The sequence below is a fragment of the Saccostrea echinata genome, unplaced genomic scaffold (genome assembly GCF_033153115.1).
Source record: "Saccostrea echinata isolate AGI-Se365-2 ecotype Australia unplaced genomic scaffold, CSIRO_AGI_Sech_v1 ptg000012l, whole genome shotgun sequence".
NCBI lineage: Eukaryota > Metazoa > Mollusca > Bivalvia > Ostreida > Ostreidae > Saccostrea > Saccostrea echinata.
In genome coordinates, this window is record NW_026889761.1 from 10,285,168 (window position 1) to 10,518,058 (window position 232,891).

Consider the following 232,891-nt stretch of genomic DNA (forward strand, 5'->3'; position numbering starts at 1 on the left):
AAGTTCTGAATTATTGTCAGTTGTTGTTGTTGGGCTGTAACTTTTGAAAGATTGTAAGTCGTTTAGGTTTTTAAGTTGTGCAGGGGTGTAAATTTTGTAAGGGTGTAAGTTGTGTAGAAATGTAAGTGCGGTTATATGGTGTTCTAGGTTGTGCTTTTATGTTATGGATGCCATTCTAGGAATCGTTGGTAATATTTTGCCTTTGCAATGTGATATTTTTATGCCCCGCCATGAATATGGCCGGGGCATATAGTGTTTGTCATGTCCGTCTTCCGTCCTTCCGTCTGTCTTTCCGTCACACTTTGCGTTTAGCTCTGTTCAAAGCTCAGTTTCAAAGAATCTATCCAAGATATTTTTATCAAACTTCATATGCTGATAGATATTGATGAGAGCTATGCAACTGCATCAACATTTTTTGACCTTGACCTTGCCTTTGACCTTGACCTCACTTTTTTTAAATTAGTGTTTAGCTCAGTTTTAAAGATACCATTCAAGATAGTGTAATCAAACTTCATATGTTGATACATACTGATGTAAGCTATTCAACTGCATCAACATTTTTTGACCTTGACCTTTCTTTTGACCTTGACCTCACTTTTCTTAAATTAGTTTTTAGCTCAGTTTTAATGAAACAATTCAAGATATTTTTAATAAACTTCATATGCTGATACATACTGATGAGAGCTATTCAACTGCATCAATATTTTTAACCTTGACCTTTCCTTTGAACTTGACCTTACTTTTCTTAAATTAGTGTTTAGCTCAGTTTTAAAGATACCATTCAACACAGTGTTATCAAACTTCATATGCTGATACATACTGATGAGAGCTATTCAACTGCATCAACATTTTTTGACCTTGACCTTTCCTTTGACCTTGACCTCACTTTTCTTAAATTAGTGTCAAACTTCATATGCTGATACATACTGATGAGAGCTATTCAACTGCATCAATATTTTTTTGACCTTGACCTTTCCTTTGACCTTGAGCTCACTTTTTTTAAAATTACTGTTTAGCTCAGTTTTAAAGAAACCATTCATAATATTTTTATCAAACTTCATATGCTAATACATACTGATGTATCCTTTTCAACTGCATCAACAATTTTTGACCTTGACCGTTCCTTTGACCTTGACCTCACTTTTCTTAAATTAGTGTCAAACTTCATATGCTGATACATACTGATGTAAGCTATTCAACTGCATCAATATTTTTTCACCTTGACCTTTCCTTTGACCCTTACCTCACTTTTCTCAATTTGTGTTAAAATGTTGCATTACTAATATACCCTCGGCGGGGCATTCATGTCCTATGGACATATTTCTAGTTTTAAATGTTGTTTATACTGTTGATACAATATTTAAGACTTAAAGTCTTTTATGTCCTGTACTTATATTTGTGATCGGTAGGTTACATCAGTAGTATTAATATCACTATAAGATTAAAAAGAAACGTTTTGCAAGCAAGACACAAGCAAGAATAAGCTACACACATAATCCCTGTACTTGAAATGGGAAAAAAATGTCAATACTTACTTTTCATGCACACAAAATGTGAATTAAATGTTAGACGGAATTTAAGGTCATTCATGAAAAGTAAGTATACTCACACATTGGATTTCTATAAATGATACGAACATTTCAATACTATAGTTAAGTTGAGCCATTTTTTAGAGTCAACACATCATTGGCATAGCATACATTGTGTACTGCAACATTTAAACTCTTAACAATATTTTAGGATATGGGTAACAATGTAATATTACTCCTATAATGATGATAATGCAGAATCTGCCATGAATTCTGTAGAACATATGGAATTGCATGACCCTGTGATTTATCCAAGTTACTCTGACATGTCTCTTTGTTTCTCTGAAGTTAAAGTACAAGAACGAAGAAGTATGTGGCGAACCCCCATGTTCCGTGAAGAGATTTAAATAATATCCAATGTTTCACAAGATTTGATACAGGTATTTAAAACAAACCAACAACTAATGTTAAAACATCACTTGATTTGTTTGAAATATATTTCAATAGCATTTAAGAAGAAATACATGTCTTTATGTGTGAAAAAAAATGTATAAAATTTCCAGTATCAATAGAAATGCCGGTTTTATCGTGTACTGGTATAATTTTCATAGCTTGGTTTTGAAAATATGAACATTTTAAATAAATGATTTGATAAGATCGTATTGATTTCACGTGGGTGAAGATTTGAAAATACAGAAACGACGTTCTGTTTAACTTGAACGTGTGTTTATTTCCAGATATAAGGATTTAATGTTAAAAAAGAAGTAAATTTTATTTCAAAATTTATATTGCAAATTGTCGAATTTATGTACCCTCCTCTCCCTCCAAAAAATTAAAATACGTATCGAAAATCGTAGATATTAGTATTGTAAAACTATACTTAATTGTAACAAATATCTTAATGGAACTTATAAGAGAAATCAAACGTACCTATCAAATCTCCTCTTTTAGTGCCCTTAATTGAAGCCCCTTTAAGGAGTCCAGTCTCCTTTTGGTTACAACTTCATCCTTTTTGGACACTTAGATGTATATTCTGTTACGAGGAGACGAATATTGATCAGGTTTTGGACAGTTTTTGTCTTCGTGTTTCGGCGGTTTGTATCGTCTATAGTCCCAGTGATTGATCGTGAATATACACTCATTGTAAATCCATTGTTGTCCATTTAAAGATTCTTTTTAATTAACATCTATAGTCATTAGATTCATGACTTAGTTAATATACAATATAGCTTGCGACTGATGAGACGATATAGACATAATTTAACGATAGGCGGTTTTGGTGGACATTTAACAGTTTTGTTTCCAGCGAAGCCAGGATTTTATCACAGAATTTTTAAAGTTCTGTTTAAAAGTTATCTTTAATACTCTGAACTTCAAAAAAGCAAACACCTTAAACAATGTATATTTCCTAAAATGTATCAGAGATTGGCGTCTTGATACTCTTTGGTCGCAATATTCAAAATTTTATTTGTATTTTTTCAAACAATATGCTCTGCATGATGCGTTTAATTTATAATATTTTTGCAAAATGCTATTATGCAATGTCAAAAAAGAAAAACAAATGATTGCTGTGCATAGACGTCTGTTTTGAAATGTGAAACTGACTTTTTACAACCTTCCAAAATACAAATGTAAAAGAGGAAAGCTTAATTTTTTTTCAAAATCCGCAATAAAGGATATTAATCTTCCAGATATCGCTGTGGTTTAAATTTGAATTTGCTATATAAATTTTTTTTTTTAATACACAAAACTCCTTCTACTACTTTTGACATGTTTTTGATTTCTTCACATTTAAGCAACTTTAGATTGTTATTTATTAAGTGTCCAGCTCTTTTTTTGAAAGGATTTGGTTCAAAAAATATAAAATAAAATAAAATGAACCTTTTTATATTTTAATTACTATGAATAATTGTTATTTGTGGCTAAATTTATCTCAAATAATGCCGAAAAATAGAATTTCTTTATCAGTCATATGTTTTATTATTTTGAATTGTTAAATGTGGAAAATGACTGATTGATTTATATATTGAACGATTAACTGATGGTCATATAGATAAGAGCTAATCTATAACAAATGTTTGGGTTTAAAATTGTCAATTGCTAGATAGTGTTTTACAAATATTTAAAACTTTTCAGATTGTGAATCTAATTTTGTGAAAAGATAGTTTCATTTTTAAGAGTTATACAACAAACGAAGGATTGATTTTTAATGCTTGAAATGTCAAAATAAAAAAATGTTTCGGGGAAGAGTTACAAACCACAAAGTCCTTGATGTACTAAAGGTCAGAAACAAGACAGAGTCATTTCTTTTAAACACTATTTTTTAATTTAAGGCTATCTAATTTCATATCTCTGACCCTTATCTCCCTGATGTTAGTTTTGAGAAAAAAAGGTAAATTCACAAATCACCGACTTCTAGATAGATAACACGCTTTTCTGGCTTGAAGAATATATTGAGGAAGGTATGTGTTGACTGGTGAAACTAGAGCATGGAATGATAACATGAAACTCTTGCTCCCTTTTTTTCTCTTCAAAATTCATAGAAATCACATGGGAAATACGAATCATTTCTGATTTTCTTTCTTTAATGGATATTAGAATGTATTTTGCTATGCCTGTAAACATTGTTATTTACCATTTTATGGCTTATTTTAGAGGGAACAATTAGAGCAAACTCTTAACAAGTTAATGCCATATATATTAAATAAATGTATCACTGATACTGAAAAGGAAACGTTTACATTGAAGAACTACACGTAACAGGTGAATTGGAGTAAATATCATTCAGTAATTTCAATTAGAAGTCCATTATTTACGGCATCTTGTCCTATATAAATCTAATGTTTTAAGTATTTGTCAATTCCAAAGTTTAATATTATTTTTCAACCTCGTCAAATATAAATTTGATTTAGTCTTTTAATACATTGAACATTTCATTCTATATATTTCAAAATAAAATATAAAAATTGAAATCTTATGATAAACTCCTAGTCATGCTGCAGTTTGTATTCAAATGTGGAATTTTATCAATTTTCTCTTTTAAATTGAATTATTGGATTACTGTGCAACAATATTTTCGAGAGGTGGTGTAATGAAATATGAAGATAACGAACAGTATTCAACAGAGATGTGGATACTTAAAAATTCCAAGGAACTTTTGGAAAATTTGAAATCACAGAATTTTACCAAAAACTACAACATAAAAACTTACGACTTTTCAACTTTATAAACAACCATTCCCCACGATAAATTAAAGTCCAGGCTTTTTGATATCATTGACTCCTGCTTTTTCAATAAAAAATGGAACTCGTAAATTTACTTACCTTGACACTAGTCATTTGCAAAATTATTTTGTTAAAAAACATTCTGATTGTACACACAAGTTCTCTGAAGTTGATATTAAAAAGATTCTTGAGTTTCTGATTGACAATGTCTATGTGGTTTTTGGAGACCAGGTCTTCCAACAATCTATTGGAATTCCCATGGGTACCAATTGCGCCCCGTTATTAGCAGACCTATTTTTGAATTCTTATGAAGCAGAATTGTGTAAAATCTTATACGTGAGAAGAAGAAAACGCTTGCTGTGGCCTTCAACTCGACATTTAGATATATCGGCGACGCATTTGTCGATTAACAATGGTTATTTCCATCCTTATATCGATACGATATATCCCGGTGAGCTTGAAATAAAGATACCACAGAGTCTGACACATCTGTTTTATATTTAGATATTTTACTAGAAAAAGACGTTAATGGTAATCTAACAACCAAGCTTTATGATAAACTTGATGACTTTATCTTTTCAATCGTCAACTTCCCTTACTTATGCAGCAATACACCTTCATCACCTGCATACGGGGTTTATATCTCTCAGTTGATTCGATATGCAAGAGCATGCTCTGCGTATGAACAATTTCTAAAAGGAGGTAAGTTATTGACAAACAAGTTGATGAAAAAAGAATATCAGCAGTCTCGTTTAATGTCGTCATTTCGGAAGTTCTATGGTCGATACAATGACCTCGTCAGCAAATACAATTTATCATGAAGTCAAATGCTGACTGACGTTTTTCATACTAATTGTCTACGGATTTTTTCGCTATTTCTCGATTTCTCACACGGCGGGTTTGACCGGTCGACAGGGGATACTCACTCCTCCATGGTACCTGATCTCACCTCTGATGTTTTAGAGGTCCGTGTTTGCTCTGCTCCAAAATTTATATTGTTTAATGGACTTTTGAGCTTGAATACTGTTCTTTATCTCAATACATTTCAAAATATCTCGTTGGTACATTCAGTGTGTATATCATTTTAAATCATCGAAGTAACTTAGTAATAGATTGTACACGTGTTTGTAGAATACTAGTAGTAAGTATTTGTAAATCAAGAGAATATTTTTACAAATTAATTGGAAATTAAATATCTTCCATCACTGAGGTAGCATTGAAGGAACACCTACATGGGTTCTACATAGTATTGGTATTTTAATCATTGATAAAGCATAGTATATTTAATTAACTAAAAACTATTAATAAGTAATTATAACAGATCTAGATATCACTTGTTCAAACATGTAGTTTTGTATTTTTTGAAATATCTTTTATTACTGAGGTTGCATTAAATTCAAAGTTATAAAACCTATCTATATGCACATGTAATAACGATATTGGATTGTACTTGAAATTTTTATTGGTGTATCAATTAAAAATCACTACAATGATGCTGAATTCTATCTGGAATTATGGGCGATGTTTTTATATATCCGTTATCCGTATAAACTAATAAAATGCATGAATATATCTACAATGCAATATTTTTACTACAAAGATGTTAAAATAATACATACATGTATGAATTTTGAGTGTTCTTTTTAAAACACAATCATATATCTATTACACATGGATGGCGAAGACGTTTTATAATACTTAAATGGAGACAATATTATGAAAATGAATTTTAGTGTTACTTTTAAATTAATTATTATATACCCTTGGTATATCGATGATGTAGACATATATAATGTTGTGACATTACAATTCTTTATTTTGATATGTATACTATTGAACATTTTCAATCATTACAATATCAATGATTTGAAAGTGCAAGCAAATTTGTATTAAAACTGAAAATTAAAATAAGTATGACCTTAAGATTATTATACTAATATATGAAAAATACAACTATTTGGAATACGAAGAACCAGAACCAAAAATCTACACACTTCTGTATCCAGTAGTGTAATGTATCCTACCAATGCTTCGTTGACTCACTATCTCAAAAGCGATGAACTACCTGCCCCCTCCCTTGTTTATACGTTTATATAACCACCTAATCTTAGCATCGGCTTCGTCAATCAATCTGGCACTACTGTGTGAGGGGGAGACGGAAGGATTCTACTGCTCATGATTCCATCCAGCCTGAAGGTCGTCACTCGTGCTTACAGAAAAGGTCAGTGATTAAAGAGTAATTAATTCAATCCATAATCACTAAAAATTAGTCTTTGATCAATATGATATTAACTGTTGATATTGAAGATTAAAGAGTGTTTTGTTTTTTAAATCATACTTTGCTAATATTGATTTTAAGTCTGTTACTCAAACAGATTTTTTCTTGTCTTTCTCTTTAATTAGGAAAATTTATTTTACACACAAAATACATGAATATAAATTTTGTGTTTATATAGCAATGCAGACTGGAGGCTATTCCAATCTCGAATCTCGTTTGATTGTATATAGTGATTACAATTCTATTACATGTAGATTAAAATAATCCAATTTTGTTTCCAATTATGAATTAAGTTATATTTGTCATTTAGTGAAATAAACATGGATGATTTTATTTACATGTATTGTATCAGGTGAAACGGCCAAGATTTTCCTGCGCCGCGGGAAAACCCACGAATTTTATGTGATGCAAGGTTTTTGCCTCAGACATTATAATACCTGACATTAAATTTTATTTATTTATTTTTTTATATAAAACGAATGTGAATTAAACATTTTAAGTTACGTTCTTGCAAAACTGAAGAAATGTATAATGTATAAAACTGTACTTTCAAAGCAGTACTTTTTGGGGCACAGGAAAAGAGAATGTTTTTGTGAGTAGTAAATGTCATGTTCCCCTTACTTTAACAATCTCTGGAATGTACTGTCCAAACTGTATTCCGAATTCTTCCTGGTATTGGACAAGACCATCTCCGCAAATAAATCAAAGACACATCCTGACTAAGCGGGAAAAGTTGATCCTAAAAATCATAAACAATTGTCTTCTAATTTTATAGCCCCTACCTCACCCCCCTTCAGCTGTATTGCTTTCAAAATTATTAGAGTAATTTTTTTTCTTTCATTGTATTATCAGTTGCATTTTGTGAGTTTTAGTACAAGTTAAGGTATTTATATTTACAATTAAATAGAACCAAATCTGCAAAGAATATATCGGAGGAAATTAAGCCTAGTTATCACCAAGTGAATCATTTATCTTTTTCCTTGGATTGACCGCTGTGATTGTGGTCGAGAATTGACGAGAATCGCGGATCTTGTTTAAAGATTTGACATGCTCCCACCAAAAAACACGCGGGGTTCCGACCATCTTCCGATATGTTCTGACACCGACTTGTATCTTTAGATTTTAGTAGTTTTTTGTGCTTTTCGTTTAGGAAAAGAGAATTAATGTCTTTGAACGAAACAAAACTGTCGGAGAAATACAACATTGTTTTGCTAGTTAAATTGTCGCTACTTTTCCAAAAGCTGAATTATTTATTAAACATGTATTTAATTTTTTTTTCAATATTTCTTACTTGCTTGGTCTAAATGTATAATTAATATGTACCCATCATTTTTAATCCTTAAAAATAAATTATATGGCTTATATTTCAAAGAGAACCATGGTATGGTAAATGCACGTATTTTCATCCCCCGCTTATCCAGAGACGAATCTCATATACGCTTATACGTCGATCTCTGGCTTATCAAACTTCTTATATTAATTAACAGACACGCAGCATTGCCAAAAACATAAATTTATGAGCAAGAATTTGACAACTTAGATTTTTCCATTGATTGCTTCAGATGAAAATAACTATGATTATTTTACTGTTGAAATATACAGATTTTTATCATTTGTTTGAAATAAGCATCTCAGATATGGCTAACTTCCTGTAATCTACACGAACTGTTTTGATATAAGTATATATATAATGACGCAAGAGATATCTCTTTATTTGCAAAACTGATAGATCGACACGATTTTTTTGGTGAGATTTTACATACTTTCCAAGTAAAAATGCATTAATGCCTATAGATTATTACAAGAGATTTATTACAGGTGCTACAGTTTTAAAACCATAAAGACAATTAAGATAAGTAGCGACACATTGTCATATTCTCTGAATTGAGGAATACTTCATGTGTAGCTGCATAGGTTACCTAGATTTATTTTAATAAACATCCCATAGAATATTCCAGTAGAAGGGTTTAGAAATACTTAATCAGCGGAATTTTCTAAATATACTTTTCTTAACCTTCGTAAATCTTGGCCGAACTCAGAAAAATCGCATTATGCTTATGTAGCAACAGAGAAAATAGATATGGATACGACCACGAAAGTTCTAATTCTGGTTGAAAACAACGTATCTTGAAAGACAATTAACAAGACTTAAAAAAAATGTGAAATTATTTATTTATTTATTTATTTATTTTATTTGCAAGCATTTTACTACATCATTTACTAATGTATGGGTCTTTCATTATTCTAACAATAATGAGAAAGAAAATCTTCTTGTTTCTTTTCTGCAGTGTTTGTTTAATTAGTATTATACGTGAACAGTGTATATTTGTAGGGAAAGGACTAAAATAGGCTTTGCCTGCTGCCTAATCCCATTCAATTTTTGTGAATAAATTTATGTATCAAAAAAGGGGGAAAAAAGAAAATCTAACTCATAAGCTCGGTATATAAACATGCAAAATGATACGAAGTTAGGTATTTATTACACTTTAAAGGTGTGTTTATATTCTGTTGGATGGCAAACATACACTACTTATTCACAAATTTATTGTCAAATATTTAGTCTCTCCTTCTGTTAGCCGATCAAAACATATGCTAAATGTGGAGGCAACAAAATAAGCAAAATGTGTAACCACAAACCCAATCATTCGGGCACCTGTTACTGCAGCATGTGTTTGATGAGTCTAGATTTTTACTGCATGTTCAAATGTGTGTGTTCTTATGTTCAAATAAGAAAGGGCATCTTATCGTAATTGCATCGCCATTATCAATTTACGAAATATCAGAGGGGCGGATATGGTATATTTCATGTACAACAACCCGATGAGCAGATGAATAAATATTGATATATCTCATCCACTGGTCGTTATCTGAAAGAATTCTATGAAATTAAACATTCTGAGAACATACACAAATAAATCATATACTGTGTGTCTTCTAATCATTGGAAGTCAAAGAATTTAGGTTTTTTAGCGATGTTTAGGTTGTTAGCTACACATTTCCAAGAATGACAGCTGATTCTGCAGGTATCGACTGTGTGGATTTGATGTGATATAGGCTTTTCCTTAAAATTTCTTTAAAGAACATTGCTAAAAAAAAAAAATCCCATCTGTAATATCGATCATTTCACCATGAATTTTTCCATCCTGTGAATAGCACTCGTTCATCAAAAATGCCAGACTTGTACTTCAAGTTGCAATTAATATTTAAGCTGTTTGTGTATAACAAACTTATTTTGACTTATGCCATTTTTTTTTTACTGAATAAATTTCATAAAATATCTTCAGTTTTTAAGTTTTTTATAAGCTGAATCAGATTTAATTTAATCTGGCACATTGTCTGGTCTTAGATAATGGATTGCCAATTTCCTACGAAGCCCTTTTTTTTTTTAATTTTGTTTGCATCACTTCATCTTTTTTATTTTGTTTGCATCACTTAATTCCTGTTTTGAAAACTTACCGTGTTACACAGTATTTGTAGTTAAGAATAATAAAATTGTTCTCGCAAATAATAGGAAAAATCATATTTAAAAAGAAATCGACATATGCCTCAAGATTCCTAATCGTTTTTGTATTTCAATGATCATATTATAGTAATAGAAATTCCCTGAGAAATGCATAAGTACATGTACCTAGTTTCGCAATGTTGAGTTACCTATAAACTGTCCGGGCGGCAGTGAATTACAAAATTTACAATCTGATCATTTTTGTTTTGTTGTATTTACTGCCACCCGGTAAATAAAAAATATAATATGACAAAAACTTCGGAAGATTTCTCAAAGTTTAAACTTTTTTAGTGTATATATTTAAGATGATTTTTTAGTGAGGACTAGAGAATACGCTTTATCGTTTTTTTTTTTTTAAATATTTTTCCTATCTTAACAAATTACTAACCTTTGAGATATTATCGTTTTAATCTTTGATACATTTACACTTAACATTGAAAAAATATACTTTATCATTTGGCCAGTAAACATTTTATAAGTTTAATAAAGACAAAGTTTTCTTATGCTCACTTTATTTCCAAGAATAAGACTCCGAGATCTTTAGAACCGGATGTGCATTGTTGTTTCGGAAGATAAGTATGCACGGGGTCCCTCTAATCCTGCATTATCAGCCTACTGTCGACCACGTGCAGCGCTGCACCAGAGTTGGTGATCCCGGTAGATTGCACGTTTCTTTTTGTAGCTACGAACTAAGTATATGTTACTTATGTTTACCAAGGCTCTCTCTCTCTATATATATAACATTCATTGTCCCACCTATGTGTGCTTTTCTTCCCAAGCAACTCCACTCACCATTTATTTAAGAATAGCCTAAGAGTTATCCTGCAGTGCCAGAACTTTAGTTTTAATTTAAGGTGGATATATCTCAAATCTACCTCGTAATGAATTGGATTTTATCAGCTGATTGCTACTTTGATTTTGGGTGAGTAGGATTAATGTTCAGTGCAACATAGTGTTCCAAAACAGCTGATCTGGCATGATAAGTTGAAAATATTGAGTCTCATCCTTTATCAAAGCATAAGTTTGATCGCTGTGCCGATCTTATTTTTCAATGTTATAAAACTGACTTTTTGGGAGCTTTATGAAAATATCAGGTACATTTTCCATCTGTCGTAAAGACTACAGATTATTTGTAAGATTAACAAAAGGAATTTTTGCAAACACGTGTTTATGAAAGTTAACCGATTTTTTTTCCGTAATCTTACTTTTTAACAGTTAAGCTGATAACAGATAATTATTTTGTACCTCATCAATAGATTGAATGGAATCTGTTTGAAGTTTTTGGATTAGAGATAAAAAATTAAGATGCCCCTTTATGCCTCATTGACTTCTTAGTAAAAGATAAAAGTATTAACTGGTTTTTCTTCCCCGCTGACGCTTTCCCTCTGTTTCCGTAAGAATGGCATCTGGTCATATAATGTAACATGAATTATTGTGTTTGCACAACTCGACTGGGTTTTTTTTAGTCAGCATAAAAAAGCGAAGGATGTGTTCAATTTTTTTCCCCCAAAAACGTGACAGTTAAAAATATATTTAATTCTCACTAGAAGAATACTAAATTTACCTTTCTAATAACGAAATTTATATGAATTGGCGAGATTCCATTCAGCTGTCTGTATTGTTCTGTAATGAAGGGAATGACTCAGCAATTGGTGGCATCAATTGTTTGTATACATGTATTCTGAAAATCACCACCGCTATAACAGAGAAATGTATTATGGAAAGACACTGTCCACGACAACAATATAGATAAACGGTTTTCATTTAATATGGCTTTATTGATGTATCAGTACCTTTAGCATTTAGAATCTGGCAATAATTACTTCCAAGATAAAACAATATTATGAAATATCAAAATATAAGGTATTCTACATGCGGAATTAACATTAAGTAGTTCATAGATGTGACTTGAAACACAACTATGAATCCCAAATTAATTAGCTTCCCTTTTCATTATATTTTCCTCTTTTCCATTGTCATTTTTCTTTTCGTCTCAAAAATAAATTATCATATCCGTATAGGAAAATGTTCACTGTAAGGGATTTACAATATACTGTAACCGAGTCTTCCTGTATTTCGATTTCGTCAGCATGCACGCATTATAACTGCATATCTTAAATGCTCCTTCCATGTTATCAAAAAATTATTATATACATTCTAAATTATAAAGAAACTTTCTTATTTCTGTTTTGTCTTCCTATGTACTTTATTCTTCAGCTTTGCTGATGGTATAGATTCGCCATATGTTGATAAATACATTGCATCTCTCATCAAAGCCTTATAGTAAGCGTTCACCTGACACAAACAATATCTCTCTGATCAATCTATCGACACGGCCTACGTTTTCTTACCTACAGTGAGCAACTTACTTTCCTGTATCCTCCAATACCTGGCAGGTTTGCAATACCTGTGGTTATACTGATGGGGTTCTCACCAAAGGTTTCTATAAACACATCCATCTTTTATGCTGTTGTTTGTGTATTTTGTTTCCTCGTGACTGTATCTTTAACTAATGACATTTGTACGTAGATTTTCTTGGAAATCTATGAAATGAAGTACAACTTTTTCACCATTTCTGAGTTCATTGTTAAGATCATGCCTTCACATTTTAGTTTGATAATTAAGGTACATTGTAAGGTACAGATACGTCTTTTAGCAGGAGAACGCCATTGTAGCAATTTGGTCTTTATTCAGTTTAAGATGTGGTGACACGATATCCGGAGCAGCAACAATTGTGCAATGTAACATTTTTACATATGAATGTTTTTCCTGTACAAACTCAGTCATAATGTATACAGTTCAATAGAAATACAAGTTATATAGGTAATTTTGTACTTATAATGAGAAGTAATTAATTACTGGAAGATTCATGTTTCCCTACCTATACCCTGTAGTACACATAATCTAGACAGAATACACTTATCAAGTTGTGCCATACGCCTGAGAGATTTCCTTTCTGGAACCATTCTCAGATTCTTTGTTACATGGCTAATTTACATCAAAAGTAAGCCAAGGAAGAGAGATCAAGTGATAGCTTAAGATGATTTGCAAGTTCTGTTTTAACATGATGAGCTTTAAATATCTTGACACCCGAAATTTTATTGAGCAAGCAGAAATTGCTGATGAGGGCAATTAAGATCAGGTGCGCGCTGTAGGAGTGATGTAAGAAATTTGTTTCGTTCGCTTTGGTTTAAAAAAATTGACGTGTGGGTGCTTAAAACAAATATAATGCAACACTAAATTGGTGTTATATATACATACTTACATTCAAAAATTTAATTCTTTTCTAAATTACTTTTTCGTGTTATTAACTTTTATCTAAATTACGCTTTATAGTATTCTAAGATTATGTATGAGTACTAATTTTGGTGATTAAATGTTAAATTTTAGATTATTTTCATGGGTTTGAAACAGATTTACTTCTATCTTTCAGGTCACATCACAAGTGATAATGGTATCCCATCTTTCATTTGATTAAAACACAGGAAAAAGCACGTTGTAACAGCGTTTGCCAAGTCGTAATTTACAAAAAGGTGCCCTCTACCGCAGCTACGTTCACTCCTGAATGAAATACTACACAGATCTTCAAAATGTTTGATGCTGTTCGGATGCGATGCATATCATCTAAAAAATGGAAATGACAAGGAAATAACTTTCAAAATAGCATCGATCACTATTTTTGAAAAAAGCTAAAAAGATTATGATTGCTGATTACAGTGAAACGGATACCATGGAAATGACGCATCTTTTATAAATTTCATGCCTTATGGTGACCCTGCTGTTCGGTTTATCAAAACTGCTCTTCGGGAACTCTTGACTTATTAATATGATAGAGAGATGTAAGGAGATAAAGGATCAGCTTCGGTATCAGAATTGCCTGAAAAAAAAACTACACTCACCCAAAATCTGCTGGAGGCGGCACTTAAGTGACGTCAGAAAATGTAAAACTGGTATTTTCAGATTTTGAATGATTTTATCAGAACTGATAGTTATTCAAAGTTTATTGATATTGTCAAGCCTGTCAGAAAACAGCTTCGTAAGAACAATGTAAAAGCAATGTGAATATTTCTTCTGAACCACTTGCGCGAAAGGATCAATTAAACAAAGAGAAAAATGGCCACCAATATGAAGCTGATGCAGGAAATTAGTGACCAATTCCTTCATTGTAAAATATGTTTGGAACCATATAAAAGTCCGAAAACACTTACTTGCTTACATACGTTTTGTTCAGAATGCATTCAACAACATGTGGATTCGGAAAACACGCGTTCTCGATACTCTTTATATAACCGCCACGTCACTTGTCCCCTATGCCGCAAACGAACAGAAATTCCTACAGGTGGAGTTAGACGTCTTCCAGATAATTTCCTTTTGGCCAACCTGACAGAAGTAATTGACAGAAAAAGACCACTGAAAATCCCACCATGTGAAATTTGTCATACTGTTAGACCAAGAAGTAATGATGCATGTTCAAAGTGCCTAGACTGTTCAAAATTACTATGCAAGGCTTGTGTTGAGTTACATTTAACAACAAAAGTCACACAAAATCATAGCTTGATTGATGTTGAGGGAGAAAAAGATATTGAATGTAAAGTTCATCCAGACGAAATAGTACGATTTTACTGTGAACCCTGTGATGCTTGCATTTGTGTTGTTTGCACTTTTCAGGAACATCGGGACCATGAAATATGTTCATTCAGCGAAGGATACTCAAAATATAAATCCTCAATGGAGTCATTGTTGAATAATTGCAGAAGTAGATACGAGGTTGTCCAAGATCGAATTACTATTATGAATCAATGCGAAACAATTTTGAAGGAGACGAGAGAAAATATAAGAGACTTGGCTATAAGTTATATTCAACAAGTGCGATCCACCGAAAAAGAGCTGCTGAAAGAAGTTGAGTCTTATTTTGGTGAAAACATCATGTCTTTTCTTGAAAATAAAGACTGGCTCCAAGAAAACTTGGACGGGCTACAAAATGCATGTAACTTGACAGATATTATAATGAGGGACAAAGGTGTCGAAATGCTACTATTAAAGAAAGAGATGCAGAACAAACTGGTATCGCTTTTGGAACCAACTCTACCTGAACCTCCAGAGGATGTAACCAATTTCACAACCAAAATTAGATTCATTCCAGGTGGAATAAAATTTGGAAGGCTCACCTTTAATGAAAACTCCGATGAAAATGAAAATTCAGAATATTCAATGGATCTACAAAAAAATTCATTTGGATGCCAGACAGACGACTCTGCAAATGAAGAATGTGCCAAACGTTCAAAAGAAAGTAGTATACAAAGCTTCTCCGAAACTAGTTCTGTGGCATCTGAAATGGAAATCAGTTATACTTCAGAAGTAGCAAATTACTATGGACATAAAATGGGCTCACAAAGTAGTCTTCGATCACTGACACCAGTGCCAACGGTTGACGCGTGTATGCAAACCTTTTCAAACGTTGGCTCTAAAGGTTCCGGTATTTGTGTGAAATGTTGTCAAGATTTACAATCTGAGATCAACATTGCATCATCAAATTACAACACGGCCCCTTGTGTTCAAGATGTCATCGTTCTTGATTCGGCAGAGGGAAATCCCAAAGAATGGCGTAGGAGAAGACGAAGTTTGATACGAAGTAGGCGAGTTCAGACTGATCTTTCTATGTCGAATGAAAGTGTGGACGAAATGAGTCTCTCTGTGCCAAACTTGCGACATATACCAGAAAGAAGCCTTTCATGTGATGCAATGACAAGCATGCATAAGCGAGAAACAAGAACGATAGCTCTCGATCCGATTATTTTAGAATGTATCAATGAAAGGAAACAGAAGATATCTACTCGAGACACAACGACAATGACAACTATGGAAATGAAACCAGTCGTGCCAACTAGAAATGCTTCAACGTTCACCAATGCACCTCGTACACGAGACTCAGAAATGCAAACCAAAGTAGAAAACAAAACGTGTGATACACAAACTCCGAAAGTGATCCAGTCTACTAAGAATGTTGGAACCGATTATGCCGGACAGACAGATAAAGGCACGGCTACAGTTAAAGTCTCTCTTATGGATAGTGAAACCACCATGCCGACGATCTGTCATTCTTCTGTTGAGACCTGGACAGATCCACCATCGACAACTGACAGGTCAACTTTTACTGTAGTTTGTAACACAGCAGATGCAGTTACGGAAATGACGCCAATTTCTGTCTCAGATCAGGGTTTGCAAGTAAAGCCTAACCAAAGGGACATGACCACTTTAACGCAACCGAGAAATATGTTAAACTCATGTATTCAGACTGATCACTGGGAACCATCCGGTTCATCTGAAAATAGAAAGTCTTGGCATGGTGGTCTACTGAAACTGTTCAAGGGAAAAGGATCTGTAGACAGTCGCGGTTCAAATGACAGGCTTTCCAGTCAATCGAGTTTGACAGAAATGTTACCACCTTTGAGTCCCACAATGGTAGAAGCAAGCACAGAGACGTGCTCTGCTGTGTTTTCAGATAAAGAAACAAACACTACTAAGTCAATAAGTACAGACCAGTGGACTGAAACGAATAATCCTGTTTTGGTCAGTACAGGCATATCCCCTCCTCGACCGGCAACAATAGATTCTAGTGTGGAGACGAACCCTCTAGTACTGATGGACCAAGCGACGCATACAGAAACTGTCAAGTTGAAAGACTCATCCACAGAGACCACACTTGTTGTTCAAGATAATGAAACATTGACCGAAAGATTAAAGTGCCAGGATGCTCAAACATTTGTAGATTTAATGATGGAATCAAAAGAAACAAGCACCGATATAAAACAAATCGTTGATTCCAGTGTAGGTACATCTGATATGCTACGAGAAAGTAGATCTCTAACGGACATGTACCTAGGAAAATGTTCAACTCCTAAGCACAAGTCAACAAACGTAAGCTTAGAAGAATTCGTACAAAGGGTTGATACGGCGACAAATCCCTCTCCACCCGATGTACACGACCGTGGCACCATGGCGATGTCATTTGGACAGTCTTCTCAAATGTTCACAGAAACTTCAACACAAACATCAATGGTCAATCTCTTCGACAAGTCAATAGGTACTTCGCGTGATTTCGAACAAAGACCTATTGAATTTTGCGACATGGCTACATCAACAGAATCACTACCGTACATTGGTTTATTGAGTGAATTAGAGGGAGACGAACTCTTTCTTATTCCTGAATCTGCATTCGACCTTGTGTCTTCAGAGCCATCTATAGACGAATTTGGTGATCCAATTGAAATGGTGGATGATTATACATCAACAGATTTTGCTCCAGATACCGAGACAGCCACGCAGACGTTCGTTATTCCCATTCCTCAGACAAATGATGTCGATCTCAATGAATCAGAAGTGTGGAAGCACTCGAAAAGGAAAGACAAGGAGGGAAAGGAGCTAATTGATGTATGTACTAACACTCTACCAAAATTGACATTTGAAAAGGAAACGTCCACACCAATTCGGCACCTATTTTCGAAAGGGACAATGACATTTTACATTGCAAAATCTGATAAAGCTACAAGTACATTCAGCAGTTCTAGACAGATAGCCGAGAATGTTTTCGGGAATAAGACAATACATGATACAGCAAATAAGCTTACCATGACTCCCAAGATAGAGGTAACTGATGCAGCCACCCTTACAGAAACGAACTCTGTTGCGGAAGGGAAAATGGCGGCTTGTATCTCAAAATTACAAAAGGTATCAGAGCGATTACAAAGTCCTACTCAGAAAAATATGCCGGATGTCCCTTGGAAAAGCTCATCAGATGATCAGTTATCATCCAAAGAGGGCTTAAACGATGTTGTTGATGCTACAGAGCAAGAGCGACAGAGAAATGTTCAACAATTAATAGCACAATCTAACAATGTTGGGAAAGCAAAGAAGGGGGACAGAAAACCACAACCAATAACAACCTTGAAAGGAAAGACACTGTTACCCCCAGAAGAGTCCATCGATAAAACTAATATTCATCCACGTGATGGAGAGGGAAGTGAGACAATATTAACTGGAAACACAAGCATCAGCAATCAAATGTCTCGATATAATTCAGCTCCAGGAAAAATTGCGACGGTACCAAACAAGAAATATAAGATTAGTCAGAAGCAACATAATAAATCCCCAAGCCGTATTCCTGTTCACAAAGGTAGTAACACTTCGTTAGATAAAACGCCTGTTGTAAAACCAAAATTCCCAAAAGTTACAGGTTCTTCGAGACCTTCCTCAACAGAGTCCGAATCAACGGCGTCATTTATTTCGTGCAACTCAGATAGTTCGTTTATTTCGAATGATGCCAAAATGGACTTTTCCTCTTTGAAAATTGATCCTAGTCAAACTCCCTCTTCTCTTCCAAGGGAAAAAGAGAAGGTGGAAGAAGATTCGGCAAAGAAACACCAATCTCAGAAAAAAGTTAGCTCTTCTAACGTGAGCTTTATGCAAAAACTCTTCTCGAAGAAGAAAAAGTATCCCGATCCTATTAAAAATCTACCAAATACGCATGGTAAAGAGCCAAAACAGCTTCCAAAAAAGAATCCTTCTCCAGAAAAGGAACCGACAAAACCACAGAAATCGAAACCTTTCGTGTACATTCGACAGAAGTACATGTCAATAGAACATGAAAATGAAGAAGAACAGCCCGGAAGTGAAGCATCAGGGGGATACCCTAGACCCGTGTCTCCGTCCTCAAAGAAGGGCCGTCCCGCAAAAAGTGAAATAGAAAAGACAACACCAAAGTTAACCACAAAGCGGTCTCAATCGAATCGGAAATCTAGACCGAAATCTAAAGAGATAAAACAGGACGGAGGAAGCAGTAATTCAGATGTACGCCCATTGTCCTCTTATGATAATCTGTGAAAGTCGCGATAAAGCAACAGATACAATGTTTTATCAGAATGTTCTTTATAGAACAAAATTTTAAGTTTACACTGTTTGTAAAGTGTAAAACTTTTTTATAATTTCATTTTATAGCTACATAGACATGTATAATTCACAATTTATTGTCATACACTTTCAGGTAGTAATTGTCAGGTAGTTGATAGAATCCGTCCTCAGATTTTCAGTATGGATATACGTACAGTTGTAATTTGTATGATTTATTTATCATCTTTACATGACAGAAACAAAATCCACGTAAAGCACCTTCTTATACAAATTTACATATACTCACTTGTAGATTTCATATGCACATCCGTTTATACAGGACAAAACAAGAAAATATTATTTATAATCCATGAAAAAACCATCGACAATTTTTTTTTAGTTGCTGGAAAATATAAGCTTATCTTCAATTTTAATTTGCTAACTTAAGATTCTGTATTCCTCGAAACACCTCTTGTGTATACTTATTTCTGTACAAAAGTATTACTTACCCCTGTCATCTCAGTGCAATATTGTATAGACTGTGTACAAAATTTACAGAAAATGCATTATGAAATTGCTGAAATAAAATCATAAAAGGATTTTTTCATGTCATATTTTATCTTAAAGTGGATCTATTGCAATCAAAATAGATCAACTTTATGCTGCTTTTTCTTTCACAAATCAAGATCATTTTTATTTCAAATAATCCAGTCCCCCGTCATTTACGATGTAAAAAAATATTGTCAAATCCTTAGAAATCCTTAGAAGGGAAAAAATAGTTTACTGATGTTGGACATGTGTAATATTGTTACATATATCAAAGTTAAGAATGAATAATTTTAAATAAATTCTAATTGTATTTAGATATTTCTACATGTAATTCATTATGGATATCTATAGACACATACGGGAGAGAGAGAAGTACTCTCAGATCTAGCCTGGCAAAGCGGAATAACCCTTACAATTTATTTCAGGCTCTCAGAAAGCAGTTTAAAGCTGACATGAATTCTTAAAAACGCAACATTTGCATCAATGTACGACTTGTTTCATACCAACTATTCCGCCATATTTCTTTCAGATACCTTGTCTTATTGTAACGATATATACCCAATTGCCCTCGTTACACTTGAGTGAATTTTTGGTTTGGCTATCGACGCGTGCACATATCCGATAGTAAAGTATTTGGGAACACATGAATTGATGAAAACATTTTAAAACCAGAACAGATAAAAACAGTCATAGTGATAATTATGAATAATTATCGTTTTGAATAACATAAATGCAAGTTTGAAAGAAAAAACATAGTTGCGCGTGTTTTTTAAAAGCATACCAATATATGCACAATAAACTTGAAATAATACACAGTAAAACTCGTACAAACAATTTGCAATAATCTATCGTAAGAATGGAACAAACCACCACTTCACCAGCATATTTCCTATGCATGTCCATATGCATTCAAATACAACTGATGCATATCGAGAGAACACGTCGAACACTGTAAACTTATTCATACCTGGAAATAGACCACTGTACCCGTTCGAAGATGTGCACATGCCGGATAATTTACACCTTGTATTCCATTTATTGAAATATGCATCACAAAAAGTAATAAACTCCATAAATAATCAACAGTAAACACATTGTCACTTCATCGTACAGCCTAGCACTCGAATACGCTTAGTCCGTGCTGATCAGATTTTGGTCAGGGAAAATATCAAAAGTAAAAAAGGGAATTAGTATTAGCGCGACTGGGTAAAAAATAAGAAATCACTAAAAAAAAGTTTGATTGCTGATTATCTGAAAACTTAACTGAGTAATTTGGTGTAAAAAATGATTTAGAACACGACATGAGAGCATTTAACCAGAACACAAATTAACAAATATACACATACGGGGGGGGGGGGGGGGTACTCCCTTTTTTTCAGAGTGTCTTTCAGGCACGTAGCATCTAAGAAATAATTCACACTTTACCTGAAAAATCTTTGACAAGCAAAAAAAATTAATAATAAAAATTATGATAATTATGGATGGGGAGGGGCAACTTTTTCAAGGATTTGACTATAGTGCAACAAAAAGTGGAGGAGATCAGCCTTTGAGTGTGTATCTCATACTAAACAGTAAAACATTATGCTCGGAAAAAGGGGGCATCCCCCACCCACGTGTTCGACAGGGATTTTTTTTTATTTTAAGACTGGCTCCCCCCCCCCAACTCTAATCCAACATTATTGTACATTGTACTCAAATATTTTTCTGCTGAAAATGATAGTATGAATAGAATCTGTCCCTCCCCTGACTACGGATTTTTGTAAATGCCTGTTTTCCTTCTTCATTCCCCCCAATTTTTAAGTGCCTAAAGTTTTTCGTTTGCTTGTCAATCATTTTACTGTCCCCGCTCCCCCTCGCATACAAACATTTTGAGAAACGGTGCTACGTGCCTGTTTTATATGCATGTATAGAAAGTCTTTTCAGATTGGAGAGTTTCCGCAGGTAGTCTAAAATTGGGTATCTATTCAATTTCTTGTATTTTGAGAAAATCTTAAAAGATAGTGTAAGGATTACTTAAAACCTAAACCGCAAAGTTATAGATAAATATTTTTTGCATTTTCATACAAGTATACTCTCTCTCTTATATGTAAGCATCCATACATGTACATATGTAAGAGTAATAATGCATATAAAATCCGATGTAGTAAAAATCTTGGAAAAGATATAGTCTTTAAAAGGGCAGATTGAGGAATTTTTCTGGGGCAGGGTGGATCAAACCTGCTGAAAAAAATTGTTTCCTTTTTTTGACAAGCCAAAAAAAAAAGGGAAAAGAAAAGAAGAAAAAAAAACCTACATACCCAAACGAAAAGGGAACAAAACAATTGTGAAAACTATATTTCACGGGAATGGAAACATGTGGACCCTTCTCGTGTACTTTTCAGAGGAAACAAATTCAGTTTTTTTGTTTCTTTATACCTCCGAAGAGCACAGAGGGTTCCTACCAGAAATTTTTTAGACAAGAAAAAAAAATCAAAATCAAAAAAAAACTTGTGTGTGTGTGTGTGTGTGGGGGGGGGGGCACTGTCAGGGGCACATTGTTTTCCTTTCCTATAAACTTTGACTATTAATTATATAATATTTAAAGAAATAATACACATGCACGCAACCATATTTTAATCATTCAGTCACATCACAAAATTTCTTTAAATATCTAAAACGTGTAAATATGTGTAGTTGTTAAAAAAAAACTTATGTAATGTAATAATTAGTACTTTTGCATCGCCTCGTGATATCTTTGGCAATGCGCTCGAAGATTGTTGAATCACGCCACTTCACATTTGGGTACACGGTAGAACTATTTCAATTATCAATATTACTTTGACATATACTAATAGTGTAATACTTACTCAACTTCAATATATACAAAAATATGTACTGTAGATTATTTTATATACACATAATTATGTCTGTGCTTGTTGGTAATTGTATCAATCGTGCTTGTAATTCGTGACGCCTAAAAGGGCCCTGATTTGAAAATCTCTACAGAAACAAATTGTTCAGTGTGTGTTAATTTAAGATATATCAGTTTTATATCTAAAATAGTTGAGGCCAGTTCATTGAAAGTATTTAAATATATTTGATCAAGGAAAATCCGACCTTTTTCCGACTTTTGTTTAAAATATATTGAAAAATGTATTCTACATATCCCCCCCTTTCATTTTCTTTAAAAGATGTAAGATCCGTAACAAGAATGTATGTTTATGTAATAAATTTGTTGTAATAAAGCCACATTCATGAACATATTTACTACATGCACTGACAACAGTTAGTTCGATTTCTGAAACGTTTTATTTGCGTGACTATATTGTCTAATCAGGCAAAAAACACTGTCATTTCCACCTTCGATATTTTCCCTGACCAAAAATGCTGATCGGCAGGGACCACGTGTGTTCAAGTGCTAGTGACAATTTGTTTACCGTTGAGTTATAAATGGAGTTATTTCTTCTGTGATGCATATTTCAATAAAAGGAAAATAGGAAGTAATTCTTTCGACATGTGCACATCCTTGTAGCGAGCTCTGTATTTCAGGCAGATGAGTATAAAGCGTTCGACGCGTTTTCTCGGCATGCATGCATGCATGTATTACTTCAAGGCGTAAGTTGCATAGTATGTGCTTATACCGTGTAGCATGCATAAAGCTCAACAGTACAGTGGGGTTTTTTTTTGGAAAAAAATACATGTGGTCGCTTCTTTATTGTTCAGATATATATGTAATGTATATCAAACATGCATTTGCCGTTTTGATTTTTATGCATTGCATCAAAATTATTCAAAATTTATATATCCTTTCCAGTTTTCAGTAAAATTCCCAGTTTTGGTAGGATTGTTAGATTTATTGCATGTTCCAAAACTGCTTTATCGGAGATACGGGCCTACGTTTTCGGTCAGTTCATGACGTGTTCCAAAACTTTGCTATCGGAGATGTGTACATGCCGACAGCCAGGCTAGAAAATCACTCAAGTGTAAAAAAGGCATCAGGGTTTATATAGCCAGTAAAATAAGTGAGCGAATCTGAAAGAAATATGGCGGAAAAGGGAGTGCGGGAATGAAATAAGTCGTACAAGGATGAAAATATCACATTTTTAAGAGTTCATGTCAGCTTTAAGGTGGAGGGGGAGATACAACTTAAATAATTTTTACAGGCAAAAACAAGGTCATCGGATGTTTATTTGGAGGGACACAACCGTAAATTAGCTTTGGTTTCTATCATACAGTATATACTGGCAGACTTATTTATGGACATGGAAGTAGGTTTTTCAGTTTTAATAAAGGAAAAAATGAAAGAAACAAAAAGCTGCTGACCCGTGACATTATGTTGCAAAGTATAGACTAGCTAAATTATTCCGGGGGGGGGGGGGGGGGTCCTACAGGCCTGATGCTGGATTCAAATTTGAACTCGGTGCATAATGTCTTCAATGCTTAATATCTGAGGGGAATATTAAGTGTAATTTTATATATTAGAAGAAAGTTCATATCGATCAGCAAAAATTGTGTGTTTCAGGAGGTAAAGCAAGTCCAAATTTCTAAATCATTTTCGGCTGCTGACCCTTTTCTACAGAAATTGTTTATTAATCAATGATGTAATTATTTGTAAAAATGGCTTTTTTACTATTGATAAACTTTTCACAGGAAGAAAATAATTTCGAGCTAAAGATATGCTTTCAAATTGTGTAGTGACTGTCTCCCGATTTTCTTTGACTTCATTTCATAAACACATGATTATTAAAAAGCAACGATAATAAGCACATTCAACATTCCATAATATTATAAAAAAATACTTAGAAGAAGTGACGTCCTTTAAAGCTTATTAATTTAACTTAGATATACACTTTCCCCTCAATCAAACCCTTCTTCTTTTAAATTCACAATAAAATAAAATAGTTGATACATTTTATACTAGGTTTTATTTTCTGCAAAAATACAAGGTATGTGTAACCACTAAAATGATAATTAAAATAAAATTAATTAATGCTTACTCTTCTGATTTCCAAGATATTGTTCGTTAACCAAATCATTGACAGAGGTCATACATGAATCAATGAACATAATCTTTATACATGAATATGAATAGTTTATTGCGTTCTTTAGTAAATATGTGCCTTTCTATTTATCATTAAAATCATAATATACACAATCATTTTAATTATAAATAACATCTGATACGATATCATGTTTATAATTATGTAGGATGGCAATGAATTCCAACATATCCTTGTAATATTTGATATTTTAACTAAGATTTTCATTTTTATATATTTTATTCGTAGTTGCCCTTTATCATCTCAAATATGTAAGATTTGTTTACAGAATTTTACAATGTTAATAGCTTCCATTCCATTATCAGAAAGCTTTTATCAAAATTGTTAAATTATTAAAAAGTTAATTGTCTATTAAAATACTTTTACTCCATCATGCAGATATTAGTATATACATATCAATTGATTACAACACACTAAGAATACCTTGTTTTGTAAATAATTGTAAGTTACATACGTAAATAGATTTTGATATCTTAGATTCAACGACTCGTGTTCATGTATGTTTGAAAAAGTACGCTTTATACTGTTTGAAACTGGAATAGCTTAATGAATTTGGAGAAACCTTATACAAATATACAGAATCAAAGATTAAGATTCGACATCTCTGTCCATTTATCGAGTTTTTCCGCATCTACTACAGTAAAAAAAAATTGTTAAGGTTGTAACGTATGATTTGAAAGAAATGGCTTATGTATTCGACGACTGAAGTTTAGCGTGATCACGTGGCTCGAGAAAATGGAGAAGGTATTGTGTGTATTTTCTTATATATCTGATTCACTTTGACTTGGTTTTTTGGGTTTGAATTTTTATTCAGCAACTCATTCTTATAAACGGCATGTTTACACTTTAAGCTACAATTTAGTATATATATATATATATATATATACAGAGAGAGAGAGAGAGAGAGAGAGAGAGAGAGAGAGAGAGAGAGAGAATTTACGCATTGCTATAAACATACTGTAAGATGAATACAAGTATGCTTTTAGAATTGTATCTAAAATTTTGAAATGAATGGGAAATTAAGTCTTTTATGTATGTTTTCGAAACAATATACAAACATATAATACTAAGTAAATTATCATAACAGCTTTCATATCTATTTTTCATTTGTTTCTGTTTCATTAAAGATGATAATGATAAGCTAAAAAATGTTGTCTTTACATTTTCTCATCTAGATATTGACGAAATTACTGAAAGAAATCTTCATTTACTTAAGTGTCTGTGGTATGTATAATTGTTCTGTCTTTAAAGATTAAACATATTTGTTTACCTGCTTCATTCAAGAAGTATTTTATATATATATATATATATATATATATATATATATATATATATATATATATATATATATATATATATATATATATATATATATATATATATATATATATTGTAAGTATTATACTCGCTTCATTCAAGCGGTTTTATACATCAGAATGTAAAAGTCTGTTGCAATGGAGGTAAAGGTTTTTCTGAACTAACTCCGCCCAAATCATGTTAATTTGATGTAAAAGGCCTAATTTGCTCCCATTATTTGTGTTGTAACATATGAATTTCATTTCCCTCAAGGAATATATCAATGAATTTCTTATATCTATACGGCTAGAGGAAAATCATAGTATAATACGTTACCTTGAAGGAGTGCCTTTATTTCTACCTTTACAGCATTAGTATCACTGGCATCAGATACCTGTACGTCTACGTCCTGTCGTAATGGTGGCTACTGCGAGGACGGAAGATGTGTATGTCCGGACGGGTTTTACGGAATTAGCTGTGAAGGTTTAGTACTTTTAACTTCTATCACCTTTAAAAGTGAAGCATGGTTCTTTGGAACACTAAAACATTAGGTACTTTAAACTTCTATCACCTTTGAAAGTGATGCATGATTCTTTGGAACACTCAAAAATTAAATCATATTAATTGAATATTGCCTGTCAGTGAACGTGCATTGTATTACTTATCTATCCTATCATACTTTCATAAGATGGGTAACTATTCTTTTGTGTTTCTTTCTTTAATGGAGTAGTCATTCTGCTGTTTCTCTCTTGAAGTCCAAAAATTCATAAAGAAAGTGTAGCCCTCTCCGAGACTATTCCTGTCATATTACCTTTTCAAGTACTCATCTATTCGGTATATACTATGAAACCATGAGGGGAGAAAAATTATTTATTAATACTTTATGTATTAAATATTTTGTTTTGTAAAAACGTAGATCAGTGTGATGGTCCAGATTCTTGCAACAATCACGGTGCATGCCTAGGGCTTCCTAGGAAGTGTGAATGTGATATCGGATATCAGCTTACAGGTTACTACGGGAAACATTGTGAAGGTGATATGTCAATTTCTTTTATGCCCCCGTAATCGAAGATTCGAGGGCATATAATTTTTGCCCTGTCCGTCTGTCTGTCTGTTTGTCTGTTTGTCCGCAAAAACTTTAATATTCCCAATAACTTTTGATTGGTTGGAGCTATGGCTTTCATATTTCACTTGTGTATTCCTTGTAACAAGACCTGTCTTTGGCTGTCATCATATTTGACCTGTTTTGCAAAATTTTACCTGACTCTAACCTTGACCATAACTTTTGAACAGTTGGTGCAAGGGCTTTCATACTTCACATTTGTAATCCTTGTGAGAAGACCTTCCTTTGGATGCCAACAACTTTGACCCTTTAGCCTTGATCTTGGAGTTTGACCTACTTTTGAAAAACTTTAACCTTGGCCATAACTTTTGAAGAGTTGGTGCCAGGGCTTTCATACTTCACATGTGTATTTCTAGTTACAGGACCTTCCTTTGAATTCCAATAATTATAGTCCATTGACCTTGACATCGGAGTTTGTTCTACTTTTTAGAAAATGTTAACCTTGGCCATTACTTTTGTACAATTGGTGCTAGGGCTTTCTTACTTTTCATATGTAATGCTTTTGACAAGCCCTTCCTTTGGATAAGAACAACTTTGTCCCTTTGACCTTGACCTTGGAGTTTGACCTACGTTTGAAAAATTTTAACCTTGGCCATAATTTTTGAACAGTTGGTGCTAGGGCCTTCATTCTTCACATATGTAATCCTTGTGACAAGACCTTACTTTGGATACCAATATTTTTTACCCTTTGACCTTGGCCTTATAGTTTTACCTACTTTTAAAAAAACTTTAACCTTGGCCATAACTTTTGAAATGCTGGTACTAGGGCTTTCATATTTTACATGTGTATTTCTTGTGCGAAGGTCTTCCCTTGGGCTACGTTAATTTTCACCATTTGACCTTGACCTTGGTGTTTGACTTACTTTTGAAAACCTTCAACCTTTTCCATATCTTTTCAATGGTTGCTGCTAGGGCTTTCATATTTCACAGGTATATTCCTCAAGACAAGACCTTACTTTGGGCACCAACATATTTGATTTGTATTTGAAAAAGTTTAACCTTTGCTATAAGTTGCCGTACAGGGGTATCTGTGATTCACAAACACATCTTTTTTTGATAATTTATTAAAAAAAACAAATGTCAACTGATCAGTTCTTTTTAATGCTGAACAGCAGCTGTTGTTGTGTTAAAAAATGCATAGCTGTATTCTATGCAGTTCTATAATTATTTAGATTCATGTCACCCCTCAGTGAATGGTTCCTGTGGATTTGCGGGCACCTGTTCTGGGACACCGCATAGGTGCATCTGTAAACCAGGGTTCCATGGACCCTGGTGTGTAGGTAAGAATAGATAACATTCATTCCATATATATATATATATATATATATATATATATATATATATATATATATATATATATATATATATATATATATATATAGATAGATATATATATATATATATATATATATATATACATGTATATATATATATATATATATATATATATATATATATATATATATATATATATATATATATATATATACGAATGTTTTCTATTTAATTTTTTGGGTTAAGCAACATCAAATAATGTAGTAATAATAATAAGAATTGCTATCTTACTCCAGGTGAGCCTTAACGATCTCTAATTAACTATCAGTATTATACTATAACTAATTAACCAGCGATGAAGAGATGGTGATGAGTGAATCACTATGTCAGATCCTCTGCTATCAATTCCCAAATTTATATCTTTTTTTAAACACTCGTCATAACTATTTGGTGACCTCTTCAATACCATAATGTCATATTTAGTCATATAATAATGATTATGATATAATTGGGTAAAATATGAGCTTCTTATTTTAAGGACCCGAATCTTTTCTCTTTGTGGACTCGATTTCTGTTCAATACTTTCACAAAATGGATAATGTTCCATTGAAACCAAGTTTCTGTCCGAATGCCAATATTGTTCTCTTTTTCAATAATAGATCATGACACACTTAATTTCAGAAGGCTATCAACAATCGTATCTTTTATAAGATTCCAAAGTCAATTTGTAGCCATGTAATATTCTCTCAGTAACCTTGAAAAATATGACTTTGGGTCAAGTTTCTAAGAAATCTTTGTCATAAGCGACATTTTGAGCTTCCAAGGTTTTTCACTGACAACGGGCTGGTGCCTTAATTTGTTTAACAATTAGCGACGAAACGGACAGGAAACTCACTCCCATCCATGGCTTTCTTTGTAAAATACAAATATATTTATACATTTAAGTATGTTGTTGATAGCATGCACACTAGACAGTCACTGTAAACATGGCGGAAAATGTAATGATGACGGAACATGTCATTGTAAGAAAGTGATACCAGAAATCAGAGGCCTGCACTGTGAAGGTACGAAATATAGTTTAGCCGATTACAGAAATATGCACAAATTTTTCCACAAATTATTCGTTAATTTAAAATAAATGAATAGTTTTATTTAAGACTTTAGACAAAGTACAGTTATATTTTGTATGAATAACTCGTTGACATTATTTTACCATTTATAACCCAGAGGTGTGTATAAAAGATTCTGATTGTATGAACGCTGGGAAATGTTTACCTAATAAAACATGTAAATGTACGAAATTTGAGGACGGATTCCGATGCATCTCCTCGGGTAATAACTCTTGTGTTTGGCATTTTATTTATATATCAATATGTAAAATCATATACACAAACATTTTGCACCGGACAAATCTGTTTCTGAATTCCCAACTTATAAACCTATCTATTTCGATATATCTATTTTATTACTAATTCAATTATTACTTAATTTTTTTTACAGCTGCTGATAAACCCATTTTTTCAACTTTTGCAATGACTCTGTCTCTCATCGCCATTAAAGATTTTGTATAAAATATAAAAAAGTAGTTTGACTTTTTATTTTACTTTCTGTTTCTCAAATTAAATCATAATGAGCAATTAAAATTATTCAAAGATATTTTTTAAACATCAAAATTTATGGAATAAAAATGTATCGAACTAAAAAGTTTTTGCAATTTTGTGTTTCGACAGATTTGGTGATAAACAATTGACATGAAGGTTCTCCTCGTAACATTCCAATCCAAGGAAAAAAATTTTAATACACCGAGTGTATGATATGGTGATCACATCATTATTCATATATACCATTCGATCATACATTAAAATGCCCTTTTGTCATTTAATGACTGGTCACTTGGCCACTTTGAATTTGTGTACAATGTATTGCAAAGATTTTCACTGACTGATATTGATCTTTGAACTCTTAACAATAATAGATCAAAAGATTTTTTTTCCCTTTTACCTACAGCAAATTTAGTATAAGATTTAAAGTGTGAAATAGACTTTATTTTGTGTCCGCGAAATTGTTTCATATAATTTGGATTCTAAATTAATAGGCTTCAGTTCTATTGACCAACCAGCCTGTCCTTCTCTATTTTGTAACATTTCTATTATGTTGGTCCGCCATTACAAGCTATTGAGAATTACTTTTATTATTGACTGCAATTTTTATGCACTTAGTTTTCATCAGCTTTGTGATTTAAGTATATGTCATATCTAACAAAAATGATACTAGTATGTTCCTGTGATAATTTTAATACAAAATCAAGTACCGAAATAAGCAATTCTATATATCCATTTTTTTATGTACACTTCTATGAAATATGGAGATAACGAACAGTATTCAAGCTCAAAGTTCATTGAAACAATTCAGGAGCAGAGTAAACACGGACCTCCAAAAACATTAGAGATGGAATCAGGTGCCATGGAGGAGTGAACATCCCCTGCCGACCGGTCACACCCGCCATGTGCTCCTTGTCATGATCGTTAAATAACACAAAAATCCGTCGACAATTTAGTGTGTAAATAATGGTCTAACAATTAAAATAAAAACAAGCAGTACTGTGTTTATCTTTTTGTATAGGTACTGTGTACGTTTAATGTGTGATTTAAATCTAAAAATCTTTTCATTTCTTCAAATCTTTCTTTAAATTTGAGAAAATTTTCTGACATATCTGTTCGCCTATAAAAATTTGGAACATTTTCAAAAACTTTAATCAGTCTTTGCAATTCAGAACATCCTTCGCCATATGTTCTAAATAGTTCCTCTCTGTTCCTTAAAGAAAAATGGGCTTCGAGTAAAATTCTGTATGAATGGTATAAACTTTGATTTGTAGATGTCTGTTGAATGAAATTGTCTTTTCGAAGAAGAGCCTTCTTCAATATTTTGACTACCTTTCCATTCTCTCCGAGAGCTAGGAGAACGTCTGCGTATAAACAATATAATTTCACCATAAAACTATCATCTTCGCATGTTTTCAATTTAAGGTCGATGGCCCTTCGTAAATGTTTACTTGCTTCAAAATATTCATGTGCTTTGAAATAACATTTCCCTTTTGTTTTTAATAACAAGACCTTGACGTCATCAAAAAGCCCGGGAAATCCTTGTAGACGAGTTAGCGCTTGATCCAACAGTGTAATGGCTTCACTATAGTCTCCTTTTGCTAAAATAGTCTCCGCAAGATCTCTTTCAGAGAGAGCTATGTCTTTCACTGGAGCTCCTGTTGATATCTTTATTTCTAGACCTTGTCGTTGATAGTCGAGTGCTGTATTAATGTCACCCTTTCTTAAGAACATACAGCCCATATTGTTTAGTGTAGACCCCATTATTGGGTGATTTTTAGTACCAATGGCTTTTAATCTTCTTTTGTAACATTCAACCTGAAATTGTTCACCCTTTTCTATATCGTCTGAAAAAAAAGATTCCAAAGGTAAAAATATATGCTCAGCAAAAAAGGTTAACTTCCTACATCCAATCATAATACTTAAAATTATTTTTTTTAACTTCTATTACCTGAAAAAATGTAGAACAAGGCCAAAGATTGTAGGGTCTGTAAAATTAATCTTTCAGAGTACATTCCTAGATCTTGTTCAACACAATAGGCCTCTCTTAGGTACCTAAACGAAAATCATATTTTTCCTACATAATGGAACCTTAGAGATAAAAATGTTAACAAGAATTTGATGTTTGAATTCTTTTTTTTAAAAAGATACTTTAAAGCAGCCTTGTATTTTCCTTGCATTCCGAGATTCCATCCATAGCTCTGAAGAAGAAAGGCCAGATGATAATCACGAGTTTTGGGATAACGTTTCCTTTTATCTAATGCTCGCTGATACATCTCAGCACCTTCAGTTAGGTCTCCCTGTAGAAATATGTTATAGGTGTTAGATTTTATACTTTGCCTTGGAACAATTTATATAAATAATTTAATGAAAAAAAATACTTGAACAAGAACTAATAATTAATTTATAATGCATTGATCACTGAATAAATTTCCAGATAATAAGGGATGTAAAAGAAATATTTTGTCAACTTCTTCCTAATAATAACTTTTTTTTTCAAAATTGCAATTACTAAATAAATCTTTAGGAAAAAGAGAAATGATATCAAAGTTTTAAAATTGATGAGATACATTTTAGGTATTAGTAAATTCACTATGTGCCAAGATTGTTTTCAATCTTCTTTAACACCGTGCTGATAATATTTTACCGTAATATTTGTTAGAACTCGTCCATATCCTGATAGTACTCTAGATTCATCTAGTTCTTGTCCAAACAACCTGGTTCTTTCCAGACAATGGCCAAAAAATTCAATCATTGCTTCTGTTGGTAAGTAAAATAATCTACATATGTAAGGTTATACGACAATTTTGAAATAGAAATCGAATACCATATTACACTCTTACGATATAATGTCATTGTTTTCAACAGGACCCTCCCTATGGTAAGCGTGGTGGCTAATTCTACAAACACGTGATAATAGTCCGATGTACAATGGATCACCTCTTTGAATAGCTTCCAGATATTACCATATTCTACACTAAACTGACTCATAGCCCAACAGTAATCTTCAGTGCTGGATCTTGATTCAATCTCTTGTAAAATCTTTGAAAAAGTGTCACAAAATCTCTTTCGTACCCCTAAAATTTAAGAAGTGGAAATGTACTTAATTTTAGAAATTCTTGTAATATTATCGTATATATTTCAGTTTGAAAGCTTAAGAAATATCACGTGCTTAAGATAATGACTGGTATATTTACTTGGTAAATGCTTTATTTTAATGAATTCTTTCACACAATCTCTCAATATCCCATGGATGTCGTATCTATTAGCACGTTCACTCTTAAAAATCAGATGATGCTGAGTACAGCTACGTAGAGTATTATTAATGTTGACATTGCTATCACCTATATGAAATGGAAAAGATGTACAGGTACACCTATATCGATATTTTCATTCATAAAAAGATCTTCAGAGATACAAATTGGAATTATGAAAAGATATGTCTCAGACACCGTGTGATTGACAACGTTATGTTTAAAAAAAGAACAAAATGATGGTTTACCATGTTTAAAAGATTTAAGAGTGGACACATGTAAGCTAAATTTGTCTACCTGGAATATAAAGTTTTGATTTCAGAAAAAAAATCAGTCCCTTCAAATAACAGAAAATGTTCGTACCCAAAATGCTGGAAGCCTCATACTCGTTAAACGTCCCTGGAATATAATTAAGTGTTGATAGTGCTTCTTGTAATGGTTCAGATATCTTATTTAGAAATTCTCGGTAGGTGGATTCTGCAATAAAAGAACAAGTAGCATTTTAACTATTTACTTTCATTCAGTAAGACCGTCACGTAGCTCAGTCAGTAGAGCACTCGCCCCATGATCGAAAGGTCGTGGGTTAAACTCGGGGACTGAAAAAATAGGTAGCAACTATTCCTTCGCCAAGCTCGAAGTTGAGAGTCTTTTGGATTAGACCTTAAAACCGAGGCCCCATGTCACTGCAGTCGTTGGCACGATAAAGATTCCTCACTGCTCAATGGACCCGAATGTAGAAGTAGAGGTTTATACGTGAGGCCCTTCACCGGTATATTGTGACATCTTTATATGAGTGAAAAATTCTCGAATAGAACGTAAAATAGCATAAATCAACATTCATTCAAACTTATTTATCAACATCTATTCCAACTGTAAAAAATAAAATACCAAAATCAAATAATTATGTGTTTGTCTAATTTTTATATGTCATGATATTTTATTTGCTGGTATTTTGTAGTATTTGTCTTCAGTTCCGTGGGTAATGCTTTTTTTCACTTTTAAAACAAACGCATTTAAAGATTGTGCGATATGAAATACCGAAATCCATTCTTTGTATTGTGTCAACGACTGTAAAAATGTTACCTATCTGATCATCCTTAGGAAAATACTCTTGACTTAATACTTTAAGTCTTGAGTGAGTAAGAAGAATGGCCAAATCTTCTGGTGTAAGTAATGCACTTTGTAATTCTAATCCTACTATCTGAAGAGCAAGTGGAATCCCTTCACACAATTCGATAATTTTTGGTATAAAATAATTATCCTCTGTAGAAGGACAAATAGTTCTGAGAAGTGCATGAGCATCAGTGTATGGTAAGGGTTTTAAAGGTAGCTCCGTTAACTGTTCATTCATCTCGGCAGGAGAGACTGTTGATGTTATCAAGATCGTCACGCCTGGTAATTTGGAAATAGAAGTCAAAGTGGAAATGGATCTTGAATCAGCACATATTTCTTCTGCATTATCTAATACTAACAGAATTTCGATTTCCTTTCTTCTACAAATTGTTCTTCGGGTACATGCTAAATGGACATTACTAGTATTTAATGAATCGCTTTTCCAATTGCTATTATCAATTGATGGTTTATTTATTTCACGGTTCTTGGTTCTTTTGATATCTTCCATTTCTGATTCTATCATTTGAACCAGTTGTAAAGGATGTTCCTCTCTCCGCCGAACATCGATAAAAGTATGATCTATATTTTCACAAAATTGTTTTACAAAAGATGATTTTCCTATTCCTTTCAATCCATGAATCACAATCAAATCAGAAAAACAGCACAATTCTCTTAATTCTCCTAACTCCCTCTGTCTACCCACAAAGATCGCCATTCTTCTGTATCAACTTTAAGTCAAGTCATATGCTGTCGTTATGTAATCGAGTGTAACAACTCAAGCAGACACTCTTAATCGCAAGATTTTGTATAAAAGTATTGAAAACACTATATACTTCCTAGTTAGGTCATCTCATTTCCGTGAACGATACATATTTTATTACTTAAAAATACTTGACCCTGAACCATCGGTTGAGAATAAAGAGAAGTTATTTCCTTGTTGAAGCATTTCCTTTTTTTTATTTTTTTTTTGGTATGAATCTGCTCTTCCTGTGAATAAAGAAAAATAGATTATTACAACCTATAGGTACCAAACCTTTGCAATACAAGGTTTAATATATTTATTTATGACTATATAACCTATTATATTCGAAATGTAAACCCATGTTTGAGGCTATCTTACTATTTGTTTTTTTTTTAATATCTATGATCAAAGGAGTTCGCAATTTTATCAATAAGGTTGGTGGAAGTCGCTCGATTGATCGGGCCATGAGCTGTGCGTTAGCATATGCTTATACGATGAAATTGCGAACTCCTGTGCTATGATGGCTACAGTAAGACGATACCACTGTTTTCTGTAACAGCCTGAACAATATGGGATAAGCAAATACAAAATGATACATGCGTGACCAGAAGTAGTTATAGATTAAACTTCAAAAATAGATTTATATATATATATATATATATTAAATTTCATTACAACGTGTATCGGTAACGATCCTCTAATAAAACTTATATCCAAATAACTGTATCTCATTTCCATTCTCAATGACCGTGTAGTGTAGAGCAGCGCGGCGAGAATTCCATCGGCATCGAAAGCAAGTTTTTTGACTTGCCTAGATAGCCGAGCGGTCTAGCGCGCTGTTCCTTTACTGCTAGGAGACAGATTCCGTAGGTCGAGAGTTCAACCCCGGGCTGGGGCGGAAGTGGGTATCCTTATAAAAGTGAATTTCTTTGTGCTTTCTATATATATATATATATATATATATATATATATATATATATATATTGTAAACATTTATCCTTAATTCTCATTATATCGCAGGTTCTACGAGACGGCCAAAGGAGACATGGAGAAGAACTGTCCTCAAAGACCTGAAGTGCAGAGGTCTGACCATGGAGACAGCACCACGAGCAGCTGCAGACCGAGCCAGATGGAAATCTCTTGTAGCCGCCTCAAGCACCTGATGGCGCAGAGAGGACTGAGTGGAGTTGAGTTGCTTTTCCTGTGAAAGCAATTGACTTTCAATAATTACAAATGTTCAGTTTTAATGAGTACATCATAAATTAAACTTAACAATCGAGGACACAACTACTCGCTTGTAAAATGAACATTTCTTCAGAGAATTCACATTGTAAAAAGTCGTAATTATCATCAATTAATTTTTATATCTGATGAGAGAATGTTCCGAAAGTGAAGAAAACAATAACTTTTAATGCTTAGCATGGAAATGGAGGAAGAACACGTTTATGAGACTTTGGGGGGGGGGTCTCACTTTTCCTGATATTACCCTGTCCACGATTTGTTTTGTTGATGAAATTGCTCACTTTTTCGTTATCATCAACGTTTTCATTTCAAATTCTTAAATTTAAGGGAAATATGTGCATGTTCATCTGCGTACAATAGATTGACACAGAGGTTCGTGTGGTTTAACAAATTGATTGCTTGTGTGTTGTTTTCACGTCCATTTCTAGAATTTTTCACTCACAATACACCGGTGAAGGACTTCAAATTTAGACATTTACTTGGCACTTAGGGCCATTCAGCAGTGAGGGATCTTCATCTGCCAACGCTTACCGTGACACGGGGCCTCTGTTTTTTTTTCCAGGTCTCATCCGAAAGACCTGCAACTTTCAGAGTGCCGAGCACTTGGCGAAGGAATAGTTGCTACCTTTTTATATCTTCCTAGGTCTGTCGCGGCTAGGGCTTGAACCTACAACCTTCTGATCAAGGAGCGAGCATTAAGAGAAGAGTTTTGGGATCCAGCTCTGTCAAAGAAATAGGGCCTTTATCATTAACGTACGATATGTTGTCTTGCTCTACAATGCAAAGCCATTTTTGTAATATTTTGATATATATTTTCCAAAGAAAAGGAACATTTATACCTTAAATTATACTCTGTACAAACACATTTAATAAATTTACGCTGAATTTTTGAAAATAAAGTTCAACGTCTTGTCTCCCATCTTTAGAAAAGAATGAATGAAACAGCAAATAGCTTTCCTACAAGTCCTAATAAGTTCAATTAATGCAAATAATCTTTGCGCTGATAATTTCCTCAACATCTCAAAAATATTATGTTTTGCCTTAATGTTTTGCGATCGATGTTTTGAATCAACAAAGACTAGATGATATGTATCATAAATGCAACAAGATTTTAAAGTATTCATTCTTTCCAGAAAACTTAAACTCCAGAGAGTTAATACGATTTATAAAACAATCTTTCAGAAAACCTCATTAAAATGACCTTTATTTCATAAATGCACTTCAAATTCTCAATTATTTTCATGAAATAAAACGAAATTAATTTGCAGCTTGGATTTTGACCTTTTTGTATTCAATGAACCCCACATTTACAAAATAATATTGGAAGCTGGAGTTCAAACTACACTTATTTGAAAATTCTTAATACGTTACATATTGTATTGTTGTTGTACAACTGATAGAGTCATTCATATTTGCATAAGTATTTAAATGAGAAATGTCCACATTTTGTTTTTGTTTTTGTTTGTTTGTTTTTGTGTGTGTGTGGGTGTGTGTGTGTGTGTGTGTTTAAATTACAGCAAATCTATAGTAAACATTAATTTCAAGTTAAAACTAATTTTGTTATATTGTTAATAACTGTTCATGCATTTCTTTCAAATATAATTATAAACTTTTTATATATCGCACGCCATGCACGCATTCAATTTAAAGAAATACATTCTATTTCAAGAAAGGTTATGTAAACAGCAAGTTATTACCCTTTTTGTTTATTTCCTATATTCTATTTATAAGTGAAGTTATTCTGATTTGTTATATTCCAAAACAAATGCCTGACAAAAAAGTCCAGTTTGCATGGTTAAATCTTTAAGAAATTTGTCAGTGCAACTGCATGGTTTGAATTTGTTGATAAAATATCTTAATCTTTTGTATGCATATTGATTTTTAAGATAACAAACGACAGACACGAAATAATGTGCCTCCTTTATCAACTCGAATCAAGTTAGTTTTAATCAGAAAAGGCATTCAAAGACGAAGAAAGATAAACGGCTTTTAAATGACATTCTGTATGGAAATTATGGCAAACACATATTTGTAAGTATATATTTTTTTCTGTAAAATCATAGTATAATATTTTGTGTTCGTTCTTTGTTTTGATGCTTGGCATCATTTAAATTACATTCTGTAATGCATACTCATTTATATACTGAGAAAAATGTTTGGTAAATTAGTGTATCGATCTATTCTAGTTTTAATTACGATGCATCTCTCTCTCTCTCTCTCTCTCTCTCTCTCTCACACACACACACACACACACACACACACACACACACACACACACACACCCTAACACACAGCACACACACACACACACAATCAGATAATTATAAATCACAAACTGCATTGAATATCAACTTTTTTATATTTTTAGATAAGAAATAACATGAAGGCGTAAGTATTTGGCTGCGTTAATAAGATAAAGAAAACTTACATTTTCATTAATAATACCACGAGAAATATAAAATAAAAATGCATATTTTTAATTTTGAGACAATCAGACCATTCCGCATTTCCATCATTCCTCTTTATGATCAAATTTGCTTTTTTGTCACTGACTTTCCTAGGTTCTTCAAGGAAACTGAGATATTGAATACCTTAAATAAAAGATACTTAGACGATAGCAATTACAATGGAGAGAATTTCCTGGCGTGGAAAGAAGAATTAATGAAATTTCTTCAATCTAGGGTACTCAACAATAGTTCTATAGAAGAGGATTTTGACTATCTTCGGAGGAATAGACTATTAAATACGGGATTTTTGATAGATGTTTTAAAACATGTTGACCTAAAAGCTGTCGGATACGTTCAACAGTATCGTTGGCATAGGAGAATTCAACGTAAGGGCATATTATTTGTCAATAATTTTCAGGAGTCTTTTCTAATTAGATATCATTGGTCAATGTACTCTTTTCTTTATTTTGCAGGTGAAATTGAAATTCGAAAACAAAAGCAAAATTGAAGAGAAAGTAACACACATTTTGTGAATTGATTCAAACACCATCACGTGATATGTGTGATAGTTGAAACAATGTACTCATCTACGGATGACTTATGTTGTGCTCTCGAAGGAGACATATTAAGTTGTAACATACTTTTAGTAAATTAATACAAATATTGAAATCATCACGTGGTTTGTGGAACATTTAGACAGGGTACTCGCATACAAATGATGGTGATAGGAATAAACATGTAAATTAATTTTAATATAATCTGTAAATGATACCGTGAAATTTAATTTACTATACTTTCTTGTTACAACATATGCTAAATAGAAGAAATGACGCCGAGGACTAGATAAGCTAAGACCCTCTTTGGCCCCTGATTTGTGGTGTCTCGAGGAGCAATGCTATAGTTCATCAGTACTAACCTGTTGTCATCCCTCCTACAAAATGAGTATTGATTCTAAGTTATGGGTAACAGCAAGGTCACAGGAAGGTCACAAAATATGTCAATTTCCGAATTTTCTCATTTTTATGCAAATTTCATCAATTTTAGAGCACATTTTGTTTCTAAAAACACAGAGCACAAGCTTGTCTATCTACCATATGCACTAGTACCAAATGCTTCTTGTGTATAAAAATCTCAGATAGGCAAGCTTGTGCTCTATGTTAACCACAGTGAAAAATTATCTCAAATTTGACAGAATTCCATCAGAATTGAGAAAATTCGGAAAATATCCAACTTGGCACCCTCTTGTGACCTCCTTGTACTCTTTCAATCAAAATTATTGCTGGTTTTAAAACAAGCAACATTTAAACTTCTTAACAATCACAATTTTAAGTGTGTTTTGATTTTTACATCAAATAAGGGGGCCAAATTTGGCTCTAACCATCCCTTGTCCTTTATTTAAAAAAAAAAACAAAAAAAAAACATGTTCAATCGATTTGAAATAAATTTAATTTGCATAGTGCATACACCAAATTCTCCATGGCCATGATTTTATCTTCTCTTTTCATAGTTGGAGACATAACTCCTCTTAAATTGCACCGCCTTACCAAACATAGTTAAAAATTTACTACTTGAAAGACATTTTCTATCACTGATTCTTTGAAATGGGAATAGAATACACAAAACAACTCGCGTCCATTCCATTCACAAGACATGGCATTTTTTGATTTTTTTAAAATTTATTTATTTAATTTTTCATTCATTTTTAAAAATCAAATATCAGAGTTTCAACCGCTGCCTTACAAAGCAAAATAACCATCGTCTTAATAATCAAAAATTAGTGCACTTATGAAATAATGAAAAAAATTGCATATTTTTATTATTTTTTATCATTCATTATTATTATTTATCATATGATGTGTTTATCATATGATTTCTTTTTTAACGCATACTGTCTCAAACTTGATTAATAAAGTCATGTCACACAGAAATACTAGATTTGGATAACAAAAATAATCAATGATCCATTTGTACAGAATACAGTGAAAATATGCCTGTGGGAGTATTTATACGCTACTTAGCTCTGAAAAAAGAACACTTTTATCCAAGTGCAATATACAAGCAATTGACTAAAGTCGTTAGCAAAAGTCTAGTGTCATAAGGCATTTAAGACATAACGCCAAGTTACCTTATCCAATAATTTAATTCTTTTGAGCACCCTGAATTTTCATCTGCTTTAAATTTGTTATATCAAACAAATTTGTGTTTACTTTGTCTTGATGCAATATATAAAATTCAGAGCACATAGTAACTTTACTATATATAAACAATAAAGAACTACATCGTCAATCAGACATAATTCTTCGGTTATTTTCGTTTTTAATTTTGCCATCATGCTTTTGTATGTGGCCCTAAATTTCCTTAAATGTTGCTCCATTTCTTCACGTCTAGGAAAGTCTCTCAGATCTTCATACACATTGATCAAGCGTTGCAACTCTCTCACGCCAGCTTCGAATGTTCTCATAACATCCACTTTACTCCTTGACTCAAAATACGCATCCATCAACAACTCGTAGCCTCGTATGATCCAAACTATTGTGGGATTGTTTCTCAACAAATCCTCTTTTAATTGAAGTCCCCAGTTTATTTCTTTTATAGCCTCCTGCAGTTTATTTAAGGCAATGGCAACTTCTGCGTAAAAACAAATTGTTTTTAGGATAGATATATCATTCACAGAACTTTCTTTCCGTAGACGTATTGCTTTTTTGAAAGCAAGATATGCCTCTTTGTGATTTTGTGTTCTCATGTATACTTTGCCCTTTGCACTCCAGATCAGAGACATTTTATCGTTGTAAAGAGACGGTATATTTTTGAACCGCTTCAAGCTATTATCCAGCATTTCCAATGCTTCTCGGGGTTGCTTACAATCTAGCAATGTTTGGGCAACGTTCACTTCAGAAATAACGATTGCTTTCACAGAGGCCTTAGTCTCCGTTTTGATAAGAAGTCCTTTTCTGTAATATTCCAGGGCCTTTTGATTTTCTCCCTTTCTTTGATACATAATTCCCATATTGTTCATAACAGATCCAATGATAGGATGCATTTCTGTACCAAGACTATGAAGTCTACGCTTTAGGACTTCTAACTGTAACGGTTCACCTTTCCAAACTTTTTCTAGTGAAAGAAATAAACCATTTTCAGTTATTTTTTGTTGTTAACATATCTCAAGTACTTTGACTTATGAAAAGTTTATGACGACATTATCATCAGGAAAGTGATCAAAAGAATAGGGGGAAACGGTTTTATCCAATGCTATATACAAATGGGAAACATTCGGGTATTGGTTTGTAAAATTCCCTCTTAAAAGATAAAGAATTATTTTTCTAATTGGACTTGGACTCGCTCTTTTTGAAGTCAAGGGAATTAGAACCAGACATTTGAGGGAGAGAGAGAGAGAGAAGGGGGTATAGCCTCTTACATTTATACCAGTTCGATAGCCATGTTACCTGATTGGTTATAGCATATTGCCAATGACTGCATGGTTTCAAGGATCAATGGTTCAAAGCGAAGCCCCAACTCTTGCTCTATTTCAAATGCCATTTCAAGGTGCCTAAAAATGACAGTCAGTTATGTGACACATTTTTTAAGAATAAAATCTATTGCTGTTGAATTAGGGAATCTCAAACGCGGTAAGACTATAGAAAAACTTCATGACATTACAAGATGTCATAGTTGAATTTCCAAATCACCATGATGGGAAGACTCATTTATTCGCCATTTAACAGAAACTTATGGTAACAATATTCAAGTCAAAATATCATAACAATAGTTGGATGGAATTTATACTCAGAAGTTACATACCCTGTAGCATCTTTATGTTTCCCTTCTGACATAAGATTCCATCCATAGCTTTGACATAGAATGGCAAGAAATTGATCACGAATTTCGGGATGACGACTTCGAATTTCAATAGCTCGACGGAATATTTTACCTGCATGTAGATAATCTCCCTGTATGAAAAAGTAAATTAAAAATCAATGGAAGTACAAAAATTAAATTGCTATTGTAATTCGATTATTTAAAAAAAAACACTGTTTTGCAAAACATATCTTAAATCTTTTTCTTTTGATTTTCCGAGGTTTTGTTTCCATTGTTTGAGAAATCCTGAAATTTTCACTTTGCTTGTCATTCATAGACTTGAAGTTTCTTCCTTAAATTCGCCTTAACCTGCACTTTTTAGAAATGTCATCATTTTTTCCTTAGATTTTCACATTTTCAAATTGAAACTTTTCATGAACAAGTTAAACAAGGAAAATTATTTTTCAAAATCTTTTCAAAAAGTTTAATGATTTTTTTTTTTGGCTAAGAATTGGAATTTAATTTCTGCGTGTGTAACATATGATTACTCCTTACTAAATTAAATCACCTTAATGTTGTTCAGGACTTTACCGTATCCTGTCAGTACTTTAGAAGTATCGATATCATTTTTGAACTCCTGTGTTTTCTTCAAGCATTCCTCATAAAACTTTATTCCAATATCTGAAAATGAATGAAGGTGACTGAATGTTTACTCATTGGACTGCTGTAGACGACAATGTAAAATATTTTGATTTTAATATAGTGTTTTTGTGCATTTCGTAAATCAAATTTTTCCCACCGTATGTCGTCATTGTTGTGAACATCATGTTTCCGTTAGGAATGCTAGTTGCTGCTAAGTCCACAAATACATAGTAAGTATCCTCTGTGCAGTAAATGACTTCAGTAAACAATTTGTTAAAGTTTTGTTGTTCCAAATTCAGTCTGCATAGAGCATCAGCATAGTCCTTTGTGTATGTTTTTTCTTGTATCTTCTTCAAAATGTTTGCAAAGGTCTTCGAAAATCGGGCACGAACACCTAAATAGAGAATTATATATAGCGCATATTGCATAATACCGTTATAAAGTATGAATTTCAATTTTTTTTAAGAATGATGGCTTGTACTTTAAATATGGTTTGGATATATTATAACATTTCATCAATCTCTGTAGTTTGGTTTACCAGGTATGTCCTTTATCATAATGTACTCATTGATACATTCCCGCAACAAATCGTGAATGTTGAACCTCTTTAAATGTAGATCCTGTGATACCAAATTGCGATAACAGAGAATCGATAGTGCTCGCTTTGATTCTTCTTCTGGACCACCTAAACCAAAGTTAAAATTTATCTTCTTTCAGGCTTTGATACATATTCTCTGAAACAACCTCAAGAATATATGTTTCAAAAATCTATGAATAGATTTAACTCTTCTGAATATTCTTCGTCCAGTGATACTGGTAGTTAAAATAATGATGGAACAAAAACAGGAAAGGTAACAAATAGTGATCAATCTCAAAAAATCTACGAAGTAAACAAATCTGTGAACAGGGCATAAAACTCGGACCCCTGGAAACACCAGAGCTGGGATCAGGTGCCTAGGAGAAGTAAGCATCCTTTTCGACAGGTCACACCCGCCGTTAGCCCTATATATTGATCAGTAATCAAATTTAGTGTAAAAATATAGGCATTACGATTGGTATAAACTTGTCAACCAATATACAATCCAATGATAGATTGCTAACAAAGTCATCTCGTTTGTCATAAAGTTTAGTTGTCCGTTGGACCTTATCGTCTATAGTCAATAAAATATCCAAGTATGAAAAAGATTCAGTAGATTCAGTGGTGTCTTTTACTTAGTTATTTAGTATACTAGGATATATCGATTCCATCTATGAATGGAAGTATTTATTGTTGATTGATAACACGTCGTCAATATATCTGAATGTCGAGCTGAAGGCCACAATAAATGCTTTCTTCCTCTCATGTAGACTTTTTAAAAATAAATTCTGCTTCAAAGAACTATAAGAAAAGTCAGCTAATAAAGGAGTTCAATTAGTGCCCATCGGAAATCTAACAGTCTGTTGAAAGACCTGGTCTCCAAAGACTATATAATTGTTGTCAATGAGAAACTCTAGCATCCTTTAGATATCAATTTCAGAGTACTTGTGTGTAGAATCAGATTGATTATTTAAGTTATTTTGTTGATGACCAATCACAATATATGAAAATATTAGCTCTATTTTTATCGATGAAACAGTTTTCTATGATATTAAATAGCATAGTTTTTAATTTCAGAGTATTCAGGGAATGGTTGTATAAATTGAGAAAAGTCGTACGTTTTGATGTGACTGGCTTTTGAAAATTTTGGTGATTTTAAATGTTCTAACGAGTTTTTAAGAATCCTCATCTGATTTACACCACATTTAAAATATGCTGTAGCGTATGTTTCTCCTAACAGCAGTTATTTTTTTGTGAGGAATTAAGATAGGGGCCTGGTAGAGTACTTGCTAGATCCGGCAATGTATCTTTGTAAGGATTTTTGCAGGTTAGGAATCCAGTATAGGTAGCGTACATCGATCTCACTTTCGTTGACTGGAATGTTAAAAGTATTAAAGACTGAAATGTGATTCTAAGGAATCTGAGAAAGAGAACTGTGAGTATAGGTTGGATTTCCAAATGTAAAAATAAATAATTTTTATTCAATTTCCTTTTAACTACCTTATGCGATTCTTTTATATTTCTTTATATTCTTTATATTTCTTTTAATAATATACTGTATTTTTATTTACTATTTCTTTAATAGTCTTTAATATCTCTAAAACACTTTATCCTTTTTAACAGATTGTTTTGCACTCTCCCCCTCTTCCATATTGAGTCTAACGTCGGGAATAATCGTCGACAGAATTCATAATAAAAATGAGGTTCTGTCGCCAATTGAAAATTTGGGGCTTCCTATATTTAGGACTTTAAGATGATTGCTTTTAGATCGTCATTTTCAACTATATTACCATCACCAGTAATGACGTGTCCAACAAGACTGTAGTCAAAAGAATAAGAGCAAGAACACTTCAGAAGATTTTGTTTCTGATTTTCAATATGTAGGCACTGCAAAATTTGTTTATAATTGAAAAGTTTGGAAGCAACAGTTTGGGAATATCTTTAGAAAATGCAAGGTGCAGAATTCAACTTAAAGTATGGTGGAATGCAGAACTGGGTTTTTTTAAAGATGGAGTGTTATAAATTTTCACAGGATCTATTCCTTTGTTGTCATATCGTAAAAATATTGACAGCCATCATTATTTTTTTCAAACCTATGTCCAACATTCTCTTATTGAGTAAACACTTTGTTTTCCCAGTATAACATGAAACTGATAAAGTCACTTCCTTTACAATTTCTTAAGCAAAATTAAGAATGATTAATTTTTCCTTTAATTGCAAAACCTATGACGGAAAACTAGATTTTGCAACGTACTGGACATAAATTCCTTTAATATTAGCTTTCCTTTTTTGTAACTTTTCCATACTACTTCAGTCCATTTTGCTTTTGGGTGTAGCTTTGAACTCTAGATTATACAAATGACACTAAGAAAAATTGAGGAAATAAAGCTTTCTAAAAAATAAATGAATAAGCTGTATACTTAGCCCTTCTCACATACTATCTGCTTTTTATGGGATTTAGAGCTTATTTTTTCTGTTAAAGAAGGGACTTTTCTTGTTTAAAAGAGGAAACTGTGTGTAAGCACTCACAAATTTGTCTTACTTATAGAATTTTATACAATGCCAAAAATTTGAAACATGTGTGAGACTAAAATGTAGATACATACACTTAAGAAATCTTCAATGCAATATGTCAGAGTGAATAGTTTGACAGTACGGGAGGGACTGTGGCTATTTTTTTTTTGTCGATTCCTTGTAGATCTCTGTTGTACAATGTATTCCAAGGAGCTTTATTAGTATGCCTTGGAGCTGGTGTAAATGATGAATGGAGTAGAGGTACAATAATTTTTGAAAAAGGTTCTACGTTACCAACGACTTCAACAGCTTCATTTTCGTCAAACGATCCAGGAATGTAATTAATCATAGCCAGATTGTCCTCTAGCTCTTTGGATACTTTAGACAGACTTTCAAGGCTCCTCTTTAGTACTGGTCCTATACTCCAACATAACAATTCGTACCTTAATTTTTAAATATTTACAGTATATAAAAGTCATATTTAAAAATTAAATTAAAACCACAATTTTAAAGCTATTCAACCGAATATAGGAAAAGAATTTTCAGTTCAATTACCCGCCATTCAAAATAGTAACTTTTACTGGAATTAAATATTTACTCACCAATTTGCTCTTCTACTGTATAACTATCTAAACTTAAGAATTTCAGTCTCAGTTTAGCATCACTGAGCAAACAAATGATATCATCAACTCCAATAGCATTCTTTTCATCTGCTAACTCTCCTCCGGCTACTAAGATTCCTAACGGAATTCCTCCGCAAAGTTGAACAATTTTTTCAATCCTTTCTTCGTCTTTTATGGAAGGGCAGATGCTTCTCAGTAATTCCTTCCCCTCAAGTAAACTAAGAGGACCTACAAACAACTCATCAAATGATAAAACTTCTGGGAAAAGTGTCGTCATGTTAACTGACGATGTCAGCAAAATCTTTGTGTTCTGTAAATGTGACAGTGAAATCAACAAATCCAGTGCAATTGCACTTTGACTCAAAACATCGTCAGCGTCATCAAAAACTACCAATAAATCGTTTTCTTTGTCTTCCAGGGCGATATTTTCTAGTAGATGTATAAGTTTATCCTCCTCTGTTTCTTCTGCCAAACTGTTGTCGGAAGAAATTTGTCGCATTATTGCTTGTGTCATTTCATCCGTGTTTTTGATATTTCGAAGATCTACCCAAATCACTTTCCATGTAATTCTTTTACAAAACTCTCTCACTAAGGCAGTCTTTCCAACTCCTCTTATTCCATGTACGTCTACTACAATGCTTTTTTGGAACCTTTCCTTCAGGTCCTCCAACTGCCGCTGTCTTCCCTTAAACAGATCCATGATGTTTACTTTTGGTATTAAAACCGGGTTTTCCTGAATCTATTTTAAGAACAAGGAATAATATGTTCGATAAGTAAAGGACATTATAAAGATTAAATGTCGGGCTATTACAGAGTTGTTGTACTTAAGAATTGTGCTTTCTGTAAATTTGATATTTATTATAAATTAAACATATGCATGAAATTAAAATATCCTTTATACCAAGCTCTGAATAGGTAATTTTTCAAAAGCATATATGTTCCAGCGTAGCAAATGGGAAAAAATCGTGCATGAGATTTGATCTGTTAAGAAACCATAGATACCACGATATGCATGATGTATCTTCAAACTTGAGAAATCAAACGAATTTTGAATGTAGACTTGAATTGATAACTGTATTTTATATTTTCAATTAAAAAAAAAAAACTCTAGGCACATAATCAAACATGCTCCACATTTTTAATCATTTTTTTTTTCTTTTTTGCATACTCAACACTTTCAAACACATAAATATGGAATTTGAAACTTTTTGATCCAGCTCCACTCCTCCCTACACCTACCTTAGGTCTGAAAGCTGATTGCTTCGGTCCTTTGTTCGTACACCTCCTAAAAGTCTAAAGTTTATGCCTTTGCTCCTTTCTACACGTATATTAGGACTATAGCCTGGTGGCTCCGCCCCTTTCTACTCTTCCTATAGGTCTAAAGGCTGATTGCCCCTCTCTTTTCCACCACTACTCTATGAATATAAGATGAATACACAGTGTTCAAAAAACTATGGACAGGGATATCTAGTTAAATACATACTTTATCAAAAATTAACAAACATATTGATGAAATATCAATGCAAGATAAAAATCAATTGTTAATCTTATCAGAAACAATTGTCAAAATTAACTATAATAGACTAAATATTCAATGCTGTATTATCAAATGAAGGTTAGAATATCAGTAACATGAAAAAGGTGAAGATAACGAACAATGGTCGATCTGAAATATTTTTAAACTATACAAATGTTCAATAGCGCATTAAAATCAGAACCCCCCCCCCCCGGAAATTTCAGAGGTGGGATGCCTAGGAGGAGTAAGTATCCCCTGCCCCGTTCACCTGTCACACCCGTCGAGAGCCCTACGTATTGATCAGGTAGACCGAATAATCTGTAGTCAAATTGAGTATAAAACAATACGCAAGTTTCGAGATTATCTCCCTTGGTGCGCTCTTTCGTTACAGAGGGGAGTTTTGTTTTCGTGTAAACAGGCAGGGGGGACAGATATTTATATATATTGGGTACATTACATCATCGATGTGCCATGATAATTGATTCTCGTGTTGCGCTCTTCAACTCGAAAATTGCCGAATTAAAAGTAAAGGCGTCAATTTTCTCTACGAACGAAAATCGGGAAAAAAAGAAAATTAAAATCGGAACAAAAGAAAATATCAGTGGATAAGAACTTATCAAACGAGGGAAGAGATATGGATCTCTAATAAATACACACGCATGTGATTGATCAGTGAACGTCGGCATTCTGAATGACTATTTCCCTCATAATAACTTCAAAGAGCCCAATAACTTTTTAGAAAAGGTTTATAAAATCAAAAAAATATTTTTCTTACAGAGACTATGATGGTTATTTCGTTTTCACGTATCCTAATTGAAAGTAAATTTTGTAAATATATAAAGTAGAGCTTTATAAAACGATCAAAATGATCATTGCTTAGCATTATCATCTTTCTATAACATTAAATGAATTTTGAAAGCCATAGCCATCGTTCATATATTTATGCATGTTTGTATACATTAACAACCTGTCCCACTTCCGTGCTGATATGGATACTTTTTGCAAGTTCATCGTAGGAGAGTTACAATCTCGAATCTCGCGTATTGCCTCAAGAGATTTGAAACATATCAGTCAAAATACAACCCAATGCTAGGTTGTATTTGCATTGAAGGTCATTTCAATGATCATTGAATTTTTCAAATGCTGACTTTAAACGACGTTGTTGAAATCCCTGTAACATAAACTCATTTGTCAGTAGCCTGTCATGGTTTATTAATTGATCGTAATTCAAGCATAGGGCGGGAGACATAAATGCCACATACAGGTGATAGTTGACGATGAAAAAGCTGAAGTCCTCGTTTATCACAAGATTTTGTTGCTAATTGGCCCTAATCCTCTACAGTCAGTTAAATATCCAAATATGAAACAGATTGACGTACGCTAGGGTGTCTTTTATTTCGATTTTGAGTTTGTGTACCTATTGTTAATTGATAAAATGTCGTCGAAATAATAAAATGTCAAGTCGAAAGCAACATCAAGAGTTTTCGTCTTCTCGTGTAGAAGTTTTTGAATAATTGTGCTTCATATGAACAAAAAAAGGTCAGCTGATAATGGAGGTAAAATAGGTGCCCATTGAAATTATAAAGATTATTGGAAGACCTACTCTCCAAAGTGTACATAGATGTTGTTAATGATAAACTCCAGCATCATTTTACGAGATTAGGAAATTATTGAGATATTTACTATTACTCCATAAAGGACAGAGATAAATTCATGAAAATTCGTCAACATTTTATTAAGAACTAATAAAACAAATGTGCATAATTTCTAATTCAGAAGATTATTAATCAAGTTCCAGTGAAATTATACACATGCATATGTCTATTTTTCTGGAGCAGCACTGCTACGTCATTTTAACGTCACGTTAGCCGGAGAATATGAAACGATCAGGAATGCCTCTTTTCTTAAACGATTCTTTAAAAAAAATAAAATAAAATAAAAATGTGTGCTGTTGCTACCCTTGTGTAAATATTATTTTTAACAAAGTAATTTTGTATATGATAATTCTAAAGATATGAAAATTCTGAGTTCTATTTCACTAAAGAAGCAATTGTCTATGCTTTCAAAAAGCCTAGTACATGTATATATTTGATTTATCGTGGGGAATAATTGTATTAAGTGTATAAAAGTCGTACATTCTAATGTGACTGACTCTTGAAAAAAAAAATGTCATTTTAAATTTTCTTAAAGTTCTTTTGAGTTTTTGAGATCCACATTTGATTGACCAAATCTAGAATATGATATTACAGTCAGTCTTAAGTTTCTCCTTCAAAACAGTTAATATGTTTGTAAGGAGAATAGATAGCGGCATAGTAGAGCATTTGATTGACCCTGCAATGTTTCTTTGTTTTATGGATTTTTATGAAGTTTAGGAGCCCAGTATTGGTAGGGTAAATCGAACTCACTTTGGTTGCCTGGAATATTAAAAGCAAGAAGACTGAAAATGATTTTGAAGAATTTCATTCTTAGAAAGTGAAGTGTGTGTATAAGTTGGATTTCCAGATGTAAAATTAAAACCAAGTTCTTCTAAAATACAGTTATAATAATGAACCTTACAAAGACGATTTTAGTATAAACCTCGTCAGCTGGAACCGAAACACATTGTTAGTGTAGTCTCTGTAAGTCTTTGATCACTTCCAGCTTAGAGAAAACGGAAGGATAGATGCATTTGGTCTTTTTACTTTCTAACACACGATTCTTTAAATATATTTTAATACCATTTAAACCATTCTGACAAAATTTGTCCTTCATATTTCACTCACAGTCAGGCATAATTCTCTATAGAATTCATGATAGAAATGTCTCCAATTGAAAAATCGGGGCTCTAGATCTGTATTTAGGATTTTGGTTTTAAATAATTGCCTTCAGGTCGTCATTTTCAACTATATTTTCATCACCTGTAACCAGCGGGCCTATAGTTGAAAGATAATCACAAACAGAAGTGTGTAATCTGCATTTAAAGAATCAAAGTATAAACGTCTTTTATCTTCTTCAAATAGTCTATTCAAAAATCTCAAGGTGTCTGAGAAAATTTTAGTGCGGATATGATGAAGACGTATTTTTGATTGTACTGACGTAAGGTAAAAGTGAATCAAAGGCAACATCATGTGTATTTGGTTTATTGCATGATCGATGTCCATGACTACGCCTACCTCTTGGTGTATCGTTAAACAGTTTTATCACATACATAGTGGCACATCTTGGGTTTGAAATATTCCCAATATTATTAATATGTTTTTTACAACCATATGAAAACACAGTGACTGTTTTTCTGATCCAGTATTTCTCTACCTGAAAAACTATACTCATTCCATGCATATACTTACCGGTATATCATATCAGCAAACTAATCTAGTATCATACCATTTAGAACTAATTCAGTTGCTAAAAAAGATCTTGTCCTTCGTTGTATGTCAAGACATACATTCCAATTACTTTTAATTCAGATTGAAAGAGGAAATAAAATTATCTAATTAAAAAAATCACTTAATCAAAAATTCACATTCCATGATATATTTACAATACTCTGAAGTCCTCTGTCTATGATCTTCTCACAGTGGTCTTTGGACTTAGAAAGTCGTTTATAATCATTTACTGATCGAATGAAATAGACATGATTTAACATATTATTTTTTGGACTATGGACATTTGTACATAGGGTCATTATTCGTTGCTCTACCACATCGTCAAAAGCTTCCATAGTCTTGTTTTGCACTGCATAGACTTACTTTTAATTTCCTGGTAAGTTCTCATCTGATTGTCAATTTAATCTTGACATAACATACTATTATGGCATAATGATCATCATAATCTTAATATCTCCTATCAGAGCATTCAAATTCATATCATACCACCACATGCATATGATTTAAAAATAAGTAAATGATCGTAACACCTATCATTTATTTTATATTTAAATTAATCCATTTAAATACTCTCTATAAAAACATAGAATGATAATTACTATACTCCTGACAAAAAATGCGTGAACATTTTAGTACACGTAATCATAAGTCTCTATGAATATATATTTATCAGAATTATTGTTCTTTAATTTTCATGCTTATATATAGAAGCACCACACAAATAATTCTCAGTGAACAAAATGATACAACAATTAATCTATTATTAGCGAAGTCCTTAATTGGCATTTCACCACCTAATTGTGTTAACATTTCAGCATATCTGGCTTTGAACTTTCTAAGATGTTCTGAAACGTCCTCCCTTTTATTGAAGTTCTTTAAATTCTCGCATACTTTAATCAACCGATAAAATTCGGCTATTCCATCTTCGTAGGTTTTCTCCAAGTCCTTTCTTTTCTTTAAAGCAAATTGCGCTTCCATCAACTTCTCGTATGTTAGAATAATAGTAGGATTTGTTGGAGTATTTTTAATGGTAAATTCACGTAAGCAAAGACCCTTCTTTATTTCCTTTTCAGCTATTTCATACTCATCCAACTCCAGGAGACTTTTTGCATACAAACATATTAATCCCAGAATGGAATGATCAATGGCAGAACTGTGAGATCGATATTCTATTGCTTTCTTGAAAGACGCCGCCGCCTCCTCAAAATTTCTTAACTTGATAAATGCCTTACCCATTGCTTCCCAGAGCAAGGATTTTGCATCGCTAAAAAGAGATGGAAAATCATTTAGGCGTTCAAAACTATTTTCAAGCAAGGCAATGGCTTCCTCGGTCTGTCCACTTTCAAGCAAACTAAGGGCTACATTTGTTTCAGATATTATAATAGCCTTTAGTGGTGCATTCGTTTGTTCTTTGATTTGGAGACCTTTCCGATAATATTCCGCAGCTTTAACAAAATCTTTCTTTCTTTCATACATAACACCCATATTGTTCATGATAGACCCAATGATAGGATGGTTTTCTGTTCCAATAACATGACGTCTACGTTTTAAAACTTCTAGCTGAAAAGGTTCACCTTTTTCAATGTTACCTGCATTTGTAAAATAAATAAGTGCATTACAAAAACTTACAAACACGACAAAAGTGTACGTGAATTATAGATATATTCAAGCTGGCAACTTCATAATATTCTTCCTGGTAAATTCTGAAAGGTAAACATTAACGTTCTTCGAAGACAAGGTTCCAAAAGAAGTATATAACAAATTATATACTCTTCTATAAACCTTCAACGGACCGACTTATGGAAACCTAATTGTTGCTTTGATATGTTTATGAAGCCTGTATTGAAACAAAGACTGATGCTTTTATTTAGTGTTCACCTAAATGTATTCAAACGTTTTAATATTTACCAGATATATTTAGAAATATCGCAAGGGATTGCATAGTTTGTAGAATCAGATTTTCGTAATGCATCTTAAGCTCCAGTTCCACTTGCAAAGCCTCTTCTAAGATTCTTTAAAAAATAAAATATTTCTTGATTTAGAAATGTACAGTGATGACTAAATCTTAGAAAAAGTTAAATTTAACGTGTTTAGTATTTATATTCAGCTATCTAGGACTAATTTTACTGATCTATGTTTTCTAAATCATTATATAACATCGGTTGAAGACCTTCACGAATAAGTTGATCATCAATATCACCATTATGTAAACTGCATTAAAGATTGCACCAGAAACAAAACATTAAAAGGAGTATTTTGAATAGAAAATAAATGGTCATTGAATCATTAGAAATTGACAAATGGAAGATGGCACTGTTAAAATGTTCTGATAGACATAAAATGGCGGATATCATTTACCGTATGGCATCCACAAACTTCCCCTGAGAACCTAGATTCCATCCATAGCTTTGACATAGAAGAGCCAAGAAATAATCTCTTTTCTTGGGATGTCTTCTTCGAATTTCCATTGCTATTTGAAATTTCTCTTCAGCTTGTAAATAATCCCCCTAAAAGAGATTAAATTTTCGTTTAAATTTAACATTTCACAAATTCTCTGGTTGATACTTAACTATGACATTGTCTGCAAAAACAATCTTTCGTTATGTCGAAAGTTGACTGATGTCTTTTATACAAACAGCGATTGTTTTCACACATATTTCTCTAGGATTTTTCCGTTTACTCGATCATGAAAAGGTACACACGACGTGTGCGACGGGTTGACAGTAGATGCTTACTCCTTCATGGCACCTGATCCCATCTCTTTTTTTTTTCAGGGGGCCATGTTGGCTTTCACACAATTTGTATTGATTAAATGGACTTTTGAGCATGTCTGTTTGTTATCTTTACATTTTATTCTAATAGAGTTATCAAAATGATACGGTATAAGGTATTAAAATATTATATTGTGAAATCACTAATTTTTGTGGTGTTAATTTTTGTTGTTTTCGAGGTATAAAGAGACCCACAAATTTATTAATTCATTTATTTTGTTATCATAATGATATGCTAGTAGAAATTAAACATCAACTATATATATTATTTACATTCATTAATTATATTGAATACCGGAGCGGAATAACTTCGTTTAAAGCAACATAAATATTCCCATACATGATCAATATATAACCCAACCCTAACTCAAGAACGCCTGTCTCATGGGCCATAGATTTCACAACTTTGAAGAGGAATCCTTGCCCATCATAACTATGCACTTCATTTGTATACTTAATACCCTGGAGCAGAGAAGATGATTTTCAAATAAATAACCATTTTCACTACATGTATATGATCGATGGAACCCAATCCTAACATCAGAACCACTGACCCGTAGGCCATAAATTTCACAAATTTAGAAGAGGCACTCTTGCTCATTAAAACTATGCACTTAGTTTGTTTGCAAAATACCCAGGTGTATAGAAGATTTCAGAGAAAACTGTTTTCAAAGAATTAATGCATTAAATGATCAATAGAGCCCCGACCTAACACAGTACCCCTAACTCAGAGGTCACGACTTTCTGAATTTTGATAGACACTTTTGCGAATTAGAACCACGCATTTTGCTTGTCTGCTAAATATACAGGGGGACGAATAATTTTTGAAGAATTTATGCATTTTCACTATATAATTTATGGAGCCCCACCCAAACACCAGAACACTGAACCTGGGGCCATGAATTTCAAAGTTTTGGTAGAAGGCTTAATGCTTATTACAATTATGCCACTGCTTCACAGGTTTCACTGCTTAATGTCTGTAAGAGATTTTTAAAGATCGCACTAATTTAGATGGTTTTAGTCCCGTCTCTCAAGCCCTCCCATGGGAGGGGAAGAGGAAAGGGGGCAGGGGAGACCGTGAAATCCACAGCTATTGTTCCCTTTACCCATAGTTGATTTATGCCTAATTGGTTTAAACTGGTTCAGCGTTTCCAGAGAAGGAACTCTTAATATTCAAATGTTAACGCATGACGGACGATGGCGGACAAAATCATATACTTTAGGTTGCCTGAGTGACACAGGTGACGTAAAAATGTTTTTTGCACATTAAAAAAAAAACGAACAGCCACTCTTAAGCATGACCGTCAATTCAGAAGTGCTACTACTAACTTTCTTACTTGAAATCATAAAAGAATTGAAAAACCTTAATGTTTGTTAACACTCGTCCATATCCAGTGAGTACTTTTGCCTCATCCAAATCCTGTCTGAATTCTTGCGCTTTCTGCAAGCATTTCTCATAAAACTCTACGCCAACATCTAAAAAATTATTTGTCGTTGATTAGATAAAAAGTGTTGTTTTTTTGACATATTTTTCTTTCATATATTTAGCAATATATCAAATAAGTAAATTTTCGGATGACACATGAAACGACAATACCACTTACTATATGTTGCCATGGTTTTGAACATAATTGTTCCGCCACCTATTGTCGTTGCTGCTAAGTCTATAAACACGTGATACGTATCCTCTGTGCAGTAAATGACGTCAGTAAACAACTTCCCGAAGTTCCGATGCTCCACATTTAACCTGCATAGGGCGTCGGCGTAGTCTTTAGTATAAGTCTGCTTTTCAATTTCCTTCAGAATGTAAGAAAAAGTCCGGCAGAATCTCGACCGAACACCTGAAGAAAGCAAAGCTTTCTTTTTGTAGTACTATATATAACTAATAGTTTTTTAAAATTCTAGTATTTAAAAAATGAATTCGCCATTGTTATCATTTTCTAGTTCAACTTGAACTTGCAAACGCTACATTTCTTGAACACATTTTAGTTAGATATTTTACGAAGCACTTTTTTCTTTACAATAGGCACCTTTTATGTCTTTGATCTTTAAATATTCAGTGATGCAGTCCCTTAATATTCCATGAATATCAAATCTCTCTTTCGTTTGTTTTGAAATCAAATGACGCTGTAAAAATGTCTGTATTGTTTCTTGCGAATCTTCTTCACCAGGACCTTTATCAAAGAGAAAAATAATTTGTTTTAAGCTAATAACGCAATATGAACTAAATACAAAACATAACATAAGTATTACCTAAAGTATTTAGTGCTTCCTGTAAATCAAATGTGCCTGGAATGTAATTCACAATTGCTAAATTTTCTCCTAAGACTTTGGGAAGTCTTTCCAGGAATCCTTTATAAATCGATTCTACAAGAAAATAAGCGTTTTTAGAAATGTAAAAAAAAATGGTTCTTTAATGAAGAACAAAATACCATAATAATATTTGAATAGTAATTTTGATTCAAATTCTGAAAAATGCACAGGAAGAACTGTTTGCGTTTTGGAGTAATTCAAATTATGAAACATTGTTAAATGCACGGGTAGATGAGTTTTAAATCTTATATTTGAATACAAATATTGTGCAGAAGATAATGATGGACATACCAATTTTTTCATCTTGTGTATAGCATTCTGAACTCAATATTCTTAGCCTTTGATGACTAAGTAAATAAATAATATCGTCCGCGTCTAGAGTGCTATTATCATCCTGTACTTCTCCAACAGCCAGGAGCAGTGCAAGAGGAAGTCCCTCGCAGAGTTCTACGATCTTTGATATTTTATCTGTGTCCTTTAGAGACGGACAAATAGTTTTCAGAAGATCAAAGGAATCCTCATAAGAAAGTTCTTTCAGTGGTAATTCATCCAACTGAACCTTTTCAGATGAAACTCCAGTGGTTGATGTCACTAATATTTTTGTACTTTTTAATTGTGAAAGCGAAAGTAGAATTTCCACACTGAGATCATCAACGTCTTTGAAAACGTCCTCTGCATTGTCAAAAACAATTATGCTGTGTTTCATTCTAACAATATTTTCACATATGACAGAAAGCAGAGCTCTTATGTCATCCGTTATTACTTCCTCCTGTAAGAAGTGCCTCGCTAACGAATGAAGAACTTCCTCAGAGTTGTCTATATTCCGGAGATCGATCCAAAGATATGGTCGGTCAATGCGCTTACAATATTCCCTTGCTAAGGATGTTTTTCCGATGCCTTTTAATCCATGTATAACAATTATATCATGTCGTATAAGTTTCTCCGCTAATTTTTGCAGTTCTGATTTTCGACCAATAAATGTAGCCATTGTGTCGAATCTCAAGCGTACTGTGAGTTTCGATATGTTATCATTGATTAAGGAAGTTTAAATGGGTCGCATAGCTCATAAAGGATTAAATGTATAGGACGCAAATTTATACTTTACAAATATGATATGATAAAGAGTATCTTGTTCATCAACTTTTCTTGAAGAAAACTTTTAAATCTCTACTTATTCCTTGCTTTTATATAGGCAGTGAGAATAACAAGACACACCTTAATTAAACAGAAAGAATATAACACTGCATTTGACTCAAATAAGCTTTTTGATCGTGTTTCGCTACAAACGTCAAACGTTTTCATCATGTCATCAAATTTAAGTTTTAGTTTTGTTAAACGTTCAGACATTTCTTCACGTTTATTGAAATTTCTTAAATTTTCAAATACAAGAATCAGTCGATGTAGCTCATCCTTGGCGTGATTGAAGGTACGTACCAGTTCTTCTTTCAATCTGAGAGTGAACTTCACATCCATCAACAACATAATGCAATCAATAATGATAAGATTGGTAGGATCTTGTTCAATAATGAGGTTACGTAACCGTAATTCACGCTGTAAAACCCTCTCAGCTTTTTCATTTTTTCCAAGCGAGATAAGGCATTTTGCATAATCGTGGGCCAGGGCAAGTAAAGTAAGATCACACACTGATATTTTATATCTGAGTTCAAGCGCTTTTTTGTAAGATGTTGCTGCATTTTCGAAATGTCCCGATTTTGAATAAGCCTTACCAAGCGTCTCATAAAGCATAGATCTAACATCATAGTAGAGATCTGGAATATTTTCAAACCGCTCAAGGCTTTTGGTTAGCAATCCTATGGCCTTTTCATTTTCTCCCATTTCTATTAGATTCTCTGCAACATTCCTTTCAGAGAATATTATAGCTTTTAAAGCGGCATTTGTCTCCAGTTTTATTTCTAAACTCTTTTGAAAGAAATGCACTGCATTTGCATGGTCTCCTTTGTTTTTATACATGATTCCCATGTTGTTCATCACAGAACCGATTATCGGATGCTTGTCTGTTCCAATTACGTGGCGTCTTCGTCTTAACACTTCATGTTGCAAAGGTTCGCCTCTCCCTATACCGCCTGTAAAAAATGAAGATGGAAACGTATTCTTATATTTGTGTATTGTTATACCTGCAGTAAACTCATTATGATCGGCCAATGTTTTATCTAACCTGAGATATTGTAGAATATTGCGAGTGACTGCATTGTTTGAAGGATAAGATTTTCGTAGTACATTTTCAGTTCCTTCTCGATTTCGAATGCCATTTCTAAAATACTATTAAGTCAGAGAAAGTCAGTGAATGCATATCTCCAAGTCTAAAAATACATGTTTCATAATGATTGATTTCACTAGTACTAATAAATAAAATAATCCTACTAATAACCAGGTTGTGGAATTGATTCAGTAATGTCAAGAGTGTACAGTTATTACTGTGTTAGTATTTAATCAGTAAACAAGAAACTTCTGATTTGAGGTTATTTTACCTTAAAGATTCGGAAAATTTCCCTTGACACCCGAGGTTCCAACCAAAAGCCTGACATAACAAAGCAAGGTAAAAGTCTCTTCTTTCTGGATGCTGTTTTCTTAATTCAAAAGCAACACGAAACTTTTTCTCTCCTTCATCATAATTTCCCTAAAATTGATTTGACGTATTTAAACTGAAAAAATAAACATTTACTAAGTAGATTGCATGCAATATTTTAAATGATTTTATACGATTAATTTGATTATGATCATCAATTTGGGTTTTACCTTAATATTAGTGAGCACTCTTCCATATCCTGTTAATACTTTGGATTCATCTATTTCCTCTTTAAACTCTCTTGTTTTTTGCAAGCATTTCTCGAAATATTCTATTCCAAACTCTGTCAGAAAAGACAAAAATGTTCATTTATTTTACATTTAATTTAGCATTTTCTTTCTCCTGGTTATCATTGATTAAGATTTCAATAGAAATTCTCTGAAATCATTTCTTTTCAAACGTTTCTATATAAAGAAATTTGTACCGTATGTTGACATTGCAGTAAATAGCACGGCTCCGTCTGCGATAGTGGTGGCAGCTAAATCTACAAACACAGGGTACGTGTCCTCTGTGCAATGAATGACGTCAGTAAAAAGTTGCTGAAAATTCTGATGTTCCACATTCAACATACACATCGCACCTGCGTAATCTTCTGTTTGTGATTTGTTTTCTATTTCTTTTAATATATTTGCAAAAGTATGGCAAAACCTGGTTCGAACACCTATGAATTGGAGTACATGTAGTCAGCCAGAGGAGTTACACTTTAAATAACATTTACTATTGTAACTTTGTATCAGATGCAGTTTACCTTTTAAATCTTTAATTTTTAAATATTCTCTAATGCAATCTCGCAAGATTCCATGAATGTTGAATCTTCCCCCACGATCAGTTGACACGAGATGGCGTTGATGCAGCATTCGCAATGAAGCTTGACTTTCTTCATCAGAAAGACCTCACAAAGAATAAAATTTAATTTAATACTTATTTACCTCATTTACTCATCTATTGATCACAATAAAACACATGATAAATGTATACCTAAAATTTTTCTGGCCTCATCTTCGTTAAACGATCCAGGCATGTAATTAATGACAGCCAAATGCTCTTCTAATGCTTCGGAGAGCCGTTCCAAAAATCCCTTATACTTGGAATCTGAAAATGTATGTGAACATATCAATTTTTGTCTGAAAAATATGTAGATTATCTGCAAGCCTCATCCTTATCAGATTCATTTAAGCATGATGATATATTTCTTTAATGTTGTAAAAAAATGTCAAGTAACTACCAAGTGCTTGGGTACGAGGATTTGTCGCTCTCTTGCAGATTATCTTCCTCCTATTTTAACTATCGACTTATAACACAAGAAACGCATTACCTAAATAACTCTCTCTGCTAAGGTCATAAAATTAAACACATATTAAGCATATCTTTCCTATATGAGGCGTTGAAGTTCATAATTCTGAAATTCTAGTATGATATTTCAAATATTGATTTTATCGAGAAAACACATAATTCTGTAACTCACCTATTCTGTCGTCTTGTGCGTAATATTCCGAGCTTAGTATCCTCAATCTGCTCCGACTAAGTAGTTCAATAATATCTTCTGCATTCAACGGGTTATTGTCATCCGCAATTTCAGCTCCAGACAAAAGCATAGCCAGGGGGATGCCTTCACAAAGCTCTACAATTTTTCCAATTTTAGTTGTCTCTTTCAATGAAGGACATACATGTCCCAATAATTTCACTGAGTCAAAAAAGCACATCGGACGTAAGTGAAAATCATCGAAATTATCTTTCCTCATTGATAGACTAGTGATAGATGTTATCAAAATCTTGACATTCTTTATTCGGGCCAGGCTCTCTATTATGTGATTTGCAAATTCGAATTGATTTTCCTTATAAATATCTTCAGCATTATCGAAAATTATCAGAATCTCTTCTTTTCTATGAGCTATATTTTCTGTGAGGATTGTCAACATCTCGTCGAGGCTTTCGGTGGTAAAGCCGTCGTGTAAAATTTGTCGACCTAAAGCTTTTAGTAATCCCTCACAATTCACAACATATTTCAGGTCAATCCAAACAGATTTACAGTCCACCAGTTCACAAAATTGTCGAGCTAGTGATGATTTTCCTACAGCCTTGAGTCCGTGGATAACGACAACATCAGATTTAATGTATTTCCCCATTACTTCTCTGAGCTCGGCGTCTCTTCCTATAAAGGCAGCCATCTTACATGATGTAGTGTGTGTATATCTTATAAGCACATGTGGCGTTTCGATTGCTTCTACTTCGGTACGATTTATTCATAACTACAATGACGCGCTATGTAAACATGTAATATTTCAGTTACCTGTCCTCATCAGGTCATCAAACCGTATGAAAACACAAGGTGTTAATGATAAACAAAACTATGTTTGTACATATATTCGATGTCTTTTCATTGAAAAGTTATTAATCCTTCAACACTTTTCAGTATAATCTCAAACAAGACATTTAATTTATTCTATTATATGTAGCTGTTTAGATGAAATAGTTCGACAAGTCAATGAGTATTTTGCGCCATATATATAAAATATGCATACGTTGAGTTGTACCTGTAAGATAGAATACTCAGATTTAGAATAAAACTAAAGACATATTCTATTGGCTTTGTACGCAAATACCACAGACAACGTTTTATAAAGCAAAATTTAATACCAGACATTTTTTCAGCCTAGGCTGTCTGATACTTAAGCCACAGCTGAAGTATTCTCAAATGTGATATACTAAGTAGTCCTCCTTCATATCTCTAAGTTGTATAAATTATGTCATTTTTATAAAGTTAAAGTATGTCATTGAGGGAGTCAGCAAGATCCCAGTTCCCCAAGAGCAATCCTACGTCCAGAGGCGAAGCCTAGGGAAATTGCTGGAATCTTGCTGACTCCCACAGAAATATAACTTTGACTGTTTTATTATACCCAATACAAAGAGAAGACTAGATGTAAACCATGAAGATTATTTAAACGCAGTGCAGTTAAGATGCCCAATGGAAATATCAGAATTTTTTCAGATAAAAATATACATTTTTAGAAGAGGGAAGATTCTTTTTAGAACTTTACCAATATCGAACGAAGGTAAGATAGACGAAAACTAAATATTTAGGACGATTGAAATTTATATTTATATTGGTAGAGTGATCCGGCATTTATGTTATTTTAGCAAATACGAAATTCTGTCAAGACTTTAATTTTAATTTTATGTGAATATTTTATATCAGATATGTTAAAATCGCGCATTAAAAGATTGAGGGGCAATATGAGAACCATCTATCCTTCTGTATTCAATAATCCAGAAGGGAAAAAAGAATTAGATAGATTACATGATAATTAAGTACTGGTTCCTGCTGACAAAGCAGATAACAACATTGTCTTTGTTTGTAAGGCTTATTATATTTAATGTATTTTAGAGGAACTTGGATTTAATTCTACAAGTGGCAATCCAACTTATACTCATAGCTCCCTTTCTAAGGAAGAAATTCTTCAAAATCATATGTCAGTTTTGAATATTTTTAATATTCCAAACAACCAAAATGAATTTGAATTATCATATCTATATTGGATTCCGAAACTTCATAAAAATCCTTACAAACAAAGATACATAGCGGGTTCCAGTAAATGTTCAACCAAGCCTCTTTCTTCACTCCTCATTGAGATATTAACAGTAATGAAGGAGAAACTTCAAGAGTATTGTGCACCAATATATTCGAGAAGTGGTGTGAATCAGATGTGGATACTTAAACATTCCAAGGAACTTTTGGAAAATTTGAAATCGCAAGAATTTACCAAAATTAACAGCTTAAAAACTTATGACTTTTCAACTTTATACACAACCATTCCCCACGATAAATTAAAGTCCAGGCATTTTGATATCATTGACAGCTGCTTTTTCAATAAAAATGGAACTCATAAATTTACTTACCTTGTCATTGGTCATTTGCAAAATTATTTTGTTAAAAAACATTCTGATAGTGCACACAAGTATTCTGAAGTTGACATTAAAAAGATGCTTGAGTTTCTGATTTACAATATCTGTGTGGTTTTTGGAGACCAGGTCTTCCAACAATCTATTGGAATTCCCATGGGTACCACTTGCGCCCCGTTATTAGCAGACCTTTTTTTGTATTCATATGAAGCAGAATTTGTCCAAAATCTTATACGTGAAAAGAAGAAAACACTTGCTGCGGCCTTCAACTCGACATTTAGATATATCGACGACGTATTGTCAATTAACAATGGTTATTTCCATTCTTATGTCCATACGATATATCCCGGTGAGCGACGGGCACCTGGGTTTTTTTTCTCCAAAGAAATGATTCAAGATGGATCTTCACCCCAGAAAACGTTGTAAATTCTTAAAACGATTTTAACAATCAAGAAACAAAATTTACAATATTAAGGTTCTTCCACAAGAGGCATAAATAATTAATTCTGTTGATGTAAAATAATTTTAAAACAGTATCTTTTAGAAGCTAAAATATTATGCAATTTTAACAATTAAGAAACAAAATTTACAATATTAAAAGTTTCTTCTGGAAAAGGCATATATAATAATTCGGTCTCGTCTTTCATAACCAGTTATTTCCATGAAAACTAACCACATTATACACTGTGTTAGATGGATATAAAATAATGAAAATATTCATCACAGATTTAGAGATTTTACAATAAGAAAAAATAAGAAAATTCTATTCCCGTTAATTAAATTCTATTATTTTTCATCACTTGAATATCTTTTTCTTAATCAATTTTCATGAAACAAATTAGAAATTCGAAAATCATTTTGAGTTTTATGATTCCACAGCTGAATTGTAATCTTTAAGGTTAATAAAGTTATATTTAGACATAAATGTTATAGTTAATAATCACAATTTAACATTTAAATAAACAATTTAGAGACAATTGAACATCTAACCATTTAAGATCTGAATAATTTTATTTTATTTTTTTTAAAGGAATAATTACTGATAAACTAATGAAAAGCCGATGAAAAGGGCGTTAGATTACGACTGAAAGGTCACTGAAAGATAACAGAAAGGTCACTGAAAGATGACGGAAAGGTCACTGAAAGACGACGGAAAGGTCACTGAAAGATAGTTGAAATGTGTCTGCTGAATGGTGACTGAAAGGTACCTGAATTGTGGCTGAAAGGTAACTGAAAGGTCACTGAAATGTACCTGCCATTCAGTGACTGAATGGCCAATGAAAAGTCACTGAAAGCCGCCTTTCAGTTTTAACTGAAAGATCTAGTTTCTTCCTGTGTAACACATCTGTTTCATATTTGGATATTTTACTTGAAAAAGACGTTAATGGTAATCTAACAACCAAGCTTTATGATAAACGTGATGACTTTAACTTTTCAATCGTCAACTTTCCTTACTTATGCAGCAATATATCTTCATCACCTGCATACGGGGTTTATATCTCTCAGTTGATTCGATACGCAAGAGCATGCTCTACGTATGTACAATTTCTAAAACGAGGTAAATTATAGACAAACAAGTTGGTGAAACAAGAATATCAGCAGTCTCGTTTAAAGTCATCATTTCGTAAGTTCTATGGTCGAAAATGACCTTGTCAGCAAATACAATTTATCTTTGAGTCAAATGCTGACTGACGTTTTTCATACTAATTGTTAGGCCATTATTTACACACTGAATTGTCAACGGATTTTTCCGTTATTTCCCGATCATGACAAGGAGCACACGGTGTGACCGGTCGGCAGGGGATGCTCATTCCTCCATGGCACCTGATCCAACCTCTGATGTTTTGGAGGTCCGTGTTTGCTCTGCTCCTATTTTGTATCGTTTAATGGACTTCTGAGCTTGAATACTGTTCGTTATCCCCATATATTTCATTTACAATCAAGCAAACAGAAATAGGGGAAATCATTCAAATATTCCAATAGCAAATGCAAAACGTGAAAATATGAAGATAACTAACAGTGATCGATCTCTAAAAATCTATGAACAACACCAATCCGTTAAGAGGACATAAAACATGGACCCCAGGAAATTCCAGATGTGGGACCAGGGGCTCAATTAGGATATATGGATACGTAGTGCCGGTAAATATTTTCATACGCAAAATGGCTGAAGAAATAATGCACATTGCTGAAGAATATGATGAAATTTGGAGAAATACTATGTAGCGTAGGAACAAGTTGACAGGTCGATGGGTTGAGGGATTGTTTGCTTGACAGGTCTACATGTATTCAGGAAGACATGTCGATGGTTTGACAGGTCGACAGATTGACGAGTTGACTGGTCGACATGTCGACGGGTTTACAGGTCGATAAATTGACAGGTCGAAGGATTATTGTCTGCAGAGGATTCGAGCACTAACCCTAATCTCTCGGGTGGGTTTGAGGACTAATTTTAATCTCTCGATTGGGTTCGAGGACTAACCCTAATCTCTCGGCTAACCCTTATTTCTTGTGTGTATTCGCGCAAAAACAAAGCTTATCAATTCGAGAGAATTTAGGGTTTAATTTTAGAATAGTTTTATTCATTGTTCTAAATTAAACTTTTTAAATTTGTTTTTCGCATAATTAGGTTTATTATAACACTTTTTTTTTCATTTTATCATTCAGACAAGGAAAATGTATAAATGTATCGCCCACCCAGAACGAGGATTCGTTCATGATAGGCAGAACAGACACAATATATATTCTCAGGATCAGTTGTATTTTACATATACTGGATAATTATCTGACGAAACAGAGGTCCATGGGCCACAACGCTCACCTGAGTCACTTTGGCCCTGCTGTTCTTCATCAGATTTTCCCCCTTGTAATAATTATTGTGGCTCCAACCTACCCCCGGGAGTCAGAATTTGAATAATTTAGAATCTACACTACCTCAGAAAGCTTCCATATAAATTTCAGCTTTTCTGGCTCCGTGGTTCTTGAGAAGATTTTTAAATATTTTTCAATGTAAAAATTTGATTCCCTATTGTGGCCCCACCCTACCCCCAGGGGCAATAATTTGAACAATCTAGAATCTACACTACCCAAGGAAGCTTCCACATAAGTTTCAGCTTTTTTGGCCCAGCAGTTCTTGAGAAAAAGAATTTTAAAGATTTTCCTAAATATCTCAATGTAAAACTTTGATTCCCTTTTAATGACCCACCTTTTTTTATTTTTTTTTTTTTAATATCTCTCTTTGAAATTGGCCTTGGCCCTTCATTTTAACAATTTATACTCCTCTTCACCCAAGGATGCTTTGTACCACTTTGGTTTAAAATTGACCCAGTGGTTCTTGAGAAGAAGTTGAAAATGTGAAAAGTTTACAGAGAACGAACAGACGGACGGACGACGGACAATGGGTGATCAGAAAAGCTCACTTGAGCTTTCAGCTCAGGTCAGCTAATATTTGAATCCAGCTCTATATCAGGGAAAGAAAATGTTGAATACAGTAAACGAGACCTTTCGATCGACGTTATGAGGGAAAAGGGGATACCGACTGGTAGTCGACTTTTGTTTTGAGTTATAAAGGAAACCGAACAATGACAACTGTTGATTTGTCGACCTTTATTTTAAGGGAAAATAGTATTCCAATGGGTGACAACTGTCGTCCTGTCAACCTTTGTTGTGAAGCATAAGATTTAGCAATTGTATGTCGACCTGTCGACCGTTATTTGTAGGGATGAGTTCACCAGTTAGGTGTCAAATGTCGACCTTTGTGATGATAATACAGGTTAAGTGTCAAATTGTCAAACATTTAGGGAAAAAACTCTTCCTGTGGACTATTTTTAAAAGCATTTATTTGACGTAATGAGGCAAAACACTCTCTTATTGATTTATAAAGGGAACTATTTCTTTTCTAATTTTAAATTTGAAAGATGTCAATCGGTTTTACGGATCTACTTTTCAGTATACCCTAGGTACCCAGGAGAAATCATCCCCTGTTAATTGCTGGGAGCCCAGTGTATTGATCAGGTAGACAGAATCAAAATTCAGTATAAAAACAAAGGCCTAACAATTGGTATAAAACACATCAGCCAATATACGACCCAGTGATTAGTTTATATTTGCTAACGAGGTCATCATAACGACCGTAGAAACTAAGAAATGCTGACTTTAAACGAGGTTTTTGAAATCTCTGTAACATCAACTTATCTCTCAGTAGCCTGCCTCGGTTTAAAAATTGATTGTACTCAGCGCATACTCTTGAGTATCGCATAAGCTGGGAGATGTACACACCATATGCAGGTGATAGCGGTTACTATATAAATAAGGAAAGTTATGATGGATAAACGGGGATAAAGATTTATATATCAGTAGAAATTATTTTTGTGGGGAGATAAATGTCACCGATTATAAGTTAAGGATTTCGTTGATCCTCTTAAGATTCTGAATTTGTAGATACTTTCCTGTTGGTGAAAATTACTAGCTTCCTGTGACACAGTGTATACATCACTTCAGTGTTTATAGTTGTGGTTTATAAGCGGATAATAGAGCTCATTTTTAACTTGGGCTCTGGTCTTGTAAGACTATAAAACAATTCATTTTTATAAACATTTAATTTAAGATGTACAGTATTTTTGTATTGACATGTGAATTGAGTGAAACTCATCACGACTTCCTTTAAACGTTGAAATGTTGAAATATAAATGTTTTTATTATTAAAAAAAGTAACAGACAGTTTTTCATATTTTACTTGAGACAGTTACTTTTGAGACATTTGAAAAGAAATATTTCTCAAGTCCGTCACCTAGATATTCCTAAAGAGTGACATATAATGCTGATTATTGTGTACCTTTTGTTTCTATCTCTTTCAAATAATGCTCAAAGATTAACAAAATATCGCTTACAAAAAGTAGACTGCATCATGAGAATAGTCTTATTAAGACCATGGTCATCTGGGAACTTTCTTCTTTCAATGGTTTTCCGAGAATATCATATTTTGTTATTCAAGGTGTTTCAATAATAGATACATGTATTCATAAATTATTTACCAATATTTTCATAATTAATAAAAAATGTGCCTGTAGAAATCATTAGATTAATGGCAATGCTCTACAAACAATGTACAATTATATTTAAGCTTTCATCAGATGGTTTCTAATAACAAATCAAGTCACTCAAATTCTTATTTGTATGCTATTTTAAGATAAAAGTATTTCTTTTTCAATTGTACATTCTGTATTATATCTTACATATTGGTATAGATATTTAAAAAATTTTTACATGCTTTTGTGAACTAATCAAAGGCACATTTTGAAAATAAATATGAATAGATATATTGCAACTTAAAAAAAGAGCAAGCAAAATATATGATAAATTTTGCAATGTTGTCATTGTTTTTTTTATTATTATTATTCATAATTAATTTTTTTTTGTCTAGTATTAAGTTGTTCCCCCTTTTGCGCGAATAATAGCCTTAATATCACTAGGTTTGGAGTTTTTTTTTACAGAATGTCTGTGAAACTGAGTACTATTCCTATTGACGTGTCTCCTTATTCCACCGTAAATTTCACCGTAAGTGTTTTAGATTGAGTTATTTGGACTGCCTTGTGGCTGTATTTGTGTAGAAAATGCATTGCATTTGAAAAGCTCTGTGCTCCTCGGGAGGTATACTGAAAGATGTAAGTAGTTTGTTTACTTGTTAAGTATATCCAAGAAAAGGATGTCTATGTATTCTGTAGCTGCACGCCATTATCAAAAACACAAGAGAGTTTCTCAGATGAAGTGTATTTTCTAAACTTCCGATGCCGTGGAACACTGCTGATTCAAACCAATATAAACATTTGGGGTCAGAAAAGAAGACCGGATTTTACTGATAACATGCCAATAATTTATAAATTTAAAGAAATGTGGTAGCACTCTAGCGAGAACCTTGCTCGGTTCTAAAAAGTGTCTGTAAAAACCTCTTTACATGCCCCCAGTGAATTAAGGCTGTTACTCATTAAAAAGGGGACTTTTTCATACTAATTGTTAATTCATTATTTACACACTGATTTGTCGACAGATTTTTTCCGTTATTTACCGATCATGACAAGGAGCACACGGCGGGTGTGACCGGTCGGCAGGGGATGCTCACTTCTCCATATCACCTGATCCATCTCTAGTTTTGGAGGTCCGTGTTTGCTCTGCTCCCGATTTGTATTGTTTTAATGGACTTGGAGCTTAAAAACTGTTCGTTATCTCAATATTTCATCAATCGTTTTTTGTCGCTGACCCTTTTTAAACTTTTGTTTCTCATAACCTAATACCATGCGTCTTGAACAGCAGACACTTCGTATCACAAGTCAGAATTAAATATATACTGTAAAACTTGTTTTACCCCGTGTTTATCAATTTTTGCGAAAATATTCCAAAACATTGCAAACCTTAATTTCTGTAGTCCTATCTTTGCAAATGTCCAAGTGGTATAATGAAGTTTTTCTATATAATCTAAAGGTACACAATCGCTTTCAATTTTATTCGAATATAATACCTTGCAATTTAAAAATCCTCGCAAAGAAAGCTTAAATTGGATTATGACGAGAAACGCTATATGGCACCTCCCAAATGCTTCAGGCCACGTTACTGCATCTATTTTTCTTAGGTTATATGCCATTTGTCACTGGTATACAATTAAATGAGCATTTTCATCCAGGTTCAGGTTATCGTCTATCGTCAACTTCCCTTATTTATGTAGCAATATACCATTATCAACTGCATGTGGAGTTAATATCTCCCATTTGATTCGATACGCAAGACGAGAGTATATTACAAACAATTTCGAAAGGGAGGAAAGCTATTGACGAATAAGTTGATGAAACAAGAATATCGACAGTTTCGTTTAAAGTCAACATTTCGCAAAATTCTATGGTCGATACAATGACTCTATCAGGATGAAGTCCAATGTTGACTGACGTTTTTCATACGAATTGTTAGCCCTTATTTTCACACTGAATTTTCTACGGATTTTCCGTTTCCCAAATCATGACGATGAGCACACGGAAGGTGTGACCGGTCGACAGGGAATGCTTACTCCTCCATGGCACCTGGTTCCACCTCAAATGTTTTTTAAGAGGTCTGTGTTTGCTCTGCTCCAAATTGTACTATTTCAATGGACTTTTGGGCTTGATGTTTGTAATCTTCGTATTTCATATATCCTGATAAACATGTAAATATTAATTGAATGAAAATAAATCAGGAACAGTATACCAACTCGGGTTCTGAATTCACGTAATGTTGTCGGCTCATAATAGTTTTGAAAACGAGGTCATTGAATTGAGCAAATATTGATGTCATGAATAAATTTTCTATTAATTTCAATTTGATTAAGTATTAAAAGTTGTGATACTGTAAATTATATACCTTTAAAGACCGCGATTTCTACAAAAATATTAAGGTCAAACAACCAAAATCCAACCTAATCTGACTATAAGATTTCAAATATTTTGGTAAACCATACATATATATCAAGGACCATACACTTTGACAAAAACGTCATTGTCTACGAACAATAGTAATTAAATCATCATTTTCCTTCCTCATCCTTTTCTCTGACGTACAACTCCGATTCCTTTTTAAGTATTTTAAGTCTTCTCTTGTTTTTAAGATCTTGAAACAAGTTATTTAAGCGCGTGAATTCAACGAGACCTAATTTTTCTGATTCTTGGGCATCAGGGGCAAGACCATTTGCAATTTGAGCTTTCCTGATGATATTGTAACAACGAAGCACTACCAGTGTTGATGGATTATTTTTTATCGCCTCTTCCTTATTTCGTAAAGAAGATTCAATTACATTTATTGCCTCTTCGTATTTCGCAAGACTTGTCAGACTCTCGGCCAACTCACACTGCAAATTGAGTAAACCGAGATCACTTGGCTGACTGTCCTCAAGGCATTCAATGGCCTTTCGAAAGGAGTGTGAAGCAGAGGTATAATTCTCTTTCGCGGTATAAGCTTTGCCGAACGATTCATGAACAAGTGATTTAACATCTTTATAAATACCCTGGAGATTTTCTATCCGATTCAGACTACTATGTAAGAGGTCAAAGGCGTCTTCAACCCTTTCGGTGTCCGTCATTAAATTTGCTAAATTAATCTCGGACAACACTATACTTTTCACTGCAGCATTTGTTTGAATCTTTATTTCTAGTCCACGTCTAAAATGTATTTCTGCTTGTTCCAAATCAGCTTTCTTCAGATACATTTCTCCAACGTTGTTAATCATGGATCCCATTATTGGGTGTATGTCTGTCCCAATAGCAAGCCGCCTGCGCCGTAATGCTTCCTTTTGATACTTCTCACCAATTTCCATATGATCTATTTAAAGAATGAAATAAATTCCAAATTAATTTTGGATCTCAAGATTTTACCTATTTTTTCGTTTTATTTTTATTTTACATGTTGGAGTTTATATATTTGATACCTAGATCCAGATGGAATAAAGCGAGTGTTTGGAAGGTATTCAGGATAAGATTTTCTAAATTCATCCCTAATTCCAACTCTGTGCTTAAAGCTCTTTCGAGAAATCTGAGAGATAGAAATGAAAAAATAAAGAAAAAATTGTCCATACCAAGAAATAAAATAGTGGCATGATTTATTGTTCTCGATGACAGACACTAAGCTCGATTTATTTTTACATGCAAAAGTTAAGAGTTTTTATTATATAAAATAAAACTGTATTTCCTTTTTCAATCCCATTTGAATTTTTTTTTTAAAAAAACTTACGTTATGGCTTCCTGTGATTTTCCCTGACATCCTAGATTCCAGCCAAGTCCCTGATACAGCAAAGCCAGAGAAAAGTCGCTTTTTCCAACAGCACATTCCCTTATTCTCAGGGCACTTCTGTAATGCTTTTCACCAAGAATATAGTCTCCCTAAGTTACAGGAAAATATCTTAATTTATTCAAATAAAATCATTGACTTACTAATACAGATAAAATTAATTAGAATTATCATTTTTATGCATCATAATTGCAGCAATATGTTATATAACAAACTTAAGGGTGCACTGTGGCAACGCACTTTGAAGAAATTACTCACTTTGAAAAATATTTTCAAAGTGAGTTAATATTTACACAAAATCAACGCGCTTTGAAAAAAAAAGTGCGTTAAATTTGGGACAAATCAACACACTTTGAATTTTTTTTTCAAAGTGTGCATGAATATTTTTTACTATGCAGACATATACGCACTTTGATTGATTGATTGTATGTTGTTTTACGTCACGCTTGAGAATTTTTCACGCATATAGAGACGTCACCATATACCGGTGAAGGGCTTCAAATTTATACCTTTACTCGGCACTCGGGTCCATTGAGCAGTGAGGGTTCTATATCGTGCCAAGCCTACTGTGACACGGGGCCTCGGTTTTTAAGGTCTCGTCCGAAGGACCCGCAACTTTCACTTCAAAGTGCCGAGCGCTTGGCGAAGGAACAGTTGCTACCTTTTTTTTATCGACTTAGGTCAGTCGCGGCCGTGATTCGAACACACTCACTTTGAAAAAATATGTATAAAACAAAAGTTCTGGACCGAGATCTTAGTAATAGACAGCATTATTTTATTTCTTTCGAAAAATTGATGAATTGATCTACCCTCATCGAGAACGAGGGGAAGACAGGTAAAAGGTCCCTTAGCCCAGGCTTTTTATCTTTTCTACCCAAATACATGTATATTTATTTACATAACTGGTATAACACTGATATACTTTCTCTCAATAAATTTAAGTTGTTAAGTCTATGAAAAGTAGATGAAAAAAACTGAGATAAGTTTTCCCGAAAAAAAATTAACGCATCCTATAATATAAAAGAAGAGAGGCTCGGTGGCCACATCGCTGATCTAAGCAACAATAGCCGACTGTCTTTACTTTGGTCAAAGACGCTTTACAAAATCAAATACATGTACAATGCAAATAAAAAAAGTATAAAATGCATAAATATTTTTATACCTCTTAATGCTAATCAAATAACTGAAAAAAAGGTCATCATATTGTGTGGGTATAAACAATTTTTTTTCATACTTCTAAATACTAATACCAAATAAATATAAAAAGACCATCATATTGTGTGGGAAAAGTATTTTCAATGGAAAATCATAATTGCTCCCTTTTCCCTAAGAAAAATGCAATGCTTTAAGTCACTTCTACCGAACTTATTACAGACTCGGTAAATAAAAAAAAGAAACGAAGTTGTGGTATAAAACAATCATTCCTCCATTATTTCTAAAAGACCCATTCCCCTTTTATAACATTTATGAGAACCTTTGGGAATAAGTCAACCCCTAAAAATCTTTAAAACGTCTATATCTCATATCCTTAAGTGACGTCATAACCGAAAAGTTATCCAAACAGGTTCAAAGAATTATTTATCATACAATGTACCAAAAATTTTCAAAGATATTGACTTAGTTGTGCACATTTTTGTTTTCAAAGTCAATACTAACGCACTTTGAAAAGAAATATATTTTTATCAAATTTGGTCCCAAATTTAACGCATTTTGAAAAACTTTTCAAAGTGCGTTGTAACAGTGCATTTCCTAAAACTATCAATAGCTGGTTGATGATGTAATTTACTACTCAATTACTATACCTCTTATAATTAAGGCTTAAGTACCCTACACTAGCATTTTCACAAGAAACATTGGTAATCAGTAAATACAAAGTTGCCCGGAAAGCTTTCTATAAGAAAAGTAACTCTTCAAACCCATTGGATATTCAGGAAGTGTAGATCTTAAGGTACAACATCCATTCAAGTTAATTTCAGGTACGAATTATTGTTACTTGGTAATTGAATGGAATTATCCCACAAATGTTAATCTGTTCACTCATTCGGTAATGCATGACAGATAGAGCATTAGAAATGTGTTTCTAGATGGATCGTCCATGCACGTTTGGTCCAGATAGGATCGTTGGAATCGACGTGTTCCAAAAACTTTAATTTTATCGTTCAATCATTAAAACAAACTATTTTCAATTTGATGATGGTGAGGATTATAATATGGAAGGTATGGTCTGGACCCATTTTCAGCATATCAAACTATATTGTCTAAAAATGTGGTCAATATTATATATCTTTTGCCACGAGACATATTTTTTTGATTTCCTCCATTGAGAAGCGCTAACCATCAAATTAATAACTTAATAATACGTAATGAAACAAAATATGCAAAAAATGTGTCTTTCTTGATTTTTTCCCCGCTTATCTAAAGCTTGGAAATTTTTGGAGTAAAATGAAGGAATTAAGAGTACATTATACACCCATCTGTATCTGATTGATGGTGTATGATTTAGAAAACTGTAACAACCCTTGTGTTTCAGGGCTTGATAACCCTACACCTCACATTATGCAAGGTAAACAGAGGTAATCAAGAGAGATAGCAAAACTCACCTTGATGAATGTTACATGTTTCTATTAGTAAGGTAAAGTTCAAGCCAACTGTATATTCTAGAAGTGTACATCACTAGATGCAACCTTCATGCAAGTTTGGTTCAAGTACAGTTTATGGTTATTTTGGGAATGGCACTGCTAATAACATTTCAATCATACAGAAAATGTAGGTGACATACAGCATCAGAAATGTATCTAGCATTGTGCATCAATAGATGCATCATCAAATCCATTTTGTTTGAAGTGGGAATTATAGCTTTTTGGAAATGAACCTGCTCTAAACTTTAACTTGGAACACCAACGTCAAGAGAGACGTACCATGAGCTCTTCTCGAAGTCTTTGAAGTGAGCCAAAGTGAGCTTAAGAAGATAAAACCACGCAATTTAATATATATATATATATATATATATATATATATATATATATATATATATATATATATATATATATATATATATATATATAAAATATTTTTCTTTTTTTTTTTTTTTGAAAAAAAAAAAAAACAAAAAACAAAAAAAAAAAAAAAAAAACACACACAGGAAACCCGACGTGTTTTGGGTTCCATATACATCATAGATTTTCAATGAAAAGGTCAAGTTGGCTTTTAAATGCATTAGGGGTTGTCAGCTTTTACGAAATAAATATAGTCAGAAGTATTGAAATACCTTGATATTTGTTACAACACGCCCCCACCCAATAAGTACTCGCGATGCATCGTACTCATTTCTTTGTTTTCGTGTAAGACGCAAGCATTCCTGGTAGAAAACCATTCCCATTTCTGCAAGAATATGACTTTGTTTGTAAGAGCAGTAAGAAAATCAAAGAGGATCATTAAAGCGATAAACTGTTATATGAGGGAAAATGATATTTCATTAAACATTTGAATAAGGATGTCTTTACCATATGTTTCAGGAGAATTAAACACGAAAGCAGGTGTGGCCATGTTAAACTCAAACGAGGCAATATTGACAAAGTTTTCATAGGTATCACCGGTACAGTGGAACACATCTGTAAACAATTTATTGAAGTTTTGTTGCTCCAAATTCAATTGACAAAGCGCGGCCTGGTACTCGTACGTAAAAGTCCTGTTTTCCAACTCTTGAAGGATCTCTGAAAAGACCTTACAAAACCTGATACGTACAACTGGAAAAAAAGAAGCATCCAAATCAAAATCATTAAAATAAAAACATCATGTGTTTTAAACATGTTTAAGGGACAACATATATAATGTGGTAAAGTATTGTTAAAGTCTTATACACACCGGGTAAATCCTTTATCAGAATGTATTCAGTTATGCAGTCTCGCAAAATTCCGTGAATGTCTAACCTTTGGAAGTTACTGTTTTTATGAATAATGTGGTGTTTTATCACTGTTTTCAGGTCCTCAATGTCTGAACATTCACGTCCTAGAATTTATAGAATATTATGAACATTTTTGACAAATGAGTGAAGCAACTCTATAATGTCGAGCACGATACAAAGCTTACCCATCATCTCCATTGCTTCCCTCTCATTAAATGTTCCTGGAATATAATTTATCATGGATAATTTCTCTTGTAGGGGTTCAGAGAGCCGCTGAAGAAAGGTGAGATAGATTGGTGCTGTAACAGAAAAACAAGTTGGTATCTGGTTATTGGTGCTAAAAATACAATCATATTTCAATGCTTTTAACATGAGTCCATAGATACTTCTTTAAGTGATCAATTTGGTGAAATTGTTACCCAGTCTATCTGTGCTTGGATAGTATTCTTGGCTTAAAAGTTTCAGTCGACACTGGCTCAGCAGATAAACTATATCTTCCACTGTTAATATACCGGCAGCAATCTCTGTTGCAACCATCTTAAGAGCAAGAGGTAACCCCATACATAGATCTACTATTTTGTAGAACTTTTCGTCGTTTTTCAAAGATGGACAAAGCTTTCGAAGCATGTCTTGCGAGTCTTTCAATGACAGTGGATCCAATACCATTTCGAAAACTTGAGGGTGATTGACTTCAAGTTCTGCCGTTGAAGTTGCTAAGATTCGTACGTTGTCAAGATTTACAACCAAATGAAACACCTTTTCCAAGTATTTAGACCTTCCATCCTCTATAACGCCTTCAATATTATATAGAGCAATGAGATATTTTGTTTTGGACACTTTGAGTTCGGAACAGAGTTTTTCAAGCAATTTTTCAAATACTTCTTCCATATTCTCTTCATCAGGAAGGTGCTTTCTTTCGTTTAAAATTGTCGAAAATAGAAATTCCAGATTTTTGATTGGCTCTTCAGCATTCCTTAAATCTGCACTGTAGACTTGAAAATCTTTAACCTTGCTGCATATCTGTCGAATTACAGAGGACTTTCCAACTGCTTTCAGTCCATACAAAATGACAGCCCTTTTTGTTGATGATGGGGAAAACAAAATATGGGAGATATCACGAATCTCCCTTATACGACCAACAAAATCCTCCATATTTCAAGGTACAATTTATACACTATTAAATCGATGCATTTTGCACGGGATCTGATAAATATTACGTAAGAAAGAAGTCAGGAAGTGCATGTATTTTGGCATAACCTAAAACTTTACTCTGTCTTAAACATTTCCCGATTTTTTACCTTGCTTTGGTGTCTTTAAGTGTTTTCCGTAAAATTAGACCTAAACTACCATTTATATACTGGCCTTTTTCGATATTCTTTGTGTTTCCTCAATGGATTTTGTCCTGTTTTGAAATTATGCAAACAGAAAGTGGATATTGCATTCTTCATGAATTTATAAAACGAAACCACTGAAACAAAACAGAAATCACACGAAAATCAGAATAAAAGAATAATTCATCAATTAGCTGCATAAATTTATCTTAATTCTAAAAATTTATTCAGAACGCAATAACTATTGTATTCGCCATGGTTAGGCGAGTGTATGTAGAGGCTTGCTTATAATGACTGGAGTTTAAAGGTCTTATCAAGTGTAACTGAAGACTAACCTCTAATGTAAGGTGTTTGTGTTTGACAATTGATTTGTTGGTAGCTATTGTCATTACTTTAACATATTATCCAGCGAATAAAAGTCGTATATAATTAATTTAAGCTGTTCACAAACTTTCTTACATTTAAAAGATAGAACCGATTTGAATTAAATATGGCACACGAAATTAAAAAAAAAAATAATATCACTTTTTATGTGTCAATACGGGGCCTCAAAGAGCCGTATTTTGTATAAGTCTCAAGAACATATATTGATACTTGTTTAGATTTGATAATCATACTTTACAAGTCGTGAAGAATATTTATTGAATTAATCATGTTTTGAACTCGTAAATTTTAAAATTTCAATTTTTACTGATTTGGTTTACACATTAAAACAAAGATTAAGGTCTAACGACACGTTCCTGAAATGTTTTTGCATCTCTTCAAAATACATTGTATATCAAAAAATATTTATAATAATTATTATCCTGAAACATTATCCTCTGATATCTTGCACAAATCCCTGGTAACGTGCCTCATTTTTTGGGAAAGAAACTAGTTTGAAATGGAGTAATATTTCAATCTGAAATTGATGGGGAAAATTACATATTGCCGAATATATCTTCTTACCTTCCAAACCTTTTTTTCTTAAAAGCATTCTGATTGTACACACAAGTACTCTGAAGATCATATAAACTCATAAAAAGATGCTTGAGTTTCTGATTGACAATATCTGTGTAGTTTGGAGACCATGTCTTCCAACAATCCGTTGGAATTCCCATGGGTACCAATTGCGCCCCCTTATAAGCAGACCTATTTTTGTATTCATATGAAGCAGAATTTATTCAAGAACTTCTATATGAGAAGAAGAAAACACTTTTGCCTTCAACTCGACATTTCGACGACGTATAATCAATTAACAATAGTTATTTTCATTCATAAGTCGACTCGATATATTCCAATGAGCTTGAAATAAAAGATACCACAGATTCTGACACATCTGTTTCATATTTAGATATTTTACTTGAAAAAGATGTTAATGGTAACCTAAGAACAAAGCTTTATGATACACGTGATGACCTCAACTTTTCAATCGTCAACTTCCCTTACTAATGTAGCAATATACCCTTATCACCTGCATATGGGGTTTATGTCTCTCAGTTGATTCGATACGCAAGGACATGCTCTACGTATGGACAATTCTAAAACGAGGCAAACTATTGACAAGTTGATGAAACATGGATATCAACAGTCTCGTTTGAAGTCATCATTTCGCAAGTTTTACGGTAGATACAATGACCTTGTCAGCAAATACAACCTATCATTAAGTCAAATGCTGACAGATGTTTTTCATACTAATTGTTAGGCCATTACTTATACACTGAACTGTCTACGGATTTTTCCGGTTTTTGTCCAGATCATGACAAGGAGCACACGGCGGGTGTGACCGGTCGGCAGGGGATATTCACTCTTCCATGGCACTTGATCCCACCTCTAAATTTTGAGGTCCGTGTTTGCTCTGCTCCAAATTTGTATCGTTTCATTGGACTTTCGAAATTGAATACTGTTCGTTATCTTCATATTTCACTTCAGAATAACTTAAGCCTATAGTTCGGAGATGTTAGATGTTCGTTGTTAATCAAGACAAATGGCTCACGGCAGGTGATGATTACTGCTCCTTGGCATCTGATCTAACTTCTAATGTTTTCAGTGCTCCGTGTTTGTTCTACTCTCATTTTGTATTGTTTAATTGTACTTTTGAGCATGACTATTATTTATCTTCAAATTTCAAGAGAAGTAATGAAACCTTCCGACCTCTGTATGTGGGTTTCATTAATGTATACTGGCGTCAGGAACGACTTGAGATTGGCTCATTGGCTTTCGGGATACATACACCCATACTGTTGAAGCTTGGAAACTTTTTAGTTTACTCAAGGCCTTATATAAGGCATGAGAGTACACACATAAACATTTTGAACAGGAATATAAAAACAAACATATATATACAAGAGTTTACAGGTGTTGGAAAATAATATTAAGGTTCTGTTTCACTTAATTCAATAAGAAAATATTTATCCTGACTATTCATGAAATGAGAAAAACTTAATTTTTCTATTTTTGCATAAATCATTGTGTAATTTTTTACTGGCTTGTTTAAATTAATCACAATTGAACAAATAATATTAAACTCTTCACTCAGTTCTAAATTACAAAGATGGCTTGTACATTACTGTATGGATTTTGGAGTTGTCGCTCTTGGTTTGCAATGTAGCTAGGATGTTCAAGCAGTTGTCATCCAATATACACTGTCAAGAGGTCAATCTGGAAGAGTTCACAGTCTGCCTTTTCAGATACCGCCTTGAATTAACGTAATATATAAAATCGTGGAATCACTAACCAGTCACATTGAAACGGAAGTCTTTATGTTTAACCGAATTTTGCTATGCATTGCTTGTAAAATGTAACTTAATCCAAAAATTAATTTTACCGTGTTTTGGTACAGTGGATTGAATCAGGCATGACTAATAGGAAAAACTTTAAGGAAATTTTCATAAGCATAATGTAATGGAGATGGACCTAAATGAAACGGAAACAACAATACATAGCTAAGATGAAAATTATATAATCTTTGATTTTGCATTTAGATATTTTTTGTTTCTTTAATCTTATTCTCATGCATTGTTTGCGTCCATATATGGCTACGGCTAGCGAGGTCACTTTGTGTATAAACTTTAATTTCCTTTTCTCATAGGATGTGAGATTTTAGATTTATAATTTTAATTTATATTTGAATCAATGATTTTCAAAAATACCATATCTTTGTCAAAAAAGGAAAAATACATTTTGTCTGTCAAGTATTTTTCTCTATTATATAAGCAAAGATAAGCCCCACATTATTTAAAAATGAGTTTCAGTTATGACCCTGGGGTCGTCTCGGTGCAAGATTTTTTCATATTCCTTTAATATATATATATATATATATATATATATATATATATATATATATATATATATATATATATATATATATATATATATATATATATATATATATATTACCGCCTATAAATTTTGGCCGTCAGGATCTAAATTTTTGCAAACTTGAATCTATCCAACACGGGAATTTTTTAATTGAATTTATTCGAACCATAGCCTGCTGCGCATGGAAAAAAAAATGTTTTTAAAAAGAGCTGTGTAGTGGTACATTTCATATTGTCGCCCCTACCCTCATGCACATACCTGTATTGTCGTCTTTCGGCGACAAAGTATTTCGTACAAATGAAATATATGGAGATAACGAACAGTATTCAAGCTCAGAAGTCCATTAAACAATACAAAATAGGAGCAGAGCAAACACGGACCTCTAAACATCAGAGGTGGGATCAGGTACCTTGGAGGAGTGAGCATCCCCTGCCGACCGGTCACACCCGCCGTGTGCTCCTTGTCATGATCGGGAAATAACGGAAAAATCCGTCGACAATTCAGTGTGTAAATAATGGCCTAACAATTAGTATGAAAAACGTCAGTCAGCATTTGACTCAATGATAAATTGTATTTGCTGACAAGGTCATTGTATCGACCATAGAACTTACGAAATGATGACTTTAAACGAGAAAGCTGATATTCTTGTGTCAACTTGTTTGTCAATAGATTACCTCGTTTTAGAAATTGTACATACGTAGAACATGTTCTTGCGTATCGAATCAACTGAGAGATATATACCACGTATGCAGGTGATGAAGGTATATTGCTGCATAAGTAAGGGAAGTTGACGATTGAAAAGTTAAAGTCATCACGTTTATCATAAAGCTTGGTTGTTAGATTACCATTAACGTCTTTTTCAAATAAAATATCCAAATATGAAACAGATGTGTCAGACTCTGTGGTATCTTTTATTTCAAGCTCACCAGGATATATCGTATCGACATAAGAATGGAAATAGCCATTGTTAATTGACAATACATCGTCGATATATCTAAATGTCGAGTTGAAGGCCACAGCAAGTGTTTTCTTCTTTTCAACTGGCACATATTTGCTCGATGGCGATGTATACGCTTCGCACATTTGCCTATTTTATCACCAAAAGTATTGTTTGAATAATGTTTTACGGGTGTGGAGGAAGAGAGAGAGACAGAGAGAGATATTTTTTGTATTTTCAATGAATTCATTTTCATCTTATTTATTGCACCATTGAACCAGGCTTGTTACAATATCGTCTTTGTTTGTAAGGTTCGTTATTACAACTGTATCTTAGAAGAACTTGGTTTTAATTCTTCATCTGGAAATCCATCTTATAGTCACAGTTCACTTTCTTAGAATAAAATTCTTCAAAATCACATTTCAGTCTTTAAAACGTTTATAACATTCCAGTCAAAGAAAAGTGAATCCGATCTTCCCTACTTATTCTGGATTCCTAAACTTAATAAAAATCTTTACAAAGATACATTGTCGAATCCAGCAACTGCTCTTCCAAACCCCTCAGTATTATGTACGTATTCCTCACAAAAATATTAACAGCTGTAAAGGAGAGACTTCAGACGTACTGTGCTACAGTATATTCGAGAAGTGGTGTAACTCAGATGTGGATTCTCAAAAACACCAAACATCTTTTAGAAAATTTAAAATCACAAAATTTTCAAAAGTCAGTAACATCAAAACATATAACTTTTCTCCACTTTATACAATCATTCCTCACGATAAATTAAAGAGCAGGCTTTTGATATCATAGGTTACTGTTTCTTCAATAAAAATGGAACTCAGAAATTTTCATACCGGGTATCTTGTCATTGGTCAATTACAAAAATACTTTACTAAAAATCACTCTGATTCTACACATAAGTACCCTGGGGTGATAGTAAAAATATGCTGGAGTTCCTCATTGACAACATTTATGTCTTTGGAGACCAGGTCCTCGAACAACCTGTTGGAATTTCGATGGACACTAATTGTGCTCCTTAATTAGCCGACCTGTTTTTTTTTAATATTCCTATGAAGCAAAATTTATTTTAAAAATACTTCCACATTAGAAGAAGAAAGCCTTTGCCGTGGCCTTCAACTCGATATTCAGATGCATCGATGACGTTTTATCAATTAACAATAGTTACTTCTATTCATATGCCGATTCGATATACCCTAGGGACGTATTTTGACCGACATATTTCATACCAATTATTAGACCTTTGTTTTTTTAAAAACTAAATTTGACTACAATTTACTCCTGTCTACTTGATCTATTCATAGCGCTCACGGCGGTTGTGACCGCGGTCAATAGGGGATGCTTACTCCTCCAAGGCACCTGATCCCACTTCTGGATTTCCAGGGGTCCGTGTTTTATGCCCTGTTCACAGATTTGTATTGTTTGTAGATTTCTTGAGATCGATCACTGTTCAATATCTTCACTTATTTTATACTAGTACTTGTCAAACTGACAGATGTGCAGTATTCTTCAGCCGTTGGAAGCTCTGTAAGTACCTGGTCTATGTCTGCTGCTTTTCCATTTTTAGCTTAGCGATTGCCTTTTTCTTACCTCTTCTTAACTACGTGGGTCGCCAAAATATGGCTGAAATACTGCCAACTATGCGTTAAGCGATATATAATCAATCAATCTATACAATGTGGATCTGTTTTAGGCTTGAGCCCATGGCTGGTGTTATCTTTGCCTAGTTTTCAGGATCTCCTCTTAAAAATGGTCTTTTCAGAGTTTCAAGATGACTTTCTTCTTTTGATAATACCTTTCCTTGCTTATCTCCATTATGAATATCTGGAATTCACCTGAAGGGGTTTTTCTTACCATATATGGGTATTCCGTAGAGTTTCTGGTTGTCTTATTTGAAGTGTTTGTTCAGTATCATTAACCAGTCTTTTTTCAGTGTATGTCTTTTTGTCTGCTCTTGCACCCTTCTTAACCTCCTCGTCCATATCCCGACATCGGCTTTGAGCTGATCTTTCAGTCTCTTGAATTTAATCGACAATATCTTTTTTCTGTTTTTTTTTCTTTGTTCAGCTATTTTACATGTGCATTCTCCTTTTTTCCTTAGACCAGATAGTTACCATTTTCTAGAAAAATAATTCATTAATTATAAATATTTTGAAGTCAGTTTCTTCAGGAAATTCCTTTTCTATTAAAAACTTTGTTGAACTTTTAATAGACATGATCTCTTACAGTTTATGTCTTTTAGTTTTTGGATGTTAATTGAATGCGTTCTTTGTTCTTTTCTCCTTGATTTCCTCATCGTCAGCTTGATTTTCCCCAATACTTGAGCATGACCACTATCTACACTATCCCTTTTTCATCCACATTCAGTAGGCTAATTCATCTTTTCCAAACATGACATGGTTTTTGGTTTTCCTGTGACCATCTGAGGAGTTCCAGGTTGTCTTATTGATGTCTTTGTGCATAAATGTAGCTTTACTAATCATTAAGTTGTTTTCCTTGCAAAAATACAGCGCCTCCCTCTGTTGCTATAACGTTCTTCTAGTCCTCCTCCGGTCCATGATGTTTTCTTTTGATTTAGTTGCCTTTTCTAATTTTGCATTGAAGTCTCCCAAGATAATCAACCCTGAGATGGCGTATCATCTATTATCTTTTGTATGCTTCTGCATCATCTGTTGGTGTGTAGCAGACTATTGCAGTCAATTTGGCGAATGCTGACTTTTATCTTGCTGGTATCATTCGTTTACTCACAAGTAACCTTCTTTGTACCTTTATTGTTGTATTTATAGCTACTCCTCTGCTATAATGGTCATCTATTCTTCCAGAGTAGAGCATTTGAGGTCCTGACATTAGTTTTTTTGGTCCATTATATGTCTATCTTGTTTCACTATTTTGGACGAGCTCGATCTTGTGAAGCTCCATTTCTCTCACAACTACTGTCATTTTTCCTGTTTGGCAAATTCCCGCACCCCACTCTACAAGTTGTTCTTGGTCGAAGGACGCCATCTTTCAGCCTGGGACGTAAGATAAAACCGACCAATATGCAAAAAAGCACAAAAGATCAGTCTTTAATTCAACACTACCAAAATTAAGATCCTTAAGATTCACTATAAAATCAGATGAACCCGTTTCATTGAAAGAACAAACATTGAAGTTGACACCAACTTTGTTTACCTAGAAAGTAAGATTTATACTAGAGGTAGATGAACTAGTAAAGATTCCTAAAGCCACAGGAGCGTATACTGTTTACAATACGGAACACCTTGAGGGAAGCAAAGATCAACAGCAACACCAAAATTAAGATTTTCTGGTTAATGTGATTGGAGTCTACCTGTATGATGCTAAATCTTGGAATGTTATAAGGACTTTAATGATCAGGCTCTTCTGGCCAAATACTTTGCATAAACCTTTATCTCAGGAAATGAGAGAGAGAGAGAGAGAGAGAGAGAGAGAGAGAGAGAGAGAATAAATTGTTGTGGGTATGCCACATATGTTGAATTGAGATTAGGTGCCAAATGGAAAGAGGAAGTAGGGTGGACTAAAAGAGATATTTGACTGATTCTTTTATATTTTCTAAAGAATTTGTTGAGCCTTTTCTGGTCGAAATGGTCCATTTTAGAGTTTAGAGAATCCTGAAAAAAAGTTGGCTTTATACAAACAGACAACTGAGCGACAGGCGTACATTTGTGTGCGACAGACAAAATTTGGTAAGAAAATTTCAATTGAGAAAAAGAAGGTTGTCGATCGAGTACAATTTATTATGCATACAAGTACTGACTGTGAGATGATCTATTTTTAAGTATGGTGTATTTGGTTACTGAAACTTGATTACGGGTAAAAGGTTATGGCTATGTCAAGTGAAATAATTGAAAATTCTCCCTTTTTTGAATTATAACACATTCACTGCCTAATTTGTGTATTAGATGAATTCTTAAGAGTAGGCGTTAAAAAATTGTCAAGAGGGGTGTCTCATCGGAAATTCGTGTAGTTCACCTCAATTCACTACACCCCCACTTCACGGCTTATCCTCCTCATATCTGCTGGTTGTATTACAGAGTAAGACTGAATGCCTTTTGTCAATGAACGTTTTCGTCTTCTCTTCCTTCAAAAGTAAATGTCATTCCTGATAGTGATTAGAGTACTTATGTTGTCAGTTTACTAAAACGTCAAATTCGGAAAGCCGTGTAGATGTAATTCTCTACCATGAATTGAATTAGATATTGAAGCAATACAGAAAAATGATGAAGTTACTGTTATGTTGAAAATTTTGAATTTACAGTGGCAGTAAATAACAAAATTATAATATGACAACAAAGCATGACATTACACAGATGTGTATAATTACCATATTTTACTAGCTGTAGTTAATATTCTCTGATAAAATCTACAATGAAAACTTGTTATTACTATTAAAACTCTGTACAAAAAAGAGGACCTGTTTGTCTAAATTAAAGTCTTTTTGGTTTCAGTTCCTGGTGGCGACGCAAAAATGCACTTTGCATCATTGATCCGCTCCTAACACCTTGAAAAAGATGTCAAAGGATCAACCGGGGTTTATGAAGTGAACGACTCCATGTTCGTTGTACATGTCTTTCACATCATCGATTGCTGGTGGATTAATTCTTCGGTCGTCAGCCGTTCGACAAACTCGACCTTTCTCATTCCTTCGGTCTTTTCACTATTCTGATGAATTATCTTGAAATTTGCATGCAACCCTGTAATTTTCGAGATCTTTTCATCTCGTGCGTTTTCCTTAGCATCCTTGAAGTTCGAGTTTTGCATGTCATCGAACTCCATGTGATGTGAAAATCATTTGATATTGAGAAGCATATTTGGTTCCAATATGCTGTTATTATTGGCAGCTTGCACAGGTATAATCATCACTCACAGTTAACGGCTGTTTTCTATGCTATATACATGTACATACGTTTTACTTGAAAATTCACTGAATGGAAAATAAGTGATATCTTCGCTACTTCATTGCATGCTTGGTTATTGACTCATTCAGGTAATTTAGGCATATAGTGAAAACTCCTACACATACTATTAAAAATTCATCACCCAAAGTGAAATGTTATATAGCTAGTGTTCATAATTGTTCCGTGGTTCGTGCCTTGTTTAATAGTAAATTATTTCAATATTGTGTAATATCCCATATTATTAATATTGCAACATAAAAGGGACACTTTTTCTTTAAGATGACATAAATAATAATGTGAAGAAAAAGTGAAAGTTCGTTGTACTTTTTATCCTCCCTTATAAGGTCTTTCATAGTGAAAGAAATCAATATTGATTGACCCCAAATTCCCTGTCCACTGGTGACCTTTTCTCGACTTGTGGAGATAAAATGCCTATACGGTGCTTTTCACAGCCTCTGAATGAGCTTTCCATCTGCCCGAGTGCTGTGAACGGGGGTTCAATGGCCTGGGCGGTCAGGCATCCTTCCGTCGATCAATATACCTGCTTTCTGTAAAAAGAGAGAAAAAAAAGCTTCGAAGGCGAAAGAATGCGCTCGGAGTCAAAAAGTTCGCCAAACTATGTTGTCAATTGCAATTACTAATAGATTGATCTTGCGTTACATTTGAGTGCTTTTGTTTGTCCTCTAGCTTCGGCTTGTGAATTCTGTAAATATTTACGTTGTATTACCTTTGGAATGCAGCATGTTTTCAAAATATATTTTGATAAATAGAAAAACTGCGACGAACTTATCTGTTTGTTTACAACTTCTTTTTTACCGATTTAAACGTGCGTTCATTTCGTATATGGAGCAGACTTTGATAGGGTTAGGAAGATCTTTTCTTTTTTCCCCTAAATTCACTATCACATTGTAGTTCAAGAGTGATACATCTAGATCTGTTACATTTCGTGAAGACAAAAAAAGCAAGACTCTATAATATTGATCCGCCTATACCAAATGCCTGCGGGCTAACTCTTGATTTATTTTTATTTCGTATAAAAAAGCATCATGATTGCTCGAGATAAACACTGGGGAGTAAACATATTAACATATACTGGTATCTCGTGAGCATCACTAATACGCCTCCTTAAAGAAGATGAATGTGACGCAGTAGTTCAGGACAATAAACCTTGCAAAAAAGACGTCACAAAAATGTCACGTGACACCAATCGGTTCTAATCAAATTTTTATCCTTCGTAAAAAGAAAAAGAAAAAAAAAAGACATGGGAAAATTCAGCCTTCCATTTTTTTTTTTTTTTTTTTTTAGGTACTGTAATTTTCAGAAGTTGCGGGAACGAGTTTAGCACATTGCTACGTATTTTATCTGTGATGACTACAAAACAAGTGAATAGGGAAATAGTAAAACCTGTGGGAAATTAATTAAAATATCGGTTTACAAAAACAAACAAGAAACAATAAATCCAAAATACAAAGAAACATCGTAAAACAAAAGCACAAAGCAAAAGCCAAAACAAAAGGAACCACAAATTAAATATAGGGACTTGTAAGGTAACAAAATTGAATTTGCATAACCTCCAAATAGTATAATTTCTGTTTTACATAATTTGTAATTTTACAGCGTAACATTGAAATAATAAAAGCAATAAAAAGTTAAGTTTAATTCCTATTCAATTTCATAAATAAAGAGACCATGTTTGTAGTTAAGAATAAGTGACATAGAATGAAGGTTGAAAGCAAAATGCACATAGAAAAAAATCGAAGTACTTTCTTAGTTTTTTAAGCTCCTAAAGGTATACATACTGACGTGCAAGAAGTTTATGAATATGCTACCGCTTATAAGGTGCTGTAAACAGGATGAAAATATGGAAATGCTCGTTTCTGATGACGCCATTTGTGATTGCGCAAACGGAAATCCCTGCTTGTTACTGTTCGCCGGTCTATTGTGCAGTCTACATCTGCGTCAGCATGAACAAAACTGAGCAAGTGGGTTTGTTTTTATTTTTTTTTTAAATACAGAGATGGACAAAAGTAACGACTGCATCCAATTGCATTACATATGGAGAGGTTGAGGAGAGGACATTATTCTGTAAAACAATTGGTCTACTGCATGTGGGGTTTCCTCTGTTTACTTGTGGTCAATTTTCTCAATTGTTCTCCGACCGTTTCCTGCTTTTAAATGCGTGTAGTTGATTTTAATTATGTTAATAGGTTATCGTCTAGACTAGACCAGACTGGAAGAATTATTAATGTGTTGTACAGGTTGTAAGTTACCACACAGGTATATAATAATCACTTTATAATTCGCATTGAACTATCGATTTTGTAACTAAGATAATAGAACTTTTACTGAGACTGCTTTTGTGTCGTGGCTTCTCTATGTTTTATGATCTGAAAGCCAGTGTGACATTCATGGGCCTTTAAATTGATTTCTTTTCAAAATCAGCATCGTGTTTTCAGTGTTTAATTTAATTAATATTAGAGATAATCTAGCTTACACTCATCTGAACTGGTCGTCATAAACTTATGTAGAATGACACAAAATCCTCTACATGAATTTGGAAGTATATCAACTGGAACTGAAAGACCGAGTGTATCAACTGGTGTTGGAAGAAGTGACGAGGTTTGGGATTCATGTCTGGTCTTTCTGATTAATATTGTCACAGATAATTTCTTCCATACTTTGAATGTAATTTTCTTGGCACTGAAAATAATTTTTCAAAAATACTTTAAGGAAACGTGTTCCTCTTGCATCAAAATAATTGTGCAATAAAAACACAAAACAAAAAAAAAAAAACATATCAGCTAATGACAACTTTCAATATTTGCATTAATACCGATTTCTTACAGCCCTCAGTTCTGATTCTCCCGTTGAACTACATCAAGATCCAATTCCAGGCGGACTCAGGTGAGCTTTATCAGGTCATGACCCTTAAAAATCTCATTCGTTTCTGAGAAGGAAAGCCTTTGATTTGGTCACCGGAAAAAAGCAGTCTTGAATTACTTTCAGAATCCAACAGAAGACACGTGTCGTCCCTGTTGGTGGTACCTAAATAAAGAAAATTTTCTTAAGACTATATTTATTGTATGAAGGTCTTCATTATTTACTCATTATGAATGTCAGATTTGACATTCTCCTAGAGACCAACTAGGCACAGGAACTCGATGTTATATATATTTTCCTTACTTCAAATAATATATACTCCTAATTAATAAAGCGTGATTAGGGGGTATATTTCTATCGTGTGAAAAAGTTCTTTTTGTCTCTTAGTAATAGAAGGAAGGGACTTTAATATAGTACAATCAATGATTAGTTTAAGATAAAATCAAATTCTATATCTATTTTACTTTATTGACAGCAAAAGAATCAAAAGTTAATTAGAATATCACACTCTATATCTCTGAAGAAATGTAACAAATGTAAATGGACATACACATACCGGTATAAAATTTAGACATCAAGCTGAAAAAAGTAAGTATAATTAAATATAATTTGAATTGAAAAATAAAAAATTAAAAAAAATCTCTAATAAGTTCTTAACTTGAAGGTTTTTCCAGTGAATTAGAAGATCGTCGAAAGATGGAAATGATTTCTATGTTTAGGATTGTTTTTATTTAAAGATATGTTTCTATAAAGAATAACCTAGAAATCAGTAAAAGTGCACAAAAAGGACGCAATGATTTGATCATCAAGCATTTCCGGTATCTGTTACAATAAAATGTTGTACAAACGTTTACAAGTTCTTGATCTAATTTTAGAGGGGGTAAATAAAGACAAGAAAATGGCATATCATTATTGAAAATCTGGAGATCTAAGACAGAAAAATGGGTTTCCATGATTCAGTCTTTCGATTACGTTCTTAAATTTATTTAGTACAACATGACAGCTTTTACACATCTTTCCATTTTCATTTACCTTTTTAAACTTACTTAAGTACAAACACTTAAATGAAAACATTTTTAAAAAATAAAACATTAATGCTAAAAATTGTTTCTAGTAATCACATTAACGCTCTTCTATCCATTTGGTACTCTGGTGGCACGATCTATTTGGATATCAATATCTTCCGGGAAGTTATTCGGGAAAATATTAAAAAAGTATGAAGTGTTATTGACATTTATGAGCTGGTTTCCAATTTTATATATACATATATTAGTTTTCAGTAAGCCGACGAGGAAGAAGTTAAATAACTTTTTTCAGGGAAAAAATATTTAAAGAAAAAAACGACACTATATATATAAACAGATGTTTCAGTTTCGTATGAGGAAGACCTATAATTCTAAAACAGGTCACATAGGTACAGTACTAGTAAATGTATTTGAATACGGTATACTTTGGAAAGAGGGAAAGAAAGAAAAATTTAGGTAAAGCATATTTAAGAGGGCAAAGTTCTAGTCTCTTGTCCTTTTGCTAAGTGTTAAGTGAATATAGTTTAAAACAGGCTTAATAGGTTCTGGACAGTGAAGAAATCGGCACTATTCCTATGGTTTCTAATTGCACAGAACATGTCATTCAGCAGAATCTCCAGCAAGCCACATGACAATACATCTAATACATGTAACATAGATCTGCCAATAAATGTAAAATACTGTTTCAACCACACTTCAAAATAGTTTTGTATATCATGCATTTATCTTATGCAAACCATTTTTCAAAATTTTCAGTTACAACTAATGATTCATTTTGAGACACGTGCGTGCTTTAATTGTAAGAGTCTGACACCATATATATAAGAGAAGTATGCATAATAATTAAAATACAAAAACATGAACCATGAGTACACTGTTTCTTATCAAGGAGGTTTTCTAACCATTATGCAGTGTCGATTTCTTTTGTATACAATTGGGTTTTAAAGTGCATCAAAATTTGGAGAATAGGGACTGGGCCTAGGGTCTATATCTCAAACAATTTCAAAGATGGAATTCTAATTTTTAGCGTGATAAGATATACTAGAAATATGTCCATAGGACATGAATGCCCCGCCGAGGGTATATTAGTAATGCAACATTTTAACACAAATTGAGAAAAGTGAGGTCAAGGTCAAAAGAAAGGTCAAGGTCAAAAAATATTGATGCAGTTGAATAGTTCTCATCAGTATGTATCAGCATATGAAGTTTGACACTGATTTAAGAAAAATGAGGTCAAGGTCAAAGGAAAGGTCAAGGTCAAAAAATGTTGATGCAGTTGAATAGCTCTCATCAGTATGTATCAGCATATGAAGTTTAATAACACTATCTTGAATGGTATCTTTAAAACTGAGCTAAAACTTATTTCAGAAAAGTGAGGTCAAGGTCAAAGGAAAGGTCAAGGTAAAAAATATTGATGCAGTTGAATAGCTCTCATCATTATGTATCAGCATATGAAGTTTGTTAAAAATATCTTGAATGCTTTCATTAAAACTGAGCTAAACACTAATTTAAGAAAAGTGAGGTCAAGGTCAAAAGAAAGGTCAAGGTCAAAAAATGTTGATGCAGTTGGATAGCTTACATCAGTATGTATCAACAAATGAAGTTTGATTACATTATCTTGAATGGTATCTTTAAAACTGAGCTAAACACTAATTTAAGAAAAGTGAGGTCAAGGTCAAAAGAAAGGTCAAGGTCAAAAAATGTTGATGCAGTTGAATAGCTTACATCAGTATGCCTCAACATTTGAAGTTTGATTACACTACCTTGAATGGTATCTTTAAAACTGAGCTAAACACTAATTTAAGAAAAGTGAGGTCAAGGTCAAAGGAAAGGTCAAGGTCAAAAAATGTTGATGCAGTTGCATAGCTCTCATCAATATCTATCAGCATATGAAGTTTGATAAAAATATCTTGAATGGTATCTTTGAAACTGAGCTTTGAACAGAGCTAAACGCAAAGTGTGACGGAAGGACAGACGGAAGGACGGAAGGACAGAAGGACGGAAGGACGGAAGACGGACATGACAAACACTATATGCCCCGGCCATATTCATGGCGGGGCATAAAAACATATTAAAAATATATACTTTAACAAACATTGATTCAACGGACAAAGTCAAATTAAGGTTGTGGCACATATTCGACCTTGTCACACGTGTGATTAAGAAGCAGATGACCGGAAGGAAGCGGGTGATGTGGGCATGATGGGTACTTAGACTATCTGTCGATCATCAAAAATACAGATCTCTAGAGAGACCACTTAGGACGGTCGTGTGGTCATCATAGCCTTTGTTTCCATATTCTGATGGACAGTTCGCTGCAGGAGGCTGCATGATTTCAATTTCTGTTAATATTTCAAACCAGAGCAGAAAACAATGTCTCTGGACACACAACAGATTGGTTATGATGTTTGATGGTCATTCATTAATCTGTAGAATGAAATTATATAAACTTTTTGTTCACAAAGAGTTACAGAGCTTTTAAACACAAATTTACAATGAATGTGAATAGCCCTCCAGTAACAGTAGTGATCACAGTATTGCTTTAGTATGTATTAGTAATTCTCTAGAAATGTTGCAGTGTCCGGGGGTATACAGGCATATAGCATCGTTTTTTTTAAAGAAAGGGGCAGAAAAAAAGTCACCTTAAAAAATTTTAACAACCCAAAGCAAAATAAAAAAAGAAAATTGTCAAAATTCCAAAATTCTATAACGTGGCGGTGGGGTGGGGTGGCCGTGGAGTCCAAATTTTTTCACTACCAATATTATTCATACCATATTACTTTGATTTAACTATAACACAACAAAAAGTGGGGGGGGGGGGGGGGCACCCAGCTTTTCAAGGAACATTTTCAACATTAAAAAAAATATGTTTAGAAAAGGGGGAGGTCTACCCCTCACCCCTTGATACTACGTGCCTGGTATATGCAGTACCCTGGCTCCGATCTTTCGTTGAAATCAGTTTCATGGCAGCTAGATGAATGTGAAGTATGTTATACTATATTTGACCCCATGTTTCAACAGAGACATATATAACATTTATTTATGTCTCTGGTTTCAATGAGCAATATGGCCGCCGGGTTGGGCTGACGTGAATTTTATTATTTCATTGACCAGTGTCGTACAAATTCGTGGGTTGTGCCGAGAGCATACATATACCACGTGGATGAATTTTTAAAATACTTAGTGTGTGGGTTACACTTCAGTTGCTTGTTTATTCACCTATCTGTATATTTCTCTTTCTTTTAGAGAAAATGTAGATGAAAGGTACGATTGAACTTTCAGGCTGTTAGAAATCCCTGCTCACCTGAGAAATATTATCAGGACTTTGACCAGGTGCTAATTCTATCTCTGTATCTACTTGACCTACACGGCGTGGGAGAACTCAGTCTTCCTTTCTCAGCCCACCGTGACAAGTGTGATACAACTATACACGATATTTGATACCTTGTGTCTTCTCAGTCCTAAAATACCTTTCACAGGTGTTCTGTTAGGAAGAATATTTATTTACAGCCTAGCTGTGCTAATGAGTAAAAGGACGCTCTGACTTCATATATTCAATATTCAAATAAGTTAACGCTCTATTTCCTCTCGGGATTCGTCATTAGGCTGATGAATGACGGTCAGAAAAATTGGAGGAAACATGAATGTCCCAAAATGAACACTTCCTTGATTTGTGGATTTCTAATAGATTGTGTCAGTTAAATTTAGAATTAAAATAATAATGTAGTGGTTTAACCTTAAATTGTATTTATGATAGCTAGGTATGTACATGTTCCAGTCATTGGCCATTTACATTGAACTTTTATTACACAGTTAGTAAATATTAAACATGAATATACATGTATTGGATAGACATATGGAGAGATGAAAGAATTACCGTGATGGTTGCAATTTTTAAACTAAGATTTATAAACTATAGATTTACTCCGGCAAATTATATATAAAATGCAAGATGGGTCTAGCTATATCCTTCAATAAAATGACACGAAATTTGCACTTTTTTCCCTAGATATATCTGCCAATTCCAAGAGTGGTTTCAGAAATTTGCAAAGATGGCTATAGAAGGTCTATTAAACGTTTTTCTCGGACAATTTATATGACTTTCTCTTGCAAAAAGAAACCATGGTTTGGAATGCATTAGACATTTATATGTACCAAATAGTAATGTTATCATTACCCAAGTGTATTTTTGATCATTAGTACGCGTACCTATGTATGTACCTATTCGAGGTATCGCACGTGGCACAACGTCGTAGGTTATCGGTAAAGCTCCAACAGTCGCGTGCGTGAGCGTAATGGGACGGCTGGCTCGAACATGTTGATGAGGTAGACGACAGCTGTTTGCATGCATTGTCCAGAATTCATCTCGTCCCCCTATTGTTAACAAATGCCAATGACAATATAAAACCCGTGATATCATCGACCACAATGGACATTTAGCGAGCAATAGATTAATGGCCAATACCGCCACTCAATGTTAGTTTTGACGTACAATTAGCCAAATTTCATTAGTGGAATCACGCCCACTGAAGAGAGAAAGAATCGTAACTAACTCTCAATCAATGATAATAACCATTAAATCTCCTTCATTAAGAATTTATTCAAATGTTTTATCGACAATTTAAGACAGATTGCCGAAGCCTGAGGATTTTAAGATTTCATAAGCGGACGATTGGTGCCATGCTGGCCTTCTTCTTTGCATTATAATCAGTCCCCCTGACCTTATAATCGTTTTCTTTTTTTATACAGCAGACTTATTCACCTGTAGTCTCTTACATAAGTTGCCGTTATTACCATAATTAAAAGCTGATGTAACTGTTGGATTCTTATCATCGACCAAATTCGGTTATCTCGTGGGTCAGTTTGCACATATATCCACTAAATATTTGCCCGTAGATTTCATATAAAATAGTTGATACGTATATTAACAAACATGAACTTGTAGCTTCTCTTTCCAATTTCAATACCAATTTCAAGCTTAGTAAACACTTTTGACCACAGTTATTCTAACCATTTCAGATGTTATTTCTACTCTCGTACTTGATTACCTGCTAGTTAAAGAACTCTTAGAGACAAAATGTACTTTGTGTGCACTCTTAGGACATGTGGATCAGATAAACTGTCTTTTGAGAGAAAGGAAATATGCTTTCATATCAATTATAAGTGCCTGAAGAGTGAAATAGTGCAGATTCACAGTTCATTCATTGACTGCGTGTGTTGAGTGCCCTATTTAATCGTTCATGCGCAGAACACTCCTTTAAAAAAGTATTTGTCGAGAATAACCTTCAATGAACAGATACATGGCGTACTGATGTAGACGTCTATTGATCCCTTGTTTTGATTCGTGGGCGTTTTGATCTGAAGGGATTGCGTCAGAGCAATGTGTTTACCGTAACCCCCCGAGTCAATATATTAACTATAAAGTAAGATAAATATATACTTGTAACATAGTATGCAGTTGCGGTGTGGTACGCCGACATTCTTGTCTAATCACTCGCAAAAGGCAAGCTATTTAAAGAATGTCAAACATGCCCAGTCTCATATTGTGACCTTAACCTAGAGCCCGAGAAAGACAAGCCCATTTCTTTAAATGATCGTTTTTTAAATACACTTAAACTGTTTAAGTTTCTATCGTGGAAGTATGTGGGTTCTCACGGTTTAGTACAAAAAAAGATCTATGCGAAGTGTCCTTGTATAAAGGAGCACATTTTTGCCAATAATTAACGTGAATAGTAGACACACATTCCCATGCAGCATCCTTTATCACGTGATGTCCTATCGCGTCAAGCTTCCTCCAATGGGTAATAGAGCGTGTCAGAAAAAAAGTCCGCATTGCGTGATATTGCCTCTTCCATCTATTTAACGTAGCTTACGCGAAAGAGTCTGGGTGCATGTCTTCAATTTGACGCACAGGGAATTACGTTTCCATAGGTCTAATAGATTCCCCTCTAGTATAATTATTGATTAACATAAAGAGCAAAATGAAGATGCAATAGTCCTTGAGTAGAGGCCGGTAATATAGATCAGGAATGAATTGTGATAAACAGCATTCCAATTTAAGGAGGTTGGATCCTGCCATCAAAAGTAATGAGAATTTTTTATCAAGTATATTTTTAGAATTTATACACATAGCTTAATTAAAAATCAAAACAAAAAATGGGGGTCAATGCGCTTCTTTTGGCGCTACAGAGCATTTAGTTTGACCTTTTTGCACTGTAAATACGTCTTACACATAAATCAATTTTTAAAGTTTTTCCTTCAATATTTTTTATTCAAATAAATTATGGGAACAAACACAGCCTTATTTCATCTTGAATAGACACATTAAAATTTGTGACAACGAAAAAAATTTCAAATTACTCCGCATGTTCAATTATTTGACCTTTTTGCACTCAAAAAATTTCATTTTTCTGGCATTAGAATTTAACAAGCAAAAAAAAAAAAAAATAAATAAATAAAAATCATTTGAAAGTAATGACATTTTACTGAATTTAAGAAGAATGGTAAAAAGTATCTTATATATTCAGAAAATAAAATAAAAAGTGGGGGTCTGTGATGTTAATTTTTAGATATTGCTAAAATAGTGCTAATTTTAAGCTTAAAATAGGGGTTTTTATTTTCTTGATTTTCACAATATATTTGCTATATTTATGAAATATGATGATAGAATTCATGACTGTTTATTTGATATATAATTTAGGACCAGTATAAAACAGTTCACTGCATAAAATAACTCTGTGTGCAGGCTGCATGGAAAATAGGAATCCAAACTTAACATACTTTAAATACTTCGAAAGAGAAAAAAATGATCATTTTCTTCTAAAAAAAACCTTCCGCCACAAAATACAGTTCCTCACTTAATGCTTTTGGTATGGAATTTAATCATGGAGATTTAACTGAATATAGTTTAATTGACATTGTAGAATCCAAATTTATTGTAAGAATTAAAACTTCATGCAGAATTTTTGAGATATAGGTTAAGATATAAATCTGCTCAAAAGCTAAATCACGACATCGTCTTCTGATGCACAGTTTGCAGGCGTTACTTAAACAGTTAAAAAATGCATGCCACGACTGCCAAAGAAAATAGTCAACAATTCGAAAATTTCATTCACGTATCCGAACAAAAACACGTGGATTGTTTCATGATGAGATAGCACGCGCTTGCAACAAGATTTAACCTATCTGAACGATAAAGTACAGAATCTGGGTCACGCCTTGATCGGTAATTGGTGCCGGTGCCCCATTCTACAATGTTTCACTCTTTATCGATATTCTATATGACACTGAGATGTGTTTCTGATACCCGAAACAAAGAACTACCATTTTACAGATACTTAATGATGTCAGAAAACAATGCCAAAATACAAGACGTGTGGCTTATCGGTCCGTTGGCTACTTTGTAAGACGGGTGTATAGTGGTGGAGTGCTATCTGCAGATTCAGCACTAGCGGCAGTGTGACCTAAATTCCCCAAAATCCCAGACGTTTTGTTGACCTAGTAGCCTGACTCATGAGCTAAAAATTATAACAAGACAGCGAGATTTATTTTCAATACAATGCTTTAATAATGTAATGTACAAATGAGAGGACACATAAATATTCCGTCACACTGGTCACTTCGGAATGTCTCTAACTTATATACTGGCATTTGGTTGCAATCTGTCATTATTGTTAAAATGGAGGGAAACATTTTGAGGAGTTTTAATTTTACTGAGTTACCCCCTCCCCCTTTATGAATGTTTACGTAATCCCACCAGTGCCTTGTTTCTGGGCAGAAACAAAGACCACACATAAAATTTCTGAATATCAAGAATTTTGAAAATGGGTGTTCGATGTCAGTCATGTTTTCTTTTCTCAACAGTGGAAGACAAATAAAGTAATGTAAATTAGAGATGCACCAAAGAAACACCCCACACCTGGGATCTGAAAACAAAATGTTTCCTTCACTTCTTTACATCTACAGGACAGATTAAATAAGTATGACTGAACCAGTTATTGTCCACCAGACTCAACATACAACATGGACAATCACCATGTTATATATTGTTCTGGAAATCTCTGAGGTAGACTTTCAAAAAAAAAAAAAATAGTAAACTCCTCATTTGGTTTTTTTTCCCAATACTAAGATTAAGAACAGTCAATGTGTAATTCTGCCTACAGTGAATATTTGAGCGACTCAGGAAAAAGATCAAACACAAACCTTTACACTATAAAAAGCAAAAAATCACAAAGCAATTTATACATATTGATAAAAAGGAAAAACATACATTATTATGAACATATTCTGGACAGATTATCATTGTAACATATATTACTTACTGGCCCTTAATGGGTTCTATTTTTCATGTTTACACGTCAAAAAGCATTCAAGTATAGTGTTTTGTCATGCATACACAATATATAAATATTGAGATCAATCAATGTATTCATGGAGAACACTTATATATTATTATATAAAAAAAATGTTGAGGTTTTCATTGGCTTGCGTTCCACGTGGCAGTGTCCTTGACAGGAACAGGTTTGACCTTGATAAAAACATCTCAACACAAATTAATGAAGGATGAATCTTCTATGCCTGCATTTGATGCCAGTCACAAACATTCATTAGTCACATTGTCACATGTGGCAATGGCAGGGGGCTGCTTTAGCAACTCAATGATATTTTTTTTTTTGTTCATTTCATAATTACTTAAAAAGTATAAATATAAATAGTTGGCAACATTTGCTTCTTTTTCTGTATAAAAAAGAGGGGAAGAATTAAGTTCTACACTTAAATAATAATATAAAACAGTTGCACAGACTGATACAATGATAATGCAACTCAAACAGTTACTTGGGAATTTACCCTGAGAAAAAAAATATCCCTGATTAAATCAAAGGAAAATAAAGCAAATCTCATCCACGCTCATCAAAAAGCTGAGAAATGTAGCTTCTGCTAGCACACAGACATTTTACTTTGTTAATACAATGGAACATTACTCCATATTTTTTTTTTCTTTTTAAATAATATATGATGAATGTTAAGTAAGTACAACATGCAAATATAATTTCAAGGGGGAAAAAGGGCCATCAAAACTATGATGTGGGGAAACATTGATATCCTGTAGGTCAAGTATACACATGTGACTGTTGTGAACAGCTCATCAAGGAGTTTGGAAAATAACGGGAGAACGATCCAATATTCATCTGTTCAGAAAATGAAATTTCATGAATTTTCAAAACTTTGTACACAATGATAAACTGCCTAAATTTTCTTTTGACTACTTTTAAGAAATTCTTGGATCCTCCTCCTACATTCAACATGACAACAATAGGTTATATTTTCTAGAGGTAAGAATATTAAGAAAGACATGCATTCTATTTATAACTACGTATATTAATATATCTGACTCTATAAATATCTGACATAATGGAACATTAAAATCACTTTGACTCTTTCTGTATAGAGCGACCACAAAACTTAACAATATACACTTTTCTTCCAATGCGTAATGTGTTGTTCATTAATTAAATTTTTTTAAAGGAAAGTCATTTTTCAAGTTTCATATATAATTAACCACAGAAATCAATTATCTGTAAATTATATAAATTACATAACAGGGTTGTACAACACACACTACACTTACACAATATATATATTATACTAAAATCATTTGCCCAGTGTTCATATTTTTCCAATTTTTTTTGTAGTGCAGTGGAATTCAAAACCTTCCTGATTCTAAAAATTTTACAAAAGAGACCATTTTTTCTTAAAGATACTGCAACTGAGCAAATGATTTCTGGCCAAATTTATTTACACCGGTCAGTCTAATCACAGGAATCAACACTCAGATCCTAACATTACAACACTCTAAATAAGTGATATGCACCTGTACAAAATGAAATTAAATTTCTAAAAAAAAACAAAAAAACACCTGATTTTATTTCCAGGGGGTTCATGGTGGTCATTAAAAGCAATTCTGAATGTTAAAATAAAAATAAATTACAGCACCAGATGATAAGTGCATAATGCCTTTGCTATTTATAAATGTAAAAGGTGAAAATGACAAAAGTGTGTCAAAAACACATTCAATTTTTTTTTTTTTTTTGCAAAATAAGAAACATATGAAAGCAGAATAATTAATAGACCACAGGCTAACTTCCTTACAAGTTTAATAATCACAACTTCCCCTTAGAACATCCTCCAATGAAATAATGTCTTTTTTACTCAAGTCTTCCTGGATAAAAAATCTTACACTTGTATATAAAGCAAGAAGTAAACCAATGCAAAATAAGGTTAAGAGTTGTTGATACTTTTACTGAAACAGGAAATAAAATATTTTTTTTCGACATAAGAAAAATTTTGTAAGTGTTCATTTATAATGCCAAATCTTAACTTAGTACAGTTTATTTCCAATTTTGACCCCTGTCAGTGAATTGTTCTTTGGTCGAGTATTGTAATGGGACAAGAGAAGAACAACCAAATATTTGAACAGCAAGAAAAAACAATAAACTGCATGTGGGATTTTTCCTTTGCAAATAAATAATGATTGACAAATAACTTTATACAACAATATATACAAGTACTTGGCACTTCAGTACCACATTATAAATAATAATAAATATATTATAAAATCAGTTTTATGACATTTCATTTCCACAATTTACGAGGACATTTGTTTTTGTGCGATATTGGAACACGTCTGTGGTAAAGTGAAATATCATAAAAGTGACCTTCATACTTTAAAAAAAAAACAATAAAAAAACGTAATTTTCTCTTTTTTCATGACCACTATGCACTTTGCAAAAAATGTCCCAAAACACAAAAGTGGATGACCATGAACTGTGTTGTCATAATTACCATGGAAACAACAGAGAAAAAAATGCCTGATGATGATGGGATATATATAATTAATATTGTGTTAGGTACAAGTGTACCAATGAAAATATCAGTATCAAACTACAGAGTAAAATTTGGTTGTAAAAAGTCCTTGTAATATATATATGGTATGTTACATATATAAATGAGCATTTTGGCAATAAGTAATCGAAACGCTCTCATCAGGCATTCACTGCATTGTGGAAATTTCTCATCACTGCTGCATCGTTTGCTGCATGTATCCATGTAATAAATCACTGAGGATCACAAGGTCATTAATGTTACGTGTTTGACTTCCCAAGGCGAAGGCTTCTACGACTATTATGTCCTGACTAGAGCCGTCAAGCCACTTTGGTCTGGAATCAACAAGTTCACCTTTACACAAAAAGGCTCTCAGTTCTTGAGTATAAGGATATATTTATACAGATCTTTTTTTTTTGCTTTAAAATCTCACAGAAAAGAAACCATCATTCATACTTTTATGCACCGTTCATCCAATTTTTGCACAAAATTAAATAAATTAATTCTCATTTTCACCACACACATAAATATACAATCATACAATTCCAACACTGATATTTCAAATCAATTTTGCTGCACTTCTTGGCAAGATAATACTATCCCCCCTGGACAGATAGAACATTTTGCAGAAGTTCACTGTGATTTAACACTCCATGGCTAGGGGAGGAGGTTGGGAGAACGCATCTGAACACTTGAACTCCGTCAAAGAAAGAGCAGCACTGTTCTCCAGTGACGGAATATTGTCCATATCATTTTCCACACAGGATGTGTCCAGGAATTCCGTTTCTCCGAAGCTGTTTGTACTGGAATTGCTCTCGGTATCATCAGTTGACTGGCTTCGCCTGATCTCTCCACCGCGACGATTTCTATTCTTGTGGCAGCTGAAGCAGGGGTGTAACAACTGAGGATCCACCAAGACCTCTCCATTTAGGCCCTTGAATATTGTGCCACAGCAGACTTCTGTCCTGAAATACCAAAAAATAAAAGAAATGATTCAAGAATAAAACACATCAGAATTACTTCTCCAGATATATTCAGTATGAATTTTCTTTTCCATTTTTTTTTTAAAACCATAACATATTTCATGTACTTTGAATGTGTACACATATTATATATTCTCCCTCACTACATTCGTCTGAATATAACAATTACATTCCAATAAAAAGAATAATATGAAAGAGCTTGTTTGTAGGAATGGTACTCGCTATAACCTTTTATTTTTCATGACATAATATAACTATATTGATTTATTACATCATAAATAACTGTTGCATTTATACAGACATGTAGAACCCTAAACATACGTAGAGTACCAAATTAAACATTCTATGCATATCCTTCTTTTAATAATATATGTGTATACCCATATGTTATAGCGAGACCCGATAATCGAACATGAACAAGTGAGGATATACAATGTTTATAGTACATGATCATTTAATAAGAATGGAATGCAACAAATCTTATTTTCTGATTCATAATTTTAAGCAGTGAGTATATATACTTGTTAACCAAAATTTATTTTTCAAAGCTTTTTTTCAAACAAAGGCTATGTTATGTTTAATTTATTTGAATGTGCCCTACTTTTTCCAGTAGCTGAGATCAAGGAAAGGACTGATGCGTGGGTCGGTCTGCTTCCTTTTGTTCTTACGCTGACAATTCTCCTGACTTTCCTCAGCCTCAGATTCCTCACTCTCACTGCCATCAAACTCATCTTTGTCACAGCTATCCTCATTCACTACAAAGTGTCAGAATAAACACTCAATTAACCCTTCCATTAGGACTCTTAACCACAATATTCATAAATTAAAATTACCTTGTCAATTTCACTCTCCCAATAAATGATCGATTCTTTTGATGTTAAAATTCATCTTTTATTATCTCAGTGCAGATGCTCATGAATATTTGTGAACTTTTATTCAAAGGTATTACAAAAAAACCCACTTCTAAAATATTGCATTCATGTAATGTAATCAAAGCAGCATACTGGAGTCTGAAACAATCCCCTTGGTGTGCTAATAGTCTATTGATTTCCATTTGTCAGTTCTTATATCAGTAACCAATCAGTGAAAGCCAAACAGACAGACTGTGTACCTGAGTGCCTGTTGTGTTATCCCTGGACTCTCCGACATTCCCTATTAAACAGTCATGTACAAACATAAACTCCTGACACCAGATAACTCACCAATAAATAGTCAGTATATATAGAATTTCTATCAGACTGTCCGGGGCCTATACTGAGTATACCCAGGTCACATCTGGTCAAATCAATGTTTATGGCCAATTCTCTTAGTAGATAGTTCTGAACTGTTTAAGCTCAAGTCTGCAGGATAACTCAGAAAATGACCAAATGGTGGAATGCCACATGTACAGGAAATAGTTGAAGGAGAATGAAAATAAACAAATGAGGTCAAGTTTTGTGTTGAAGAATTGGAGCTCTGCTCCCTGGCCCTGCACTGACCGTTAGATTCTTCCTCTGTGTAATTAGGTCAGATCCAGTAAAATACCTGGCCTGTGTTGAACTTTTGACCACACATTGACCAAGGTGCAATCTGTTGAATTTGACCATATCATGTCTTCATTTAACATATTGAAGCTCAAGATAATATTAACAAGACTTGTAAATTAAACATGACATTATTTTCAAGAACAATTTCACCAAAACACTTATTTTCATATGAAAGAAACCATTCTTTTTCCTCTCTCTCTCTAGAGCTATGCTTTTTTTTATTATTAAAAGATGAATAATCTTAAGTAAAGCAATGTTCAAATGAAAACCAAATCTACATAAGCTACATGCAACAAATCCATACCTAATGAAAATATTCAATACATGGGTTTATACAGTAAGAATTTTTTACACAAAATTCATTTAGCAAATATTTGTATTAGCTCTTTTTCCAGCTAATTTAATTACAAAGAAGAATTTCTTTTGCATGTTAAAGCTTTTATAGATGAGTAACCAGCTGTAAGCCCCGAAACATAAACATCTGTTTAAAACTCGACAACACAAAAACCATACTCTTCGAACACTACTTAGAACCATGCTGATCAAATCTTCATTCAGTGTCTAATTAAGAAATGCCTTAGTCTCAGCACCTCTGATCTCCCCACACCAGAATTTTTTTTATTTTTTACCCTGGGGGATAACACACACATACACCTGATCCTTACACCCTATGATAACTCAACCAAAGAGTTAAAAAACAGCAGATGTTTGGAATTTGCATTTAGTAAGACAGAGAAAAGTATTTGGGTCATTGAAGACATTGGAATTACTATAAAAGGCAAGGTGTGGGGGAGGGGGGTAATCAGCTGATCTGCTAATCAGCTGATGAATATCCTGCAGACACACACTGACCATATGCTTCACAGCAGGAAGTCTCTATACACAAGCTTGTCAGACAAGATTAGTAAAACCTAAATCCATCCTGATTCCTGTTTTAACCCCTCTAGCCTACGTCATGCTTAGCTTGCTATTGCACCTTCACAATAACCATACATCAAATGAGTCAAATGTAAATAGATGACTAAAATCCGTACTCCTTCATGTGACACTAATTATCTGTGTACACATACAGTACATTTTTTTCCCTATTTTTTTTCCCTCCAAAATGTATAATTTATCCATTCCATGTTTGATTTAACAAGTTTGACACTCTCTTACTCTCTTTTTAACAACATGTTTGTGACAAAGGTTCAAAAGAATGAAAATGTCAAGTATCTAATGCTCAGCTCACTTTCAAAGAGCCATCCTAGTCTGGGAGACCACAAACCTACTGCTAGCTGACCTAGATTCTTTGTTCAGCTTCATAAAGAGAGAAAATCAATTTTAACAAGCTTTAAGGTATTGTCTGTTACTTTTTGGAAGCTAACCACTCTGGAACAGAGTATGGGATCAATATTTGTAATGATTTTGTGGTACATGATGGGAACCTGGGTCAGAAAAATTGGATGAAATTGCTCCTAACTGAAAAATAAATCAATGCTTACTTCAGTACTAAAATATTCACCTCCCAATGACTGTTTAAAAATAAATACCATGTAACCAATTTAAGAGGATGTTAAATGGATATAGCCAACAATTTCCTTTGGTCGAAAATGACGAAAACATCTGGGACTTCGGACTCGTACTTTGGAGATATAATAATCAGACACTACAAAAACCTACATTCTTTGGTATTATACAACTGTAAATGGTTGGAAGACACGTGTGAACTGAAAAAAATGAAAAGAGGGTGGGCATGCGGGGGAATTGTGATTGTCTGTCTTCATGCCAGAAAGATATCTAATGACATCTTCCAAATATGATATAATCAATTCATAAGTGAACTTGGTCAACCCTCTGTGGGTATTCTGAATACCACATTAGTGCAATGAGGTTTGATATACCATTTCATCAATTTGTCTGTGTCCTAGTTATTCATTTGCATATTAGAAGGCAGTTATCAGACTGATTATATAAACCATGTCCTAGTCAATTACTTTAAAGTGTTTACTACATTTGAGAAAAAAATCATGGTTTACCGAAGTCTTTAAAATCAATTTGTTACAGAGTGACATTTGACAAGGACAAAACTTCATTGTGTTCCTATTCAATAACACAAAAAGTAAGACCAACCTTCTTAACCTTGAAACAAGTGAAAAGAAATGAGAGACATATTTCCATAAAATATATGGATACCTTTGATGTTTATTTTCAACTTTAAAAATGATAAGTTTTACCAAGCTAATATTTTTATGATTCACTGAGAAGGAATGGAACCTCACTTGCTATGCAAGTAGCACGGTGAAGAGTTTCTTGATTGAACCAGAGATATTACAGAGATAGAGTAGTTGTTTGATGTAATTGTAGGGGGTCGGGGTGGGGTGAGGTGGATGAAAGAGGGTGTCGGTGAAGAGTTTCTTGATTGAACCAGAAATATTATAGAGTAGTTGTTTGATGTAATTGTAGGGGGTCGGGATAGTGCCTTGACATGATTGCCATACCTGAGATGTCGTACAGAGTTCTAGGAATGCTACTGGGGTAAAGCTTCTTGGACTTTAGAGGAGACTTGTATTTATTGTTGGTAGGGCTCTTGTTGTTCTTGACCTTCATTGAGGACTTAATTCCTGGGCCTGCTCTGGCATCCACCACCTACAAACATACAAACAATATGCACCATTTGTGACTTCACCTCTTAAACTACAATATCTTGATAAAATACAATTAGCAAGACACTACCTATTCAAATACATGTCATATGTTATAGTGATAAAGCAAAAAATCAAACAAATGTTTCTTCTCTGTTGTATGTCAATTAAAAAATTCCGACCTTATGTCATGCTCTGGTAATTTTTAAGGACAATCAGTTTATTCATTTGCTTAAGTTAAAATAAAAATTACTTAATTTAGAAAACACAATTTAATTAAATAATCAGATGTAAGAGGAGACAGAGAGAGAGTGGTGTCTATACTTCTAGGCTTCATTCTGGTGAGAAACCAGCGAATCATATCGAGCATTGGCCAGGTCACCATGTCATTCCATGAGGTTCTTTACCCCATCAATCCATTCAATTGCAAAGTGAATTCTTCCCGTGACGTTCAGAGCTGTACTAAGCACATTCACAGCTGACTTGCTGTCAGTAACCGATTATATTAATGAAGGAGGGATTTTTTTTGTGAGGAGTGCATGTTTTATTGACTAAAGGTCATTGCCTACATGATTAAAACATTGATTACAACATTAAATCCCAAATAATTTTCTATAAAATATAGGCCAGGAAAGAAACTCTGCATGATAAATAAACAATGCCAACTTCAGAAAGCATTAAATTAATACTGCATGTACATTTTTATCTCATTAAGTCTGAGCCATAACATTAAGTCACTGACCTAGCGTATCTTCACACTGTAGTAAAGGACACTTCCCCATAACAATCAGACAGAAAAAAATCTACCTTTGTTTAATAAAAGTTATCTATACATGTTGATATTGTATTATTGATAAATGTTATCATGATATACTGGGAAACTATGATGACCCTTTTCACTTATCAGCATGTTTATAATGATTACATTACACTTCCTCAATTTTGATCGGTACAGTACTCGGAAAATAAATCACAAATGGACTGATGGGAAGCACACATCATGTGACTACATTCTAGGTAACAAGTTAGACTTTATTACTATTTCTTAGCCAAATGATCTGTATAAATTACTATAGATAACATTTTGCACAGGAGTTAACTCTCACTGTAGTGTACTTAAATTGTGCCCTTTCCTGTTTGTGTTTTTCATTTAATATCAATGGGAGTGCTACTTTTCCTCATGCCATAAAAAGAGAGGCCTGCAGTTCAAAAACATGATTTTTTTTTAATATTGATGTCATGACATATTCTAGTAAGTAAGGTTGCTGTAGGCAAAATATCATAAAAATATATAATGCGATAAATGTTGTAAGTGGACATATTAAAAGTGATTTGTGGGTATGGTAACCTGTCAGACTGGCTACAAATAGCTGCACACACCTTGTCAAATACTACCCCCAGGTCATAGGTCAAAGTCCAATAGTAGCACTAACATAACCACACTGTCAACCTTTTCTTACAACAACTAACAAGATCAATGAACTCATTAACCTAATCCACTGATCTGGTTAAACACTTATCTAGTCTTTTTTAACAAATATTCTTCCTACATTATTCTAGCTCTTGTAATACCCTTGGGAAACTTAATTGACTTCAGGCTGCAATCAATATTTGTTTAGCCTAAAAGCACAGAACGGGAAATGAAAAGAATCTCCTAACTTATCAACTAAATGAAGGAAAGACCCACACATCACATATGGTAATGTTTTGCCTTTCATAAATGTAACACTCCGATCAATGACCTACATTTTTGTATTACACACATCTGTCAGGATAACATTACAGAATAGAGCTGTAGATATCTGCTGATTAATTAATAATTGGACTCCCTTCTAGTGTCTGTGAGGGAATCATGAGTCACAAAGGAATGTATGTCACATGAGGTATTCAGATCACATCACACATTCACAGTGTCAAACTCGTGTGTAATTCACTCACATATCAAGTAAACAGTTTTCTCTCCTTAGCCTGATCAAACAGGAAAAAAAAAATCAATTCTTTATATTTTGAACTAAATCACCTGTCAGATAAAGTGGCGGTCTGAACTCCCACACAAAAATCAAAAATAGGTATACCATATATTTTAAAACCCCTTGGATGCTAATATCATCAAATGAGTCATAACTTTGAACATAGTATATCTCCAATTCCCAGATCTCTGCATAAGTCAGCATATTGAATTCACATAATGAGTTACTTTTCTGCAGAGTAGTTTGTCAAATGTCGTCAAGTGCATTCTTCAAATTGCATGCCAGCCAGAATTAATGCAATGCACTTAATGTTCTTACACTAAAGGTAATTCTAAAATTAATTCAAAAGTTCCTTTTTTCATTGGGGAAAACAATTTTCATGAATTAGAAATTCATGAATAACCCATATTATATAAATAGATGGTTGACATATTAAATGTTTTAAGCACATAGAATTTATATATATCGAGACAGCTAGGAGACCGGCGCTGCAAAAAGAAAAAGCGAATTGTTGATAACAAACTGACCTACTTATTGGACATAGACCATGAAGTTTAAACTTGTTAAAGGTAATTCCATGGGTGTGCCTATTTGTTGACACCCACTCATAAAAATGATATTGACTCAAATCAAACTCACATGGTGCCAATGTCTGCTTGTTCCTTCTGGTAATTTCTTCCACCTCTTCACCAACAGGACACATGCATTGCATATCTCCCCTGCCCTCTTTTCACGAATACGGAAGCACTTTTCAAATTCACATTCATATCTTTTACTGTCTGTGAATCGTGAGCTAGAGGACTTGGCTCGACAAATACAGCATCCATTAATGCTTCTGTATATTTTGGGTTTATGAAAACTGAACATTTTTCTGTCACTGGAAAAGAAAAAATGTGTCACTATTTAAAAAATGTCACTCATCTACATATTTAGGTCAAAGAACCCTGTCACACTGTAAAGGTACATGATAGGTTACTAAAGTTCACTACGGTAGTTGACTTACTGAGAATTCTCTCTGAGGAGAAAGATCTCATAAATAGAAATAAATCAATATCAATTGACTGCATTTAACAAGTCCCTGTCAATCAAGTACATATTCAGTCCATCACATTGTTCATGACTAATTTTAAGATTTTTTAATTTCTACACAAACAAATTTCCTCAACAAATTATCACACATGTACAATGATTTGTAATAAAAATATGTAATAAACAGCAGTTCAGTGACTGGCATGTGATTGTGTGTGTATCCACCATCAATGCCCTGTATTTAATTCTTTCCTGTTCAATATTCAGTTCCTGTACCTTATTGACATAATGAAGTATCATAATTTAAAATTAATTTTTATCAAAGTCAATTAAAAGAAATTTAATTACTTTATCTCACTAGAGAAACAAAGTCATGAAAATGCAACATAAAAATAAAACAGAATTCACACGTTTCGTTTCCTCACCCTTTGAAATTATTTCCAAAAAGTCATTCCCTGGTCTTTCCACTAACACTGTGAATCCTCGTAAAAGGGATTCAAGTGATATGTACTTGTCAATGAATACGACACCTGTGTACTAATCATGTCACTGACCACTGAGGTCACGGTTCACTTGCTTTTCCTATTTTGGGACAAAGGAATTTCTTAGATCTGAGTTGGCGCAGACTCACTGAAATCGTGCACATACATGTGCCGCTTACTTATCCGTGTTTCGCAGAAAAAACAAAAAATATAAGTCAAACTCGTCACAAAAAGATTACTTTTAAGTGAAATAATTATTGTCAATCAAAATAGTATAGTATAAAATGACTGTCAAAGTCTTTATAAGTATTTTTCATTGAATTTCTGGTATCCATTGAATAGCGTACACTCCTTACCAAATGGGTCAAAAGAAAACGTCGATGGAAACACATTAATTTTTCAATAACAGCTGACAAAAGTCAATTTAACCAAGTATTTAGACTGTTTCTTATCATAAAAATAAAAATTAAGACACATACCCGATTATTTGTGAACTGTCAGTTACGGTATTCTCCCGCACGTTGAAACTATCCTCTGTTGAACTGAGTTATCAGTTGCTCAATGAATGCGCATGCCAAGTGGAGCTTTTGTTATGCAAACGAGGTCGAGCGGAAAATGCCGAAGTTACTCCTTAGGGATATAAAATTTCAAGTGCCGTAAAATGTATTAAAGTATAAATCTGTGCCTGATTTCTGCCTCAAGATATCAATTTAAAGAAAACATGTTTTGAATTGCATTTTTATAATTTTTTTAACATCTCGCGAGAATACCGACTTTGACCAAGAAAGAGACGCCATTTTGGTACAGTTTATCTCGATTCCCGCTTGTGAAGATGAAAAATTGACAAGTTTTAGGAATTGCTTGCACACTTTAATATTTTATTTCTTTAGTTTAACAATGTATGCTATTTAATACTTGATTGCAAACTGTTTTTATGACAAATGTGTCCATAAAGCTAAGTAACTCGTGTAAAGTGATGAACCCCAGTTGAGTGCCCTCTTGAACTAGTATATATTTTCTTCAGAAAGTATTTATCGATAGGGTGAGTAGCAGTTTAAGAAGTTTATTTTCATTTTTAAATTTAACTAGTTTATTTCTTTTGATCGACAACAGTTTCTGGATATCAAGGGATACGTGTCTTCAAGGTCATTAAAATTGTGTTGTCATGTCATGCTGTATTTTTTTGTGAGGCTAGATCTTCAACTTTCTTTTTCTGAAATAAACTTTAGAGTAGTCGGAAAATTTGTACATATTTGTTATATCATGTGAAACTTGATAGTAGATTTTTTTTAGATCTTGAATCATGTGATTGATTATCTTAGAAGTAAAACTGAAAGTAGCAGTACCAATGTAACACTGAGCAAATTGCAGTTCAAAATATGACATTAATATAAATACACATTCTAGACATGACAAACTCTCCAGCAAATCATCAATATGAGCAATGAAGCATTTAGACTGCACTTCATTGAATTAGGCATCATTGATTGAATTTGAAAGTGCATAATATCCCTCAATGAAAAGGAATTTGTACTGTAATAAATAATTGATTTATAAGCATGAACTTCAGTGAAGTGGTTTTATTTCCAGGAATGGATTTTGTTATATTGGTTATTAATACCAAATTATCAAACTATGATAAGTTAAAATTAATACATCTAGACAAGTTAAGAAAATGTTTATGCAAGTAATGAAAGTCCAAGAAAAACATTGACAATGAAAATAAACAAACCATTCAATTACTGATAACAATTTTTAAAATTGTGACACTACAGATTGTCAACAGAAATATTATTGCATTAAACATTCGATGTTGATAATTTGAATTTGCATACAAGAAGTATGCTTGAATATATTGTGATATATCATATTCCTGATTTTTTTTTAATTTCAATTTTTCAGCTTTCAAAATGTTTTGGAAGTTTAATCTTATAACTACCTCCCATATTGACACAATTCTGGAAAAGGAGGTAAGTGTTAGTGAATACATTGTCATGTCAACATATGTTTACCTTCATATCCCGATCCTGATAAAAATTGTTTTAAAATGTAACATTATTGTTTTAAGGATGTCACTTTGCAAGAGCTTATGGATGAAGAAGACATTCTTCAAGAATGTAAATCACAGAATACGAAGTTGATTGAATTGTAAGCTTTTACATTTTGTATGCATTTATCAGAAAAAAATGTTTTAGTGAAGAGTTGCACACTTTCATTGTTTTGTTTTGTTTTTATAAAAAGTATAACAAAACCAGAAAACATGGAGGAAATGGTGAAGTTAATCACAGTAGAGCCAACAGATTCAGATGACGAGAAACTCAGATACAAGTAAGATTTAACTCCCTACCTTGACAGTTGAGATTCCATTGTAAAAATTGGAAAAATATTACCATAAAAATAACCTTTAATTAGATTTTTTCCTGAATTGTTGATTTGCATATTGTCTAATGTTTTCCTGGTGATTCTTTTAACAGATACCCAAACACTGCCTGTGAGCTGTTGACATCTGATGTGTCACAAGTCAACGATGCACTCGCTGACAGTGAAGAGTTGGTCAAAAAACTGTATGCATTCTTGGAAATGGAAAAACCATTGAACCCTTTATTGGCCAGTTTCTTCAGTAAAGTCATGGGATTGCTGATCACAAGGAAAAGTGAAATGGTGTGGATTTCATTTTGAATAGCATACAGAAGTTGTAACTTTTTAATGTTTTTTTAATAAACTTGATTTTAATGATAAGTATTTTGATTGGTCATGTTTATGCAAATACTTTTTATAATTAAACTTGGAAATTTTATGTTATATCACATGAAAATACTGAAGACAGAAATATTACCCCCCCCCCCCCCCCCCCCAACCAAAAAAAAATATGATAGTAAAATTTTGTCTTTTTCTTCAAATTAGATATTTAACTTCCTTAAATCTCAGGAAGATTTTGTTGGAACATTACTGGACCATATAGGCACTTCAGCCATAATGGACCTTCTACTGAGGCTGTTAACCTGTGTCGAGTGGGTGGAGCTCAGGAAGGCAGTCATTGAGGTAAGGAATAAAAAAGAGAGAAACAATTAACATTGCTTAATAAAGAACTGGGAAGAAGTGATGACAAAACCATTTTACAAAGAAATTGAAGTGGTTGCTTGAAAGTTTAAGTGCAGAGTGAATACATTTTAAAGAAGTGAAGTTGGGGACTTGTGTATTTGAAAGTTACAAGAAGTTCAATGAGGTTGAGAAGTAAATTTTTCCTTAGAGATACATGTATTTTTTTTTCGAAATTGGATGGACATGTGCAGCATTCGATCTTAGGCTAAAAAATATATATGTTTGTTTCCTGTAACATTCCAAAAAAATTGAGGATAAGGTGGGAAAATCCACCTGGCCGTAAATTGAATGGTTACAGGAAACCAACAATTTTTTAGGTCTTACTGATAATGCACATATTTAAAAAATGTTCAAAAACTGATCATTTTATCAAAGCTTTTCCAGCTTTTTGAAGTGTTGATTTGCTTGATGAAGCTTGCTTGTATAGTCCCCAATTTGCAGATAAATTTTTTTTTTTTTTTTTTTTTAAATTGCACATTGTGCATAATAAAGTGATCATTAATATGTCTTCTACAAAGCTTAACTTAGAAGAGTGTTGAATTCCCTTTGTCATATGCAATGTACTTCAACAATTATTTTTACATGGTCAGTTGTTCAAGGTAATTTTTAACTGTTAAAATGATTTGGTCCTTAACTTTGCATACATTTTGATTTAGATAATACTAGGCATTCATACTTCTGTTTTCTTCTTAACTGAAGTATTGGTGATTTGTTACGGACATGTGCAATATTTGAAACCTTGGATCTAAAGCGTAAAGGAGAAATTAAATTTTACGTTAAGTTGAAATGCAGCTTGGGGATGTAGACAATTATAGCTATAAAATTGCATCGGCATGGGAAGATAACGTTTAAATGTTTAGAAATATCAGAATTTCTTATGAAATGTTTATATTTTAAAGATATATCAACTTTTTTTTCAACTTAACTGAATATGCTGAAGTCCCATTGTCAAAATGCTTAAAGTTGTGGACCATATCACATAATGTTTGCATTCCTCTTTTTTACTGTCTTAGATTATTATTTTTCCTTATTATGGAAAACTTGGTTCTGTTATTATGAATTTTGTATTACTATTTTCTACCAAATTTTGTTAATTTAACTCAAAAAATGTTAAATATTATTATGAACTTAACTTATATACCGGTGTATATAGCCACTCTGATGAAAAAGATAACATTTGAATTATATTGTTTCTAGTGTATCAATTATTATATGCATGAACATTTAATTATCAAATTATTTGCTATAAACAGATGGCCACTTACAGTTCCTGAAATGAGTGTTATCCCATTTTTTGGCATCCCATTAACTGTTTGCCCAGCATTCACCTTTTAGGACTGTAAAATATTTATGATTTGTTTGACAGTGGTTGAATGAGAAGCAGATAGTGGAGAGGCTGATCGGGTGTATTGTGCCTACTCAAGATGAGGATGTAAGTTGATTTAATATGACTAAATTATTTGAATTGATGATCCTTTCCTTATATCCTTTTGTTTCGATCATTACACTGCAATTTTCTCATATTTTGTGTATAGGTTCACTGCAATGCGGCGCAGTCTCTGTGTGACATTGTGAGGCTTGGCCGGGAGCAACTTTCACAGTTACAGGACAGAACTGAAACGGACCCGCTTCTTAACACAGTGGAACAGTGAGTTTTCAACAGATCATTTACAACAACTTATGAAACTCCCTAAGCAAGAGTCATATTCATGTGGTTTAATACTCTGTTATTTTGTTTTCAGAGAGGACAATGTAGCTGACCTGTTGACAAATATGTTAGATACAGGAAAGAATGAATCAGTCATAGTAAATGGATTGTCTGTGATACAAACTCTATTAGAATTTAGAAAACAAGGGTATGTGTCGAAGAATTCACGGACAATTCTTGCTTCAGAATACTTGACATGAATGGATCAGATTCACAAGAATTTCATAAATTTTAATGCTTGTGTAAAACTTGTTTAAGAAATTTTCTTTAAAAATTACATCAACACATTTGATTGTAGAAAGAAACTTGGATTACATTGGCCTTTTTTTTTTCACAGCCCAGAAGGCTCAACAGACCAGATCACCTCACTGGACACTGATCGCCTGGCCCAGGGGGTCACTAATGTCTTACTGGCTATTACCCCCAGACTTAAAGATTTTCACAGTCTTCTTGTAGAACCCCCTAAGGTCAGTCTCAGTAGATGATTATGTTTTACAGTATTTCATTAAACGAACTGAAGAGAAATTAGACATTATTTTCCAATTGATTTTTTCATTTGACCTGTGGAGTATGAATTATAGAGTATTATCTTCTTTGATGTGTATAAAAATTTCATGTCAGTCATTTTATCCCTATTTCAGCAACGTTTTGAGACAATGCCAACAACCGTAGGAAATCTGGATCCTCCTCTCGGCAATACACGTCTCCAAACTGTTAGGCTTATAGCTGCAGTTGTTTTAACAAACACACATACTGTAAATGTAGAGTTAGCCAATTTAGGAACGACTAAGGTTTTACTTGTAAGTATATGCTTGTACATGTATTAAATTTTTTTTTAAGTTTTAGCATGTTTCTTGAATGGATTTATTAAAGACACACAGTGTAAATATCCTTTGTTCTGTCTCTTATCTGCTTCATCCACACATTATCTTTGATAAAGCCTGTCTTATGACCAGAAGTTATACTTCAGGTTATTGTATATTTATTTGTGAATTCCTTAGTGATAGACAGAAATACAGGTGACTCTCGATCTCTCGAAGTTCAAGGGACCGCAAGAAAAGTTCGAGAGATCGAGGGGTTCGAGAGATAGAAAGTGAATAAAATCCGGAATTTTCAGTTCCGATCATCATTGTTCTACTATTATAAATACCGGAAGTATACGTTGATAATATCATTGCACGTTACTTTTCATTCGTATTTTACAGGTAATTCACTTGATTTCAACAACAATGATCATATTTTGAATAAATAAAACGATCTCTTTAAGTTTCAATATTTATTTGTTCTCATTTCATGATTACATAAAACCTGAATAGCAATCGTCGGTGTGGCTACCCCCCGGGCTTGATCGGGTCCTTTACAAGATTTCTCGTATTAAATCGGTATTTAATTCTTGAGATAGGATTTCTTGTGCAATGTTTGTCATACTGGGATTATGTACACTCTAATAAAACTTCATAATCTATGGAAAATTATTGACACGCCTCTTAAATTATTTTCTAAAAATTTTCGTCTCGCTGTCAAGTCAAAATAAGTTGTGAAGCAATTCGTTTATAATTTACCAATTATTTATATCAACACTCGGATGCTCACAGGTATAGTGTCATCTATGTAAACACCCAATTAACACCTCCATGCCAGCCCCAGGCGTTCACTGTTATTCAGGTAAGTCCAAGCTGCATTAATTTTACGCTTGATTGGCGTGTACACACGCGCAATCAAAACTTCGAGAGATAGAGAGTAAAAAACAATGAAATGTGTGTAACGGGACCCAGGTCTTGGTTCGAGAGATAGAGAACTTCGAGAGATGGGAAGTAAATTTGCTTAGTTATATAGAGGGAAAAAACGGGACCGGAGGTTCACTTCGAGAGATCGAGAACTTCGAGAGATCGGAGTTCGAGCCATCGAGAGTCACCTGTACTGGTATTCCAGTGTACAATCATAAAAATTTTAAACTTGTTTAATCTGGATGCTATGTAATCACAAATCTTGCTTAATATGATGTAAACTGTAAGTCCTTTTCAGTAAATTTATTTGTTTAATATGTTGTCTAATCCATCCAGTTTCTTTGGGACCATTGGCATACTTGGGAAACCATAAACTATAAGTAAGATGTCAAATTAAATTAGTTACAATATTGTGGTAATTTCTAGGTAATTCAAAAGAAGACACATGAATTAAAAAGTAAAGCTTAAAAAGATACTGTGCAAAACCAGACAGTTAATTTAAAGTCAAAACGTGTATATAAGAATACTCACATTTTTTTTCCTGCAACTGACTTCCAACATTCTTATGGATTAGAAAGCCATTAGAATTCAGCAACTGTATCCCCCCACCCCCAAAAGTTCCATCCTTGTCATTTAACTTCATCTCAAATTGTGATCTCTTATGAAAAATTTCAAATGTTTTAATTTGACCTTGTCTTAAAAACAAGCCACATGCTTCACTGTTGATTATCCAATATTAAGGAATAAGAAATAGGTAATGGTACAAAAATTCAGTCCATATGTAATTTTTTTTCTTCCTTTTTTTCTGTAAAATTAACACAATGTAAAATCACATTACAGTGTTAAATACTTAGAAAATTTTTTGCCATACCCAGTCATACATGTACATGGAAAGTATACATATTATCCCTTTGACTAAATCTTTGTCATGTTTGAGACCACTAAGAGGGCATTTAATTCCTACAGAATAAACTTTTTTTTAAATTTGTATAGGTACAAATTGATACATCTATTTGATTCAGATGAATTATTCTTTATTTCAGGATTTATGTTTTCATTATACTTGGAATAACTTTTTGCATACCCATGTAAGTCAGTGTGTTAACACTATTCTGTATAATTCTCCGGTGGAAGTTGATGGAAAGAAAGAGCATCCGCTTTTAGTTCAGGTACTTCTTAATTCATGCCTTTACTATCAGTTACTCTGGAAATTCAAATGGAGAAACAAGAAAATGCAGAAATGGCTAGTGATGTGATGGTACTAAAATCATACTTTCTTTTCCAGTTATTTTCTGACTGCAATATATTACAAAGAATTATGGATATTTGGGAAGAAAATGACCAACAACAGTAAGTTTTAATGATAGATATTGTAATTAAGCCTTATTTATGTTAATGATTGAAATAATTTTCTAATCCAATTCAAATAAAATAAAATATAGAAACATAGTTGAATTTCTGCTTTGATTGGAGTCTGAACAAAAGAAAATACTCTGTTCTTTTCTTTTCTTTTTTTTTTTTTTAACTTTTTAAATATGAGTTGTCTCATTTGGAAATTTTGTATGCGCTTCTTGTGAATTTATGTAGTGGTCTTTTTTGATTGTACGAATTATAATTGACATTACAGAAGTCAAGAAAGGGGTATGAGAAGAGGGTACATGGGGCATCTAACAAAAATGGCAAACGATATCGTGGCTGTGATGGAAAAGGGAGAAAACTCAGATTTGGTCAAAGACAGCATTGCAGGTAAGTCTCAAGCACAATAGTCACATTAGATTTCTTGTGTTCAAATGTGGAAAAGAAAAGCGTAATCTGAGGTCTTTACCAAGTATTATATAGAAGAGTTGTTTTTATGCAAGTAATATGATATTTCAGAATTACCGGAGGAGGTTAGGGAGAGGTGGGACAACTTTGTGGCTGGTGCATTATCAGATGTTAACAAGAGGAACACAGTAGAATCTGTAAAAATTATTTACCTACTTTAATCTATCTTGTAATAAATTTACATTCATCACCTAAACATTTATATTTAATTCATAAAAAAAAAAATTAAGTAAATTATCATTATTTAGATGTAAAGGATGACTGCACTTAACGCCTGTTTTTGGGTCTTTTTCGGTTGCTTCTGTTGCTTTTATATCTAAACCTTAATTCACTTTTGTATGTTTATGAAAGAATCCTGCCAATTTGGAACCAAATTTAAATCTCAAAATGATTTTAGACTGTGATACAATAAAATGATTCAATGTTTTTTGTCCTTACTGCTTTCCAAATATAGTGAATTTACACTTACCTGCCCTTGATTGAACATTAGATATGCATGAGAGGTGGAGCTAACATTGTAAATATGGGTCTAAAATTAGACTTGATAAATAACAATGACATGTTTGAAAAAAGAACGTGATCACTCTTTCCAATCTCCCTCTCCATTCCATATGGCACAAATAGACTTCTGACAAAGGTTTCAAAACGAAACTAACAATATGAGCACGTCAATGTAATTAAAGCATTGTATATCCATGCCAGATGACTTAACGTGTTCGAACACAATGTCCTAGTTAGCACAAAACATGCTACCTTACAAGTCACGTGACGGAATTTAGTATTCACAAAGTTACCTGAGGTAGGACATCACGCGGTTAATTATAATATTCAACATGTCACAATCCTTGGTTACAACACAGAGAGCGAATGTAAGAAGAAGCAGTTTTTTTCTCTTTTTAACCATGAGCGCATGTTTGTCTATTAATCTCCTTTTGACACATTATTATTTATGCAAATATACAACTGCTGTGAAACGGAGAACAATAGACAAACATGCGCTGACTATGTATAAAGTCAGTAAAAAAGTGGGCGTCCTCATTATCGTACGGAGATTCAAGAAATTGTGATGACCCCTGCCTTTGAAAACAGATTCGAACTTCGTAAATACACACTTTTATTAAACGTAATTACATAAAGTTGCAGATTGGATGTTGGCCATTCTTGCAATGAAAAGAAAAATGCTTGTTTTGAAAGTTTATTTTGTCGCAATTTTCGCATGTCCTTAAGTGCAGTCATCCTTTCATAAAGAAGGATGTCTTCTACACATATTAGGCATAATCTAGTGTAGACATACTATTTTTCCGCAGGGTATTAATTTACACCATGTACACTGTCACAGATTTACCATGGAAATTAGTCTCAGCATACTTAAAGTGCATTTAGGGGATATAGTGGCAATCTAAGAAAGCCGCATAATCTTTTACCTTCCGATTAATTTGAAAATGAGATTTGCAGAATTATAACCCCATGGAAAAAAGTGTGTTTACAATACTTGAAATTTGCCATTGTATTTTAAGTCAAGCTGAAATGTTGTATCAGCAATTGTGTACTTTTTTGTAAGCAAGAGAATAATAAACTGGCCTAATGAGAAAGTTTGAGATAAATATTTTGTTTTCTGTAGATGCGTGGTAGACCTTTGACTTCCAGCAGTGATGATGAAGAAAGTGATTTCCGAGACATTCCATTCCCTCAGGACGCTGCCATGCAACAGGTGGGTGTCTATTGTTTGTTTAAATAGCTAATTTTAGTATATAAATGGTGTCCAGTGTTTGTTTTAATGGTTAATTTTAATGTATAAATGGTGTCGATTGTTTTAATAGTTAATTTTTGTGCATAAACAAAGAAATTATTGCCGTTTTCTTAATACAAGGAAATGTGAAATTTATTCTGGATGGGGGACACTTAAATAAACTCTCTTTTACATTTTAGAGTAGAAATTTGTGTATTAGATACATTTTGTGGTATTTGTGATGTGTATATCATAAGCTAGTAATTATTGCTGAAATGTTTTATGCATGTATCGCAATCTTTTTTCATATACATGTATGGTTTTCTATTTAGTCAAAACTTATTTAAGATATAGCATGAAATCCTTTATCAAATTTTGAGAAAGGCTGAAATATGTATTTACTGTAAATGCCGGTACTGCTAAGGTAAAATTTAGCATGGTTCTCTTATGAGGTGTCCAGATCTCACAGCTATCATCAATATCTTTTAGTAGTTGTGTGCTTTCTAGCTCTCAGTTAGAATCAATCCTTCGTCCTTTAAAAGGCAGGATTGAATTTGATTGGCTCGTTTATTCATCAGGCCTTCTCTGATTACCAGCTGCAACAGATGACGTCCAACTTCATCGACCAGTTTGGTTTCAATGAAGAAGAGTTCCAGGAGCAAGAAGAAAAGGCCGAGTAAGTACATGTGTACTAGCCACTGTGTTGTCTTTATTTCCCCAGAATATGTACTGCATGTAATGTGACGGTGTGGTTTACTGTGCCTGTCTCCACTAGTCTCCTAGAATCCTGTAAAGTTGTATGTCTGTTTTTCTGCGTTATCTCTAGTTTTGTAATTGTTGTTTTAAGTGGTGAAGAGATGATTTAGTGCTGTTTCATTTAAGTCCAACAATGAAGTTAGAGCATTCCATTAGTTTTATGTCCACACTTTTCGAATAGACAATACCCTTCAGAAGAAAAACTAGGGCTATGTTAATGTAAAAGCCACCATAACTGAAGTGTGTGTTTTGTAAATTTTATGGTTTTAATATCCAAATTGATAAATTAACAGGGCTAAGTAACAAATTAAAACAGTATTCAGGATTCTCTCTGTACTGAGCATGCTGTGTCATTACAAATGTAACTCATAGTAGACAATCCCTGTGTAGACAGAGTTCTGTAAAAGTCATTGTTACATATTGTAAATCACTTTTCATTCATGAGAACTTTATTTTCGCATAATTACTTGAGGCTGTTTGCTCATTAAAATTTCATTCTTGCATTTATTTGTTGTTAAGGATGATATACATATATATAATAATAACCTCAATTCGTGAAAATTTTGTCTCGCTAATTTTTACCAAATAGCTATCGAGAAAAAAAGATGGTGGGAAAATAAAGTGATCTACAGTATTTTTGTGTGTTGCATGTGTCCTTTAATTTGGATTCATGACATACAATTGTATATCATATGTGTAGTGTGCTGAATATTTTTTTTTTGACTTTTTGAGGATAATAGAAATAGTTCAGTCTGAAAAAAAAGATGATACTGTTTACAAATTGAATTGAATTCTCATTTTACAGTTCACCATTTGGGGATCGTATCTCCAGTATAGATTTCACAGTACAAGCAGGGGATGAAAATGTAAGTCTTGAATTATTTAAAAATAATAAATAGATAAATAAAACATGTATAAATAATTGTACAAGAAGAGGTAGACTTTCTTGGAAGGTCTTGGGGCTATTAAAAGGTCAGATAAACTTCATAGGTCAATAAAGAATTTAAGGCACACAATATTGATTCATGGAAAAACAACATGGTTTTCACTGCTCTAGCAATATTAATGCCAGTTTCTATAAATATTAATGAAATAAACCTTATTTATTTTACAGAGTGCAGCAGCCTCAATGTTTGAGCAAGCCTGTAATGAGAGAATTCAGCAGTTTGATGATAATGATAGTGATGAGGACATATGGGAAGAAAAAGAAATTACATTCTCACCTAATGCTCAGCAACCCAACCGAGCCACGTATGTCTTAATTACTCAGTATAACCATTTCTACAAGTAATACTAGCAAAGTATGTGTAACGGGAAATGTTTTTTTTTTTTTTTTCAGTTTTTCAAAAAGATTTGTTTTTCATATATATATACATGTATATAAACACTTCGTGATCAGCCTTTGACAATCTTACAATATAAAATTGATTTTTCCACTTTAGCCGGTTACCAGAGACCAGGGATGATAGTGATAGTACAGACAGTGAGGAGGAACTGGACTCCCCACGAAAAATTGTCTCACAGCCAAATGAAAAAATGGATGTTGATAATAGTGAAAGTAAGTTTAATGTTTATGCACATTGACTTTGTAGGTTTTCTATTATATTCAAAATGAATTCCATTTTCCATCCATTTAATGTGGTATTGCAGTAAATCAGGCTTATAGCAAAGTGCTAGGGACAAGCAATTTTTATTCCATATTAAGTGATTTGTTGCACCTGTTAAAGTTCACTATAGGTTTTAAAACCACGGGGAAAATCACTTCACTGTAAGAATGAATTCATTGTGTGTTCTCTGTAACTTTGTTTTACAGTGATTATTATGCATCATATTTTTTAGATTGGGCCAATTTTGATGACGTAGCAACGGAATCTGTACCTGTTGCTATGGATACTTCTTCCTGGAGTCAGACATCTACCTCCGCTGAAGCTTCATCATCGAGCGAAAAATCGGAGAAGTGGGCGGACTTCAGCAACAAGTTTCCTAGGGAGGAGACCAGGGATAATTGGGCAGATTTTAGCAATATTAGAGATTTGTCTGCGTAAGTATTTTGCAGTAATGATGCAAGATTAAAATCTGGAAATCAAGAGAAAACGCTTAAATTTTATTTGAAGAAATTACTGCAATTCATTGATTTACAATAACAAGATAATGTAGAAAATAAATGACACTTATGAGTACTCAAATAACCTTGCAAAAAGTTTTATGTAAGCTGTACTTGGTATTGTTTAACATTTTTACAAATGATATTACATACAAATATTAGAGTTAGGACATATGTACTTACAGTACTGATCCTGGACCCAGAAGTAGCTCTCCTGTGGCCATGGATACCAATGAAGTCAATTCTAGGCCTGCTGCTTACTGTGAGTCTGATGATAGAATTGAAAATAAACTTCTTATGCATTGTGTTAAAAATAAAATTACATGTATATGGATTTCTTCTTGGATTTGTGCATCCTGGAGAGGCATTGCCTTAAAAGGCAGATTGAAAAAAACCAAAATAACAGTGTTTGCAATTTAATATGTACTGCACTATGGTATCTGCTGTGTAAAAAAAAGTATTTTAAAACAGTAGGAATGTGTTCAAGGTACTTGTAATTCTATATATTCAGTAGCACGTAGTGCACCAGCAGATCTGGCGGTGGAGTTGAATAGTGAGGAGCTGAGGACCGAGGACCTGACAGAGAAGGACAGTATGGTCCAGGAGGAGGAGGTGTCCTCTACATCAGATGATGCAACCCTACCACCACAAACTCCTAGGTTATCAAACTCCTCACCAAAACAACAGGCTAGGTTAGTGAACTCCTCACCAAAACAACAGGCTAGGTTATCAAACTCCTCACCAAAACAACAGGCTAGGTTATCAAACTCCTCACCAAAACAACAGGCTAGGTTAGTGAACTCCTCACCAAAACAACAGGCTAGGTTATCAAACTCCTCACCAAAACAACAGGCTAGGTTAGTGAACTGGTCATCTAACCAGTACTGACAAAATTTCTGACATACAGGCCCTTAGTTGATATTTTGTGATATCATTGTTTTGTCAGTATACTTTCATGAATTAACAAACTGTATTATAAACTTAGTGTGTTTTTTTTATATATGCCCATATATGATGGGACATACTATGGTATTGTGATCATGTCCATGTCTCTCAATATGTCTGTTAGCTTTTTTCTTGTGTGGCTCATAACAGGTCTAGAATAATAAAATTTTGTCAGCTGATGCATCTAGGATAGAAGGTTTATCTCCTTTTAAAATTAGGTCACTGTGTCCTCTAATTAAGTTGACATGGCTAAATAACTGGATAATCATTTGGCCTAGAATCTTCAAACTTTGATGGTTAATGCATTTTAGGTACGTAGAAGGTGTGCTTCACCCTAAATTAAGGTTGCTGTGACCTTTACGTTGATATTTTAAAAAAAGTAGGTTTCAAGGGAGCTAATCTGGAGCATATCCTTACAAATGTAAGATTTATGCAGTAACCTTGTACAAAAAAAGTTACATCAAGAAATGCACATTTTTTCTTGATATATTTATACATGCAGCTGTATATATTTTTTAAAGATAATTTACTTGTTTCTATCAATAATGACATAAATATACAATAAATACATGTATTCAAGACTTAACTACATTATCACACAACAGATTAAAAGTAATTTACATTTTTCCCATCAGAGTAATGATCTATGCCAGTTTGTGAGTTTGTTCAAGTTCAATTGAACATTCAAGGGCATTTTAAATTTTGAAGAGCCAAACTGCATCTTCATGTTAAAGATTTATTAATGATTTTAATGTAAGAAGTCTGTCCTGATTCATTTCTCTAGGAGCATCTCTGATCAAGCAGGATTTATTTGTATCTCTTGGGAATAGGGTAGAGGAATTAAAGATCTGACCCCTTAGTTATTGATAGCATCTGTCCAAGTACATAGTTCTTGATGGCCAGCCTTTTGTTTTCAAAATAAATCCTATATTGTATAGTACATGCATCTTACTAAGATGACAGATAGAGAAGTTTTGTGAGTGTAATCATGAACTTTGATGTTTTAATAGGCAGTGGCATTGTTCATCCTTCATAAGCAGTACAATGAACGAAGCTGCAGACTGGGCATTTGTTTCACATCCAGTAGAGCTATATATGATGTACTATTTGTTCTAATCACTAATTACAGTATAGGTGCACATCAAACATTAGGAATAGAGAAATCATTTCAATTTTTACCAAGGTTGTCATGGATTTGGTTCATACTTCTGTTTATGATACACAATATCTGACTTGCTTATCATGCGCCGGTGCAGTGCACTTCATAGTAAATGTACTGATATTGCACTGGAACACACTACTGTGGAATCATCATTGTTCGTGAGGGATCAAAGTTTGTGGATTTCATGGGTCTTCCTTACCCACAATTTTACATTCCCACAAACATTTATTTTGTAAACATATTGATTCATCGAATCTACTGTATAAATGAGTAACCCATGAAATTACGTCCCCACAAACAAGTCAGATTTTGCCTGCCTACAAACATTGACCCCCCCCCCCCCCCCCCCCCCCCCCGAATTAAAATTATTCCACAGTGTGTGACATCATACTGTAGTAATGACTGCTGTTCTCTAAGTAAACAATCAGATTGAGTATCTGTGTTCAATATTTACAGTTCAGTGGAGCCTGAAGAACCCTCATCTTCCACCCCAGCAATTCCTGCCACACCCCCAGTTGTTTCCTCCCCCTCATCTCAGTACACACCTCCAACGAGGCCCTCAGGATCAGAAGATGAGGGGAGTTCGGTGGATGCTGCCCCTTCCTCCTCTGTTGACAGGGCACCTGCTTCAGCACCTGAAGTCTCCTGCTCATCATCAGACAGCTCTGTGGATGGACAGGAAGACAGGTAATCAATTAAACAACTGGTTTCATTATAGCTACATGTTTTTCACTGTATTGCTTCGAAGACTTTTTTGCAGGACAAGGTTCTTTGTTTAGCAGTTTAAAAAAGTGATTCATTAACAAGCTGTTATATTTGTACAGTTGATATGTTTTACTAACAAATCTGAAAAGTAGAAGTGTTAGATTCAGTGCATTTTCTTTTTTGAATTGTTTATTGTTCTGATTTGTATTAATTAGGATTGAAGACTCCCTCAGTGCAAACTTTGAGTGAGTTACCATGTTGTGCAATGGGCCGTGTGGTACCTTGCTATATATCTATATGCTGATATTTTTTTAAATACTGGAATTCTTGATCATAGAGGGATTGGTATAATACTGCTATGGAGGTATAATGCACCTTAAAAAAAAAGATGGAAAGTATGATACTAGTATAAATACTGTATAATAAGCTTTTGGTATTGAATTTTTGACAGTAATATTATCAGAGGAAAAATAAAAGCCCCTTTGAGGATCAAAATTTATCAAAAGCTACCCAGACATTAATCTGTGCTGAGATTCGGATTGGCTGGATATGTGGACTGACACCCTCACTGAATCTCTACTCAGTCCATAATTCATTGGAAACTGTGTACTAGAAATGAAAAGTTTCTATAGTATGTTTTTCAAGTAAATTCTCTGCTATACATGTATGTCTATATACAATATTACACACATCTAATTTAAAAACAAACAAACTTTAGGAACTCTTTAAAATCAAGAGATAAAAAAAATACATCATGGAATTCAATCATTTGAACAGAAACTAAGTGCTTGTTTTAATTTTGGGATTAACATACCTAATCTGTAAGCAATGAAGTATTGAGAGCAATAGAGAGTTACCAGGTATTTTTACATTCAAATGACATCTTCTGAAGCAATCAGCAGTGTCACCTAGGTACACAATAATAGCTAGAACTGGCCAAAATTTTTGAGATCTGAATTATGAACGACTATCCCGAGATTTGGTAAAGGTCCGTCCTGATTTCCTACCAAGTCGAATCTCATCTGAGATTACCCAGGATGAGGATAAAAATAAACGGGACATTTAACAAAAGTGTATTAATGTACTTTCGTCTAAAGAAGATGTGGCTGTGTGTTATTCCTCCTTGATGCATAATACAAGCACATAATTTTTTTATCTTCAAGAATTCCTATATTGCCCTAGAACTTAACATGAGATGAATTGAGCTTTAGATTTAAGAATCTTTATAATCTTGACTTTCAAAGGAATGAATATAGTACACTGCAACGCCTAATGTCTGAGAGGCTCCCATTATGTATTTTTAAAGCAGTTGTTCCATGAATAATATGCATTTCATATTTTAAAATATGTTCAGTTCTGGGGCATTTTATTGTGTATACATTTTCATAGCTTTATTAGGTATGCCAAGCTTAACAGACGATGCTTGTTTTCTCCCATACTCTCTGTTTAGAATAACTTGGTCAATTAAAAGCATTGCTTAGATACATTATTATCTGTAAAGCAGATTTTCTTTCTTTTGCAATGTTTGATTCCAGATTTGAAAGTAACATTATAACTTCTTTCAGATTATTTTAAAAAAAGCAATTAAAAGAGCTGCTATTTGCTCTAAATCAGCTGTTAAACAAGGCATTTTTCCACTTTCCTGGTGTATTGTAGAGGTTAATGTGATATTAGAAAAGAATAATGTGTTTTCCTCATTTGTTGTTATAGCTGTTTACCAAACACCCTTGACATGAAGTACATGTATTACAATTAAACATACTACATTGCTGCTATACTATTGTAATATCTACACATATTGTTAAACCATATATACATGTATACCTAGATCATAATGGTTCTCAATGAGAAGCATTTTTATCTAATTATAATGTTCATATGATACCTGGCAGTGCAATATGAAAAAATACTTCAGATTTTATGTATGTTTCCAGATAGATATACATGTTATGAATTTTATAATGTCCTTTCAGTAGAGCTTGACAATCATGATAACCATGTGAATTCATCACATTGTAGTTTCCTGACAAATGCTGGACTGATGAAATCACCAGTTCATCTCCAGGGATCTGGGGACAAGGCCGTGGAGGCTAATGGACCGATCCCAGAATCCTCCAACATCAAAGAGAATCCATCCTCCGAAACATTGTAAGTATGTAAGCTAGTCGGAAAATAACAGGTCGGACCAATGGATCTTTAAAGGCCTTATATATAGGATCTCCCATGATTTGTAGTTGGATATGATTTTTATCCAACGAGTTGTGTGTTTTTTTTATCCCTGAGCCTTGGCGAGGGGATAAAAACACACAATGTGTTGGATAAAAATCATATCCAACTACAAATCATGGAAGATTCTTTTTATCCCATGTTTAATACTTCACAACCAATGTTTTACACTGTTTTATATAGGACTCCACTTTATTTTACTTCATCACTCTAACGCAAAAATAACTAGTATTAATTGTAACGGGGACCGTTACAGATGTTCCCCAAACGCTCCCCAACTTCCTTTTGGTGTCTTATTCCCTGTAAGCTTCATTAAATAAGGCAATCAAGTATATTGGGTTTTTTTTTTACGCATTACACGCGCTCGCACAGGCATGCATGTACAAAATGACCATGTCAACTTGTCTACACTTTTAATACATCTTATATTCAAATTTCATTAAAAGATAAAAAAAATTCGGCTATATTAAGTATATCTGTCATTTTTCGCATTGCACGTGCGCGCACGTGCATGCATGTCCATGATGACCGTGTCATCTTGTCAACACTATTAATATATCTACATATTTTGGGTATCAAATCATTTCATCAAAAAGTATAAAAGTTACAGCTATATCAAGTATATTGGTAATTTTAGCATTGCATGCGCGCGCACGTGCATGCATACGCATGTTGACAATGTCATCTTGTCTACATTTATAATCTGTCTATATATTCTGAGTATCAAAGCATTACATCAAAAAATGTAAAAGTTATGGCTATATCAAATATATTGGCCATTTTACTCATTGCACGCGCACGCACGTGCATGCAAATGCATGCATGTGCGCGCTGATCATGTCATCTTGTCTACACTTCTAATATATATTTATATTCTGAGTTTCAAAGCAATTCATCAAAAAATGTACAAGTTAAGTCTATATCAATTGTATTAGTTTTTTCAATCAATGCGCATGCGTGCACGTGCATGCATGTGCATTCTGACCATGTCATCTTGTCTACACTATTAATATATCCTTATATTCTGAGTATCAAAGTATTTCATCAAAAGATATGAAAGTTATAGCTATATCAATTATATTGGTCATTTTACTCATTGCACGCGCACGCACGTGCATGCACGTGCGCGCAAAATGACCTTCGTTCCGCAAATCTACATAACATTCCTATTAACCCTAAAAAGGTTTCAACTCAATCGGATGTATAGTTTCGGAGATCACTCAAGGACAAAAAAGTACCCAGGAAGAAAAATAATAATAACTAGACTCTTGTTGCCATGGCAACAAAAAAGTCTTCCGTTCTTCTAAATCTGTAAGAATTTGCTTTTTTCTGTGTAAAAAACATACATATCATATTTACTGTGAAAGAAAAAAATAACGGGAAAAAAGTCCTTTCAGTACTTAAGGTACTTTGATTTTCATTATCAATCTTGTATAATACATTTGGCACCTATAAGAGATATACGTATATCATTAGCAATTTAAAAAAAAATGTTTCCAATCATTTCTAAGACAAACAAACAGACGAACGAACACCGTACTATCATAAACTTCACTGTGTGTATGTTTTGGCATAATTGTGATGGTGTTATAAAAAAATATAATGAATTAATTTAGTATCACATTAAACGTAAAGTCACTGAGTTTTGTAAAGTTATAATATCAAGATTTGACAACATACCTATAAGACAAATTAATCAATTACAGTAATTCTTCAGCAATCGATTGATTGATTGATTGATTGATTATACGTTTGTTGTTTAACGTCCCTCTCCAGAATTTTTCACTCACATGGAGACGCCACCACTCGCCGGTGGAGACTGTAAATTTTTGTCCTATACTTTGGCATTTATCGCAATTGAGCAGTGGGGAATCTTTTTTATGCCAGCATCTTCTGCGACAAGGGACCTCGATTTATACGATCTCATCCAAAGGACCGGTCTCCACGTCCCACAGTCGAAGTTCATAATACCGAGATATTTTATTTTTTATTTTATTCTATTTTTTTCACAAGTTTGTTGCAGCAGATTTACTTAAAGATCATACTTTAAGATCATTTCGAACTCAGGCTACTTAATTGCAGTGCATACAGCGTCAAGTGATTTTGATTGACAGGTCAACACACGTGCACTTCGTGTGATACTTTTTAAGCTGAAAAATATACAGGATGTGACCATGACTGACTATGAAATCAGAAAACATCTAATAAAGAATGGGTGTGACCGATAAAGAACTAATTTTTGGTCTGGATCGGGATTAAGAGGGAATCTCTCCTCTCTCTCTCTCTCTCTCAGACATGTAAATTGAACATTTCATAATTATAAAATATGAAATTCTGTATACATGTAAATGGTAATGTTATTCACATGTTCCAGATTTAAATCTAAAACGAATATATAATTCAGATTCAAGACGGGGGGGGGGGGGGGGGGCTTCAAAGGAATTAGATAATTTTATGAATTACAAGGAAAAGTACGGACGTCAGTTGCATGTACATGATTATATATCATTGCATAAAATTGTGTTCATTCAGATATACTTATCCCACATATCAACAGACTTGTACAATTTTTTTATCATGTTTTTTTTTTTTCAAAAGAAACATATAGCGTACCATTATTTCACACACTCTTTAACTCTTTGAGTATTTCACAAGAATCCAAGAGTCGCCTTTTCACATCTTTTATAATTCCTTGGGTATATAGAGTGTAGATCATGTGTCATAAATAATTTAACCTTTTATCAAATATACATGTAATAACCAAATCTAATCTATAGATTGATTTTCTTTCTTTTCAGTGGCAGATATCAATTTATTTATAAAGGCTTTAAAACAGTACTGTATTACAATTTTCTATTGCTTAATTCCTTTTTTGAGTGTATGTAATATTTTTTAATATCGAAAGTAAAACTCGGAAATCGGGATAATTTCGCATTCAGATCATAGAGAATAATAAATCGTCTGCATTATAGAAGGCTTATAACTATCGTATTCTGAACTTAATATACGAAATAGATAAAACTGCATGCCTGTCCATCACTATAAATGTATATTCAGTGCTTATAATATATTTACTTGAATTAGCTACCTAGCATATATATATATATTAATTTTTTTTAGATATATTCATGTGTAAATTAACTAACTGTCAATACAGACTTACACTACACTGGCAACTTCAAACTTTACATGCACTGGAAGCGGTAACCAACGTCCTCTTAAATTTTGAAGAGTGAATATAGAACGTCTAAATATTTTGATATGGAGAGTGTATATGTCTCTAACGTCATCGATACTATTTCCGCCTTTATCTCGAAAGTTCTATTCTCACTTACAAGTCAGAGTTATCTTTCTTTGCCCATTGTCTACACACTAGGTAAATAGGGAAAATGAGGGTACCGAAAATCTGCAAAATGTGGAATCTGATTTCAAAACAAATTATATATTTAGAATTTGTAGAATAACCTCTGTTATACATAATAATATCTTGAAAAAATATTAAAAAACAAAAAAGTTGAAAATTGACCAAACACAAGTTCACTTCCGGTTCGGACAGGAAGTACCGGAAACACACGAAAACAACTTTGAAACAAAGAGAATGTCATGATCTAATACCCCTGTAAATTTCACATCTTTACCTCAAACCGTTTCCGAGAAAAATTCCGGACAAAAGTCCATTTAAAAATTGGAAATTCGGCCGTAACTTCGGACCGGAAGTGAATTTTTCAAAAAACGGAATTTTATATAAACTTCATATATCAGCCTACTATCATGTGAAAAATTGTGAAAATCTATCCAACCATCTCTGAGTAATCGCGCTCACAAAATTTGGGAGGAATAATAATAATAATAATAATAATAAAAAGAAACAATACAATCACTATAAGTCTTCCGTTGTGAACGGAAGACTTAATAATAATAATAAGAAACAGAGTAAAAACAATATGTTCCCAAACTTCGTTTGGGGAATATAATTGTGACGTCACAACTGCACTTACATGTAAGTGTGTGTTATGAAAAAAATATCCAATGAGTCATATCCACAGGATAAAGGGGTAAACATGGGATAAAATGTATTATGTTAAACAATGGAATTGTGGGGAAGTATAACTTTTATGACGTTTGTTTGCTTGATTTTGTATTCATCAAGAAATGAAACCAATCCTATGTAATACTGTTTAATTTTCCTTCAAGAAAATTTTGGACTATATTCTTTGATTGTGTGTTAGAGGTTTTGATGAAAAATGCAAACAATTTCCGAAATGCTGATTGTTCCATTTTCTAGAAAAATCAGTCTTGCATACTCCTGATTTTGCTAATGCAATATAATGATATTAATAGTAATAAGTTACTGTCTACTGTTGGTAGTGACTTTGAAGTTAAAATATTTATCATGAGGTTATCATTTTCTAGCATTATGATATATATAGTCTTAACATTTTTCTGGAGAAGTTCATGATGTTTCTTTTGAAGTTTCTTTGACTTTTTTTTTGGAGTGAAAAGTGCAATTGAAAGTGAAGCGTATTCTACATGACTTGATTTTTTTTTCATTATAGAGCTCAAGCCAAAGACTCACCAGAAAAAAGTGACACTGTTTTAAGTTCATCATCACCAACCCTACAGAATGGACCCGTTTGATCTGCAGATGTTCTGTTAGAGTTGGTTTTTATTATATATGTATATGGTGTGATCAAGTCTGTCTGGCAGTGTACAGCCTTATACTACACGGCCTGTGATTGGATGTGAAAGATACTACATGGCCTCTGTAATGATGTGAATGCTTGTGGCAGAGAACTTTTATAGAGCATGTGGGGGAAGAAAGTGAAGCATTTTACAATAAATTCTATGGGACACAAACAGTATTTTTGCTGATGAGAAGTTATTCTTTGTCAACTTAAATTTTATTGAGAAGATATTTGAGGCCAACATTTTTTTTTTTTGTTTAGGATGTATAGATGTAAGAAAGAAATCAAATGAATTATTTTGCAGTGTTGCAGCTGACAATACTGGTTGTAAATAAAGTTTTTGTAAAGATTATATTCCTGTGTAGATAGTCTCTGCCAAAAGTCTGCCATTGACTTGTGTAATAACCTGTGATGTATCAAGCTACTGGTCCCTTTATCTTCTGTGATACCGTACCTGGTCTCTGACGGGGGGCCCAGTTAGTAACTGTTACTGCATTCCTCATTACCCATATCTATCATCCAAATGAAACTTACTTTATAAGAAAAATTGTTTAAGAGTATTTTTACAGTTTAATTTTGCCATTATAATATTGTAGGTTTTCTTAAATAATTTATTAATGTATAGGTACTGAAACGTAGTTGTGAAGGTGGTCTGTTATTGTTCTATATTCAATTATTTATTGAAAAAAAAGTGTGATTTTCTTTGAAGGGGGGGGGGGGGGAGGAGGGGGATGCAGCAGCCCTGCTTTCACTAACTGGGTCCCACATTGCCACTATCACTCACCATTGCTATATTCTACAGGTTGGTGCTTGATATATCCACAGTAATTTTTCTGCATATCAAATTGAAAGTCATGCTACATTTCTGGCTTGAATCGTATCAGTTGCTTCATTATTGTACATTTAGTTTGACAATTTGATATGATTTCATTTAAAATACTGTATTTAGATTATACATTCATAAATTTTTCACCCTGTAATGCTTACCTGCAGTACATGAATTTCACTTATAGGTCAATTCAAAGTATTTAAAGAAATTGGGATAATTAAAGAGATGATTTTCCTTGCATGTTAATTGATTAGTGACATCAATACAAGGAACATTTGCATGATACATGAAGGTTCTTCAGAGGGGAAAAAACCTGTGTGTTCATGAGTGATGTAGGGAATTGGACATGTTCATAACTTTTCTACATAGTAAATAAGAGATTAAGCTGACTACATGGTTGCAATTCAGAGAAAAGGCTGAAACTATGTCGCATGCATTTCAAATAATAGGACATTTATGAACATTTGTTATCCCGGAATTTTAAACTGCATATATGGACCAAATAGAATGTGCCATAATTATGGTCTTTTGTTTTTTTTTTTTTGTAGTGCATTGAAATTTGTGTTCAGGAGGCTTTGCACTTGATTTTGTTGAAAAAGATTTGTTACTAATGAATGGAAAGAAAGAATCTGTATTTTAAGTTTGAAGAATTTTTATTTACATCCATGTCATTTTCAAAAATAGATATTTTTATCCGTCTGCACTTGTTACCGGATGAATTGCACACACAGTGGTGTTTGTAAAACACTAAATTGTCAACTATGAAAGGATACCTCAAATGAACAAGAAATTCTTGCGTTCACACTAGAATGTTACACTGTTAAATGGTTGAGTTGGTATCCTTTGTAGTAGTGCTGTACATAACAATCAAATTTCTTTTTACTGTATATATAGATATTTTTGTATGTCATGATGAGTGTTAGTGGCCTCAGAGGGGGTTTATTTATTTGACTTTTAATGGTTCACGACCAGCTCTGGGGGTCAGACAGCTACTGTTTTAATATTACAGGTAGGATATATCATATGCAACTCTAGGCAGTAGTGTTTTTTATACCAGGGGAAACAGTTTTATGTCATTGTCAAATCAAATGTTATTTTGTGCAGATCATAGATTTCCAATGCAGTAACATGTACATAAAACAAAAATATATTAAAACAAACAAAATCTTAATTTCTTTCATGGTTGTATTTTTAGGACATGATGAATAGTTTTGCATTTAAAAAGGTAAGCATTGGAGTTTTTGTGACATGGTTGTTAAGAAGCAGTGTGCGTTAACCAGGAACTTGTCTGGGTTACCGGGAGCCATATTAGGAAACATTGGTGTCTCAGACCTGCCTGCTGTTTATGTCAACAATGTGCCATTTTTTTAGTGTAAAGTTACCTTTGGTATGGAAGTGGTTTATTCAATACAACAAGTTTTTATGTGGAGAGCTTGAAGTCCAAGAGACCCAGAATGCTCTACACATTGTATTACAAAAGAAGTCATTAATGACTAGGTTTCCAATGCAATGTATCTTCACTTGAATTAAACTCATTAACATGTACTTCATTTATAATTACAACATCGAAGAGAATGGGAGTGGATAGGTAGGATAAGGATCTTTTTATACGTGAGGGGTTTCGGTATAGAGTTGGTGGAATATTAAAATGTGATGTTTCTTGAAAATGCAACAGTAAAACATTTCAAAACTTGATTCCAAACTGATAGAATTAGACATTAGCTGTATTAAGATGAATTTATTTCCTGCAGAGTGACACTCTAAAATTATTATGCAAAGATAATTTTAAAATTTAGAATTAAAATAGGTCCTAAAAAGATCAAGATGAAAGTTATGACAATACCAATGATTCTATACATTTACACATAGCCTCGGAAACTGTCTCAGGAAAGATTGCAGTGGCCAAATATATATCATTCAAATACTTTTTGAAGTAAGTAAGGTTTATTTATTGTACCATTTTCCCAAAATTTCCATTATAAGCATCATTGGTACACTTGTAAGACAATGATAATATACCATTTATCATTACATTTTCATTTTTAGCTCTTCTGAGCCAAAGGTTCAAAGAGCTATAATGCCATGGCCATTTGTGCAGTGTGTGTCAACTTTTTTGAAAATGGGCCATATCTCAAGAACCCCTCAGTCAATTTTTTTTTTCAAATTTGTCACAGAGTATCCTTGGCCCAAGGGCTTTTATTTATATACTGTACTAAAACTAGGGATGTGTCCCTTAAACAAAGGGAGATAATTTGGGAAATAAAAACAAAAGTAGTGGTTGCTAAATAATCTCAAGAACCACTGGGCAGATTATCACCAAACTTATATAATGTTGTAGATTAAAATTTCACGGGGAATCACCCTGGGGCAAAGGGCGTGGTCTCAAGGTCACTTCAAAGTTTACCAAAATTGACGTTCTGTTTAATATTTTATATTTTGCCCACTATAAGGCTTAGGATCATCAAATCTTGTCAGTTGATGCATCTTCGGACCTCATATCATGTTGACTCAAAAGTAGGTCATGGTGACCTACTTTTTTAATTTTGCAGGTACATGTATTCATTTTCAATTTAATTTTGATGCATAACTTGGATACTTTGAAACCTATGATCATCAAAACTTGTCAGTTTATGCATCATGGGACCTTGAAGTGTGTCAACCAAAAAGTAGGTCACTATGACCTACTTTCTGAATTTATGGCTTATCATTTTCTAAACATTAAAGGTCATTATTTCAGATACTAAGAGGTTTAGAATCATCAAACCTTGTAAGTTGATGCACCTAGGGGTCTTAAAACAGATTTATCAAAAAGTAGGTCACAGTGACCTACTTTTGAAATTTTACAGGTATTTATTTTCAAATTGTTTAAGGGGCATATTTTGAACACTTTGAAGCATAGGATCATCAACCGTAGTCAGTTGATGCTTCTTGAGTCCTCAGAGTGTGTCAATCAAAAAGTAGGTCATCTTGACCTACTTTTGCAATTTCATGGCTTAATTCAAATATTTTATATACTAATTGGCTTAGAATCATCAAACTTTGTCAGTTGATGCATCTTGAGTCCTCAGAGTGTATCGACCAAAATGTAGGTCATTGTGACCTACTTTTGCAATTTCATGGCTTAATATAAATATTTCAGAAACTAACAGGCTTGGAATTATCAAACTTTGTCAGTTGATGCATCTTTGGTATACCTGGAGTGTGTCAACCAAAAAGTAGGTCACTATGACCTACTTGAGGAATTTGATGGCTATTTCAGATACTTATTTGTTTAGAATCATCAAACTTTGTCGATTGCGTCGATTGTTGCCATGTTGACCTACTTTTGGAATTTGAATTTCAAGGCTTTATCCTTATATATAGGTTACCAAGAGGCTTAAAACAGATGAGATTATAGATTGTACAATTTTCAGAAGAGCGATTCTAGACCCTTGGGCCTCTTGTTTATTTTATTTTGCCCCCCCCCCCCCTTTCAAAATATTTTTAGTGTTTGGATTGGAAAAAAATTATTTCATGGGATGTCCAAACGGGAGGTCAACATTACCGCTACATTGCGAAAAATTTCAACTCATTACCACTACATTTGCTCAAATTTTCGGACGATCATTACCGCTACATTTTATCAAAGGGACTAATACCGAAAACAACTCATTACCGCTACATACCGAATCGGCCAGCAATGGCACGGGATATGAGTTCCACTCAATATAATTCACTCACCATGTAGTGAAGTACAATTTGAAGTTGATGACAAATCGCGGCAATGCAGGATTAGTTATCAATGGATATAAATTTTGTTTAAACAAGATCCTCCCGGGTCGAAAGGAGAATAACAACACAACGCAAAAAAAAAAAAAAAAGAAAGAAAAGAAAAAGAAAGAAAAAAGAACTGAAAACAAAATATGACATTCATCTGACGCTAAATCGACTACAGACTTATATATATACTCATTTGATTAGAATGTACTTCACTACATGGTTCTACTTTCACCTCCCCGTGGTGAGCAGGGGAAACAGGTCTTATGCATGTATATGTATGTTGTGCTGTACACAATGTATCAAGGACAGGCCGCTTTCCTACTTATATATGACTTTAAATATATTTTTTTTTAATTTACTCGAACACTAATATCTCTAATACCATGGATATGTGTAAGTGATTTGGAAGTCCCAACTACTTATTCCTTAAGTATTTTACCCGCGATATCTCAAATCCTTGGATACCTCGAAGTTTTTTCTCGGTCCCATCGAGTTCGAGATAACGAGGTTTGACTGTAATTCAATTCATTGACAAAAAACAAATGTGGTGCAAGTCATACAGGCAGTATACAAATATAGTCACATACGAGGGTTGTTCGGGAAGTTCGTAGACTAGCGCCATAAAATTAAAACCGCTTGTAAACGATACATCAATGAATTTTTTAACGTTTTATTAGCATCATCTTTTTTATTTATATAATAAACTATACATCATTAGTTTTATTTTTCAATAAAATGTTGATGTTTTTGAAAGCAATAGTATGTCCAGGCGGCGTAACTTCGAAGATTACGTTTTTTCTTCCTAAGTGTAACTGGGAAAAAATTCTTTTCTTTGATATGAGCATTTGTCATTCAAAAATCCCGTTAATTCAGTCATGTGGTATGACACATTTGCACCGTAAAATTTGCAATTTTTACCCCATTCTGTAAGTTGCTTGAAATTTTATCGTAAATTTTATATGAAATGTCCAAACAATTATGGGGTTGTAATGACGTCAGAAAGGGGTGGGTGGGTTTCTTTTTCCAACATTCTATAAAGTTTCACCCTCTGGAAAAACTGGCATAGACCTAGGGAATATTCAAATGGGCTTTTGAAAAATAAAATGCATTCAGAGACTTGTTTTTAAACGCCGAAAAAGAATAGAGAGACGGGAGATGTAAAAGTTAATGTCGATATGTAGTAAGGGTGTTCAAAATTTGTCACGTCGAAAAGTGACGTTGATCGTGTGTGATAGATGTTGAACTCCGACAAGCAAATATGCTGTTATAATCAAGTGAGCATCTTTCAGATCTATTTACAATATTATATGCATTGTAATCAGCTGTTTATGACATTGTAAAATCATATAAACAAGACGGGTTTAAATCTTTACTTAATCCCAAGGAAACTCATCAAGATAAGTGTATGAGGTAGAGAATGCGGACATTGAAAAACAATGAAGTCATGAAACTAAATGGCGACAGCGCCGGGTGATCATATAATGTCTTTTTTATTTTATGATAATTTGGTAAATATTCAAGGTATCAAGCTAAAATTTTCAGCATTTCTTTAACTTTTGTTGTTTTATGTTCATATAAAATTTTGTAAGCATAGACTACATATAGTATCAATTTTATCGCGTCAGTCCATGAACTTTTCGAACAACCCTCGTAGATTTTCTTATGTAAATGCATCACGTATGAAGTTACAAATATTTCCTGTTCATTTAACAGATTAAGAATTTCATAAGATATACATTTATTGTTAAAAAGTGTGCAATATTCACTTCTTAGTTGTTTATAAAGAGGACATACAAATAAAAAAAATGATGTACATCTTCAACAACAGTATGGCAGTAATACAGTATATCTCTCATCTCTTGGTACAATTGGATTACAATATCTGCCAACCTCTATCTGTAATTTGTGGGCACTTATTCTTAACCGAGTCAAAAAAGAACGAAGCTTCTTGGGAATGGAAAAAATTAAGTATATGGTTGAATTTCAAGCTTGTTTAGATTTTTGGACTTGTATTAAAACTGGCTGTAGAATGACACTTTTCCATTACCTTTTTCTTTGATATATCTAATGTCCCTGAAAATACAGGCACCTGGCGTTACTTACTTTTCTTTTAATAAAAAAAAAATATACCCCCTACCTAATAATTCACGGTAGGGGATATATTTCTTTTATTAAAAGAAAAGTAAGTAATCAGGTGCCTGTGCCTGAAAACTTTTTTCAAATTATTTTCAAAATCATTTATAGGTAATTATAATATATTAGCATTTAAACCAATAACTTCATCAAGTATATTCTTCGTATACAGTTTTGCCAACAAGTTTTTCCATTTCCTGCAAGTTTTTCATCCTCTAAATATGCATGTTGTAAAAGCCAACTTGACTTGAAACAATTTTCTGTAACCTGTAATATTAATAATATATCTAAATGATAATTTATATATTCTGAAAATAATGAGAAGTGCACCAAACTCTACTCTCACTTATTACTTATCCAAATTTCCGAAGCACAAGTCAAAATGGGCATAATGCATGATTCATTTTTAAATTGAACCTTTTGAACGTATCAATTTTAGAAAACAGGTCCCCGTTAAAGTCGTTTCAAGACTAAGGCCGGTTGCTGGATCCGCCTATGAACTATGCGCCATCACTAGAATATAGCAACACCATGGAAATAATGATGAAATTAATTTTGTTGCATTTAGAGAAAAATGTTATATTTAATCAGAATATTGCGCCCGTATAGATCGATCTCATAACATTTGGCATGGTAGTTATCCGGAAAATTTTCCAAGACCGCTTTACTTGTACAAAGACATTGTTTTTCAAATATGGCGGACGACGAACACGATGTAGACAAGTAAGGGCTATTTTTACGCAATTTCATACTTTTGAAAGAAAAATGTGTATACTAATTGATGTAACTATTCTTTAAATTGTTATTTCCTTTTGATTGAAAATAATTGTGGATGTAAGAATTAATCAGGTTAATGTTTTTATAACTCATGATTGCCAACTGCACAGACGCAATGCATTCAATCCCTTTCTTTCAGCTTTGACGATGATATTGATGACGATGACGAACCTTTGGACGAAGCTGTAGAAACACAAGAGGTATTTGTATTATTATTTAGTTTTATTATTCAGAACGGTGCCTTTGTTTACCAAAATAGCCGAAAATTTTATCTGTAAGTGTAAGTCATTAAAATAAGGTTTGGGCCTGGGAAGCTCAGTCGGTAGAGCACCTGACTAGTGATGCAGGGGCCCAGAGTTAGATTCCTGGTCCAGCCATAAATTTTCTCCTTTCCTGTTACAGACAACCTCTGGACTTGCAGGTGAAAGTCCTTCCAGAGGCAAATAAGAACTTTGGTTGTGTCTTCGAGGGCGAAGACAATTTAAGGAGGGAGGAATATAATGATTTTGGCCGTGGATATCAGCCTGGGTAGTATTCTCCATTCCTGTTGCAAAATAAATGTGAAAAACCTGGCTTAACAAAATTTGCAGACTGAGAATTTGGGATTATTAATAATTCACTTTCACTTTCCAGACTTGGTAATTTCGATTCTTGTGGTCAAACATTCATTATAGCAATTTAATAAATTATATTCTATTTTGGTCAATAAAAAGTCAGGGGTCAGACTGAATTCTGTCATTCTGAAAAACATAAAATTAAATTTTTGTTATGCCTAAAACCTGTCATTTATAGGAATTTTCAAAAAGATGAAAAACAGTCATAAAAATTTGGAGTGTTTCTAGAATACTGAGATTTACCCCTCTCTAAAAAATGTAAGATCCACCAACAGAAAAAAGGACAAAAAACTTCCATTTCTCAAATATAGTTGACTACAATCAGGGTTGCAAATAACACTTAAAACCTTAAGGGCCATGTGGGCCCCCAACTTCACAAGTTTTACTAGCCCACATTGATATTTTGGGGCCGACAATTTTCTGTTTACTTAGTTTAAAAAAAATTCTTTAATCTTTTCTTATAATCTCAGAGAAAAATACTTTGCTGTCTACAGTCTTTCAATTCAATTTTTCTTGCAGGTGTCAGCACCACTTGTATGAAATTTCATGTTTTCTTTCACTTCAAGACATGGATTTTGAATTATTTCTTCTTTTTACTTTCACTTGTTTTACTAGTGTACTACTTTTTTATGGTTTAAACTTTTTGTCAAGACATTTCCCTACATGCATGCTTTTGCCAGATGGTGTACTTTACATTATTATTGGGATAAAAGCCATGTAAAAGTGACAAGTTAGTAATTAGTTTACCAAAAATTACCGATAAAATAACAACTTTCACCTTCAATGTTGATGTTCAGATACATGTGGTTGGCATTTATTAGTGAGCCAGATAAAATGAAACTCATGTAAACACTCTTCTTTTGGTGGTAAATTCAGAACTCTCTTTTATATATAAACAGGATAGAAGAATTAAACTGAAAAGAAAAATATGACAATAGTAAGCCATATTGACAAAAATAACGAAAATACGTAATTAATAAACATGGTATACATGAAGATGATCCATCATTTTTTATAATAGAGGATTTCAGTCTCTTCCTTGACTGATAAAGTATGGATTGTTCTGAAAATGTGGGAATTTCACAAGTGATCATTAATGGAAAGGGAAGAGGGAGGGAGTTGATGTTCCTTTGTACAGAGTAAATACTTTTTGTTTCAAGGATGGTGACCCAATAGACATCCTCCCAGCTGATCAAGCTAGCCAGCCTGTGGAGCCACAAAAACGAATCACAACTCCATATATGACAAAGTATGAACGAGCCAGAGTCCTGGGGACAAGAGCCTTACAGATTGCGTGAGTGTTGCAGATTTATTGAATTGAATTATGGAATTTTGATAACCTGCCTTTTCTCATAATTTTTCTGTTATTTTTATGATTTTTGAACCCCTTAATACACTCTATGATTTAAATGCTGAATCTTCAGATTTCCAGATTCTCACATTTTCAGTTTTAAAATCATTACTATGTAAATAGAGCAGACACTTGAGTGATAGAAAATCGTCACACAAATAATCATACATACTGCAATAGACAGCCAAGAAAGTTATGGAAATATTTTTTGAAAGCCTGTTTCTTGTACAATTGTTCAGTGTCACCATGTCTGTGTTAGTATTCTATTCTGGTCTGTTTTCTGAGAGTACAATAATGAAGTCAAATCTTACAGACAAATAGGTAGAAAACTACTTATAACATTCATTTGGGGTAGGTAGATCTATAAAAGGGTATTAATCAAAAAATTCATAAAAATCATATGAATGACATATGTTATAAAAGACATAATTAGTATTGGAAATCAGATTTTTTATGCAAAGATTGTAATTTTATTATAATTTGGAATAGGATGTGTGCACCAGTAATGGTGGAATTGGAAGGAGAAACTGATCCTCTACTTATTGCAATGAAGGAACTCAAGTATGTTGCTAAGGTTTCTCTCTGTCAGTTCTTTAGGCCCTATTGTACAGATATATATAAAAAATAAATATAAATTCTGTCATGGAAATTTAAGACAAGTTTATCTTGTATATAATTATTTTAAAGTGGAATATTGTAAAATACCATAAATATTTTAGCCAAATTTCCTTCATCGTTGGAAACCCACGGTCGGTCTCGCTTCTCTTACCTCAAGGTAAACGTGGGTTTCCGATGATGGTTTTCCTTAGTTTCTGGAAAAACCATGAGGCACTTATGGTTCAGTGTATATAATGTAATGATTGAAATAATATTTGTAATAATACATACAAAAACTCACACCTTCAATTTATCTGATTTATTCAGAGCCAGGAAGATTCCGATCATTATTCGCCGTTACCTCCCTGACGGAAGTTTTGAAGACTGGGGAATAGATGAGCTCTTGATGACCGAGTGACAGTGGTTGTGTAATAGATTGACTGTATATTGTGTGTTTCTGAGAGAATGGATGTATGAAAGAAGTATTTTTTTTTTTATCATTTCATCATTTCATTTTTAATAAAGAAATCATCCCATTGATTCAGTGTAATTATTGATGAACTGGAAGGTACATGTTTGCATGTCCACAGAACTTGTTTGTAATTGTAAACCAAAATCTTTATGACAATGAATTGTTAGGATTGATGATTCATTGGACAGACCAAGTATCTATTATTGGCAATACTGGCCAACATTGATACACAGTTGGTACTTGTGTGATCAGCATTGTAGTTACCAGCTCACTGGTGCTGAAAAGATTTTTTTTATTAGCATGTGTACATGTTGAATGCTTCATAGATACTATAACACTTTATACCCTCCCCCCCCCCCCCCCCCCCCACCTCCAGCTTTCTTCCTTCTCAACAGACTAACTGCCGGACAACCAAAAAGATCAGAGGTCATATGTGATAAGGAGAGTGTAACCCCAGTGTAATGTTAACTGGTACATGTATGTTGTTGACAAAGCAATGGCAAATGTAACTTTTAATACTCTGGAGTCGTTAGATTTTTTGGTGGCTCCATATTCCTGGAACTTGTGGGTTTGTGGGTGCCTCTTACCCACGAATTAACATTCTCCATGAATAAATAATCAAAATAATTTAGTAGTACACTGTGGAATCATTAAAATCTGTGGGGGCCAATTTTCATGGATGGGTAAAATTTTTCAGGTTCATGAGGATGTAAATTCATGTACTCGCTCATATCTACAAAAGGAATGATGACTGAAATAGTAAACAAAACAATGTTTGTCTTAATTTTGGGGTTTATTACACAAAATTTGTTTTTAATACTTCACATATTTTGAAACAGCTCATTCATTTACATACACATATAATCTTGTATACATCATACATATATAACACACCACTCTTTACTTCTGTCATGAATTAAACTCAAGCACAAATAATTTAATTTGCAGTGCACAAAATTCCCAGAACAGGTCTACTGGACTTTTCTTTCATTACTTACATGTATTAAATGAAGGTAGAAAAAATTACGATTTTTTTTTTTTAAAACAAAAAGGTCTTTGTCCAATTATTCTGATTGATATACTTTAATAGTACATATATTGTATACATTAAAACACATATCTTTCCAAACGATAAAGAGACCAAAAATCACTGTTCAAATATTCACTTTAAGCATGAATAATGTAAATTACATTTTGTATTTTTTGTACTGGGTAATTTTTGCTCCCATTTTGTATCATTAATGAATTATCCTCCTAAATTATGAGCAGAGCTAATTAAGCAATAGTCTTATATTAATGGGGCAAAACAAATTTAATAAATGGATAACTTTTAATACAAATTAAAATTGCCACTAGGTATAAGGTAAAAACCTACAGCAGGGTTTTGCAGGGGTACGTTCAAAGATAAAAACCATCTGTCAGAGGTAGAGAGTAAACAGAGTGAAATGGATGATAACACATTAACAGCTGAGTGTGTAGTGGGGTTTACAATCAAATGAATATTTATGTATTTGTTCATTAATATTAACTTCATCATGAAAACAGGTAATCAAAGATTACAAAGCTCACCTCGATGAATATTATCAATGAGTTAAACTGAGTCTCGCATAACAATGTTCTGGTAATGTGCAACCATAGATACAATATCTACACAAGTTTGGTCCAAGTAGGATCTATAGATACTTGAAATTGAATCTGCTCCAAAAACTTTAACTGTACAATAATCCTGTAAATGTAGGTCAGATCCAGCTTCCAATGTTATCTGGTAGTGCACATCACAAGAAACTGATATGATCAATTCAGACAAGTTCAGTCACAATTGGGCTTATAGTTACTTGGGTATGAACCAGACCTAAAACTTTAACCTGTTCATTCATCTGGAAAATGTAGGTCAGATCCAACATCCAAAGGATGTCTGTAGTGTGCATCCCTAGACGCATCATCCATGCAAGTTTGGTCCAGGTAGGGCTTATAGTTACATGGGAATGGACCTGCTTCAAAAACTTGAACCTGGTCTCTCATCCAAAAAAATGTAGGTCAAATCCAGCATCCAAAGCATTTCTGGTAGTGTGCATCCCTAGATGCATCATCCTTGCAAGTTTGGTCTAAGTAGGGCTTGAAGTTAATGAGGAACAAACTTTGCTCCTAAAACTTTAACCGGGATGCAAACACAGGGGGTGTAGCATCAAATAAGGTGAGCTAAAAATCTCTGAAAGGTGGATATCTTACAAGCTAACAAGATCAAATGAATCCTTTATCACTTAGAGGACTTAACAGATCACCATCAATATCACACTAATAAGTGGAATATTTACGATCTGCATTTTTTTAAATCATGGTACACATACAAGTAATGCCAAATATAACATAACTTTTAGGGAATCAGTCATGTAAATCATTTGAACAACTGCAATTTGGCCATTACTTGGCTTAGGAAGAGAAAATTTTCAGTTCTTAAACTGAATAGCAAAGCTAGTACATCTGAATATTCATTATTGTTAAATATTTATAACAAAATAGACACACGATTGTTTACGATCGATAGTTATCAAACAAATACATGTTCATTAACCAGAAGACTTACTGTACATTCAGATGATTCACACAAATTGATATTGATAAAAAAAAAGGATTGATGGAAAAAAATCATGCCATCAGTGTACCTGTGAAAGCCCTCAGAATATAGCACACTGCTCATCAATCTCTAAAAAAAATGGAGTTCAGATTGTTTACACATACTCAGTATTACACATATGAAGTACTGCTCATTCTCCCATACATGTACTCACATACACTTAAAATTTCTGCTATGAAAGAGATATTTCCTACAAATCAACATTCCGATAGAAATTTTCCAAAAATTACAAGAAGAAATGCTTTTAACTAAGTTTGATAAAGTGTACAAATTTGTTACAAAATAAAGATGTAAAAATGTTAAATTTTCCAAAAAATACAATTGTTAAGTGTCAGATCTTTAAATATTTAAAGGAAGAGGAAAAAACTGAGTGAGGTGGACAAAATTCACTGTTAAATGCTGGAAACTCGTGCTGTGCCTTCAGAAAATGGACCAATGCCTGCTCTAAAAGCATTGACTACAGCAGCATATCAACAGCATACACCTGAACTGTCATGCTCTACAGTAAAACCTATTTTGCACTTCTCTGGAATTCCTAAATACACATGTATCACAATTAAGCCATGTATATGAACATGTTAATATTTTCCTCGTCTCTTTTCATGTATTTGTGTTCTATGAGCCACTCTATTTGCTCTTTGATTAGTTTTTTAGATGGAAGGAACATATTGCGCAATATTTCTACGAGTTCTGTTTGCAGAGCTGCATTTGTGATCCTCTTCCTCATCTTCATGATTTTAACAATGGCCTCCTACAAACAAATAATGTTAAAATTTAACTTTAGTATCCTTAACAACTGAATAAATAATACTATCCTAAGAAGGATAAAACATCACCTAAACTACAGGAACAAATTTCATTTGACATCTGTTCCTTTGGATGATACAGATAGGTCGTTAACAATCTTGGCATGAAAACAAAAATACCAATACTTTGAATAGCCCTCTATCTTGGAATTTTTAACTATATATAAATGACCTTTACATTACAAGTGAGACATTGAAACATTCTTGTGACCTTGACATTATGATTAATACATTGGTTCAAAGTCATGTACTGACATTTCTGTGACCTTGAAATTATAAATGACAAATTAGTCTAAGACAACATGTACTGACCTTCTTTTGACCTTTACATAACAAGTTCAAAGTCAACATGTACATGAGATCATAGTACAAAGACATTCTTATTCACACATATAAGCTTAGCTTGTCTGTCTATGTTTGTCTGTTTGGGAGTGGGGAATTTCTTGGTATGTAATATAATTTGGAGAATCTATTAAAACCTATAATCATCTTGTCTGTTGAAAATGAAAAAATAATGGCTAACATAGACCTGTCTACATATATTATCTTGTCTTCTGAGAAGTACCTTCCAAGTTATTGAAAGGAAACTGCATGTATGATTGAGTTACCTGAACACGAAGGATCCTCAACTGCATTATTCCTTCATTATCTTCCTCCTTGCTTTTTTCAGTAGAAAGCTGTAACCGACCCACTAGATTAATTTTGCCTCTCTTCTGGACTTTTCCATTTTTACTGAAAAATTAACACACAGTTATGTTATACATGTAGTAGATGAATCCTCCAAGTTAAGAAGTGGACAAAGTGCTAGGTCCACTTTATGCATCAAATGACCTCGCCTTAATTCAATTAATTGACTATCACCCAATGTCAAATTTCAAACATCAATATAGAGATTTAGTGCTTTAATTGACTATCACCCAGTGTCCAATTTCAAATATCAACACAGAGATTTAGTGCTTTCATTTCAAGTAACAAATATTTCTTTTAGAGTCCAAGAACTGGAAAACAAGCCCTGTGAATTTGCAATGTTTTTGAATTTTGCAGAAAATACCTTCAGACAGGAATTAAAATATGACCACACCCTTGATCCAAAAAATAAAACATGTTTTATAATCTTCAGAACAGTTCTATAATTATCTTTTGCACATTTTAGATCAGCAGTTGTGCTCTATACAAAATTCTAAAAATAGCTTCAACTTTTGGCCATTTTGAAGAAAATTTTAGCGTATGGTAATAATGACACTATTTATGATGTCAAAATACACTGACTAGCAAGAAAATTACATCACTTTCAATAGATATGCTGTCACCAAGGATCCAAGTCATATTGAATGCATTGTAAAATATCATTTCTTAGAAATTTACAAGGACAAAAAAAAGGCCGTAAGTAAACTTGCTCTTTTTTGCTTCTCAAGACCTTTACAAACTTGCTCTCAAAATACATGTATAAACTGAGGAGTGTACTATATGTAACTATATTTGAGGACATACAACTATGCTCTTTACAAAGCATACCTCAGAGGTAAGTACACTAATTTAAGTTTCTATCAGATACATCACAATAAAATGACTTACATGAGTGCAAATTCTTGGTTAACCCAGAATTGAGTGGCATCATTGAAATCTTTGGCTGACTTGGCATCAGGTTCACATAGTAAAAGCTGACGTTTAATCTTTGGAAAAGCTATAAGTGACTATAAAAGACAAAAAGTAATATTTTTATTCATATACATGTATATGCATATCAATATCATGATTACATATTTTCCTAAGAATCTCCAGTGAAATTGTGGCTCTACTAGTCTGAACTGATAATTTTTTTCTTATTCTAAAAGAACAGCAAGTCATTCAAAATTATTAAATTGAATAAATGGAGGTGAACAAACCCAGAGAGTTCTCCTGAGTTCAGTGTCTGGTAACTCGGTGGCTAACTTCAGACTCTCATACGATATCCTATCCTTAGGCCTCTGGTTCCACGCAAACAACACGGCCATTTGAAAAGTTGTTACTTCTAGGTCAAACCGACCTATATCATTGCCAAACGTTATCTAATTGGAGAGAATAAAACTTGCAAAAGTCACAACACAAGCTAGTACGGTCACTTTTGAAGTAATCTATTGAAAAAATGTTTAAGTTTTAATATTTACATGTATATGTAATTAAAGTTTTAATTCTTTTAATCAAAACTAAATGGTAAAGGCAACACAAATTGTAAGTAACATCTCTCATATATCTTTAATATGTTCATTTCCCTAGATTTAAAATGATTATTCTAATTTCACTTATAAATGATGAAGCACAGAGTATTCAAACTGTTAGGCAATATGAAATTAAACAAGATACATGTACATATTGACCCATAGTTTTAATGTATGAAGACTGAGGTTCTCTGTCCTGATCTTAAAAGTCATCCCTGGTAAATTAAACAGGAGTGTTTACAGTGAACTTACGATTCCGTTAGACATGAGATGGTGCCACTGTAACTTGCGGCCACTGTGTTTTTGTCGGTAGAACTCCTCCACTTGTGGTATATAGTCCTCCAGTTCCATTGGCAGTGACACAGTGACACGGTCACTCGACCGGGCCCAGGCTCCAGCATTCAGTATCTTTATGTTGATTGAATCTAAAACAAATATTACAGTCAAAATCACTTTAAAAATTTCGATTCGTGGATATTTCCTTATGATATTTTCTATTCTACATGTATAATAATGAAGCAATGTATGAAACATTATAGAAAGATGCCAAAATTGTATAACTTTTAGATAATAGCTACTTGCAGGACTGTTGCTTATGAGAATGTCCAAATATTAATACTGAATAATCATGTTCACTAGACATAATTTTCAAACAATTTTGAAGATATTCACTCATGAAAGTCAAGCACATTTCCACAATGTACATGTAATACTATTGGCTAACTAGTAACCTACAACCACTACTTGTCAGTACTTCACCTGCTATGCCCTCATTATTATTCCGATGGGCATCTTTAAATTCCTGGTTGAGATCATCACTGACTTTGATATCCTGGAACATCCTGGCCAGTTTGTTCACATAATCAGCTGGCATACCAACTTCCTGATTATACATACATCATAAATAAGAAAACATTACACATAAAATACATACTGGTACATGTTAAATCAAAGATACACATTACTTGCATGTACCTTTTTATCATTATAGGGTAAACAAAAAAAAATTGAATAGACAGTATGCATGATGGCATATGAAAAACCTTTCTAGGTCATGAAATCCTTTCAGGGAAGATAATTTAGAATAACCATTCAAATTAACTTTTAATTTTCAAACATATTACATGTTCTTAATACAGGAAGTACAGGTGTCTCTACTTACCCTTAACCATTCCACCATATTTTCCTCCTTCTCATTGTCAGCTGAGGTGTCTAATATAAGCCTCCTTGTTAAGTGAGCCTTATGGTACCGCATAAAAACATCTTTATTCTGTACATACTTTAACACCAGAAGCTGAAATACAGCAAAATTCTTAAAATTAACATGCTTTTACACTGCAAAAGTTTTCGGCCATTCCAATTTCTAGTTACTGAGAGAATAATGAATAAGGTAATATAATATCTTTGTTGCAAGTACATGTATTTTTATTTCGAAGACTCAAATGTTTAATGATAACCTTTTTATACACAGACAGGCCACATGAAGTACTTTCGTTACATACCACATCTCTTAATTTTTTTTCCACCTCCTCTGAGGTCAGTTTCTTGCTGAGTGGGGTCTTTCTTAATAACATATCACAGTAGTTTGCCAAAAGTTCAGGACATTTAGACTCTGGCTGAGTTTTGGCACCAATGCTAAAGTCATGAAATTCAACAGCCCAATTAGTTGAAAAATTCATTCCATGTACTGCATCATATTGTAGATTTTATTAATTCAAATACTCTTAAGCCAACAAATATTCAAAAATTATTTTGATTAATGATTTCATGAGTCAAAAGAGACACGTTACCTAAGAATGTAAAATATAAGAAAATGAAAGTTTTAAAGTCAAATGAAGGCTTCTACATGAAATGAGAATTATGCACAAATCTGTATATCTTACCCTTTATTTTTCATTGGAATTTCTAATTTGAAAACTGATGTATCATTTACAACATTTTTATATGCCTGTAAAAGAGGGTAAACAAAAACACATAAATCTGTCAGAAAGCAGCAAACCAAGAATTATATATTTTTTAAATTTTGAAAAGTCATCAATTGCACTCTTTCATTAAACAAGTATTTTGCAGTTATCTCGATTATTTTCTTTCAAAGACAACTTACCTTATCTCTAGAAGTAAGAAATCTGGGGTCATCATTAAAAGCATCAAAGACTAAAGTACTGAATCTGTTAAACAACTCCAGTAGTTGCTCTACATACTTCTCAGAGTCCTAATTAAAAAAAAAAAAAACAGTAACAAATCATGCAAATAGTCAGAAATTAGTCATGAGATAAAACTGTGAAGGAAGCCTTCATTTTATTTATGATATAAACCCATTATCAGCTGCCAATGGAAGTGACCTTGAACTTAATTTCTACCAATGCAAAATCATATCAGTGATGAATTAGTGATGGCGAGAAAGTATTAGAACTTCTGCCCATTTGTATGACACAAGAGATATTTGTGAAACACTTATGTGCCCCCCCCCCCCCCCCCAAACATACATTATAGAGTGCTCAAGCCTTTATTATGGGCAGCATACATTATGGGCAGTGTACATGAAAATGAAATTGACCTTTTGAACTTAAAATCAATAGGGGTCATCTTATTCTACCAGTATTATCTAAGATGCATCAACCAGAAATAGTCTTCTACATCACATCTCTGGCAAAAACATGATTCTCATGATATATTGGTAATTAATTTGTTCAACCTTTGCAGAGATAATGAATGGAAAGCAAATAATTGGAATTTTTCTAAGTCCAAGGGGCAGAACTCTGTCAAAAATTGCTCGATCATACCCAAAACAGAACCTGACCTAGATATTTTTATGATAAATCTGTATACCAAATTTCATTTCAGTATGTACAACCTCTGCGAAGAAAATGAACGGAAACTGTTGCTGGACCAACAGACAGCAGCAAAGCAATATGCCCTCCCTTCTTCGAAGGGGGGCATAAATATGAGTACACTCAAAGTTACAGACATTGGGCAAAGTGACCCCATCAGTGTTTGTCATACAAAAGACTCAAAAGGCAATCCCCTAATATCTACAGCATCTTTGAAACATACTGATGGGCTATTCCTTCCCCCCCCCCCCCCCATCTATCTCTCACCGAACATATCATATTAGATGTCGGAGCTCTTTTACCCACAAACAATATGTAAACATGATGTTTAAAGTTTTCATCTTTGCCTGATGGACAAAAGTAACAATGTACCAAAGTAAGCCTAAGTAAGAGACTGTAAACTAGCAATAAATACATCCAATCTTAACGGTAACCTACTGTGGTAATGGTTTCAGCAGCGGCTATCATATCTGCCAGACCCTGACTGACAATGTAAGCCTCCAGATCGTGTAACATTGGAGTAATGCCATCTGGCACTCTGTCCATCAGGCTAAACATAAGACGCAGCTCTGAAAAGGCAAAATCACAGTTAGTATAGCAGGAATTAAAATGAAGCATGATGAATTTACTCTGATATTAAAGTACAAGTAATTCAGTAAAACTGAAGTCAACTAGAAAACTGACCAGTCAGCAAGGGCCCTGCCAAGGGGTAGAAATATAAGGGTGCAGCTTACAGAATGAGAATTTTAATTGATTACAAAAATTAAAAAATATATTAAGAAGAATATGCAATAACAACTGTATTTATAAAATTTCAAGATAATTCCTAAATATCCAACAACCTGTAAAGAGTATCCCTGTATTAACATAAGGCAGTAAAAAACATCATATCTATAATAACTCAATTAAATGTATATTCAAACAAGAATAAAACATGTGTTTTATAAAATGCCAGCCTTCAGTGAATGCAAATATCACCCAGGCTTGACTTTAACTTCAAAAACAACATCAGTTGCACACAAAGGTTAATTTATCTGAAAGTGACAAATAAAGATAAGCCTGGAAAATGTTCTGCCCCAGACAAGATAATTAATCCCAGGGGATTAATTGTACTGCTCTCTCATCTTTTTCTTCCAAGTTTACAATAAGAACTTTTTCAGTAATGACAGAATGAGTTTATTATCAGACTACCTGTTAAAATTAATAGTATTCTTAAATTTACATACAGCAACAAATAGAAAAAAAAATTGAATAAATAAATAAATAACAAAAAAATTTAAAATCATATCATGATGTATATCTTGTTTTTTAGAATTCAATAAAATCATAACTCATTGTGTATTTTACCAAAATAAAATATGAACATTATTTAAATCGACATTTCAGAGAATGTAAACATCATTCAGAATTGACCTTAACTTCAAAACAAACTTCATTTGCACAGAGAGGTGTTAATTAATCTCAATTTGACAGAAACAGATAATGCTTTGTATTTTCTTCAAGAGGAAAGTTAATTAATCCCATGGGACTAGCTGCAGCTTTCATAGTTTACAATAGGAACATTCTCATCAGTTAACTCTCTTTGCCCTGGCATTCATTCTAATGTAAAGTTAAAGAATCTACCCCACCACCCCAGCTCCAAACTGGATGACATAGAGAACCAAACTTAGCATCAAAATTTGTCTTATTGCCTCTTCAACCAACATACCAAATTTGAACTTAATTGGTCAACTACAAAAAAAGTTATTAGAAAAAAACAAAATTTGTGGACGGAAGAATGACAGATGGACAGACAGACAGACAGAGTGATTACTATAGGGCACCCGCAAATCCTTGCAGGGCCCTAATTACTATCCACCAAGTGAAATGATGAGATGTGTATGTGCAATTCTGAGAGGGCAATGTACAAACGATGATTCACAGAGTGAAGTTAAATTCCATAAATTTTTAAGTAAATTAGCAAAATATTTCATAAGTAATTATTACATGTCCCTAAAAGTAAAACTAATTTTAGGTATGCTTAAGTTTTCTTTTAAGTACCTCTATAAGTATACATTTTTAAGAAATGATAAACAATTAAAAAATAATTAAAGGAAATATTGTATATACTATTTATATACCTGTAAGATAGCTTGATTCACTTACTTTCTGTTTCATTATTTTTGATCATTGAGGCACATTCTTTGAGAATTGTTTCTTTGAATGCGGTAACCAGCACATTAACACAACACTCAGTCAGCTGATAAAAATTATGAAAGCTACATGAGGTCATGACTGTACATAATATATGAACATTTGAGGTAGTTTTCTGCTTTGTCCTTACCTGACATTAATACTTCTTCTATATTTTTTAAATTCAAAGCAGTAAATCAGCTTTAACATTGTTATCTCAATCAATAACATTATTTAATATATACACTAAGGCAAAAAATATATTCTTGGTTAATTTTCTTTGTGATTTAATAAAACAGATATGAAAATTATAGTAAGTCAGTGATTTGCTTACTGTAGCGACAGAGTTACACCCCCATCCTGTTTCTAAATAACGTAATGCTCTGGTTTCCTCTTCCTTGAGTTTACAGTCCGCATACCTCATGTAATTCTGTACACCATTAGCTTCTAAGTAAAGAGGGGCTTTCAACTTGTAGAATTTTTCTGTGGCTTCTAAATATGCCTTTTCAAAGTTTTCTCTGTAAATTTTTAACTTGTCTTCTACATCTGAGCTCAGGTTTACTGAAAAAATAACAGAAGTCATGCAAATATGCTCACTCAACAGAACATCAAACATCCTTAAATAAACAGTCACAAACCAAGAACAAAGACAAATCATTCACACTCTTTGTCGTGCCTAGATGAATGATGATATTTAGAATATTCTTTTAACATTAAATAATATGATTTTTCCCCCTTAAGATTGTGCAATTCAGTTTTGTTTTTCCTCTGTCCTTGTTAAAAAAAAAAACCATTCATATTGTAACAACCTAGATTGGAACTTAATCCATCATGCACTGGTGCTACAGCCATAGCAGGTCCCCCCTTAATTAAGTCTGACTTAAAAACTTAAGTGACCTAGGCTACCACATGTCCTTTCCCTAGCTATTAGAATATATTGAGTATCATTACAAAATAAAGTCTATTGATTTTCTCACCATAAGACTCTCTGACTCCTATAACAAGCTGAGAATCAAATGCTTCTCCGTTTCTTTCTGCATAAATAAGTTTCATGGCACTGTCCTGTAATCGTTGCTTAATGTTAGAGAAGATGCTTTCATTCCAGCTGTCCAGCATCAGCTGTAATTATACAGAATATAGCTACATTAGTGTTCAATATAGCCACATCAATGTACAATATAGCCACATCAATGTACAATATAGCTACATTAGTGTTCAAAATAGCCACATCAATGTGCAATATAGCTTCATTAGTGTTCAATATAGCCACATCAATGTACAATATAGCTACATTAGTGTTCAAAATAGCCACATCAATGTGCAATATAGCTTCATTAGTGTTCAAAATAGCCACATCAATGTACAATATAGCTTCATTAGTGTTCAAAATAGCCACATCAATGTACAATATAGCTACATTAGTGTTCAAAATAGCCACATCAATGTACAATATAGCTTCATTAGTGTTCAAAATAACCACATCAATGTACAATATAGCTACATTAGTGTTCAAAATAGCCACATCAATGTACAGTATAGCTACATTAGTGTTCAAAACAGCCACATCATCAATGTAGCCAAAGTATTTACAGTGTTTAAGGCTTAAACCCTAGAGTCATTGTTATAGCATTCCACTTTGAACAGTGTTTGTTGCTTACACAGGCTTAAGCATTTGAAATACATATGAATTCAATTAAACTGTTATGCTTTAAAACCTCAACTTGTAAATCCCTTTAAATCCCATTCAGGATAGATATACATGTACTATATTACTTATCTACAACCATGTATGCTTCTTACATGTACTTGCTTGTACAACTTTATTGCAGGAATGTTCGTAGTGTAGTTTACAGCCTTCGCTTGAATGTGCATGAAAACTTTATCATCACTGTTGCAGAAAAATTAAAATTTTCCTTGAAACAACTTATTTCTACTAACAACTAATAAAACATTTGAAATTATGTTGACCTTTCTGACAAGACTTTCTTCTCCCTGCGTCTTTTTTTGCTGGACACTTCCGTGGGGTTTCCCTGCCAGTGATGTCACTAGCTGCATGAATGGTTTTGGAAGATAATCACACTGGGTGAAAAATTTTCCCCATTCAGCTATGTATGCTTTCAATAAAGAGGAATCCTCTTGATGCTGTAATACCCTCTGTAAAAGACAGTGAATTCAAAATCTATTTTTAAAAAATGATTCATTAAAGAAGGTTAACTTAAATCAAGGAAAAAATGTTCATATTAATATACATTTATTGACTGGTTTCGAGGGCAACATGCATTTTGTCGGACCCAAGAACCAAGCTGCTTGCCTGAGGCTGTTAGGCCGAAGGCAAACAGTTTGGTTCGAGGGGTCGACAAAACGCATTTTGCCCTCGAACCCAGACAATAAATGTTTTGTTATACCTTTTTTTTTAATTTATTTTATTATTATTATTTTTTTTATTGACATACATTTATGTCAAACACCAACAAATACAAATGCGAATTCAAATGAGATTTAGCTGACCCCGCCCATTAAGTGACGTAAGCAGTCCAACATCTCATTGACAGGTCCAATATCTCATGCGGTCAAACATTGATTTTTTTTATGCCCGCTCAGTAAAACATTGAAAATGTTAGACTTTTTTTAGTATTGATTTATATAGGAACAAATTTTTAAAGGTATAACAAATCCTGATTATTTCACATACGTGTATAAGAATTTGTACACGACTGGACAATTGCTTAAATAAAGAGGGTAGTGTTGAAATAGATGTAGATACTGCTATATAAAACATTGAAAAGACTGACCTCAAGTGGAGGCTTCTAATGAATACAAACAGTTAACAAAGTACTACATGTCTATCTATATATAAAGAGAATAGGACATCCCAACATACCAGTCTCTTTTGGCTTAATAAGATAGTCTAACATACCAATCCCTTTTAGCTTATTTTCTTAATAGCTAGAGACATAACATGACACTGTAAAACTTACTGCTTGAGCATGTCTGATGAAGTCTAGAATATCATCTTGTAAAGCTTTGTACATTTTCTGGGGTCCTTTGTCATCCCAAAGGCAGACAGAATGCACAGCACTAAAAATAAGATTGAGATGAATTGACATTACTTATATCACCACTAATGCTGTCCAATATAACACATTTTTTTTTAAAAAAGTAATAAACCTGATAACAATAAAAATCCAACCATGTTCCACCTACAAAGATCATTACATAATTATGACATATTACAGATATTTCATACTACACTCAAGAACCTGTGTTTTTGGTTCCTGATTCTAAACAATGAATGTCAAGAAATGAATACTGTGGAATATTGTCACAATATTTTGTCACAGTGGATTTAATGGTTACCCCTTAGACATGAATTTAAAATCTTATGCAATAATTAAAACATCATGGATGGATAAAAATTAAGTCTCAAAGGGATTCAAACCAATGACTTCTGGAATACCATGCTAGCATTCTAACACTGACCTATTAAATTCCTCAGTGTGATGTTTCAATAAAGTTTTCCTGAATGTATGTTGTACACATATTACATACCAGTAAATCTTGAAGAACCATTGAACTGAAAATTAACATGTTGCAAATGTTATAATTGTTAAGTATTATGCTATACCAGAACAGGTCTTGCCACTCTGCTTTTGTAACAGGCTCCTGTCGTAGCAACTTGAGTGCTGTGGGTCGCATCGTAGGCCATCTTTCTTCAAATTGTGATTGGCCCTGTTGCTGTTAAACAAAATTATTACAAGGTAAGTTTAGAAGAGTTCATGGTGGGTTTAGACCATCCTTAGAATTATTTTCTTCTGAAAATCCGCTTGGCTGGTTATTTGGACTGAAGCCTTCACTATTGAAGGCGTCAGAGTATTGAGACCAAATATTCAGCCAAGTAGAATCTCAACATAGATTATCTTATAATTAACACTGGCATAATCTCTCTTAACATTGCTTAGATAACACGAGAGGTCAGTAAGAGAAAATGTACATCAATTCACAAAATTAATCAACAATATCTCAAGTAAAAATTAAATCAACAACACAAATCATTGTCTTTTTCAATTACTATTGTATCCTTCCAAAAAGATTCATACAATTTTTAACGTTGTAGTGCTCTAGGAATCATTATAATATAAATTTCTATCATTTTGTAATGTTTGTTTACAATCTTAATTTTTTTAAATACAAATCTAAAAGGAAGAAAAAAATCTCATCATTGTCTCACAAGAATATACAGAGACATATAATACTGGTGACAATAACATTAAGAAATCCTTCCCTGCTATATTAAATGAAAATAGTCTATTTTATTATTACACCACAACATTACCTTCAACATCGCCATATTTTTTTCTCCTTATTCGGAACACATCTGATTACTTTGAACGCAATAGGATAATTACCGAAATATTCCGATGGAAACACAAGTCTCGTATTGCGCGAGACTGCTTACATCCCAACATGGCGACAGAAACAAGCACGCCTGTGCAAAACAGTGACACTAAAGGCACTCTTGGGATACCTCAGGCTGAATTTGTGGTATTCAGAACTTCTCTGTTTTCAAGATAAAGTCTGATTGCTCCAAAGCAACATCATAACATTGTTTTTAGTAAATCAAGAATTATATAAAATTGAAATTTTGAGGGTTTGGGACAGTTTCATGATTTACATTATTCAATTTGGTTAATTGACAATTATGGTAATTTTCCCTTGAAGAAGTAATTTAAACGTTGTTTAAATAAAGAAAATAGTTCCTTATAAGTTATATAGTACTGGCCTACTTGAATGTCATTAAGAAATTATTCAACTAGCTTTAAGTACATGTTTTTGCATGAGTGTTACTAATTCATGCAACAGCATGCTCATTGTTAAGGGTGCGGAATCAAGAATGGTGGTTCAGAAGATAAATTTGACTTATGAAACACAGCTAGAGCAGACATACTATGTCATTCCCAAAAGGCTGCTTAATGTGCTTTATCTGAATATATAATTCTCTGTCAATCTTTTTATCTTTACTTAAGACTTTCAATCTAACAAGATTGCTGTTGTCAAAAAGAATGTTCACTCTAATGTGTAAAGGTGTTTTGTTTTGAATCAGGAGAATAACTTGAAAATGAAACACGGACATTTAAAATGAAACACGGACATTTATGTATATGATCTTAAATTCACTGTCACGGAATTTTTGTTACATCACTCAAAGCTTTGTGTCCAATATTTCAGACTTAAGATAGCACTCTAAAAATTGTTGCAAATTGAAGATTGGTATCAGGACCAAGTCACATAGGAAGGCCGAGATAGTTGCACTTGACACAATTAAAATACAGTTAAAATTTAATTCATTAATATTGAGTGATGTAACGGAGACACTTCAAGTTTAATTCAAATTAATTAATTACAACTGAATTATATTTTACTTGTGACACTCATTTTTGTTCCTTTATATACAAAATTTCTGTCCATTGTTCTCATTTACACTCAAATCTAAAGACTAATACATAAAAAGATCACCTTCTGTTTCAGACGTAACAGGACACAAACTTCAGCACACAGAAAAGAAAATTTCCTCCAAAATTAAAATTAATTGAACAAATTTTTTATCAAAGGATTTGCACTTACATTTGGGCATTTTTTGGCCAAGTTTGCATAATCATATGGCAAAGGAAGAAAATTATATGCCTCATTTCAACATATAGAGATGTAACACTGGACACTGAAGCCTTCCAACAAACTTCTTTTTTAATTTACTTAATTGTTAAGTTTTTACTTTGAATCAGATCACAGGAAACTTTAAGAAAATTTTAACTTAATAAATAAGTCAACAATTGAACAAATTTTCAGTTTTATTTAAATAATATACATTGTATTGTATATGCCCCTTTCTACACAAATGTCATTTTATCTTCTGTCAAGAGATCAATCTTGATCTTTTCCAAGTTAAAGAGTCACAGAAGTGATCCGTGGCCATTCTGTGACCTGAAAAGAAAAGAAAAAAATGGTGAAAAGGTAGTTTGACAAGGATATTAAGTCATTTAAGATCTATACTCATACTTTGATAGTGATGTAACACTGATCTCATGATATTTTCACAAATTTAACTTGGACACAAAAACTGGTGTACTATGTTACATCATGTAATGAAGTTAAAGAATGACAGAACAATGTATAATACACACTATTTCACTCAAGTTTATTGTGTGTTTTGCACTTCTTAAAACACCAATTAGGTATTTTTGTCAGCTAGAAGCCAATCAACAAAAAATATGCACATTCATAAATAGTGATGTAACAATGACACATTCTGTTGTAGCTTAATAACGTCAAAGTTACATCTTTTTTAAATTTTCAGATGTTTTCTAAAATTTTCTAAAATAGAGTTTACAATGGTTGTTACTTGATACAATTAAATTAAGCTCAATCAGTTGAAATTTAATCACATGTAAATGAACATTTTTGAATTAAAAGATTTAGGTAATACTTGATTGGGGGGTGTGATGTAACTGTGGACACAATCAGTTCAACCATGGTGTGAAAATAAATAAGTATAATTCTTATATTAATGTAGCATAGTTCAATATTTACAGTTTATTAGAAAATTAATTCTTATTTCTTGGCAAACACGCAAATCTGGCATTATATATGTTTCAAAATACATCCTTAAATCGCCGAAAAAGATGAGGTCCCCCAAAAATGAGAGACGTAACATGTAAATGACCTACCTACTACTTGCGTCTCCTGTCATCTTTTTTCTTGGAACTCATCCAACACGTGCACAGGTCTCAACAAAAATGAAAGTAGAGACCAGAAAATGTCATACAAACAGGATGTCGTCCTCTGGTCACCCGAGTATTTGATGTATGACACGTGTATACAGACGTAACGTTTTGACACGAAAATAAAGATAAAATTATGATGATTATTTTTGAAATAATACTTTCACATTTGAACACAGCCATAGTTTGTAAATCTTTTACAACGTCTCAAATTGCTATAAATAGAACATATCGATCGAAGTTTCCTTCTATTGTTTCTGAAAGCGGCTGTGCGCGAGACGTAACAAAATTGACACGAAATGTTACATCCCCAAGCATAAAATTTAACCATTGTTTAATTTTAAAAATATTTAATATTTTTTTAACAAACCCAGTAAATTTAATAAATAAATTTGTATATAATAAACGAATCAAGAAAATTAGGTGGATTGATGTTATTTACTGCTGCTATTCCTTCATTTCTTCGGACCATATGAAAAAATGTCACAGAGATTGTCCACTGAATTGCATCAAAAACAATCATTACAAGTTTGATTATTCGCTTGACAATCATTAAACCTCATTAGTTATTAAATATGAGCATCAGAAAATTATTAAATAAGTTTATTCATCAAAGTTGTGAAATAAAAAGAAATAAATGGCAATTAAGATAGATGTAACGAAAATTCCTTGACAGCGAATTTAGGATCATATGTCAATGTCTACCATCAGCACATTTCTACATGGACATGTGCGATATGGTTAAGGGCAATAATGAAGCCCTCCTTTTTTTTTTGGAGAATGCTACAACTCCATAAGATCTCCGTAATGGTAAAAGTGTGGAATGATTCAATACTGCACAGATTTTGGCTCAAATATTAAAAAGTGACTATTTTATTAGCATTTCTTACCAGAAATAAAAAAAAATTTAGCAATGCAAGACACAAATTTGTTTTTTTTTAAAAATGAAAAGTCCATATATCAGTTATTTTTCTTGTATGTCAACATCAGAACTTGAATTGTCTGCCATGTTTACTGACTTTGATCAATTTTATTTTGGGAAAGCAAGAGAGCAGATGTTTTATTCTTGTGAATGGATACATAGGGCTTTCATTGATAGATGTTTGATTGATACCATATGGCAAAATCATAAATCTGTACCGAATTACTTTATCATGCTAATCTAAATTTCAAGCTCAAGTCTCGGTACATCATGCCCCTAACATGGCAGCTGAAACAAGATGACATGTAGTATTTTACCCTGTGTTAGCATAGGCTAGGTTGATGTTGAATAAATAATCCATTTTATTTGAAGGAAGATGAATCTTAAGTGATTTATTAATTTTATCTTGCCTGAAGACACCTGTATTAAAAAACAAAAAAAAATTTTGAACCATTATGGAGATCCCATGGAAATGTAGCCCTCTCCTGAAAATCAGACAAAAAATATCGGAGAGGGCTATGCTATTGGAGCTATGGGTACTTTTATACTGACAGACCTCTCAAGAGTCATATAAAGACGGGAATGTTTCTATATAATATTGAATCAAACTGGCATTCCACAAGACAGTAATTTAGAGAGAGAGAGAGAGAGAGTGGCAGTTATATTGTGTGTTGACACCTTTCTCAACTGCAAATTGATTTGATTAGGTATTTATGTACCTGGCACAAGAATATGAATTCAGATACTGAGTAGAATAAATATTTCAATTTAATCATGTTTATAGGAAAGAATTATTCTCATATCAAATAAAAAAGAATATGATTCCATATTTGCATTTGATCAAAAATGAGATAAATCATTGCAGCTGTGCATATTTTTTTTTTGTCATGCAGGAGCTATAATAGCATTGTAATCTCCTGAACAGTTTCTGCTTTAAAGAATTTGATTTGTTAATGTTTTTCTTGTTAAAAAAAGTTCTATTCCAATTAAGCAACAACTTAAATGTAATAATTTTTCTACAGTGTTCTATAGCAATAATTTCAATTAAATATTATTCTTGTGTGGATCCTCTCAACATGATTTTCAGTTGTAAGTGACAGTTATAAGACCTCGGTAAACTGGTAACTTATTTTTTCAGGAGGATGTTGACAGTTACATGAAGAGAGAGGGAAATGACTCGGCAGAGGCAGTATTAAAGAGATTAGATGAATCACATAGCAAGTACAAATTCATGGAATACAACCTCAACACCAAAAAGGCCAGGTAGATTCAAACAACTTTGGCTGTTGATAATCCATGTCACCTTTATCTATAATAGTTATATCTTATACCATGTGTATTTGATATACTGCAGAACAAGAAAGATTGGCCTTCGGATGAAGCCACAGTTTTTCTGTCTTTTAGTTTTTTACTTTACTTATTTTCTTTTTGAAAGTTCATCTGAAATTCATAACCATAATTTGTAAATACAGTTAGATATTAAAAAAGAGGGGGTGGGGGTGGGATGGACATCCATTTGTTTACTTGATTCACTTGATAATAGTTTTTGTTCTTCATATGTATTGTTCCTGTTGATTTATTTGGCTTTGTAGTGAAAAAAGAGAAAAATTCAAACTATGCCTTTTTAATTGCATTTCAGATTAAAGGCACAAATCCCTGATATCAAAACTTCATTAGATATAGTGAAACATTTACAGTCTAGGAAGGTGAGTTTCATGTAGAAAATGGCAGCTCAGAATTGAACCATAGATGTCTATTTAGTCTCTGTACCTATAAAGTTTGGGGTTTTTGTTATTTTCATTCATTTCTTACTTGGTTGAGTCATTCATAAATTATCTTGATACATGAATTTCTACTCATGAGCCAACTTAGAGTAAAAACAATGAAATAAAACAAAACCTTTCACTCCAAAGGAGAAGATAACTCCGAGTAGTTTTTGTGGAATAACAACAAGGTCTTGGTTGTTATGTAACTTGTTAAACAGGTCTGGACGATTTCCAAATATGGAAGTCAAGAAATATAACTGAAAGTTGCATAAACATACTTCATATAAATGTAAATATTTTTTTGTCCAATCAGAAAACAGTATTTTTACACACCCCAAAATGGATTTCAAAGGAACAAAAGAGAACACATGTTTTTTTTCATCAAAAAGATTTTTTTGACAAAATATCTTTAGAAGTAATATGAAAAGTTTGGAAGAATAGAGTATTCACCACATATTTACTGTAACAAACTTGACATTTCAATCTCAAAAAGAAAAAAAAAACACCAATACATGTGTAACTGTGTTACAAAATGCAATCTTTTAGTGAAGAATAGAGGGCATTGTCAAATTATCATCAGTATACAATTATAATGTTTTCCAGAAAATGTTCTATGTTGGTCAATATAATTTTAGAGCCATCCAATTTTCATCGTTTCTTTCCATGCATGTAGATCTACAGCACACAAGTGTTCGTCATATATACTAGCTTTACAATATCACAGGTTTCATGAGTGCGGGCTGAATGCTATGTTACATATATACACTTTAAACTTGCATAAGGAAAGGTGTTGAATAAGGGGAAAAGGGAATGAAGATGGATGCTTTTTATCCCCGTAACTTACCATGCATACAAGAAACTGAATGATTTTGATATACAAAGGAAACAATAAAGACTGTTATATCCCCAATACCAAAATATCTCCATGCTGGGCTCTAAAAGCTGAAAATCTGAGGTATTTATATCAATTTTTTAACGCAAGTTAACCATTGAGTATACTACCTCATAGTGACAGATATTAATCCAACTTAAAATTTATTTTAAGCTTTTCAAGTCGTGTTGTTCACGGCAGAATTGTTATGTATACTGTTTTTTATTCCTAAATATGCATGAAGTTTACAAAAAGTTTGTTCTAAACAAACCTTTTGAGCAAAAAAGTTTAAAACCACATGCTTTGTTTAATTTCTCATGGGTTTGTCTAAATGCTGTTATCTGATTGGTCAGGAGCAATAGCAGTTTGTTTTTTATGAGTATTTATAGAAAGTGACCATTATCGTTCTTGACTTCCATATTTGGAAATTGTCAAGACCTGTTAAATAACACACTTGGCTGTTCCACTTACTCGTTTAAAGTAATGCATTGAATTCTTACATTGTAATTTTTATAATTGTTCATCTTATGAATTTTCAAGATGCAATGCCTAATGAATAATTATGTATTTAATTTAAAGGATTCAACAGATTCAATGGAAACTAGGTTTTTATTGTCAGACCAAGTTTATGCAAAAGCAAGAATTCCACCAACAGACAGAGTGAATTTATGGCTAGGGGTAAGTACATGTGTGTTGTAATAATTCATCCAAGCACACTATTCTTCATAAATCATAACATTGTTTACAATCTGTGATAGTCCTCTAATTGAGCTGATTGTGTATTTGTAGGCTAATATAATGTTAGAATATGGCATTGAAGATGCTAAGGTATTACTTGAGAAGAATTTAGAGGCAGCCAATAAAAGTTTATCACAAGTTGAAGAAGATCTGAGTTTTATCCGTGACCAGACAACGACGTTAGAAGTCAGTATCCTTACAACAATTTCCATGCCAGTGATTTTTGTCCTTGTGTGTAAATTTAAATCAGTTACAGTGGTATTATTTGACAGAGTTTTACTTTGCTTTTTGGAAAAAAAATTAAATCATCCAGACATTTTTTCTTAGACATGTAGTGACCATATTGATACTGTACAGCTGGTTATTTTTGCTTTGATAAGTTTGCATTTATTTACCTTTTGTTGAAGAAATGAAACCATTGCTTTAAAAAAATATTCAGCATCTCTATTTTCTCATACTGAATTCAACTCTATGAGGCAAATTTCATATAAAATATTAAAAAAAGTTGTTTAATCAAGAAAATTTTGTTTACAAAAGCTTATTCTTGTTCACATGTATAACAATTCATGAAACTGAAAATATTTTGTATAGTTGTTAGAAATGTGTATTTACAGCTATTATCAATTGACAATTTTCTGCCACTATCCATTACAAACCTACCACCATAAAGTTTACTTCCTTCAACATCTGTCAGTAATTTTTAGCTCACCTGGGCTGAAAGCTCAAGTGAGCTTTTCTGATCACCCATTTTCAGTTGTCTGTATTGTCCGTCTGTCTGTTCGTATGTCTGTAAACTTTTCACATTTTCAACTTCTTCTCAAGAACCACTGGGTCAATTTTAATCAAAGTTTCCACCCAGAGCATCCTTGGTTGAAGGGGAGTTTAATTATTAAAATAAAGGGCCAAGCCCCTTTCCGAGGGGAGATAATCAAGAAAAGACAAAAATAGGGTGCACGTGGGATCATTAAAAAAATCTTCTTCTCAAGAACCAGTGGGCCAGAAAAGCTGAAACTTATGTGGAAGCATCCTGGTGTAGTGTAGGTTCTAAGTTGTTCAAATCATGACCCCGGGGGTAGGGCGGGCCACAATAGGGAATCCAGTTATTACATTGAAATATGTAGAAAATATCTTTAAAAATCTTCTTCTCAAGAACCACAGAAAAGCTGAAACGTATGTGGAAGCATCCCGGAGTAGTGTAGATTCTAAGTTGTTCAAATCATGACCCCTGGGGGTAGGATGGGGCCACATTAGGGAATCAAAGTTTACATTGAAATATATAGGCAAAATCTTTAAAAATCTTGTTCACAAGAACCTCTGGGCCAGAAAAGCTGAAACTTAAGTGGAAGCATCCTGAGGTTGTGTAGATTCTTAATTATTCAAATCATGACCCCGGGGGGTAGGGCGGGGCCACAATAGAGAATCCAAGTTTTACATTGAAATGTATAGGAAAAATCTTCTCAAGAACCACTCGGCCAGAAAAAGCTGAAACTTATGTGGAAGCATCCTGGGGTAGTGTAGATTCTAAATTGTTCATATCGTGACCCCCGGGAAGTAGGGCGGGGCCACAATAGGTATTACAAGGTAGGAAATCAGGTGAAGAACAGCAGGGCCAAAGATACTCAGGTGAGCGTTGTGGCCCATGGGCCTCTTGTTCAGAGATTATTGTTGATAATTATGACCCAGATATTGTTTATTTCAATTATTATGGATTCAGTATTGATGCATTGGCTTCATTCTGGCACCAGAAAAAAAGATAATTAAAAATTAAAGAAGGAACAGAAAATATTGTATATTAAAGTGTAATCTACACATAATCTTCCACTCCGTCGATATTTATTTAGGACTTGGACATTAAAGAATCCATTTCAATCAGAAACTTTTTGACTAAACTTGTTTGGTAGGCAATTATCTCTTCCACTCAGTGACCCAAAAGAAATGCAAGGAAGTATAAGTCCTAGTGTATTATCTCTTCAAGTAAAAGTTGACATAAACAACTTTCTTCCAAGATTTTTGTACTTGTATGCAAAATATAAGGTGTGAAGATCATCTTCAATGCTTTTTGAAAGAAATTATCATATTTTATGAACATTGCGTGATTTTGTTAAAAAGTAATGTAAGTAATTTTCAAAAAGTTTGGAGATTTCCTTAACCAGTGTGTAGATATGGCCCGAGTGTATAATTGGGACGTGAAAAGGAGGCAGACCAGTCAAACTGCTGTGAAGTCCTAGTATCCATAGAAATCTGGACATTACGCCACAGTACTTAGAGCATCAGTCCCTACCACACGTATACAGCAGTGACAGATCAATGCTGAAAGAACCAGTGAACAGCATCTATTCATCTAGTGCAGAATTTACACTCTTCTTATTTGCTTTCCATTTCAAAGGACTTATATAAAGAACAAAATTGCAGACAGCCCTATTTGATTCTAAGATTGCATAGTGGATCATCTTGAAATACAGTTTTGAACCTTTTATTTAATAAATAAATCCATTAAATCAATAATAAATATTTCAAGCTTTATTTGTTTTATACATGTATTTTATGTATATTTTATATAGATATACTCTAAAGGGTTGAGTAAAAGAGGTATTGAACAACTTTATGTAATTAGGTCATCAGTTTTCTACACAATGAAAAGTGCATCATGGTAGCACTAGGATAGCAGACCAGTATTTCCATTGTCATTTTCAATTGCATATTCTCACTTGTGAATTTCATGTTGCTGACTATTAAAACTATACTATTAGGAAAATATAGAAAAATGGAGTAACATGCTAAGCAAAGGTACATGAAGCACCCATGATACTTTAGCCATCTGATGCAGATGGAGCTGAAGCCCCCCCCCCCCCCCCCTTTTTCAGCGGAACAGTGGGGTGTAAAGGACACCCAAGTACTATGAATCTTCCCACAAGTCTCCAAGATATATATAATCTCCTCATGCTCGTTCAGCCACCCATTCTTTTATCAATAATACATGTAAACTTTAAATTTTCTTTGGTTCTCAATTATTAAGAAGAATTGTTTCTTTGAATAATGGTTTTTCATAATTGTCACAAGGACATAGGATTATTACTTGACAAAGGCATGGCTCACAGTAAAATTTTTAGCTCACCTTAACAAAGTTGGGGGCTTACGTAATACCCTTGTTGTCGGTGTCAGCGTTCCAGGATAAAGTTTTTGGAGCAGATTTATTTTTGAGTATTTGTGGGCCAGACATGAAAAAGAAGACATTGACCCTTTGTCAGAATGGATTAAATGTATCAGATGTATGTTAAAATCTCGCATTAAGTGATCGAGGGACAATATAAAAACCATCTATCCTTCTGTTTTCAATAGTTCAGAAGTGAAAAAAGAATTAGATAGACTACACAATCAGTATGTACTGGTCCCAGCTGACTAAACAGGTAACAACATTGTCTTTGTAAGGCTCATTATTTTAATTGTCTTTTAGGAGAACTAGGCTTTAATTCTACAAGTGGCAATCAAACTTATACCCATAGCTCCCTTTCTGAGGAAGAAATTCGTCAAAATCATATGTCAGTTTTGAATATTTTTAATAATCCCAACAAACAAAATGAATTTGAATTACCATATTTATATTGGATTCCGAAACTTCATAAAAATCCTTACAAACAAAGATACATAGTGGATTCCAGTAAATGTTCTACCAATTTAGCCTCTCTCTTTACTACTCACTAAAATATTAAAAGCAGTGAAGGAGAAACTTCAGGAGTACTGTGCAACAATATGTTCGAGAAGTGGTGTAAATCAGATATGGATACTTAAAAATTCCAGGGAACTTATTTTGGAAAATTTGAAATAAAATTTTACCAAAATCAATAACATGAAAACTTACGACTTTTCAACTCTGTATACAACCATTCCCCACGACACATTAAAGTCCAGGCTTTTTGACATCATGCATTGACAGTTGCTTTTTCAATAAAAATGGAACTCGTAAATTTACTTACCTTGTCATTAGTCATTTGCAAAATTATTTTGTTAAAAAACATTCTGATTGTACACACAAGCACTCTGCAGTTGATATCAAAAGATGCTTGAGTTTCTGATTGACAATATCTATGTGGTTTTTGGAGACCAAGGTTTTCCAACAATCTGTTGGAATTCCCATGGGTACCGTTGTTAGCAGACCTATTTTCGTATTCATATGAAGCAGAATTTATTCAAAATTTTATACATGAGAAAAGGAAATCTCTTGCTGTGGCCTTCAACACGACATTTAGATATATCGACGATGTATTATCAATTAACAATAGTTATTTTCATTCATATGTCGACATGATGATTTCCCAGTGAAATGAAAGATACCACAGAGTCTGACACATCTGTTTCATATTTGGATATTTTACTAGAAAAGACGTAATGGTAATCGAACAACAGAGCTTTATGATAAACGTTACGACTTTAACTTTTCAATCGTCAACTTCCCTTACTTATGCAGCAATATTCCCTTATCACCTGCATATGGGGTGTATATCTCTCAGTTGATTCGATACGCAAGAGCATGCTCTACATATGAACAATTTCTAAAACGAGTTAAGTTATTGACAAACAAGTTGATGAAACAAGAATATCAACAGTCTCGTTTAAACATCATTATTCGGAATTTCTATCATCGATGCAATAACCTTGTCAGTAAATATCCATCATTGGGTAAAATGCTGACTGACGTTTTCCATACTAATTGTAAGGCCATTATTTACACACTGAATTGTCGACGGATTTTTTTCGTTATATACCGATCATGACAAGGGGCACACGGCGGATGTGACCGGTCGGCAGGGGATGCTCACTCTTTCATGGCACCTGATCCCACCTCTGATGTTTTTGGAGGTCCGTGTTTGCTCTGCTCCCGATTTGTATTGTTTCAATGGACTTTGAGTTTGAATACTGTTCTTTATCTCCATATTTCATTCTATGCCCTGTATTGTTCAGAGATGCATGTACAATGCTTTTAGTATGTTTATGTTTCATTGTACCAGTTCAGGTTTGGATGGATGCTCCGATGCATTTCCCTCCTGATCAATACATTAATAGAAAAATTAAAAAAGGAAAAAAAAAACTTTATTGATTCATACAAGCAATGACAAAGCTGACTGGTCAGAAAGAAAAGAAGGGACCGTACTTTACACAACGCTCACATGGGTCGCATGATGCAGAAAAATACATTTGGAATTATCTTGTTAGATAATAGTATAATTTTTTTAACTTCTGCTACCACACCGATCTCTTCTGGGAAAGTATATGTTCGAATTCACAAACTTGAGCTATTTGCAGTAAAACAAATGGATGGTTATTGAATAATTAATTAACTTCCTGTAGAAAGAGAGTCTTTCTATAAAAATCTGAACATCCTTTTCTGAAATGAATCCCTGCCTATTATGACATCTGCATATTCTTAAGATAATGACATTATAATATATGAATTAGTACTACACACAGACTTTAATAACCCAGCTGTTATGTGGATGATATTGTATATTTTTATTAGAAAATTATGACTATTTTAGTCCAAACCTAGTATCAAAACATTACTACGGATGTCGCTTGTTAATTCAACTAACAGAGACTTTCTGATTTGTAAAAATATTTCTTTATATCCTCTGTGAACCTCTGTGGTAACTTATATCTCAAGGTCATAAAATGAACGAATTTGATAATTTAGGTCAATTAACTTACAGGCTGTGTAATTTGAATCAACCTAGCTGTTCTGTACAAGGTTTTGAAGGAACTTTGAACTCGTATTACGACCACAAATGTCATTAATCAATATACTTTTTATTAAAAAAAAGTACTTAAAATCTTCTTGTAGTAACGGTTCTGATGAAGAAAATTTAAAAACAATCCCAATTTTTCTATGAACAAAAATTGAATTCTTTTTACCCAAGTATGGTTTAAGTAATTTCGGTAGAAACTGGCCTAGTGGTTCTAGCGGGAAAAAAGTGTAAAGTTGTCAGATGCCACATGGCATGGGGCAAAGACAGAGTGACAACAAATTTCAATGAGAGAGCCCATGCAGCTTGGCACTGGTGTTCTATAAAATACATGGAATATATATTAAACCAAATATAAGTACAAACATATATAAAAATACTATATCAGACTAAAATAAAACAACAATTGTACAATATAAAATATTAGAAAATTGGATACTCTAGAATGTATGAAAACCTACTAATTCATTAAGCACATGAGAATGCTACGAATACACTATACTATTCATATTAAATATGATTGAAGATCTGATAAAACATAAAAGGTCCACGTTATATTTAAACAGGTTTAAAAATGCCTCTGTTACATGTAAATACGATCTTCTAAAAACATAATGAAAAAATCCAATCTATGCATTTATCCACATAATCATATACTAAAAGTAAACATTCACGAATACAATTTCATTTCAGAAGTAAATAAAAGGTGCGTGGTTTGAAAACCCATTTCACATAGCTATACTTTCGTGAATAACCTTGATGTTTGACAATATGGAACAACATTAAATCATTTCGGACTTCAGACGATTGTGCCTTAATTTGTGTGCAATCTTCGCCAAGGTTACATTTTATGATAAGAGAGTTAAAAAATACATCTTAACAGTATTTTACAAACACTGTGATCTTTTGAGATGATTATGATTTTTAGAGTTCCGCGTTTATTGTCAATACATAACATATTTATACTTAATGGTTCAAATCAAAATAAAATTTCTAGTGAGGATTGGGTGTTTTTCTGGTCTCTGTACAGAAACAACACAATATCTCTGCATTGAATTAAAAGTTAATGCACTAGCTTATAAGCATTAAAAGATGTTCAAGGTGTGCTTGAATCCTTCTCCTAAAATGTAAACGGGTTCACACAGCTTATTAGGCACAACAAATAAATATCTTGATCAAAGAGGCTCATCCATACATGAGGAGAATTGTTGTGAACAGACCAGTAACAGTTGTACATATACCCGCCGTCATCAAAGGAGCTGTGTCGGTTTTTGTAGGTCCTAAAATGGTGAAATGATTTACATTTTTATTTAAGAATGCAATGGTGTGTAAGAAGTTGCATTATTATACTTTTTGTTATTCTTTAAGTTAATTAAATAACTTATTATTCTTATTCTAAAACATATCATTCCTATTCGATAAAATTATATTTCCTATTCGATAAGTTGTTGTTCCTATTCAAAAAATATGATTCCTATTCGAAAATTTGTCATTTCTATTCGATAAATTGTTATTCCTATTTAAAGAAGCATGATTCCTATTCCAAAATATATCATAAATATTCGAAAACATGTGTTTTCTATTCGATATCATGTCATTCATATTCGAAAACATGTGATTTCTATTTGATTATTTTGTCATTCTTACTCGATTATTCTGTCATTCTTACTCGATAATTTTGTCATTCCTATTCCATAATTTTGTCATTCTTATTGGAAAATTATATGATTTATATGTAATGAACTTGTTATTCATATTCGAAAACATGTAATTCTTATTCGATAATTTTGTCAACCCTATTCGACAATTTTGTCATTCTTACTCGATAATTTTGTCATTCTTACTCGATAATTTTGTCATTCTTACTCGATTATTTTGTCATTCTTACTCGATAATTTTGTCATTCCTATTCCATAATTTTGTCATTCTTATTCGAAAATTATGTGATTTATATGTAATGAACTTGTTTTTCCTAATCGAAAACACCATTCCTATTCGAAAACATACGATTCATATTCGTTAATATTGTTATTCTTATTCCATAATTTTATCATTTATCGAATAACAAGATTATCGAATAGGAATTGTATGTTTTCGAAAAGGAATGATATGTTTTTCAATGTTGTACCACCCCCCCCCCAACCCCCCAAGCAGATGTTATTCGGAATAACATGTTTATGGAATGTAAGTCGTTTAAATGTCGAATAAGAATGACACAATTATCGAATTGGAATGACAAAATTTCTCAAATAAGAATCACGTTTTCGAATTGGAATAACAAATTATCGAATAGGAATCACATGTTTTCGAATAGGAATAACAACTTATTGAATAGGAATGATGTGTTTTAGAATAAGAATGGCAAAATTTGAATAGGAATAACAAAAAATTACAATAATGCAACGTTTTACACGCCATAGCATGCCATAATACAGGTATTGTAAAGTCAGATAACTATATAGATATTTGTCCATGTATTTTCTATATATAAGGAAGAGGATCTAAAATATAATGCGGAATAAAATGATACATGTAGATAGATAAATAAATAAGTAAACAAATTAAAATTGAATGAATAAACAGAAATATATATAAAAAAAAGAAGAAAAAGTGCTATTGAACCAAAGAGTTCCATACCAAAATACGTCTCCTTAAACTTCTGCCTGTCCATATTGCTGACGCTGTGCTTGACTGTGACCTGTATTGTGGTTTCTCTTTTACTTATATCAGAGGAATCAATCACGGATACAAATGATGAAATTTGTAAGGAAAAATTGCCAACATATTCCGGTGGAGGCATGTAAAGGACATCACCAAAATCTGTTGCACCTAAATGAAGTGTATCTCCCTTGACGGTTCCCACCGAGAAAAGGGATTGGTCAGGGAAACCCTTGCATTGAATGGATATGTCAGCGTTCTTCACATTCGTGATTAGTTTTGAAGAGAGATACAGTGGCAAAGTAGAATTGCCCTGGTCTCCAGAAAACACATCCAGTAGTGGCGGATCCAAGGGTGGTGAAGCTAAAATGGACATTTTAGGTAAAATGTGTCTCTGTTTAATAACTAAGCAGTGTATCTATAAAAAATAGACTCACTTTCTGCACAGTTTCTTCCATAAAATCCATCAAAACACGAGCAAAAGTTGATGGCTTCGCAACGCCCATTCCCAGAACAATTGTTCAGATCATTACATCGCACTGTAAGGAAATTTAGAAATTGTAGTAACTTATGATGTTATTTTGTACATATTGAACAAATTTGATATGCATGACCTTCATACATGATTGTTTACCTTCTGGGCGTGGGTAAAATAAGGTGAAAATGTTGCTCGATGAAACGGTTTGGAGTGTTCCAGAGTTTCCGATCTTATCAACGGGATAAATAATTATAGTGTGGTTTTTTCCGGGATCCACAGGTAGGGATACTGCATTTTCTCTTACGTCACTTACCAAAAGAACCAAATCCGAATCTAAAGAAAAACCAGAAAGTGCTAAAAGTAGTTTGTCTTCGGAGCTTTATCAGGGACACATATTTGTCTAACAAACGTTGTATATATTGGGAAGTTCATTCATTTTTATTGAAATGCTATAGAGCAAAAAGGACAATGTTACACTTGGTCACAAAGGAGAGAGATACGCAGTCCTGTAATTGTTTACAAATCATACTTGGATAAAGATTCACTTACAGCACCATAAATTAGGAACTCACGATCAAGTAATTATAAATGGATATGCAATGGAGGCATAGGCAAAGAAAAAAGCAGAAAAATCAAAACAGAGCAACAACAAAAAACAATGGCAATCAAAACAATAATATCAACAAATGGGCAGCGAACAAAACATAACATCTTGCCAATAACGGGCGCATTAACAAATAAATGTATCTTTTTATATAATAATCAATTTATTTTGTAAGATTTCATAAATCTTACCTGCATAAAGTATATCAATGTAATCTAAGCCGCTTTCGTTGTCTATAACATCTAGATTTAAGATTAATGATCCATAAACCATAGCCTCCCTATTAACAGAGACATTATGAACATACGGAGGATCGTCATCAATCTACAAGATAATGTTTTAATAAGCTGGTAATAATATCCCACGAAGCTCTGACGTTTTACAATTAGGATGATTTCATAAGGGTCCTTTATTAGATTTTAAGATCTCATGAAAATGTCACTTCTTTTTGAAACTTACTGTATTAAATATTTCAGGCGTATCTATGGGTTCGTTTTGATCAAATATGATGACAGCTTTGGCAGTTATCTTATCCAAAGACTTGACATCAGAACTTGGTCTAATGGAGAAAGTGACGAATCCTTGTCCCGTTGTTCCGTTGTTTGGGGGAAGAAACCCGACTGATGGATCCGAGGGAGGTAATCCTGAAATATATTTAGAGAGAGAGAGAGAGAGAGAGAGAGAGAGAGAGAGAGTTATTAATTGAGAAAACCTAGGGAATTACTACTCCATACATGTACAAGCTTTACTTAAAGATTCAGCGATAAATTATATTTTTAATGGAAAAAACGTACACATTGAAAAAATATTCAACGGTTGAATTATAAAAGGATGACTAAATTATTTCTTTTACCAGTGCTTCCATTTATAGCCTGAAATTCCCATGTTGCCTTATTGTTTATGACGTCTAATCCACCCCTTATATGAACAAAAACACCGTACTCCTCTGTGAGGTTTACAGTTTCCTGCAAAAGTACTTCAACATTTATTTTGCAACCTTTCAAAAGTCTTTCAAAAGACCTTTGTCATAAAGATGTTGGAGAAAAGAAATGACCTCAGAGAGGATAATTATGTGCTTACCTGTATAAAAGATTGCTTGAAACTCAATTCTTTAACAAATTCTCCAAATCCAAAGCTTCCCAGACGGAAGGTTCTCGAGTTAAGTTTATGCTGAAAGATTATTTCGATGAAAACTCTTTGGGCTGGTGCTGTTGCATTTTCCATATTTTCAAATCGTATCTTGTAAACCAACTCTGCTTTGGAGGTTATAAATCTGGCTGCTCCGTATCCTGTTGGTCCCAGTATATCATTCTAAGAGCAAGAAACATATATACATGTATCATGTATTCTTTCCGAATTAAATCAAAGTAATTTATCCTAATATATTTAATATCGATGAATAACAATTAATAATCTACATTGTATTTCATTGGCTAAAATAATTATTAAAGAAAATATCTTGTTAAAAAAGTAATAATACGGGATCAAATGAGCCAATCCATCTCGTGAATTCTTCCCCTAATTTGGAAGGATCATCGCAAGCCTTTGATGCAAAGTCCGCCACTTTATCTAATTTTTCGGTGTATGGTTTTACTTTGTCATACATTCTTTGTAATCCACCCTTGAAATGGTGAAATTGACTATTGATGACAGCCCCGGCAGCTTTGCAAGCAAATGAAGGCTGCAAAAAAAAAATCGTTTTAAATAACCCCTTGAGATACTTTATTAAATGTACCTTTAACAATGTTTATCAGGCACATTAAACTTGGAGTACTGGTTTAAAAACGAATCGAATTTTCTTATTCTACCAATAATTAAAGACACTATATAAAACAATTTTAATAGAAATCGCAATGTTAAAAAGGCCAATTATTTTATTCTTATTGCACATTAATACAAGTAGACATATACAAACATAAATATTTGGGAATACTTACTGCACTGTCTACAATTCTACATGGAGGATTCCAACGATCACAGAATTTGTTCATAGCATCCCGCCGAGCATTGGCATCATTCAAAAGGGACTCTATTTTCTTTTTGGTATCATGATATGACTGAAAGAATCTCGTCTTTGTTAGCATCAACATATCATTTGTAAGCAGTTGTTAAAATTGGCACATCATATAATGCATGTGCGTTACTCAATTCCCAAGAAAAAAGGGCTTAGTTAAATTGAAATTGATAATGTAATGATTCAGCCATTACCTGTATCGCATTGTCTAAGCAGTCACATGGAGATAGAATGCACTTTCTGTGTTTGTATAAAAATCCACCCACATCAATTATCCCCATGGCGACTCTGCCCCAAGGTGTAGCTTTAAGAGATTTTTTTACCCAACCAACAACTTTATTTACACCTTTGTCTACAAGATGTTTCCCACAGTCTGAAAGTCCCTGATAATATTTATTTGATTCCTTAAAATCATCAATGATATTATTAATTCCATTCCCTTCGTTAAAACGTTTTCTTCGACGTGGTTTGGTGGTTGATTTTTTATTGTCAGTTGAGGTTTGTTTTTGGCTTGTTTGTTCGTTTTCATTAACTGATCTCTTTCTCCTCTGGATTTTGAGGAGATATGCATTGTTCCCTTCGTAGAGTCTGGACACAGCTTTTCTGTAAGAATGATCCACTGTTGTTTCTACATCTGCAAACAGAGGTATTATGCACATAGTAATTTATTTAATTCCCGAAACATGCATTAGGATATTTTTGTGGACATGGATAAAACAATAAAACATTAACAAATAAAAAGTAAAAGGGTCACTTAATCAGTGGGAATATCTTATGAGTGTATCTGAACAGAATTGTTAAATGTGTTATAATGATATTAAGTAAAATATCTTTACCTAGCTCGTTAAGACTACAGCGTTGATTTTCATTGAGGTATTGCACAAGATTCATATTTAAAGGATTATTTCCTTTAAACATGTAAAGGTTAGGCTGTTGACAAAATATTCCTTCTCGATCTTTGGTGAAAAAACGTCCACTTTTAGAATCGTACGGTCTTGAACCAAAGATATATATACTGGGCATTTCAAAAAATGTAAGCACTCCCCATTGTCCGAGGTATCGAAAGTGATCTTGCGTTCCTTTGGATGACGATAAGACAGCCCCGAATGGTTCATAAGCAAAACTATCTACAGTTTCTCCTTGTCTTTCTAAGATATTCACAACAGACCTACAGCAAGAAAATATACTTACAAACTCTACTAGCTTTACACTCCATAAAAATTTTATTATCGAAGATAGAACACAGTAAAACACGCTTATAATGGACACGCTCATTATGAATTGAGGCTTACAGCGAAACGATTTTCATTCTCCATGTCTTTTAAAAATATTGGGAACTTGACGGATATAACGAATTACGTTTTTAACAAAGCAAAACCGTCCCTCCCTGGCACTTGGTTATAAGCGTGTTTTACTGTATTTTGCAAGAAAATAAAAAAAATGAATGAATAAAATACTAAAACTGTGTTCTGGAAAATTTTCATCCCCGATTTATATTCGCCCCTTTCGCCCCCTGTTCCAAAAAGACGAATTTGAAGCGTGACGAATTCAAATAAAGAAAGCGTTGTCTCTTATGCTGGACGAATCGAAATCGTGGCAAAATTGTTTACAATAGTGAAAGAGCCAAAATAACACGGGGCAAAAAAAGCCCTGTATAATAGCCCTATATACAATTATATATATATATATATATATATATATATATATATATATATATATATATATATATATATATATATATATATATATATATATATATATATATATATATATAAGGCACTAGAAAACCAACAACACTGTAAATCCAATGTGTCGGAATCTATTAAATAGATACAAGGTCAAAAATTAAATTTTATAAAAAGCACTAAAAATGACCAAAGACACGAACAATAAAATTATCATCAAAGAAAGGACAAAGAAAAAGTTATGAAGTCATAAAAAAGATAATAGAGAAACAAAAAACAACTAGCACTACAATTAAACTATCATACACTTATATATTTACAATGTTACATGTCTAATTTGAAATGCAACATTGTAAATAAATAGGTGTTTGGTAGTTTAATTGTAGTGCTAGTTGTTTTGTTTTTGTTTTTTTGTTTCTCTATTTCTTTTGTTTTTATGCCTTCATAACTTTTTCTTTGTCCTGAGGAAGGGACAGGGAGTCCCGAAAATTAAACATGACAAGTAATACAAAAAGAAACAAAGCAATAATGATGTTCAAAAGAGGAAAATGAAGATAAAATTAAAAAAAAGAAATTAAGAGGGAGAACAAAAACTCACCCAAAGCCATCATATTGATAATAAAAATATTTGTTATTTTCTTTTGTTGCAATTAAGCCTAATCCGTCGGAATAAATATGGTACTTAGTGACTCCTTGAGATTCTTCTATCTACAACAAGAAGAGAGCATCTAAGTTTACATTTTAAATTACGTATAAGATTTGTTGCTGGAACATTCACAGTCTTGTCTATAAGAAACTCTGAGACGTTTGAATTACATCTTTATTTGCAATATATGTAAGTTTATATTTTTTTGATTTAGTTACCACTCCATTATTATACAACAAATTACGAATTAACAATAAATGTGTGTGGTTTTTAATTTTTTTTTTAGTTATAATGTTGATATAGATTTATCACATCGCAATAAATAAGTTCCTCCATAAATGTTAATTTTTCTACACAAGAATTTACCTGTTTTAATATTCTTCCCGATATATCTGTCAAATATGTCACATCACTGTCATTGCACCTTTTTCTTCTTATATGGCCAAGTGTATTATATTGAATTTGACACGTTACGTTTTCAGAGGCAAACCAAGAGATTCTATTATCTAAATCATATTCCATTAAAAGATTTGACTTCCTCAACATATTTCCATTTTTATCATAGGAATGTTGTTCGCCATCAATGGAAACATACTGATTTAAACTGTTCACTTGGTAGAGTTTTGAAATGCCGTTTTGAATCACAGATAGTCGATTTTTGCTTTGGTCATATTGTAGGAGGGTCGTCGCGTTGAATGGATCCTTCATCGATATGAGTTGTCCAGATAAATCGTAAGCAAAACTCCATGTGCCATCAATTGTCTGCATAGAGGAAAGTCGTCCTCTCATGTCATATGTGTATCTAAACTCAGAAGACACTGTGCCATTTGGGTAAAAATTTGATATCACCTTAGGAAGCCTTATTTTCTCATCATATTCATAATGTGTGGTAGCATTATTTCCAAGAATTTTTGTATTTATTAACCCATTTTCATAATAAACTGCTGTAACAATGATTTTACCATCAGTGTTGTCCTTCACAGATTTTATGTTTCCATACAAATTATAATCATATACTATGTCATAAGGGTCGGATTCAATCCTTATGTTTCTCAGACGATTGGAATCATCGACAGTTTTAAATACTGTGACGTTAACCTCAGTAGTGAACCCTTTCTGTCGTCCAAATTCGTCATACATAAAGGTGATTTGGGATTGTGAATCCTTGATAGACTGTATCTTATGATTTTCTGTATATTTGAACTGAACATAGTTGACTTCTGATTCTCGCAGTGTCAATCTCTGAAACTTATCATAATAATACGTACTCTCTATTCCTCTTTGGTCTTTGTGCACAACGACATCACCCAAGCTAACATATGTCTCATTTGAGTTGTCAGGATATTTTATCGTATGTATAGAATTGTTGCGTGACCTGAACAGATAGTAAGGATTTACATTACCATCCACATAAACTACACGATATCCATCGTCGTTGTTTAAAAACCCAATACTATCACCATTGGCATCTTGCACTTCTGTTATTTCACCACTTGTTATGAGTTTCTTCACGATCTGTAAAAAATGAATACCGATAAGTTTCAGATGCATATTTTGTTTTCACTTTTGTAAATGAAGGGAAATAGGTAAACCTTCAAATGAATTAAATGACAGTTTTGCTCACCAAATCCCCTTCCATGGTTTCTGCTACATTTTGCCTCCGTAAGGTTTTCACGATCGGATACCTATTCTTCTTATGTCCTATGATATTTCCTTCATGAGATACCCAGTAAGATTCTTTGGTATTTTGTGGTACGTGTATTATGTCAAGTCTTCCATTTTGGAAATCGTGATAAATTTTCTTTGAAATTAGCTCATCATTTATAAAGTTTTCTTCGGATCTAAGAAGATGATTGAGAGTGTACCGGAAAGCTTTTCTCATACTTCTGCCTTCATTAATTGTCACAAGATCACCGTTTTCATTGTACTTATAAGAAATTTTCTGATTGCCACAATAAACGGAAGATAGATAGCCTCTTTCATTGTAGCCATAGGAACTGAAAAAAGTTAAAATAATGTAAATAAGATTTTAAATAGTTTTTTTAGCAAATTTTCAGAAAGATTGATCTTTAGCAGAATGGCCAGGTGGTATTGCATGTTAGAATGTGAACATCTTAAATGCATAATTCTTTCAGATCCACAAATCATTAGGTTTATTCAAAATATATCAATACATCATGATAAATACACAAAAATATTTAATTTAATAATCTCATAATCCAATATCATGACATAGTATCATATCACCGACATTATGTTTGATGACTACACTTTACTTACCATTTTTCATATTCAGAAGTCGAATTGTCACGTCTAGATATTTCTGCTATATTGTTATGTTCATTGTAGATAATATCAACTTCCATGTACTCGGAATATAGTGAAGAGAGACGACCATTTATGTCGTAAGTAAACTCAATTTTCTCATTTTCTTGGATAACATATTCGATCTTTCCAGTTGTGAAGTTGAAGTGATAAACTTCGTTCGTTTCAGTATCCAAATATGAAAGTGTATCTACAAGTGAAGAATCCTAGAGATATATAAACACAAAGAAAAAACACTGAAATTGTAACAAAATTGAAATCTAATCTTTATCTATCTGTCAAATTCCACTAAAGTTAAATGATGATATGTTACCCTGAAAGGAGAGCGTTAGATTTCCCCATTCCGCGTTACTGTACATTCCGATTCCATACGCTGTAAATACGATCTCCTCTCTTTTCCAGTTAAGTATTGCAAGACCTTCGTCTATGCCAACCAAAGATGTTTCCCTATTATAAATGAATATTCCAAGTTTAATCTGTTACACTAAAAAAAAAAAAACAAAGATATTTCGAATTTTATTGTCAAAAATGAAAAATTAATATACTTCTTAAAATGTATTTGATTTCATACCAATAGGGCATCATCCATCCTAATCCTATTGGACCTTTTCCTCTTCTTAGACCAAAGCGCCGAGGATATAAACGGATTATATCTAATTTTACTCCAAATTGACTTGCCTTCCCAAAGTCGAAAGCTTTCACCATATATTTTTCCTCGCAAAGACCCTCAGCTATGTACAAGAGATGTTTAACAACATTGTCCAAACTATATTGACGAAGACCAAATACAGATATTTCATTCATCACCTCAGAAATTTTATATTGAAGGGAGAACCATGATTCACCAACAAGTCCGATGAAATTTTGCCAAATGACATCCCATACAGCTTCCTCTAGAAAAGTTGGTTTCATCGTAAGCTTCATGTTTATATATGAGTGTTTTTCGTTCGAATACTTCATTCTCGAGACAACTACTTTCATTTCATTTGGTACGTTTGGAGTGGATGATCTGATTTCAAATTGCAGCCTGCTTGCTTCTAATGGTAATAACATTCCAGCAGGACCATCAGGAGATCCAATTACAATTGTCCTACCACTAGTCCAATCATCATTTTCAAAATCATGAATATACTTTAACTGACCACCAATTGCTTCAATGTGAATCAGTGGAGAATACATTTCAGAGTCACCAGAATTTTTAATATCAACATGCATAGTATCTCTCTGCCCAAGGAAAAGAGTTTCTGGCATAGATATCTTTACCGTGATATATCCATCTCTACCATTTTTTATAATCAATGCATTTTGGAAACTGGATATTACTTGAGAATCATGATCAGTCAGGTTTAAACTGTAAGTTGAGTCTTTCTTCAAATGCGCGGCATCAAATGTTGCGGCAACTAACGATGATGAAAACCAGTATTCCTTATCACTCTGAACAGTGAAAGTAGAATTAAATAAGCAGGCGGAAAAATTTTCAGGAAGAAGAGTTCCACTTATTTTCAATGTTATATTTCCGCGAGCTGTTGCTGTTTTTGGAAAAGAATTAATTACTTCAAATTTAGCAAGCTTAGGTAGGAGAGAAAGAAAGACAGGGTTGTTTATATTTCTTGAACCGGACGTCTTCAATAAAATATAATAATTTCCTCCACGTGTATTTGTTACAACAATTTCTTGATAAGATTTAAATGGATCTTCAACCGAGTAGTCGAAATCATACTCACTCGGTGCACTTTCATATTTGATATAAACTTCGTGAAAAACAAACGAGACATTGCATTCTGTTCGAATGATCATAGTTTGTGCTGCAGGAACAGAAGGTATTAAAAAGATCTTTAGTTGATTTGGAGATATGGAAAAAGATTTATTTTGCTCAAGGCTGCAGATCGGATATCGAACAAATGTGCTGTTTATGGATACACCAATATTGTTTGTTTGGTTGTAGTCTTCAAAATTTGTGCGACTCTTTACAATTGTTTTATAGGTCTCTGATGCCAACGGTGGTAGTATAGCAGAATATGTCTCGACGATACCCCCAGAGGTTCTGTTATGAATGCTAATACGACCACACTGCATTTTACCTAGAAGTTCATCAGTCACGCTCCATTGACTGTCCTGTGACAGATAAACAGAATCACATTTGTATCCACTAACTTGCTCGGAACCGTTATTCAAGATGGACCACTGAACGGTTAATTTCTCACCGTACTCAGTCTCCTCTGGTGAACTCACGTTAAATACCACTATATCTGTCCGAATATTTTGTTTAATTTTCAACACAGATATTGCAATATTATCGTTTTCGTTTAATTCAATTAATTCGTGTCGGGAATCAACTTGCATCACCAGAAAGTAGTCTTTACTCTCTATATCAAAAGGAAGTTGAATTAAAGAGGAAAAAGATTTCGTCTCATTTTTGGATATAGAGTCCGATATTTGCGTTGTGTTGATTTTCCATTCAAACGGATCATCCTCAATACTGCTGCTTATGTATATTGCAACATAGAGTTGTTTTTTCACATCACAGAATCCTGAATTACTTATGTTATATTCAACATTAATTAGTTCACCCGCTGTAAATGAATACGCTTTAGAGACCATATCTACTTGAAGATTTGCACAAAATGTACGCATTTGATACTCTAGAAGATCTTTTATTGGAAAATGTCCATGTGTAACAGAGCAATCAATTGTCTGAAGTCTGTTTCTGGACTGGTAGTTGTCCATATAATCAGGTAGTACTATAATGTAGTTTTCTTCATCGCTTATTTCAAACGGCAATAGTACAGACGTATTCACAGAGTAAGATTCTCCAGGTGATAATTTTCCAATGTGGTTGATGAGAGCAAGCTTTTCGAATTTCTGGTTGCTTTTCACGTTACTGTTGCATATAAATATAGCGTCATTCCAAGATGTTTTTGTTGATATTTCTCCCTCATTAATAACTTTGAATGAAATACAGAAAGATTCAACACCATTCAACCGGCATGCACCCGTTGAAGTAACAATTGCTTTCAAATCGACTTTCGGAAGTTCAGGAAAGGAAATTGAGCTATCACTTAGTTTCCAGTTGTTGTTTTCCCCATTCACCTCCTGTACTTCATTGTTAATGTCTGTTGTAACATTGATGTGAAAATGTCCAACTAGTGACGAAGGAATTATCAAAGTCTTATTAACTATGTACTCGGCACCACTCTCAAGCTGCCAAGACTGTCTCTGCGACGCTATAGAGATTTTGCTGACGCTATCTCCTGTTGCTTGCACGCTAATATCATCTACCCAATCTTTCTTCCCTTTCATACCATTTCCAGTATTTTTAACAGTCCAAATAACTACTAGCAATCGAGATTGCTTCGACACAAGATAATTTTGAATTGCTGTTACTACTAAATCTGGTGATGGTGGGGATAAAACTTTGACAGATATAATTTTCGAGTTATCAAGTAAATCAGTCCCTTCAAACACTCCTCTATTATTGTTTATGACTAGATTCAAGTGTCCAAATCCAATAAAATTTTTAGGAATCTGTGCTTCAACGGTCCAAGAATAAGAATCTCCAATTAATAGAGGCCCCTTCATTTTTCTGACGAAAGTTTCAGTCATGAAATCATTTGGTTCAAATTTAATCTTCAATATATCTGTCCAAAATAATTTGTCTGATATTGCAACATTTGTAATGAGAACTGTCCATCTTATGTGCATCATTTCACCACTATAAACAGTGTTATTTAAGATCTTAAAAGCTATAACTTTCAGATTTGGAACTTTTAAGGGGACACTGATTTCCCGGTTGTCTTGGTTGTTGTTTTCATCATTTTCATATAATTGCCCAAACTTGTCAGCATAAAGAAAAGCAGATATTCGGCCATACATTCTTTCGCTTAGTCTTAGCGATGCTGTTTGAGAATATTTTTGACCAGGAATTAATGATGTTAATTGTATAGGCACGTCAAATATAGATTTTGGAGAGTGGGAATTTTGAATGGTAATACTGTCAGTCCATGTGTTTGAAATTGTTGGTCCACTTCCAGTGTTTAGTACAGCCCAACTGACATTTAAAACGTTATAACCGAATTCATCAACATGTAAACTTAAAGACATTTCCTCAATTTGTAGATCCGGAAGTGACTGGGATACATTGAAATGAATGCACTGTTTGTTATTTTCTCGAGATTGATATTCAAATACTCGTTGACTTTCATCAGTGATAACGCATAAATTGTATCGTCCACTCTCAACAGTAGGGTTAATCATAAACAAAATGGACTCTGTATATTGCTGATATGGCATTAATGTGTGATGAATGTAAATTTCTTCTAGGATCATTCTCCATTTCGAATTGGTTTCTAAAACCTGACAATCAAAGCAGTCTTAATATTTTAATGACTCGCCATCGAAAGGTAGAACAAAAACAGCGCAAAATTGAAATTTTTATCAACATTTATTAAACGGGCATTTTATTCAACCAACAGCATAAATTCCAAATCATTATTCTTTCAAATTGATTTTTGTTGTTATGCGTATACATTAGTTAGGAATCTTTAAGGTATTAGATATTATATTCAACATAATTATCTTTTAAACTCACAATTGCGTCTATCCACATGGAAACGTCAGATTGCCGAGACCCCTCATTTCGTACTGTCCACTCTATTTGCACAATTTCTCCAGTTGAAAAAGTAGACCTAAAATTGCTTATTTTAAGGTTCACTACGCTTAGATCTGGAGGAGGTGATAATGTAACCTCAAGAGGTTCCTGAAACAAGAATTGCATTATTGCATATCCATGTATCAAGAAGTTTGATAGAACAAGAACAGGTCACAGAATTAAGTTAATTACACTATCCTTCGAACCTAATTTATGATAGATTTGCATGAAATGTTAGTATATACCGATGCCAACCAATTATTGTCTTCATCAGTGTACTCGAACACATTATCGTTCGCATCAGTTCGAATGAGAATGTGAAAAACTCCGTAAATATTTTGGGGAATTTTCAGAAGTTGCTTTGTTAGGTATGAACTCCCAGCCAAGAGAACTTCATTTCTAGTTGTTGAAAACATAAATTTGTCCGATCCGTCTATTTAGAAAATGATAAAACAAAAATATTCAACAATCGAATTAAGAACCAAATTAAATTGTACAAAATTAATGTAAACCATATATTTTCATATCTGTTCATGTTAATCGATAAAATACCATATATTGAATCCTTTGACCAATAAACGGAGTCCGTCCAACTGCCGGATTTTGTGGATCCTTTACCGACATTCTTGATCTTGTACTGCAGTTGGATATTTTGTCCTACATTAAATTGAAATAAATATAAAAAAGACATTCAAAAATCTGTTTGAACTCATTTAATAATATAACACATAGTTTTACCTGAAAACGTTGTTGATGGAATATCAATATTCTCGATTATCAGATCTGGTGGAGGTGTTAGCTGTACATTCACAGTTTTACGACTTCTAATAAAATTGTTAGATCTGTCAAGATCTTCAAGGTAACGAAAGGTATCCACGCTTACAAATATAAACGCTGTTCCAATGTCATCAACAAGTAATCTAACCTGAAAAAAATTTGTTTAAGTCATAATTTCTAGATTCTAGTCTAGATTGTTTGCATGAAACTTGTTGAAAAATTCAATGTTGATGCACTTGTAATGTCACTTAGATTTTACTTCTTTTATTACAAGCTTCTTACACTTACCTCGGTTATACCTTGGTACGTGTCGTTTTCTGCGATAATCTTCCGATGAAAAATTGAGGCGACCAGTCTTGCGCTACTTATGTCTTCGGTAAATCCCAAATATACTCTGTCATTCCAGTACTCATAGTAAGAGGTTGATGCTTTGCCAATGTTTTGAACTATCCAACGAACTTGAAAGGATTGTCCTGAGTGGGCCAAAGGGGGAATCGTGATTTTAATTATGGAAAGATCGATGTAAGATCTTGTTACGAAATTCCATCGGGGGCTATACTGTGTAATATTGTCTTTGGTGATATATTCAACCTGCCAGTAATATTTTTCACCTTGTTGAAGATCACGGCACTGAAACCATGTATTTGGTCCAAAGTAATTATACGACTTTGGTCTACTTCTTCTTGCATTCCATATAAATAATCTATATCTTGCAGTTTTTAAGCCTTCGGGCCAGCTAAGAAGAGGTCGCAAATCCGTTATCTCGCCTCTTTTTGGAGTTATTGGGTCTTGAGGATCCATAACTGTTATTGTCTGAAACCCTACAATTGTTTTTCCACAATTGTTAGAGACAGTCCAATTTCTCACAAAAGTGAACCCACAGCCATTTCCTATTTCAGACGGATCCTTAAAAACAATTGATACCTCGAGACCACAGGGATGGTACACTTGAACAGAGGGTTTTAGAACGTCCTCTGTAATTTGCAATAGTGATCCGCATGCAATAACAACATCTGAAGGTAGGACAACAACTGGTCCGCTACTAGATATGATACTAATTATTTGAGTCATACTATTCTTATTCTCTGCAAGGTCATATGCAGTCCACGATCTTTTAACTTTGCAATTATCGAGCATGAGATCGCTGTAGGTTAGGTTTTTAATTCCAATGTTGTCTGTTGCATTCGGTCTTCCGGTAATGTTTAGAGTAAGAGCGTTTTGACATTCCACAGAAAGATTAGGCAACTGTTCAACATATGGTAGTTCAAAATCTGAATGGAAATGTGTAATATTATAGAGGAAAATTGCCAAAATAGTTTCAAATATTATTTAAATGCCAAAACATCCCAGTTCACGAAACAAAAGAATGTTGATAAGTGAAATTCTTAGTGGATGAAATTGTAATTGGTATAACTCAAGAACAATAAATATAAATAATTTACGAACCTGTTTCAAATTCATAGAGTAAGGCCTCTCCCCTGTTTCCAGATTCATCAATGCCCATTACTTCAAATTTGTATTCAATACCACTGATCAGATTAGGTTTGGTAATCAAATGACGAGTTTGTATTTGAGCACTACATTGAGTAAATGAAGATAAGCTGTTTTTGGGTGTAAGACTACAGGATATGCGACACCGCTCGTTGCAGATCATTTCAAATATTGCCGTATTTTGATTGCTTAACCTTGTTGGAGTTTTCATCATTGTTAAAATTGGACCTGTCTTATCTAAAAACAAAATCATAACATCAAAATGTAATAATGTGTATGTAATCTGAACATCTAATTGTGGTGTGAATTTTGGTTATACGTTTGAATTAACATCTCTTACCAACAAACCATGTAAATGGTTTTTGATTAGCGGTATTATTTTCAAAATCTGTTCCTTGAACAAACAAAGTGTAAAATCCTTCGTTGAAATCTCCAGATGTCCATGAAGTTTCTTTACATTGTGTATTAGAGAAATGTGTTTCGTTCTGTAGAGTGCAATTAACATACAAGACAGGTTCATCAAAATCCCATTTCAAAGTTATATTTCCGCCTGTCACGGATGGATTACATGCACAGAATGTCAAAATTGGTGGTGAAACATCTCCTTTGAAGTAAAAATAATTATTTTTCAGAATAAAATCTCAAGATATGCTGCTGTATTTAAGCAATTGAAAAGTATGGAAAGCCATAGGGGACCCCCATGTCATGTTCTATACATTTCATTGTAAATCAATCCTGTTATACTTGAGAACATGTTCAAGGAGCTTGGGAAGGGACTCGGTAGAAGGAATTTGTATGGATCTACTATCCCAGACTTCTCTACAGAATCGGGATGACATAGTAATCAAGAAAGCAGACAAAGGCTCTACAGTAGTAGTACTTGATAAGGGGACGTACATGGCGGAGGCCCATAGACAACTCTCAGACGAACGTTTCTATAAGAAACTGGACTCTGACCCTACTAAAGAATTCTCCACCGCCATCACCAAAACTCTTGACGAAATGTTTTAGAAAAACGAGATTGGTATCAACGTCTATGAGACACTCAATCCTATTGACTGTAGACCAGGACAATTTTATCTGCTTCCTAAGATACACAAAGAAGGTATGCCAGGTCGCCCTATAGTTAGCGCAATTGGACACCCCACGGAGAAAATTTCTGAATACATCTTCTGATTTACATTCTCCGTCCACACGTAGAGAATTTGCCATCCTATCTCAAGGACACCACGGACTACATTAACAAGACGCCCTCTACTGGCCTTCCAGATCATACCCTTCTCGTGACTATGGACGTCACATCTTTGTACACCAATATTCCGCACGATGAGGGTATCGAAGCCTGTAGAGAAGTCTGGGATAGTAGATCCATACAAATTCCTTCTACCGAGTCCCTTGCCAAGCTCCTTGAACATGTTCTCAAGTATAACAACTTCATGTTTAATGGAGAACATTACCTGCAGGTTAATGGCACTGCTATGGGTACGGAAAATGGCACCATCTTATGCCAATATTTTCATGGGCAGACTTGAACGCAACTTGCTACTTCAAGCACCATTTAGGCCCCTTAACTGGTTGCGTTTCATTGACGATATAGAGATGAAGTGGGTGGAATGTCGCGAGAGCCTCGAGGCATTCATTTCGTTTGCCAACACCTTTCATCAGTCTATCAAATTTACAGTAGACGTATCTAATTCGAAAAACATATTCCTAGATACTACATCTACCCTGACTGATAGTGAAATCGAGTTCAGTCTCCACACGAAACCCACATATTCCCATCTGTATCTTATGCCAACTAGCTGTTATCCCCCACACACATTTAAGGGTGTGCCTAAGGGTCTAACCACCAGAATTCGGCGCATCTGTTCATCCTCTGCCTTATATCAGGAACAAAGCGGTCTCCTCAAGTCCCACTTATGCAAGAGAGGCTACAATGCCCGAACCGTACAAACTGCTATTGATGAGATGGCGAGACATGACAGGCAAAACCTATTACGCTACAAGGAAAAAGACAATAGCGGCAGGGTCCCTCTGGTAACCACATACCATTCCGTTCTTAAGAACCTCAGCGGTATCCTTCAAAAGAACCTGCCAATTCTCCACTCAAATAAACGAATGGCAGAGGTCTTTAAGGAGCCCCCATTGGCTGCATACAGACGCCCAAGGAACCTAAAGGACATGGTAGTAAGAACCAGATTGGACAATCCATTACCTAACGGGGGCTTTAAAACTTGCTCTGACAAAAGATGTCTTCTCTGTATGCACAGCTCTGACACAGACAGCTTTAAGAGCCCTGTTATAGGCCGCAGCTACAAAATACTACGGAATTTGTCCTGTCAAACAGACAACTGCATTTATCTCATCAGTTGCAAAGTTTGCTCCAAACAGTATGTTGGTGAAACAGGAGAGTCAATAATCACCGTTCTACCATTAGGACCAAAAAACTCAATGAACCCGTTGGTGAACATTTTAACCTTGAAGGTCACAAATGGGAGGACATGACAGTAGTGGTTATTGACCATAATCCAAGATGGACGGACGCTCAGAGAAAAGGCAAGGAAAAGTTCTGGATGCACAGGCTGAAGTCATTCCGCCCTAATGGTATTAACAAACTTAATGACTTCACCAGGATGAACGTGAACTAGACCCAATCCCGGATTGTAACAAACAAGTTCATTCTCTCTATATAATGTAAACTTCACCGTTAATTCGCATTAGCAATTCTGGAACAACCTACCCAAATCTTTACAGCTTACATTTTTGTTTATTTCTTTTATCAGATTTCCAAATTTATAATATATCCAAAATTCATATTTTAAAATTGCCCTTCCATATTATCTTTCATTTCTTTTTATCATGTATAGTTAGGCTATTTTGAGAGAATAAGACAATGTACGATTTACTGCTTGGTCGTAATTAATTAGCGATAATTAATTCGTTCAATTATGTAAATCGCATTTCACCAGAGTACACCCGATAGACCGGACGCAATTCATAGCGCTCCGGATTTCTTTGTTCACAACTGTTTATAAACTTCATATTAAACATGTAATACTGTAAATATTTAGTGTTTGTTAGTTTAGTAGTAGTGCTAGTTGTTTTTGTTTCTCTATTTCCTTTGTTTTTATGACTTCGTCCCGAAAGTTTGACAATTAATATTGTTCGTGTCGTTGGTCATTTTTAGTGCTTTATATAAATTTCCATCCGTGACCTTGTATCTATTTAGTAGATCCGACACTTAGGATATACAGTGTTGTTGGTTTTTAATGCTTTATATATATATATATATATATATATATATATATATATATATATATATATATATATATATATATATATATATATATATATATATATATATATATATATATATACTAGTAGATTCAGTGCAGTAAAATAATATAGTTAAAGTGATACTTAACACATTTTCGTTGTTTGACTAATACAAAAATTAAATCGTTGCAAACGGATGTTGATTATGAGCAGCCAAATAAAAAAAAATCATCCATTATTTTTTCCTTTAGCAAATAACGAATTTTTGATGGAAATCAATGATATTGTCATTGATATTTAAAAAAAAAAAATTATCCATAAATTTTCCTTAGCAAAACAACGAATTTTTGATGGAAATAATTGATATTTTCAACTATAATATACATTGAAACTCTCATAATCACTCACTTTATATCATCTGTGATTTTAACCCTTCTTAGAACTTTATTTTCTTGGCCGAATAAATTTTCATATCCCTCTCTTGATTATGCAACAAATGTTTAGTAATATTTCAAAGAGAGATATGAATATTTATATATTTGAAAATTTATCCAGCTAAGAAAAATCATATTCCCAGAAGGGCTTCATCCTAGGAGGATGGGTTTTTTTCTTGGCTGAATAAATGGTCCTATCTCCCAAACATTCATGCAATAAATTGTTTATCATATGCCACTGTTTTTTTTTTTTTTTTTTACCCCAGATGCATACTAATTTTAAGTGGCATCCATACACACAATTTATATATATGATAAGACAGCAACATTGACCAAAAAATATTGCGTAGATCCTTTAAACATATTATATATATAACATCAAGATGTTTAAAGTCGCCCGCGTGGCGCAGTGGTTAGAGCGTCTGTTCTAGAGTCGCAGAGTAAGGAGCTGATCCTTACGTCGCCGATTCGAATCCACTGCGGGACGTGGAGACCGGTCCTTCGGATGAGACCGTATATAAACCGAGGTCCCGTGTCGCAATAGGTGTTGGCACGAAAAAGATCCCTCATTGCTTAATGGCCCTAAGTGCCGAGTAAGGTATAAATTTGCAGCCCTCCACCGGCATGTGGTGGCGTCTCCATATGAGTGAAAAATTCTCATAAGGGACGTTAACAAGCAAGCAAGCAAGCAAGCAAGATGTTTAAGAACTTACTGACGCGGAAAGTCCAATTACTGGGATCCCACAGAGCAGACGATTCAGCTCCACAACCAGTTACACCTTTGGCAATACCTGGAAAACAGAGTGTATTTCATTTCCGCATTATAAAATTTAAACCTTTCCTTCGAAAAAGATACACACATTGACATCAGTATATGACATTGACCCATTCCCTAAATTAATTTAAAAAACACATAATGCAACGGGCAATATTTGAGGTTTGAATACATTTCAATGCAAGATATATATGAGGGTTGACCCCAAAAAAATGTCACAACTGCTATAAAATCTTTAATAATCGAAAGATTTTCAACAAATCTTTATATACTTATACACCTAAATATTTTGAGTTTTACCTAAAAATTTCATTCAGATATATGCAATAATTCTTAAAATATCAAAATATACACAACGGTGGGTCTCCTCTTTCGCCGCACGACAAGAATGTACCGACGTGGATATACGTTCATCTTGGACACTAATTTTGAATCTGATTGAACATAAGGTTTACACAAAAAGGAATGATTTAGAAATAACATTTGGACAAAGTTCAAATAATTTTAATATTACAATTTTAATATTACAAATCAAAACAAGACGGTTTATAGCAAAATGGCAGTAAAGATTATAAAAAAGAAGCACGTGAGAGGTTAAAGTGATATGCGGATGAACGGAAAATGGGTGTCAAACGTAACGTCATAACGACGTCGGTAAAATTCACACCGTGCGACGATAGACAAAACCTCTTGGTATTTAAAAAAGTACTAGTATTTTATATAATCGAATGAAATTGTTAGGCAGAAATTAAAATTGATAGGAGTAATAGTTTGTCAAACTTTGTTGATAACATTTGACTATTAAAGATGTTGTAGCGTAGAAACATTACTCATGGATCAACCCTTGTATCATTGTTATTTCAATAATTCAATGAACAATGAACTTTACTTTTAAAAAAAGACCTTGATTCAATGCTATGAAGCAATTTAAAGTAATCAGCAACGACATTCAGGAAAGTATCTTGAAAGTTATAGAAGGGTTTTATTCAATATTTTATTCACCAGTGATCTTGACCTTTTAGACACTACTCTGAGTCAAAATCGTACACATTAATGGGTCATATTACAACATTCTCGATTTTGATTTCATTCCAGCCAAAATCTAATTGTGAAAGATTATATCTTATTTACGAAATAAGATAAAATATGAAAAGATTTAAAATATTGTTGAAATCGATATACATTAAACATTTGTTTAAACATTTCAATTTTAGAAATTTCCTGGCAAGCTACGGTTTGAGTAGAAAATTTTGTTTGGACTTTGACGTTAAACTGTAGACAATTATAAAGATAGAATTTGTCAGAAATCAGGGGAACAAAACCATCATATATGTTACAAAAGGCAAAGGTTCTTTTCGTCACTGGCAAATATTCCATAATGATATTTACATTAAACGACAAATAAAAGGACATTTTTGCTCTACTGAACATAGAGCATATTAAAATGATGTTTGTGTGATGAATATAAAGGAGGAAAAAATTAAACACTTTTTAAATAATAAAATTACTCATTTTAGTGTTCAGCGGAAGGAGAAGAGGTTGATCCTATATAACAATATTTATTTCCATTTTTCTTAAGAAAGCATTGTTATAGAGCATGATCGTGATTGTATTACAAAGACTTAGTTTTAAAATCTAACTTTACTTCGTCCTCTGTATGACATTGACTTAACTTTATAAAGTTTATCTCACACAAATGTGAAGTTGACCAACTTGATGCAGGTTAATCCGGAAGGTAGCAATGGCCTATCTATAAAAATTACGGAATAGCTTATTCCTATTGACTTAATTATTTGTATTTAAAAAAAATTAAAAAATAGTTCCAAAATATATTATAAATTGGTAAGAATAAGCAGGCATTAAATCAAAAGATTTCTATTTGTATAATACTATAGTTTATCATATATAATGATAGTATATCATGTATTTATAAAGGATATCCAATGTTTTGTAGTTGAGACGTCACAGATCGTGAATTTGAAAACTATTAATATGAATTTTAACAACAATTTGGAAAAACTTTGGCAGTTTAAGTCTCCATCAGGATGGTTCATTAACTCTCGCTATCTTATAAGAGGCTAAGTAGTATCTGTTTTACATCATTCTTTGTGAAGGGAAGGAAAATCTCGGAATTTGTGGCCCTTTTGATATTTGTTCACAGTGTGAGAAAATATCATTTTCAATAAATAAATAACAGTAGTGTACCATACACAAACAGAAGGAACACTATACCTGGGTCAAGTTTGATATAATAATGAACTTTTTCTTTCAGTTCAAAATCTGGTGTAATGCGGAGTATCCAGTTCCATGAATTGGTGCTATCCAATGAATATACAGCTGAATCACTCTGAGAAACATCTATTTTGGAAATGAGATTACCAGTTTTTGTGTAGAAATAAATGAAGGCTCTTTGGGATGGTTGCACGACCTGAAAAACCAAATTTTCAATTATTATTATATATTATAGATGATGTATGAACTGTAGGTAGAATAACTATGATTTAATCAGAAAGATATAAATAGCAATATGAATAATAAAAATTCTGACTGGTGTCCTGTTATATTTAACATTAGAGTTAATTTGAAGGAAGAAGCATAAAACGTTCATTATGCTTCGAAAAATTTCACATTTATATCTTAGAATCGGGTAAAGTCATTTCAAATTTAATTCGTTCATTGGTATAAGTGCATGATACTAGTATCTACATAAAAACAACAGTAATATTTTCATAATTGTTATCTAGAACACATGAAAAACATTTTTAAAAGTACCTGCAAATCGAAGTTGATAATGAAGAACTTCTGTGTGGGTAGTATTTCTCCAACGGGCTGATAAGATACGATTTGTGGTGGCTCCACTAGGAAAAGTTTGAAAAATGTTAACAATGTTTAAGTTTATTTATGAAAGCATTAGTGGAAGAATATCTGCAGTTTGAGTGCAAGCTTTCATGCAGGAACCAATTCCGTCTTATGCACTCTTTATTCAATTTCAAGTTAGATATATGAACCACTATCTTTATTTACATGTTCATCTAAATAATACATTATAAACGATCTTGATATACCTCCGACAAAAAGCTTGATACAGGTTTTCTCTGACACCAAACTGAAAAAAAATTTCAATAAACTTTTGTCCTCTTTGTCTACATCATTTTTAAAACTATCTAAAATTAGAACGAAAAAAACAACAACAGTATTTTGCACTCGAATTCAAAAATATATCATCTAATTGGAAAACATAATATTCACTCTAGAAATATACTAGTATTCTTCCTCTTCTATAAAACTTTCATCATCATTCATAGATAGACGTACACATCATTCAAAAATATTTTGGAGGAAGCAAAACTAGACAGAAGTTGACACACATACAGACATTTATGCCATAAAGAGAGAAGAATACATTTTAAATCGTACGCATAGACTAAGAATTTTCTATACCCATTGCATGCTTTTTGGTTGACACGCTGTGAAAGTGTTCACTAACCTGTCTGAATCGCTGGCTGCACTAACCTCTCTGAGTCACTAGCAGCACTAATCTGTATGAGTCGCCGACTGCACTAATCTGTCTGAGTCGCTGGCTGCACTAACCTTTCTAAAATTGTTAGCTGCAATAGCCTGTCTGGGTTACTGGTCACACTAACCTTTCTGAGTCACTAGCAGCACTAACCTGTCTGAGTCGCTGACTGCACTAGTCTGTCTGAGTCGCTGGCTGCACTAACCTTTCTGAGTCACTGACTGCATTAATCTGTCTGAGTCACTGGCAGCACTAACCTATCTGAGTCGCTGACAGCACTAACCTGTCTGAGTCGCTAGCTGCAATAAATTGTCCGAGTCACTGGTTGCACTAATTTGTCCGAGTCACTGGAAGCACTAACCAGTCTGAGTCACTGGCAGCACTAACCTGTCTGAGTCACTGGGAGCACTAACCTGTCTGAGTCACTGGCAGCACTAACCTGTCTGAGCCTTTGACAGCACTTACCTGTCTGAGTCACTGGCAGCACTAACCTGTCTGAGTCGCTGAATGCATTAATCTGTCCAAATAACTGGCTGCTCTTTCCTATCTGAGTCACTGGCTGCACTAACCAGTTTGAGTCGCTGGCTGCACTAACCTCTCTGAGTCGTTGGTGAGTCGCTGGCTACAATAACCTGTCTGAGTCACTGGCTGCACTAACCTGTCTGTCACTGGCAGCACTAACCTGTCTGAGTCGCTAGCTGCAATAACTTTTCTGAGTTGCTGGTAGCACTAACCTGTCTGAGTCGCACTAACCTGTCTGAGTCGCTGGCTGTGTAACAGAAGGTGTTTTCACCGGTCTGACTTGGTTTGGGGGTCCAGGTAACATTAATATACCATTCCCTATTTGACATGGCATATTTTTGTAAGGGTGAGGTCGTCAGTCCAGGTGGTGATACAGTGGTTATTTCAGTGATGCTGTAAGAAGTCACAAGAAATAGAGAGAGGGGGGATTGAGAGAGAGAGAGAGAGAGAGAGAGAGCAAAAATACAATACTATATACAGCAAAACATAATTATCTTTAGTATATATAAAAATATTATATTATTTATTGTTTATTAAAGTAGCTATAATATATTCAAGTTTTATATAACGAGAATCAGTGTGAGTTTTGAAACATGTTCTATTCTTGGAAACAAGATGTGTACAATAACATTTAAGCATGCAACAGAATTATAAATGTAAATTAGAATAAAAAATTATAAATACATGTTAACAATGTTACATAATAAAGTATTTTGTTGTGAAAGAGCAAGATTTACTTGAATAACTGACTTCTCTGGTCAGTTATTCAGTTGGTCAGATATAGTCTGTAAGATAAGATTTTCAAGTAAATTGATAAAAGGTATTGTTATAGGATGTAAGCTCACTTTACTCCGTCCGCACCACTCCGAGCTATGACTTGTTCAGTCCAAGTAGAATTTATTGGGATACCGACACATGCACCGTCTAACCGTGTTGGCATTATAAACTTCGGTTTGTCTTGGCAAGGTTTATCAGAAGAGAAAACGTTTACAAGGAACTGAAGGGAAACACTACTAAGCGCATGCGTTGAGTTTAATGGACTGAAGTCCTCAATTTGAATTGCGACAGCGTACCAGCCAGTTTTGTATTTGGCAATGTATGAAATCTCGCATCTTTTCTGAAAAAAAAATGACAAGTTTACTTTTATTGATTATAATACTGTGTTCATTGAGGCTTATATTTAGCAGATTAGTTTGATAAATTCACTTAACGTTCCTAAATAACCATAGATTAGGGTGTATATTTTTACAGATATAGTCTGTTACATGTAACTTCCTACAGTATTACGATGACAAAATACCCATCACTCACCTTAGTCACCTTAGCTTTTAGAAATAAATATTTACATACTAAACTCATTGTTGTTAAGTTACTCTTGATTAGAAGATGTGAAATATTTTTGCGTTTATACGTAACATGTCATTGTAAAATCGTAACCCACTCGCCCTACCTCAGCGGCAATGATTTAAATGAGCTGAATTTTCAATGCATTGGAATGTTTATATTATAGAGTTATGGAATGGGTATGAGGGAAATAACAAATTTATGGTTCCCCAAGGGAGGAAACTATTTCCCGAGTCGGCGAAGCCGCCGAGGGAAATAGTTTCCTGTCGAGAGGAGCCATAAATTTGATATTTCCCGAGTACCCATTCCATAACTGTTTTATTATACCGAAACAATCATGGGAGATTTATTAAACTAGAGACTCGGACATTTCTTAAAACAATATAGAGGCATTCAAATAATCACAAATGCATGTGATTAAAAATATTGTAAGATAACTAATGCATCAATACTGAGGAAAATGAAATTATTAAAAAATATAAAATAATTTCACTGACACTTCGAAGGATTATCGTTGTCTTCATTTTGCTAGAATTCCAGTATGATTTTGACATTGCATGTCGAAATGTTTTGACGACATAGTTACATTGCTATTAACATTACGTCACAGACTCGAGATTCCTTGAACGCTCCGCCCACTGATCATTTTAATTGGTTAAAATTACTAATAAATATTCATGAGGGAGTAGTCCCAGGGAGTAGCTCCGATTTTTCCGGAAGTAGTCCTCCTATGAGGGAAATAGTATCTTCTCGGGGAAATAGACAGTTTTATGGTATTAATTTTATATAGAGTAATAACAGTAGAGGTATAATAAATAAATATGTCTACTTGCAGCTCTTTTATTCTTGAGAATATATAGATGCTCAATAGTTGCCCTCTGCATATATCCATATGTCTAATTTTGTTCCCTCAGTGTCCCTACCATTGACTCAAACTCAAAATTTCTGTGAACAATACAAATTGTAAACAGAGCAAGACACCGACCCCTAGAACCAAGAGTGGGGATTAGGAACCACAGAGGAATAAGCGTTCTAGTCAACAGAGCACACCCGCCGTGAACCCTCTGTATTGATCAGGTAAACAGAGTAATCCAGAGTTAAATATTATAAAAATAATGACTCGAAAATTGATAAAAATATGTCAGTCAAAATGCGACTTGAAGGTTATTCCGGTGTTGTAGAGTAGGGTTTCCCCCATAGCCAGCTTTCCCCCCGCAATCTGTACTCTAGAGTAGGATTTACCCCTAAGGAAAAAATCTCACACCAGAGCCAAATTTTCCCCTATTTCTTTCTCAGAGTAGGATATACCCTCTTTTATCAATGCTTATATAATATCGACAATATTTTGGCTAAAAGTTTATATAAAAGTCAACTGATTTTTAATAGAAATATGAATGTTTTCGACTCAAAAATAGTCAAACTTAGTTTGAAAGCTAAGAATATATAATTCAAATCATTGAGCTTCAACTCGAAATTTTAACTTATAGGAAATATACTGTGATATGTATTGTGGCTCCCTCTATTGACAGCTACTTAAAGCTATGATACATACCTTAATTCATGATGTATACTGTATTAATATATTTTGTTGAAAACACTTGTATTCAGGGATTTTTTAAAAATTTGAAACATCTTGCCAAAGGACAAAATTATTATTGTTTAGAAGGAGCTTAGTCCGGGCCCCATTCCTGGCAGTTGCCTTATTTTATTCTAGATGTTAGCGTTTATATGTTGTTATAGATTAGGATGAGAGAAATAAACTGAAAAAAACCTTATAGGACATTGTATAATAAGTCACTCAACATCCTCTATCGGCGCACAGGTACGTGTTTGTTCACAAACTTTAAAACGTTGATCAGGCCACCTTTAGTGATTTAATAATTTGTTTGCTCTTAAGGGCCCAGTGTTTTATCTAAGAGTTTATCCTTTTTAACAACGAGTGAATGAACAAATTCTAAAATTTGTTTTATCGATGAGTTCCACATACCATTTTGTGAGTATCTGAATCGAATTGTTCTTTCAGGGAAAAAAGGGAAATAAAACCAAAAGCAAATCAATAAAGAAACACTGCTTTTGCAAGCCGAAGCATAAGTATGTCCCCTCGATCCCAGCGGTGTAATACTAGTATTGAATTTGAAAGCAGAGAGCAAATACTCTCTTGTAGTTTTGAAAAATTTCATTTTTTTTTTGTTAGAAATAAATTGTATGGCAATATTGTAAATATTGTAAGTTGTATGGCAACGGTTTTTTTTTATATTTACAAACCAGAATCTTGGAGAGACAATTACAATATACGCCTTAATATTATGTACATTTAGTTTGAAATACAAACTGGAGAAAATTGAAAAAATCCATTTAAATAAAATTCTTTGTGTCCATGGATAGAGTTAAAAATTTGTCTCCAACCGATTATATTGTACCAATGTTTTAGAAACCAGTTTGATCAGATGAACAGAATAAGATTTTATTGCTTTAAGAGAATTGGTTGAGCAGTAATTTAAAAAAAAAAGTGATTTTGAATTTTCAATTTTCATACTTTGTATGTTTCAATGGAGCTGGTAGCCATTTTGAAGAAGGGACACTTGTAACAATGCGTCCCCCTCCCCCACATACGGAAGTACAGCCATGATATTTTACTGGGGGGAAATTTACTTTGGAGGAAATCACACTCAACTATTGGTGTACAGTAGGATTTCCCCCATATCCAGTTTTCCCCCCGGACTCTGTACTCTACAGCAGGATTTCCCCCGAGGGGAAATCTCACACCAGAGCCAAATTTCCCCCTCTTTCTATCTCAGAGAAGGATTTCCCCTCTTTAATCAATGCTTAAATCATTGACAATTAATATGTCAATAGTTTTTATGAATGTCAACTGTTTTTTAATGAAAATATGAATGTTTTCGACTCAAAAATTTTTGAATTTAGTATGAAATCTTAAAATAAAGAGTTCAAATCATTGGGTTTCAACCCAAAATTTTAACTTATAGGAAATTGTAAATAAGTCACTTAAAAATCTAAGTTTCGATGTTTCAATACCCTCTCTTGGCGCAGCAGTACGTATTCGATCACAAATTTTTCAATTATATCAGGACACTTTTAGTGATTTGACAATTTGTTTGCCCTTCAAAGGCACAGTATTTCGTATTTCATCTATGGATCCATCTTTTCTACAAAGATTGTGCGAGAAAATTCTAAAATTTATGTTAATGTCATGCACATACCATTTTGTGAGTATCAAAATATTGTAGTTCTTCAAAGGAAAAAAAAAAGACAAATCCATAAACACAACAGTACAAGAAACACTGCTTGCATAAGTGGAAGCATAAGTATGTCCCCTCTGTTGCAACCACTATTGAAATAACGTTCACTATTGAAATAATTATTTCAATAGTGGTTGAAAGTTCATTTCAAAACTAAACACAGGTTGCAACCTCTATTGAAATAACGTTCACTATTGAAATAATTATTTCAATAGTGGTTGAAAGTGCATTTAAATCAAACACAGGTTGCAACCACTATTGAAATAATGTTCACTATTGAAATAAAAATTTCATTAGTGATTGAAATAAAAATATTATTGAAATAACCCCACTTTTGAAAACAAAAAATATATAAAGATAAATTTTTCATTATGTTTCGCAACATAATGAATTAATTTATTGAGTTTAAAATATGAAATGTAATTCTATGTTTTAATTTCTGTCCAGAAATACTATTAATACACGGATGTCTGTGATTTAAGTGATCTAGTAATTTTAAGTAATTTTATTATATAAGGTTCATAATTTCTATTAATTGCGGAAAGTAACAGTTTATAAAAACAGATAGTTTTTAGAATATCTACATACAAAGAAAGAAGAAATCTATGTAACGACTATGAATACAGACTCTCTGATGATAATATGGTTATTCTTAATCAATAGGATATATAATAGAAGTAAATTTTCGCTTATATAAAATCAAAATCAACTATTCGGGAAAACTAAGTATAAGCATTATTACATAAGAGGTTGCTATTTCAATAGTGGTTACACGTATAAAACCGCTGTTGAAATAATATAAACTATTGAAATAATTATTTCAGTAGTGATCACTATTTCAATAGTGGGTACATTGTTGCAACCACTACTGAAATAGTGACTATTGAAAAAGTTGTTTTAATAGTAGATGTTATTTCAATATCGGTAGTGTTTATGCACCCGTTATTGAAATAACGATCACTAATGAAATAATGATTAATTCAGCAAAAGCTTGCCTATAATATTTGCATGCTTTGTTTGAATTTAAGGTATGTCAGTTAAATAAAAAAAAATGTCCTTGTATTTATGGTAATTTATAGAAAAGAAAGGAATACATAAATTTACACGTCATATTTTAAACTCAAAAAATATTATATATAATTTAGTAAACGTAATGAACAAATATATCCTTATGTTTTTTGCAATTGTAGGTCTATTTCAGTAACTATCAAAATAATCATTTCAATTACTACTGAAATCTTCATTTCAATCGCTATCGAAATCTTTATTTCAATAGTGAACTTATTATTTAACACAATTAGTGAACTTATAGTTAACTTATTTCAATAGTGGTTGCAGCCTGGTTTAGGTTTTTAAATGCATTCAAAACCTCTATTGAAATCATTGTTTCATTAGTGAACGTTATTTCAATAGTGGTTCCAATCTGTATTCGGTTTTGAAATGCATTTTCAACCACTATTGAAATAATTATTTCAATAATGAACGTTATTTCAATAGTGGTTACAACCTTTGTTTGCACTCTCAACCACTATTGAAATAATTATTTCAATAGTGGTTACAACCTGTGTTTGGTTTTGAAATGCACTCTCAACCACTATTGAAATAATTATTTCAATAGTGAACGCTATTTCAATAGTGGTTACAACCTGTGTTTGGTTGTGAAATGCACTCTAAACCACTATTGAAATAATTATTTCAATAGTGAATGTTATTTCAATAGTGGTTACAACCTGTGTTTGGTTTTGAAATGCACTCTCAACCACTATTGAAATAATTATTTCAATAGTGAACGTTATTTCAATAGAGGTTACAACCTGTGTTTGGTTGTGAAATGCACTCTAAACCACTATTGAAATATTTATTTCAATAGTGAATGTTATTTCAATAGTGGTTACAACCTGTGTTTGGTTTTGAAATGCACTCTCAACCACTATTGAAATAATTATTTCAATAGTGAACGTTATTTCAATAGTGAAACAACCTGTGTTTGGTTGTGAAATGCACTCTAAACCACTATTGAAATAATCATTTCAATAGTGGTCGTTATTTCAAAAATGGTTGCAACACCCCTCGACGCTAGCGATGTATTATTGGATTTGCAAGCAGAGAGCAAATACTCTCGAAAATTTAAGCAAAATTTTGAATTTTTAGCAATAAATGACCTATTTTTAGTTCCATGGCAATATTTAAACACCAGAATTTTGGAGAGACACTTATATACATGTAGTTTGAAATACGACTGAAGAAAAAAGATTGACCAGATGAAAAGAGTAAAATTTTAATTCTAAAAAAAAAAAAATCTTTTGGACGGTTACTGAAAAAAAGAAGATTTAATTTTCATTTTTCATGCTTCGTATGTTTCAATGGAACTGGTCGCTATTTCGAAGAAGGGACACTTGTAATATTATGTCCCCCCTTCCCCCTCACACACAATGATATTTTTTTGGGGGGGGGGGCGGGGGTAGGCTCTTGGGGAAATCGCACTCTATAAACAGAGTAGGACCCCCCCCCCCCGGGAAATTGAATCTGGTGTGGGATTTCCGTAGGGGAAACCCTTCTGTACAGTAATCTTTTCGTGGGGGAAATCCTACTCCAGAGCCTATTTTCAGGTGCCAAAATCCTACTCTAGAGCCAGTTTTCCGGGGGGGGGGGGTTTAAAGGGGAAAACCTACTCTACAAGACCGGTATTTACAAGCATACGTACGTACACCGTATTACAATTGCAAAATACCTTTCGTAATTCAAAGTACAAAACTTTAAGTTGTACAGTAAAACCGGACAATATCTTACAGTTCATATCAAATCCAAGTTTATAGTGCAAATTCAAGCTTTTTTAGCTGATATTCTTACCTCGTCAAGGAAGGAATTTGGAAAGGAACGACAGACTCCACCGCATTCCCTCTTAGAGGATTCCGCCCATCTACATCGAACTGTGTCATTATCTTTGTCATAAACTGAAATTTGTTCGAAAAATTCACATATTTATTCTGGAGATGACAAGTATTTTGACTAATATATACGAGGGCCGTTCAAAAATTACGCGGACTCTGCTATTATTTAATTTTACTGACGTAAATTAATAACTATGAAATTTTTACAGAAACATATCTCTTTATGATTTTTGTAAAATTTTGGAACAATTTTTTGATAATCGTACATGTATCGGAAATCTTATAAATGTGATATTTTAGATGAAATTTATGATACGCTTGTTGGAAATTACAATGTGCAAGTAAATATGAGTGAGGGTCTAGTTGTCAGTTTTCTGCATTTTTTCCGCAGAAAATTAAAATACATACCTGGGATAGTTATGTTGTGCTCACATCCGTGCTGTAGGCGTATGATCGGAGGCATAGCAGAGACGGGGGATGAGTTAATTTTACCGGTGTCACGTCTCCGGTTTAGGTCAACTGTTGTGCGCATTTCCCAGTCTCCACCCCCAGATACAAGCGATATCCAATCTCCTCCAGTAAATCTGATAAAGTTTATATATAAATGAAACTTGTGCTACATGTCAAAAGATAATGGCTCAAACACTGAGGCTGAATAAAAAAAAAAATATTTTTAGGATATGGAAATACGATATATTATAATTGGCTAGTCATACGCACCCAAATTGAGCAGCTTTATCCTGAAAAGTGTGTGTAAAGCTGCGTTCCCCCTGTGTCCAATCTTCCTGTAAACTAAAATCGGTGCAAACGATTCCGACATCTGAAATCGTTTGAGAAGAGCAATCAAAACACACCACATTTCCAAGATTAGCAATGATATCACCGTCTTCAATAGTTGTCCTATCACACCTTGTTAGACTGCTGTAAGTACGTCTCCATGCCATCCGGAATGTAATTATGACCTGGAACATAGAATATGTGGAAAATATTCTAGCAAATTTTATTATTATTTTTATACTATATATGAGATTCAAATGTCATGTTCATTTCACATATAATGAACAAAAATTTAAGAAGAAAAGACACCTTTGTAGTGGACTTTCTACATTTAATTTGGCTGGAACTCATACAAAATTCAAATAAACACATTAAACCTTCTTAAGAATGATTTTCAGCCATTCAAACTTCAGAAGATGTTTATTTAAAAATCACTTAATCACTTCCTAGATTTTTTCATTTTTTTGTTATGATCCTTAAGAATATTTTTTTATAATATTGGATTTAAATGCCTGAAATAAAACATTTGGAAAAAAACATTTCCCCGGATATTCAGCCAACTCAAAGCTCTGTTAAGGATTATGTAGCTAGGTGAAGTTACCTAATAATCAGGTTTTCCTACTGTAAAATCACTTGAAAATATATCATTTAACTTAGAGGATATGATTTCATATGACGAAAATTAAACCCTCCCAAACGTTAGAAACACAAATTTAGTTGTAAAAATTAAGTGACCTTAATGAACCGTCACGTCAAATGTTGCAAATAGCAAGAAACATTGCATTTTTGCAGAAATCGAGATCAGATCTAAAATTGCCTTCATAAAAGTTTGGTCACCAGTAATTGATAAGCATAGGCATGATGAATGATTGATTGTATGTTGTTTAACGTCCCATAAGAGAATTTTTCATTCATAAAGAGACGTCACCGTATGCCGGTGAACGGCTTCAAATTTAGAACTATACTCAGCATTTAGGCCATTGAGCAGTGAGGGTTCTTTATCGTGCCAACGCCTACCGTGACACAGGACCTGTGTTTTTAATGTCTCATCCAAAAGACCCTTGATTGACTTTAACTTCTAGTGCAGGGCGCTTGGTGAAGGAACAATCACTACGTATATTTACGTCTTAGGTTTGACGCGGCGAACGATAATCGAACCCGGCCTCCCGATCACTAAACGAGAGCCCTACCACTAGGCTGCTGTGACGGCAGCATAGGCAAGATTTTAAGTAAATAAATCAAAAAGAAAAGAAAGTTAAATGAAAAAGCAATCTGAATTTGTTTCGTTAACTTAAATTTTTTGGGGAAAAAATACATTATTGAAGCAAAGACTGTTTTAAACCTTTCCTCAAATGTATTGATACTATCATCCATTTTGTATCTCTGCAAATATAAATTGTTAATTGATACACCTTGTATGGAGGTTGTGATTAACTGAAGACAGTTTTCAGACATTTGATTTTTAGTGGGTTTGGCCCTACATTGTCACTATCTCTTGATTTTGCATCGTGCAAACAAACCAAACAAATATCTTAATATTTCAGTCCGATAACTTTTTTTTCATGCTTTAGCGTGTGTCTTTAAACATGCAAGTCTTTTTATTTACATTTCTTCCCCGAGTAATATGCTCAACAATTAAAGTTTGCTTTTAGATTCAATATGTATCTTGTAAATGGCCCTGATATGGTGAAAAAACACATCGCTCAATCTTCTTTTAATTAATTAGAATTTTTCTAAGGAATCAACATTGGTGTTGTACAATCGTACATATCAATAATCCTCACACACGCGCGCGCACACACCCACACAAATATTCAATAAAATATTTCTCCTTGGTATAGGGATAAAAAAATTCCAGATTTAAATAAAAAACTCAAACTTTAATATATAGCGCAATAGATTAACGTTTGAGTTTTTCATTTAAATGTGGATTTTATATATATATATAAAATATGCTCCTTGTCGTGAAATCTGTAGATAATTCAGTGTGTAAATAATAATGGCCTAATAATTAGTTTGAAAAACGTCAGTCAGCATTTGGCATTTGACTATGATTGGTTGTATTTGCTGACAAGGTCATTGTATAGATGCATACATTACTGTGAATTTAAGGACTTTCAATATGAGCACATTTAGAAATAAATTATCTTTTTATTCAACAGGCCCAGGGATCATGAAACATCTTAAGCCTAAGTCGAAATTTTTATGTTGTATTAAAATATTGTAGTTGTCAAAAAGACCAAAACTGAAATATTTTGTAATGTTACACTCAACAACATGCAATATTTATATAATATTGCTTACAAAAGTTTTGTTATCTTCAAATTAAGAGAATAATTCAATAATTAATTAATATTTTAGTGGCGATTGAAAATTTGACTTAAGTCTAAGACTGTTTCTTGATTCTGGGGCCAGGTATCTTCATCAGATCCTGATATATAGGGTAAACGTGATGTTTTGGACTTTTAGGCCTCTATGGAGCCCGTGAGGATCCTTGGAACTAAATTCAAAATTTCAAAAAATTCATTGCACATCTACATAATTAGGCCAATCATATGCAGAGTTGTTTTACTTGCTACGTCTAATCATGTCGGAGAAAAAGCCAGGATTGGGATATACTGATCCTGTTTTGGTTAGAAAATATTCATTTATGGGGGTTTAATATCAATAATAGTTCTAAAATATAAAAAAAAATAATCATGATTTTTTCCTTCAGACGTCTTAAAGAAATTTCAAAATTATAATGCTTCTAGAACAAACTTATATTTAGTTTTGTTCCTCACATAGTACAGAGAGGGGCTTAAAACTATTTTTTTTCCCCAAAAGTTATTAGTTTAAACTTTATTTCATTTAAATAAGTCATCATATGTACACAATAAATAATGACATACAGGATTCGGAAACAAGTTGTTACAACTTATATTAAACCGTTTCCTTAAATTAATTAATTTTCAATTATGAATATAGTACATTTGCCCCTTTTGCATGACAAATATAATAGAAGCAATAATTAAAAAAAAAAAAAACAAAAAACAAAAAAAACCCAGAGTGAATGGAAGAAAAAAAAATGAGCTAAAAATGAACAGATATTTGGAAAGATATCATAACATGGGTTCATTCAATTTTATATATAACAATTTGAAGGTAAGAAATAATCAGTCGTACTATCAAAATTTAACAATTGAACAATACGACCACAAAATACTGTTTTCAGACCTGTGTTATTTTTTGTATCTATAAGACTGTGTAATTAAGTTTCCATGTCAAATGAAATTATCTGCAGTATTGTACATGGGGTGTTTTACGAGCGTACTTGTACATTATTGCGCAGACCTTTTCAGGAGGTCTAAATATTTATAAAATTAAATATGGAGATAACTACGGAAGCCCAATAGTGCAAACCAAAACTAAATAAAAAATAGACAACGAAATTATTAAATAAAAAAAAAAAATTGAATGAAAATTGAAATCATTAAATAAAAAAACGAAATTACAAAATAAAAAAGGAAAATTATTAACTAAAAAAAACGAAATTATTAAATAAAAAAACGAAATTATTAAATAGAAAAACGAAATTACAAAATAAAAAAACTAAAACTAAAACACAGAATTTAGATGTGCATGGTAAGGGCGTGAACCCATGCATCATTCCATAAAGCGCACGCACGTGTTATAAAGCATCACTTAGTAATTCTGAATTTGGTCTCTAGAGTTACTGGCCAATTCATCAGACTGGTCAAAGTTCACATTAATGTAAGATAAACACATAGATCTAAGCATATTAGATAACCAAAGAAAAAATTCTCCCCTATTGTGATTGTCTACTCCATCTGGTTATGTTATCAATAATGGCATAGCTGAGTGTAAATGCAAATATTATCAAACTTGTTTTAATATCGAAACAAAATCAGGTCTATTGAATTAATGCTTTATAACACCTGCGCTTTATGGAATAATTCATGGGTTCACGCCCTTACCATGCACATCTAAATTCCGTATTTTAGTTTCATTTTTTTTTTATTTTAAAATTTCGTTTTTTATTTAATAAGTTGGGTTTTTTTTATTTTATAATTTTGTTTTTTATTTTTCACTCTCGATTTTTATTTAATAACGTTTTTTATGTAATAATTTCGTTTTTTATTTAGTTTTGGTTTGCACTATTGGGCTTCCGTAGATAACGAACAGTATTCAAGCTCACAGTCCATTTAAACAATTGCAAATCGAGAGCAGAGCAAATGATTTTTGAAATGTACAAAAATCATATCATATAAAGGTGTGCATATAGCGTTTACTGAGTTCATTGTCAACATAAGGTACCTGTCATATACAATGAAGTTAGTATTAGTGAAAAGAACTCACTGCTGTAGTCCTACATTGGGAAAAGACATGAAATCATATATTCAATTACTTCATTTTGGTCAAATGTAAATCTTAGGAATGCTTCAATAAAATTGTCATTTAACTTACTCTTTAGTACAGATCAAAGCAGGTCACTCCTATTGCCTAACGCTACCTTTGAAATAAAAACTCTTGAGAATTCATTTTCAGTTGTGTTGTAAAAGTACGTTCAGGTGTTAAACATTTACGCATTGTCAGAAAGTTGTACGTTATCTATATTTAAGTTCCATGGTTTCATTTGCGCACGTTACATGCATATTATTACTCATCACACATGAAGTTTACTGTATCGTTAGTGATGTAAATAAATGCTACTACACCCATAATGTTAACTAGGTTTATGTGTCCTTGAGTGAAAGCTTAATATTGGCGTATCTCATGTTGTATTTCTTCGTGAGTATTATTGAATGATTAATGCGATGTTCATGCAACAATGCTGCACGTTTTTTGTTCGCTTATTTTGTAAAATCTAACACACTTTATACCTACTAAGACTTTATAACAGAATGTAACTTTGCACTCACTTCATTCTCGTTGTTTGTCGGTTTCCACATTAAAATTCCTCCACGGAAATGTGTCCCCTCTGCCGTTTGAGGTAAGATCCAAAGTATAAAAAAGAGCTGAAACCAAGAAACCATTGTCCTATTATTTCCCAAAAGATCTTTTACATCATGTCCTTTCTTCTCTACATTCCTCTGTTTTCAGTTTTATTCATTTACGAAGCTCTGGAGGAAGAAAACACAAACACTTGTGATGTCAGGGTTTCGGTTTCGGTAGTACGCTTCGCGGGTTTTAACAGGTGTACCCATAGCGATTGAACATATTTAAGGTATTTTTAAAAGGTTGACTTGGGCAAGAAATTTACACGCTGACCAGAAAATGCAACTTCTCGTAGTGATAAGGAATTCAAACCTGACGAGTCAATGTTAATTAATAAAACCATTGTTAATTAATAAAACCATTTCTTATTCCGTGTTTTCAAAACATTTCACTTTCTAAAAATAATGTATACTGTAAAGTTAGCATATTTAAATAAATATCTTTTTTTTTCTTTCGAGTGTTTTCAATATCGGTATTAAATTATGAATGGTATTCATTGAATCATACTCAATTGAAATATTAATCCAGAAAAGAAAAATAAATCCAGTTTTCATATAATGAGTTTATTTTTCGGTACAGGATTCCTCTAAGGAGGTAATGTTTCCAAAACAGATCAGTATTTAACAGTATCATCTGACTTGTCGAAGGTCCTTTTAGAGAAAAACTCGTAAACAGATCAGAGCCACTGAATTTAATCCTGGTCTATTTATTTAGGGCGAAGATAAGGTATAGTGCCTTCACTAACCTTGCAAAACCGATGAAAAGTCATTTTCTTTAATAAGGAAGAATTTCACCATAAAGAATATGACTTCTTAGTAGTCGAGAAGTTTGTTTGATTCGTATAAAGGTTCATGTATTTGTGAAGTTGTGGCGTTTTGATATTTAGATTATTACAGAAGAGATAAATGATTTAAGAATGTTGAAATAATTTTACTTTTACTATTAAGATATTTAAAACCTGAGTAACATATGCCTTTACATTTAAAAGGGCCTGGACACAGTTGCATTGGGTTACATTTTAATTTTCTATGCTTATTCAAAAAATAAAACCAGTTTAATGAATTGAACTTGCATGAATATTCTTAGAGTTAAATGACAACGACATTCTTCTTTACATCATGTCAAACATCTGTGTTTGTAAACAGGACACGAGTTCTGTTATTGTTAAATGTTATTGTTTCATGGGTGTGTTCTATTTGTTTAACTCTGCACGCATCACTGAGCACGGACTGACAATACTGGTGAGTTGGTTTTGCTTTCTCACATTTTTACTCTGAATTTTCTGGATTATAGTTTTTAATATTTTTCATTAATACACAACGAAGTTTTTACTTTTCTTAAGTATTAAGAATAAAGTTTACTCTGTGAAAGTGAAAGGGTGTGTCAATCAAACGCGTCCTGAAATTCGGAGTTTCAATAATTTCCAGATAGAAGACGTTTCTGAACATGCTTTTATTATATTTCCGTGTGAAACGCTCTAGTTACATAAAAGTCATGATATTATACAGAAAATTTGGGAAAATATTAACTTCAAATCTGTGTCCAGGCCCCTTTGAATACAATTGTTACCTTGATATTTAGAAATGATTATCAATTTACCGTTTCTCTTATTGCCCAGCATTCAACCTATAATAATAAAAATCATTAGAAACAAAACCTTAAAAATGAGTAACTAGAAAATTCTCTGCGAAAAATTGTTTCTGATATCCATAGAACATCAATCCAAAAGGCATGCACATCTAGTATATAGTGTCAGATACTAACTTTTTAATTCCTCAAAATGCATGTATCAAAAAAGGTCGTGCAAAGGCAAATATTTTAATATAATTTTTGTTCTTGCTGTCAAAAGAAAAACAAACATGTACTATTTATTTATGGCGTCTTCTGTTCCTCCTTTTTAAATGGGTACATATTTACTATTAGATATTTCAATCAAACAAGCCATCAGAACAGTGACAAGGAGGTTTAATTTCCTATTGATATCAATATTACTCTGTATAAAATTCACATGCAATTTAAGTAGAAACAGATCAACATAACAATATACTATTAGAAGAAAATGCATTATCAAAGGAAAATAAATTGTATCCGGACAAGTAAAATGATTGTGCAGACCCCCCCCCCCCCCCGTACCCCCGTAATGTTTCAATTTTAACAGGGAAGCATTAGTGCAGGCCAGGAGCAAGATATGATGCATGGTATATTGAACAACATTGGAAAAAGGAAAACAAAACATTCAACATTATCTTGAGAATAAAACATGTTAGATGATGTCAATGTCAAAACTAGTAAAAATTAACAAACACAAAAGATTGAACGTTATTTGATTTAAAGAGGCTGGGGGGTTGTGGCCATTTTTAGACTATATTGATCTCCTTTAGAAGAAGAGCTCCATATGAAGATATAGAAAATGATCAAATTTTAAAACTAAAATTTTTGAAATTTTTCTTTGCCAAATGATAGTTGACAGCTTAAGATATCATATCTAAAAAATTAAGTTAAATCTGGTGGTTAATTTGTGGTTAATTTGTTGACCCCCCAGCCTCCTTAAAACACAAAAATGTAAACATGAAGGGTGTAACGATTATTAGATTAGAAAATAAGTAGAATGGGGGCCCAATAAGTCATGTCATTTTCTGCCGAAAACAGAGGTACAGTTACTAGACATCATATAAGCAGCTTCAAGTATTGAAGATATTATTCATATGCTCAGAATTGTGCATTTGATTTAGATGAAGAAAAATGCTATCGAATGCACTATCTTTACAAATCCCTTTAAACAAACTACCAATTCATTGTAAGATGATGACTATGTTGATACCCTGTTTTAGTACTTTATAGTTGCGATATTCTTGAAAGATGGTTTTGTAATAATTAATTAGTTGTACATGTAGAGCGTTAAATAAACTTAAGGAACAGTTGTCCTATAATAAATTAGTTGCACATGTAGATCAATGAGAAAACTGGAAGCACAGGTGTCTTCTATTTCTTTTATTTCAAAATGTTGAATACTGTTACTAATCCGAAAACTCTGGCAAATCTGAGTGATGGCCTAAAAAGTTAAATAAGACATGTATAGTAGAAGGTGCTTAACACACATATAATAAAATATACTAATATAATATACTATGATATAATATACTACACTATAATATAATATAATAAATATAATATAATATAATATAATATAATATAATATAATATAATATAATATAATAATAAATATAATATATTATAATATTTACATATTTAAATTTCCGTGTCCGAGATAAAACTACAAATATTAAAAAATGCTTGATTTCTACATAAAACTACTGGTTCATTGATAGGCATGGTTTAAAAGAAAATCACGTGCGGGGCGGGAAACAGAGAATGAGAAGTAGGCGGGGCTTGAAGCACGTGAATTAACAGAATCAAGAGCATGTTAATTTAAGGAAAAATTGTCAGATTTTTTGGTTTTTATGATGATGATCATGCAATTGGCTTGTGTGATAATTTAATGAATGAACGCTTTCGTAGTTTATGCAAATTATCACGCAAGCCTTTTGTTTGATCACATCATAAAATCAAAGAATTAGACAGTTATTCCTTAAATATAATATAATATAATATAATAGAACAGAATATAATGTAATGTAATATAATATAATATAATATAATATAATATAATATAATATAATATAATATAATATAATATAATATAATATAATATAATTAGGGATGTCAACGAATATTCGAGTACTCGACTATCGTTCGATCATACCGACTATCGACTAAAAGTTTTTTAGTCGGTTATTCGTTAAAAATTTGCTACTTATAATAGCGATATCAATTTCAAGGTTAAAAAAGTTGATTTATTTACGTATCAGTGTTCAGTGTTCTCGTGAGTAAAACGCAGGGAAAGACTTAACCGGTCTTCGTTAATTGTTCAAAGATTTTTTTTGTTCGGCAAACATGCATTGGCATACTTTCAAAGATGTCATATCCAAATTGTAAAGTTTCAGCCTGCAATTCTGTAAGATTTCATATAATGCAACTATCAATTAATAAAGAATAATTAAACAGCTGTTACATATTTGTAAATACATGTAAATTGGGGGCCAGTTATGAGCGTAATTTAAAGGTGTTTCTTTCTGATATTAAAATCAATCATTTTAATATTGTGTTGTTTGCAAAAAATCTCATAATTAAAATTTATGGCTAGCTCTCTTTGTTTTTATAAGAGTTACGTTTTAATTGTTTAACAATCACGGGTCACTGACAAGACACATTCAAATGGCTTCAGGTACATGTACTAGCAGCATGAAAAGAAAGGATAAAAACAGATAAAATGTGCAGTTAATATTATATTTGAAATCAAATACATTGGATACATATATTTATTACAACGTAAATGTTAACGATTCAATAATTCGTTATTCGTTGTATAATGGTGATAGCGTAGATTAAATATTGTACAGGCTAGCAGTTTGTTAAAGACAAACACGAAAAATGACATGAAAAATTAAATTAAATTTCAACGAGTACTCGACTATCGTTCGACTAAAGCCTCCGACTATTCGACTAAGCTGTCCGGGTAAAATTGACATCCCTTGATATAATATAATATAATATAATATAATATAATATAATATAATATAATATAATGTAATATAATATAATATAATATAATATAATATAATATAATATAATATAATATTTTATTTAACACACTCATTGTGTAATTTCCTTGCGTCTTTCCATGCCCAGTTTGCTGACAATGACGTACGATAAGGAGAGCAGCATTGCTGGTGCATGTGTACCGAATTCTACTCCCGATCATCATGAAGCTTCTCGAATGGTCTATCAATTGAACTTCTTTTCCAACCAATGGACTGCATTCTGTATATTTTAAAAGATATAGATTATTGTTACACTTTTAATTATGCTTAAACATACAATTTGATGAATTTCATTTTAGGAACACAGGTAAGCTGTATGCTATGAGTACCGTTACTTTAAGCATGTCCAATGTGACCATACATGACTAGCACTCTTTTCCCTGGTTTTGAAATATCATTTAAAATATGTTATAAATTGTATGCTAAAAATTCGTATATGTGAACAGCTTTTGCTGCCAAATCCTATCCCAGTCAGAGGATTAGGATTTTTTTTAAAAAAAAATTCTTCAATTCAAATCCAATCCAGTTAAAATTATAAAGTAAAAAATATCATTTTGTGATTAAAATATAAAAAGTCACACGGCTACCATGAGATAAATATTCGAAGAGTATACCTCTTATACTTCAGAAAACTGATTTGCCAAAACTCGGAATCTCTCATTTTCTCCACGTACAGTATTATTACAGGGAGATACATCTAACTGAATGGAAACGCATAATTTTATTTTTGGTTTTAAGGGTTGAAGTACCTACAAAAGCCGAGGAATTTTATTTGAATAAAGAACAATAGCGAAATTTATAGCGTAAATACGAAAAATAAAATATCGTTATTACGAAATAATTTCTCATATAACGATTTTTTTTCTTGTTATAAAGAGATATTATTTTTATTCTTTAGATAGTTTTACTAGCCTTTTAGTCATTCATATTTCTTGCACACAAACACGAATCGAGGGTATTATAAAAAAATCAATTTATATAACTTTCTCTCAGTCAGCGGTTGCACCTCCAAAATTAAGAAAGTCTGATATTATTGAACTAATACTGACTACAACTAGCAAACTTCTGCCGTAACAAAACTTTACATATCAAACTGCGAGTGAAAAAAATCCAGAACTCCAAATCCTTTTTAAGTGCATAGCAACATGATGGATTAATCAAAGCAACGAGTTACTTGAACTTATTTACAAACAAGAATTTAATGCAATTTCTAAAATAAGACTATCGTTTGCATCCCCATTAGATATGAATTTTCATATGACGTCATAGTTTCGTCACTAAAACGGCTTGAGATTTTCCAATTTTATCGGATATATATTTAAGAAATTTTCAGTTAGTCAAGAAATAGATGTTACATGAGGCTGTAAAGAGGTGAACGCAGACAACAAGAGTTAACTGAAAATTGTTAGTTACTGTGTAGAATTCATTAATACCCAAATGATACCAAGGAACTGGGCTCGCCCTGCATTCGCCGTCGGACATATAACTAACTAAGATTGTAACAAAAGCTTATATCAATGGATTTCAATGACGCCCTCGATCCACGTTCGTGTACAAAAATATGAATAACTGAAGAGCTAACAAGACTATTTCTTAATAACTCAAAACATCTAGAAAGATCTCGTAACATCGACAAAAAGTCGAGAAATGATTTCTAATTAAATCGAGATTTTTTCCAGCTATAAAAAGACCATTTCTTGTTAAAGGATGATCTTTTCTTATTATAAAAAGTTAATTTTTCTCGTCATACCGATATATTTTTTTGTAGTTGCGAGACCTTTTTTTTTTGTTGTAAATACGAGATCTTTTCTCGAGATAATTTTCTCATTATAAAGAAATATTTTCTCGTTAGATCGGGATCTTTTTTAATCATAACGAAATCGTTTCTCGTTTTAACTACATCTGTTTCGTTGAAAGTTAAAATCTTGCCTCGCATTTAGTAGGTTTTTTTCTCGTTATAACAAGATTTTTTTTCGTTAAAACGAGATCCTTTCTCGTTAACACGAGATAATTTTACTTTTTTTTAAAGAGATAATTTTGACTTTTTCTTCAGATGAGATCGGATAGAATGAATAGTCTGAAATGTTAAATTTGAGGAATATTTTTGTTAAACGAAAAATAAAAGGAAAAGTTGGATATTTTAACTCACCAGCTCGTACATTGAATTTTTATCCAGGTGCCACCAATTTCCTCTCTTTCTAAGTGGATTTTACGTAGATGGTTTGTCATAAATAATCACATTCTGTGAAATACTTTTCAGACTTGATGGATTTACACTTTTTTCATAAAAGACACTCCCTGATGCATGTAAAGGGTCCTATACCTATTCTACGTAATAATCTTCAATGCAATCGTCCGCGTTGAAACTTGTTCCAGGCTTAATATTTATCTAGACCTGATGGTATAGATAGACACGAAGTGATCAGTAGAACAATAAGGAAAACTGTAGTGGATCCAAAAATGAATGAAAAATATTTTCTTTGTTAAAAAAGAGAAAAACAATATTTACAAATCTCGAAATAAGTAAAGTATTTGCTTGCAATACTAATGTTTATATCTTACATAGGTTTTTTTTTAAATGGGACTAATTAATCTAATTAAACTATCAAACAAAATACATGTACATTGAAGAGTCTTTTTTGACATAATGTTGTGAAAGAGAGTCTCTGAGACCTTTTGATATTGAGTAATTTTGGTTCATAATCTTAACTATATAATAATATAAGAAGAAAACAAAAACAAACAAAATTGAAAAAAAAAATCTTTGATAATGGACTTTCCAACACTCAACAAGGTCATTTTTCTTTCAATTGAAGTTTGTAGAAAGTTTACATACCATCTCAAGTTTAATAACTTTTAGTTACTTTAGTTTTGATTTGAATATCTTTATACCTATTGATATTTATCGACCGAAGATTAATTCCAAAAAAATATCAGAAAGGGTAACACATTTATGCAAGATTTTCGCAGTCATCGCTCCACAATAAATTGAGAGATTTATATTTAATAAAGGCATCCAAAAGGGAAATAAAGGATTGGTCTTTTTTTCTTGTTACCTATTACGCAAAGATTGATTTTTTTGTTCTCAGGATTTCTCTGGAGTACACTAAGCAGGGGTCCTAAGAGTCCCGTCTAATTACTACCCAATAAGGAAACATTGATTTTCATTTTTCATAAAACAATGGATGAAATCGAAATGAGTAATGTGTGAAGTTAAATGGCTTGAAAAGTGAATCGTAAGTGAGTGTAATTTTATTTTTCAGATTTGTTTTGAAAAGCAGAATTATTCGATATTTGAATATAGGCTTCCGTTTCACCACGACATATACAGGGCGTTTGTACATTAACTTTGGCAATTTACATCTTTCAAATCAAAAAAGTCTTCTTCTTATACTTTCTACCAGCCAAGTCTGCCAGCTATGGAAATGGTTAAAAAGTATATGGCAAATAAATTGGTAGTAAACAGTTTTTTATGAAACAGGGGACCAATAAAAGAAATTCGTCCAAATTTAAAATATGTCACTACAAGTCTTCTGTATACTAAACAAGAGTCCCATAGGCCACAGAATAGCGCAAACACGAATAACTTTAGCCATCCTGTTTTGTAGATTTTAAAAGATTTTTTCCTCTTTATTCCTATGAAAGTTTTGATCCCATATTGTGTCCCTGGTTGGCTTCAAAGAGTGATTTAACCCGACTTGAATCAAGACAACATAAGGATGCTTCAGTATGCCTAACATAACCCTGATGTTGTGGAGTTAAAGTTTTTTAATTTTTTTTAACGATTTTACCCCTGTACATATAAATTACGTAAAATTTGACTTTCGAATATTAATCTTCCCTAAATTAGGGTTCACAATTCAGAAAAAAATTGAATCCACGTAACTTAAGAATATTTGCTTATTTGCAAGATTTAGTGCGACCCTGCTAATCTTGAAAAAATTGTCCCAACCAATATCCTTGTGGAATGTTTTACAATAATCCAACCCTACTCCTGAGGCTATAATTTGAACAAATATATATTTATGGAACGCCACAGCTGTCTTAAGGGTACAAAATATGCATCATAGTGTCAATTCGATATAACATTAAGGCTATCCTTTATATCATTAAGTCCACATTATATAATATGTAGTCTTTTCTTTATATCAGTAATCCCACTTTATATATTATGTAGTCTATTCTTTATATCATTAAGTCCACTTTATATAATATGTCGTCAATTCTTCATATCATTAAGTCCGCTTTATATAATAAGCAGTCTATTCTTTATATCAATAAGTCCACTTTATATATTATGTAGTCTATTCTTAATACATGTATTATTAAGTCCACTTTATATAATACGTAGTCTATTCTTTATCTCATTAGGTCCACTTTATATATTATGTCGTCTATTCTTCATATCATAAAGTCCACTTCATATATTATGTCGTCTATTCTTTATATCATTAAGTCCACTTTATATATTATGTAGTCTATTCTTCATATCATTAAGTCCACTTTATATATTATGTAGGCTATTCTTCATATTATTAAGTCCACTTTATATATTATGTCGTCTATTATTTATATCATTAAGTCCGCTAAATATATTATGTAGTCTATTCTATATATCATTAAGTCCACTTTATATAATACGTAGTCTATTCTTTATATCATTAAGTCCGCTTTATATATTATGTCGTCTATTCTTTATATCAATAAGTCCACTTTATATATTATGTAGTCTTTTCTTTATATCATTAAGTCTGCTTTATATTATATGTAGTACAGAAGCTTTACTATGCTGACAAATCAATGTACTAAAAGGTCAGATGCAAGCAGCCAATAAGAAAATTCATCAAAGGACTAGTAGTACTCTGATGCAATAATGTATTTATGCTTATTTTAGACAATTGATTAATAATAATTAGACAATTAATGATAGACTTAATTATTTAGTTAAACAAATAGTCGAAGGCAGTTAAGATCACCTGCATTAGGAAAATCATGCAGTTTTAAACCAAAAAAAAAAAAAAAAAAAAAAAACTGAAAAAGAATTTTTATCATCTTTGACCACTAAAGAAAAAACAAACAGTCTGGAATAGTTGACTTCCGGGAGAATTCCTTTTAAGTTCTTTGACGGGTCTCAGGAACATCACAGGCCCAATTAGCTAACCTGAAATTTGCTTACTCTTAGTATTGAAAACTGAAGGTAAGCTATTACTCAGCTTAATTCTCGTTGACTGGTTATTGGTACACAGGTGCCATACGACTGTTATATACGGCAGTTTGAGGTTGTACTGGTACCATCAAGTGGTGACAAGGGCGGGTACATGTTTCAAGCAGCTATTGAACCTCTAGTCTTTGAAGTGTGTTTTTCATTATTGCTGGGAGTTTCTTACCTAGTGTTGGTTTGCAATATTACTCTAAGACGGTGGAGAAAAAAGGTGCTTGAAACAACAATTGGTGGAAACCCTACAGCTCCAACTGAAGAGCGGGAATGGATAACCCTATAGCCCCTAATTCTGCCACAATAATTGTGTTTTCATGCACACTTCGAGGGAAAAGGGGTAATAAGCGAAATTTAAAGATGTGCGTATTTGGCGTGTGATATACAGGAATCATTTGTACTAAACATTTATATATAGTTTAAATGTCCACGATTTCACTGACCAAAGCTGGACACACTTTACAGAGTAACAATCATAGGAAAAAATGTTAAATTTAGATTGAAATATCTTTTAAAAATGTTATATTTAAGTCCGCTTATCTTTAAAATTACTAAGACATAGTAACGCTTCCCAAAAATAAGCAACACTTATCAGACAATAGGGGATATTTAAATGCAATTTTAAGTACATGTGCATATCAAAATTTCAGTAGGATGGAAGGATTCCTTTCGCTCTCAGTAGAATGGGACCGAAATTCATCCATTTAAAAATATAAATCAGTACATAAAATTAAATTGCTAAAAGAATGGAATGATTGTATTTTTTTTTAAATCTCAATGCAGCATGCGAGGGTCGAACCAAAAATTTTCTTTTCCATTGCACTGGTCGGGTAACGCAGCTTCTAAGCCACCATCGCTACACACAATGTGGATCTTAAAAGTACAATGAAGCACCGCAGTTACACATTGGAATTTTGTGGGGGAAAGTTCATTTTTTGTAGTCCCTGTGTCTTCTCTCCATTTTTTAACAAATGTTTGTTTCTTGGAATTAAAATACACACAAATAACGATTCAAATTCATGGGGAGATGACCCAGAGATAGAAAATTTTTAGAAAGACGTGTTTAAAAATTGTAACATTTGGTACCAAATTTCTCATCTAGCCACTTTTCAAGTTATCTTTTAGCAAATCAAAACAAAGCATCGAGAAAATATTTCCCTTTCCTATTTCACAGGAACCTGATACATCATAAGAATGTTAAAATTTCATGTGACGTACAGATCAATGAAATTTTCACTTTTCAAGTGTGCCCAGATTCCTGCCGAATACCAATCAAAAGCGCCCTCGTTCTTTCTGGGAAAATGAACATGAAAAAGAATAGAGTTTCTATCAGTATATTTCCCCTTCAAGTATTTGTCTTATTAAGTAATTAAGTGTTGCATTGATTCCGACTTTATAGTACATTGATTTGTCAGCATGGTATAGCTTCTATACTACATATTATATAAAGTGGGTTGATGATATAAAGGATAGACTACATAACGTATAAAGTGGACTTAATGATATAAAGAATAGACTACATAATATATAAAGTGGACTTAATGATATAAAGAGTAGACTAAATAATATATAAAGTGGACTTAATGATATAAAGAATAGACTACATAATATATAAATTGGACTTAATGATATAAAGAATAGACTACATAATATATAAAGTGGACTTAATGATATAAAGAATAGACTACATATTATATAAAGTGGACTTAATGATATGAAGAATAGACTGCATAATATATAAAGTGAACTTAATGATATAAAGGATAGACTTAATGTTATATCGAATTGACATTATGATGCATATTTTGTACCCTTAAGACAGCTGTGGCGTTCCATATATATTAACTTTCTTATGTTGCTTGCATGTCTAAATCACGTAGCATTGCCTTGCAAGACAAAGTTTTTTTTTCTTATGTGTTTCAATATGAAACTTCTACGATCTATCGCCCTATCCCTGGTCTGTCATCAAATATGAGGATAACGAACAGTTGTCAAGCTCAGAAGTCCATTAGAACAATTCAAATTGGGAACGTCAGAGGTGGGTCAGTTTACACTATTTATAAATACCTCCATATTGATATGACTATATGTGATTTTGCTGTTCTTCAGATTTTTTTTTTTACTTTGTTACCATGTAAAATTAAAAGGTGAAGATAACGAACAGTGTCATCCTAAAACATTCGATAAAGAATACAAATCATGAATAGGGAAAAATATGGACTCCCAGAAACACGTCAAATACATTGATACGTACTGATTGGAGAACATAATGAGGTATAGTGTCTTTGTGCATATAGAGTAATCGAAGTGTGAAGTACTGTGATATATCATACAATACGATTCTCAGAAAAAAACGTTGTTATTTATTTTATACTAAAAGTAGAATAAGTCAAATAAATATCATAATTCTATTTATCTTAAACTCAAAAGAAATGTCAAAGGGGAAATTTTGTCTCAAACTTTTATTATTTTAAACCAGTAATTGTACTGTCTCGTCAGGAAATTAAGTTTAAATAAGTACCAAATATTTCTGATTGATTTATTTATTTTACTTGCAGGTAAGTCAAACGTGAAGGTGCCAGGGATGGGGTAATCGTAATCGAGTAATCGTAATCGATTGTAAAGATTACTGTTTTTCAAGTAATCGACAGTAATCTGTAATCGAAGAGATTTTCGATTACTTGTAATCGTAATTTAATCGATTACAGCTAAAATTTTCAATGTAATTATAATTACTTTTTCGATTACTTTCGATTATTTTATACATAAATGGATGTTATTTTGGAGAATTAATTCCAGTCAATCACACATAAATATCAAATATAAACCACCTAGTGTAATGTTTGGATTTCCTAACTTTTCTTATCATAAGTTTAATAATGTTCTCAATGAAATTTGCATTATAGACCTACTGGTCTAGTATTAAATAATTCAGAAGTATATTTCAACCATTTATTAATAAAATATACAGATTTTTCGTGTGCATTTTACATTTGACTCACTGTCCTCTTGCTGCATGTCCTTTTTCATATTTCAGATGTTGAAAAACTTTGTCTTGTAATAGAAAATTATAAATAGCAAAAACAGATTTAAGTGCTGTATTAAATATAAATAATTTGGTAAATAAACTACATAGTACACAAAAAAAAGATGGAAATACTTATTCATATCTGAAAATGTTTAAACAACTTCAAACTTGTGTTTTAGTAACTTTAAAATTTGCAAAATCATTCTCATGTTTTCATTCAAAATTGTAAGGTTGCTTTTATATCAGTGAGGGGTTATAAGTGCCTGTAAGAGAGGGAGTAAGTGTCACTGTGTTTGCTTATCTTAATTGGCTAATTAATTGACTGAGACATATCCCTGATTGCAGATAATGAGGTGTAAACTGTGAACTACCTTGTGTTTAACTATCATTCCATTGAAGACAAACAATATTATTAAAAGAATTAATACCTCTCAAAACACTTATTTCAATACAGAATGAAACTGTGTTACATGTATTAGTTAAATCACTTAAAGACACATTTAATTTACATGTTAATTACTAAGAGTTCGTTCTAATTTACTTATTTTTTTGAAAAAGACACATACAGGAATGTTTAATGTGTACTGTCAACATACGGACAGCCCAAATACTTCTAATGAAGTAATTCACAATAAAATATTAAATAATTTTTTCAACAAGTCAATAAATATGGAGGTACAGATCTAAGGTTGAAAGGAATAATTAATTCCTTGGCATATTTTATTGTAGGAATCATGTCTCCACTTTCCATGGTAGAAAATCCCTCATTTGGGCATTTATTGAAAATGTTAGCCAGAATAAAACCTTAAAAGAATCTGCACTGAAACTGCAGGAACACATTCAAACTTCAGTGGATAACATCAATATTTACCATTTAAATATTGCTTTGATATTTGAAGGGATAAAAACTTGGAAGTAATCGATTATTAATCGATTACATCTTCCAAAGTAATCGATTACAATCGATTACAGGACAAAAATGAGTGTAATCGATTAATAATCGATTACACAAAATTCCTCTAAGTAATCGATTATTAATCGATTACATTTTTCAGTAATCGTGCCCATCCCTGGAAGGTGCATAATATACATGATGGGAATTTTATTAATACACATAGAACGAAACAGAACTTATTTAAAAATGTAATGTGGTATAGTTACAATATTTTCAAAAAGGGTTTTCTCATCTGTAAGTTTGTATTTCAATGAAATCAAATAAATACAGTCCAACAAATCATAAAATCTAAACAACTAACAACTGCACTCTCACTTATTTCTGTTGTGATTTAGCTCGAAAATAAGAAGAAAACCTGTTATAATGGGTATGAACTGAAAAATAGGTGTAGATATTTTTAATTCAACATTTTTCCATTAATATTAAATTATAAATATATATCGTTTGGTGTCTTCAAAATATTTCTCTTTCTACAATGTAAATCATGTACGTTATCAATAATATATGTAATCTATAAAAGCCTTTCTTGATCAAAACTTTTTTTATGAAGAAGCAAAAGAATATACCGTTGAATAACATGTTGCCGAAAGAAATGAAAGTTTGAGATATAGACAGGGCACATTTTCCGTTATATTTACCTAAAGTGGAACCTTGTACATGGTTGGATAGAGGTTCTTTCTCTCAGTAAGGTATTTATAAAGGATATCTGTATTTTAGATTTAATATAGATTCATATTACTATTATTGATGCAGAAATGGTCAATGAAAATTGTATTTTAGTGCTCAATGTGCCTGTGGATGTAATAAAAACATGAAAAATAAGATTACACTAATGCATAAATAAAAACAATTCTTTCTTTATTTTTTAATACATAATTTAAAGAAAAACAACTAAAAACAATAAAAAGTTAGTTTTTCACACATAATCCTGCTTTAGTTTAATCCTGTACATAGTCAGATGAGAACCTGGGTCTTCGTCTTATTCTTTGACCTCCTTTCACCTGATGCTTTCTTTCTGCAGGAAAAACTGACAAATCGATTGTGTCTGTGCATAATACCGTATTCATGAAGAATGGTAATAAGTTCCAATAAATGCATAAATATAAGAATACATTTTAAAGGAAAGATTGAAGTTTCTGCACAGCTCCATTAAAAAAAGTCTATATTTCTAATCTACAATAAAAATAATAATCCATTAGTGTATTTGAACTAGGACGTGTTTAAATCACATTTATCAAATTCATAAGGAGTAGTCAATTGCAACTTACATGTACAAGGCAAAACGATAAACAATCGCTTCTAAACAAAGCTGAATGTGACTGTGACATTCAAATGCCTCCGCTGACATGCAAGTTCGAAATGTTTAAAATACATTCGGAGGAAATAAAGCAGAAACATAGATCATTCATATTTCTGCTTTTGCTTTCCTGAATCAGCTGTCAATACCACTACATACAGTGGGTACTTTAGAGAGAGAAAATTCTGAATAGAACTGCAATAGTATTCATATAGAAAAAAATTGTAAACCCCTCATTTATCACTCTGAACCTAATTGTTATAGCCTTAGGAATTATCTATATTTCAAAACCTTGGATTTGATGGTGTTTTTTTTAAACGCAAATGTACGCCGTCTAGTGTATTGCGGCAAATTTCATATATGAAATTTGATGATGTATGGTCTGCAACACTAAAATTTTTTTCACAAACTGATAAAATAATTTTCAATACTTTTATTAATTTTGTTCATTAATAAAAATTTTTGACAAAAAATATCGAAGATGAATCAGCTTATCAGCTGAAAGTTCAGCAGCTTATTATCTACAAGCACATAAAAAATGCAGGAAAACAGTGATTAATTCTAAGGTCAGGGCTGGAAGTCTTGTAAAAATGGGTCTATCAACATAAGTAGTAATTAATGTATCTATAAGCACAGGAAAAAAGTACGAAAAACAGAGATTCATTAGAGATTTTTAAAGTTTATTGGCAATATTTTTCAAACGGGTCAATGAATAAAGAACTCGAACTTAATCTGTAAGTAAAAAGAGTCTAGAAGAGCAAATAAAAAATTGTAAGGTTTTCAGAACTATGAATAAGAGAATATAGGAAAGACAGGCGGCCGAGGAAGGGGCCCACATTTTGATCTGGCATTTCATGAATTAACACAAAACTCACCCGTACACGAGAAGAATTGAGACAAGGCAAGTAATGCTTGTAGCTATATCCATCGTCATCAAAGGAGCCACGTCAATTATTGAAGGCACTGAAACGATGTTCACACTAACATAATCACCAAAACTGACCCCAATGCAAGTAAAATTAAATCAGGTAAAAATGTACTTAATTGTCAGTACATTTACTACGTACGACAAAGTCGAAAATATGAATCTACATGAAATTGGAGGAATATAATTTTGAAAGAATTTCACAGAAGTTTTTATCATAGTAACCATACCAACACTTTCGGAAAATAATATATATATATATATATATATATATATATATATATATATATATATATATATATATATATATATATATATATATATATATATATATATATATATATAAAGCACTAAAAATGACCAACGACACGAACAATAATAATTGTCAAATTTTCGGGACAACCTGTCCCTTCCTCAGGACAAAGAAAAAAGTTAAGAAGTCATAAAAACAAAGGAAATAGAGAAGCAAAAACAACTAGCACTACTACTAAACTACCAAACACTAAATATTTACAATGTTACATGTTTAATTTTGAGTTTATAAACAGTTGTGAACAAAGAAATCCGGAGCACTATGAATTGCGTCCGGTCTATCGGGTGTAATCTGATGAAGTGTGATTTACATAATTGAACGAATTAATTATCGCTAATTAATTACGGCCAACAGTAAATCGTACATTGTCTTATTCTCTCAAAATAGCGTAACTCTACATGATAAAAAGAAATTAAAGAAAGATAATATGGAAGGACAATTTTGAAATATGAATTTGGATATATTATAAATTTGGAAATCGGAAAAAAGAAATAAACAAAAATGTGAGCTGTAAATATTTGGGTAGGTTGTTTCAGGATTACTAATACGAATTAACGGTAAAGTTTACACTATATAGAGAGAATGAACTTGTTTGTTACAATCTGGGATTGGGTCTAGTTCACGTTCATCCTGGTGAAGTCATTAAGTTTGTTAATACCATTAGGGCGGAATGACTTCAGCCTGTGCATCCAGAACTTTTCCTTGCCTTTTCTCTGCGCGTCTGTCCATCTTGGATTATGGTCAATAACCACTACTGTCATGTCCTCCCATTTGTGACCTTCAAGATTGAAATGTTCCCCAACGGGTTCATTGAGTTTTTTGGTCCTAATGGTAGAACGGTGATTATTGACTCTCCTGCGGAGATCTCCTGTTTTACCAACATACTGTTTGGAGCAAACTTTGCAACTGATGAGATAAATGCAGTTGACTGTTTGACAGGACAAATTCCCTAGTATTTTGTAGCTGCGGCCTGTAACGGGGCTGTTAAAACTGTCTGTGTCAGAGCTGTACTTACAGAGAAGACATCTTCTGTCAGAGCAAGTTTTAAAGCCCCCGTTAGGTAATGGATTGTCCAATCTGGTTCTTACTACCATGTCCTTCAGGTTCCTCGGGCGTCTGTATGCAGCCAATGGGGGCTCCTTAAAGACCTCTGCCATTCGTTTATTTGAGTGGAGAATTGGCAGATTCTTTTGAAGGATACCGCTGAGGTTCTTAAGGACGGGATGGTATGTGGTTACCAGAGGGACTCTGCCGTTATTGTCTTTTTCCTTGTAGCGTAATAGGTTTTGCCTGTCATGTCCCGCCATCTCATCTATAGCAGTTTGTACGGTGCGGGCATTGTAGCCTCTCTTGCATAAGTGGGACTTAAGGAGACCGCTTTGTTCTTGATATAAGGCAGGGGATGAACAGATGCGCCGAATTCTGGTGGCTAGACCCTTAGGCACACCCTTAAATGTGTGTGGGGGATGACAACTCGTTGGCATAAGATACAGATGGGAATCTGTGGGTTTCGTGTGGAGACTGAACTCGATTTCACCATCAGTCAGGGTAGATGTAGTATCTAGGAATATGTTTTTCGAATTAGATACGTCTACTGTAAATTTGATAGACTGATGAAAGGTGTTGGCAAACGAAATGAATGCCTCGAGGCTCTCGCGACATTCCACCCACTTCACCTCTATATCGTCAATGAAACGCAACCAGCTAAGGGGCCTAAATGGTGCTTGAAGTAGCAAGTTGCGTTCCAGTCTGCCCATGAAAATATTGGCATAAGATGGTGCCATTTTCGTACCCATAGCAGTGCCATTAACCTGAAGGTAATGTTCTCCATTAAACATGAAGTTGTTATACTTGAGAACATGTTCAAGGAGCTTGACAAGGGACTCGGTAGAAGGAATTTGCATGGATCTACTATCCCGGACTTCTCTACAGGCTTCGATACCCTCATCGTGCGGAATATTGGTGTACAAAGATGTGACGTCCATAGTCACGAGAAGGGTATGATCTGGAAGGCCAGTAGAGGGCGTCTTGTTAATGTAGTCCGTGGTGTCCTTGAGATAGGATGGCAAATTCTCTACGTGTGGACGGAGATGTAAATCGATGTATTCAGAAATTTTCTCCGTGGGGTGTCCAATAGCGCTAACTATAGGGCGACCTGGCATACCTTCTTTGTGTATCTTAGGAAGCAGATAAAATTGTCCTGGTCTACAGTCAATAGGATTGAGTGTCTCATAGACGTTGATACCAATCTCGTTTTTCTCAAACATTTCGTCAAGAGTTTTGGTGATGGCGGTGGAGAATTCTTTAGTAGGGTCAGAGTCCAGTTTCTTATAGAAACGTTCGTCTGAGAGTTGTCTATGGGCCTCCGCCATGTACGTCTCTTTATCAAGCACTACTACTGTAGAGCCTTTGTCTGCTTTCTTGATTACAATGTCATCCCGATTCTTTAATGATTGTAAGGCAGATCTCTCTTCCTTACTCAAATTGTCGGGAGCCTTGTCTGGCATTGAAAGGAGTTTCTCTATGTCTGACTCAACGGCGTCAATATACGACTCAAGGGCTCCGCATTTGCCCGGTGCAGGTTCCCAGTCACTTTTTGGCCGATAGAGTTTGTGTTCCTCTAGGTCGTGCAATTGTGGCTGAGAACAGTCGTATGAGTCAACTTCGGAGTTTTTTTTCTAGAGAAATGCTCCTTCAACTGAAGTCTCCGAAAGAAAGCTCGGGTGTCCTCTCTGACTTGTTTTTCGTCGACCTCATGTGGCGTGGGACAGAAATTCAGCCCCTTGGAAAGAAGTGAGGTCTCCGATTCGGAGAGAGGAACACTAGATCTATTAAGCACTGGGCAGACGTCAGGAGTTTGTGAGGGTCCGTCCCTCGCGATTGTCGTTAAGCGCTTGAAGCGTCTCGAGCGGGGCTTACGTGTTTTGTTAACTCGGACCTCTGATCGGTTGTTCCTGGTCTGTGGAACACTGTCTCGGAGAAATTTCTTTCTTTGAGTCTTGTTGAGTTCATTTGTTAGGGCCATATTATAGGTGTCAATAATATTATGGGCTTCATCAAGATCAGCTTGGGACATGCTATCAGTGAGGGATGATTCTAAGGAAGTGATATCACTCTCAAATTGTCCTAACTTGTGGATATCCCAAGAAAGACAGAGTGACATCAATTGTTTAGAACACCTCTTTGTAATATCTTCCCAACGTTCTTGAAAGCGTTTGGAGATTGGCCCTATGTTAGGCGTGACATTAATCTGGAAACCTTTAGGTATAATGTCACACTCTAAGTAGGTCTGTAAATTCGAGACCCGGTTTTCAGTTTTGATTGATTTTTGGTGTTGTTTCTTCAGAAGTTTGAATGTTGGATTACTTTTTATAGACATGTTTAAAAGGAAATAAACAGATAATTGCCTAAAGAATATGACTAATTTTTGAACTGTAGCCGTGTGAAGTCGAAGATTCAACGAACGATTGCACTATTTTCTTAATACGTAGGAGATAACTCGTACAAGAATTCAAAAAAATAAAAACAAATGCTACATGAATAAAATTTTGAAGAGAAGAGTGGAAAGAACTAAATTGCAAGAGTGGAATACAAATAAATAACCTAGATACTACATCTACCCTGACTGATGGTGAAATCGAGTTCAGTCTCCACACGAAACCCACAGATTCCCATCTGTATCTTATGCCAACGAGTTGTCATCCCCCACACACATTTAAGGGTGTGCCTAAGGGTCTAGCCACCAGAATTCGGCGCATCTGTTCATCCCCTGCCTTATATCAAGAACAAAGCGGTCTCCTTAAGTCCCACTTATGCAAGAGAGGCTACAATGCCCGCACCGTACAAACTGCTATAGATGAGATGGCGGGACATGACAGGCAAAACCTATTACGCTACAAGGAAAAAGACAATAACGGCAGGGTCCCTCTGGTAACCACATACCATCCCGTCCTTAAGAACCTCAGCGGTATCCTTCAAAAGAATCTGCCAATTCTCCACTCAAATAAACGAATGGCAGAGGTCTTTAAGGAGCCCCCATTGGCTGCATACAGACGCCCGAGGAACCTGAAGGACATGGTAGTAAGAACCAGATTGGACAATCCATTACCTAACGGGGGCTTTAAAACTTGCTCTGACAGAAGATGTCTTCTCTGTAAGTACAGCTCTGACACAGACAGTTTTAACAGCCCCGTTACAGGCCGCAGCTACAAAATACTAGGGAATTTGTCCTGTCAAACAGCCAACTGCATTTATCTCATCAGTTGCAAAGTTTGCTCCAAACAGTATGTTGGTGAAACAGGAGATCTCCGCAGGAGAGTCAATAATCACCGTTCTACCATTAGGACCAAAAAACTCAATGAACCCGTTGGGGAACATTTCAATCTTGAAGGTCACAAATGGGAGGACATGACAGTAGTGGTTATTGACCATAATCCAAGATGGACAGACGCGCAGAGAAAAGGCAAGGAAAAGTTCTGGATGCACAGGCTGAAGTCATTCCGCCCTAATGGTATTAACAAACTTAATGACTTCACCAGGATGAACGTGAACTAGACCCAATCCCAGATTGTAACAAACAAGTTCATTCTCTCTATATAGTGTAAACTTTACCGTTAATTCGTATTAGTAATCCTGAAACAACCTACCCAAATATTTACAGCTCACATTTTTGTTTATTTCTTTTTTCCGATTTCCAAATTTATAATATATCCAAATTCATATTTCAAAATTGTCCTTCCATATTATCTTTCTTTAATTTCTTTTTATCATGTAGAGTTACGCTATTTTGAGAGAATAAGACAATGTACGATTTACTGTTGGCCGTAATTAATTAGCGATAATTAATTCGTTCAATTATGTAAATCACACTTCACCAGATTACACCCGATAGACCGGACGCAATTCATAGTGCTCCGGATTTCTTTGTTCACAACTGTTTATAAACTCAAAATTAAACATGTAACATTGTAAATATTTAGTGTTTGGTAGTTTAGTAGTAGTGCTAGTTGTTTTTGCTTCTCTATTTCCTTTGTTTTTATGACTTCTTAACTTTTTTCTTTGTCCTGAGGAAGGGACAGGTTGTCCCGAAAATTTGACAATTATTATTGTTCGTGTCGTTGGTCATTTTTAGTGCTTTATATAAATTTCCATCCGTGACCTTGTATCTACTTAGTAGATCCGACACTTAGGATATACAGTGTTGTTGGTTTTTAGTGCTTTATATATATATATATATATATATATATATATATATATATATATATATATATATATATATATATATATATATATATATATATATATATATATATATATATATATATATATATAACTCATCTCAATCCAAACTTCCAGAACTAGGAAACTATTCCATATTTTATTTGCAGATATTTATTATCTTGACCTTTCTGAAACTATACAACAAAAATATTAAGCAAAAAAGAGTCAATTTCGAACTTTGTTTTACATCGCATAGTACATCGCACAGTTCAATTCAAAAAATAGAACAATTTCATGTACTGATATCCAGGTGTGTATTTATGTCTAAAAATGACCATTTATTGTTTGAATTTATGATTCAAAAATAAAATATATATTTTGTAGGTATTGTCGAAGGTATAACTGGTTGTGGAACTAAATCTCCTGCCCTATGGAACTCCAAGGATTGGACATTCCGCGTCAGTAAGTGTAATTACTTAATGTTTTATTTTGTAAGTACATAATTCTGTAAGACGTGTCTTTTATTTCTAACCATTTTATTGTCATTGATGAAGTGTTATCATTTCTTTTGTGTGTCTTTAAAACACGAATGTTATTCAAACGTAGTATAAATTCAGATACGATGAATTCTTTTTTTTCATATTTAAGCAATTTAATCCAGATGATGTCTTTACCTCAATTATCTAATCATAATTACCGTAACCACTTTTAGCACTTTTTGAACAAAAAAGAATTGTATTTGCTAATGTAATGTCAGTAATTGTTATACGTGTACGCGGTAAGTTGGCATTGGATTTTATTTGAACAGTAGAATGATTTCCTTGTTAATACGGAAATTAAAGGTTGCAACCATTGCTTAAAATATTAATCGTTTACTCTCTCCTGAACAAGCTTGGAGCATTTATTGTACACGTTCTCACTAACCAGAAACATGTATACTTTTTTTTTTTTTTTTTTTAGATATATACATTTTTCTGTGAAAATATAAATAGAGAGTGAATTATTATTAATAATAATTTTGAATAACTGAGTAATTTTTTTTCGGAGATGCAAAGCAGTATTTCGTGAATTTCTGATACCTGTATCACCACTTGTAAAGAGAAAAAACTTGAAAACCATTGATAAAGATTTTTAGAAAAGGTTTTCCTTACATTTAAGTTATACAAAAAGTTATTTTTAATAATTAGC

General features: G+C 33.1%; 12 protein-coding genes, 1 long non-coding RNA gene and 1 pseudogene across 18 annotated transcripts; 5 read left to right on the forward strand and 9 right to left on the reverse strand.

Moving 5' to 3' along the window:
• Nucleotides 1–6,861: 6,861 nt before the first annotated feature.
• Nucleotides 6,862–20,019, forward strand: LOC133185330 (mucin-4-like). Of its 2 annotated transcripts, none has more exons than XM_061320470.1 (2): nt 6,862–6,974; nt 13,967–20,019. In XM_061320470.1, the coding sequence occupies exon 2, from the start codon at nt 14,647–14,649 to the stop codon at nt 19,411–19,413; it is 4,767 nt and encodes a 1,588-aa protein (XP_061176454.1). In that variant the 5' UTR covers nt 6,862–6,974; nt 13,967–14,646; the 3' UTR covers nt 19,414–20,019. The 2 variants fall into 2 exon arrangements, with proteins under 2 accessions (XP_061176454.1, XP_061176455.1); XM_061320471.1 differs by lacking the exon at nt 6,862–6,974 and adding an exon at nt 11,355–11,455.
• A 5,952-nt stretch (nt 20,020–25,971) lies between these two features.
• On the forward strand, nt 25,972–30,272 carry LOC133184982 (wnt inhibitory factor 1-like). The gene is made up of 7 exons (XM_061320045.1): nt 25,972–25,981; nt 26,673–26,786; nt 27,220–27,336; nt 28,599–28,706; nt 29,661–29,765; nt 29,929–30,033; nt 30,202–30,272. The coding sequence occupies exons 1-7, from the start codon at nt 25,972–25,974 to the stop codon at nt 30,270–30,272; spliced, it is 630 nt and encodes a 209-aa protein (XP_061176029.1).
• Nucleotides 30,273–31,307: 1,035 nt separating this feature from the next.
• LOC133184983 (uncharacterized) lies at nt 31,308–35,451 on the reverse strand. Its single transcript, XM_061320047.1, has 8 exons — nt 34,640–35,451; nt 33,920–34,033; nt 33,500–33,646; nt 33,146–33,379; nt 32,950–33,062; nt 32,454–32,602; nt 32,254–32,357; nt 31,308–32,149 (listed from the first exon to the last, which is right to left on the reverse strand). Exons 1-8 carry the CDS (start codon nt 35,382–35,384, stop codon nt 31,308–31,310), a joined length of 2,448 nt encoding a protein of 815 aa, XP_061176031.1. The 5' UTR covers nt 35,385–35,451.
• Nucleotides 35,452–40,883: 5,432 nt separating this feature from the next.
• LOC133184984 (uncharacterized) lies at nt 40,884–47,951 on the reverse strand. The gene is made up of 8 exons (XM_061320048.1): nt 47,231–47,951; nt 46,923–47,045; nt 44,076–44,222; nt 43,695–43,931; nt 43,464–43,576; nt 42,899–43,047; nt 42,544–42,647; nt 40,884–42,211 (listed from the first exon to the last, which is right to left on the reverse strand). The coding sequence occupies exons 1-8, from the start codon at nt 47,949–47,951 to the stop codon at nt 41,304–41,306; spliced, it is 2,502 nt and encodes an 833-aa protein (XP_061176032.1). The 3' UTR covers nt 40,884–41,303.
• A 5,405-nt stretch (nt 47,952–53,356) lies between these two features.
• LOC133185332 (uncharacterized) lies at nt 53,357–58,039 on the reverse strand (annotated as a pseudogene).
• Nucleotides 58,040–58,210: 171 nt separating this feature from the next.
• LOC133185331 (uncharacterized) lies at nt 58,211–61,968 on the reverse strand. The gene is made up of 8 exons (XM_061320472.1): nt 61,269–61,968; nt 60,782–60,895; nt 60,552–60,695; nt 60,228–60,464; nt 59,974–60,086; nt 59,706–59,854; nt 59,393–59,496; nt 58,211–59,300 (listed from the first exon to the last, which is right to left on the reverse strand). Exons 1-8 carry the CDS (start codon nt 61,927–61,929, stop codon nt 58,384–58,386), a joined length of 2,439 nt encoding a protein of 812 aa, XP_061176456.1. The 5' UTR covers nt 61,930–61,968; the 3' UTR covers nt 58,211–58,383.
• Nucleotides 61,969–71,159: 9,191 nt separating this feature from the next.
• On the reverse strand, nt 71,160–77,563 carry LOC133185928 (uncharacterized). The gene is made up of 8 exons (XM_061321219.1): nt 76,829–77,563; nt 76,595–76,708; nt 76,370–76,513; nt 76,009–76,251; nt 75,774–75,886; nt 72,449–72,597; nt 72,147–72,250; nt 71,160–72,040 (listed from the first exon to the last, which is right to left on the reverse strand). The coding sequence occupies exons 1-8, from the start codon at nt 77,559–77,561 to the stop codon at nt 71,250–71,252; spliced, it is 2,391 nt and encodes a 796-aa protein (XP_061177203.1). The 5' UTR covers nt 77,562–77,563; the 3' UTR covers nt 71,160–71,249.
• Nucleotides 77,564–98,359: 20,796 nt separating this feature from the next.
• Nucleotides 98,360–110,890, reverse strand: LOC133185334 (SIN3-HDAC complex-associated factor-like). Of its 2 annotated transcripts, none has more exons than XM_061320478.1 (5): nt 110,791–110,890; nt 109,440–109,671; nt 106,687–106,834; nt 103,282–103,435; nt 98,360–102,662 (listed from the first exon to the last, which is right to left on the reverse strand). In XM_061320478.1, the coding sequence occupies exons 2-5, from the start codon at nt 109,665–109,667 to the stop codon at nt 102,341–102,343; spliced, it is 852 nt and encodes a 283-aa protein (XP_061176462.1). In that variant the 5' UTR covers nt 109,668–109,671; nt 110,791–110,890; the 3' UTR covers nt 98,360–102,340. The 2 variants fall into 2 exon arrangements, with proteins under 2 accessions (XP_061176462.1, XP_061176461.1); XM_061320477.1 differs by having other exon boundaries at nt 109,440–109,677; nt 110,791–110,862.
• LOC133185333 (serine/threonine-protein phosphatase 6 regulatory subunit 3-like) lies at nt 107,799–133,695 on the forward strand. Of its 4 annotated transcripts, none has more exons than XM_061320474.1 (27): nt 107,799–107,847; nt 112,214–112,281; nt 112,380–112,459; nt 112,553–112,639; nt 112,786–112,972; nt 113,216–113,353; nt 114,780–114,845; nt 114,949–115,061; nt 115,156–115,269; nt 115,459–115,588; nt 115,763–115,921; nt 117,892–118,017; nt 118,134–118,198; nt 118,476–118,594; nt 118,724–118,809; nt 120,294–120,383; nt 120,980–121,077; nt 121,963–122,023; nt 122,272–122,408; nt 122,600–122,715; nt 122,997–123,198; nt 123,447–123,523; nt 123,773–123,953; nt 125,825–126,055; nt 126,289–126,318; nt 128,093–128,221; nt 132,856–133,695. In XM_061320474.1, exons 2-27 carry the CDS (start codon nt 112,222–112,224, stop codon nt 132,935–132,937), a joined length of 2,964 nt encoding a protein of 987 aa, XP_061176458.1. In that variant the 5' UTR covers nt 107,799–107,847; nt 112,214–112,221; the 3' UTR covers nt 132,938–133,695. The 4 variants fall into 4 exon arrangements, with proteins under 4 accessions (XP_061176458.1, XP_061176457.1, XP_061176459.1 ...); XM_061320473.1 differs by lacking the exon at nt 107,799–107,847 and adding an exon at nt 111,092–111,353; XM_061320475.1 differs by lacking the exon at nt 107,799–107,847 and adding an exon at nt 111,092–111,353 and having other exon boundaries at nt 120,998–121,077.
• Nucleotides 133,696–140,374: 6,679 nt separating this feature from the next.
• Nucleotides 140,375–143,584, forward strand: LOC133185342 (DNA-directed RNA polymerases I, II, and III subunit RPABC2-like). Its single transcript, XM_061320486.1, has 5 exons — nt 140,375–140,428; nt 140,622–140,682; nt 142,257–142,390; nt 142,937–143,008; nt 143,372–143,584. Exons 1-5 carry the CDS (start codon nt 140,400–140,402, stop codon nt 143,460–143,462), a joined length of 387 nt encoding a protein of 128 aa, XP_061176470.1. The 5' UTR covers nt 140,375–140,399; the 3' UTR covers nt 143,463–143,584.
• A 706-nt stretch (nt 143,585–144,290) lies between these two features.
• On the reverse strand, nt 144,291–158,565 carry LOC133185340 (cullin-5-like). Its single transcript, XM_061320484.1, has 18 exons — nt 158,492–158,565; nt 157,784–157,893; nt 157,137–157,236; nt 156,127–156,312; nt 155,136–155,277; nt 154,493–154,719; nt 154,132–154,225; nt 152,425–152,555; nt 151,260–151,367; nt 151,039–151,103; nt 150,658–150,790; nt 150,318–150,449; nt 149,915–150,038; nt 149,408–149,580; nt 148,844–149,005; nt 148,533–148,651; nt 147,566–147,689; nt 144,291–146,902 (listed from the first exon to the last, which is right to left on the reverse strand). Exons 1-18 carry the CDS (start codon nt 158,504–158,506, stop codon nt 146,708–146,710), a joined length of 2,340 nt encoding a protein of 779 aa, XP_061176468.1. The 5' UTR covers nt 158,507–158,565; the 3' UTR covers nt 144,291–146,707.
• Nucleotides 158,559–167,763, forward strand: LOC133185341 (prefoldin subunit 3-like). The gene is made up of 6 exons (XM_061320485.1): nt 158,559–158,700; nt 162,995–163,119; nt 163,496–163,562; nt 165,073–165,171; nt 165,283–165,421; nt 167,392–167,763. The coding sequence occupies exons 1-6, from the start codon at nt 158,623–158,625 to the stop codon at nt 167,457–167,459; spliced, it is 576 nt and encodes a 191-aa protein (XP_061176469.1). The 5' UTR covers nt 158,559–158,622; the 3' UTR covers nt 167,460–167,763.
• Nucleotides 167,764–170,303: 2,540 nt separating this feature from the next.
• Nucleotides 170,304–210,175, reverse strand: LOC133185335 (uncharacterized). Its single transcript, XM_061320479.1, has 35 exons — nt 210,014–210,175; nt 205,035–205,276; nt 204,723–204,898; nt 204,274–204,377; nt 197,665–197,936; nt 197,051–197,212; nt 195,846–195,886; nt 195,553–195,638; nt 195,013–195,208; nt 192,719–192,796; nt 188,636–188,899; nt 188,251–188,532; nt 187,093–188,075; nt 186,766–186,952; nt 186,580–186,684; nt 186,273–186,460; nt 185,968–186,135; nt 181,951–185,732; nt 181,693–181,826; nt 181,335–181,569; nt 180,679–181,051; nt 179,421–180,569; nt 179,007–179,116; nt 177,560–177,891; nt 176,918–177,357; nt 176,647–176,766; nt 176,190–176,390; nt 175,790–176,020; nt 175,563–175,674; nt 175,169–175,353; nt 174,901–175,033; nt 174,262–174,438; nt 174,065–174,166; nt 173,607–173,990; nt 170,304–172,249 (listed from the first exon to the last, which is right to left on the reverse strand). Exons 1-35 carry the CDS (start codon nt 210,125–210,127, stop codon nt 172,155–172,157), a joined length of 11,943 nt encoding a protein of 3,980 aa, XP_061176463.1. The 5' UTR covers nt 210,128–210,175; the 3' UTR covers nt 170,304–172,154.
• Nucleotides 210,176–214,838: 4,663 nt separating this feature from the next.
• LOC133185929 (uncharacterized) lies at nt 214,839–224,724 on the reverse strand. Its single transcript, XR_009720976.1, has 3 exons — nt 224,587–224,724; nt 216,900–217,145; nt 214,839–214,970 (listed from the first exon to the last, which is right to left on the reverse strand). It is a non-coding gene; the product is annotated as an uncharacterized LOC133185929 (long non-coding RNA).
• Nucleotides 224,725–232,891: the final 8,167 nt, after the last annotated feature.

Excerpts from the sequence above, each read along its gene's own strand:
- LOC133185330 (XM_061320470.1), top strand. The coding sequence starts at position 14,647 with ATGGCCACCAATATGAAGCTGATGCAGGAAATTAGTGACCAATTCCTT.
- LOC133184982 (XM_061320045.1), top strand. Across the intron at positions 28,707-29,660 it reads CCATGGACCCTGGTGTGTAG|CATGCACACTAGACAGTCAC; the intron begins GTAAGAATAGAT and ends TGTTGTTGATAG. Across the intron at positions 30,034-30,201 it reads ATTCCGATGCATCTCCTCGG|CTGCTGATAAACCCATTTTT; the intron begins GTAATAACTCTT and ends TTTTTTTTACAG.
- LOC133184983 (XM_061320047.1), bottom strand. The coding sequence starts at position 35,384 with ATGGCGATCTTTGTGGGTAGACAGAGGGAGTTAGGAGAATTAAGAGAA. Across the intron at positions 33,647-33,919 it reads TGAGGCTTCCAGCATTTTGG|GTGATAGCAATGTCAACATT; the intron begins GTACGAACATTT and ends CATTTCATATAG. Across the intron at positions 32,603-32,949 it reads GAGTTCTAACAAATATTACG|GGAGACCTAACTGAAGGTGC; the intron begins GTAAAATATTAT and ends ATATTTCTACAG.
- LOC133184984 (XM_061320048.1), bottom strand. The coding sequence starts at position 47,951 with ATGGATCTGTTTAAGGGAAGACAGCGGCAGTTGGAGGACCTGAAGGAA. Across the intron at positions 43,932-44,075 it reads TATGATAAAGGACATACCTG|GTGTTCGTGCCCGATTTTCG; the intron begins GTAAACCAAACT and ends TTCTCTATTTAG. Across the intron at positions 43,577-43,694 it reads CACAACAATGACGACATACG|ATATTGGAATAAAGTTTTAT; the intron begins GTGGGAAAAATT and ends ATTCATTTTCAG.
- LOC133185331 (XM_061320472.1), bottom strand. The coding sequence starts at position 61,929 with ATGGGGAAATACATTAAATCTGATGTTGTCGTTATCCACGGACTCAAG. Across the intron at positions 60,896-61,268 it reads CGCACAAGACGACAGAATAG|ATTCCAAGTATAAGGGATTT; the intron begins GTGAGTTACAGA and ends ATACATTTTCAG. Across the intron at positions 59,497-59,705 it reads AAATTTTCCGAATCTTTAAG|TATTTTAGAAATGGCATTCG; the intron begins GTAAAATAACCT and ends CTGACTTAATAG.
- LOC133185928 (XM_061321219.1), bottom strand. The coding sequence starts at position 77,561 with ATGGAGGATTTTGTTGGTCGTATAAGGGAGATTCGTGATATCTCCCAT. Across the intron at positions 72,251-72,448 it reads AAATCACAGGAAGCCATAAC|ATTTCTCGAAAGAGCTTTAA; the intron begins GTAAGTTTTTTT and ends TCTATCTCTCAG. Across the intron at positions 72,041-72,146 it reads TTTATTCCATCTGGATCTAG|ATCATATGGAAATTGGTGAG; the intron begins GTATCAAATATA and ends TTCTTTAAATAG.
- LOC133185334 (XM_061320478.1), bottom strand. The coding sequence starts at position 109,667 with ATGTTCAGTTTTCATAAACCCAAAATATACAGAAGCATTAATGGATGC. Across the intron at positions 106,835-109,439 it reads CAAGCAGACATTGGCACCAT|GTGGTGGATGCCAGAGCAGG; the intron begins GTGAGTTTGATT and ends GTATGTTTGTAG. Across the intron at positions 103,436-106,686 it reads AACTCTGTACGACATCTCAG|TGAATGAGGATAGCTGTGAC; the intron begins GTATGGCAATCA and ends GACACTTTGTAG.
- LOC133185333 (XM_061320474.1), top strand. The coding sequence starts at position 112,222 with ATGTTTTGGAAGTTTAATCTTATAACTACCTCCCATATTGACACAATT. Across the intron at positions 113,354-114,779 it reads TCAGGAAGGCAGTCATTGAG|TGGTTGAATGAGAAGCAGAT; the intron begins GTAAGGAATAAA and ends TTTGTTTGACAG. Across the intron at positions 114,846-114,948 it reads TGCCTACTCAAGATGAGGAT|GTTCACTGCAATGCGGCGCA; the intron begins GTAAGTTGATTT and ends TTTTGTGTATAG.
- LOC133185342 (XM_061320486.1), top strand. The coding sequence starts at position 140,400 with ATGGCGGACGACGAACACGATGTAGACAA. Across the intron at positions 140,683-142,256 it reads AAGCTGTAGAAACACAAGAG|GATGGTGACCCAATAGACAT; the intron begins GTATTTGTATTA and ends TTTTGTTTCAAG. Across the intron at positions 143,009-143,371 it reads ATTGCAATGAAGGAACTCAA|AGCCAGGAAGATTCCGATCA; the intron begins GTATGTTGCTAA and ends TGATTTATTCAG.
- LOC133185340 (XM_061320484.1), bottom strand. Across the intron at positions 155,278-156,126 it reads AAGAAAGTCTTGTCAGAAAG|CTGATGCTGGACAGCTGGAA; the intron begins GTCAACATAATT and ends GTATAATTACAG. Across the intron at positions 154,720-155,135 it reads AGGAGTCAGAGAGTCTTATG|TAAACCTGAGCTCAGATGTA; the intron begins GTGAGAAAATCA and ends TTATTTTTTCAG.
- LOC133185341 (XM_061320485.1), top strand. The coding sequence starts at position 158,623 with ATGGCGACAGAAACAAGCACGCCTGTGCAAAACAGTGACACTAAAGGC. Across the intron at positions 163,563-165,072 it reads AACATTTACAGTCTAGGAAG|GATTCAACAGATTCAATGGA; the intron begins GTGAGTTTCATG and ends TTTAATTTAAAG. Across the intron at positions 165,422-167,391 it reads GACAACGACGTTAGAAGTCA|ATATGGCCCGAGTGTATAAT; the intron begins GTATCCTTACAA and ends ACCAGTGTGTAG.
- LOC133185335 (XM_061320479.1), bottom strand. The coding sequence starts at position 210,127 with ATGGTTTCTTGGTTTCAGCTCTTTTTTATACTTTGGATCTTACCTCAA. Across the intron at positions 195,887-197,050 it reads ACAGCCAGCGACTCAGACAG|TTTGGTGTCAGAGAAAACCT; the intron begins GTTAGTGCGACT and ends ATTTTTTTTCAG. Across the intron at positions 172,250-173,606 it reads GTTTAAGGAGACGTATTTTG|GACCTACAAAAACCGACACA; the intron begins GTATGGAACTCT and ends TCACCATTTTAG.